Raw genomic sequence first — 288358 nt, forward strand, 5'->3', positions numbered from 1 at the left:
TCTAGGGGTTTCAACTCAAAATTGTGGATAACCGCGCCCTGTTCCTTATCCCAAACGGTCATTAACTGTTATGCATTGTGATCAAGCTCGTGAAAAGGAATCCCTTGCACATTTGAACTTATGTTACTCAGCCCTTACGGTAAAAGCTATATCTATTTTCTATGCTCCGTACATCATAAATCGATAACGGGTACTAAGTAATGTGCCATCCAAAATATATAAAAAGTGTTTTCTTTCTCTCGACCACGATATTCAACGTTTATTAGTGTCTTGGAGTGCAGGTCCTTAAGAATCAAATGCAAACATTTTGCCCAAATGTTCGGTATACTTTTACGTATTCATCAATCACTGCTCATTTCTAATAAATTGAATTTATTTAGTGAAAAAAAATAAAATTTCTCCAAAAACAATTCCAATTCATTGCAAAAGATAAAGGTATAGAAATATATTAAATTGTTGGAAAAAATTGCATGCAAGACTTAAATGCCTGAACCAAGACACTAATCTGCTTTTAAATATGTAATTTTCGAATGCCTGAGGGGAAACCCATTAAATACTACTATTTTTATATTAGAAGTTCATTTAAATTATAGGTTGAAATACCCTTATTTACCGCAAGAATAAGACTGTTGTCTTTCGTAAAATAAACCTGGCGAACCATACTCCCACCGTCATTCGCATGGAAGAATTTTCTTATTTTTTCATGAAATAATTAAGAATTAATGTGACTAAATAAATTATTACTCTCGAATACCACTTTGGTTTCTCAGTGTCTGCTATTGAAATATGAATAGGGAAATGCAATAAGCAGCAGTTCCTTCCTTTCCCACAATTCCAAGTTGCTTTACTCTAATTAAATTACGAAGAAGGCCTCGAAATTGCTAAATAAGTTACTATAGAGCTTCATTGGTTACAGTGGTAACTAAAATTAGATTATGTGATGCTGCAATATTAAAGAGACAGAAAAGCAAAAAATTCAGATTTATATCCACCCGTGAGTAAGTAAGACGTGAATTTGACTGGTAATGCGAAGGAGGATATAGCCATAAAAATAATTGGTTTTATTTAAAAAAATAAAAGCAAACCAACGCCCATATTTATTTAAATGGAACACTTATGCTTTTCTATTTATTGCAATAAATTTAATAATTAAGTTGAATGACCGTGTTGATAATTTCCTAGTGCCATACTGTGTTCTTAATCTCTCAATTCAAATCAGCTAGATAGAAAGACAAAGGGCTACAGTCTCTTCTTTGTCCCAAATATTCAAGTAAGGTTGCAATGCCGAACTACCTGTGGGGAAAAAATACACTCTGGAAAACAATTGAGGTTTCCACTCTCCATGAAAGACGTTGGCATTTGGGGTTGCAAAGGAGAGTTTAGTTCCGAAGACCTACGTTTTTCCACCAAAAATTAGTCACCTTATATATGGAAAGCCTTTGTTAAAATGTATGAATTTCTATAGAACACAATTTACAAATATTTTAAGCTTTAAGTGGATAAAAATTGTGATCATCACTGTTTACCTACGATTTTGGCCTTTCAATGCCTTAAATCAATCAAAACGCAACACTATGCACATTACTCGATAGTGTCAGTGCAAATATTTAGTTACCTAATTGCCACACGATTCCAATCAGGAAATCAATAAATAATTGATCAAATAATTTTAAATGCCGCAAGGTTGAATTAATTTTTTATTCACACTATACCTTGATATCAAACTGTAGGAAACTCTTTGAAATAGTAGCAGAATATTTTTGAAATAGTATAGTTTTTTTAGTTCGAACTCGTTTAATGTTTCCTCGGGCACTCAGAATTTCGTGAGATTGAGGAGCTATGCTGACGGTATTATGTAGTTGAAGTAGCGATAGAATAATATCCTTTCATAGTAGAAATATTCTCAGTCAAAAAAGTTTTAGGCTACGGTCGGCATACAGTATTTGTCTTGGGACCTTACTAAAGAATTGCTTTGATAATTGTTATTATCATTGGTTTCAAAGTACAACATGTGGGACATGGTCAAAAGCTCGTACGCAAATATCTTCTATGCTCAAAATGCTCCTTAAAGGCTAAAAGCCGTAAAGGCAGAAATTAATGGTTGCATCCATCATGTAAGACGTGAATTCGAGTAGGATGACGAAGAAGGACCATGACCGTAGCTGAAAATATCGTTGGTTTTTCCTCCAAAAAACCAGACGAACCAGCGCTCGCGCCCTTATTCAAATGAAGGGCTTATGCGTCTCCCATCATTTAATCTCCCCTTTCACCCTAGGGTACTTTCTCGGCCCTTTTTCGACCTTTTGATCCTCGGAGATTATATCTCCGGCATTGCTTCTCAGTCCCTTTCAGCAACGTTACACACCCTGCTATTGGTAATAAGGGAACGTGTTAGACTATAAAGGGGGCAGTGTGTCTCTTTGGTTGTGGCAGCTTTGATTTTGAAACTGTGAGGGATCATGTTTAATACTGGCAATTGAATAGCTCAGGGCATATATTGGTTCCCATTACATCTCAAAATTTCTAGAGACGTAATAGAAGGAGGAAATTTCTCTTCGTGCCTTCCTTTACTCTCATTGGTCAAATCCTCACTTCTGGTTGTGCGTGAAATATTTTTATTTGGCGGGTTTTCATGGAGATGTAGTGGCACACATACTGTAGTACTAGAGTTCAACCTTGGCATTCATGACCCTCCTGATCCACCTCGACGGTCGCTGTAAATGGAAATAAGAAGCTAAAAGTGCAGGAAAAACCCGGGAAAATCTTCCACGCACAGGGTAAATTTCTGTTTCACAATTTTGAAGAGGGAAAGGATATGAAAGTAATCGTTTGCTTAAAATCTTTTTGAATCGTGAAAGCATGACCATATATTTATATACTTAATAGAAAGATTTCTTCGAGCAACCTGAATGTATTCTCTGTGTTTTATGTACATCTGAATACGTCAGAATTATACTGATTTTGCTTGATGAAAATATGAATAATTTTTATAGTAAATATCTCCTTCATTCAATACATTTAAATCGATTTTCAGGTTGAATGGAATTTTATTCTTGAATACGATTTTAACCCTGTTTTTACAAAATTCTGTTGTAGGAATATACCAACCTTGAAGCATGTAAAAACAATGCATTGCGTGGTATTGTGGAAATATGCGGGAGAGGAATGCTATGAGCAAAAGTTCCTTACTGTCCCACAATTTCAGTTGCTTTACTCTTACTAAATTGCGATGGAGGCCTCGAAATTGCTAAACAAGTTACTAAAGAGCTTCATTGGCTACAGTGGTAACTCAAGTTGTTATACCTGCTATACGTTTGCAGGTAATGTTATGCTTGAGTGGAGAAAAAAATGCACTTTGAAAAACGAGGGATAGCTTGGAATATTTTTTCCAGCGAGTGACCACCCAATTCCAATCCCATTCTCCCCTGGAAAGCAGCTATATATTGCTCAGAACGGCCCCGAATCTTCGTTTTTCTCCCCTTTCAACCCTTTACTAGGATCCGCGCTCATCCCACGCCTACCCCAGCGTTCCTAGGCCACCTTCCCGCGTGGACCGCAACCACATCCTCTTCAGCGCCTCTCTCTTCATCTGGCATCAACCCACCACTTTAACCATTCCCTTTCAACCCTCTTCTCGTTTCATCACTAATCTTCCCTCACTTTCAAAGCCTTCGCTTTTTATCATGAAACCTCCTCTCTCCATCTAAAGGGGGCTATACATTAGTTTTAACTGTTACGCTGGGGAAACATTTACAGCAGTTAGACCTCTGTCGTAGCATGAAACCCTATACAATAATGTAAGAGTTAATATTTTATCAGCGGATTATTTTTATAAATGAATATCGGAATTCTAGCAGGGTTAATTTTTTCGTGGCTGACGTTTCAACAGAACTCTCTTCAATCTGCTCCAGAGAATTAATAGTTGTCGCATAATCTTTCTTTCTTATGTCTGTCTAATAAGGAGGGGATTGTTGATCCCTATTGTCCAATATTTTTTTTATTAACAGTTCCAACCATCGCCCCCTCGCCCAGCTGAGGATATATACATTCTCTCTTCGAGTTGTTATTCTCCAGCATAATGACTCAACGGCTTCTATAAGGAGGCATTCCGATTAATATTACACCTAAGAGACCACTCGAGTGCTATCATAGGTGATGTTATTCCTATCACTGTGATTACTGTGGAATATTGCTTTTACAATTAATATTTATTTCTAAGAAAAGATTGACGTTTAATCCGAGGAGAAGAAGTATATTCCAAACTCTAGTTTTTTTCCTAAATGCATCATGCTTATGATCTTCCTATAAATATAACGGGCCAATCCAGAGTGTATTCTTTTGGGTAAAATCATTCTTTTTGAATTAAAAAAGTTCTCTGTAGCATGTTTAGTTGTGAACCCGAAATGATGTTTTAAGCCTGTTTTTCCTCCACTTTAACAATGTGATGGCGTGATGTGTTGGTAATATTTGATATTCAGCTTATTAAAACAACCTGTTTGTTTCCATATTATTTTATTTTCACCAACAATGGTTTCGGCAACTTGTGGTTGACAATGGCACAAGTTGCAATGTGGCACCTTGACAATGGCACAAGTTGCCGAAACCATGGTCAGTGAAAGTAAAAGAGTGTAGAAACAGACAAGCTGAATAATAAAAACGTCCCGTAATGATTGCACAGAAGTAGCCTTTCCTTTAAAGGTTCTGGAAACTAACTGGCTCAGCAATATGAAATGATTTAAAAATGGAAATTATTTCGGCAGGCAGCGATATTTTTTCTCGGAAAACTTTTTTTACTACGAATCGCAGGAACACCTTTTAAATATTATCCGCATAAATCAATCAAATAAACATGTACATTCTCCGTTTGATGATTTTTGAGACCAAGTAGAGTGGTAAAAGTGTTATTTCCTTTTAATGACTTAAATTCTCTGATAATTCTGACAATATCTGACTTCAGAAAATACAGCATCGCTGATGAATTCAATTATTCATTCATTTTAAGCGAAATCAATTATTTCAAGGGAGTTATGTGCCTTTACTTTAGACCTCTGCCAATGCTTGAGTGTCATAAAAGAGTGCCTAGAATACCCATTTAGCGGTGTTTTTGGGGAGATGAATGATCGATTAAAGAAGTATGGCACTTGCAGTGTGGTTTGTTGTTGTAAAAGCAGGATCATAAGTAAGCATTTGGCTTGCACATTCAATTCGAGTTTTTCTTCTAATTTTAGGTTTACAATATACTTGACGTATATCGATATCTCTTTTATAAATATATGTATCAGTTTTTATTTATTTATATGTCATATTTTATTTATTGAAGAATATTATGATTATTACTGTTTAAGTTTGCTTTTAGATGATAAATGGAACATACTTGAATAAAGTGTGTATTCAAACACGATTGTACAATTATAAAAGGCGAGGCTATAAAATGAAATGCAGTATCTATTCTGATCAATATATTGAAGCTTGATGAAATAACATCTTCGCCCATGAATATTCCCCTTTGCACACTTAATTTCTCGACACATTGAAAAAATTTGTTTTCTACTTGTAAGTGTAGAAACGAAACGCTTTGCATTTCCAATTCGCCCGGTCCTATAATAATTTAATGATCACGGGCGTTATGAAGTGTTTTAATTCCTTTGGGAATCTCAAGACCTCTCTTGAGGGGAATTGCTCGAGGCACTTGATCAGACCATCATCAAATCACGCCCAGTTTTCAAATTACTCAGGCCGGACGCGTCCCCTCCCCCCCTGACATTCTCTCGTTCATCTTTCCACCACGGGGAGGAGGAGGGCGGGACTGTCACTTTGCCCCCCTCCCATTTCCGAGGCAGTATTCAGCGTCCTACTCCAGTCCCAACCCATTCGACCTCTCCAAGGAGAAAAACCAGCCCTCTCTCCACCACGTGGCCTCTTACACGGTAATCCCTCGGCCTCCTCTACCACCCTTTGCTCTCACCATCCGCTCACTCTTTCATATCCTCCCTCTCCCCCGGATCGTTTTCCGATATTCACAAGTCGATCCCGATGCTGAAATATCGTGAGATATTAAGACAGAGTATCGCTTTACTCGAATTTTACCGGCCTCGTTGGCGCCGGGGCAAAGTCCCCGACTGCTAATCTGGAGGTCGCGTGTTCGTATCCCACCTGGGTGACTTGACCATCATCCAGGGAATGGATGTTTGTGAATGTCAATCAAGTTAATTGTAAGGGAGGACAATGCTGCCCTAAATTTGCTTGAATAAAAAAGACAAAATTATTGTTATTATTATTATTAATATTTGCCTTATTTTGGCGTTGAAGAAACCTGAAGAATAAATTATTGTTATTTTCAATGATGTACATGTGAAGCTAAGATACATTAATGAAAATTAGCTGATTTGCCGAATTAATGGGACATAATTTTATTCCATCTCAGTGGTGGATCCAGAGAGAGGTAGTAGGGGTTATAGACCTAAAGTAGGGTCTCTCCTTAAAGCCTGAATCACACGATCATTTTATCCGTCATTTCCTAGTGATCACTATCGCGATCACTAGAGTGATCACTCGCAAATGATCGTCGCCGGCATTGTTTTTCACGATCACATTAGCGATGAGAATTCCCATCACTATTTTTCATCACTCGTCCGGTCGCTTTTTCTGTCACTAAAACCGTCACTAAAACCCTATATTTGCCAATCGGAACACGTGCTCGTATGGAGCGATTGCAGCGCAACGTTTGACAATTTTTGACAACGCCGGCAATTGCCTCATCCATCCAATTCACCAAACATTTGTTATACCTATTATGGTGCGGATAATTGCCACACCTATTCGATGGGCAAAATATCTCTCTTAATTTATCACCTCTGTCGGACCTGGAAATACTGTGGAGTTCTAATGTGATGTTCTCTGTGCCGTTCTTAAAGGGATCCATTCTCAATTTCTTAAGTAATCTAAGCCTAGAACTCAGCCTCAAAGCTTTTGGGGTGCAATTGTTTTTCCTTGGCCTGCCCCGGATTTGAGAATGACCAAAGGCCTGCCTTAGTGTTCGAACTATCTATTCAAACTCGAATATAAAAATTCTGACTCGGTTTTTGGCCGAATCCTTAGGTTAGTTGAGATACATTAGGGTAGAGTGCACCCCTGACTAAGCCAAGGGGGTTTAGCTGGTTCATTCCACTTTGAGGTACCCAGTGCCATACCAGGATACAGAGGGTGTGTTAAGTTCGCTCGTTCAGGTGTAGGGTGTTTGTTCCCTTCCCTGGCATACCCCGGACTTGCATTTTAGGATGAGAAAAAGCTTCACCTGGCAGTCGAACTATTTATAATTTTGTAATGTTACTTGAATTATCTTTCTCCATTCTGCCACTCCAATACTACTTCTCCCATAGTAGTGTACTCAAAACGTTTAAAAAATATTTTTTCAGTACATACTTGCATATTTTCTTTGCAGTGATTAGGGCTAACTTTTCGCAGAACTTACTTTCTGTTTTACATATTAAAAATATTCACTCACTCGTTGACACAGTCCTTAGATTAGTTAAGATATATGAGTTTAGATCTATATAAGGACTTCTATTTGAGTTTAACCAAAGTCTGTAGCTGGTTTTCGATTTCGGGACGAATAGATCGGCTCTCGCAAAATGTAGTGGAACTTCTCCTATATCGGCATCGTATGGTATCGGGAGTGTCGGCATCGTCCTGTCCCTTTTCCCCTGTGAAGTAAGAGCGCTGGATGTGGGTGTAGGAAGGCGCGGTGAGAATGCTAAATCGATGATAAGGCAGAAGGGGGGTGCAGGTGATGGGGGGAGGTTGGAGCACGGTTGCCGCCGCACGCGGGCGACAAAAAGGAGGATGAAGCCGGAAGAGAATGGGGGGAGGAAATCCGATAGGGAAGGGGATGAAGATAGCGGCGAGGATGAAAGGGGTAGGGCAGGAGGTGTGGGGGAAATGTTTTTGGGTGTGCCGTCGTTAAAGAGCAATAATAGGGAGGGTGCGAAAAGCAATAGTGAGTGAAAAAGTCGTTATTGCTTTATCATTGCTGTTAGGGGTCTAGAATCACATTGGTATATAAAAAAATGAGTGGGTGAGAAGATAAGTGATTTCATCTCTCTATACAGTGTAAGGTATAGAAATTAGGTAAAGGAAACAAACGAGATCAATTAGACGCTTATTAGTGCATTTTATTTTCCACTAGATGTCAACACAGAATAGAGACTTACTCGTACCCCATGGCAACCAAGTTTTTATATATTTCTTCTATGAATTAACTCTACCTTACTTAGTTGAGAAAATATGACTTGTACCCCTTGGCTTCTCACCCTCTCAATTACTGTAGCATGTATGTTTGGAAAGATGGACATCGGACGAGCCCAAATGAGTTACTTTGGGAAGGTTAAAAATGATGCATAAGAGAAAACAATATGTCGCTATGAATAAAAGGCTAGTGAATAGCAGAGGTTAGTTAAGATATATGAACCTTTCCCTTGCATAATCGGAACTTTTGACCAAAGGCTTAACTTGGTATTCGAACTTGTGACTCATAGATTGGTTTCACAAGACTTGAATTAAAAAAAAATTCCTAATTCGTTGACGCAACCTGAAGGTTAGTTAAGATAAATGGGGGTTGAGAACACCCTGGACTAATTCACGGGTGTTTGAAGTTTTCGTATGCAGCTTTTAGGGAGCAAGTTTCTTTCCCTGGCCTTCCCTAGGCTTACCTTTGATATTGACCTGATGATTATTCTGGCATTCGATACAATAATACGTCGCAATGAAAAAAATGGTTGGTGGATTGAAAAGCGGGATGGAGAGCAGCATTAAATAAATCTTTCGACTTTTGACTTCCGATGATGAAAATAGGGCATTAGTTAAATTATACTTATTCGTATGCATTCAGCAGGCACTTAATCATTCCATATATACCTTAATTTATGATTTGTATAAATTTCTGAAATATAACGATAACTCCGAATACTGAGAGAAACCTATAAACATAGGTTTGAACAGGGGATTGGAGATGTTTTTGGCGAGCCGGCGTGAAAAAGCAATAATAGGGAAGGTGCGAGAAGCAAGAGTTAGCGAAAAAGACGTTGTAGCTTTATTATTTCATATGGGGATCTAGTGTCACGTATTCAAGGAATTAGACATGAATATAATCGTAGAAGGACGAGTGGAAGTGAATAAACGTAAGAAGAGGTGCCGACTGAGTTTCATAGGAGGAGTTACCAGGTTATAAAGTATGTAAAGAGAATAAATACGCCGCTATGAAAAGGCTGGAGGATAGGAAAGCGTAATGGAGAACACTCGATATTCAATTACAATAGCAATAATAGCAACAAACTGAGGATATTTCACTTATGATGATGATGGTGAGACATTTATTAAAATATACTTATCTATGCATCATAAAATCCCCTAACGACCACTCATTCATTCATTCATTCATTCACTCACCTATACAAATGTTTGGGGTGAACGAGACGAGATACGGCAAAAAGTCTAACGAAGACCCCCTCTAAAATTGTCTGAAACCCCAGGAAAAATTATGAAAACACTAAATTTACAATTATATATCCGTCTATTCAATTAAAAGTGAGTATACGAATTAGTTCAAAAAATGGCCACCAAATTCCAATGGCGGTGCGGCAGTCATACAAACGAACAATCATAGCAACATATTTGTTTATGCAAACAAGAGGAGCTAAATTGGGAAAGAAGGTAAAGGAATTAAAACGAAAAACTGATAAACATAAGGAAGGAAATTAAGAAAGTAATATTTGAAGTGTCTAATTCTTTGCGTCTTCTTTCCGCAAGAACAAGCATCTGTTTAAATCAAAGCGCATTCAAATGAAAAGCGGAGAAATATAAGGTAGGAAATTAGTTGTTGTTTTTGGTATATTACATCGAAAGTGTGGTGGCTATTCATTTCAAAGTTAACAAGTGCACTACATGCCATTTTAGAAATATGATTCGTGCTGTTGACTATAATTCGTATCTTGTTGGCGGTACACGACTGTAGTAGAAAGACATTTAAACAAGTCTTACATAATATAGGTAGGTAAAAATGATTATATTTTCATTATTTGTGATGGTGATAACTTTTTATTTTTGTTTACGTTCTTTTTTCCGTTAATGTCCTTTTTAATGTACAATGTTATCCGTGAGCTGCAGGAGTGAATAGGCAGTGAAGAATACAATATGGAAGATACGTGCAAATAAAGGTATTTCTTATTCAATTATTTGTCTTGCGAAAATCACGTTTCCTTGAGTGACTTAGTTATTCAACTGTGAAAATTATCGAAATCTTGACATTCAAAATGTCTTTTACACCAAAGGCTGTGATCCGTTACGCACCAGATTTATTGCGCATTGCGTTGGATATTAAAGCTGAGATATTCGTGTATCCCGATTCATTAAAACTTTAAATAGAGGTATCTCTGAAGTGAAATCATTCGCAATCAGGATAAATTATATTTCGATAAAATTCGTGATACTAGCCCCAATTCATGCTAAGGCGCATTTGTTCTAGATATTGATATTCAGTCGCTACGTAATTCGCTTACGAAGAGGAACAGCTGTTACATCTTATTCGTATATCAAGAATTTGGTTGAGTTTTGTGGAAAATAATTAATAAACGTGTTTTTCATGGTAATACGTAAAGTCATTATGTTATGATATTACGTATGCATTGGGTGTTACAGTGGAACGTGGTCTCAACGTTTTTTGTGTTTGAATTGAATAAGTTCGAGGAACTCGTAGAAATTTATTTTACTTTTTAGCCCCTCAGAAAAACGTTTCTCTTTATAAATATTTACATTCAAATTGTAGCCTACGTACCATGCGCTCGTTTTACGTGAAAGTGGAAATATTGCTTATACCTAAGCTAGCCAGCCTAAAAGTAAACGATCCTTAAGTAACAAGTAGCAAACAAAAAGTGTAAGCCCTCCCACAGTGAGCATAACAGGCCGCAGGCCTTTTTCAGAGGGGCCAGGGGGGGCAGAGCCCCCCCAGCGAGCAAAGCGAGTCCCTACTCATATAGTTGGCAGTTATTCGTGCTATATATCTTTTAATTTATGATTTTGTAAGAATTTCGGACACGTTATGGCAACCCTGATGAGAAGACGTAAGAGAAGAATGGAAAGATAGGTGTGATCAGAGAATGGGAGAAGGTTCTCGATTCGGCGTTTTGAAGAATAATAGCAGTGTGGGTGTTACAATCATGGATAAAAGGCAGATTATTAATAGCTTTATTATTGCTGATAGGGGTCTTGCATCGCATGCTTAAAGAAGTAAGTATTTGGTAAATTATATTCTATCACTACTCGGCTAGTTGGTAATTAACCGTCCTAAATGGACTTCTACTACATCTACCACTTCAGCATTGGTCTCCCCATTGTTATTTGTTCTTCTGTTATTTGTTCAAATTCCTTTATCTTCTCATCTACCTATTTATATTGATTTACAATATTTTGATATCCTGTTTATCCACCATTACATGAATTAACATTATCTACTCTGCCACATCATCTCCCCAGGGAAGCACTCTCCAGAAATTTGGGAAAATTATTTCCCCTAAATCATCTCTCAATCCCTTCAGACCAAATTTCATTTTGAAAGAGGAAAAATATTTTTTAAATTCAAATTTATCAACGACGTACTTAAAAGGTAAGTCTGTATTTTTTTCCAAAATTTGATAAAATTCAATATTTTTATAAAATCCCGAAATCTCTATCAGAATCTTTGGAGTAACCAGAAAAGTTGCTATTCAAATCCATAAGTTGGTTGAAAACTCGTGTCCAATGTGTTTGACGCCGGGTTGGAAAGGATTGTTTATAAATTTTGAAAACCTTAAGGCAACCCTGAATATCTGAGAGATGGGTGATAGGAATATGTAGGGGATGGAAGTATGTTTTCGATATGCCGGACAAAGAACAGTAACAGGATGGGTGCGAAAATCAAGGATGAATGGAAGTTATTTTTTTAGCTTTATTATTGCAGCTTGGTATGTGGTGTAAGTTTTACTTTGGTAAGGTATTTGTGAGAAACAGTCTTTTTTCTCTGTTCAAATGTTACAATATTTGCCCGAGATCAACGTATTTCGAGGCAGTTACCGACAGCTGAGGTTATTTCAGCCAAATGGAACGGTACGGAAGGAGAGACTGGGTGTTGATGATTGTTTTAGGCCCAGTTTCACCAACACGGATAATATTCTCTATTATCTCAGTTTTCAAAAACTCGGTTAAAATTATTATCTCAGAAATGTGATGACCGTGTTTCACCAACGACTTTTTATCCTAGTTTTCAAAAACCGAGATAATCAGAATAAATGATTTGGCTCGTACGTTTTTCATAACTCTGACGTGGGAAAAACAAATGACGGTAAGCAACCGTATGACATGGAATCAGCTTTAATTAGCCGGTAAGTGTACAATCAAGTACAGAGTGATAAAATGAACAGCAACAGTATTAATATAGACAATGAGAGTTCGAAAAGCTCAAATATTAAGTTTTCGTGCAAGGATTTTTTAATTTGCCTTACCGAATACCACGCACGGGTAGTAAAAAATAAATAAAAAACAAATAGGGGAACCGCATTTGGCAAGATCAAGGAATGCGAGAATATTGCGGTAAAAAAACTTGTAAGCACCTTTGTTTAATGCATCGTTATTTAAAAATGAAAATTTTTAATTTACCGAGACTCCCACATTTAAACAAACACAGTTCTTGGTTATTTTGTGCTACAATAATTAATTACGTCTCACATTGGTAAAATTGCGATTTCGAAGATAACGATGCTGTTACATAGGTATTAATTCAGGAAGAGGACAGAGATAAAAGGTTTTTGTATATACAGGAAAATTCAAAGAAAGGCTTATGACATTTATGAATACGAACATATTTTGGCAAGAGTTGTCGGAATTATTGGCTCAAGAGGAGCATAGGCATGGGAAAGCTCAAGTTTAAGAGAAAGAATCGTGAAATTTCTTTGACAAGGGGAGATCACGTACCCCATTATGATGACAAAAAATTTTCCTCATGTCTATGCTTGCTACAATTAAAATTATTCATATACTTGTCGCCGTATGATCAAAACGAAGACGAAAAAAAAGTTTGCTATGTCGAAGGCTCGAACCCTGGTCCCCTGGATGAGAGTCAACGACGGTACCACTATACCAACTACCCGAGATATGGGATATAGCGCTATTTTAGCATTATATATCATTATTGAATAAGGCTTGTTAAAAGTACCGCATGAAAATTAATTTATTACAGCCAAACTAAGGCTCATTCATTAGAACCACTACCAGTTTATAGATGTGTTCGCCATTCCGAATGCTATAAAATATACGGCATTGGAAACCTCCGCTTCCCCTTGTTAGTAAAATTCGTCTTCTTCAATGAGAGCGAGAACTGCCTTTGCAGTTTCATATGCCATTTTGGGATGAGTAAATAAATGTACTTCACCATATATATTAAAATAATCTGCACGCTCATTTATCCATAATGAACGTGGTCTCCGAATAGAATGTCGATATTCTTCATCGCTGTCATTCGTATTTTCCGAGAGCTGATGAAGCTGCATGCGCGTCATGCCATCTGCCCTCAGATTAACTCGGATAATAAGCTTTGAACTGCGGAATATCGACAGTAAAAGTATAAACCGAGATAACAGCCCAAAACCGAGTTAATGCATCTGGTGAAACGCGATTGTTGTAATATCTCGGTTTTTGAGAATATTATCCGAGTTAATTCAATTATCCTCGTTGGTGAAACTGGCCCTTATTCTATTAGGTGTCTATGATTGATAACGCTCATTTCCAGAATCACGCCTCAGGTTGTGGAGTGATGACATAGATTTCAGAACTGATTGTTGCTTAACAGTTTAGAAGGGATATCAGATGAGTAACGTGATATTGATTACGAGAGCGGCCCGAAAGGTAGAATGAAAGGGATAGGCTATCCAAGGGTTAGGGAAGATTTTAGAGGCTGCAGGCGTTAAACGACTACATTATGATGCATGCAAACAGTGAGCACAAAGATCTTATAACCTTTGCTAGCGTTATGCTAAGTGAATTATTCACGTTTATATTCCTTTTCTAATATAAACATAATAATTTTTTGGTTGCTCTCAAAGTTTCTTCCTTAAATTTTAGTTTGGTACAAATTTTATGATCAGGAAAAACTATGTATGTTATTGACAATGATCATCAGCGTTTTGATCCTTGGGGAAAAATTGTAAACGTGAAACTTAAGTGCTTATCATTTTACGAAATTTTTTCGTTAATAAAAGTATATGCTCCTATATTTAACACCATAGTTCAAGAATAAGCATTTTCTCCGTGTCAAATATGAAAATGATTGACAACGCTGTATCCTTGTTGGTGGTTGGTAAATCAAGGAAAATCCTTAAGGTAGGGATGGAACGGTATATGCGTGTAACAGCATACCGACAGATACTGGTGCAGTAATTGACCATTGATTTCATTTTCGTATTTTGATATACTTAATGAATTCATAGCTATAATTTTATATATTCTATTTAAGCTTAGCATTGTAATTTTTTTATAAAAAAGCTTCCTTACAAGCCCTGCAGTTTTGAAAGAATCTTGTTTGTTGAATGCAGTAAAGGCACTGTTTAACGTACAACTGTCCCTCATATAATTTAAAACGGGTAAAACATTTGAAAGTGTTCGTAATTGTTGGAGACGTAAATAATTATTGAAGATGTAATGACCTTCACTAAATTTCTAAGCTAGTTTTATTGCTAGTGGAAGTTCTGTACTGTTTCAGTTATTTATATAAAATTTAATATACATGTTACGAAATAATTTATCCGGGAAAAGAGTAATTGGTAGACGGAAGGATGAACTATTATTAGAATTTTGGAATACTATGGATTTCGGTGAGGATGATGAAGTGAGGTATGGTTTTGTTTGTCGCCATGTTCCTTAAAAGCTGAATTTAAATCATCGTTTTAAATAATTCGTGGTAGTTATAAGAATTGGGATAAGCAGGTTAGGTATAAAATTTAAATACTCAAGAAATAGATTAGCTAAATGAAAGTAAAAGAAGGATATGATACCTTATGCTATGTGCGTGGATACATAAAAAGTGCCAAAGGAACAGTAATGTAAAACTTGTAAGCTTGTAGAATATCAATATCAACATTTACAATCTTCGGGAAAAACGACGGAAATTGGGATGAGTTGGTGTCGATAAAGGGGATATTAAGGGATTAGGTATTGATTGCGTTTGATATTCTGATAATTTTTGTTGGCCAAGCGGATAAAAAATTTCGCTAAGATTTTTATGATCATCGTCATTCAAGTTTGTTCGGTCTAGCAAAGTGAATCCGTTGCTGTGAGAACGCGAGAGGATTAATCGGAGATTAAAAAGAATGTTAGTCCTCTTTAACCAGCTTACTTTTCAATCGGACTTTCATGTAAGTCTATTCAGTTGATCGGAAGGGTTTATCATTTTTTTCTGTAATTAACTATGGGACTGGATTGATTTTAGAGGAATATAACTCAAAATTGAGTTTTGTAGCGAATTTATACGGCCATTATTACTTAGTATTGGGTACTGGTTAATAATCTGTAATTTTGCCCTTTTTTGTACAAGCTTACTTAGTTCCGTGAAATTTAATTTACTTGGGATTGAAATTTCCGCAATTTCAGCCCAATATTATGGCTATTTACTCTAGTTAGTGTTTGGAGACATTAAGTGGTCTGTGGTCGTGAAGATTTGCGAAACATAGTCGAGTATGAGAACATGAAGGCGTACATTTATTTTGCCCCTGTTAATATTATTAAAAATAAATGTAAAAAGCGTAACTCTCGCTAAAAATTAGTAGCGTATGCAGATGATGACCCTACGATTAGGTGACCCTCCGCAAATTTTTGAAACTTAATGTTATCATTTGCTGGGCTCTGTACTAACTTAAAATTGGACGCAATTTATTAACATTTACCGTCGCAATTTTAAGTATATTTTTCTGTAGTGAGGCATTTTACTCTTGATATTTAGCTTATCATTAGGAAGTTTTGATTTCCAAATCATTATCTCCTTTTAGTAAAGTAAATATTCCGGAGGATATGACCTTGACAATAATATTTTACTAAATAAAAGGTAAAAGACATAGAAACTCTTCCTGAATATATCAAGTACGACCTAGGTTTCGAAGTGCCATGTCATCATCGTCATCAGAAATGTGTAGCAACGTCGAAACTTATTCGTATTCATTAATTTCCCTATGAATCTCTTCCCTGTTCCGTGAATCGAACCAGTGAATTTCGCTTCCTGGGTGTCTCCCCAAACCACTATGCTATCCAGATTCGTGAATGCCAACAAATATTTTACAATAACTATGCGAATGGCCTAGAAAGCCTAAGACCCGTGGGTTAATTCCCAGTCTAGGGGGTCTAATTTTTTCTCATTTTCATGCATATGTCACCGTAGTCACCATAGAAACAGCAGTTTTCGAAAATTAGTTTAATAAACTCCTGTGGAATTACTAAGATTTTTACTAAGACTCGTCATTTCATGAAATCACGCCCGAGACAACAAATTATTTTTCTTATTTATGCATTGGGGACTCCTTTGAAATCATTAATTAAAAGTGGCCGTCAAATTCATGTGTCAGACCTTGTGGAACAATAAATTTAAAAAGTATCTCCTTTATCAAGTGAAGCGTACGACTAAACAATATGAATATTCGACTGATGTTCACCAGTGTCGTAGCTACGGATTTGAGGGGTTCCCTTTGAGCATTTAACGCTATTACTTTATCCAATTTATATTTTTTATTTTTATAAATACTCGCTCAAAATTACTGTTTTTGAGTCCTTAAAATTACGTTGAAAACATAGAAATTTCCAATATTTTCGGGGAAGGTAACCTGACCCTCTTTTCCTGGGGTGTTTTGCACAGACTTCGGAAAAGCCCCGAAATCTCCGTTAACCCCCATTTCAAAATCCTGGCTATGCCACTAATATCCACTCATTGATTTTTATAGGAAGTAAATGTTGTCCTCTATCAAAATGTTAGTAATGTATTGCACTTCTAACATACGCCAGTATTCTTAATTTTTATTTTTATGAGATTATTATTTTCTACGTGAAATATCAACCTGTAAGTTTTAAACGAATTATAGGGTATTTTACACTCAACATTTCTCATGACAAATAAAATTTACTTAAATTCGAAAATAAGAGATTGTTTGAAACTTAAACTACTTGTTAACGTCAATAAAATCCGCGTATTTAATTCTAATCTCTCACATTTACGTTTCTTCCAGTACAATGACACATTTTCGTTTTATTAAATTTTTAGCAGTTTTATTAATTTTTCAAATCTTGAATGCTTATGAGTACTATGCAATTTGTTATTGCCTTGTTGATCGATAAGTTTAATATAAGCTCTTATTGGAAACCTATTTATGATCATCGTCCCTGAGCATTTAACGTTCCAAAGACTGGTGACTGGAGATAACTCACATTTTATCGGGGAAATCAGCATTCGATTCTCCTTGAAGGATATAGCCTTAAGTGCATTCTAGTGAAAGGCGTCCATCAATCCAGCCGTAACGTTTCGGAGGCTGGTTGCTTGATTTTTATGGCGAAGGAAGTAGAGTGCACCGTTTTAGAAATGCTGGAAATGATGGACTCGTCGAAAGTTGAAATCAATACGCGTCGTATATCGGGAATTTTGTCGTGCTTATCCTCTCAATGGCCGTGCCATTTCAGTTTTTTATAGTATGCACATGTTTTCAAAGTTACCTTTTTAGGGAAGCTTTATAATGTGGATAAGTGGTAGGAATATACTTCGTACAGGAATTTATTACGACGGGTATCATAAATAAATAATGGTGTTTTCGTGTTCTTTTAATACATGTGTAAGATAAATTAATTAAGAAAGCGCTTATTAATAGGGAATAGTTCGTGAAATGGTTTTTTTGGTAAGTATAATTAAAAAGTAAATGAAAAGTTTTGCATTGATAATCACGTTCCTCGAAAAATACTGGTTCTGAAGAACAATGGTGAGAATAATATTACATTAGAACATTTAGTTCTAATGTAATGGATGTAATGCAAAGCGACCGTTATAGGTCAGAGTGTTTGAATGGGTTGGAATTTATTGATTATTTTTTTTACCAACTTGGAATAATTTACCTTTGCGACAACCGCTTTACAGAAAAATCACTTATAAAACTATAATACATTCTCATGTAATTGATTGTATCTTTCTGATCTGTGAGTGCAAGTTGAATATTATTTTTAGTAGAATATTTTTCGGCCTATTTATGCAATTATGCTTGCTGAAAATACAAAAGGGTTAACTAAATGGTTTCCCATGGCTGATATCAGTGATAAGTATTTCAGAGCTAAAACTTATGTATAACGCTATCAGAAACTATATTTATCAAGTAATTATGTTGCTATAAATTGCCAGTAACAGTTCATAGAATTATCAATCTAATTATTTATTGCAAATACATGAATTTTCTTTTGATTAGTCTTTGAAAATTTTCAAATCAAGATGAATATCTTATTTTTATCAGTTGTCAAATTCAAAATTGGCTCATAACCCAGAAAAATATTGTGAGACTTCACCATTATTAAATAAAATGACATCAAAATATCCACTTTTTCACGGGAGACATGTGGTTCTGCATTTAAAATTACGTATTTATATCATGTTAATTCATGAAATTTACAGGCAAAGAGCCTCAACAATTTGTGGCTAAATATTAATAAGTCTCCCAACTAATGATTAATTTTGGTTTGAAAGAAGGAGAGGAAAGGTTTGCCTTTTCCTTGCTCATAGGTTTGCCCCAATCACCCCTTTAGTGAAAAAAAAATCGATTCGTCGATATAATATCATCGCCCATCCCTGGGCTGTGTAGGACGCTGATGGGTGGAAGGGAGGTTTTGAATCTCTTCTGATGCAACAGTCACCGAATCAATTTCCTCGCCGCGATCACCATCAATCGTGTTCAGCCAACAACCTGACGTATGGGGTCGGCGGCTCGTCTGGACTCTTAGCTGTCGGTGGGGGAAGGGAGTTTCTGTTCCGGCCAGTCTACCAGGATGATGAAGGACTTCCGCGTGTAAGGCCAAAGGACTTGTCCACCAGGATAGGATCCTTTCCTTCGAACTTCAACCCTGCATTCTCCCTACCCCTCGTTTTCCCCACACATTTCTCCCTGTTTATATACATGTCCGTCTCTCAATCCCTTAGCCTTGCAACGTCGCGCCCGACCATTATATATCTGACCCAGAATTGTGTATCTCCATGTAAAATGCTTCTGTTTTCACGATAGCCTTTGCTTTGTCCACCCCTATGATTCAGGCTAATACCCTTCAAAGTCAATTTCCTTCCACCCAAGTCCAACTTTTAGTGTAAGAGGGATATGTCGATTACCTATATTTTTTTCCCGAACCTTTTTCGTTAATGACCCGTGAGGAATTTTATCGTTGGCAAGCATGGCGTATAAGTCCTGGAAAATTGAATTTGTGCTATAAAGGGAAACTGTCGCGTTCACTTACCGAATATTATGTATATATACCATCATGATTGAAGAGGTATGTTAAGTATGTCACTACAAATGTTATGATATTTTATCACGTTAAAAATGTTACGTAATATGTATTTCCCTCTTTTTAGTGATAAGAATGAAAACTCGGAATTTTGTAGTAGAATATGTTAAGCTGAGTTTTTTTTTAACTTTATTATTATTATTACATATTTCTGCAAGTAGGCTATTTCCTGGTGGCACTATTGGATTTACACAGATGAATAACAAATGTATCTATCTAATAACAAATTCTGAGGAGGAAAAATGTTCCAGCTTAATTTCCGAGTATATTGAAGTTTACAATTTTTCACTGCTTGGGAAGTAATCTGGTGAATAATTATGGATTAGGACACTGCGTTTCTGCAAAACTCGTTAAATGATGATATTATGTATTCACAAAGCATCCATGTTATGTTCAGTTTTACAATTAACATTATCTTCGAAAAGCAGTAGTAGAAATATTAGCATCTGTGTTTATGCGGGTTGAAAATGTATATGTATTACTATGCATTATCAAGCTTACTTGTTTCTATGAGAGAAGGTGGAAGTATATTTTTAGCCTTAAAATATTCAATAAATGGGGATAATATATGGTTTTCAATGCAGATCTTATCAAAGATTCTTCCCTTTGAAATAAATTAGCGCATACCCATTTAAAGAATGCATCTTATTATTAAATCGAAAATTGTAGCTTGCACATCGTGAAAGGGCCTTATATTGGCAATGGATGACAATTCGGAACTTCCACAATTTAAAATGCGATGGTGGTTGGCGTAACATGGTGAAACTCCTTCATGATGCACAAAGGTTAAGAAAACACTTAGCTGTTTCACAAAATAAAATATATTGCGACCGGTTTCGATACAGCGTATCATCATTTAAAAATTACTACCGGTTTCTCCTGATGCGTACATCCTGATGTATAGACAACAGTCAATACTATATGAATTACGGGTTGCGTTACAAAGGATACACATTTACAATCGCTTTTCTTATGCTTAGAAGGGTGGAAGCATGGCTGCCTAGTTACGTTACCTGTCGTAGGGATCCCGATTCATATCCCAGATGAAACCTTTAGGAACTCGATTTATGTCTTATATGTTCGAGGGTGTCCGAAGGAAAAGAGTTGGTCCTCCCGTCTTGAATATGAAATTTTCTCTGCTTACAAAATCTCTACCTTCACACTTCGACAAGAAAGTTACACATTGATTTTAACAGCGCGATGCCTGAACATTTTATTTCCAGCCACTGTTCCTTGAATGAGATGATAAGTAGCCCATGAATGTCATGTTATTTTTACGTAGAAATATGTAAGGTAATGGTCGTAATAAATGCTTGTTTGTTTAGAAGTCGTGGGGGTGACACAATCTTCCTTCGTCACGTGCCACAGGTTTTGATGATGATACCTCCTATCTATATAGTTTTACTGGTGAGTAGCGTGATAGAGAAGTCACTCACCTGTTGTTTCTCGAAGGATAACCATAGCATAATTTATAATAAAACACCAATTCGGTGTGATGATTTAAGCATTCAAGATGTCAAGTTTTGAGTAACCAGTTTTATTCAAGTTAGGAGCTTTATCTTATTAAAAATGATATAAATTATCATTTATAATTAATGCATCGGTCTATTTTTATTGTAGTAATAATGAACCATTTTTTTTTAAGAAACAACGAGCTGTGTCATCATATAATTTATTACGCAGCAATGTTGTATTAAGTAATGCTGTGATGAGAACTGTTCTCATACTGAGATCGTGTCATAATATGAGGTTTTAACTTCCCTTTTGGTGTTAGAAGCTCCATGAATGCAATATAAAAGCACATTCTTGTTTTTTCTTAAACATAGCTGAAAGTTGAATCAAGTTTACCGTAAAGTTACGAAAAGGGAGCTAGTGATCCGAAGAGAGGCATCCCTCCGTGGTACGAGTTATCCATAAAAAATATTTTTGAAATTTTTTTCAAAAGCCCCTTTTGGAATATTTAGACGGAATCGTTTTCTCTCGGAAAATGTCAACGCAACACTTGTTGAATACGAAAGTGGGCAAATGCCTGACCGGTCTCCCGCCTACACCCCCTCTTGCCTTTCCCCGAGGGAAGGACTGTTCAGAGAGAGGAGTCCTTGTGTGAGAAGCCCGAGGAATCTGAAGAATCGCGGAGATGGAGACGTTGTGATGCTTTCTCCAACACGGCAGGAAAAAGAAATTACGGGACGTTAAGGGGGAAGGAGAGAGAAGATATGGGGCGCTTGGATTGTGTGGAGAAGCCTCTTTTGGGGATCTTTAGAGAGATCTTCCCCCGGGCAAGGTTTGAAACGTCAAACGGAACACCTAACAGGACGAAAGGAATGGCTATTTTTTGACATTCTGACTATTGTCTGCTCAACGTTTTCAGTTAGCATTGGCCTCTCGTGTGACAGACTTATCAGTCCTGTGTTCGTTCTTGGCATAGTATTTTTAGGAGGTGACCGACAGCTTAGTTTATTTGCGCCGTGGGGAATGGGTAAAAAGGAAAGGGTGAAGTTAAACCTTTTGTAGCCATAGAAGAGCTCCAAAGGATGTCCCTAAGGGACCACAATTCATCTACATATATATACTACTCTTCAAGCCGCCTAAATAGGCGTGTGGCAGGGGGTGTTAGGCCACCAGTCGCTAAATATAAAAAGTAAATGCTCAAACATAAGTACGACTAGCTTTTATTTAAGTCTTTTATAGTTCGGAGGAAAAACGAATTCCCATATTTTTCCGTTCGACAAAATATCTCTCTTAAAAACTATCACTTCTGTTGGACCTGGAAATATAATGGGGCTCAAATTATTTTCTTCGGGTCGCTCTTAAAGATATCTTTTCTAAATTTCTCGAGTTATTAAAGCCTATCGCGAAGTCTCACAGTATCTAACGGCTTCCAGCCTGATTCGCTTAACATCTGGGTAACGCTTTCTGTACGTCCGTAGCAGTTTTTGACCTATCGCGCGGCTTTTCGTTGTATTTTATTCAGTCACAGTTTGTACGATTCAACTATCTACCCTACGCACTGAGTGCTGTACTTGAAAAACCTCCTCCAAAAAGCACTGATTCATTGATTGGGCAAACTCGTAAGTTTCTGCTATGATTGATATATTTGCATTGCCCAATGGAGAGTGAAGACTGTAGGCACAGCATCTACTCAATCCCCATGTGTCCATGGCTTTCTATCGCTGTCTTAAGAAAAGTAACTTAACTTGTAAGGAGTACTGTAAACATTTGTAGCATGAGTACTACAGTGGATGTGCAATAGTTTATTGCGAGTAAAAGTGATTAATTACAATAAAAGTTTAAATGAAAAATCATGAAATATTTTTAAAATATACATCTTTTACGGGTGACCTTTTGCTGGAGCATGTAGAAGATAACGCTATGAGAACACATTGTGATATCAAAACGTGGAACTTTCTATAATATTTCACTATTGAAAATAAACTCTGATCTTTCAAAAAGAAGAGCTTTTGTCATGCTAAAACTCGCAAACGCCGTTTCACATATTTTGAGCTTAGCCTCATAGGTTTGATTTCACACGTTCAATCTATGGTAAATGATTAATTCAGGTTTAAGAATTTAACTGCCTAAAATATAAATTCAAATGTTTACGAAAGTTGCTTCTTTATTCGCGATATTATTTATCTTATTCTTGCCAAAGGTTCTGATGACCTTCCCCCGGCAATAAAAAAACCACAACAGAGCATCCCAATGTCTCAGCTTATGCCGGTTTCGCAAGATGCCCTTAAAATAACATTTGGTTTCAATCGGCTAGTTTTTGTGGAATTAAAATGAGTATTTTGTACGAGAATCAAGTGATTTCCCAGGAGCCTGAAATGAAGAACCCCGCTATGTTGTTACATATTCTAGTTTTGATTATGGAAATAAGACGACTTTTTGTATTGCTTCCTGAAAAAAACGTGTTTGATATTCATGAACACTTTCGTGTCTCACTGAACGTGAATGTAAATTCTAGTATTTCCTAGTACATTAATGCCGACAAAAAAATTCATTCTGGTTTTGTGTTATTGTTCTAAATGGAATTCATCATATTTTTCACTTTTTAAGCATCTAATTTATTTTAGAAAACATGTAGGTATGTAAGTCTATATTTTCCATTTTTGTTGAGTTTAAATGTTTACGAAGGAATTGGAACTATTTTTATTCCCAAAATTCATCCACTTGGTGCCGTGACTAATATAATATTGTGAAACTATTAAGATAACAATGTACAGTAACTGCTTATCAACTGGAAATATCTAAGATATAATTGCTTTAAGAGAGATTCTGTCAATGTGTTTGTTTCCAAAACGTGCTATTTTCCTTGAATGTTTGCAGGTTCTCTACACTTGGGTGGGTAATTCTTATCCCTCTCTTCCCTTGACGAAGACTAATGGAGGTGTTTACTGGACTAACATACTCCACCGAGACTCAGGCCTATCTAGATTCCGCAAGGATTTCTACTCGATGAGCGTCTTAAAATATGCTTTCACCTGTAATGCATAAAAAAGGAATTAAGGAACGTTTGAAGTATTCCAGTGGAGGAAGCGTGTACTTTGGTTGTGTAAAGTTAGGTTTCTATATTGTTGTTATAATATTAATATTTAAAAGTTGTGCGGCAAAGCCAATACGGAAATAAATTGAACGCATTGCTATTTTGCAATTTTCAAAATAAAAACGATATAGAATTGAACGAAACTTACCTCGAAGGCCGAAGAACAAAGACATAAGAGTTGTATCAAAAACAGAGAAATGGCAAAAAATACTTAAAACTAACTGCGGGTAAATAGAATGATGATTCTATGTCTGAGTATAGGTCTTGAAGAATTTTAAATGCAATTTTTTCCAACGTTTCGGTAAATTTTTTCGCTTTCATCAGGGCTATAAATAAATGCTAGTACATTATTTTGATACACAAAATACAAAAAGGTCATCGATATGTTTTAATATTAATAAAAAGGAAAAATAAAAAGAATCATGTTGTAAACTTATTAATAAGAAGAGTTTAGAATTTTGACTAACCTCTTTAGAATGAATTGAATTTTTTCATTGATGTAACTAATGTAATACATTTTATAGTACCTATCAATTTGATTAATGAATTAACGATAAATGTTGCTTAAATTTGCGATAGATGATCTTTTATACAAATATAATAATTGAATCTTGATATAGTTCATTCAAGTCATACGCTTTTCTGTCATCGGATTTTACTTAAGTATGCACGCAATAAATGTTCATAACATTCAACAGGAATTTCATACGACAATACTTCCTAGAATTTTCCATTGACTTTTTGAATCATTCGCACTTTGGTAGAGAAATCTTGCCAAAGGGGAGGTCCGAGCGTCAAACGGCCCGCCCGAAGCAAGAGGGGCCAGCGCGTGGGGCAAGAGAATGTTTTCTGTGAGTGCGACCGGACTCTAGCTTCAGGGTGGGGTGGTAGACGACCGCTAGGCGCGCACTGCCCCTTCGGCTCGCCTCGGTCGATGAGGAATGCGATGCGTGTGAACGCTTTGCTGAATTGGTGGTGTGGGGAAAGGGCAGAGTATGGAGAAGTATATACATGCCGCAGTTTGAGATTAGCAATGTAATTCCGTGGTTTGTATTGTCCGGAATTTTTCCATGGGGTGAAATAAAAAAATGGTATCAGATTCATTTCAATTTGGAATATGCGGATGGTACGTTTAGCTGGAGATAGCTAGTTTTTTTGTACTTATAACACTTTTCCACTTCCCCTAATTTAAAGTTGTCTTCCCATTTCTGCCACGTGGTGCTAGAATGCATTCAAACATTTTTTCCATCTAGTCAGTGGTGTCATGGTGCCGGAACGCTCCGTAACGCCGCGCTGTCGCGGCACTGTTTAAGAAAAGATATTATAGTCAAATATCACTCTTATCAATTTTGTTGCTTCAAAATTTCTAATATATATATTCGCAACCAAAAAAAATGAATTTGTAATAACATGTAAATAATAAATTGCAATAAAATACACAAAGAGTAATATTTCACCTCTAAAAAAGTTAAGGAGAGTGCATTCCGGCACTGCTAATTTTGCCATAGCGTCACTGGATCTAGTCTTCCAAATCTACTTTCTAGTGGAATTAAAAGCAGTAAAAAAATGGCATTGCTTTCAATACTGATGTAAATTATACAGGATTGCATTCTAGTTTCCTTCAATACCTAATGTTGTGGTCATGCTCATAGTATGCCTCAGGACGCTAGTAGGAAACAAGTCGTGTCGTGGACTTAGTGAATGAATGAAGTATTTGTGAGCTTAGGATTAGTAGAAAAATCTGCAAGTGATTCAACTAATAAATCTTGAGCACTTATTCTTCCTGTGCAGTAGAGGCCGCAAAAGAAGGTGTTTTTGCAATGAATATTTTTTATAGTTAGATTTTATCCTAATTATCTCAAAATTACTTTCCTCAACGAATATTGCTGAATTCTTTTAAATGTTTTATTATAAAGCAATTTTCCATCAAATAAACTAAGAATACCGAATACATTTTTTTTAAGTACTCAGGCTTTCAGTAGACTTAACGATTTTTTTCTAAATATTTTATTCGTAGCTTCAAATGCATCCTCTGTTCCGATGATGTGGTACTATGCTTTTAAAGAGATAGATTGCAGTTTTCTGTTTAAAATTACTTTCCCATTTCATGCCTCTTTTTAGATAGAACTTATTTAGAGCTTACATAGTTTTATTTTGCTTTTTTCTAAAATGTCGTCCCACAAGCATAAAATATAATTAACCGATATTAACTATGATCTGCCTTCAACATTATAGTTTAATGTTCTGTAGGTCCTGAGATTGTTGAATTCGATTCTTATTATTTTTTTCATATGACACCTCTGTGTGCCAAGTTGGCCAGTATGCAATGATCAGTATATATTGTACACTTTTTTGTCACATGTATTTCTCTGCCAATTTTATGTGATTTTTAAGCTTTTCTATTTAACTTTATGTGAATAAAATGTACTTGCCTTTTTATAGAAAAGAACCTTCTCAGCCCCTCAAATTCTCCACAGAAAAGTCTAAGTCCCTCTGATCGATTGTTGGTGAATCAATTCGTGGAAAGTCATTGAACATAATGAGATACATAAGTGCGCAGTAAAATTTCCACATTACTTTATTCACTCAGCCGGTTTCAATGATGACACATCATTGCCAAGAGCTATCTTTGCTGAAATAGCACTTGAAAATTACGTGTAAACGTTAAAACTGGTTGAGCGAATAAAATTGTGTGGAAAATTACTACGGTGGTATGTATCTTATTACGTCATAATCCCTCAATATCATATAGTTGTCATTCATTTTATTGCCTATGAGCAGGGTGCTATATTCATATTCGTCTTTAAAAATTTTATCCTCGATTACATTCTGATTTGGCTTTTATATAGCGCATAGTATAGCACTTTATTATCGTGCCGGAGAATTTATGTGAATGCCCTAACATCAAGGAAAATTAATTATATAATTTTATGTTAGAGGTTTGATATATTTAATAATTTATTTATTTATTCATTTAACTATGTACAAACAAGAAATAATGTTTATACAACTGTGTAAATTTTCAAATGAAAACAAACATTCTGGTCCCGCTAAGCCGAAATTGGCTTGTCAGCAGGTGCCAATTTAAGCTTTACAATTTGTGTCTTGTAAAAATTACTAAATTAACAATTTCACTAACAAACAAATTATGCCTAAAAAAAAACATTCTTAATAGCAATTAAGCATATCAATATATAAAATACTGTTACATTCCATTATCAACAACCAGACAATATCCATGCCTTAATTTTTCTTTTTACTTCACTCAAAGATTTTAACTCTTTAAATTCGCTCTTCAAATCATTAAACAGTTTAGGTACAACAACTTTCAATTGCCTACAACCCTTATGCGTATAACATCGCGGAATCTCATACATTCCTAAAGCCCTTAAATCGATATTACTATTAATATTTCTTTTCCTTTAGTATCTATTATTAAAATAATTATCAATTATTAATATGTACTGATACAATTTATCAAGTGGTAATGTACCAAGGTCTTTAAAATACGATTCACCTGAATATCCACCATTTTCCTCAAAGTTAGTTTGATGAATCATTTTTAAAATCCTTTTTTGGTTGGACTTCAATCTTTTCATATTAGTCACACCACATGATCCCCACACAGTAAGGCCATATCTGAGAAGGCTCTCAAAAAGACCGTGATACATCATTTTGAGTACATTTTTCGTGACGCTGTCCTTCAGATAATAAAATTTGTACATAATGCATCTGAGCTTTTGGTTCAATTTTGATACATGAGAATTAAAAGTGAAATTACAATCAACAATCAAACCCAAATATTTATATTCGTTCACTTGTTCTAAAATATTACAGTTACAAGTTATCATGTTGGAATGTAGACATTCATGACCGTGAGATTTAATATTTATTGATTTAACATTAGAAGCAAGATAAGTGATGTGCATTGTTTTAGATTTTTTTTCATTTAAAATTAAATTATTGTCATGGGACCATTTTAACATATTATTGATATCATTCTGCATATTATTGACGGCATTTTTGAAGTTGACATGACTAGATATCAAGACTGTGTCGTCAGCATACAAAAGTAAATTACATTTTTTAATACATTCATGCATATCATTAACATAAATTAAATACAAAATTGGCCCCAGAATCGATCCTTGGGGCACTCCCATTTTTATGCTGGTAATATCACTAACAACATTTTGAACTTTCACTACCATCTTTCTATTAAATAAATAATCTTTAAACCAATCAAGCAACAACCCTCTCACTCCAATATTGTATAATTTTTTAAGCAACAAAGTGTGATCAACCATATCGAAAGCCTTTTTATAATCAATGTAAGTTATTACAACATTCTTTCCTCTATCTAAATTATTTCGAATATTCTCTGAAAAGTATTCTAAGGCATCCTTTGTACCTTTCTTTTTTTGAAAACCATATTGATGCTCAAAAATTGCTCTATTTTTGTCCAAAAAATTTAACAGCATGTCTGCCACATATTTTTCTAATATTTTACTCATGCAAGGTAAGATAGATATGGGCCTATAGTTCTGTGTTTGAAGGTGATTTCCACTTTTATAAACCGGACGAACAATAGCTGTTTTCAATTCAACAGGAACAATGGAATTTTCTAAACTAGTGTTAATAAATTTTTTTTAAACCGGTATAAAGATGCTGTTAGATTTTAAGTCTTTAATTTTCATCCCATCAATTCCAGGTCCTTTATTTTCAATATTCTTGAGAATATTTTTAACATCTTTTTCAGTTGCATAATTTACCACTATACTATTATTTATTGTAACAGGACTATACTCATATAAAACTTCCGAACAATTTATTCTAAGCTCTTCGTTATCTTTTGAGAACTGCTTTACAAAGAGATTGACCACAGATTTTAAATTCATCTTACCAGAGAAATATTTAACAATAGTATGATCAGGCCCCTTATTTTTATCTGCTCCAGTGATTAACTTAACTAGTTCCCAAATCTTTTTTGCATCATTACCTGCACGAATTATACTATGATAGTAAAAAATCTTTTTTGCTCGGCAGATTTCTTTATTAACTTGATTTCTAAAAGTTTGATACTCCCTTCTATAACTCAAATTCGAGGGACTATTTTTCCATCTCTTATAGAGGATATTGATAGTTGCATTATAATTTTATCAAAAGTAATATCATTATATCGAAACTGAGGAAAGAAACGCCGTGATGATTAGCGTTCAATGTGTCTTATGCAATGTGATTCGCGAATTTTTTGCATTTGTAAATTATTCATAATATATTATTAATATTTAAAAATATATTTCGTATTTATCTTTGATAAATTTCAATACGTAGGTAATTACAATTTTGTTTGCCTCAAGGGACTTTTGTTTTCAATTTTCAATTGCTGCATTTTCCGATAAATATTCAGCAGCTTCCTTCAGATGAAGATCATGGACAAGCCGTAAATATGAAAAGTATTAATAAAAGTAGGCATGATTATGGAAGCCAGTTCATAAGCGAATTTATCATTTTACTTTATTGTTTGATTAAAAATTTCCTCACGAAAAGAGGCATCTATATTTTTGGGAAGTTTGAATATTATTCTACAAAATTAATAAAATAAATTATTTCCAACTTGCAATTTATACTCACCGAAAGCATTTTTAATTTTCCTCGTTAATTAATAATAATTCAGTTATGCGGTAAAAAATTAAGTCGTGTGTTGGACTTTTTAAAATCGTAATTGAATTCTTTTGGCTAATATTAGATTATTTGGACGTACTTGTTATTTGAATGGGTGATTTGTTATTTTTTGGCGAGAGTTGATGGCATTATTGGTTATTTATGGAGGTTTTCAGTGAATTAACTCATGAATAACAAGTATTGGGACATTTTTTTGTTTTAAAGAATTCATGGAATTAAAAATAATCTTAAAATGCAGTTGTTGACAAATATTTTTATAAAAATGAAAATAAAATATATTATTAAATTATTTCTACATAATTTTGGCTCTAGTGAACGCTCAGTTCATTTAAAGATTCCATAAAAACGAAGAGGTGGAAAATATAGGTGACAATGGGGTCCTACGAACACTCCTACTTCACCCTTGTCAGGAGAGATTGGGAGAATGTCCTATGACCCTAGGAGATAATCTCATATATGCAAGCGCCTTTGCAAATCCCCTTAAGGGTGATTCCCCTTATTTATTCGCCAATCTCTCGGCTAGGCAAGAACATCGTGCTATTTTTTGCATTTGGACGTTGAATCGCACTGGCTAGACCATTGGATCGTAGGGTGGAACGCAATGGGAGCCGAGAAAGACTGACGTTACGAATCAACATGGGTAGTTGCTATGGAGAAGCTGGCTCATGTAGCCTTCTGGCCATTTTCAATCAGAACCATTCTCTTTTTTCAATCAGAACTTTTTTCCCATTTCTTACTTTCACTTAAGTGGATCTAATCATCATCAATACTGAGATAGGTTGGTCGCATACTGACACTCAATTCTCCTATAAGCTAATCTTTTAACGTCTACATAACTTTACTACTTAATATCCATCTTTTCTGCGTCTAAGAATTTATTCAAGGTCTTTCTTTCTTATGCCTACCACTTATCTCTCGTCCATTGTCTTCATCAGGTCATCATGCCTCAAGGTATAGCCAATTGGGTTTTTTCGTCATCTTCTTTATATTTCCATGAAGCTCCTTTCCTCTCATGATCTTCTGACGTCTTCTTCATTTCTTACACCAATCAATCCAATTGATCTTTTTCTACCGTGTACATAGTTAAATCTACTGATAATTTATACCTTTCTGTTTCCATCGCTAGGTATTTTGCTGCGCTAATAGCAATATTTATTCACCTCTTATAGTTTTAACTCCCTAGTTTAATGCTGCTATCGACGTCTTCCATTGTGCTGCATACTAATATCATAGTTTTTTAAGTGCTTATTTTGGGGTTGGTCACTAAATGTGCTGTCACCCGCATTGCAATTAAATGAAAATATTAATTTCTCCACTAACGAATTTTGATGGGAGAGATAACCAAATCACGGAAAACAAATAATAATTAAGGCTTTTAAAAGAATTGCTTTCATTTGATGAAATAAAATTTATGGAATTTATACCTTGTCAATACTATTTATTTCCAGTGCAAATGCTCTTTTGAAATAATTATCAATAAATAGATCGCAAATCCTTAATCACCGCGGAGTTGACAACAACCGCTAAGCCTTAGTCTTAAGTGTGGATATGTTGTCCAATGGGTCAAACCCATGGCTGGTAGAATTAATGGAATAGATATCGTGCTACTTCGATATGGGGAAATAAAATTCACTTCATATATTCCTCTCAGAATATTTATAAACACATATCGTTGTTTCGATAATATCATATATACATCTCATTTATATATTTTTATTGTTTTTAATTTAATTTATTACATATTTATGTTAATACTGAAATACATTTTCTTTATGTATTTTACCACAAGTATAACCCAGACACTACCACCTTCCTCTTAGTTAAGAACAAGAGTCATATACATGCTATATATTTTATGTATAGAATATGTCTGGCTCTTTATATTTATATATTTTTCTGTTATATTATGATATATATTTATGTATTTTTACCTAGAAAAAGACATAAAAGTTTGAAAACCATGATTGAAGTTGATTAATATTCAGAGTAGAATAATCATTGAGAATTTTATTTACCGTTAACGCTAAGAAAACAATAGTTCAAATTGAAAATGTTGGCTATTCTTAAAACCATCGTTAAGGACTACCAAATTTACCTCATCTTACCGGTAAACTATTTTTCCGTTACTACACATCAAGCACAGCTTGTCGTAACATATGAAATAAAAACGTGCGGATTCCTGGATGGGCCGTGAGGATGTCAGAATGAGGTGGAAGGCTTGGACTTTCACACGCAGCGCCCTCCTACGTCGAGGGTCCAGTATTTATATTCGTGGGCTGCGGCTAAAGGGAGATTATTTTGTGCGCATGCGCCGTTTTTTTTCTCTCCTCACATCTCTCGCTGCCAGCCAAGCCCTTTTTTCCCTCCTCTCGTAGCCTTCCCCTCGTGCGGCTGGAGCAGCATCCCAGCCTGCGGCATCTCCGCCCGGCGGGAGGGTGTGTTTTGATGACGCAGTCTGGAGGGACGGGAACGAAGGGGAGGGGGGGATAAAAGAGTTGCGTTGCCACGTGTCACGTATATTTTTGGGTGTGCCGGTGTAATGGTTATTTGTTATTCATTGTGTTTAACGTACATGCAAATTATAAATACAATTGGAGTATAAACGTTTATAACAAAAATAAAAAGAAGATCTATATAATACAGTCAGACTGGTCATATATGACACGCGTTTTTAAGCAAGTACTATTTTTAAATTTAAAAAAGACAGTGAACTTTTTGTAGCGTTATTATTTTTACATTAAAGCCCGAACTTCAGAATACTTCTCCACATAATTGCCGATAATATGAATGCAGTTAAAAGCAGACAACAACCTGTTTTATAAATTGCCGCTTGAGCTGACAGCCAAATATTTACTCCTTGCTAAGGAAAATAGTAAATATTATTATTCACCAATATCGTGTTTACTGTACCCTTGCTATCCATCGGTTATTTTTGAGTTTACTTGTAGAGTGGTGAGTAATGCCTCTTTTACGGGTTGGTCGCTTAGATACACATTCATTGGTATTTTACAGGCGAGGGATTAACTGCAGACGTTCTCATAATATGGTAGGCCTTTTTTCGGAACGTAAGAAATTTTAATACCCTTCGGTGTAATTGTTTTCATTTTAGGGGTTTTCACGGAATTGACCGGGGAGGATAGTAAGCAATGAATAATGAACATCGAGCCTTACGGAATTGAAATCATCTGAAAGGGGGAATCCTATTTTCTTGATGAATGATTGGCGTAATATGTTTTACCAAGGGATGAGGTTTTATCAACGGATCGTTTGACAGATATTCCATTATTGTTTTGGAAAAACTCTTTCGTCGTATATTTCTTTATTATTTCGGCATTATTTACAAATTTGGTTCGGTGCGGCCATTTCTCCGAAATAATGTGTTAATGAAAACCAATTAAACACTATCGTTTCATCTACACCAAAATAATACCCTGCGAGCCACCTTCAGGATGTTTGGCAGGGAGAGATTAATCACCAGAATTCAATAGGATTCCCACATGCATACCACACGTTCCAAAAAACGTTACGCATACTGAAAAATTATACTACCACATTCATTTAAAGGCAAAACATGTCAACTACTCACTAAGGTTTCCATGCTGTTAGAAATAATAAGGAAATTCAGAAACATGCATTAAGGTACACATAAGATAGTAAGCTAAAATACAAGTCATCTAATCTACCTGTTTGTTCTAACGCTGCCGTTATAGTCTCTTATCGTGGAAAAAAAAGACATTCTGAATTTTCTGTTCTATCCCTCTCATTTTATTAGTATGGACTGATCTACGTGGCGTATGTTGGCGTTGGCTACTTCGTCAGAAAATACATTGCTCTTTAATTTATTTAATAGGTTGAGTCTATTTTTCAGTCTACGTTCTGACAGAGATTCCCATAACATTTAATCTGAGAGGTCATTTACACTAACAAGACTATCGTAGCGGCTTTTCACGTTCCTTGCAGCTCTTCTATGCACGCGTTCTAGCTCTGTTTTTAAGCCTATTTCATGAGTTCCCCGGATCAAATGAGTCGACTTGTCTTTTTTTCGGAACATTTTTATTTTTGGAAAGAAATTTTATTATTGCAACACAAAAATAAATTTTGCGCAAAATATTGATTAAAATTTGCTTTATTCATTAAATTTAGAAGAGCAATCAGTTTCTAAATGAATATTGCTATTTTGGCATGAACTAATTGTCGGCTGCTACAAACTCGGCCACTTTGTTGTGAATTTTTTCGTCGCGAACAATATTGTGGCCAACCTTGTCTTTCCTAACTGCATTTGGCAAACAATTTTTCCGCTATGTCCTACTTGCAGCATCCATACCTTCTGTCTCTTCCGTATCTCATGAAGAAGCTGCATCTCCTCCTCCACCATGTCTGGAACTTCGTCGTTCCTTCTCCTCTCATTGCCAGTCCACTTTAATTTCTCCATTCTTCTCCATACCCACATCTCCATGGCCACCAGTATTCTCTCGTCCTCCTTCCTAAGCGTCCCCGTCTCCGCAACATGAAGTGCTACGCTACAGATCAGACTCTTTTACAACCTTTTATTCAAACATTACCTAACGATCCTCTCATAAGCTCCCTCCTGTTCATGAACGCTTTCTTTGCTAACACAATTCTCTATCTGATGCCCTTACTGCGATACCCGTTTACCTCTAATGTGCTATCCAAATACTTGAATTGCTCTATCTGCTCAAGTATTCCCCATCTAATTTTACCTTGAGTCTCACATTCCTATCTCGCGTTGCTTTTCAAAACGGCATAACCTTAGTATTCTTGTGGTTTCTCTCGTAACAACGCATTTAAAAGAGCTAAATAGCCAATTCACTTCGGCGTATTTTTCCTGTTTGGCTTCCAACCTGATAGTATCTCACTTCATCAAATATCGTGGATTCTTCGTCGTAGGAGAACGCGGAATCTCGTGTGTGTATGGAAAGTTTTGGTTGCCGTTATGGGATGGCCGGAGGGTATCTTTGAGTGCTGAGCGAATTGAATGGGACCCCAGTTTACGCCTGGCGTGCAGAGGAAGGGAGAGTTGGAATCAACTGCGGGTGGCGGCGAGGGGGTTTCACGTGCAACAAGCGTCCGACGGTAAATAAGAACCACCCCTCCTCCTTTCGGGGCTAATTGCGTGCCGGCCGTAATATTTCGGAGTGTATTATTTTCCGTCGAGGGGGTCCTTCATTGTGTCAACACAGAGCAGATTCGTACCGCGTAAGCTTTAATTTTATGGGTGCGTCGAGGAAGTGATATACCTGCCTCTGGAAGCAATCTTGCCCATTGGGGAAAATGAAAATGTGTTTATTTATGAAGGTCTATTTTCCTTTAGCTCATTTCGTTTATTTTGTTCATTGAAGCTCTTATCTTTATCCTTTATGTCTCCTTAAGTTTTATGTTATTTAGGCGTCAACGGAGTAATATAACTGCTCTGTGAGTCATTTTTAGAATTGAGGAAATCGGAAAAAGATACTTGCGGAGGTTAACTTTCCTATTGGTCAGTCGTGTGCGTTTAGTTTGCAGAAGAGATTTCAATTATGAACTTTAGATAGTTTTAGTATATACTATTTGAAATGCGCTTGTTTCAATTTAAAATTGTGCTTGAATATCACGAGAAAAGTGTTTTATGTGCAGAAAAATCAGCATTGGAAATTAAATACTGAAGAAATGTTGATAAAATTACCATGTATTTCCTTAAGATGCTATGTTTCACGCGAGAATTATTTTGCAAAAAAAATCTTTATCCGTACCGTAGTCCTTAGTCCCTTGTAAAATGAACTAAGTGCCAAATGGAATCCATTTTAATGTTCTCACTGTAAAAAATATCATTTCTAAATAATATATCATTTATAATACAATATTTTTTTGCTTGATATTATAATTCAAGGGAAAAACGCTTGAATTGTATTTTCTTTGGATATATAATGCTGAAAAAAAAACATTTTTGATTTTTTGGCCATATTCGAATGCAATTGACGATGTTTACCGTAAAGAGAAATTATGGCTGCGTCGAGAACCGTTAATAAATGCGTCACAATTTTATGGTTTTATTTTACAAAAGGAAATATTATTTCGTTATATTTATTTTTATTTTATTCTAAAACCACCGATGGCCATTTTACATCAGGGTATTCAACAAATTTAACAATTAAACAAGTAAACAATTTAACAACAAAACGTACACGAACAACCATGCTCTGGACATAGGAAATCTACCCAGGCGGGACTTGAACCCATGACTTCTTGTTTGGCAGGTGAGGACGTTACCCCGCCCCTACCGAAGCCGGCTACCATATTTGTGGTGCGTTTGTATAAATAAATGAATTATTAGAAAACTTTGAATTGGTAAAAGTGCAATCATAGTTACTACGACTCAAATGACTGCTTGCTAATGCTAATGCTTGCAAAGAGGGCAACTAACGTTTCTTGCTTGAGTTGGGCAAATTCGCTCTTTTTCTTGATCTAGGTAATCGCCCAGGTTCTCTCTGGTTGGGTAATTCTAATGCCCCTCCTCCATGGACGCTGACTAATGGAGGTTTTTAGTCAAGTAGAGTATCCCATGGCAACTCGGGCCGGCCCACCTATCAAGGATGCATTGGGATACCTGTTTAAGGCGGGCCGAACATTTTTTACCATGCATGCCTTGGGCGTCCCGGAACACGGGACATAAATTTGCACTCAGCCCTCGGGGGCCCGAATGACCTCACAGCTGGCCCCTTTTCTTCCCGCACGTCCTCTGAAAACTGGAAAGCCCCCCTTAAATTGGTAAATGGGAGATTCTTTCCTTCCCTCCTTCCCCTGTTGGCCTCCTAAAAATCTCACAGACGTCCGTCCTTCTGCCCTACTCCCAGTAAAGATTCCCTCTTTGATGCCTCGCTTTCGGTTAGTAACGCTTCTTTTCGCTTTAAGAATCGATATCAACTAATAACGTCGCATAACATGATTCTGATTCAGCATCAAGTAGCAGTTGTACCTTGAAGTAGCGTCATTTGAGTTATCTTGATAGCCAGTTAACCTTTTTCTCTTCTGCCTGATTTAATTTTTGAAAGAATGCAATGCTGTCCGTATTTTAATTATTGGTAGGTGTACGTCTTGAAGATTATCATTAAGAGCATTCAGCCAAACTAGTTGGTTAACTGAGTCAGTAAACATCATATAATGCTACTGATTTTTTAATCCATTCCTTTTATCTTTTAAGGCGTACCTCTTACCAAAAATTTCGTATTTGCTTATAAAAAAGTAAGAAGGGAGCCACCAACATTTCACCATTTTTCGTGATTTTGGCTTCAAAAGATGTCCTTATCACTATCATGTTTGGCTTGTTACTAGACACGGAATCTATTTGGCACTTTTCTTCTACTTCCCGACCGCCCGGTTTTTTTGCATAATACCAGCTCATAACTAAATAAATCGCCTTAAACTAGGACTCAATAAGGTAATCCTAGTCAATACTTTTCTATCTCTAGAATTTGAAAAAAAACTGATCTCCTGAAATTAAGGCATACGACTCCTCTGTACACTCTGAATATTTCGAGATATTTACTCAGGTTAATTAAAAGAAGTTGCGCGTCGCAAAAACGGACAAACTTCGCCCGATAGCAAGGAGTGAAACCTACTCTTAAAAATCCATCCGTGACCACCAGTTCTCCTGCGCCTTATCATTGAACCAGTGTTGTGTGGCACAGTCTAGTGATGCCGGCGGAACTCTGGGAAGATTCGTGACGGTGTGAGTTGGTTTGAGTGGGAAGAGGGTTGGCATGCAAGGCCGGAAGGATCTTTTCTCCCAGCTCATGAATTACGCATGTGTACGGCTCCGGTGTCAGATGGGATTTCCCGCAGATCGTCCAATTGGATTCCGGGCACGCACTCCTCCCCCTATTCTCGGGGCCCGCGCAGCAGCCTCTGCCACTTCGCGAGGCTCTCTCCCCTCAGCCTCCCAATTCCTTCCCTAAACCCTTTATTCCTACTCCTTCTACTCCTCGAATCTTCGCCTCGGGTAGGTGGTTTTTTAAGATGAGGGCGACGGTGGCGCCCCTCGAAAGGGTGGGAGTAAAGCGGGGAACCAGCCAGGGACGGCTTTATAGCCAGGAGAAATTGAGACGGTGAGGGCCTACCGATGGGGGTTGGGAAATATGGTCGCAGCTGGGTAGGCACCATGTCGAGGTGCCAAAATAGTTGAGTGATATATTTGAGGGTTTATTCGTGTCGTAATTAGTTCGGTAAGTTTAGAGGATTAAAATTGATCACCTGTTAGCTTTCCACTGGAGTTTCTTTGGTGGTAATGATTTGTTTGACGTCATTAGAGAAAAAATATGGAGTTTAATTCACCTCCTCTCCGCTAAGTATATTTGAAAATTAAAGTAAGTTTGGTGTATGATCTACTTGTACCAAAGTGTTTGAAATATAGGCATAACCCATTATCCCTATACCATTATATAGGGATAATAGGATATCAATTAAAGTCCCGAAAAAAAGATTAAGAAGCGTTAAAATTTATTAAAAATTTACATAAAAACAAATACTCCGCGGGCATTATAAGGGAATGACATTCTAAGACCAAAAGATAGCTTATCTCTCAGTCTTTTCACCAACCTGAAATTTACAAATAAAAATTAAAGTTAAGGACATAAGTTACTACTTAGTAATTGACCAAAAATTTAATGAGATGTCCATCTGGATGGCATTGACTGGTAGACTTCTTATAGATCCATTGGGAAAATTTTTATCGTTTAATCATATAAAATTAAAATGGCTGATTCGTATGCCGATACATTTTGCTTGTTTGCTGAATTAGAGTTCATTTTATTGTATTTGAAAGAAAACTTTAATTTAAATATGCATCTCCTATTTTCCGATTCTTTCCAATCCCTTCTTCGCATGATTCAAATTCTCGTGTTGTGTGGTGTTCAAATTGTAGGTCAGCGATTCTCAAACCAATCGTCTTGAATGCCCCTGGGCAATCCATTCCAAATTGAACGCCGACCGAACTTCAGAGTCCAACGCTGCATTCAAATGCTCTTATTGTGGCTCCAACATGCTTCCATTTATATCGTGCTCTTTTTATCCCTGAGGCATCCTGGAAGTATAAAACCTGAATTAGTAAACGCCTTGAAAAAACTGTGATTTCCTCTGTTTGCCGTTTTATCTTTTTTGGGTGTTTCTACAAACACCGGCATACTAGCTCCATTTTAAAAACTTTGAGTATAGCTTCCCGAATTTCATCACTTTTTTAAAATCCATTATATTTGTATTCAAATTTATTCCATTTCTATTATTGTGAAGATAGGTTAATTACTCATGGAAAACGACATTATTTGACTCATCCCCTATAGTATTTTATGTTCATCCATGGTGCCTTTCGCAAGTAAGCCTCAATATATCCCATTTTCATATTGCATTACTTTTATTTTTTGAAATTTGCTTTATCTTGACCTTAATCTTATCAAAGTCTAATATCTTGTCTAAAGCTAAGACGTTAATATTAATTGAAAAAGCCGATAGGCGTGTTTAAAATAGCTCAACTTTCTCTATGGGATCTATTTTGTTGAGAGTATCGAATGATTTTACTTTTCCCGAACTAATTTGCAATTTTTAGTACTCTATTTTATCTATGTATAGGGTAGGTAATAAAGCAGAATAGAATTTAAATGGTAATTTGGAGCTACTTTTCAGTGTAGAAAAATAATTCAATTTTATCATTTTTTAGCTAAAGTACATTTTTAACTAGATTGGTGCTTGCTGTTCCGACATTGATACATGCCCCAGTTGTTGTTTAGTTTATGCCTTTGATGGCAGCGTGTCGCTTCTAGCATCTGCTGAGATGTCTCACCAGCTGCTCAAGTGTGCTTGACTAAGATTTTGTATCGGCGCGTTCTGCATAAACATGTTCGCATCTCTAACGTTGTTAACTATATGCTCCAACCCTCCTTACACGTTGTGCTGGTGAATCCACTTATAAGTCTAAGGTAAATCATAAATCATCATTTGTATCATTGTAATTATCAAATGTCTGGATGAATATAATGTAATTTGCATATCCCTTGATGGACGTCAATTCTCTGTCAGCTGAATTCTGACAGATCTTGTATTGTGATCTTAATTTTGTGGTTCAACTTTCAAAATGAATTTCTTGCACTTTTATTGACATCAAAATTTATGGCTTAACTGTGTGGATTATCTTTACAGATTGCAAGTTTTTATTCTTGCTTAGTTGAATTAAAAATATAAATCATGGCAGGAACAGTCTAAGAAAAATTTCAATTGCTTATGGTTCAAAGAAAAGGCCTCCAACATATATGCATATTAGTTTTACTTCGATAACTATTTAAGTGTATTTTTAAATCTCTTTGTATTGTGGAACGGTTCGATCATAAAGAGCATCCAATAGATAATAATTGCATGGAACAAATATGACAAATTTCATCATTGGCATAGCTTAAGAAACTTTTTTTTAACGTTCTAAAGTATATTTTAATAGAGGAATTTATATTTCAGGGAAGACAGTTATTAATTGATCGTGTGTTACTTGGAGCTGAAATATCAGTGTGCTGGTCAACTCCTTTATCTTTCTGTCACAATAATCCTTAAAATGTAAATAATGTGACAGGGAGCGTGACATGAAAAATTAGGGAGTTACAAAATTAGTTTAATTACTAACGTAAATTTTAGTGGTAAGTTTAATGATTAAATGTAATGATATTAGTTTAAGGAATAACATTATTCGTTGTCTCTGCTGAAGAATTATGTGTTGCAATGAATTCGTAGACCCGTCTTTGTTTGGGTGGAAATAAAAAATAACAGAATTGCGTTCTCTTTTATTCCTGCGAAAACAAAAGCTCGCGCACTCACTTTGATTTTTAATGAGCGTAGCCCTGCAGTGTATGGCAGAGATTAAACCTCCCCCAACAGAAGCCTCCGACGTGATAGCCCGGAGTGAGCAGACAGATGAGCGGGTTGCTTGCGAAATCCCGGTACAAATGATATGCGCCCGTTTATGGCACTGGAACAAGAGAAAGGCAGAAGGGGAAAGAGTGAGTTGAGAACGGTGTCGTGAGAAAAAGGGTGAGATAGAGTGTGACTTTAGGCCTCTATAGTCCAGGGATGCTTCTGGAAGAGATCGAATTTCAAGATTTTTCACTTTGAAAATTTGTGAAATTTGCACTCAATCATAATTACTGTGGAAGCTATATATTTCATCACTAAAATTTACTGCACAATATAATCCGTATTTTAGATATTTCCTACATAGGGCTGAAAACTTTATATTTTTGATGTTGCTTAGAAGCAACACTGGGTTATAATGGGTTAAGTAAACGAAAAATAGGTCTAGAGTCGAGTAGAGTTTTGGAGCATGCAATTAGTGGCGGAGATAATATTTAATTTAGCATTGGATAAATTATATTTTTTTCATTTTCTTGATAGTTGGCCATTTAATAGAATGAAACAGAAAATTTTCCGTTGTTTCTAATGTAGGTACTCATAATATTGCATTTATGTGTGGATATAACCGATTAATTGATCACGTATGTTACTTTTAGGGATAAATTAATTCGTTTTAGACACCTTCTACTCCCTTAATAACAGCTGAACTTGGTGGACCAGACCAATGAATAACATCTCCCTTCAGTTTTAGCACAAACCCAGCATCAACCGCGAAATAAATTTCAGAGGATATAAATTGCTTTTCATGGCTATTAAAAAAATATTCTCATATTCATTTGCTTATATTAAGATCAATTCATTTTTTTCTCAACTAACGACTGTCATAAGTTGAGAAACGCAAGTAAAGTTGCTGTGGACAAGTATCTATCCAGCCCATGCATGACGGGCTACCAAAAAGTGAATTTTTCCTCTAGGCATAGTTGGTTTTCATGGCAATCAATAGATGATAATATCTGCATACATAACTATTTACTTATTTCAAGAGAAATTTAATCAATTCTCAACTGAGGAATGTCCTAAGTCGAGTTTAGGCAGTTACGTTGTTGCGAACAAGGCTTAATCTAGCTCGTGTACCAAGGGCCACCAACCAGTGAAGTTTTCCCATTAGTGTAATTTTTAAGGCTATCAGTAAATAAAAATAATTTCATTCTTATTCACATTTTTTAAGAGAAATTTAATTATATCTCTATCAACCTACTGCACTAAGTCGAGTAACGACAGTTAAGTTTTTATGAACATGGCTTTACCAGCCCATTTACCTAAGGATAACAACCCTTGAATGTTTCCTCTAGGTGTTAAGGGCATCATGGCTATCGATAGATGAAAATATTTTCATACCTATTATATTTTTTGAGAGAAATTTAATAATTTATTAACTAACGACTGTCCTAAGTCGAGGAAGTAGTTAAGTTATGGTGAACAGGGTACCCAACCCAAGTTGTGAAGAATGCTTTATCCGACCCATATACCACGGGCTACCAACCAGTGAATTTTTCCTCTATTGCGTCCCAACTCCGAACTCATCTATTTCTAACCCCTCTAACTCATCTCCATCTTCCCCTTACACCTGTCATCTTTCCCGCTGAGCTCTCTCTATCTCCATATCCTATGCAAAAAAGGAAAGCCACTCAACTCTACCTCGATTCGCTCCGGTGTGTGACCCCACGTCAAAGCGTTTTGTGGGACTCTCCACCTGTTTACTGGGAGTGAGCTTTTTAGTGGACATAGAAATCCTTTTCATCAGATAAAAATATATCTCGTGGAGTGGATTCAATTTTGGGCTGGATAAAAACGCCTCACCTTTCTCGCAAGTGAAAAAGTCTTTGTGGGTTTCGTCCTCCTAAAGTGTAGGTACCATTTGATTGAAGCTCTCAGCGAGATTGTTTCCTTCATTGAATTTTAAATTGGCTGCGATAAAGGTTTAATTGTGGTCGAAATTAACATTTTGAGTGCCATGAGCGTAACAATACGCCATGTGAATTCCTTATTTCATTGAATATTTTTGCTACGAGCGTAGTAATACGCCATCCGTCATTTGAAAACTCATATCTTGCCATATTTTTTAACCCATTTAGTGCCAACCGGTTTTCTAGGTACAATGACAAAAGTGCCGAGGAATTTTTGCCGATTTTGCAGTAGGTTAGGAAAAAAAAAATTATAATTAGGAAAAATTAGATCTCAAAAATAACTAAAGATAGTGTATATTCAAAAGCTTTAGGAACTATTTATCATATATGGTTTCACCTTTTTAATGTATCTATTATTTAACGAATGTTTAGAAATGTGAGTTAATTTTTATAATTTAAATAAAATAGTTACTTTTAGAATGAAAAATGCGATGGTGGTTGGCGTAACATGGTGAAACTCCTTCATGATGCACAAATGTTAAGAAAAGATTTAGCTGTTTCACAAAATAAAATATATTTGCGACCGGTTTCGATACAGCGTATCATCATCTGGCAATTACAAGTATCAGTACATAGAATTTATACCCTTGAAGGCGTTAGAGGGGTGGTAGAGTGGAGGTGGAGAAAGGGGGGACATTCGGAGTACCCATTATTGGATGCAATTAGTTTGATTCTGTTTAGCTCCTTCATCCTGTTGTAATTCTACAATGGAATCAATCATAATCTGTGAAGCATACAATGTATTGCTGATAGTTTTCGAGAGAAGTGGTGTCGTGAATTGCGGTGTATTATTTGGTGGAGGGGGTAAGGGAAGGGAAGGTAGGTTTGGGAAGTACGTCGCTGATGGGTCACTGCACGGGGTAGCCGAGGGTTGGTGTATGATGACAAAATACGGGGAGGGGTGTTATGAAGTGGTGAGTGTCATCCGTAATGGTTTCTCAGAAAAACATTGAAAAGTGGTGAATGGTGAGAATACAACTGCTCGTTAACTAATGTTATGTTGGGTGAGGTTTGGCCCACTAAAATTTCCAACTGCTCGAGTGCGTCAAGCCTTGGGCCGTTGTTTCCTTTATGTAGGATTATCGGTTCGAAATCGCTTGTGTGGTCGGAATCCAAGAGGTGTTTGGCAAAGTGTGAGGTTTCTTTGTTGTTAATAAAACATGAACGATGTTCCTTGGCCCGGATGTTGAAATTCCGTCCAGTTTTTCCTATGTAACAGGAATTGCAACGGAGTTTATATACTCCGCTGTGGTCACCGGCACTAATTTTGTCCTTGGCACTGCCCAACAGTTTGCCCAGTGTATTTATACTGTAGAAGGCAGCCTTCACTTGATCTTTAGGTAGTAATTTTCCAGTTTTGTTGGATATACGACCGAGATAGGGGATTCTACGCCATTTCGTGTCATCATCTTTCCCTCTATCTATGTAAATAAGGTTGAGTGCGAGTCGTTTTTGTTTTTGGTGGTACAGTTTGTCAGTTAGAACTTCGGAGTACCCATTATTGGATGCAATTAGTATGATTGTGTTTAGCTCCTTCATCCTGTGGTAATTCGACAATGGAATCATACATAGTCTGTGAAGCATACAATGTATTGCTGATAGTTTGTGAGAGAAGTGGTATCGTGAATTGCGGTGTATTATTTGGTCGGTGTAACAATTTTTTCTGAAAATCGAGAATTCACATTTTTGGTTTACATTTTGAATGGTTAAATCTAAGTAATTCAACCTTCCTTCACATTCAACTTCACTAGTGATTTTGATGTTTTTGTCCAAAGAATTTAAAAATGACACGAAGTTGTCGGTCTTAGTGAGCCGGTCCACACACAGAAAATGTCGTCGACGTATCGATACCACCGAAAAACATTTTTCACAAGGGTGCTATTAGAATTGAAAACACATTCTTCGTAGTTGTCCATATATATGTCAGCAAGGAGTGGAGACAGCGGGGATCCCATGGCGAGGCCGTCAGGTTGTTCATATATCGTATCGTATCATACAAAGAGTGCTAGCAACGTTGCCAGGCGACTTACGGGATTTACGAGTGACGCGTTGCTGGCATTCTTGTTTTGTTGTATGGAAGTAACGCTCTCCAGAGGGTGCTTTCCATTCATGTGACTTACGCATCGACTAGTGTCGACTCACAGAAAATGCTTATAACTCTCCAATTCCTGAGCGTAATCGCTTGTTGACTTGCGTCGCAAAAGTCGGCGACACACAAAGAATGAAACACGAAAACCGAGACACTAGTCGACTTTTGTCGACGTGTGTCGATAAATGGAAAGCACCCAGAATCGCACGCAGGAAGCAGTGGATCATGATCGTAGGCATGTTGCATGTAGTGCATAATTTAAAGGCTTTATAATTTTATAATCGGAAAATGAAATTAAATGCCTAAAACAGTTTATTATAATATGATTTTTGAAAAATGCAGAAAATGGCCAGCACTGAGCCGATAAAAGGACATAGCCTATTTATAACTTAAAGTGTTAAATGCATCGTCATGGGAAAAAGGTGACCTTGTGCCTTTATAGTTTATCTCCTGACGAGTGGGTAAAGAGTTCATGAAAATTGAGGCACCCACAGAAATCCTTGCTATTTTAGGTTTCAGGTCGTCCGGGAAAAGAAGCCAATTACTAGAACAAGGAACCTTAGACTAGATGTTTCAAATTTGCACAAATGTGAAATTATTAAGAGATATGTATCCTCAACTATGCTAATCATCATTTGAAATGAAGCAGTGAATGATTTCAATATGTGATTGAAAAATGTCTTTAAGGCATGGTATTTGTAGGAAGCGACCAACAGCTAAGATCATTTGTGCCATGAGGAAAGGGTGGAGAGAAACCCGGCGTCGGCATTAGCCTACTCTTAACAAAAGGCGCCAAGGGGATCACAGCTTAACGTCCCAATCGAAGGATGGTGCACCTTAGGATTCCTTTAAACCATTCTTATTTCCTCGTGTTTCTTTCAAGGGTGCTACTTCCCAGGATAACATTGGTTTTCTTATAATAGATATGTATATATTATCAAAGACCTCTTGTATTCAACTATCGTGAAATGTTTACTCAAGCGTTACTTAATCTCGATCCTCCTTCCATTCTTTTCTTCATCGTTTCGTTGTATTTTTTCGCCCTGTATTTTTGACGTTTATTTCTACTCTGGAGCAGCAGTAGTCAAATAGCCTTTGAGCCGTTAATTAATTTTCGTGGACTAATTATTTCGAGATGTTGATGGCCCACCCTCGCCTTCTCAGGCTTCATCATTCCTATCCAATTTTAGCCGCTCTGCGCCTCTGCTTTTATTAATACGGTCGACGGTTACATAAAAAAGCTTGCGGCGAAAGCTATTAAAAGACGTTTTTGCTCATTGTTACTCATTTTAATTGTACACGTCAAGGTGAGCGCTTTGTAAATTTTTAATTAAAAACAATGGCTTGCCAATTTGTTATTCTAGCGTTTTTCTCCGCTTTGTCTCGGTTATAGCATCACGAAAATCACATCCAGGCTTACCGCGCCGTGGATGTAATGGGTAAAATAACTCCTTTGGTTAATTATAATTACCATGGATTTGATGTAATTTATTTAAGTTTGGATTGAAGCCGTTCTCCGCGCATGTTCAGTTGTATATCGTTATTCCCTGATTTTGCATTCTTTGAAAAAAATTCATGTTATGTTACTGAATTAAGTAAATATATCCAGCTGGTTTTGGTGATATCAATTCATATTAAAACTTCAGCAATTCTTGGCTCGAAACTGCTGGAACAAAATTTCTAATTTTGATCCAATTTGAGTCTTATATGAACATCAGTTTCAATTGGTAAAAATTCGAATTTACAATGTTGCAATGTTATGAATAATTTAATTCGATATTATTTGATTTTGTTACGGCGTATTTTGTCTCCCTGCAATTATGAATTAGCATTTTTGTATCTAAATACTAGTGCTTATTTGTTAACTGAAGATCTCCCCTACAGCATCTTCGTTGAAACTGAGACAGTGACTATTAACCTTGTTTTACAAATAACATATCGTGCAGTTGTGATTAAAAGCCACGAAAACATTTGATTTTGTTCACCTAGAAGAATTTTTTTAAAAACTATTGTGAGAGTGAGTAAATGAAAATATTTGTTTTTCTAGTATGTGAATACAAGAAGTTATGTATTAAGCAATGCAACATTTAAATAAAGACGAAATTTCTGCACAAACGAAATTTGAGCAGTCAACTGATTTGGAAATAAATGTAACCACATTTAAATTGAAATAGATTCAACGTTGAATGATTTTGAGCTCATAAGTATAATACTTCAGCTATATACATGTTAAGTCTACGTTTTCTACTTTCGTTCGTAATGTTTTTGCGTTACAGGTATTTTTAATGCCAAAAAAGGTTTGTGATCGCAATATTGCATTATTTAGTAATCTACAGGTTAAGTAGTTATGCCGACCTCACCGGAATGATGATGGCGATATGCAAGGGCATAACTCACGTAATTCATCACATATAGGCATGTTACTAGGTATTTTCGGGGTTTTTGATACCGGTATCCTGAGGTCAGTAGTAGCCCAACCCTATCCACTTTACCTCAATGATCCCTCTATGTCCTTAACACATATATACCTAATTTCCGTTCTGCTTGCATATGAAATTTATTAAATTCACTTTTATTACAAATATCGATGGCAAGACATATCCACTTTATTTATTTGTGATAATTATCCTGTTTTATTTTCAATGCACAACGTGCGTGGGAATGGCTAGGTCATCATGTGAGCTTAGTAATGGAGTTAGTCTGATAAATCGGGGGTCACTTGATCATAAAAACAATTTAACGCGGAAATTTAATTCGTTCAGTCGCTTTTCAAAATTAAATTCATTACATTTGAAGCACTCATTAGTATGCATAGTTGATGGACGTTTTCTAATGCAATTAAACTCTTGTTTTAATCAAATGAATTGTAATTTTACATAGCCGCCAAGTGAGTGATTTAGTTTAAACAGTGGATTTCAGGTTTCATTAATACTTCATTCGAAAAATGAATAGCTTATGAACTTCTAAAACCATTGCGGTCCGGCTCTAATTCCTGTTAACTTGGTGGATTACCAATGCTATACGATTTTATCTAAGTGCATTACGTAATCTAAACTTCACATTTAGATATTAAAAATTATATAATTGCTGCTAAATTTCATATAGCTAAAGTCATTTTCATTTTTTCTCTTTCTTGATTATATATGCGTTTCGACTGATGTTTAATTTGAAAGTAACCGTTTCCAATCGATATGTTGATCGGCAGTCACCTTTTGCAGGAAAAAATTATATCTATTGTTATGATACCACAGTCACTCGAATAAAATCACTAGTGCCCAAGAAGAGCCTTCTTCAAGTATGCATGTAAGAAAGATATAATTTCATGCTATTAAACGATGCCACTAATGGATTTCCTGATCCTATCATTTATCCTATCCAGCTTGGAAATCTTTGATATTCAGCTTATTAAAACAACTTGTCTGTTTCCACACTATTTCATTTTTACCTAAAAAGGTAAAGGTAAAAATAAAAAAGTGTGGAAACAGACAAGTTGTTTTAATAAGCTGAATATCAAAGATTTCCACCGCATCACGCCGGACACTGTATCTTTCATTTATCCTATCATTTGTATTCGCGATTAGTCTATGCACCGTGGGGCATATTAGGTGGTCTTCAGCTCTCTAGATCGCTAGTTTCTACTAAAACATCACTCTCAGAATTTATTTCTTATTCACAGATAAGATAATATAATTTTATCCTCACTCACGAATGACCAGCCTTTTTTCACAGAGGATTGCTTGTTGAAAACTTTAGCAATCACTTTGGCATACTCAAAATGCTCTGAGTAAATCCTTGTACGTTTTTGTCTCCATTTGAAATTTTTTTTCATTATATTGCATGAATTTGTTTATTTTATGAGATACAGACAAATCTTTTTATACAACATGAAAATTAAAGCACGATGAAAGTTTTTTCGCGAGTGATTCGTGACAAAATTAGGCGAAATACATACCATTCGAACGATTATATTCTCGCTTAAATCACGCGGATGGAGAATTTCTTTGGTGATGGGTTTCCTCTCGATCACTGGGATTCATATTATCTAATTTTCCTTTTGCGATACGTTTTTGGAATAAATAATTCTTTGCATGGAATTTAACAATGAAATTTATGCTTTCACGCCAAAGCTGTTTCGTTGTCAATACAGTCACAAACCACATACTGTCCCAGGCGATCGTTAAAACAAGATTAAATTAATTTTTTTATCCAGACGGTATAAATTCATTTATACACTCCTTTTAAATATCGAAGGTTTTTCAGACTACTTTGAGTAATACAACTGCGATAAAAAGACTACCCGTTCTCTCCTTTCGTTGTCCATGTTAGTGTTCAACCTGTGAGAAAACAGAAGTATACTATTTCAACTTATTTATTGTGCGAAATAAGTCACTTAGTAATTTGTTAGTAATGTGAACGTAAATATTTTTGAGGAATATTACGAAGTGATTAATTACGCACTACAGATATGTGGTTCCACCATGTGAAGCCTGTGTATATTTACCGTTTTAGTTTAATTTCCGTTTTCATTTGGGTCGTTAAATTGCCTTGGAAAATAATCTTTCTGAACTGTAGCGAATTCTTTTCCCGCAGAATCATGTATGCAAACTTGCTTAAGACCAGTTTCGTATATCTACCGTGAGAACGGCGTACATGGGTGTGAAATTCATTCGAAGTCACTCCATTCGGCATGAATAGTCGAGGCTCTTCCATGTTCACTGGTCAGTTCGCCCCTTGAGAGGATAAGGGAAGGTTACCGAGGGAGGAGGGTTTATCCGCTCGTAGCTCTCAGGCATTGAAGTCAACATGAATATGCATCCGTGGCGTTGCATTCTCTGACCCATTGCTTGTCCTTTGCTTGGGTCAACGTATACGAGAGCCTGAATGTCCAACGCAAGCGACCAAGGACGTGATGGTATGGAGATACATTCATAGAATTGCCATTTTCGAGAATAGAACCAGGCCGACAGAATAAGCTGTAAAGTTGGAGATAAATAATTGGATTGTTTTCTTAAGCTTATGGATAACTTAATCCAATTTATGTTTTATGTCTTCACATCCAAGATAACTAAAAATAAGAAAGCTTAAGGTCTCAAATCTATGGCTAAACTTCATATTAACTCTTAGGTACTATGAACATTCGAAACAGGTGAGATAAATATGAAATTAACTTAATTATTTTCCTGAAATTAACTTTTTTTAAGTAGGTATTTAATTTGATAGATGTCAAGTTCCAGTAGGAAATTAATAACAGGTAAACAAACGCTGTCTTCGGTCATCATTGACAGCGAAATATGAGATCGCCATTTATATCTCGTTTTCTTGCAGAGAGCCATAAAACTACCGGTGTTTACCACCACCTATTTGGCCACCTATTTTCTCATTCATTTATTATAGCTCAATAACTAACCCATTAGCTGAATAGATTTTCATTAATAAAGTTTCTCTGCTAAATAACTGTACTTTAGGTTCTTTTCATACTTTTCTTGTAAATTTTCTAGGTGGTTATAACTCCAAGTATGTGAATAAAGCCTCTATTCATGCAATTTTTCTGGCTGATCTTATTCTGTGCGACGTATTTGGCCAATGAAAGTTTATGCTCACTTATAAATTTCATTTTCATTGCATTTTTTAAGTATCTTGTATTTTGCATGGATATTTTAGCAAATTTGCTGCAATGGCTCATTTATTGTACTGTCCCATCCGTGTTGATGTCATTCCATTTCTAAATTTGGAAACATAGCAGAAACCAATTCTAATCCTGTATTTTACCATTAGCTGTACATATTTGCTAATATTTGGAGCTAGCAGGTGCTGTCTTCGGCCATAGTTGACTGCGCGATATTAGATCACCATTTCAACCCTGTTTTCTATAATCTATAGAGGCTGTTAAATTGGAACATTGGACAATTGATAGTGTTTGCTGGTTCCAGTTTTGTACGAAGTAATTTCATGCTCCTAAATTAAGAGTATATTGTGCCAAGTGCATTATTTTCGGCTGCTCTCCTTCTTAGTGTTATAATTTTAGAATATATTCCGTGATAATAAATTAAAAAATAGAAATGCTACGTGTCATTCTAACATTTACAATTTCTCTCCATTTTCGCACAGGTATCTGAGTGATCGCTTGGAGGGGGGCGGGTCGCTTGGATTCGAGTGATGGGCGGGGGGGGACGAGGAGAGGGGGTTGGGGGCGGCGGCGGGGGCGGGGGTTGGGGGTGCGTGGGAGGGGGAGGCATCCTGGTGGCCCTGGTGTTGGCCGTGGTGGCGGGCGGCGCGAGGGGCAACCCGGACGCCCGCAGGCTCTACGACGACCTCCTCTCCAACTACAACAGGCTCATCCGGCCGGTCGGCAACAACTCGGACAGGCTCACCGTGAAGATGGGGCTCAGACTATCGCAGCTCATTGACGTGGTGAGTACATCCTTATACGCGATCCTGCCTTCTGTTCTATTCTGCCTTTCTTATACAGCTACGACATGCAATCTAGTGATTTGATCGATGGATTATTCTTCGTCATAGGATAATCCTCCAAAGTTGTTGGAATAGCTGATGGTAGGACCCGCACGCCGGTGTGACGGTGCGGGATTCCTCGTCCGTTCCCTTCCGCACCTATCCTCTCCCAGAGGCGTCGTCGGGCTCCTTAGGCGGCGGCGCCTCCTTCCTTTTTCCCTTCTGTCCTCCCCCTTCTGGGTGCAGAGGTGAAAAGCTCGCGCTAACAGACCATACCCCGGGAGTGTATCCTCGCAAGCCCGCCCTAGGGTTCCTTTGGTACGACATGCAAAGAGCCTGAGAGTCAGCAAGAGATCAGGACTCCTCGTTGGGTCCTCTGAAGGACACAACACACCGGGGCTGGGAACCAAGACAGAGACTTGGGTGGGAAGGAACAAGGAAAGAGGCGGCGCCGCGAAAGGAGCCCGTCGACGCCTCTGGGGTAGGGATAGGTTTGGAAGGGATGGGGCGACGTAAAACACCTTAACGCTAAAGAAGCGCAAAGGGCCTACTCACTAGCGAAACCCGGCATCGGCCATTAATGTGCCAATGATTATGACGGATTTTCCTATTAAAGAGAAAAACCCAGCTATCAAATCATTAGTTGCCGCTGAGAGTCAGCAGTAATATCGATGAGGTATTGCGTAATTTCAATTGCCTATTACTGATTGCAATAATGTTTCTTCTATAATTATTACGGAGGCTTCCGCGGTGATTAAATTGGTGATTGTTTTTCGGGTTAATTCCGCGTCGACTCATTTTTTGGCGGACGACGGTTTCGGGCGCGTTCCAGCTCCTTCTTTATGTCCAGAGTGTCCAGAGTCCTGTCTCCAGTCTTTCGGTCCAAAGTATATGCAGAGCTGCAATTCTTTATATATAAGGCTAGTCACGCGGACGCTGATTTTCTCGCTTTAAATTCCATTGTTGGAAGAGCCGTTTGAATGATGAAGCTAAAGGATAGCCGCCCTCCCTATTGAAGTTATATTCATGATTCGCAATTTCCATCGCCTCCCTTATCAGCCGAGGGAAATATTTATTCTCTCTGGCGATGATTGTTGATTCTTGGAATTAAATGATCGACCATGCGCGCTCCGCAACCGCAGAAAGGCGAAAATTTTTCTTTTCGGTTGTCTTGCGATGTTCATCTTTTCTACATTTGAGGGATCTAGATGATTGCCCGATGTATGATTAACTACAGGAACACATAACTTCAGACACCGAAGGAGATAAACGAGATAGGGGACTGCAAGGGAATACCATCAAAAGGCAAAGGCAAATGCTCTCTTGCCATACGTCGCAGGAACTTCGGAGAGAATCGCTAGTTTTCACCAAACACGGCGTTTTGACGAGATTTAAAAGCTTGAATAAGACCTCTGACCTCCTCCGGAGTAAAAAAGATCGTCACCCACCGGATATCTATAAAGGAGTGTATGAAGTAATGTGTTCCTGTGGTCAAAATGTTGTTTGACGCTTCGGTTTGAGAAAAAATCACAAATAGGAACAAATGTCAACCAGCCTTAAAGGAAGCAGGACCAAAAAAATTGCATTTAGTCTCTTTAGCCCGTTAATGTAAAAGGTAACCTACCATATGAATTATCCTTTCCGCTGTTTTATTCAAAGCTGTCCTAGTTTTACATGGTGAACTGAAATTTTCTTGTTCTTTAAAAGTTACTGCAATGTAGTTAAGTATTTGTTAAAAACCAGTGTAAATTGGATCCCACGAATTTCGACCATCAGTATAATTTTTTTGATTTGCCTAGTAGACCCGAGGCATGAGCGCTTCCGTGTCACGTATTTACTAACGCTCATTAGTTTTCCATCTATTAGACTCAGAGGAATCCGTCCAATTATGCAAAAACTTATGCCTCCGGTTATAAGAATTCGAAAAGCGAGCAAAAGTATCGGAAGAGAGAAGCATTGGCTTGTTTGTTGGAATGAAGGTCATCACCTTCACCTCTCCCACTGATAAGGAATAGTTGTCGGGAAATTCCTTTCCCCACAGGAGCGGAAATCGCTCCCAGCTCAGATTAACAGCCTGGAAACTCTGTTTCCAGGTACATCCTGTCTAGCCTTCTTTCGATTTTCTCGCAAGGAAAACTATTTTTGAATGGAGGGATACAGCGAGGAGGCAGAATACTTGTTAAAGATTGGGAAGGGCTTCATCTATATCGAATTTATCGATTAAAAAAAGTTTTTTTATATAAATCTTTATTTTCCATGGATATTCAATTATCCCATGCATCAATAAATGTCTGTCAAGCATTAGACTTATATTCGGTAGAACTTAACCACGCTAAATTTCGCGAATGCTAACTTAATTACGGGAAACAAGGGTATTTTACCTTGTTTTCTAAGAGTAGTCGTTCGAAATTTCTTTCATGCGATAGATTGAGTCAGCGTTAGATGCAAACTTTTTTTAGTTTTCAGTTCATTAGGAACGCTTAGAAAATGTATATTTCGTCATTGGAAATTCTACTCATTTACAACGTCTTATTGTCTTCTTCAACGTGCGAAAAAATAAGTTAAAATTATAAAAATAATGGATAATGATGTAATATGGCAATTCGCTGAGAGTAACGTCTATGAAGCACTGATGTTTGGCTTTGTTAGTCTCGTTCTTAATGACCATATATTTTTCACCAATAAAGTAAATAAAAATTAACCCTCGTGGCTGAAGATTTTTATTGACTCGAAAAAGATGAATCCGGCCATTGATGGTAATCAAGTACACGCCTATTGGCCCAAGAGGTGCGTAGTTGACTACAAATGGCAGGATTCATCGTTTTGGAGTCAATATTTTTTTAGTACAGGTGCGCTTGTTTTATTATTTTTTAAGGCTCATACTTTTTTCGTCTAACCTTTCTTCCTAATTTTACCATTTTCCAATAGTTCTCCTATGCTACTGAACGAGCTAACAATGTATTCGTCTTGTTTTTCAATATGCTTGTCGCAAAGCCTCAAAGGCCCTGGGAAAATTTCCATGTCTTGGAATACATGAATTGAGCATAGAAAGGTGCATCATTGCTCAGAAAATGTCTATAGCTTTTTAGATTGCCATCCCCACGCACTATGCATATGGATTTTAATATTTTAGTTTTCCTCATAGTTTAAAGGGAAATATATACTATAAGTTTTCAATACAGTGAGACATTTCTTCCTTTTCAAGTGAAAATCTCGCATGGTTAAGAAAGATGGTAATGGAGGGATGATTCAATACAAATTGTTCAGGATGTGATGATTTTATATTTTAGTTTTCCTCATAGTTTAGAGGGAAATAAATACTATAAGTTTTCAATACAGTGAGACATTTCTTCCTTTTCAAGTGAAAATCTCGCATAGTTAAGAAAGATGGTAATGGAGGGATGATTCAATACAAATTGTTCAGGATATGATTGATATTAAATTTTAAATTAGGATATAAACTGTTTCAATGACACGTTAACGTAAAATTCGAAAAAATATAATGGGTTTTTGCTAGCACTTTTTGCATATGCTATGATGAATATTAAAGAAAATAATAACAACATTTGATATTCCGATGAAGAGGTATGAGATATGCATAAATGTTAAAGGTTGAAAAAAAAAACTGCGTGGGAAGTATTGTCTTTGTGACGCAGGAAGCTATTTTCCGTCTTTCGCAATCACCACTCTCTCCTTCGAAACTGGAGCACTGAGGAAGCCTAAGTGGGACTCCGTTCGGTTGCAAGGGGCCTCCTACGATGTGAGGAGAGGAATGCTGGTGAAGGGAGAAGAGACAAGGGTATGGGATGCGCCTGCAAATTTGCTCAAATCAAACAAACCTGGCGGAGAGCGTTGTTGTCACACGACGAGCCCCCTTTCATACGGCTACGGAGAGATACGACGCCGGTGAGGATCGTTCGGAGTTATGCCGGGGCAAGGGTGGGGCTCCACGCGGCCTACCGTGAGCTCAGCACCAAGTGACCAGGGTTACCAACTTATCAGCAGACAAGAGAAAAGCCTGGAATCAAAAATGCCGGATAAATCTAGGAATCCTTTCTAGTTATCGGGAAGTACTTTTGAGCAAAACGAAAAAATGGAACTAAGGAACGAAACTTACTGGCTGGTAATTTCTTTCAGTATTTCTTTATTCAACTTTGACTCATTTTTCTTAATTATCCTGCATGCATTAAACATACTGAAACATTTGGTAAAAGAGCACGACTTTTACAAAAACTGGAAGAAAAAAATAAAAGATATTGGCTGAAAATTACAATTTTATCAACGTGGATACCATTTCATAAAATCATCTGATGTAATTTACAACACACTGAAATATTCAGTTAGTTTTACGAACTAAACTAAATTTGTAGTTTTTGCCATTCATACTGCTCCACCCTTTCAAATCGTCGTTAATGCAGGCTTCCAGCAGCTGAGCCCTGAATTTTTACCTTCTGCCAGCTGTTCATACCATTTCAAACCTCGAATGATAACTGTGTATATATCTGTTGCTATTAGGATAAAGATCTTATTATTTACTGTAAAATCGGTTATAAAGTTCGTCATTATCTGCTGTAAGCAATACGGAGATTGTTGCACGTAGCTCCTTTTGATTCTCCTATCCGCTAATGTTTCATAATTCCTTTGTTTTGTTATGCTTCATCACCTATTCCCTGTGATCCATCCAAAGCCTGCTTTTGCTGCTCTTCCCATCCGCTTTTCAGGCTCGATCAAAATATCGTTTCATCCAAAGATTATTCAATTACCTTTGGTAAATACGGCATTACCTGCCAATTCAAATTTCTATTAAGTAGAGAAAGTGTGTAAAACTCCTTATAAAAACGGTGAATACGAGAAAGGTACTCAGGAAAACCAGAAATAACTCAGTAATTTTGTGCCGGGAACTGAGTGGCTACTATGATAGTATGAAGGACGAAGTGCTGCACGACTGAGTTATCGATGGGATACAGAGTTAGATGACGAGTGAGTTTGGTAAGTGCAGCGTTTGAAACTGGGGCGTGTGTTCTGGGGAAAAACAGGCTCGGTCTACAGCGGGTAAATAAGTGATGGGTGGAAGGCTGAGGCTATGCTGAGGAGGTCGGACTTCGGGTGATAGCAAATTGGCCTTTTAATAACCGTATGTTCTCGTTTTATTTTCTCTTAGTTTACCGTAAAATTTCCATTGAGACGGACACACGTGCTTCAAATCGTTACTCAAATCTCATTTAGTTATTAGTTTACTTCAAAGTGTTAAAATTCTCTTCCTATCCCGTATTTTTTTCTCATAAGCACTTGTTCCAATTACTTACCATTTGTCCTATATTCCTATCCTATCTTCCACTTTCATTCACGTTTCATCCCTGTATGATGAAATATATTCTAAAGGCCGTTTTACATGAGGCACGTACTTGCACAATATAACGTGTATGCGAAACCGCAGTCAAAATTGCGTCGTGTTAAGCGGTGAATTGCTAGAACACATGCTAGAATGCGTGGACGTGAGATGGCAAAAAAGCCCCTGTTCCAATTTCGTTCATACATTCGCGCAACTCCACGCCATTTAGAAATTAATTCAGTTTTAATCTGCGCGATTCCGTGCCCCGTGTAAGACGGCCTAAAGAGAGCTAAGCTAATGCCTTCTTTCATCAAGTATTTTTCAGATCCTATTGCACTATACCTATCAAAATGACAATAGTCTTTTGAAAGCCACGTACTCGTATTTGATGACCCTAGTTTGGATTCGCATATGTGTTTCGCTAGTAGTCGCAAATGGAATTTTGAATGTTTCGAAGGTAGCCGCTGATATACACTCCTGACACTGAGGATATTTTCCCAGTTATGTATCCAAATTATTAACTTCAAGAAAGGCCAGAGCGTTATTGATGTAGAAGTTTAACAACCGAAATATATAGCTTTTGAAAATGTGAAATGAGCCGAAATAGTTCAATCAGTTATTCAAGCGTCGATAATCTTAGCCATTTAGGGGACTTAATCTAGCATGGGAAATAGCCCGTTTGGTCAAATGCCCTACTTCTTGGGCAATTCACCCGGCCCAGTTTATTGGGCGTGTGGGGTCAGGAAGGCCTGCAAGCAACGTGTTATATTCGTGCGGAAGGGGATGGCTAGGGTAAACAGAGGGGGTCGAGCGAGCGAGGCGCAGTATGTATCAGAAAAAAAGAAACAGATTTCTCATCGTGTAAAGGAGGTTGTATGCTGTCCCGTCGGGTAGGGAAATAAAAATAGTTCTAGAATCCGGAATTGAGCTTCGCCCATTAAATATTTGTTTCGACTGGGTCCACAGTCGCCTTCCTGGAAAATGAACTCATGGACACATTATGTCATCCAGCAATACAGCGTCGAGTCTGTGCTGTGCCGTCGCTTCTTCCTGTCCGTGTTCTTTTAAGGTAATTCTATCTGTTGAAATGGGGAGCGGTACTAGGATTTGGCTACGGAAGTGATAACTACTAAACCGTATTAAACAATCTGACCTAGCGTAGTATGCCGAGATCAAGTATTGAAGTATTATACCTATATCAGCGTACACTATAAACCAATCACGGCTTACATTCCTTTCCCTCATAGCTTGGAAATTATGGCTGTAATTCAGAAGCTTTCATTTATCCTTTTATTTGGAAAGATAATTTATTTGCCAAAGAAATTCACTCGTATAATTGTAAGTGAAAATCCGTATTAAACCTAAATATGCCTGTGTATTGTCCATTTTTAATATATAAGGTGAATTATTGCACCAACCAGATGATATCTTTGTTTCTTAGCTGAAAATAACCCGACAAAAGCTTGTTTCCTGTTTATACAAGAGTCGCGGAAGCATACTGTCGCCTTGGGACGAAAAGTAGGGAGATGATCAATTTAAAAAGAGAAAAGTCGATTGATTTTGATTTGAATGATCCAAAATTCCGAAAAAAGGAATAATTTTGAAAAAAATCGGTGAATATTTGCTACTAAAGGCATTAAAATTCGTTTAGCTGCTTATCAAGGGATCGCTCCCTTCTCCAAGGATTTTATTCGCATTCTTTACTCCTATCCTTCCATTTTTTTCTACATTCCGTAGATTCGAAATACGTGTGCATCCTTTGCTTGTAACTCAGTGCATTAAACCAAAGATATGTTTGGGTAAGTGGTGGGTAGAGCTTGCCTTGAACTATACTGTAGGCGTGAATTTTTCCCAAATTCAGGGAAAATAGGCCTGTTCTTTCCATTATCCACCTCACAGTCCGAGTATATATGTTCTGGGATGTGCGAATGCTTCTCTCGAGGTTAGAACCCGGGACCATTCTAACATTAGTACTGCGCTCCACTCTTTGGGCCACCAAGCTCCATTCATGCGTCTCATCAAGTTAATGTTGTTGAAATTGAGAGTATTTATTCCCGTATATTAATTTGAATGTTGTATATATTTTTTGTTATTTTAGTTGGTTTGTTTGCCAGAAAACAGTCGGAGTCTGGCTAAAATAAACACGCTTATGCTCAAATATTGATGGATCCTCGTGCTTTGTTCCCCTGATTCATATTTAATTTAAATATCTGCTCAATAACTTTCTAAGAACTTAATTGTTAGCACAAAAACCATTGGAAAGCGTTAATTATTCAAAGAATTTAAGCTGTGACGATTTTTCTGTCATTAACTTCTACCGCAATGACCAAGTTATTTTGTAGTACTAACCTTATTATCGCTGAAGAAATGTATACAATACTTGAAGCAATTCAGTGCATTAAATACTTTTTTGTGAATGCCTGTCATGTTTCGTATTTTGTTTTTCTGTTTACGACATTCTTATGTTTTACACTCACTGATTAGTATGTACACTTAGTTTCTCTTAAAAATCTTTTAGGTTTCCTTAGAAAGTATCAGCAATATACTTTAATTAATGAAATATTATGGCTTATTCTTTCTCTTCAAAGTCATTTGCATTAGTTTGATAGATCTCTTCGTTTTCATGTACTTACTCTTCATTTTAAAATCATACTGTATACCAATTGGATGATCTCGGAGAAAGCCTAGTTGCATATTTCATTGAGTCATAACAAGTTAAAATCAGACGTTTTTGTCTTTGTAGCAAGTCAAAACATAAATGTTTATTCCTTGTCAACATTGAATGCGTTCGTTATCGTAGGTAATTTGGTGAATATGAGGAAAATGCAATCCTAATCGTAGTAAAACTGGGAATAGGAAATGTCTCCTCGTCTCGCCAAGAAATTTTGGTTTCCCCTCTGTCAGCGAAATGTTGGGGCGGTCGAATGAATATTCAACAAGGAGCAGCAGAGCCTTAAAGACGTTCGTGGTCGATGTAGCCGGACAGTTGGAAGGAGCGGTGGTGTTCCAAGTGTGTGTTTGTCTGCGTGGGGGCGTGGCCATGGAGGGAATTGCGATTCCATTGGTACTCCATTACTACTATTACCTACTTTTCCTTAGACCAACAACTTTGCTCGAACGTTTCTCTTCTTGCGGCTCTATACTTACTCTTACTTTTTATAATTACCGTCGATGATTAAGCGGTTAAATTGTCGCCTTATCTCGAAATTCCTTGTGTGCTTTAACATTGTTTGAACGATATTGGAATTATCTTCGGTGAATATATGTCAAAATAACTTCCTTATATCGCTTTTCCTCGTTTGGCCTTACCTTGTGCAACATTAAGAAGACTGCATTAATGAAATTACTGAGATCGCAGTAAACAAGAGAGGAATGATAGCAAAGTGGGTCGCGAAACCTTTCAATTCTAGTATGAATTCCACCGTAATTTCCTTAAACAAATTCGTTGTAAAACTAATTTCTCTGCATTTTAATTGATGGAGTCGGCTGCTGTCGTGTAACTCTACAATATTTTCATCCTTCATTTATTCAAAAGTGAATTTGGCGGAATATGTGGCGTTGAGGTCCGTGCTATATATTTTTGAGCTATTGGAAAGTGTTAAGATACATCTTCACTCATGCTCACTTGCTCGTACGAGAATGCATCGCTAACTCTCAAGAGGTCGTATTTTCTCTTGAATTTCCTTTGAGTGATTGTTTAAAATTTAAGGCCTCAATTTGAAATTTCAAGATGCAAAAGGTGAGCACTTATCATTAATCATCAGTATCTCAAAAAAATTCTTCTATTGAGATATGTTTTCATTTTAGGTTCCTTTCATGATTTGCAAGGATCAGTTTAGTAAGGCCAATAAACTTTAAAGACTTGGAGTTACTAAAAACGGCTTTATTTTTCTACCGCCAAATATTAAAGTAACTAGCTTTCTTCTTCACCCATGGCAAAGAGTTAGATGAGAGCTTGTTTGCAGCTCAAGTTTTCATCCGTAAGTTTCAATGTAGACCGAGTAAACCCTAACGATTTATTAGGTGCACTAAAATATGAAAATTATATCTACATAAATGTAACGAGATAAACTTTCAACTTCCCGGGGGCTCCTTATATCGGCTTCGCAGCCAAAAAGTGCAACGAGCCGAAATATCGGCTTGGATTTTGTCATTTTTCAAATTAATAATTATGCTGCAGCTAAAATTTTGGATGAAAAATCAGAATTAATTATACGGTTAGGCATTAATGAAATAAGGGTAAAATTCAACAAAAATAATGCTGAAGTGCCAAATTAAAATACTGAATTTGATTTAAAATTTAATTCTAATACCTCTGGTATTTCTTGCCAGAACGACTCTAAGTTACTTATAGGGTTTTACATCAAGACGGTGGCACAAGATTAAACTAGTATTTCTTCAAAAATCGAGACCGATGACTGCCAGTTGGCCAAGAGTGATGCTTAGTCTATGATTTAGAGCAAGCAAAGACGAGCCTTCATTTAATTTTGGTTTGCCCTAAACGCTATATAGGCGAGAGTGGTGCGTCGTCTTAAGACTGCTGCTAAAGACGATTTCAATTTATTTTTCTCTTGTTAAAAACTAAAAATATTCGTTTATTATCTTATTCATGCATTGGCAACGGTCAGGCAAGAGTTAGTTTACATCTCTAGTTTTCATCTTTTTGTGTCGAAGTAAATTGAGTATACCCTAACGATTTACCAGGTGTTCTAGAATGTGCAGATTTTATCCCCGTGCATTTAAAGAGATTATCTTTCACACGCTGCATTCAAGCTGATGGAAGGGTTCTATTGCTTGAGTGTGTTCTTAAATACTTAGAGGATATTTAAACTGTATTTCTTCACAAAATAAAGACAAACGACTGCCTTTCGAGTGAGAGTGATGCCTCGTATTACGATTTCGAGTTAGCAGAGACGAGTCTTAATTTCGATTGCTGAAAATATCTATACATTCATTTTCTTTCTCGCCCATGGCGTAAGGAAAATTCCATGTGTATGCCCTTAAATATCAAGCTGATGACTTAAGATTCAAGAAATCAAGAAAAAATATATTTCTCGAGCCAGAGTGATGCGATTTATTTAGACTTTGAGCTACTGAACACGATTGTGTGTCATTTTTCTATTGCCAAATACTACAATTGTTTGCTTACTTTCTTATTTACCCATGGCAAGCTGTTAGTTGAAGGTTTTATCTTTATGTTACGAACCCTCACGATTTACTAGGAGTACTGAAATATGTAACTCTTATCCTCGAGCGTGCTACGAAAAAACTTTCACACGCTATATGTACGCTGATTGTGATGAACAACAAAGGTATATTGCAAGTATTTTCCCTTAAATATCGATTTTAATACCTTCGGTATTTTTTTCCGGTAGCACTTCAAGTTACTAAGAGGTTTATGGATCAAGATGATGGCATATTGGAACTAGTAATTATACACAAAATCGAGACAAACTTGCCGATCGAGCGAGAGTGATGTTTCGTCTGATCATAAGACGAGGCCTCATTTAATTTTCGATTGCCTCGAAACGTTCCATAAATTTATTTTCGTTCTCGCCTATGGTCGATGGGTAGTATACGTCGGATATTTAATTCACGAGGAGGAAAGGAAAGACAAGGGGCGCGGGAGACCGTGGAGGATTTGGACGGGAGCAAGGGGTCGCGAAAAGAGGGTAATCGCAGTATGAAAAGGCTCCAGGATAGAATCACGCAAACTTTAATTACGTCGTCTTCGCGAAGATTGTCGGGATGTCGGAGTGTGGGGTCTTGGGACGGATGGCCCTGTGGGAAATGGTGGGAGAGGGAGGAATTCGTTTGGGGGAGGAAAGGCTGAAGGTTTCCCACACAAAAGAGAAGGCCCGAGTTCCTCCCCGAGTCAAAAACCTCTCAGCTCATTCCACTTCCTGCAATCTCCTCTCCTCCCGCCCTCCGTGCGATAACCTCTCCCATCCGCTCCCCCCCCCCCCCCAGTTTTTTCCAGCTTCCTGCCAAACCGTCGTTTTATAACCGACTCCCTGGAGCAACCTCCCTTGGAAATTTCCGACGCGCGCTCCGTCTCCTTTTCACGGCGCCGTACCAACCCCTTCCTTCTTCACCCCTTTTCCTGGTCCATTCGAGGGATGAAGCCGACAGAGAGCCGGGAGAAATAAAATTAAAATGACTCGGCAGGTGACACACCTTCGGGACTCGTGATTTAAAAAAAAAAATTGTTTTAAGGGTAGAAAAATTTTCTTTCCCTACCCCTTCCATCTTTTTTTCGTAGTATCCCTCCCCGCCCCCCTTACTTGTTTCTTTTCCAAACCCCCGCGACCGAAGCCTTTCTCCAGCTCTCAATTAAATCCCCTTTTCCTTTTATGTTTCTCCCACCCCCAACTTCTCCCAGTCATTCTCTTTCTTTTTGTCCCGTTTCGAGTGTCTTTCTTCTCTCTAAAAAGGTTCCTTGATCCCTTTTGGCTTCCGTTTTACAGCTACAGTCGCTCTCTCATTTCAATATCAGTGAAGCTTTCCATTAAGCTGGTTAATGAATAAGTTGATTGTTCCTTTGATTTTCTTTAACCGTGGCCTAAAATGTATTCTTGCTCTCTGTAGATCAACAGCGTCATAGAACGGACTTCTTTGTGGTTTCTTCTCCGTCTTTTCTTTGTTATTATTTCATGCCTGCCATTTATTTTTAAAAATTTTAATCTAGAAAAATATTTATTGAGGCACACTCTTGATTATTCTGTATGTAAACAATTAATCGTAGCGGCTCAAAGTGCTTGATTTCAACGAGTTATTTGTTTCTTTGGAGAATAGACACTTGGAATGAATATTATTAGCAGTAGGCATTAAGTTGTAATATTTCAAACCATATTCTTGGAGGCATAGTCCCTCAATCAAGTGGCCAAGTAAATTGCAAAGTTATCTTTAACCCATATAAAGTCATTTGACTGTCGTAAAAATAAATAAAAGTGGTTATGTAAACTATAATTTATTTACTATACTCTTATTATTATAACTATAATTTACTATACTGTTTTATTTAATTTACGTTTTTGAACTATATTTTACAAACATTTCATAGAGGGCGCTTGTTTTTTTGTCTCTGGTGGTCTTTCGTTTTTGAAGCATTCTAAAAATTCCTCGGAATAGGTACAATTTTTATGAATATGTGTTAGTTGTCAATCCCTTAATAAATGCTCTAGCAGATTATAATGACTCATGGATGTATGAATTTTGAATAGATCGTATTTTTCATGTGGGGGATAAATCGCTTTTTGGTAGCAAATTGCGTGCACATTAATTTATAAGGTCAACCAGAAATTAAGCTAGTAACCATTGAATTAATAATTGATTTTCCAGCCCAATGGTTTTCAAACTTGGGCAGGAGATGTGGACATGTAAAGTATACGCTGCAGGTGATCTTGATTTCATGTACTGCATTGGGAGGATATGCCGCATATATAAATGTAAATTCTGGACTACTTTTTATATTTTGAAGCACACCCGAGGATTTTTTTCGTTAACTAATGCTTTAGTTTTAGGCAAGCGGAAGTGACACGTGTACTATCTGATCTGCTCCTTCAAATGTAACTCTTCCTTGACTTTCAACCAACGATTAACGCACTTATATATAGACATGTATTGCGCAAATAACTTAGTTGACATAACCACAAAAATTTCGTTACAGTCCAACAACTTCTCATCCCCTCTGATCACATTTCTCTTGGTTAATTCAGTATCTAAACCTATAGCGTATGTTTTAGTGACCATTCAATTATTTGAGGTTAAACTTTTCTTAAATGAATTCTTTTGGTAATTTTTGTCTTAAAATTGCATTTCTAACATAATTTGACCATTCGTACTTAATGCGCGCATTTAAAGGCCCTGAAAAACTGAAAATTATAAAAGAAGTCGTTATTGAGAACATTGGCCCTTTCGAAAAAAATTGCATATCAACTTGGGCTTTTAATTAAATTATATTTGAATCAAGTTCCTCCCAATACAAAACTTCCTCGCGCCTCTATGAATCAAAATTTAAGGTAAACGTTTTAAAGGTTTACGGTATCTTTATTTTAGATTTTACTGAGGAAAGACGATAATGCTATTTTCACGGAAAATGTAATCTGTTCCCCGTGATTATTATTCGAATTACAAATTGAGTTCTTGAATATATGTAATTTAATAATTACATTGTTGTTCTGGAATTTTGCTCTGGTTCGAAGGGTGATGGTGATGTAGTCATAGGATTTTCTTGCGTCATGAGGATTAGGCATAAGATCTGCCTTATAATCTTCATTAAAAAAATGAATGGGTAACAAGTTACAGTGTCTCGTTTGAAGTGATTTCCTAATCAAGTTATTTATATGAGAATTTTATATTCTGCTCATTAAGCTTGAAAAAGTTGCAATTTATTAATATTGCTGTAAAATGACGAATTTTGTGTACCCTAAAAAAAATGTATGCCTGTGGATTTCATCAATGAATACAAAATCTAAATAATATTAAATAAATTAAAAAAATATTTCTTTTTAGTCCATCAGTTACGATAGAAACTACATTGGAGGAGCCCCCAAGAGATTTAAGCTTCTGTGCATTTATTTCTTCTCCCCCCCGCAATCATCTTTACCCCCGTTCTCTCCTCCTTTTTCCTTCCCATGATTTCCCCTTCCCCATAGCGCCAGTTGACGCGACTGCACTGCAGATTCCGGAATCGGCTCCAGCGAGTGGAAATCTCTATTTGAGCACCGTGATCTTTCACCCGCCTCGCGTCTCATCCGCTTCCTCTTTAGCAGTGATCGGCGTCAATCCTAAAAATTGTGTTTTTAGATGCTATAGTACGCGTTTTAAAAGATTATGCTCGAGACTTGAAGTAGTATGTAAAACAAATTACATCAATCATTCTGCTAAAACTGTCAAAGCAAATGGACTGGTATTATTATTATTATTCGAGACTCAAATGACCGATGGCGGCGCTGCTGTCAGTGACGTCAATTTCCAATATGGCCGCCAGAGTGATGGTAAAATCAAAACAATCGTAAAGCATTGGCGTACGGAGAGAACATAAACCATAATATCAAGAGCTAATAAGATAGAAATATTCTTTTAAAACCTTAATATGGTGTATTTCTCGGCTTCTTTCGTCCGTAAGAAGATCTAGAACTGAAGAAAACTTCTTGACGATGTAACTAAAGGTGTTTAAAAAGTACCTAATCATTACCAGTCAGGTTTGATTCTCGACTAGCATCCATCCGACTCGTATTGCGTTTCTTCCTAGCCATTTCTATCGAATACACTACAAAAGAACTTAATAGTATTTCATACACAATCTACCGCTTCAATACATGGGACCATAATCCATTTCAGGCAGTTTTCGCGTTGTATTTGGGCGCCACAGCCGTCTGCTTCACTGATGTGGATTGCTGTGTTCACCTATATTATTATCATATTTCCGGATAAGAAATGAACTAAATAGTTATGTAGTGTGATTTACCATTGGGAAATGAAATTGTTTGGTATGATTTAGAAATTTAAGGACGACTTAAGGATCTTTACTGTTGATTCACATCTTCGTTGATTACCTGTTCTTGGTAAAATCATGGAGACGATAGTTATTCGTTCTTCATCCCCATGTTGAAGCATGTACATACTAGTTACTGAACAGCAAGGTTTCAGATAAATAATATCTACTACTACTAATTTAGCTACATTTAACAATTTTATTAATACTTCCTCAGATGAAAATATACAATTTGGTGTAATTAATAGGTAATTTGCAAAAGGCTCGTATGTATGTTAGGTTTTAAAAATCGTCTGCTTTGAGTTACAAAAACACATTCATTTGCTCAAAGTATTGCATTCAGAACTGGTATGCCCTATTCTCGAATTTAACAGTGTTATATGGCATCCTTGTTATAAAGTGTAAATGATTACAACTGAAAGGGTACAAAGAAAATTTTAAACTACTACGGTGGATTCAATACTAAACATACCCCATACAGAGAAACAATGCATATTTTGGATATCCAACCGCTGATGGTTAGAAGGAAACTGAATGGCCTGATATTTTTACATGAATTATGTCATAGTATGATAAGTTGTACTTGTCTTAATACTATTAGTTTTAATCGTTCAGTTACCTCAGAAAGGAATTGCAATATTATCTTTGTAATATTCTGTAGAAACAATACTATTTATAGCAATATTATTAACACCAGGTTATGCTTATTCGACAGAGCATCACATGAAATTGGCTGGGTTTTGAATTTAAATTGGGTATCACAGTTAAATAATAATCCGTTGAATGAGTTATTGTGACTGTCTACGGGGAAAGGAATTTGGGGACTAAGTTTATTTGCCCACTATTACATTTCAAAGTCGAAATGAAACTTGGCCTTGCCTTGAATAGGTGAAAGTCGTCCATTTCTTGTCTGAAAGCAGTATGTTTTGTGACTATGTATGACTTCGAATTGTCTACTGAATTGACATCTGGAATCAATCAAAATAAGCTAATAATGTTTACCATAGTTCACATATTACTAATTTACATCGTGAGACGCTGTTAAAAATCGTTCTTTCAATGGTACAGTAGGTTCAGCCTCCTTGCTATTGATACTTAACGTCAATGTTGAGTTACTATACTCAGCAACTTTAGGTAAATTGTTTAATAGCACATCGCGCACAGAAGAAAAAAAAACACATTTATCAGACTAACACCGGTAAATACCATCCCGCTCATAATAATGGCAATGTAAATATTGAGTATGTTATACTGAAAATCTCGAAAACCGCGATCACGGATATCGGATACTTTGATGCATTGGATATAAGCTATTTTTCTACTTTTTTCTGCGTAACCAGATACATGAACGATTTTCAATTGAAATAACACTATATTAATAGCTATAACATGTAAAACCAACGTATCTCCATTAAAATCGTCCTAAGTCCTAAGCAAGAGCTTTCTGCTCTTACCTATGTGCGGGAACAACAGCCGTCACCTCGCTTTGAAACAATTCCACTTCTGCTGCAGTCATTACAGGGTCGTAGAATTAAAGAATATTTAACCTCAAGTAACGGTAATAATTGCTTTGAAACCAAAAAGTAGGTATCACCCCGTAACTAGTCAATAAAACAGTGTAGAGGTCTCATATACACTATTCCTCATAGCACTACCGCGTTATGACCATCGTTCCTCTGTTTCGAGCGTTCTCCGCCAGGTGGTGTCTCCCTTGGCTGGAATCGCGAATAATTATAATTATTATTATTATACATTGCTGCAAGTGGGCTATTGCCTGGTGGCAGCATTAGATGTTCATGAATAACAAATGTGTACATACCAAGTTTCTATCTATCTAATACAAAGTTTAGAAACAGAATAGACACCCATGATAAAAATAATGCACTAATTCTAATCTAGTACAACTAATAATTTAGCATTGCCCCTATAACCAATTTCAAACAATACATTAAATACATTAATTCTAATGTAATTAATATGTAAAGTCCATTATAATTAAAATTTAAAAAGTGATCTAAAAGCCTCTACTAAAGTTTGATATGAATCACGAAAAAATTTGGCTTTTTGGTGTCTATTATTTCTAACAAATTAGCCATATCGTTTGAAGTTAACTCATATTCCACATTTTATTGCAATTTAATGGGTAGCAGTTATTCAAGAATGGCCAAAAACGGCTGAAGACCTGCTCTATTTGTAAAGTAATAGATTCTCTGATGACTACTCACTTCTAAAGGAACTAATTTGTACAATTACTCAATGTATGATAAGAAATGAATTGAAACAGATAGTTGTCAACTGAAATATTGCTATAACGACATATTACATTGGCAAGGATTTCAATTATCATGCCTTTAAAACCTTCATTGACTATTTAATAGAATTCAGTGACGTGGTTCTACTCTTTGTCTAGCTAAAAGCTAATGCATGTAAATAATTTGCTTTTGACTTTTTGAAAGGATTAAATAAATTAGGCCATCAAAATTCATGATTAAAACGATAGAAAGACAGCTTTGATGGACTCCCAGAGGTGTATCCGGTACTTTCATTCTAATTCACGAGTTTCCTTTCAATTATAATATTGGTTGGGAATTGGGAAGTAGTAGGGTGGTCGAAGATTTAGTCTGGTTGATGTTCATTGGTAGTTGAGGGATATCAAAACAGCGTATTGTTGCATAATTAATTATATGTAATAATGTTTTACCGAAGGCCTCGAGTATTACATCGGGCGAGTTTTTGTTTTGTTTTTAACCTCCATAGGGGGTAACATATGCTCTTAATAACGCTTTTGTCGGTCTGTCTCTAATCTAGTGTCAATTAAGAAAACCCTGGGAGCATGAAATTGGGCCGCGTAGTGATGTACTGTAATTTTTTCGCTGTTAATTTTAACTCATTTATGAATCGCAGCACTTAAAAATTCTACAATCCTGCATATATAATACAAAGTTGATATAAAAAATGTTCGCCTGTGTGGACTTGTGGAATTTTTTTAACTACTTATATCCTCCGTTTCAAAACAAAATCACCATGTGGGTCAATTAACATGCATGCAATAAAGTGTAGGGAATTATAAATTGAAAATCTGTAATAATGGTGACCACACGTGTTGAATTTTTTCGGACGAGTCTTTACACTTTGTGGCCGTAAGGTTTTCCAAAATACTCTTAACCACTAATTTGCGATAAAACATTTTTCCCGTGTACATTTTATTCAAATATCTTTTAAGGGCGTCGTAATTCCATTTTATTTACGAAAACTACGCTTGATGAAATAAATGAAGTCTAAAGTGGGTATTATTGCTAAACATTCTTATTTTATGATAGTAGTGCATCGTCCATTATCGCGTAGAATTTAAATTAACTCTTACATAAATTGTATGTAAATACATGCTTAAATAGCTTGCGAATTAGTTATTATTAACATTTATTCATCTATCACGCAGAATGTTTTCATTGCACTGCTAAGAACTGACATGAAAATGTTTTCTGAGCAGCAAGGAAGTAAATATCCTTTTTGTTGTACTCAAAGCAGAGCCTAAGCTTCAGTGAACTTTCTTCGTGTTAAAATCGCAGCGGAAATGAATTTTCTTGGTCAAAATTTTTAACTTTAGTTTGCAGGTGCCTTTGGTTTTGACTGTGATATGTAAATCCAGATCCGACTTCTGACTGATTAAATTCCTCTATGTTCAATTTGCATTTGATTCTATATATCGATGGCGAAGTTTTAACAACACTTATCTCAAATCTGTGTTAATACTGCTAATGCTGTTGATAAAAAGTAAAATTCATGAAAAAAACAACTCTTTGTTTGCAAGTGTATGCTTTTTTTAAAAGTTTTACGGATTTTTGGTTTTTAATTTCAATTACAATTATATATTACAATTAAATTATTAAATTAGAATTATAAAAATACAATTTAAAAAAATATCGTGTTTTTTCTCCTGAAAATTTGCCATTTTTGAGTTGCTTGTTGATGGAACTTACCCATCGATATATGTTTTTTATTGTTGTTTTTAATACACTAAGGAGAAAATGATAAACGGATATATTGAACATGCGAAGGGACCATTTCAATAAAATGCATGCAACTATTCAACGCATGCAAAAATAAGTCATATTCTCTTTCGTTGATGAATTATGTGTTCTGTTTCCAAAGTATCAAACTGGAAACACCAAAAAAGGGGTTTTATAAATAAACTTATTGATCGAAAAAATTCTTTATTTAATTTATGTATTTTTTGCTGAAAAAAAGGCCAGCGTTTTATGAATGTGGTCTCTTCTAGAGGATCTTCAGTAAGATCCAAAATTCAATGAAATGTACCCTTTTCGTTCCATCTCATCTCAATGTCTGAATGGGTGTATGATTTTCTGGGGAAAAACGTTTACGCCGTATTTCCGCTGCCTCTTCCTCCACGCTTAATTCAGATTCATCACTCCAACTGACTTCGCCCTCGTCGTTTCTGTCCCCTGCTACTAATGCCGCGTAAATAGCCTCCTGATTGCTCTCTTAATACTCGGATGTTTGACTTCCGAACGATTTCGGATGGAAGGAAACAAGTGAATGCGCTCAAGGGTACGTGATTCATCGGCGGTAAGCGTCGCTGTGGGATATCACAACATCCTTAATTTCAGCTTGGCATCAGCGATATTGTGCTTGCGGTTTCAACATATTCCTTGGGAAGGCTAGATCTAAAATTCCAGTGGGAATCATCTTTTAGTTTCGTGTAAATTATAGTATAACGCACCCGTAATTTTCAGCGTTTACATTGAGAAAGCAATTAATGAAATCAAAGAAAAGGCATTGGGAGTAATTATCCATGGAGAAAAAATGAGCATGATTAGATTTGCTGAGGACATACCCGTTATAGCAGAAACAGAGAAGGATTTGAAAAATATTCTGATTAATATGGGTAGGGTAATGGGTAAATATCAACTGAAAATAAGCGCGAAGAAAACCAAGATATAAATATGCAGCAGAAGAGAAGAAGCCAAGACTAACATTAAAATAGGGAAGTAAAAAATGATAGAGGTGAATTAATTCGGTTATTTGGGAATCAAGATAACTAGTGACGGGAGAAGCAAGAAAGAAATTATCAGCAGAATGGCCCAGGCGAAGGGAGCATTCCATCAAAAGAAAGGCCTGCTTACAGTGGGAAGCTTAAATGTGGAAGTAAAGAAACAATTTGTAAGAACCTACATTTAGAGTATGCTCCTATACGGAAGTGAGGCATGGACATTGACCGCAGTGGGGAAAGCAAGGACAGAGGTCTTCGAAATATGGTGCTACAGAAGAATGATGAAGATCAAATAGATCAACCGAGGTGGTAACGAGGAAGTCCTAAGAATAGTAGGAGGGAAGAGAAGCCTCATGAAAACCTTAATAAGAAGACGGAACAACCTTATAGGCCACATCTTGAGACATGATGACCTGATGAAGACAATCGTCGAGGGACAAGTGGAAGGCAAGAACGAAAAAGGAAGACCTCGAACAAAATACATGGAACAAGTGTGAACATGTGAAAGAGAAGAAATACGTAGGTGTGAAAAGATGAGCTGATAGGAGAACTGAGTGGAGAGCTGCGTCAAACCAATCCTAGGATTGTTGACCAGTGATGATGATGATGAAATTATAAACTCAGCAATTTTACACATTTCCGTTAAAATGTCTCAGTCTGACTTTTTACCTCTAAAATTAAGATATTACGTAATTGATCAATAATATTTAACCAAGAAACACGTTATATCAGCAAAGAATTGTTTTATCTTATTCGTATTAAAGCAATACGAACCATTACCCATAGTAATTGCAGTTGCGAGTCAAAAAACCCACATTTATATCCTTTGGAAACTGACAAAATCATCTTGAATTGTTTAGGTTAATAAAAAATGACGTTATAGCTCTACAAACAAACAAATTCCTCAGATAAGCAGATTTTATTATTAAGGTATGTGTAAAATTTCTACTTTGGATCGTATTTCAAGGTGAAAGCGTAAATTGTTTATTAATACTCCAGGAAATAAAATATGCTGATCGGGAAGAATGCGATCTTTATTACTCGCAAGTTTGATTTCCGAACGACTTCGACTGGAAGGAAAGACGTCAAATGTGCTTAATAAGAGCCGAGAGTGTTTACTTTTTTCTCGCCTCGCCGGATGAAAGGATGGTTGGCTTCAGAGGTGTGTCGGGGGAAAGGTTTTACGATTCGAGCCGGTAGGGTGCTCGATGGAGCGATGTTTGGCTTTTCCTTCGCGCTCCATTCAGTGTACCCTCGTAATGAAATAACAAGATTTGACGTGATGCGGGGTTTTTCAAAATTCAGCCGCGTAAGACGAATCGTCACCATTGGAGAGATTTTCCGGGGGATGGCAATTTAAGAAGGCAGAAGTAAGTCTCCTTCTCGAACAGTCGAATTTTTGTGTCCACTCCATAGCAGATTTGTTTAAAACAGACGCTATCGTTTTGGAAATTTTTAAGGGAATAAATTTGATCTACCCTTTATATATCTCATATGTGCAAAGTGTTGCGTGAAAGAAACAGTGCTGACAAACAATTTGCGTGTATTGATATTTAGAGGGTTTAAAGGGTAAAATATATAATTCCTGAGACTGTATCATGATGTTGAGGTGGTAATAGGGAAAGAAATAAATATTTATTTCCAGTGGAGTGATCATGTTCAGGGAATCCCATCGCAAATGATAACCTCAGTGCAAATGATTTTCACGCATTTTTTGGTACAAGTTTTGTTTTCATTTATGACTTTCATTTATGCTAAAAGAAAGGTATTCTAAAAATTACCTGTTTTTTAGCATTTTAATTTTTAATAATGATCTTTCAAGGTGCATGATCCAATCGCTGCATAATTTTCGCGTATCTAGCTTGATAACTGAATTCGATTTCATTTTTAGCATGCATTGTTCAGTAATTCAAACAAGACTTACCAACTTGTCTGATTTTTCATTCTGTAATGTATATACGGTTAACAAACTAGTGGCCTTTAATTATGCTTAAAAAAGATTGAATAAGGTACGTGCAAGGTAAATGTAATGCACACGTAGTAGCATTCTGGGACGAACTATTGAAGTTCGCGATCTTCCTTAAACGCTTCATAATATTACACTTATCTTAAAGCTATAAAAACACATTAAGTGAAAAAGTAACTCAAACAGTTTTCTTTACTGGCAACAATGCACATGTACCACTAGCAAAATGGCCATTAGAAAATGCCACTAGCAAAGATGGCGCTTAGTGGACAGAAATCTTTTTGTGTTATAGAGTTTGCTAAGATGGAATCTGTAGCTACTGTGCAACGTGCGTTCCGCGTTAAGTATGGTTGTGATCCTTCAGGTATTTATAACATCCAAGACTCCACTGTCAGCTGACCTTCCGAAATTCAGAAGCAAGATTGAAGCAGCTGTTGAATCGATGGAGACAATAATAAACGATCGGGAAGAGCTCGCACATCCTCTTGACATGTGCCGTATCACGAATGGTGTTCACATTGAATACCTTTAGGCTTTTCTGTAAAACTGCTTGAGTTGCTCTTTCATTTGAATTATTATGCATGGATGTGAGTGTAGTGTAATAAACTAAAGGAAGGTGTAAGGTCCTTACTAATTTTGAAACAAGCGGTATAAACATAACTGGTGTATAACAATGCACGCATACGAAGTGGCTATTAACTCGTAAATGGAAATAAAATATTTATATTCCAGCAATGTAATAATAATGATATTAGTAAATAAATTTGTAGACAATTTTTTTCTTTTAATTTACGGTAAAATGAACTTTCAAAAGGTTGAATCTGAGACGATAACTTTTAACTTATGTCATCCTTCGTGATGCTATGATATAACGGTAGTTAAAGAGTCGATATCACCTTTGATATTCTTGAAAATACATCGTCAAGGCTTGGTCGCCACGGCAACGGGTAAACTGAGGGTGGGATTGTCTGGAACGGGATGTGGGTTAGGGCAGAGGAAGGGAATAGGCTGAAAGGGTTGGAGAAATCGTGGAGCCTGAGTGGGGCGTGCCGTGGAATATTTTACATCGGGTGCGCGGAAAAAATGTAATCTTTGCCGAGCGTTCATTTTTATTTTACAACCACGAGGGAGCGTCAGGCAAGGCTGCGCTCCGCCGACGCCGTTACCCACCAAAGCAATTCCCGGGCATGTGTGCGATAGCGGCGCAAAAGAGAGTTCCTAGCCAGTGCATCATCATCAAACGGAGAGAGAGAGAGACAAACACGCGGGCAAGAAGTGCCCACTGTCTCTCCCGCCAGAGCGTGGGTCGATGAGTTGAAGCGTTCTATAGAACGGATCCTTTCGAAGAACGAGAACGAATCTGGCTGTGGGTTCGTTATGATGCACATGAAAGATTATGGAGACGACCGACAGCTTAGGTCATTTGCGCCATTTGAGAAGGTTTGGGAAGTTATTTTTAGGTTACATTTTGGGCTACTTCAGCCAAATCATCATTATTCAAAATTCCTAAGAATGGAATGGCGCAGATCTTCATTCATCTCTCCTATCCGCAAGCCTTTTTATAATTTCGCATTTCTCCTCTGTTACATCCTTTATAACATGCCCTATGTAACTCTTTCGGGGCCGTCCCTTGCCCTTCTTCCCGTCCTCCTGCTATTTTACTATTATTTTCATCAGGCCACCATATCTTCTAATGTGGCCAACTAAGTTATCCCTAAATTCAACTTTCTTTGGATATATGTCATGGAAAAACATAACTAATGATCAATGAAGATATCGTATTTCCCACAATTTTATTAACGGAGTATTACACACGGAGCATTACAGTTTAAATTTTATACAACCACCATGAGGTTCTAACAGAAACTAACTTTAGTTCGTTCAGATCGTCGCAACTAACTTCATTAGTTTCTGTTAGTATCTGTTGATGGTTGTTTAACAATTTAAAAACGTGTAGTACTCTGTTAATAAAATTGTGGGCAGAACGATATCTTCGTTGAATATAAGTTATCCCATCTGATGCATATGGTTTTTAGGAAGCTTCTCTTTCCTCCCACTCTTCTTAGCACTTCCTCAGTACTAACGCTGACATGGTTGATCAACTTTATCTTCATTATTCTTCGGTAGCACTACATCACCATAACCATTATTATTCAACGATCATGAGATTGGTTTGACGCAGCTTTTCATTTATATATTTATATATCTACTTGTCTTTTGATTGCGACGTATTTCTTCCCCGTTAAATCCTTTGCAATCTGTCCCATGTAACTCATTGGGGGCCGTTCATTGCCCTTCTTCCCTTCCACCTGTCCTTCTACGATTGTTTTCATCAGGCCATCATGTCTCATAATGTTATCAACGATATATATATACTCTGGGACCAAAATTTCGTTTAGGCAAACATCTTTTCAGAGTTAAACCCATAAATGCATCTCTTATTGGCTTATGAGTTGGGGCTCAAATATTGGTGGCGGCGATTTTTTTTCAAAAACTGGCCGATCCCTGCGTTCGCACTCTATGGAGGGAGCGTTAAGCCTGGGTGGTTATAGGACGTCAAGCCGCCATCACCTTGGCCCCTTGGCAAAGAGTTGAAATGCAAATGCCGGGTTTCTCTCCACCTTTCCTGAACTACCATACAATCATGGTGCAAATGACCTCAGCCGTCGGTCTCCTCTCCCAAATAAATTTCCTTGAATCCATAACACCTAGAAGAGTAACGAATCAATGACCTATTTCATTTTATCAAATGAGACCAAAAGACACGGATCTGGCAAAAGAACGAAAATGGCCACTTGCTGTAGTCGCCTCATCCATGTAGAATACCTTCACTCTTAAGCATCTGTAGGGAGGAACGGATCAATGGTCTAGTTCATTTTAGTGAACGAGTCCTAAAGAAACGGTTCTGAAAAAAAGAACGAAACTGTCCATCAGCAGACTCGGATAATTTCCACCAGATATAAACAGATGCATCCCTGAATCCACATGATCTTTAAATGAACGGATCAGTGAACTAGTTCGTTTTAGTAAACGAGACCTGAAGAAACGGATCCGTCAAGAGAACGAAACTGTCCATCAGCAGACTCAGGAAATTTCTACCTTTCACCCATCAGCCCGTCTCATTTGCCTTTCATTCCAGCTACCTCCAACCGCTCATCTGCTTCGGAGGAGCTCTAAGCGGAAGCGAGGCGCAATTCTCGACGGTTACGCGCGAATCGTGATGAGAGGGGCTTTGACGCGACCATTCGCGTTTCAAGAAAATTGCTTCCTCTCTCAGCGAGCCATAGTGTTACAGCCGCGTCCTAAAAGGGACACAGATTTCCGAATCGTATCGCTTCTCAAAGTAATTAGGCCCTGAGGTGGAGATAGTGATCTGGGCACAGCAAATATTTAGTAGATAGGATATTTTTAAAAGCTTTGGCTGCCGTAGTATTCCTCAAATAGTATACCTAATAAGTACAAGATCATGGTATTTAAGGTTTTATGAACTTTATAACTAACAGTGTGATTAGATTTGTTTAGGGTATGCATCGGCTCCAAATTAGTCTTCTCAAGACAGTGCTTTTTCTCTAAAACGATCTTTTGCATACTTATTAGGACAAAAATCCCTATTATGTCCGATTAATGCTCGTGATATGGTTAGCTTATTTAGAAATTGCATAAATAAATCCATTTTCACCTCTTGGGATGGGATTAGGCTACTCAATATGTTTCAAATAGTGTTTTTGCTGCCATTTAGAGGACTTTGACTGATTCAAATGAATTATTTTCTGTAAAAATGTGAGTTATGGTTACTTTCTCTCTCCCCTATTTCTTCGACATACTTCGGCATCCGTTACCTACATGGAATTTGTCAATTGTAATGATTATTAGGTCATAAACGTCAGTCTTCTAATTTAATTTATCTGTATCAATTATTAGAGCGCTAGATTTAGTTCAAAACGGTATTAAATGAAATTTAAAAAAATTCGTATTCTTCCGTAAAGACGACGGATTGCTTTTATTATGTAAGTTAATATTGAGAGCGCTGTTAAGGTGCTGGTGTAGTGACGTAGGTTGACCTAAATAAACCAAATCCTGGTATGTGTCCACTTGCTCTGACTGCGTATATGCGGTTCTATGAAGATTTAAGGCAATAATTACCAGTGGAGCAATCGACTACTGTCAGTTAAACTTCACCTAGTCGTGAAAGCTGTCTGAACTTCATTAAAATTTGCATTTTAGTGCATTCTGAAAAGTTAAAAAAAACTTGTTCTTCACTGTTGTTTTTAACACTAAGGATATGATGATCGTAGAACTTTCAATGATCTTTATATGCATTAATACCAGCCTGAATCTGATTAGAAAAAATTATATCTTTTTTTTTTAAACACGGTGAAATAGAATTCAATGGTTCGAATATCCAGTGGTACATCTCTGCTAGCAACCTCAAGGAAGAAGAAAAATATATTTACTGTATATTTTTTGTTCATTTATCACTAGCCCGAACGCAGGTCAACTAGGCTTACTACATTGGGTAGTATCCATGTAACTACAATGGGCGATCACAAACACCAATTCCTTGGATAGGTGAACCTAGGTGGGAACTAATTAGCGACTTTCATTTTAAGAACTAGGACTTTACTTCTCCCCCACCGAAGCCGGCAAAAATTTTCAATTTTATTTACTTTTACATTTTAATCTTCAATACCCCGCACACAGCGTAGTTAAGGCCTTTGCAGCTATGGGTTAATTAAGAAACATCTATGTACGACGATCAAAATCAACCTTCTCTTGGGGCAACCCACCCTGATAGGGCTAGAACCCGCCACCTTTGTTTTGGAAGGCAATGACTAAACCACACTACCACCGAAGCGGGCAAAGGACAAAATTATATCTTACCTTAAGTCGTGAACAATACTCATCCATTAGAGCCACTGCTTAAATATTTCCTTAGCACTAGTAGCGAACTTTTTTTTCGGAAAACAATGGCAGAAACGGATTTTAACTGAGTGGGAATGCAATCACGCGAATCAGTGCCCTCTGCCTACCTCAAGAGTGACTGGGTTGGATGAGCAAATCTCCCGCCGTAATGCACCACGAGAGAAATCTGAGACTTTTCCAGAGAATGGTGCCATTGAGAAGCGCTATATCGTCTCCCTCGCAGACCTTAATGGCCTCCGAATCGATCTCCGTGAGATGGCTCCAATTGGGTGCGGGGATAATAAGGCAGTTATGGGTGTGGCGGTTAATGCAGCCTCCTAATGGCCTGCGGAGTCCGAGAATGTGATTCCGAGGACGATTAAAAATGAATGCTCCGATGCCTCTCATAGGGGCAGAATTATCTGCTTTTCCACCTAAAACATTCCATTGGTACTATGGCATGACATAAAGAAGGAATTACTCGTACGAAAATTATGTCCTCAAATTTTATTTCTTATAGAAGACTGTGCTAACTCATAGTTACGTATTTGATAAGGAGAGCATTCATTTTTTCAGGGTTCAAGTATTCGTGGAATTGTTTGACGCAGCTTTCTGCTCGGTCCGCTTACTAGCCGATGTTTTAGTTTCGGTAATAGTCCATGAAAGCACATGGTTGCACATTATATAAGGAAAAAATAATTTAACTAACTTTTAACTCTGTTCTACACATTTTATTTACACATTTTACTAATTGTCACATTGAAAAGTGGAATACGGAAAGTATAGCTTCAAATATTCAGTGTGTCACGCCATAAACTTATAAATATAAAAGATATACAATGAAAATATTTGTCGCAGTCAAAATTCTGTTTTCCAAAATTGGATTGGATCATTCGTTTCTCCTATTCTTTATTCGTTTAACTTTAACTGAATTCTTCTTTGCAAACTTTATGCTCTCAATAAATATTTCTTGTCTCTCAGATCATCACATCTTAATGTATGCATGCATAGTATTTGAAGAATCTGAAAAAAAAATAATAATCGTTCTAACATTTTATCGTTGATATTCGGGTGAAAATTGCTCTAACTCTGTAAACATGCTCTACCACCGCAGAATTGTAGCACTGGAATGATATTATGCCTATTGGAGAGTGTGAATAACGGAAGTAAAATAAAAAATTTCAGAATTATATTCTCCAATGTTTTATTTCTTTAAGTCAAAATTGCTTTACATTCAGATAAAATGTTATACATCTGCAACAAAACTATTAGCAACATAGGGTTTGATATTTATTGGAAATAAGACTTCGCATCTTGTGTGAAACATAACAGGTGGAGAAATTAGCAATAAAATTAACTTTTATTTTAACTACTTAAAAAAAAGAATAACGAAAAGTATAGAAGCAAGGTTACGTTCAGATCTTGTGTAATAGGTTACTCTGAGAATCCAAACACAAATAATACCCTCAGGTGAACATATAAAATTTCTTCAGGGTCTTTCAGGACAAGCTGACCATCTGTCTCATCACTTCCTTCAACGAAGGAAAGATAATTATTTACTTGCGTTTTAGTGGAAGTCATTACATTTTCACTGCTATTTTTTAAAGTACCATTTAGTCATATTACTACTCCAATTTGTCAGTTTTTTGTGGCGATTTGTTTATTTAAAATTTAAGAATACCGGAAATAGCCGCGGTGATATCTTCTACAGAGAAAAAAATCATTCGCCTTGACCAGGATCCTGGTCAAGGCGAATGGTTTCTGCTCTGTGGATTTTTCGCACTGTTTATTTCAAACTTCCTAAATGCTCCTTTTTTTTCACTGAATGACACAATATTTTATATATGCATTAGGATGCTTAAGTAGCTATCTATTTATATATATCGGCATGGATGTACGAAATAATATCCGTTAATGCTTAACCTCATGGTTCCTGATATTTTTTTTTACATATCCTTATAGCCGCAAGAAATACCTCCTGGTGATTTTGAAGCATGCAAATGTGAATTGCGCTTCCGATTCGTGGTGCACAATACTCCGATAGGAACTTGAATATGAGACGCTAAACGGTGCTATACGTATGATTTTTAAAAATCTTTTTTGCAGCCACTATCCGACCAGACGGCTTGCGGAAACTGAACCTCCGAGCATGAATGAGGAAACCTCTTGCATATACCCAGTTCGGAAGCGACGTCTACGACACAGAAATAAAAGAGCCGATATTTAAAAAAATGAAACAAAAGGTGGATAAGAAAGAAAAGTGGGACTGAGCTTTAGGTAAAACACACGTGCAAGTTCTCCTTCTCTTTTACCTATATAGATTTTTTTTACTCTAGAAGGGCAGCGGAGGTTTGGGAAGGAAAATTCTCAACAGGTATCCGACGATTCTTGCTCCATGAAAGAAATTGACTTCGGAGGTAAAGAAAGCTCGGAGTTGAGGAAATACCTAAAAGAGGAAAATAGTGTAATGCAAGAGTATGGCCTCGTTCACAAAAACTTGAGTTGAATTGACTTAGGAATTATAAAAAAAAGAAGAGCGTCTGCTGGTTTACAAAAACTTTAGGTGGCGTCACTATTTTGAATAAGAATAGTTGTTACGGTTATGATGTGATGACACCGTTATAACATGAGTGACTTCGATTTTTTCAGTTTTACTTAAAGAAAGTGAATATTTGAAGGTATCAAAACACGTCATATAGTGCATTTAGTAAAGTTTTTTTCAATGGAACACTCAAAATGTCTTCGATACATGGTCAACTTGGAATAATCATTAGCTGGTATCAGGTGGTAATTGCTTTTGCTAGCCAAATGAACTATGTAAAGTTCTCTTTAATTTATATCACGATTGACCACAGTCCTTGCTCTGATGGGTGGAATATTACATTTGTAGGTCTGGGGGATATTAAGTTATGCCAAGTTTAATTGTATTTAACAGGACTTATGAGTGAATCATTAGTCATTTTTATTATATTCTTATAAAAAAAACCCTTATGTTTATCTTATAATTTAATAGCCATGATTAACTAGTATATCTGTTTAATTTGTCAACTACGAATATTGACAATATGAATCGTAATATTCCACGAGCAATGAGTATCACCAGTCTCAGTACTTTTAAGTTAATTTGTGTGCCTTCAGAAAAACTGAGAAACTTGAGGGAGTAAAGGAGAGGGTTATAATTTAACCAGGCGGAAAAATGAGCAAAGTATCGTATGGGATTTTGAAAGTATCGTTTAAGAAGTAATAGTTCCCTGGAGAGTACTACTAGGGCTTGAACTGGTCCACGACTGTGTTTTATCTCTTTCCGGTGTTGGTTGTGGCTGTAGACTACTGCAGCTCTGCCGGGATGGACGACCGCGGCCACTCTGCTGACTTCAATGCATTCGCTTACGAAAAAGATCTGAAAGTCTTGGCGCTTTACACATAGGTGCCTCAGTGAAAAATTGACCCAAGTTATGAACGCAAAATCATTACCTACAAGATAATCAATTAGACTTTTCAAACACGATAAATAAAATCTTCAACTATTTAATCAGCTTAATTTTTTTTAACTAAATGGGCATTCCCACTACGGTATAAGCTAATTTACGGCAACAAAGTATGAGGCATCAGTTTTAGATTTAAATAAAGAGAGAATGGTTAATTTGAAAAAGTAGCTTATCTAATATAGAGAAAGAGTATCTTAACTTGTAATTTTATATGTATTTTATATATATATATGTATATTATGTAATTAGTCATTTTTGTATCCGTATAGAGAGACATCCTTATGTTTATATTACATCTAAACATCTATGATAAACGAATAAACCTATAAAAATCTGCCTCATCGGAGACTGAAATCCTCATCGTGGATATAAAGCGGTGATACTCATATAACACGGTGATATAGACTATCTCCACTCGCAGTTAGATATGGTCCGGTCATCAAGCCTTACGTCGAAAAATGTAAGTAGTAGGAAGCCGATTTTTTCGCCGAATGACTCCTTCAATCATCTATTGATGCCTTCGTTTATTTAATTTTTATTCTCTTTTGTCTGCGTCCATTTTCTTTCATCATTTAAGGCCGCGGCAACACCTCCTTGGAGAACACTAGCATAAGAGTGAAAAAATACGAAGGATGTATTGTCAATTAATAAATGATATACTGATAATGATAGAACGAAAATAGAGTGGAGGGAGTTGTAATTTTTATTAAAATACTATTCCATCCTTTCCTCAATATTCCTTTTTTTTCATATTTGCATTGAGATATACCATTGAGTTCAATTTAATTTTCAGTAATCTTCATCGCTAAATCTATATTTTTCAATTATAAACTGCAGAAATTCATTCCATGCATTGATTTGACTTTCATGAAACTTTTCATTATAACAAAATAATTTCTCTTTATTATTTAAGAAATAGGCTTTATTTTTCTTGAAAGAAAGACGGTGAAAACTGGCTTTAAAGTCGTAGTTTTAGAATTGTTTTCCCGGGGCACGATGGACTCCATAAATGGCCGAATGATCTCCTCGGTTATTTTATCTTTATCACCTTTTTTTTCCACTGACCGAGTCCGCTTACTTTCCCCTTCCGCAGCAAGGCCCATTCAGCCATCCGCTCATCTTCTGCTGAAAAACATCCCCCGTAGCCAGCGAGTGATCCAACCCCTTGGGGGTATTTCAACCACACCACCCTGGGAACTGTCACCCTCCATTTAAGCACTCTAGTGCCGCGCCTTGACTCTATATCCTGCCTTGCAACCCGGAGTCAAACCTTTGGCCTCCCCGCATGCACCCACCCAACATTCTTTTCAGTGCCGCCACAACACCCGTTTTTACGACCACTCGTCAGGGAATTATGGGGCGGAAAGAGCGTGCGAAGGTAAAGGCGAAATGGAGAGAGAGAGGATGAAAGAGCTAAAAAAAACTGGCATAACCCGCGGCTCTCTCTTCTCCTGGACGATAGGTATATGAGTTGACGGGGTTGATGTGACGTAGGAAGAGTGTTGTGCCGTAACGATTATGTTACATGGCAAATTATTTCCGGGGATCTTTCAGGTCTTTCAGTGACCCGCTTTGAAACTGGTGTTCATAAAATAGTTAGCAAACCATTGCTTATTTTGAAGGAAAAAAATGGGATGCATTACTTCTGCTCTGCTATTTTTCTTATGATACATTCTTATTTAATACTTACCTATCATCTGGATGATCTGGATACTCTCAGTGCACATGCAGTAAGACTCTATTCAAGTGTCGATATTTTTTGTATTCACGGCATTAGCCCATATCATTATTTCCATTTTCCATAGGTACGAGTCAGGGAAAATATATGCACTGTTATTTTTATACATCCCTGTTTTGAAGATTTGGTATCAGTATATTCTCGGCAATATTTTTTCATCTTAGTATTGAGTTAAATTTTGAAATATTCAAATCGATGATCGAAAATTTGTCAGAGGCATTATATCATTAGCGTTTTGAGAATCGATAATATTCACTCATCGAATAAAACTGAAGTTGAAAATATAAATTAGAAAAAACATTTTCTGCTAAATTTTTTTTTCGTTACGTGTAGATGTTTCAGTTTTTTCGGTTAAATTTATGTATTTTCTTTCAAATATGCGTTTTTTAACATCATTTTGGTCAAGTCATTTATTTAATGGGACTAATTTTTATGTATGAGTGGAAGAGTAAGCAAAGCATTCCCAGCATAGTGTCAATCTCTTGGATTCCAAATGGAATACGATATATCCTCGTATAATGGATAAATTCTTCAGTTTGAAGAACCCCATGCATTGCGCGGAATGAACGCTTGCTAAAAATCATTTCAAGTTACTAGGCAGAATGGATTTCTATTGAGCATTTAAATTGCCCTCTTTCTTGACAGGAGAGGAGGACGCAAAATTCCTCCACGATTTGTCTGTTTTGGTGAGAGAATAATCGCTCAAAACTTGTTATCATCTTGAAATTTTCGAGGAGTTCAATGTAAATCCTGGTCAAATTTGACAGAATCACTAATTTGGTAATTTTAAATCTGCATTTACCGAGATGCATTTTTTATATTTAAGATACGGTAAAAATCTTTAGAAAGGTCTACTTTACATGTTCCAAAAATATAATTGGTAAAAAATAGATTTTAAATAAATAAGTAAATAGTACGTGTCACCAAAAAATACATCGTACGACACGTCGATAGGGATGGATGCGACCTCTTAAGGTAGCTTGTGAGTGAAAAAGAAAAAAAAATGATGGCGTTCACTTTACGGTTTTCCAGGCATGAATGACTCGTCATAGGTAGTGCAGTTTTATTTTTCATTTGATTTATGATTTACCTCCCTGTTATTCCCTCAATCCCATTGTTTGCTCATCTATTTTTTCCACGACACAGCCGTTAAAAAAAAAGATGCCCACGATATAAAACGGAAAAATAAAATCCCGTCGTTCAAGGGAGTAGGTACTCCTCTTCCTGTTGCTTAACACGAGACATCCCAGTCGTAAAATTCGACCTTCGTCCCACCCCAGTGCCCAGTAAGTGTTAGTAAATGGCCGAGTACCTACCTCTGGTATGCTGGGTGTCCGCAAAATTGATAACCACTCGTGCATCGTGGTACTTGATGTCTCAACCAAACAAGATATGACACATCTTACCTGAAATCATTTTCTTTTTAAATGAGAGCTGATGCCTGGTATATTACTGCAAAAGTAGTCAACGTTACAGGGAAAACAATCTGAAATTAAAATTATTCGAAAATTCACTAATATAAATGGACCGTTATAAGAAGTGGGCAATATTTAAAGTCTTACAACTTACAACCATAAATACACCTCATCATTAGTAAGCTGGGAACGCCCTGAGAATTATATCCTTTGCATATTTAGCAATCGTAGAAACGTGATGCTATCCATAGAAGCTTGTATCTATTTAAATAGATTGAAGAGGATATTTAATTTTTATGCTGGTACACCAGGTATAATAGCTCATGTTAGCCAACGAATCGATATTAAAAATTCGACGCTAAACTAAGACAACGAATTGATACTAAAACTATCCTGTTATCCTGAATCATTAAAAAAAAAAAAAGCCATCATTTCTGGTCAAAAATATATAATTTGCGGCATAGTGCAAATGAGCACCATTACACGTTTGTCTATAGTACTACAGGAAAATGATAATTTGTTTTGAATTCAATATTGAATAGAGCCTCATGACTAAGGTTGGTGCTAAAGAGGGTAGCTTATTTTTCTTTGCCGATCTGCGGGCTAAGAACTTATTTCAAATCCCTTATCTCTCTGCTCTCTTTTATCTTGAAACCCCTCCAACTATGACCGTTTATCTTTAAAGGTCATCCTTTGTATTAATGTTGCACATCCATCCTTAATTTTTACGAAACTTTTTGTAATTTTTTTCTGAGGTATTAAAAGTCGAGGTCTTTTAATCTAAATGAGGTTATCTCATATTAGTATTATTGTTAATTAAGTATTAGGACCCTGCAAATTGTAGTTTAGTTATTTATTGAAGCCTCATCACTTCATTTTATTTTTTTACGTAATCCACAATCGTAGAAACGGGGTCACGCGCGTGAGGAGGAAAGGAATCTTGAGGCGCGCTTACTTTGCTCAATCCACTCTCCGAGCGTACGCAAACCGCACAATTCCAGATGGGTGGGGGAACAAGTCCCTGGAATCAACCCATTCACCTCCACAGCTTCAACTCGCGATGTGCGAGAGGCCCTGGTGCCCCCAGCTAATGCTTCGGTGTACAGCTTCCAGCTCCTCGCAGAGAGAGAAATACAGACTACCTCGCCCATACAGATCAATCATCGACTCCTACATGACCTTCTCCTATTCACAACCTTCTTCTTGCTATCCTCTCTCCGAACTCATACCTTTATAGCATTCTTCTTCATCCATCTTTCTTCCCAAGCTTGTGAATTTTTCCTCGTGTACATTTCCTTCATCCCCCGTCCACTCTATACTTGAATTCATGGATGAAGGCTCTACTTCGTGGAATTTACGTAAAACAACATGGCATATTTAAACATTTTTGTATTTTTCACCAAGATTTATAGTTATCCCGATCGATTTCAAAAGCTAAGCATGGTTTTCATAGATTGAAGGAGTTGGCTCTCCCTTGAAAATGGCGCTTTGGCCCATATTGCCGAACCTGGCTCAATCCAGAGTCCTCACTCAATCTCATATGTTATAAAATGGTAGTAATATAGAAAGGTGGTCTTCATATGGTAGAAATGGTAGAAAAATATCACACATGGAAGAATTTATGTAAGGAATATTTCATTTTAAATACTTGAGAAGATGGTGGTAGACATCTTGGAACCTGGCGACTACATTTGAGTTTGGACTTAATAAACAACCAAGAATGTAAGTCTGAGTGAGTTTTGGGTTTCCAGTGAGCTCTCTTAATACCAACGTAGCAACCGAGTCGAGTTTGAGCGATGATCAAGGCTAGAGAAACGTTTCGGAATACGATATTTAGTCTTGCTAGATGGGCTCCTTCCTTTGGTCAACAGATTCATCTTTTTTCGATGTACTCATATTTTCTAACCTCTGTTCGTCCATTTTGTCTATTTGTTCATTTCATTCCTATCTTATTCGACGAAATCTACATTCTCCTCGCAACACTCCCTTATCTCCTTTCTCGTTTCCATACCCAATAATATTTTAATAGCAATCCTCCGTGGAAATTTCATATTTGTGGTCTCGAGCAACCTTCTGATTTTTGAAGTATGTGATCTTGTCTCTCCTACAAATACTAAGGCCAGACTCATGACGAAATTTTAAATTCTCTCTGTTTCTTTCCTAGTGTGTTTCTTTTCAAGTCCATGGTAGATGCAAAAACTCTTGCTATGTCCATGTTTTTTAAGAGATTCCATCGTTACTGATCGGTGAAATTCCTCTGTAATGTACACCATTTGTTACTGCAGCAATTTTTCTCCTGTGGGGTACAACGCGATTACAGAACCAATTGAATATTCATTGAGCTCGTTCAAAAAAGTAGTGATTAGGTTTAATCGCAGTGATTAGGCCACTCACAGGTGCTTGGTAGTGTAGCTGGTAGCATATCTTACCAGCATTCTGGAGATTAGGGTTCGTATCCTGTTTAAGCCAAATAATGTTTCCATGGCGAATTTTTATCTTCGGTGTATATTACTCTCTGTAATTGACTTGTAGTTCGTTGCTGCGTGTATAAATTGATAGAAGAATGATTTTTAGCGATAGATAAAGTCTAGCCAAGCTCTAATGAATCAATTAACACAAAATTCTTTTCATAATGTATGCTTATCACATTCCACTACTTTTACGTGATAGTGAAACTATAAATTTCAGAGATGAGGCACGACCATGGCAAACTTAGTCGCGTTATCTATGGAATAAGAAGTCGAATTTTATACCAGTGGTTAATAATATTCGACATCGATACCTCTCATTCATTTTTAAACACGTTAACCTACATCTCGTCTGTGCTACCTTTTCTGTTTTTTCCATTAGTTATTTATTCATAGTGGCATATATGTGTATTTTTAACTGCCTCCCCATCCCATGCTCTTTGACTCCTGTCTCTCCCGTATTGGTCCCATAAAAGCCACTTCCTCCCTTCCTCTGACCCTCACCTAGCATACATATTCCCCCTGCCCCTCACCCCTCGCTACTGAAGCCTCGGAGGTGGGATAGCGTGGGAGCAGGGAATTTACGCAGTGACGCAAGCCGCCTCTCAGCGCATGTGGGTGGAAAGTGGGGATGTAGACGGGTCCAGTTTCAGCTCTAGTTTTTTTTAACCGTAAGACCCGTAGGAGTGTCAGAACTCTTTCTATATCCTTAGTGCATCAACGACCTTGATATTTTTTACTACCACAATTTAGGGAGATCTCAAAAAACACCGTCATTCATATAGTTGCAATTCTATGATAGGTACACTGGGTGGAGTAACGTTATGACCCGAACTCTTAATCATGGATTGCTGACGCCACTAGGAACCAAAATTACTGACGATGTTTGAGTTGAAAATTCACCATTTTTTAACTGCACTAACTTTGGGCCAAGCGCTTAGGTTAGCTATGAGTTTACTCTGTTGCCTGATTCTCAGGTACATTAAGACTTTTTACTCATATAAAGGAAGTCTGTCATCCCAAAGAGGCAACTACATTGAAGTCTGAGTCTGAGGATGGTCGCAGTGGTGGCAGTCTTTAGAAAAAAATAGCCCTGATGATAGTTTAAAATAAATAGAAATGTTGGCTATAACTTTTTTGCATAACATACGTTGACCTACACTCCAACTATTTTAACAGTCTTTGGAAACAGATATCCCCAGGCCTTCTGCAAAAGGAGTTATGAGACATTTTGTTGAGAATTAATGAAAATATATATGTTTCCTATCAAAATTACCAAGATAGCCCAGTAAATATAACTAAATTACACACATCTTACTGTATTCATATAATCATCACACCTTCAAGACCTCAATGGTTTTTCGCATCTGATTCCGATTCCAAGATATTAATACCGGGGAGTGGAAAAGCTAATGATTTGTCTTGTTTTAGAGAACGTGGAGTGGAATCCTATGATCATACACGAAGAGAAATTCTTGCCAGGCCAATTACTGTAAAATATTTTTTCATAGCGAGGGTAAGGGATGTAAACAAGGGAAATAGATCCGTGATTCGACCATTTTTTTCATTTTCGAGAGAAAATTGTTAACTCTTTTTTTTATAACTGGAATCAGAATTAAGGCTGGTTTGTTTTTTACTGTTTAAAAGTATGTAATTTAATTCCCTGGGAACCAATTTTTACGGACTGCATAAGTAGTTGCCGTAGTTGTTGAAAAGGAGGGGTCAGAAAACGAGAGAGCGGTGGTCAAACTAGGGCGTAAGATGATGGGCAAATTATATAGGTGATGGGCGTATAGAAGATAAGAAATAATAACTCTTTTTCGACATTTAATAATAGACCATTGCTATTGATTACCCTTCTCTAATTAACATCCATTTCGTTAAGTATTTATGGATATACCCATGTTTCCTGCCGAATTTACCAAGATAGCCTTGTATATATTAGTATTCACATTGTTATCACACCTTCAAGACCTCAATGGTTTTGTGCATCGGATTCTGATGCCAAGATATTAAAACTGGGGAGTGGAAAAGCCCCATAGTGAAGGCGGGAAAGTAATGAAGAAAAGGTTTTGGCAGTGGGCGGCGTGTCTTGAGGAAACTCCGTCAAGTGCTCAAAACGAGAACGAAGCAATTATTTTGTCGAAAGAAATTTCCTTTCATATTTGAGATGCAAGAATATAAAAAAGATAAAAGTGCGGCATAGTGCTCGGATAATTTTAGAATTATACATTTTCAAGACAACGCTTTGGCAATATTTATGGTCCAAATATAGCTACGATTTCAAGCTAATTGCCGTCATAGACATGCTTTATTAACAGATTAATCAAAAGTAAGCACGGTAATGTGCTCTTGTTGTCTTTATGGCGTTCTTTATTGCATTTCGAATCGTATGAAGTTTTTCGAAAAAAAATTATTCAGTAGCCTGCTCAAATAATATCTATGATTACTCCATAAGACATTTTGTTACAATTCCGATTTTTTAATGCATTTCCTAAATAATTCAATCTTCAAGAGTAAATATTTTTATCCTGAGGCCATAAAGTGCAAGGAAAGGATCGTATTTTGTGATAATCATAAAAAAAGATGCATCACTCCTATAAATATCCATTACCATTTCGTTTGAAACCTATATAAAACAAAGTTTTGAAATTCTTATGAAAAAATCGATGCATCAGTGCTATAATTATCCATTAACTCCTCGTTTGAAGCCTATAAGAAAAGATCAACATTTATTAACGTGATAACCAAGATTTTCCTCCGTATTTTTCCTTGTTGTGACTTCTTCAAGGCCTTAATAGTTTTTTTAAAGTCGAATTCCAATGACGGTATATTAAAAACGGAGAGTTAAGACGAGGAATGAATGGGTTGAGCCAGGGTTTTATTTTTATGACGATGGTACATTACGCGTTTTTAAATGTAATGATATTTACAATTAGGGTTTAATAACTTTTTTCCATCGTGAAACGAACATCGCATTCGGGGATTGGCACGAATTCCAATTACTTCATGACTTCCTATGTACTAGAGCATTAAAATCTCAACTTTCTTTGCCCCCACTGCAGGAATTACAATTATTAGAGATTATTTTTTAAATCCCGTAAAACTGTGAAATGATGGATCGCTGCTATTGATAATCTTTGTTCATCTTTAAGGCTGATTGATCCATTTTATGAAAAGGTCTCTTTTTCCTGTCATAATTACGGAGATGACCCAGTATATATTAGTCTTCACGTCGTTCTCACATCTTCAAGACCTCAATGGCTTTTTTCGCATCGAATTCCGATACCAAGATATTAAAAATGGAGGCCAAGATTAAAAGATACCAAGACGATGAAGGAATAAAGGAAAGTTTATATTTTTATCACGTTGGTTTAAAATTTTAATGTGTTACAGCATTTATAAATTAGTTTTTATGAAACTTTTTTTATACTTAAATGGAATTTGAATTCGATGATTTGCATGGTATCATAATAACTTGAATATTGACATCTGAGTTGTATTTGCTTCAAGTTGAATAAAATTAGAAAAAAAATTGTCATCGTTTCGTAATAAAATGAGTAGTGAAATCACTGCTGTCTTTGCCTCCATCCGAGGAAGTACTACTAGAAGAGAATACTTTGAAAAACTCATGTGAAACGATCGGCGGCAGCAATAAATAATCATTCGCTTCTTAAGACTTGATGTTGCTCAACTCTTTTGAAAAAAGATCAGTATTTTTGCCGAAATTACTAATAGGGACCTGTATATATTAGTATTCACGACGTTGTCACATCTCCAAGACCTTTGTGGTTTTTTCGCATGGAATTCCGATGCCGAGATATTAAAAATGGAGAGTGAAAACACCCACGTAGTGAAGATGGGAAAGGAATAAAGCTAGTGTTTTATTTTTATCACAATAGCATAATGCGCTTATCTTGAAGGGTTATGGAATTTCTGTTTCGGTTTTAATCTCACTTTTTCCTATGCTCAAACGGATATCGCATTTGGTATATAGCATGATTTTCGATTTTTCATGATTTCACAATAACTTGATTATTGAAATGTCAGTTATAATTGGCTCCATTCGAAGAAGTTCAGTCAGAATAGTTTATTTTTAAATATCGTAAATATATGGAACGATGTGTGCAGCAACAAATAGTCTTTCTTTGCCTTAAAGTTGATTGAACCTTTAATAAAAAGACCTGTGTTTCTTGTCGAGATTATCAAGATGGCTTTGTATATATTAGTTCTCACGTCGTTTTCACATCTTCAAGACCTCAATGTTTTTTTTCGCATCGAAGTCCGATGCCGAGATATTAAAAATGTAGGATGGAAAAAGCCTTGTAGTGAATACGGCGAAGGACTGATGGGAGGTTTTTATTTTTATCATTATCTTGATGTATCTTTTTCATAGGTGCACACTTTTTAATGAAGGTATTATTTCATTTACATATTACTTTGTATTAATATTTTCTCAATTCTCAAACGAACATCGCATTTGGGGATTCGTCTGAATTACCATTTTTCTATGGTTTCCTTAAATCTTGCTTATTAATCTCAAATGTCTTTTCCTCGACTGAAGGCAGTACATTAAGAAGAATGTATTATACTTCGCTTGAAAATTCCATAAATACATAAAAATGTGGATCATTTCTCAAGATAATATTTCAAATCTTAAGATTGATTGAAGCATTTTATGAAAAGATCTGTGTTTCTTGTCGAGATTACAAAGATGGCCCTGTATATATTAGTCTTCACGTCGTTGTCACATCTTCAAGACCTCAATGATTTTTTTTGCATCGAATTCCGATGCGGAGATATTAAAAATGGAGGATGGAGAAAGCCCTGTCGGGAAGCCGAGGAAGGAATAAAGCGAGGGTTTTATCTTTACCTTGATGAATCATTTTCATAGGTGGACACTTTTAAAAGTATTATTTCATTTACATATTAGTTTGTGTTAATATTTTCTTAATTCTCAAACGAACATCGCATTTGAGGATTCGTATGAATTACTATTTTTCCATGATTTCCTAAAATCTCGATTATTGAAATCTCAATTGCCTTTTCCTCCACCGAAGAGAATTTCTCAAATGTTTATTTCAAAATATAATATACTTTGATTTGTTGAAAATCCCATAATTGAGTACATAAAACTCTACATTACTCTAAATAATCTTTCAATTCTTAAGGTTGATTGAAGCTTTTTATGTAAAGATCTGTGTTTCTTGTGGAGATTACCAAGATAGCCCTGTATATATTAGTCTTCACGTCGTTGTCACATCTTCAAGACCCCAATGGTTTTTTTCGCATCGAATTCCGATGCCGAGATATTAAAAATTGAGACTGGAAAAAGCCCCGTAGTGAAGCCGGGGAAGGAATGAAGCGAGGGTTTTAGTAGTGGAGCTCTTAGGAAGCAGGAAAGGGTCTGGGAGGGAGTGAAGGGAGGCCACCTTTCTATCAACCTTGGGAACGGGTCTTAATGATTTTTTTATTAGAGTCCTCTTCCCGCCCACCTCCGCCCAACCTACGTCCTCCGCACTCTCTTTAGCACCCTACAACCCTCCTTCCTTCTCGCAGCAGTCCGCTTAGCGTGGATTATATTGGGGGCAGAAATTCTTCGGTCGCTAAAAGCGGGAATGCGACAGAGTAGTAGTTGCCTGAGGTCGCCGGGTCGTTGCGGAATAACCGAGTGAGAGTAAGTGTTTACCGCTTACTGTCAATTTGAAGCGCAAAGACTTTAGGTCGTTTTTGATCAAGGTATTAAATGCATTTACGGATCATTTCTAATTGATATTTCTCTGTAGAACTGTTAGTTTGTCATCTATATCCGCTGAACCATTGGTATGAATGTATATCCATAGCAATTTAGAAGAGATGTTGCAATAAAACACCTTTAAAACAGCTTCGTATTCCGTTTTATTATGTTCAAATGTCCATTTATCTTAAGAAATATTGATTATGAATTTGGGTTCGAAAGATTGAGCCTCTCTCTTCGTATTAGAGATAGATAAAAAAAACTGAATCTCCAAAACTAACTGTTCACTGCAGTGAACCGGTTCGGATATGAACGGCTCTCTAATATTCACTATTCATATCTGCACTGCACTCCTGCACGTGTTTTTTGAGAATGTGTCTTATGAATCAAAAAGGATTCTATACACCATATGCAATTGTAGGGATCAATAAGGAGATGATTTTACCATTTTAAAATAATACTAGTCCTTTGCATGGGTCGACTTTTTGCTGTTAGCTATCACAATGCTTCAATTTTTCATTGGATTGCTATCTGCAATTTCAGTCTCCCAAGTGTATAGTAGATACATTTGCGAAAATACCGCTGAGTAAATATATTTGACTTGACCGAACCATACAGCTATTAATGATTTATGAATGTCGGGATGGAGTACCTGGATTTGATCACACGTTTCACTCTTTCGGTTGAATATTACGTCGGATATACCGTCAGCTGTAATCATGAATGCAGATACTACACCGTGATGATATCGTTCTGATGAGATAGAGAGGTCCACTTGCAGCCTATTTGGGTTACATCAAGATGCCGCTTGTCGTTTATCTACACCGACCGTTTGTCCTTATACTCACCGTTTTCTTTCCCCGCCAACGCAGGCTCACTCGCCCTACCTCCTTGAGAATTCTCAAGGAGCAGCTTCAGAATTAAGTGAGAGAATTTTTAATGTTAAGCAAGGTTTTGTATATTAAATTTCTATTATCTAGTTTTATTCGACTGTAGTGACATTTTGTCAGCCAACAGTTTACGGCAGGAGGATAGAAACCTCGGATAGATACCTCAGGACCCTTAATGATAGGGACTATGCAATAATAGAGAGTTAAGAGTATTTAACATTACTATTTAAGGTAATGTACGAGTATATCTTTTTATGATATTCAGATAATCAATTTTTCTTTATGTGATACGATAACTAAATATGTTTTCATTTAATTTTTTTAAGATTTAGGGACCCACTCATGAACAAGGGAGGCGGAAAAGAAAATTTAATGAGGCCAGAGAACTTAACAGGAGTAATGATATTATTGGTGAAATTAGGGGAAGAAGAATAAGATGGTTTGACCATGGACTGAGAAAAGAAGACGGAATTAAAATGAAGTAAGATATAAAATCAAACCCTGTTGGACAAAAGACCATGAAAAAGATGGTAGGAAAAACTTAAATCTGATTCGGGAAAGGTTGGAACTTCAGAGTAGTAATCCACGTATAGAAAGAGACGGAAGGAAATTCTTGGTGCGGTTAAGTGTCTACTAGGATATAAGTGGGCCTGGGAGTGCGTAATTAGTATGTGTTCTAAGAGGCAACATTAGTAAAAACCCAGATTTTTTTATCCTGGTTAAGGCAGTGTTTCTCACCGAAATGGCAAGACGTGTTTTTTTTTACTCAGATGAGATGAATTGAGTGGGTGAGAAGCCAAGGGGTACAATTTTTTTTGTGCAGTAATAGGTTCAGAAATTAGGAACAGAAAACAAGCCACTCCAATTAGATATTTACTAGCGCATTTAAATATCCACTTGATGTCAGCACAGAAGAGAGACTCACTCGTATCCCACGGCAACCAAGATTCTGTGTATTTCTACTTACTCAATTTACTTTATCTAACATTGTTAAGAAAAATATCATTGTACCCCGTGGCAATGTACTCTCTCAATAAATAGAGATATTTAGTCGAGCAGTTAGATATAGGTATTTGTTTTCCCCCGAACCATAATGGGCTTTAAAGAATGCTAGTCGTAGTTTTGTTTGAGCATTTGCTTTTTATATCAAACGGCTGATGTCCTGCTACACGCCTTTTTAGGCGGCTTGCGGGGTAGTATGCTGGCACAGATTAATCAGGCATCCACGAAGAGGACTGGGGCCTCCTCGATGAGCCTCCCTAGGTCATTACCACGAATGCGGCAAAAGAGGATCCTCAAGTCGGCCTCTAATGTGTTTTCACCCACCGCGCATTTAAATCGGTTTATAGAAGTCGCCACTCGCGTCGCTGACGGACAGATTGATCTGAGTTTCACATGAAATAAGGTATAATTAGGGGTGAAAACAAAAATTCATATACATGATAGTGCAATTTATTAAATTTATAACTTTTCAATGCTGTTCCTCGAAATTGCAAATACTATTCTGAGATATATTGGGAAAAAGTGGATCGCATTGCATTCATCACAGCACCGCGGACATTTTTGGAAACCGATGAAAATGCGACCGAAGTGGCAACGGAATCCAGCTTCCTAGGGAATTGAATTGGGCCCCTTATACTGTCCACTTGATCAATACACAGTTCTGCAGAGACAAAGTTTTATACCAACTCCCTTTCGTGATTGTATTGAGCTGCCGCTCGCCGTTTATCTAACCCCCCAACCGTTTTTCCTTCCCCTTTCAGTTGACGTTCCCCACCAACACCTTTACCCGTGTCGGCTCTCTCGCCTACCTCCTTGAGACTTCTCAAGAAGGAGCAGAAGGAAGTGAACGTATATATATATATGTTTAAAAAATAAATAAAGGAAGTGAGGTCGCCTTACCCCGGAGAAAGCCAAGGCGGCTTGACGACTCCGATGTGTGGTGCAGAAAGTGGAGTCTGCTTTAGAGAGCGCGAAGTTGAAGTAGAATGAGCACGTGGAAGTTTAGAAGCCCTGAGGGCCACCTAGTATTTTTTATACCTGAAGTGGTAGCGCCATCTAGATATGGGGTGGTTAGGTCGGTCTCAGTCCTACTCTTCTTTTCTCACCGTATCCCATAACACACCTCTTATTCCCAGGCCTACACCGAGAGTTAGTCCATATGGGTAACTTCTCACATATCCAGACACATGGGGGTCATAAGAGCTTCTTCCGTACCGAATACTAGTGTGAGGCTTGGGTGGGTTAAAAACTCTATTCTTAAAAAAAAAAACTTAGATAAATTTGATATACTAGAGCTAATAGCATAGAGGCAAAATCACCCAATCCCTTTCTGTCCCTATTGAGGGATACTTCCAGCCACACCTTTTCAAGAATTGCGAAAGTTACTTGTGAACTATTAATTATATTGTGAACTATTTTTCGCCGCTCTTTCCGATAAGTTTGCTATGCCCACATTGTTTATGCCTCTTACTACGCTGTTCCACTTTCCGCGGAAGGGAAGAATGAGTTACATAGGGCATAAAGGATGTAAAAGAGAAGAGATACGTCGCTATGAAAAGTATAGCGGATAGCAGAGAGGAATAGAGAAATGCGTCAAACCAATCTAACGATTAATAAAAGATTTTAATTTCTCCTGGTAAATACTATTGATGAATTCGTCTCGGGTTCTAGCCAGGTTAATTCTCTCGTATAAGCCGACGTTTCGAAAGACGACTTGTCTCCCATCTCCAAGGCCGTATTATTCTTTGAAAGTCCAATTTCACACAAAAAATTCAAATGATAATGATGATTCCGTTGCACCCAAACTGGTTGCTATAATAATTAATCATACCATTTCACCGCCATTTTTTTGCCATTAGATTAAAAGCCAAGCGCGTTGCTCCTATCGCTATTCATTAATTTTTGTCTTTGATTAGCTGTATTAAGGTAATGGATAATGAACGGAAGGATGCTAAAGTAATAGGAGTTCCCTAATGCTGGAGTAAATCCTAAATAAAAAATTCAACTCACACGTTTATGTTACAGCGATCATATGAGCAGGGGTGGGTTCATAAAATTTTGGGGGAAGGTCATGACCTGTGTCCGGGGAGAATGGAATACTCTACAGGAGAGAGGAACGTTTTTTCAGTTTTTCTCACGTTTAGGACTTATAACCATGCATTTGAATATTCACTCCCTTTATTACTTTATAAGGATTCAATAAACATTTAACTAATAAAAATTTAAAAAATGGTAAAATTTACCCCCTTACCCCCTTAAATATCCGCCCCTTCATATGAGCTGTCTCTAAAGCCATATCGACATAATAAACGATCATCTGTTCTGGATATTCTTGTTTGAGCTATCGTTCTCCCCAATTTCTCCTGTCCTGGGATACTCTACCCTTAAGTGGTTCATTTCTTCCATAATTCATCTTCTTTCTCGAAAAGGTAAACTCATCCCACCGCATATCTCCTACCCCTGAATGACATTCTATTTCTGCATCCAGGCCTCCGGCTGCTTGCTAGTTCGCTTATCGTGCGCCAGTACTTGAGCGCTGAAAGGTATGTGTGACTGCATTGCGATTCCGTCCTTGTCATCTTTTATTTTTTGCCTCGCGGAGAGGTGGATCGGATCGTGATGTTTCTGCGGTGTGGCCCTCTCCACGTAGCAGCGCGACGGGGCAAAGAGGGTGTCGGCAACACGGGTCGGAAAATAGTCCTGCGGAACAATTCCTGTGCCACGTGCATGACGAGCCTTTGAGGCGGGCGGTTGTCTCCTGATTTTTCCCCGAGCCACGTACCAAAGTGTTATATTGTCTGCCTATTCAGCATCCTATCGCTAAATAGTCCTTGAAACTAATGGTTGCTTATAATTACTGAATATGAGGTAATTAGCTCTACGGCCTTGACAGGTAAATGTTAAATAAAATTCTCCAAAAGCCGTAACAAGTTACAGATATCCGTTTTGCTCTGACCCGGAATTTGCTGCGATGGCTTGCGAAATGGAAAGTACTGCAAGGACCAAACACAGCCTCTCAACCGGTAAGCATATGCACTCACTCACTCACTCACACCCCAAGCTGAAACGGCCGGGAGAATAAGCTCAAGAAGAGCGGGTCAAGATGTAGAACAGGAAAGTGAGAAGCGTACACATACAGTTTTACACCGACCCGGAATTGCTGCAATGGTTTGCGAAGATGGAAAAGGACTGCAGGGACCATACACAGCCTCTCAACCGATCAGCCTTGGCACTCACTCACTCACGCACAATCACACGTCGTCACCAAAGCACACAGGCTAAAACTTCCGGCAGAAAAAGCTCAAGAAGTGCATTTTATTTAACATTTACTTGCTTTTAATTAGTCTATATTGCTTACTTAGATACAGCTTGCGATCGCTATATGGTATTTTAAACCAAAGGCTGGTTATAATAGGTTAACCCTTAAGTTTTTATACGATTTTCACGCTGACTGCGGCATTTACCCAACCAAAATTTTTATTTATGGCTGGATATCTTGCACTTGGGCACTTTCCCTCTCCACAGGGTTCGCTAACGGGCTTAATTCTATAGGACCAGCCCTAGTGGCAGGGGGTGCTTCCTATAGAGGGGGTCTCTTCTGCACGCGCTGGCAGCTAAAATCGTGAAATCCCGCAATCCGAGGGTTGAAGTTCACCCCGGACCATGCTTCAGGCGAGTTTGTATCGAAGACATGAAAAGAACAACGCAGATGATGAGCTTATCAAGCGCTAATTGATTATACAGCTGTTGGTGAAATCTTCTCGCGTTTTCCACCGTGTTTCACGGGGTGGGGGGTGTTGAAGACAGAGGCAGCCGTCGAAACGTCGGCCTACAACCAACTAACAATGTGGAAAACCCGAGAAGACTTTACCAGTATCATACGCCGGGAAAGAACAAGATCAGATTATATAGTCGGTTTTTATTCGCATGATTTAGATCTTGGTTGGCTAGTGGATAGCTTTGGCTATTGACCGAAGATTCTTGGGTTCAAATTCTTTGCACAGCCTTCGGACGCTAAAAGCGTAACTAATTTATCCGTCTTTTTCTGCCCTTAAACTCATTTATCAATATCGCCTAGTTTCATCCTCCTGTGAATACTTAAACCTCTATCTCTACCCCTTTTCCGTGTGATTTGTACTTCTGTTCCTTAATAGGTTTTGCCTGTAGTCTTTGTTTTGATTGTTTAGGCTTATATGTCAAGTTTGTTACTGGGTCACTGTAAATTGGCAAAAGCTTTGTTTGCCAATAACTATGCAAATAAATAAGTAATCTTAACGACAAAAAAATCTTCGAGATAAATGAAACAAGAAATTAAGCTGCATGATTCTTTAATAAATTCGAATAAATGAGGGCGAATAAATATCGCGATACAGGTTTAACATGAAGTGGTTTTGTATTCGTTGGAGACAGACATATTTCAGAGATACACAGGAAAAAATATCTTCGGACTTCAGCGTCTTTTTTTCTTAACCAAAATAATCGAAATAATAAGGGAGATAAATTCCTCATGGATAAGTATGTCAATTCGTATTTCCACCGGGAAGTATAGGACTTGAATAAGTACTAGGTGGGACTAAGTCGACAAATCACCGCAAAACGTAACTCTTTTTTTTAAATCTGGTTTCCTATCTCTCCTCGCTCGTGCCTACTGACGAATGAATGGTTTGCAGATGTAGATGAACGTAAATTCTCGCGGAGAGTGCTGGTCCTTTTCTCCACTACCCTGAATTTGTGTCATTGAGGTATCTTAGGCTTATCTGTACCTTAGGCTTATCTCAGGCGCATCCGTAGCGAGAATGCCATACCTACTTGAAAGTAGAGCTACATTCTGACAGCTACAGATGTGCGTATATCACATTAGTACGTGGACTACGTCTTTACCTCGTTCAGAGGTCGATTCCCTAGGTTTTTTAGTGGTTTTCAAAAGGCTTACACCGTAATTTAGATCCAGATTTTTCGGGTTAGTAGCCAAACGTTCCGCTCTCTACGCTTCCACAACTTATTACAAGGGTAAGAAATTAATTTTAATGGCTCCTATCTGCCAAGGAAAGTTTTGTCCCATTAATATAATTATTTGCTGAAACAGGCATAGTGTATGTGTTGACGATGTGAATTTTTACTAGCTTACTTTGACTCTTACGAGTCTGAAATCTGCTCTTGCCGTTGAAATTCTCAAGTAGATTGCACTAGGTAAATACAAGAGAGTCGATAAATGTTGGCAGCTATAAATAATTTCATACACTTACTCCACTTTTTATGGAAGAAAATGTTTATTCTTACTCGCTGAAGTCAAGTGAACTATTGATAAATGATATTAGTTAGCTAAAATGCATTCCTATTTAATTTATTTATGTTTATTGAATCATGTAAAACTTCCGGATTAGATTTTCTTTGGTGAGTTTTACTTGTGCGATATGTTTTTGGAGCAAATTTCACAATTATTTTAACGCTCAATGAACGCGTTTCGGCTCACTGATCCAACTCCTATTACAAGACGTGGTATTAGTCTTGTACCAGATGATGACTAAATGAGTCAAAACGCGCCGTACGTATTAAAATAATTGTCGAAAAGTACAACTACCTTATATTTCAATAGTCGAACTTCCACTGCATCACGCGCAAATAAGTTTAAATAAGAGAATTCTATTCTCAATGTTTTAAAAGACCTCTCACATACTCTTCGTAAGACTTCCAACTTACATGCACGATATATCCATTACATCTTCATCATTATTCTGTTGCTCTCTCTTAGGAATCATACGTATTATTTGGATAGAAGCCTTGATTTCCCAATCAGCATCCTGCGGTAGAGCGATTCGACTTTTATTTCGATTTATTATTACGTATTACGCCCTCATTGCATGTGAAGATGGATAAGGCAGAATATCTCAACGCTTATCTAAGTAATTTATTAGTGCTCATTACGCATACAATCACAGTCTCTGAATTAGCTACGTATACAAAACATCCTGGCCTCCTTGGCAACAAACAAAATATGTTGGCACAACTTACGGTCGCTAACATATACTCACGTACCACGTATTTTTTATTCTATCCCACCATTTCCTTTTCGTCTTAGGCACCCGTTCTTTTTTGCCAATACCCGCAGTTCCCCTTGTTAGTCGATTATTTTTATCCACGATCGAACATTTTTATAAAATTATGTCGTTTTCCACTCCGTCCTAACAATTTTTTTCTCATTTTTGTCAACCGTCTTTTTTAATCCAATCTCCAATCCACGTGATTCTTCAACTTAGCTGAGGTATATTAATACCAATCTCATTTTTTTACCGGTTGGAGTTCGTGATTTTCTCCGCAGTCGCGGGAGCCACTTGCTAACAGGGCGTCTCGTTGCTTGTCACTAAGCCGTGCTATAGGCCGTGCGTGGAGGATGCTTGGGGGGAACGAGAGAGGCACGTGTTTGTCTGTTCGGGGCCTGAAGTGGGAGCGGGTACACCGTCGAGAGCTCACACACGTCCCAGGGCGCTCGGCTAAAGGGAAAATTCCTCAGTTCTTCGCAGATCCAAGCCCCTTTCCCTCTTAGCTCTCCAAGGGCGGGACCGCCTTAGCCTCAAGCTGCCAGCTACTCCCCTCGTCATAGCTATGGTAGCAGATCTCGTGCCCAGCCTGCGACGCTAACTCGGCATAAAACACGTGCCTGTAGATTGCAGACTTTAAATTTATATCCAACGCAAGGGCCATTTGATCAATTTATTATATGTGGGTAAACTTTTCTCGGGATTCCCACCGGGTGAATGTTTTTATAACGGCCAACGTTTTCAGTACCGTCTCGGCACTCATCATCAGGGCACTGATTTATTAATATTTTTTGTAAATCAATATTCAGCCCTGATGATGAGATTCGTAAATGATGATTCGTAGATGATTTTTGTAAATCAATATTCAGCCCTTAGGTTGCCTCTAAGACTCTCTTTGTACATTATTTCTCCAATTCTCATCTGCTGCATATTCTATTTTCTTCTCAATTACTTATTCGGAATAACGCTTAATTTTTTCCGTTAACTTGAAAACAGGAGTGTGTTATGGGAGTGATAACATTTCATGGAGAAATATTAAGAATGCCTTGGTCGAATATAAGACGTATCTTCGTAAGTAATTTCTTCTCTGAGCATTTTGACGGAAAAAGTTGACTTGACAAGTAGCAAACAATCATGAAAGATTAAAAAGGACATCAAGGGCATTAAGTTGTAAATAACGCAGTCCCCGCAATTTCTCCCCACCGCAGGTATCGTATCTGTTGTATGTTCGTCGGCTGAACATATTATACGCTGTATTAACCTTATACTTTTCATTTCGCCATATCATCAATTTTCTGCTAGATACTCTGCACTATGGGAATTTTACTCCGTGCCGTTTCTTTAAAGAGAACAAATGTGCGGCCTATCAAAATTCCGTGAGAACTCCTCGCGTTGCTTACAAGAAAAGGGAAGGTAAAATACTTCTCTCAGTCGCATTTACTGCATATTTGATTTTTTTTCGATTACTTACTCAGAGTTACGCATGTATTTGTTTTCCTTTAATTTGAAAACAGGGACGTGATATGAGAGAATGAGACTAAAAATTCGTAGAGTAATATGAAGCATGCCTTAGTCGCAAATAAGACAGACCATCGTTAGCTATTCGTTATCTGGGTATTTTTTGGAGACAAATTTAGAATTGAGAAGTATCAAACTATCATAGTCGATTAAAAAGGAAGTCTTTGTCGCAAACAAAGCAATATTTACAATATTCCTGCCTCAGGTTTGCATCTGCAGTATATTCGTCGGCTGCTCAGATTTTCCGCGGGATTATCGTCATACTTGCCTCTTACCCTTCACTTGGCCTCCTTTCCTTTCTGGATCGCTAATTCTCTCCTCCAACACTCTTCTCATCTTACTCAGCATCCCTCCCCTCCCTCACTCCCCTCCGTTCCTCCTTCGCTTCTGCGTCCTTCAGTCTCTCTTTCTCTCTAGATTCCCTTTCCCTCCACTTAAGCCTACGTGGGTAATCTTATCCAAAGCCTCTCTCTAAACTCCATCTCGGCCTTACACAAATCCTTCGGTTTCTGAAGACGCCGCGGACGTTTAAATTATTTACTGAGAGTCTACCTCTTTCTTCATCCTATCGATCTATGCGAAAACGCCGCAGTTTTTTCTTGAACTAAGAATTTAGTGCGTGGGAAAACGGGATGGGGGTCTATGAAGGTTCAAAGTAGGCAGCCAGTATGCGTACATTATTGAACTATCTACTTTAAATATTGAAGGTTTTCTATTTATAAGACACCGTTTGTAACTTGAGGCACGAATGTACAAACGTTAAACTGTTTCGTTATTTACAAGAAATTATCATTTCTTATTTCCATATGCATATCTGAGTAGGCATATCATAAACCTCGTGTTTCTTATTGAAAGCCTTACACTAATTATTCCGTTTTAAAAGACGCCGAGGGAGTTTAAATTTTTACCGAATCTGCCTCTTTCTTCGCTCTATCGATCTATGTGAAAACGTCGCAGTTTTTTCTTGACAAGGACGACCGTGCGTGGGAATAGAAATGCAGTACCGAATGGGTGTGTCCTAAGGTTCAAAGTAGGCAACCTGTTAGGAGTAAAATGGGGAGCAACCTACTCTACCCCATCAAGTATTGAAGAATTTGTCTTTTTAAGACATTGGTTTGTAATTTAAGGAATGAATATACAAATCCGCTTCGTTTTTTAGGGACTTATGACCGCTTTAATCAGAGAGCTTACCTGAGTAGATGTATCGTCAACCTCGTATTTGTTATTCAGGAGGAAATTGCTTATTTTCTGTGGCTCAAACCATACAATGAACACTATTTAGAGTACTTTTTGTTCATTTCTACTGCTTCTAATAAAACTAAAATCTAAATAAATCATCTTATAATAAAATTGGATGTAAGTCAGCTTAAGTTGATTCTGCTGATAACCTAGCCATTCAGAGCGAGGAAAAATATACATCCATGGTTCATTGAGCAATGTGGTGTGTAACATGGAGAGCGTTAGTTTGAACTTGAGCGTTATGGGTGGCCACTCGCTTGGAAAACCATAAAATTCAAGGAATTTCATTGTGTCTGATAATTCATGGAATATCAGACACAACGAAATCAGATTGGGCTGTAAAATTCAAATGATCATATTCTCCGTTGCATTATTTTATATTCGAGTAATTCCTTTCCCAGTACGTTTTTCCGTAAAATTTCCGTGGCCGATGAATTAATTTCATATCGTAACTTTATTCATTTAATTAATTGTATGACTATATCTAACGGCCTCTAATAACAATTTATCACATATAAAGATGAATATTTCGTGAAAATATGTTATTAAAGGTCTGCGAAATCACCTCAAGGAAACGATGTACTTGATTTCACAAAATCATGATAATAAAAATTAATAAACTGGAGAAAACTTATCTTTCTTCTTAACCATAAATTGCTATTTTCAATGTTGTAAACATTCCAAAAATATACTCTATCTTGTGTATTTGCCTTTCCAAATGATATAAAAGCAATGTTATTTTGGACTAAAAACTTTAGAGATATTCAGCCTGTTACTGACTGAATAAAGAACCTTGTATTCATTTAAGATAGAATATCATGCATACTAAAATTGCACGGGGCATTTAGTGTAGTTCCATGCATCCTTGCGTAGTTTATTATTACAGTATTCTACCGATTAAGGTAGGTTTCCATGGAGTACTAAAGAAGTGATCTGGGAGCCTCCCTTTCCTTCCAGCACTACCTTCTTCAATTCACTGTAAGGCCTAATCCCTTTCAATCTATCTAAAAATCCTATTCTTTTCCCTCCCCGCCCTCGCTTCCCTAACATTCTACCCTCCAACACCATTTTCAACATTCCCTCTCCGCTAAGTATTCGCTCCATCCATACATTCTGTCTCCTCCGTACCTCATCTAAAAGCTGCCTCTCCTCGCCAACCATATCCAGCACTTCGTCGTTCCTTGTCCTCTCCGTCCATTTCACCCTCTCCATTCTTCTCCACACCCACATCTCGAATGCCTCCAATCTTCTCTCGTCTTCTTTCCTCAGTGTCCACGTTTCTGCACCGTAGAGCGCTACACTCCAGATCAAACTCTTCACTAACCTTTTCTTTAAAGTCTTACATAACGATCCTCTAAGAAGCTCCTTCCTGTTCATGAACGCCTCCTTTGCTAATGCAATTATCTTCCTTATGTCCTCCCTACTGTATCCGCTTTCCTCCAACGTACTGCCCAAATAGTTGAACTGCTCAACCTACTCAAGTTTTTCACCACCCAATTTTATCTTAAGTCTCACATTCCTCGCTCGCGATGCTTTACAAAACCGCATAACCTTAGTTTTCTTGTGATTAAACCTTGAAAAGCTTAAGGTATAGAATCGGTGGCAGTGGTCGTTAACGAGGCTAAAACCAACGGTGTAACGTTATAAGTACCCAAGGAAGATATTCTTGCGCTGAACTAGGTACACTGTTGCCTGATTTGAGTGTGCGCGCCTTGATTGTCACTCTGTTTGAAAGCACGTGAATGATCGATTGCTCGTGGTACACCCTTGAGCTCATCATTATCAATAACGAGGCTCGTTTTGCCTCGAGTCATTTTATCCAAAGACTTACCCCGCGTGAAATTTTCCTCCAAAGTTTGGGCTCTTGTTCGGCGTTTATGTTCTCTTAGTCGGGAGTATTTCCACCCCCTTGAGCGGTAATTACGCAGCAGTGTGTATACTTTCTAAAATTCGTTCTCTGACTGGAAGTTTGAGACTTGTCCTCGTCAATGAAAAATGTCTGACGTGATAGATCTTCTTTCATGCGCGGCATTGTATAGTTGATGTAGTTGCATAGATGGATTACTCAAAGTATATTAAAAAATACTTATAGTTTACTAGAGTTAAAGTTGTCCATTCGCCCTGGAGATTATGGTAGAATTCGACTTCTAAACTTCACGTCGATCTGTGTCAATTCGTGGAGCCAATGGGAAATAAGACTCTTGCTGCAAAGCTTACCAATATTTGTAAGATATAGAAAATATGAACCTTTTTTCAAAATAAGTTTTGATTTTACTGAAGAATATCGGGTTTCCCACAGGATTAGGTTTTCCAGGTTCCAATGTTCTCCAACACTATGCATTCCAACACGGATCTTTTCAATAACAATGCTTTTAGCTACCGAGGAAAGTCAACATCATATATTGTACATTATTCGGGATTTCTTTCTACAATACCCTCTTGTTGAGTCTTATTTTAGTGCCAATGTTATCTTATCTTCATTCTAATTACGCCTATCACGCTTGGCAGACATGATTTTCTTACGGAAATACTAGCGTCACGATTGAAGTCAACTTTTACAATCAGTATTTCCATATTGTCTGTAGTCAGACGGTTACAAAAGACGTCTAGGAACAGCAATACTACTTGAATATGTCAAAGTTTACTTAATAAGTAAATGTAATGCCATGCTAAAAAGTTGATCATATCTTTACTAGTGCCAATCATATTTTGCTTCGGTGCATCTAGAGTAGCTTTACAACGTTTCGACATATGGTGGATGATATAATTTTTGACAGTTTTAGATTTTTGTTAATTAAGTACCTTAAGAAATAGCGATTCTTTTTTTATAGCGTGTACTGCGTTTAAACGATTTCATTGTTAACCTCTTATATTTCTTTTTTATGTTTGCTATATTCGTATTTGGTTTAAGACTTGGGATAAATAGAAATTTTCTCTCGTTCCGTCCGAAACTGGCCGGAATCTGAGAGAGCTACTGAATTGCTGGAAATTACAAAATTAAAGCAAAAAAGTGAACTGTATGGAAAATATAATTGGCCTCCACGAGATCACTGATTGACTAACCCCAGGTCGCCATGCAATAGGCTTCACCGTCAGGCGTCTTGAAGATAACGATGATACCCGTTGGTCAGTGAGTGAGACCGGGTTCGTAGCCTCATCGGCCCAGGAAAGCATCAGATAACAAAAAAAATATTCCGACAGTGTCGGGATAAGGGGAAAATCCCTACCCTCTTAAGGCCATAAAGGTAAATCCACTTAGGGCTCGAATATCAAACGAATATTTTTATTTAGTCTCAATTCAATTGCGTACAGACTTATTTTCATTTTCCAGTCACCTATGACATGCTTAACTCTCGCCATTAGTATTCAAGTGACACCGAAACCATGAAATATAGATTTTGAGGATTAAAAAAAATGAATTTACACAAATATTTGAATTGCTTCTATGAATATAACTGTCAGACTGGGTCTCTTTGTAATATTTTGCTGCGTCTTGATATGTCATTAATCTAAGTTGTTCGGTCATATGCTGAAATTTGGATAGAATTATATGATATATCTGATTCTATCAGCACAATATATGTATTTACTTGTTTTGATTATTCTCTATAATTTCCGTGATTACTCCACCTTCAAGTTGGTAAGTTCGAAATATTTTGACAGTAGAGTATTTTGATATTTTTATTGCACTTAACCAATCGCCATGTGATGCCATATACGATTACACCTTCTACTCGGTTTCACGTGCAACGATTGAATAAAATGGGATAAAACGTGTTATATTTTCGTTAAGACTTATGCAAGGCATCCATTTGGATAATTTGCACCTCTGCTGATGGATATACATGATTTTTTCTGCAAAGTACCTCAGAGTGAGAATATCGGTAATAGTAACTACTCCAACCTCTTCTAGCAATCTCTCTGAGAGTTCTCTATTGTCCCTTAAGTTTCTCAGACGCCAAGTTGGAAACAATCCCTCATGCCACTTCAAAACCCTCGGAGACCGAGCGCGGTACTCAAGAGGCGGGATTTCGTCGCCTAGCATTGCGGCACACAATCTCCTCACTTTGGCAAACCTTATCCTTCCCTAGCTCATCACGCATACTTGCAGGTCCCTATCAGGTCATTTACTGCTTCTCAGAACCTATTGTACCCGTTAATGGCTCACTGAGTACGTGATGCCTGGAAAGTTACATTGCATGGTGATTGTTCCTCTAAATTTGCGTAAATATACGTTTCCTACCTGCCTATATTTATTTACTAGACAATACCAACAAAGAAACGGAAGTCTATTGCCTTGGTATAATGCATGTCACATCTTTTAATTCATATGCATAAAGTAATTGATAACGTTTTAAAAAGGAGTTGAAGGAACAATACTAGCAGCCGTTACGTTTTAACTCTCTTTTTGTGGCTTGAAAAACACATGAATTGATTTTGAAAACGAAAAATCGTGGTTAAGATTCTTTTCTAGTTCAAAATAAACGCTGAACATAGGAATTTTTCGCCATTAATGAATATATCCATCCTCTTCTTAATGATTCCTTATATATGTAAATATCTCAGTTCCAATATTAAGTTACAGTTAGGGACAGCCTGATGGTCTGCAACGTCACTTTCCGAGGAGTGGCCCATTCATCTCCGAAGGATTTGCATTACACATCGTGTAAGAGGCAATGAAATTCTTTTTATTAAGCCCTTACGTGCGTTTAAAGTTTAAATTTGCTCCTTCAAAATCACCATATTTATTTAAAAAATTCAGGTATGCATTTCGACGACAATGAAACGTGTGTACTCCTCATATATCTCCTAGCTTATTTTACTTTTTTGGCTGTGTAAAATCGTCTGAACAGTTATTTTTTCTATCTTTGCCTTGGGTAATGTAGTTATTTACCTCTGGAGAGGTAGTGGAATTTCTCGGCCCTGAATTGCTGCAATCCTATTCGAATGACAAAATAAGGATGATTGAAGTACATTATAATTTCTAAATTTCCGCTCAATTGAAGGTGATTCGAGCTTCATCTCTTGCACGTTGATGGGATTGAGACATTGCTTTACAACATTGCAATTTGGTTATGACCTGAATTTTAAAAATAGATTTACTGAATTTATTTGAGCAAGTTCACACTAAATAGGCAAGTGAAGGCTAAGGAAAAAAAGATTTACTGCCATCAGTTAGGGGTAAGAGATTTATTTTTTTTCTTCCCTGGCTTTCCCACTCACTCCGGTATTTTATTCTAATTATAAATCATTCTGTCACAGGTTCGTTGATATAATTTGCTCTCCGTGGCATAAGGTAGGTGTGCCACCGCGTCTAGTGCAGTGTTAGTGCATTTGCCAGTATTCATGGAATGCGAATAGCTGAAAAAAACTTATGCTGATATAGTTCATATTTGTATAAATATCCTAGTCGTGCGTTCTACATTTATTTAGATACTTATAAGTTTTCAAAGCATGCTCTTTTTGAAAAGGAGTCAGTAACTCTAAAAATTATTGATTTTTTTGGTGTAGCACGTAGCCGTAATCAAAATCATTTCGGGTATATTGTATACATATTTATATAACTTTTATATTTAAAGATTGCGATACAATTTTATGAACTTTTAACGCTCTTTAAAAACTATGCAAACTGCGGTTAATACTATGTTAATAAGATGTTTTATTCAGGCTGGCACTGCAATGGACCGCGTCTCTTTTAAAAGCGTACTTTGCTATTTGTGCAGCACCGTTGAACTGCGACGTTAGGTTGGAAGCAAACAATGCGAACAAATATTCGTCAACCAAAATAAGTTTTACTTTTGATATTTACATTTTTACACCATGGATCCCGGCACTTCTATTCGAAGCCGCTAAGGCCTTTGCGTTTCTTCAATTTTAGGTTTTTCTATGTTGGAAGCGTATATTTTAGAGCCCAAAAATAGCTTCTTTTGACGCACGATAAATCTAGTTGGGAAACCTTTTGAGATGTTTTGAAATGCACTCCTTTGGGGGATTTTAGTTAAATTCCTACTGTATTCCTAATTTCAAAGGAATTTAATCTCAGTGAAATCTCTATGCAAGGCATCATTGATATTAATTTTCTCAGCTGAAGAAGATTCCGCGTCTCGCTCACAACTGGAACTTGCTAAATTGTAATAAAACTTTGCTCTCAATTTTTTTACATTTATAGAGTCCAATTATTATTAAAATATCGACTTCTTTCCTTCATCCACTTATTTTGTGCCATTTTCTTCCGCATTAATTAATCTGGATGCTTAAATCTGTATTAAGTGGTTGGAAATGGGTTCATTTTTCAATTGAAGTTGGTACCTTTTGGTACCTTGTATTCAAAATAACTTTTACGTGATTCTCTCTTTTAGGGTTGTCTATTTGTGTTGTTCATCGACGTTAATTTTGACTTTATGAAATATTTGAATTAGTAAAGGATGTAACGAAAAAAAATATTTTATCGAAACGTCTCGTGTGCGGCCATTGATACAGATTCTAAAGCAGTTAAAAAAATCTCTTGTTAGACCTAACCTTTTTGCCGGAATAACTCGTGAGCTGAACTGTTACATGGCGACGATTATTTCAACGGCTCATAAATGAACGGAGAGTTTGGCGAGCAAACTCGAAACGGCGTCGCTAACGAGGTTTAGGAGATCTGGGTTGTTTGAAATGGAAAAGTTCGCTCAGCGTTCCGTGACGCTGGGGATTGAATAGTCTGAACAGCAAACTCAGTCGAAAATGCAGACAGAATTTATATATACCTGTACGCTCATACGAGGCGTATCTCTATGAAGTTACGTGTTCTCCAAACTAAACGATACCTACAATAAACAGTCTGTGATTCATGGCCAACTTAATGTTTGAAAAAATAAATCGGACCTAAAAAGACCGTAATGTAGGTTGTGACCTACTTCATGTAAGATGGGGACACAAAGAAATTTATTTTTGTTTCCAAGCACGGTTGAAGCATGCTCCAACAGTAAAACTGGAAGAGTCGGGAACGTTAATTGAATAAAATGTCGTTATGATAGGATAAAATTTCTTCTTTGTCTGAAATAAGGTTACGAAGTATAAGCCAAAGTCCGAAGTAGATCTTTCAAGTGACTTTCAATATATGTATTATTGTCTTGGAATTGTTTCTAATGCATATATTACTTCAAAATACGGTATTCTCACCCGATATGAAATAAAATGTTTTCATAAGTACAGTAACTATTTTGAATATACATAATACATGGCCTTGTAAAATAACTTTGAAAATTTATATGGAGATTTTGAAACCCTATGCATTGTGGATCTATATTATGTGAATAACCTAAATTACGTTTTAAATCGGACTGTAATGGTAATTATTGTGTTCAAATAACTTTGAATGTACTTTTCCACATAATTATGATTCATTCCATTCCTACGTGTTTATAACTTAATATTTAATTTAAAATCGCTAGGTTTTGGTACAAATTTGATTAGCGAATTTTGTTTGGTTATTCGTATGATTACATGAACTCGCAATGTACTCATCATCGCAATATCACGATCCATTTTTTTCAAGAAAAGTATTTGATCCTTCATACGAGTAAAAGGTGTTGAAAATGTGCCACTGGTTTTAATCTATCGTTTACACCGTGAAAAAAAACGTTCCTCACGACCTGTCTCAAAATCCCTGAAGCTCGATCCCTTTGGATTTCATCCCGCAGTAGCTGTTACTGGGCGTTGAGGCGCAGAACTTCGTCTGCCTCCAAAAACCGCCGAATTCCTTTCTTTCGCTCTTCCGAACCAGCAGCGTCAAAAAACCCTTTGTCCTACGGCCCGGAAAAACTTGAGGAATACCCACCAACCAAAACGTTTCCCATCATATTTTTTTTTCTTCTCTTCTTCTGTCGATCCAATACACTCCTCTCAAACTCATCTCTCTTTTCTCTTGCCCGCGCTGCCATTTTCAAAACACGCCGTATTCCATCTTGCGGATCAGTGGAAAACTCATATTCAAAACCTTTCGTCCCACACTCCCACCCCTGGCGTATTTTTTCTCGCGGCTGCGCTCGGCGTTCTTTTGTCTGAGTAAGCGCAGCGTTGGGGATTTAGGAACGTAGAATATGCGAGTCCGGTTGTAGGTGATATGGTACAGGGTGTTTTTGGAGAAATATGCAATACTTCTAGAGGTGTCAGGGGAGAATCTTTGAGATCAATAAAACTAGAACTTTGAAAAAGTCAACCATAAGATTACGTAATTTGACCTATTTTTGGATTGATTGTTTCAGGCAATTATGATCGCAAATGTTGGTCCAACCTTAATTATTTTATTTCCTCAAAAACACAGACGGTTAAATAAAATATCGCAAAGGCTGGATCCCAAAGAAAAATTGTTTTTATGTTAACTTCAAACCCAAAAAAATGTTTGCGTTGCTATTTCAATAACTATAAAGTTGCAACCCCATGTTTATGGAATAAAAATGCTTTAATATATATCTTCTCTATCACCCCCTGAATTATTACAGGTTCTTATTGAAACTTCCTGCATAAGTAAGTATAATTTTCGAATAAAACTGATTTGTGCGTTACTTGGTGGAACGATGAAATGTTCATGGTGAAACAAAACGAAGTACTGTTTCACAAACTTTTTATTATTAACTGTCAACTAGTTTCGACGTTATGCCTTCATTATCTGTTAGTCTTGATAATTACGGCATAGGCGTCGAGACTAGTTGACAGCTAATAACAAAAAGTTTGTGGAACAGTACTGTGTTTTGTTTCACCATGAAGTATAATTTTATTGCATATGGGATGGATGAGGCCAGGTAGCCCCTTCTTCGCCCACAACAGTGCTTCTACATATTACTAAATTATGTTCAACTGTTAATTTAAAATATATGTTTTTACCTTAAAACAGATTTAGGGGGTGAGAGGTTAAAATTAACTGAGTCACTGGTACCGTTTACATATTACTCATTGTTTTCTAGAAGTAATAGCTTATATTAGGACTTTAGAACGTAGTATAGGTTTGCGTCGTGTGAACGAGTACCCTGGACACCTGGAGATATTTTTCAGAAACGAAATCCGAAGTAATCTCTCTCTAGTTATTTTCCATAATTCACGAGCTCCATCTTCCGCATAACGTGAGTAGCATATCATAATATCATATCATGTGACATTTTATCCACTAAGTACGCATCTCTGTATTGATCCACAGAGCAGCCGAAAAATGGCAGTACGCTTATAAAAATAGCTATGTATTTAACGACACTCATCCGAGTGCGGTGCGGTTCTTGTACGGTACGTCAATAAAAATTCTGAAAAGTAACCGGAACTAATAACTACTATAGAAATTCTGGTATCTCATTGCTCTTTTTAAACTAGTAACTGATATCACGCTTTATTAAGTAATTGTTTTTGAAGTTAGTTGCATTTTTGGTACTTTACCCTTCTCTTCTTAAATGTAAGTAAAGCGAAGTGAGAAAAATTAATGAAATTTGATCGCTAGAAATGTAGAAATATTAATTTGAAGCATTCCATAAATGAAGGTAAAGAACATGAGACAAAAAGCAAGAACCTGGAAATATTTTAAGGAATAAAACATGGCTAAAAAGTCGAAAAGAAATGTTTGATAGAAGGTGTATGGGCGAAGGAATTTGTAGTGGATAGTGGCAGTAGATGGGGAGGCAAAGAAAAAAAATAGGGGAATGCGAGATGGGTTTTGAGGAGAAAGACAGGGGAAGAAACTTTGGGGGTGGGGACTTGGGATCAAGAGGGAAAAAAGCCAGCGGAGGAAATTGGATTTTCTTACGGCTCCGCCCTATGTTCAGAACATTTGAGTAGTAGGGTGTTAAAAGTCTCCTCACAGAGTATGCGCGTTTTATGTGTGAGCCGGCTTGCGATTACGTAGATTACGTAATAGTGATTCCTGCCACTTGCTTTTGGCCTCTTGTGTCTTTCAAACAATAGATTAATGAGCCTCCGTGAATTATTGACTCAAATATTTTTTTTCCAAATTAAGTTGAAAAAGCTGCGCCCTCATTAATTCAAGCTATTAATGACACAAAGATATGTTTGGGTATGCAGAATATTTATGCGGATGCATAAGTGGATGTAGGGGAGAAGCACGATGGCACATGTCCCCCAACCCCTCAGACGCTTAAAACAGGCCGATTTTTATACGGTTATCCTAACCTTAATTTTTTTTTGTGTATTACGGAGCCTCAATTTTTTAATTCAATTTTGAAAATTTTCATATTAAAATATAGAGAATATTTCATGCAGTAATTATTGCATGTTGTTTTTAATCTGAAGTATCAGAAGATCGTTTGCCTTTCAGAACTTTGTACCCCAGCCCCCCCAGAAAAAAATCCTGGATCCGATCCTGTGTATGTGTGTACTATAAATTCAGTATTTATAATGGTAATCGCTCATTTCCAAGGTTCATTAGCATGGGGTGGCACCATTTCCTTGAGAGGAGACTTCAGTTACATCATTAACTTGTAAATAAGTTAAATAGTGCGTGCTATTTTGGAATCATATCATTTACATGATTATGGAATGACCATCTTTTTTCTTAGAAGTACACCTATCTTGTTATTAACATTTTACCTTCACCTTATCTTGCATCGCCATGAGACCATTAGTTTACGGTACTGATTTTACGCTTAATTAAATTTCTAGACCATTTGGAGTACCGTAGTGCCTCGGTAGTTGAGCTGATTACTCGTTGCTGAAATACTCCGAAACATCATTTCTCATTTTTCCCGTCCCCAGGTACTTACTTTCCTCTGAACGCAACAAAAATTAATGATCGCAATATAAGTGCCATCGATGTCAATACTTGGTCTCCAAGGTGTCCTCTACAGCGATAGGTCTTCCTCTGCCATTTCCATCCCAATTATTGTCGAAATCATGTTCATCCACACAACCCATAAATTTACCATGCGCATCTGGTCATCCAGATACGATGAAACCAGATTCGGTATTCGTCGGGATGAATCGCTCAAGTGGATCGTTTCACTAAGTGAAATGCCGATATCTTAATTAATGGCATGAAGAAATATCGTTTTCAGCTGGATTACTGATTTATATTTCGAAACGGAGAAACTAATCGGCTGGCCGTTCTCAATCCTCAATATTTTGACGTAACTCATGGCCGCTGGGCTCTTTATGATGATACATTACGTTTGATCTAGGCGTAAATAAACGGATGGCAGGAATGAACCAATAAATTCAATAAACTGACCGACGTCTATATCGCAATCATTAATTTCTCCTTGCCATGTACAAGGATTAATGGGCATTAACTTTTTTGTCGCATCTAATTGAAATTTTAATCTTGACCCGTGAAAGACCGGCTAGCATTTTAATATTTTAACAATTCAGGTGGTGTAAAATCCTTGGTGAGGTAAAGAGTGACTACGCATACCCTTGAAGCATTTACTATGTGTACTTAATTGTATTTTGAAGCCTAGCGAAGTAGTTGACTTGTTTTATTTCAGTTATTGAGATATTTCAGCAGTAAAAAATTAAATTTGTATAGAAAGTTTTCCTCGCAAAAATTTTTCTGTTACCTTTGATGTAAACAAATTGGTTGCTATGACTTTGAATATTTTTCCTTCCATTCAATGATCGCAGTTCCCCCATTCGATTATGGTAGCCAAGTTGTGAACTAATCTCCATATTCAGTAATAAATTCTAAATAGTTACTATAGATAGATAAATACAAAAATTCTAGATACAGTTCCAATCGTAATGAAACCATCAGAACATTCCGTTGTCATCTTGTTCTAAGCTATCCTGAAAATTTCAGCCTGATAAATAATCGGAAAGTGGGTTACAATTGAGTTGCAAGATTTGTCCAGGGCAAGATGGCAAAAAACTAAGCGAGTTTATTATGGCGTTGTGAAATAAAATTTATTCGCGTCTATTTTTCCTCTCACCTCCGCTAATCTTTGTATCTTTGACTAAATTGTTATTAGTTTCGTCAATATCAGAGGTAATTTTTGATGTGGTGACGTATATCTTGTGTGATTTAGAGTGAGGCTCTAAAATCCTTGTGTTCTGTTCTGGTCATACTTGAAGAAGTGTGCCGACATTAAACAAAACATTTTAATGAAACCAAGTGTAATATTCCCGCTAAAATAATAAGCCCATCTCGTACTTATTTCAAGATTTTCAAATGTTAACAGGTTTTTGTTGGCTGCATGCTATTATTTAAAAAAACCTGGCCTTTTAATAGTTTATGCCAATTTATGCATTTAATTTCTTCTGTTTGAATTACTATAAATGGAAAAAGCTATATTTATATGAAATACTGGCTGAGCCTAAAATATTGATGCATTACATATCAAATGGTCAAATGAAATTTGTATGTAATATTTCTTTCTTAATTAGCCCAAATGAGACGCAGAGACCAAAGGAATTTTTTATGGGGCACAGGCATTTTTTTACTTTCTTTTGTCTAAATAAGCCATTATCAATGAGTATCATTGATGGTCTAAAATAATAAACCTAGGTATTTAAATTGATATTTCAGTCAACTTGCCTATCTAAATAATAGTAATGTCATGAATTATTGCTTTGTTGATTTCCACGGCATAAATAAGTTAACATTAAGTTGGCATAGTGTCTCAAAGATATTTGTCAAGAGAGTTTTAGAATAAATAGAAAGATGTTAATCAAGGAAAAGACCTGTTGAGCCTGTAAATGGGAAAAAAAGGCCCGTCCCAATTTCCTTTATTGCAATTAAAAGGAAATTCTTGTTGTCTCTCGTCAAACAAAACTTCTTTGCGAAATGACAGATGGAAATAAGGAAGCGACTTCTTCTTAAACGAAAAATTGCCCTAAACAAGGGCAACAACAGTGTAAGTATTGATGTTTTTTTCAATTAAATTGTTTCATTTCTGAGGTGTCTTTTTTGTCACCTTCACCGGTAAATCCTTTGTTTTGTATACCTATCCCTAATGGCTTAATTACAATTGCTCGACTACTTAACATCATCTTTGACCTTGGTCGTTGTTACTGAAAATATCTTGGATAAGCTCTGAGGCTAGGACAAAATACGATAGCGTGGCTAAACAAGGAAAATTATTTAAACTTTGGCAGCCTCTGATAAATATTCTTATGCTATTCAATTTGGTATAGATTCAATTACATAATTAACTTACATTGTAAAGCGCGAAATGATGTAATTTGCGCTCAGTAGCAGGAAATTTGCATTACATGTGATATGAAATATGCTCATATTATTAGATAATTGTTTATTGAGCTGCTAAGCATTCAATTTACCTTGATATTGAATCAAATATTATTCCATATTTGCCGACGTGCGAAAGAAATGAATTTAAATTTCCCTTTTGATAAATGTGTGGAAATAGAGTAAATGAAATATATTTGAAGGATGAATTGAGTTAGGATCCTGTAGAGAGGATTATGTTCCGTGGATTCGCGTGGACCAAATTTCGGGAGATGCAAGGCTTTCAGAATGTAAGAGGATTAACTTGGGAGGGAAATAGTGGATGGGCCGAAGTCATCCAATCATGAGATTCGAAGGACTAATGATGGCGAAATAATTAACTTCGCGGTCCCGAAATAGTTATCGTGGGTAAGTTTGTAGGAAGGCATAATACGCCTCGGCTTTCCCCATTCGACCGAAGACTTCTCGTCAAATGCGCCTCGAGTCACTTTATTTTCCAATTGGCGGAAATGGGACTGTGAGGAGTGGTTTTCCCCTAGCTTAATATCGCCTGACAAGGTTTTTCGGAGATTTGGACGTCCAAAGCCTTCCATCCTCCTTAAAAGACTGACTCAGCGTTTTCCTCCTTTATTCATCCAGTGTATCGTTCTTCACTCAGGGTTGCCAACCGTTCAGAGACATCGGGGAGATACTATTTTAATTAGAAGTTGCCTGGAAGAAACCGTGAATTACTTCTAGTGACTGGGGATAGTGTATCAAGTGAAAAGGGAGATTTTCGTGATCATAATGAGGAAAAATTAAACGAAAGAATTTTTTAGAGATATAATCTGATATCTAAGAGACAATTCATGGGTTTCTTTAACGACTACTCTATCTTAAAAATAAAGGAAATTTTCATGCATCTTGTAATTAAGTGAGGTGAGCAGTTTGTAATGCTACTGTCTGCAATTCATACTTTTCCTGCATTTTGTGAAACTTTTGCCGGCAATGAATATTTTATGCCATTCTTAAACATTACTGTTCATCTTGTAGTTGTGAAGGAAATTGAATTGAAATTTTTTATTGAATTTAAAAGATGGAATGTATGGTTCTTACCTTCTTAATCTTTAATCTTAAAGTAACTTTAGTTGAAAAATGTTTGTACTCACCGATTACTAAAAACTTATTTATTACTGGTAGACAGTTAAGTTAGCTATGACAGCGGCCGAGTTGTGAGAGGATTTGAAGAAGTAGTGCTGATGTTGAGCAAAAGGCGAAACATATAAAGTTGAAATGTTCCGGGGAAATTATTTTTATAACGTCGGTAACTAAATGGCATCAAGAAAGTGCATTGAAACAGCATTATATTTTAACTAAGAATGCTCTGAAGAAGTGTTGGAGCAAATACAATTAGGCGGCTTTCCTGTGATATTGGATGAAACAATGTGTTTTTATTCTTTTAATTTCGTATCCAATTGCAAAATATATAGATTTCCCTATCACCTTACGGTTTTTTCAATTTTTGGACGATAGCTCAGAAAATCCGAGTTGTGAATTTTGCGAATTCTGAAATTCACTAACTCATGTTTAGCTATTGGGTATTCAATTTTATTGTTTCTTGGATGGACGTTTATTACCTATACCACCTCTTTTTTTTTAAATAAAGCGACATAAATTTTTATTGAAATCCGGATCGCTTTGTTTTAGAAAGGAGTGGTATTAGGTATCCGTCCAAGAAACCTTTGTGATTTTTTTTCTGGAACTCATCGGCCGAAAGTATATAACTCATGTTGTTACTTCTTCTCCTTTAACCCTCGAAGGTGTATTACTTCTGTTGTTACTTTTCTTTTACGTTCTCATATTATTTTCACTATAACGTATCCCCTATCCCTATTTTTTCCGCATATTATATATTTTTGCTGTATGTCTATTATGAGATCGATTGTATTGTATAACCCCTTGCTTGGCGCCGGGATAACTTATCCCGTCTGGGTGGCTTTGTCACCATCAAGGGCCTGGATGTGAATGTGATTGTGAAAGAAAATTGTAAGAAAGAACTTCCTAGCCATTAATGCGCTTGTAATTAAGATGGCATAGTAATTTTTATTACTCACATTCGTCATATTCCATCTTGCTATCCTGCAAGGTTTCTCCACAGACCAAGTCAAGTTCAACTGTGATTTATCCAGTTATTCTACAGATCGGACTTCGGCCTTCGGACAATATGACGGGAGTCCAGGATGATTTTTTTTTAATTTTTCCTCACATTCCCCCCCAGGTACATTCGAGGTTTAGTTTTTTTATTAAATTGAAGAAGCACTTCATGTGGTGTGATTCTAGTGCTTGCGTTAAAAATTGGGCTTACATCCCCCAATTGCACTATCTACATGGCTCTAATCTCTGCAGAAGTTCGGCATATTTATTAATTTTGGATGAGTGTATTACTATTATTATTGTAATTATTATTTTTATCCTTTTCCTTTAATTTTCTTCAGTTTTCACTGAGTCGTTTTATTGTAAAGAGCACGGGTTTTCACTTAGGTGGCTCTAAACTGTTCTATTGCGTTGCGTTATTATTATTATTATGTTTTTGAGGGACGATTCCAATAACAATTACTCATTTTTGTATAATTGGCCTGACTTTCCCCACGCCCGATACATGGCGAGGGGTGGAATACAAAAGTGCACACTGTCTCAATCAGCGCTTCCCTTACTCCGCCAGTTGGAATCGATGAGGTCTGGACAAAACCTCTTATGCGGTCGACACAAATCCCATTTCTTTCCCTCCTCCTCCTTTTCCCTTTCTCTTTACAGAGCGTCCTTTGCTTTTTTTTTACAGCTCTCACTTTTCTTCCCTCCCACTGCTCTCAGCAGATGCCGTCGTCCGGAGATATTTTTTATTTTGCTGATCAAGCCCCATCGTGGAGACGGCTGGACAACCCTGGAGAAAGAAGCCTTGACCTTATTGACCTTAGATATTGCTTAAGTAGACAAAAAATTCCCTTCCCATCCTCCTCAGGGCTCTGTTCCCGAGATACATGTGCTGCTCATAGTTTATCAACTGTTTTTGTTACCAGAGTGCATTTTTGTGTTGGATATCCCCATATTCTGCTTACGTTTCGCTGCCAGTGAGCTAAAAGAAGGGATATTTTGTAGGCGTAGGTTTACCATGTGATGGAAATGCATCTTCATGTTTATAAATTGAAATCACGAGGACGATTCAGCTCATAGCTTTGTCACAGGGACGCAAGTTTGCGTTGTAGATGTGCGGCTTATCGATGTACTCGTAAGTTTAGCCAAAACATTTTTCCCTCACTTATATTTCTCTCCTATCAAATGCGATTAAAATAACGATAAAGGACGGGGATTAAAATCTCGTAAATAATTTGATGGATGACGAAAATTGGTGATTATTTTATTTCTTCCGAGTACCAACAATGTTGATTGGCACAATTGTTTCTTGGTGGTTCATTTTATCTGCAGATTGGCAAGAATAATTAAATCAAAAAGAAATACTGTTAAGCAGGTTGGGATTTGGTCACATTCTTTTCAATGGTAGATGTTGATAGGGGATATGGTGGAGTACGGTAATCACGCTCCTAAGTATCTCTAACTTTTCATTTGAGTATACAATGCCTACATAATACCCAACGAGCTACGAATGGGGTATTTGACATGGCATGACTAATCACCAGCAAGAGGTATTCTGCGGAGAATGATTATCGAAAATATGCATGCGATAATAAAATGAATCCGCATAGAGTTTCGTGAATATGGTACCAGGCATAATCGTTTTATGATAGTTTACATTTTTTTTTCATCATCATCACTGGTCAATAATTCTAAGATTTGTTTGTCGTAGCTCTCCACTCAATTCTCCTATCTTTGAACACCTACTTATTTTACTCTTTCACATCCTTCTTTCCCTCTTCCATATATTTCATTCGAGGCCTTCCTTTCCCGTTATTTCCATCTACGTATCCCTCGGGGATTGTCGTCATCAGGCCCTCATGTCTCAATTAATGGCCTATAAGGTTGTTCCGTCTTCTCGTCAATGTTTTCATGAGGCTTTTCTTCTCTTCTGCTATTCATCGCGCGTCCTCATTGCTAGCTCGATCGATCCGTCTTGTTGTTCTCTTGATCTCGCGAATTATGCATTCACAAAGAATACAGTTTTTTTGTTAACCTCCTCAGTCCCGGGACATATATGCCGTTAATTTTAGTCTGAACTTCATGTTTTCTTGTTAAATATATGTTAACAGATAACATCAGCGATTTCTGTGAGTCATGTTTCTTTACAAAGCTGTCATCGGTTAGGATGCACCGTATTAGCAGCAATAACGATATTGGACTTAGTCAAACGATAAAAAAACCAAACGTCGATGTAATGTATATAATACGCCAGGACCGGTGTAGTTTTTTTTCGCCAACGTGAATTAATATTGCTATCACGAATATTACAAAAGAGGATCCTCCATTCCGGTCTAAATGTATTTTCAAACACATCGCATTTAATTGTGTTTCCAGAAATCGCCACTCACATCTCTGACGGACAAATTGACCCGAGTTTCACGGGGAATTAAGGTATAATTAGGGGTGTATGATTATATTCATAATGATGCTATCTATCAAATTCATAACTCATCAACGCTATTCCTGGAAAACGCAACGACAATGTTGTAAAATATAGCAAAAAAGAGTGATCGCGCTGCACACATCAACGCATCGCGGACATTTTTGAAAGCCATTTAATGAGACCGAAGTGGCAGTAGAAATCATAAATTCTTTGGGATGGTATTCAGCCTCCTCTATGCAATCCCGTGGAGTAGAATTCGTAAGGTAAGAATCAGGAATGGCGAGTAAAACGAAAAGAAAATGTTTCGTTTCGACCCGGAGCGAAACGAATATACAAGGCCTGGGTTTAGCTTAGTTCCCGCATGAAATTAAAATCACCAAGGAGTTTATTTATAAGCGGGAAACTTAACTCCCGGGAACGAAACTAAATTAACCGAAACTCCGCTGCTCATAGTTAAGTTTTGATCTCAGAAGTTGAGTGGAGGGGGATAAAAGAGAATAGTTTCGACTCTTTACGTTTGACATACGTGTGGAGAGAAAACATTGTGCATAAAAATCGAATGGCCAGGTTGCGTTCACCGTTCTCCTTTTAGTAGTGAAAATATGAGTGATCCATGCATCTATTGGTGGTAGGCTGAACCTCTACTTCATTCAACCTTACTTCGTACTCGGTGTGTGGGTCGAAACTAAACTGTTTGCAGGTGAAGCACGTGGAAACTTAACTCTCGGGAACGAAACTAAATTAACCGAAACTCCGCTGCTCATAGTTAAATTTTTATCTTCGAGTTGAGTAGAGGGGGATAAGAGTGAATAGTTTCCAACCGTTACGTTTGACATGCGTGTAATGAGGTTACATCATTGACCGCAAAGATCGAATGGCCAGGTGGGGTTCACCGCTCTCCTGTTAGTGATAAAAATATAAGTGTCCCTTGCATCTAATGGCGGTAGGCCGAACCTCCACTTCATTCAACTATACTTCGCACACGGTGTGTGGGTCGAAACTAAACTGTTTGAAGGTGAAGCACGTGGTCCCTCCAGTGCGAAATATTATCTGTATGTTCGTTTCGTCCCAAAGTTTTACATTAGTTTCGACCCGAAGTATTTTGACTCCGATTTCGTTTCAGCCCCGATTTTAGCTCCCCGGGTTTAATTATTTTTCGTTTTTCCATTTTTCTCCCGGGAACGAAGCTATTGAAATTTCACTCCTTTTGACTCTCCTTTCGTTTCACTTGCCATCCCTGGTAAGAATGCGGCGCATTTGGAATTGATTTCTTTATTTTCTGCTGAGTCTATTTCATGGAGGAAGTGGGGGAAACCATACCAAGGAGACCGGTCTGCTGTCCGAGTCATTCCGGCCATCGCCCCTCCCAAGCCTCTCTCCCTATAGTGCTTCAGAAGATTATCCCCGCGCCTCACCCATTCAATAGTTAATCTGCGAGCGGTGGTTAGCTCAAAGCTCCCATGCCCCCTCAATGTGTCGGGCCTCTCGCGGTCTCACTTGCCGGTTGATAAGCGCACCTTGGTCCTGGAGAACAGGGTTGGATCTCCCAAGGTGCATTGTGGCTGCCCCCACTGGGGGATCGTGGACGAGCTAATGGCTCTTTCGGTGGGACTGACCTACTGCTTCCGCCCTATCTTACCCATCCCAAGTGCACCAGCTGTTCCTCTCACGTCAGAATGTAATGTTGACATCGATGAGTACCGTGCAGTACAAGTGCTCAATTCACATCGAACCCTAGTTGAGTCAGTTGACATGAAACATTGAATATCATACTGAATTCTAATAAATTATCAACCTTTTGCCTCTAAAATTGAAATGTGTTAGATCAAGTTTGATTTTTTGTTATAATCACGTGGAAAACTTAACAACAAGTTGTTTTTTAAATGCTTGTCAATGCTGCTTGCTTTGGTTTTATGGAAAACTGTAGGAAAATGCTTAAAATTATTAATTGAGTAAGGTAAGAGATCTCATGATTAGGTTATTTTAAAAATATATAAAACCTAGTATATTTATTGCATTATTATTGGGGGATCGTGAAAGAGGTAATGGCCCTTTCGGTGGGACTGACCTGCTGTTTCCGCCCTATCTTACCCGCCCCAAGTGCACCAGCCTATGTTATCAGGATGTGATGGCCGACGTCAAGAGATGCTGGAACAGATGACATAAAGCCATTGAGTATCAAACTCCATTATAATAAATTGAGAGAGAAAGTAAATCAAATATTTTTGTAAATAACTGATCTAAGTTAGTTATAAATAAACTCGGCCGTTGTTGCCGGCCTCGGTGGCGGCGGGGTAAAGTCCTCGCCTGCCAAACCGAAGGTCGCGGGTTCGAGTCCCGCCTGGGTAATTTACCCCTATTCAGGGTATGGATGTTTGTGATTGTTAAATGTTATCAACCCCGATGTAAAGGCCGAACAGTGCTGTTTTCGGTGGTGTGTGAAATAAATAAATAAAATAAATAAACTCTTAGTATGTAGCTTAAAGGTAAGCAGTTACATTGTTCAGAAATATTCATAGTTTCACTTTAAGTAATAGAGTTAAAATCATCATTTAATGGAAGAATTGAGCAGTTTGTCCTTCAGGACTACCTAAAAGTACTCTACTTTTTTCTTTTACACATATTTTGTTGTATAGAGTAATAAAACTTATTATTTTATAGTTGTAGTGATGAACCTTTTGGCTTAAAGGAAAACCGAAAAATCTCACAGGAAGAAGTTTAATTTTTCGTTATTATCACCTGGAAATCTAAAATAATAGTTGTTTTCTAAGTTTGCTAATATGGTTTCTTTTTACTGTAGAAAAATTTTAGAAAATGCTTCACATTATTAGTAGAATATAAGCAAATTGATAGCATGAGAAGATTTTATAAAAAAATGTGATAAAGGGAGTATATTTGTAAATATTTACTGAAGAGTTAAGCTGGCGTAAATATTTTTATCTGGAATTACATATCGATACCTCTACAGAAAAAACGCTTAACTATCGCCCACCAAACCAAATCCGATCATCTAGGAGCTTAAAAATACGAATGCGCTCAACCGGAGCACACACGCTCATCTCCAATTCTCCAAGCTTCGGAGGTGAGCGTTTGTGCTCCGGCTACTGCCAGGTGAGCGAATTCGTATTTTTGGGCCACTGGATATGCGGATTTGTTTTGATGGGCGATTGTTGAGTGCTTTTGCGGTGGAGGTATCGATAGCTATTACTGTAAAATTGGAATAATTTTTTACACATTCATTTCTAAGTATTGTGACAGCAATAATTCAAAGACTGGTGAAAGAAAAGAGCGGTATAGGTAGACCTCGGATGATATACGTAGAGCAGGTAATGTAGGATGTAAAGCAGAAGAGCCAGGTCGGTTTTAAAAGATTAGATGATAGGAGAATTGAGGGGACATTGTCAAAACAATCTTAGTATCTACTACTATTGATGATAATGGAATGAGGCTAGGTGATGAGGATAGTAAGAGGTTCCAGTTTGATTAGTATACTCCTACGTATGACTACGTCGCTGCCATGATGTGTCATTTCCGACGTGGCGTCCCTACTTCCACATCCATCTTGTCGTGGGTGTGGTTTAAATTCAGTGACGCGGAGTTTGCGTCCGCAGAATGGGGTCGCGATGCTCGGCATAGCGTATGCAGACGGCACGGTGGATTGCGGTTGCCGCTAAAGTTCACGTGGTGGTAGGTCAGCGGCATTTCTAGAGAGGCGGATATATCCAGCGGGGGCAACAGAATGCAACAAGTTCAACCCGAGTCCCAAAATTGCTAGTTTATAACCTCGCTTTATCCTCGTAGCCGTTAATTTTAGTCTGGTGAGGGACCGAGTGAGCGAAAATATGGTTATCTGGGGTCTGACTATAGAATATCAGTTGTTTCATTAATGCATGGAGTGCGAGATGAAGTATTGGTTGATTCACGAGGCTGCATACCATTGATTCCTCGGCTCAATTCCGTGGAAACCCTCAATGTATATTGATGAAAAATTTCTCGGGATTCCAACCGGGTGTGGTATTGGGTTAGTTCTCCCTACGTTTCAATGGCTAAGTCTGCCATCTTCTTCAGGGGTTAACTCTTCATGGTACTTTTTTACGGTACTTACTTATTTATTCATAACCCTCATAGGATGCACTGCAAAAATACGAAGGTTTTGTGCCGCACTAATAACTGCTGGGATAGAATTGTAAAGGAGGCAATCGCTGTTAGTCTTGAGGAGAAGAGCTTAAACAAAGGTAAAGGCTTCCAACTGAGCAGTACCTGGAATGCCATAATTAATCGCTACATCCGCACACAACAACAACGGCAACCAGGGATATGAATAAATAAATAAAAAAGTACCGTTAAAAAGTACCATTAAGAGTTAACCCCTGAAGATGATGGCAGACTCAGCCATTGAAACGTTGGGAGAGTTAACCCAATACCACACCCGGTCGGAATCGAGAGAAATTTTTCATCAATCTATACGCCGGGAAAACCTAAAATTTTACCTCAATGTGTATCTTATGAAAACCTCTCGAGGAAGCCGAATTATCAACGAAGATTGATGGAATAGCGTATGATGAATTGCTTGGAAGAGTAAGAGAAGAGGGAGTCCTCTATAAACCTTAATGAGAAGATGGGACAACTTGGCGACATTTTTAGGCATGATGGACTTATGAAAATAATCATAGAAGGACAGGTGGAAGGGAAGAAGGGCAAGGGACGGTCACGAATGAGTTACATATGACTGGTTATAAAGGATGTAGAAGAGAAGAAATACGTCGCTATGAAAAGGCTAGCGGATAGGAGAGAAGAATAGAGAGCCGCGTCAAACCAATATTAGGGTTGCTGACTAATTATGATAATGAAAACTTCTTATGATTAAAGGTATGCCTGGGAAAAAACCGTCCTCCTTCGCTTTGAAATAGTTTATTGAACTCCTCTGTCAACTATTCATGCAAATTTTCCGGCAGTAATACTGAAGTATTTATTTAAATTCATGGTAGAGCAGTAGAAATATAGAAGTAATAAATGCTGCGAAGGTTTATACCATGTCGAGAAAATGACTAGAAAGGCCCAAAATGTAAAGTAGAATTAGTTAAAGTTTTCATTAGTTATTTAAATATTATTTGGACGCATACATACTTGCTGAATTCTATTGGTCAACTTACGGGGGAAAGGCATGGCGGGAACGAAGAAATAATATTGAAAACCCCAGCTATATAGGTAGGAAAGACCACCAATAAAAGATGAAATGCCGGCCTCAAAGGAAAACAGTTTTTATACCTCAATAGGACAATCAATGAATGGAATAGACTTCCTGCAGAACTGTTTCAGCCCTCTCCTAGCAACGTAAAGATTTTCAAGAAAAGTTGTAAAAAATTAATCTTGGAAAATTAATTTCATTGCTATTTTAAGTTTTCACTGATCTAGTCTCATTTGTATTTTCATTTAATACATTTTAATTAAATATAAACTGTCACCACCTGGCCAATAACCTGGTAACCAGTATAATAATAATACTTCTATTCTCACATCGACCTTCTGTTTGGCATCCTTCATTATATTGTATGGTATCACAGTCATTCCTTAGCCTTTGTCAGTCATTTGCCCATTGCCTTCTTCACGCGGTCTAATGATGAGGCCAATTAGATCATCATTTACTCAAGGTATTTGTCAACCTCTTCGCTCCTGATGTAGTCAGGATCTACGCTTCCCTCACTATGTCCAGGCATTTGATAAACTTCTTTTTTGAAAGGAATTAATTTACATAAATTTCGAATACTTACGTAGCTGATTTTCCATCTGCTGCCGATTCTCCTTACTCGAATCATAACCAGGATTTTAGTTAGTCTTACGAATTTCTTGCTTGCGTCTATACTAGTGTTGCCAGCTGTAGTACATCCTTTTCTTTGTTCTCTGCAGTGAAGGAATTTCATTTTTAATCAATGCATACTAATATTGAGATACACATCTGGTTTAGATTCCCGAGCATCACAATCGGGGTCGTCTATGTTTATCTACATGCTGCGTTAACTCACGAAACAGTGGTGTTTAGGGCAAAAGGGTTATCACACTGGGAAATAGTGAAATGATGTGGAGGGAAGTGAAACTTTTTTTTAAATAATCCGTGGTTTAGAATAGTACCGCATTTTTAATAATGATAAATTAGGTATCGAGTTTTGTCATGGATTCCAATTTTTTCGGACAAAAATAGTTTGGATCGTTTAATTTGAATAATCACAGCTGTTAAATTGAATTTGCGCTATGTTCGTGTAAAATATGAAAACGCCATAGCGTCATAGCTAGTGCGCTTGATGACCGAACGATCCAATTTTACCCCTAGGATCAAAAATTTTAATTTTTAATAATAGCAAGCTTAATTTTAAAGGTAATGTTTTGAAATTTATGCCGGCCTTGTTGGCGAATTGGTAAAGTCCTCACCTGCAAACTGAAAGTCTCAGGTGTAATTCCCGTCTGAGCAGGTTTTCCCAATCCAGGGATTTGATGTTTTTGTAATTTTAATGGCTAAATGTTATGAAACAAACCAATATAAAAAGCAAGTAGCGCTGTTGGGTGTTGTGGCAGAAAGCGAAAAATGAAAAATAAAATAAATTATTATCATTTTATTCGTTTGGGCATGATGGTGCTAAGTATATTTTGCTTCGAGAATTGAGGTAGCAGAGATCTATTTAAATTCATTGTTGGTTGAATGTCTTCATTTTCACTCAGTACTGATGTACTATATATTGCAAATGTGAGAGAGAAATGCCATAGACGAAATTATTATATTTGGAGGCGCAAAAGATCTGTTATTTCCCCAAAAAAATATCCAATCATTTTTTAAAAGAAATGATTATGGGCCGCTGTGTTACATTATTTATTCAGTTGCAGAAAATTCTAATATCTGTTAAGACTAAGTGGAAGTTAATTGACTACCAGAAGTAAGTTAAGAAAGCAGAGGTGAACTTTTTTTCACCAATATTCTCAAGTCCATTGTCCTTGAAATCCTTCCTTAAAATGACTTATGACTGAAATATTTTTTACAGTGAAATTTTAAGATCACAATAGAACTAATTAAATTCCAGCATATTTATTTAACGTCTCATTATAATGCGCTTTGAAAGTGCAAGGTCTGGTTGAGACACAAAAAAGTGAATATTTAACTTCCATATGTTCCCTTAAATAGATCCAAAGAGAATTCCTTGTGATGGCTTGGTAGGGAAAGACATTTTTTCCAGCGAAAGGGTAAGGCGTGCAAAGGAAAAAAAATACAATCTGAATATGAAAAGAAACAGGAGAAACGGATTACGAGAGGTGTGGCAGGAAAGACATGGTTTGAGTGAGGGCTGAAGAAAATGACGAAAAGCCAAGGCGAAGGATAACGGCGAGGGGAGTTGAGTCGGGAGTAGGGTACCCTTTTTTACCGTTTTTCCTCGGAACTGATTTTTATATGAACCGTCATAAGTCGCCGACCAAGATCGATAATACAGATGTATTTTTTTCCAAAATACTGTATATTATCTGCATAAACTTTTCTTCAAAGAGAATTTCGTAAAAAATTATCATTCTATCTAAATATTTAATTTTTGTTCAGAATAATCCTGTGTAATGGGTGTAAAAAGAAAAATAATTTCGTGGTTTATTAAAAAGAATGTTATTTTCACCAGCACTTTTTGAATTGCTGTGGAGACATCTTATTAGGTTTTCAAATCGATAAAAAATAACCCTGACTTATTGGGATGTAAAGTCCACCTTCGTCCAACATATTATCTCTACCTAAAAATATGGTTACTCTAATCGTAAAAATGGGTATAACTATCAGTGGTTTTTGTAGAGAGTTGGAAGAAATAGCGCTGACCTAAGGTAATAAACAAAATTAAAAAAAACAAGATTCTTAGGATGCATGTAAGAATTCGATTACAGAAAAAGTGATGATACGAGCCATCCTTGTGGGAAGATTGTGGTAGCGGCAGGAAGGAAACGCTTTTGCTCAGGGGTTTCGGAATGCATTGGGATCTATCTCAGAGTGTAATATAAGGGATGCCAGCCCGCATGCCACTGTGACGGAAGACATTTCCCACACGGGATGCTTGAAAAAGAAGTTGCGAAAAAAATACGACAAACTATTCGCGTTCACCCGGGAGACGGGGGTAGTTTGCATCGTGACAATATGAAGGGTAACGGGAAGATTGCAAAGAGGGTGTTCCGTGTAGAGCAAGGAATTAAAGGAGGTTTTTTTAAACTATAACATGAAAGGTCGTCTCATGTTTGTCGCCTAGCATGTTTTTTCAAAGGAAGGGCTGTCCCCAAGATGCTCTTCACCAAGGGGGAAGTGCGTCATAGAAATGGAAGCTTGGGTGATATTTTACTCTGAAAAGGGTTTATGGAAATTTACTCTTGGGAAAACACGTAGGTAGGTGTCCTTCCAGACCGTGTGGGATATTGCAGTCTCCTCCTTGCCGGCGCATATTTTTTTCACTCGTTTTATTTTTCTCTGTGACGCTTTCAGCGTTCCTGGGGTTTTGCGGGACCCGTATCCGTCTGATCTAGTCTCGAAACGGCTGCTGTAACCACTGAGTAGGTCAAGCATGACATTCCTATTTTTGTCTTTCATAGGCGAGGAATTAGGTGACTTAGACTCGGAGAAGAGAGCGAGCTTGGTGAGGCGAAGTGGTCGCGCTTGCGAATGAAACTCACGTTTGCTTTTGGCATGAAAAACCACGCGGAGAATGTGGGGGACTCGGAGCGGAATGTTACGTCACGCTGTGAAAAATGTATTTTTGACGTCTGGCCTTATTTCATGCACGCGCCTGAAATATATTTTCAGTTGACGACTCCCAGTGTCAACGGCTGCTTTTGCAGGAAAAATGTCAGAAAAGGAAATTCGCACGCCTGCCCTTATGGCGAGATTCTTGGCATAAATTTCGCATAATAAGCTATTTTTCCCGCAAAATGTGTCGGTAAATCAGGCAAATGTGGCTGTTTCACGTAGAATGATGGTGAAATCGAGGTCGTGTAACGTGAGGCGAGGGAAAAACTGCCCGTGGAAACGAAGCCGTATTGAATTTTTTATCTTTACTAACTCTGTTTTCTGTTTGAAAAACGTGGCATGCGAGTACACAGTTCATAAAGTATTACACATTTATGTCGCATCTTAAGGGAACAATACCTCAACGGAAAGCATTACGCGAAGATAGTAATAGGAGGGGTTTGTTCCCCTATTCATGCATAAAAGCTCAATGCAATGGTACATTGATATTATAAATATGCTACATGGCATACATTATGTATCTATTTCGATTTTTTTCTGTAAATGAGTTAATGCATGGTGTAAACAAACGGATGTGAAGGTTCTACATTTACAGCAAATACTTTCGTTGATAGATCAATGATATATTCAGTTTTGTAGTCATTATTGTATGCCTTCATATTAGTAAACTAGGGAAAAACGATAGTGTTAGGTATATTTTTCCTCATCATTTACGATACAGTAAATTGCGTCCCTGATCGGGAATTTTTTAATTCTGAATAATCCTGAAAGTTTTTACTGATTAGTTTGAAAAAGTCGGATGCATTTTTAAAAATATGAATGTGTTGGCTGACAATAATTTTTCATGCATAAATTCAACTGTTGGCTAATCTTCTCTTCTTTCTCTTTTCAGGTAAGGATCAATCTCGAAAGTGTCCTATCCGGTAAAATGTGGTGATGCAGGTGTTGAGGTAAAATTTTAATACAGTCATAATTAAAACCTAACTTTACCAGTGATTGTGTGATATTAAGTCGCGTGCGAAATTTGCTGTAAATATTTAACGTATATCATCCAATTATGTTATTATTTAAGCCTTTTGCGTATTGGTTCATTAGCTGCCTACATAAATACATAGAACGCTTTTATATTGTTCCCTGAACCAGTGGCGTAGCCAGGATGGTCCGAAGGGTTCGGACACCCCCATCCGAAATATTAAAACAGATCATAAAAGAAAACAAAATATTGACAAATCATGAATTTAAAAAATATTTCTTTAACCATTGAAGTTTTTTCGATTATGAAAAGCGTTAAAATTAGGTTAAAACCCACTAATTAGTATCTTGTTATTAAAACATTTTACTCCTCGTTTTCGACCCCCTCCCGAACGAAATTCCTGGCTACGCCACTGCCCTGAACAGTGTATTTTCTCACTTTATAGCGTTCTGTTTTTGATACTGAATTATAAAATAAATATTGATGTAAGTAAATCTCACTCTCCCGCTGAATACTTCACAAAATATAAATAGTGCCGCTTTAAATAGAAAATAGGGGCATGAAAAATTCATTTTTTAACAGTCAACTGTGAAATCAACTTTTTTACTTATATGGAATGATAATCCCTGCTGATTCGAAGTAAAATTTGTCCAATGTATTTGTCCATTATTTATCGCATGAATAAGCAAGAGGCCATGTGTTAAAAATCTTATTTGCAGTGGAAATTTGTTACTCTTGCAGATCATTCTGTTGGCCTAGTGGCACCACCCTAGTTTCGGAATGCACTTTTTAATCCGCATAATTTAAGCACTGCCCTTTGAAATGCAAAACGTTTGTGATTTGAGCGGGAAACGCATGAGTTGAACGCTCATCTGAAAGTGTAAACCGAGCTTAATTTCTCCCAGGCCTTGGTAATTACTCGCCAATTTAGAGTGCCAGGAAATATTTCGTTTGAGGTTAAAAAAAAAAATTGCCGCCAAAACCTCGCGGCTGATAGCCAGCTAGGTCTCTCCCTGTGATGGGTTTTCCTGGGTCGAGCGAGTTTTCACGTGCTCACACGTGCATTGGAGGGTCGCTCCAGGCGTGTTTGTTATGCCTGCGAATTGATGCTTGAAATGGAAGCGCAATTACGGCTCTCAAAATGACCCGAGCCGTCCCATTCATCAAAGCTCTTCCCCCGGCCAACGCTTCACGTCAATTTTGTTGCAATTCAGGTACGCGCACGCGAGTACGTACGACTCTTGTTCCTAGTCTCATTATGCATATATATCCATCACTCTGTTAGCTCCTCGGCACACGGTTGGCTTAGCGTGAAATTTCGATTTGCCGGCACCGCACAATGTTTACTGGCCCTCGACCCAGTTATCGTGAGATTTTTCTTTCCTCACCGCATCGCGGAAAGTAGGCTTTATTGTATCATACTCGTTGAATAGTAGAGATGGGCATCTCTTATGATGTTCTATAAATCCGGAACAAATTATTTTATGATTTAGAGCATTGTAAACGGAAATATATACAAATAACCACTCCTATTTAGTGACCATTTCTCTCAAAAGCCAATGTTTCGCGGAACCAATTTTAGTAGATCCCGTGGATTCATGGTAGTTAATTCCTCTATAAAGAGACCACCCCTTGCGCTAACCAAAGAGCCTCACTTCTAAGGAAATTTCCTCTACTAAACAAATGAATGAGACCATACGTAATGCGAATAAACGTCAGGTTGCCTTTCGAAGCAGACATCTTCATGTCCGTTTCAGCTTATATTAACATACTACCCTGCAAGCCGCAATAGGGCGTGTTGTGGGGGTCGTGATACATGTGTGCTTTTGACCAATATCACTTTTGTATATGTTTAGCTTATTTTCTGTTTTTAAATTCATTTGCTGTTAAATTTTAGGTTTTCCCGGCGTATAGATTGAAGAAAATTTTCTCGGGATTCCCATCGGGTGTGGTATTGGGAGAATTAACCCAATACCACATCCGGTGGGAATCCCGAGAAATTTTTCTTCATTTGTTGTTTGTTTGGTTTATTTGTGAGCATGTTTGTTTTTATTTTGATTTCTTTTATTTCTTTGTTTGAGACGATGCTATGGTGATAAAAGTTAAATAATGAATTGTTAAGGAGAGAGCCATCTTGAAGTGGATGTAAAATAGGGTTGAGAATATAACAGAGTGTCAAGTGTTGTTTACATTATATTTAATCGCTGTGATACGTTAGTCGTTAGGGTACCATCCGTTTACACATAAATAGCAAATGTTCAAACAAAATTACGACTGGTGTTTGTTGAAGTTCTATATGGTTTAGTGAAAAATGAATTCCCATACCTATTCACCCGGCAAAATAAAGCTTAGTTTCAGCATAAAAGAAAATAAAATGACAAAGACGAATACGCGTCCTTCAGATATGCATCTTTAATATTTACTATAGCATTTTACCTGTATATTTTCACAGTACATTTTTCACGTATATTTTCCACACTCAAAATGGGTTACCAGTGTGACATGAGTAACTTTATGTGTTGTTATGTGCGAATATCGAATTAAATTACTCTCTCAGTCAGTGATTAAACCCGGAGGATAGTATGGTTTGGTGAGGGTTTAGCTCACCCAAGACTTAGATCGGGCGTATAAATGTGTACGTACGCTTCACCAACAGAATCTCAGAACCCGAGACTGTCAGGTCAGCAGTCCAACGCTCTATCCTCTGGGCCACCCTACTCCCCCATTTAATCACTACTGGAGAAAAAGTTTTCTATCTGGAAGAATATTAAAAACAGTTTTTTTCTTTTAATGATTCGTTAGAATAGAATTCTTTAGAATATAACTATTCAGCTCTGCATATATTCATAGAACTAGCAGTTCACACCTCTCCACTCCTGTCAAACGACCTTTTTTTAGCTGAAACTTTGGTGGGCTCTTAAATGATAAGTGTTTGCTATTACATATATCTAATCGTGAGTTCGGTGAATAAAATTGCTACGCGAAGAAAAAGCTTGCTTGCCGACGTTAACAGAATTGGAAATACCACGGATGCCTCCGGTAGGTGACATGGTGATGTTCTAAAAACATTGTAGCCAAAATTAATATATTATTCATATGTATTCATTAAAACACAAAAATAACGTCGGGAAACGAATAAAAAGAAATATGCAGATATTTTAAAATTTCCTTTTTTGAAAATTACCTCTAATTACCTAAAAAATTTAAGGAAGGGGCAGCCGCTGATAGGCGGCGGAGATAATGTGTAAAAATCTACGGTTAAGCAATGTGATTCAGAAAAACTTCATTTGTAAAATTGGTTTATAAAATATAACGGTTAGTAAACAAAAGAAAAATATTCCCGATCCTAAGGAATGACTTATGTGCACGATCGCATCCAATATGTCAAAATGGGTTTCAATGTACTGCAGTGCATAATTTCGGCCAAATCGCGCCCAAACGTCGTATCAGGAAAACTTGGGTCGTGTCAATAATTTTATCGTTGTTTTTATAATCTATAAAACATGAATTCTAATTTTAACCGTTTTTTACAAGTCTTAAAAAAATCAGAAGTTTTACGGGAGGCTTATATTTGAAAAATCTTTTGCATTAAATGTGTTGGTATGCATTCCGGCACCTACAATTTTAGAAACTAAGAATGCATGTACTAGGATAAAAATAACACTAGCTTTTTTTCTGACAGTATTCGCTAAAGAATATATCAGATTCAGATGACAAAGTCTTGACGGTTTTCTTCGTATACGTGTGAAGACAGCAGTCGTAGTGTTGAGGCGTAGGTCTGTTTTCATCTGCAAGGCGTGTGTAAGCCATTAGGACGATTCCTCAGTCGTCAAAACGTCTCATTGATCTGGGTGAGAACCCGTGAAAAAAAATATCAGCATCATATGCCGGGAAAACAACATCTCTTTTTTTATTCCCATTTTTCTCAGCAAGGATATTCACGCTATAGTTTGGTATGCTAGGTTTAGTTATGCTTGATAACAACGGAAATGGATGGGCTCTGGTCTTTACATCTCGCCAAATGAACTTAAGAGTTAAAATCCCTCTCCTGGTCTAATGGATTATTTGACCGGAACACTACAGTTTTATGTATTATCATAATTAATTTACTTATCATTAATGTATTTAAATTAAATAAAATTTAATATTTGTATGGGTCGCATTGTGAAAACGAAAAAAATTTTATTGGTTTAATAGCAGTCTCGGAGGAAGTAAATCTTCATACGTCAATGTACGTGATTATTCAATTTTTGTGTCTACCTCCCGTTAAGTTTATTGTCCCTTCTAGTAAGTTTACTGGTTGGCGATTGTGTATTGTCATCCGGAAAATAGCATAAAATTCATGGAAATTGTTAGCATCTTGCAAAGAAATATGGTGAATATCATATGGGTATTCTTTGAGGTGGTACGCAATCCTGCTATGGTTTACGAACGAAAGAGATGCTGAAGGATACGCTATTTTCCAAGTGAGGAAAAGGATAATTTTTGCTTCTTCTAGAGCATCGAGTGATTTATTCGAGAGATGAAGACCGACACGACGAATGCGTTTCCATGCTTGCGCATAGCTCTCGAACGACGCCTGATTCAAAGGCGGGGTAGTTTTATTCCCCGGACGAGGATAGAGTACCGGAAGGGATTGCTTCTTGGGATCCGAAGACAGAGAGTCGTAATGGGAAACGAAAGGCGAGGAAAAGGAAGAAAGGTGGTGAGTCAGGTGTAGAATATTCGGTCAGAATCAACGGTGGGGGAACTGCTGAGGGCACGTTTGAGACGGGCTCAACGGGTGTACCGTCATCATGGCTGTACGTGATGCTTCCATTTCGAGTCTACCTCCTGAAAAAGTCCTTGTCTCTCCTACTACAACCTGCAGAGGTTTGTTTAAATTCCTATGGTCTAGTACCTTGGATATCCTGTCATTATTAGTGAACAGTGGCTCTCTAAATTTTGCCTGCAATCTCATTTTCACTGTGGACCATTACATGAATTCTTTAAATTTACTCTTGAAAAAAAATGAGCGCTTCTTTCTCCTGCAAATCAAGCTCAAGATGTTCCAAACATAATACTCAATGCTATTGTTTCGAAGTCTTCGTACATCATTTCTATTTATTTAAATATACCTTAAGTGTTCAATCTGAAAGGAATAGTAAAATATTTAAGCGGGTATATCGCAGCAAGCCTCGGAGAAAATTTTACGTTGTCACCCGCTATGCCAAATGTGTGTGAAAATTCCACAGAGAAACATTTCATACACCTTGACAGGGATTCAAACCCGGGGGATCGGGGCAGATATTTTCGCACAGTTGCATAATATTTTACGCATAGAAGTTCTCCCTCAATAATGAATAAAACAACTGGACAAATTCGTGCGTTAAACCAGTCCAGTTTCTCGATTGTTATCTGACTACATGACCGAAGTAACTATGTGCACCATTTTCGTATACCTTTCTCTGAACCAGTCCTGTACGCTGACGTTCCATTGCGGTGTTTTCCTTAAAGCTTCAGAACCTAACGTGATAAATTCGCGCACAGTGTTTTAGTCGCCCAAATCCCTCGAGAGAAAAAGGAGCGAGTGAGGTGAGGGAAATTGCAGCCACCTCCAGCCGTCCGAGGGAGCGAGAGGAGAAAGAAATGCCTTTCAACGTCTCCCTGCTCGTCCAGGTCCACCGGCCACCTCGGAGGAGAAAACCCCCAGGGTCCAATGGAAGGCGGAAAGGATTTTTATCCTTATCCTCACCTCCTGCTCCTTTCTTACTCCGTCCTGTCTTCCTGGCTTTCTCTCCGTCCCTTTTCTTTACTTCACAGGCTGGCCACTCTGCCACAGTATTTATATTTCTCAGTTTCTGCCGTCTTTCTGTCTCTTATTCACAGGTTACCAATCCTAGAATGAGGTCGTTCAAGCTTAAAAAAGTAACAATAGATGGAGTTTAAATATTATAGGGACGCGTATTATTCTGTTTTTAATTCAGTTTCCCACACATTCCCTTATCCTCGCCTCCTGCCCATTTCTTTCCCCGTCTTTCTCTTCGTTCCTTCTTTTTACTTATCAGGTTGGAAACTCTGCCAAAGCAGTGAACTTATTGCGTTTCTCCCGTTTCTTCGTCTTGTTAACAGGTTTTATCCCGTTGTAGCTGAAAAACATAAGAAAGATACAGTTTAAATAGTAGAGGGACACGCATTTTTCTCTTTCTCATTCATTTGCCTTCATTAATTTGGGAAGCCTCATAAAACCTTGATAATAAGACGAAACAACCTTATCGGCCAAATCTTGAGAAATGATAGCCAGATGGATGAATTTTCGAGGGACAAGTAGAATGCAAGAACGGATAAGACCTAGAAAAAAGAGTATGGAAAAAGTAATGGTGGATGTGAAGGAGATATTTTATGTTTATGTGAGAAGATTAGCTGGTAGGAGAATCGAGTGAAGAGCTGCGTCAAACTATATGTGGGATATTTGACCAGTGATGATAATGATGCCTGAATTCCGAGATATGCGGCATTATTTTTTGCCCCTTTTATTGATTCGATTGTTTCCACGGAAGCCATTTTTGGCCATGCGGATGACTCGTGCTCCTGGTGGTAGAGTAAAATTTCGCTCCACTTAAAATTTAAAGGTTGTTGAATGAATGAAGCACTTTGAAAGACTTCAATTTCATATCGCCATGCCATTCAACTGGAATGATCGTCTTGTCTATCTTTTGCCGGCGCAAGGGTGAAAACCGCCAGCGGACAACGACGTGTGTTCATTGTTTTTAAACACCGAAGATGAGGTCGAAATAATATTTTATCACAGCCTGTGAAGAATATTGTATTATGTTGGTGATAAAACTTACTCGATTTCTAGATTAACTACGAGATATAAGTTCCATGAAAATATGAGGAGAAAATCACTCTCTCTTTGACATTTAAAAATGTAATACCGAATTACTTGACTTAGATTCTACTTTTCTCGCGTATGAAAACGTCGTTATCGAAAATCCATTTCCCCTACTTCTACTGTTCCTGCTAATGGTTATTTCTTGAGCGTATTATTTGAATCAGTCACGGGCGCGGTCAGATTACGCGTAGCCTCGTAGGAAGCGTAATTTGCCCACTTCAAGGGACAAAAAAAAGGAAACGAGCTGAGGAATTCGCAGGGGTTAGATCGTGTGGCGGGCACGAGAACAAATAGCGAATGAGGGTTCTTTATATGTCCGTCACCCGATGTTCACTATCCAGGCTCGTCTTTCGTCACCCAAGAGTTCCTTTTTATCCTCCTTTCCTTCGCGCTGTCGCATATTTCCAATTTATTTCGCTCCGGTCCCTACTCACTTTGCTGAGCTCCCGAGAATCCAATCTCTCCGGCCAGGAATTCTTTTTCAACCCTCCCACACCGCTCCTCCCCCATTCACCTCTCATCGTTCAGCGCCTTCCGAAAGCGCGGGAAAAAAACCAAGCGGTCCCATTCAACTCCCTTGGGGTACCCGCTCCGCGTTTGGTCTTCGCGCCAAAAATCTTCAAACCTCTAACCCTCTCTTTCTTCCGTCCTTCCGGTCTTTTTTTTGTATTTGTCCGACCCCATTCACCTATTTATTCTCGGGAGAAAGCTGCCGCGGAGGAAGGAAATGTAATTCATTCCTCAGTTTTTTTCCCTTTGAATGGATAGGATAATGAGATTATTCGTTGGATGATGTTTATTTTCCCACTGCTTTGATATTAATTCTTTCCTGCTTCTGGCTTATTTATTTTTTTCAGAAACGATTTTCAAGAATTCACTCGTATATTATTTCTTCTCGAGATTTATTTTATTCTTCAATTCATCTCAAAAATACGTGGATTACGAAAAAATCGTTACCTGGTGAACATAAGGTATGCATTTTGTCTACTTCACTCTCGTTCACGCTAAATCGATGCTACCAACTTCCTATAAAAGCCATTTTTTGAAACCATGAAATGTGAGATTACAATTCTTAACTTAACATACTAATTCTGATTGCCAATTATTACGTCAAAGGGTGAAAAATATTTGTTGTTTTTTCTGCACAACATATGAAATGTATAGACGTCCAATAAGAATGTACCGGAAAAATCGTACCAATAAAACCCGTGAACAAAATGGGCATTTTGGAATAAAGCGTCCTCTCGAGGATTAAATAGAATCAAAACTTTCGTAAAACTCGTTTATATGTTCTAATTTTTCTGTTCTTAAAATTCCAGTATCATTCTGTATTTCTCTTGCCTACATGCCCCACTCTTCATCATTCCCACTGCGGTTTCACTTCTGTGCTCATCCTTGAGGGCTTGCGTTTTTTATTCTTTTCACCCCTATCATCTTTCATATCTCTCTCGTGATAAAATTTTCCTTGGGTGTTTCCCTAACTCAAACCGTGGTGGAGACCCGCGTGCCTGCGAAAACACCTGCCTACCGCCTTTAATTCGCTATCAATATTTACTTCACCTCTTCCCGCTCGACATCCCAGGTCCTCCATAGACGCCGAGCTTCGTTTGCCGCTAGTCTTCAACTTATTATTTATGTGCATGCGTGTCACGTTTCCCCGGCAGTGTTTTTTCATCTTACGCCATGGGTGTGGAAACCTACCTTCTCTTTTCTCCCTGCCGGCGGCAAAGTGAACTTACGTTCCATATTTGCCTTTTCGCTTCACGCTCATTGATTTTCGCCGTTCTTTCAAATCTCTCACCTGTTTCATGCCTGGTTATCGTTTGTTTCTGGTAATTACGAGCTACCATAGATACTTGGTGTTACCAGAAGTTTCTTCACACGACGCTACTAACATTTCAATCTGTAGATGCTTCAATAAGATCATAATTTTCATCTGTAATCTCACCCTGGCGATACTTATGCTCTTTGTATGATTTGTAAATGGTCAATTTAAGTCTGTATGTGATACTTTTTTATATAATATACCATTGAAACCATCATAATGAAAGGTCAAGCTTAGCGTGATGTAGTAATCCGATATTTCATAGAGGCCTAATTAGTCACGTGAAAAATTCCTTCTTCTAGCATATGCATAGTTATATCACTATCATAGATGTAAACTATTTTCTCACATTTGTGTTGAGTATCGACTTAAATAACCATGATGTTTTATTTGAAGATTTTTATTATTTTCTGTTCTGGGGATTAAAACGTAAATTTTTGAAAAATATTTAATGAATGGCATTCTTTGTATATTGGAAAAAATTATAGTGCTTTTGATCATTTTCTTGCCAACTATATAATGCCCTTACTATTTGACCAATTGTTTTAATACTTCATCTCTGACTTTTCTTGGTATTATTTAAAAAAAATGTCTTCCTTCATCATTTCCGTCATAGGTTCTTAAACCTACCCTAACTTTACTGGCCAAACCTATAAACACGGAAACATAGAATTTAAATGCTTTCAAATTTTTACCGCGCCGAAAATAAAAATAATTTTTCTTGTAGATGAGTAATATATTTTTACATAAAGTTGTGCGACAGCTCTAATAGTATAAAACAGAAAGCTTCGTTAAAATATAAGGTACCTAGTATTTCCTAATTTAAAATAATGAATTTAAACTAAAGAAAAATTGACTAAAGAGGATTTTTAAATTTCATGAATATTACAGTACCTTTTTAAGGTTTTCTAGACCTAAGGTAAGGCGTTAATTTTCCCTCTCGATTTTAATCTCCATCTTTATTCTTTTTATTTAGGCGTTATTTCGTAGGGTATCGGCTTAAATTATCTAAGCTATAGCATGGTTCTAATACATGACGTGTTTCTTGATATTTTATGGTTCATGAAATAACTGACGGAAAATAAACTATTATTTTGGATTTTTCGTGATTAAAGTCTAAACATTTCCGTTTGGAAAACTATCAGTTGAAAAAGGTCTCAGAAGGATACCAAAATAAGGGAGGGATAGAAACAAGCAATTCTCTCCAACCTCCCCCTCGCTTGTAAAGGAATCTTGTCTAAGAAACTTACGTATGTATTCCGAATTTATGCCGAGGGGAAACGCTACTTTTTTCTCCTGTACAGCCACCGGGATCTACCGTTTGTTCTACCGCTACTTTATTCCAGCCGCTAGTTCCGGTCTGACGCCCGCGTCGTTTGTTAGGGAAACTAGGCGGTGTCCACGTCACTCCCTTCGTCCTCTCGTGCCTTCTTCAATCCCTCTACTGAGGTTTAACCACGTGGACCTAATATGCCCACACAAAAAACCAGTCTCCATCTGCTGCCACTGCCGCTTTACCACTTTTCTATAGCTAATGCGGTTTTCCGCTGCCCATCGCTTCTTACTGCTAATAATAGAGGTGAAGGTGTTGAAATAACAGCATGATTGTTTGTTCGAATTAACTATTTCATGGAAAAATATTTACAATGAAAACACTGCATGACTTCCACAATTTATATTTAAAAAATTCACGACCGGTTTTGGCCAACAAGTCATTATCAAGTATATAAACAAAATCAAAAAATATGACGAAGACAGTTTTTTCTCTGAAATATGATTTTATGCTTTCCCAGCGAATGATGTGGGTAACTTTGGATTCCCACCGGGTTAATATTTCCTTAATGGCTAACGTTTTAAGCCCCGAGTCGGAGGTTGGCCATTATGGAAATATTAACCCGGTGGGAATCCCGAGAAGAGTTTACTCACAGGTTCATCTATGCTATGGGGGTTTATTAGAGGGGGGTCTTTTGATAACACCTTAAGAATTTCTTCGCTAATATTTGTTCATCCATTCTAACTTGCAATTGTTTTACTTTTCACTTCCGCCTTCTAGTTTTCATTTAATAAAAATATTAGGTCTGGGTCAATACTTGAAGGCAACGGTTGTAAAAATGAATGAATGAAATAATTTGAAAAAATTTAATTCTCTTTCCTTTTATTGTTACTTATGATTGGCGGTTAACTTTTGAACATTTCAATTTCTAATAAGCTAATGGCAGTTATTCAGTTCGAAGCGAACCATACTACTTATTTTCCAATGAGGAATAGGATTTATAAAAAAAAACAGAGTTCAAATACTGAAAAGTATATGCCCGGACCTTGGTGTCTAAATGCAAACAATGAAAAGTAAAATCTAGGTCAAAAATGAACTATAAAGAAGGAGTTGAAGAATTTTATACTTTATAGTAGATATCACTCAAAAGAAAGAAATTTATCAGAATATGGCATTTTATCATAAAAGGTACTTTTTACCTTAGGATTAAATTATTTACTTTCATCTCTCCTAGCAACTCGAGGTATTGCTACCATAGGGTGTTTCAGAAAGAGCCGACTTCAGAACCTCTGCTTTTTTCGGATGGTTACATGAAATAATTTTTACGATGGCTATTTTTAATATAAAATTCTCCAACGACTGTGTAAATTAGTAGATATTATAAAATTCGTGATAAGTGACTTCTTTGTAGATTGAAAATGAATATGACAAAATTGTAATTGTAAGTATTGAAGTTTAACATCATATCTCTCTATCTCATCTACGATTTTTCAAATTTTCTTTAGATATTATCTCTTCCCTAAATGTCTTTTTTTACGATGTGTAATCAAAATTTGGCCAAGAAATGAGACTGAATCAAATGCAAGATTTAATACTCGGAGTCTCTGTGAGAATTACTGTTGCATGCAAATCAGGACCATACCTTCCAGACCAATGACTCACTAGTGAATTGAATTCCCATTAGGGTCTGAGAGTCCCAACCACTCAGACTTCATCCAAGTAGACTGAATGTGTTAACGACCGTCGGATTGATGTGGAGGAGTACTAGTGGTCCATTACCGAAAGATTACATTTCGCCTGTAATGTGACGAGTGATCCATGTCGTAATATCCCTGCCCTCCGCTCTCATTTTTCCGCCGTCTATTTGAGTTCGGATGAAGCGGTCGCTTGATATCTCCTAAAGGATTTCTTCGCTAATGTTTGTTCTACCATTATGCCTAGCGAATGATTCACCCGTTTCACTTCCTCCTTTTTCCCTGTAGATACGGCTCCTCGTCCTGAGTTTACTCTAGTTTATAGTCAAGAGCGCTGGAGAGATAAATGTTGGAGATGAAATTGTCCTGGGAATTTTCAATTGATTGCACTCTATATTTTAATCTAATGCTTTACCTTTTGTATCCACTTGAATGTTTTAGCGTAAGACTAATTTCCACGCATTCATACTTCATCTTCTGGTAGTCCAAAGATGACGCATGAATGCGTTTAAATTAGTTGTACGTGAGAACACTAAAGCGGAAAAATGCAGAAGGACTCTCGGCGTTTCCAACGAGTAATTGGCTCCATGTCTTCCGACGTTTCGAAGAACGACTTGCTCTTCATCCTCAGGGGATCTTCTGGAATGTGACGAGTGGTCCATGTCATAATTTCCCTGCTCCCTGATTCAGGGGATCCCTTGGAGATGAGGAGCAAGTCGTTTTTCGAAAGGTCGGGAGTAAATTGAGCCAATTAATTGGTAGAGAACCCGAGAATGCTTTTTGCTGTTAATAAGCCGGGAGAATATAAAACCGTACATTAAAGTGGACATATACTATACCCTTTTATTATTCCATTCACATCATTATGTTCCACAACATCCCTTCATTTTTAATTTATTTTGGAAAATTTTTTTATCCGTCAAGCAAAATATTGCTACCAGTTTGCGTACGGGCAAAAGGTAAGTTATGGTACTAAGGCCAAACTCGTTGTAATTTTTCAACCGGTAGTGTGCATTGAAATGTAATTTTACACTTTTTAATTAGTAGATGTATAAGCTTTATTTTTAATTTTAAGCGTTAGAGAGCGAAAGAGAAAAGAGAATTACACGGTAGAAGTTTCCCCAAGGAAACTGTGTGACTCTCTAGACAAGGCATGATTTCCACAGCCCCATAGCCAAAATATATTGCGATTGCCTCAGACTCTTCGAAGAATGTAAGGTCTTAATTCTTTACTACGCCTTCACGAGCCAATTAATTTTCTTCGCCTAAGGGTGGAATGAGAGAATAGATTAATGACGTTAGTCCTCATTCTAAGGGGCTTAGCGTAAGTTTAATTGATGTCTAGAGTTACTCTATTCAATTAATTATTTTCAATTTTATTTCTTGAAGGTATAAGACAAATGAAAGGACACTTCATTTTACCTTAAGTTTATTGTACGTATTGAATATAGTAAGGGTAGGTTGGTATAGGCTCCATGTCCTATACGTATTGCCAATCTGTTTGACTTTTCTCGAAGAAAGTTAGACCTTGATTCTTTACCAGGCTTCCACTTGTATTTTCCAAGTATATTTTCCTCCAGGTCATGTCTCACATGAGAATGAAGAAACAACCCTGAGGGGAAAGATTTGGAAATGCGGAATGTTTTCGATTATCATCACCTTCAGAAATAGAATAAGACTGAGAGAAAACGTATTGATTTTATTCCGTTTAGCTCAGTATGATTTGTGGCCGGGCCTTGAGTTTTCCTTCTCAATTAACTTTTTGATGATAGCCATAGCTCATGTAACTGTATTACTGTGATTCGTATCTAAAAAAATGGCTAGTCGAAAGCTAAATAGTAAATATTCTGCTTTCAAACATCAAGTTTTACAAAATGCTCTTGTTTTCTAGCAGATAATTACTTAAAAATTTAGCCTCTAATTAGTCTCTTCAATCATGCACACGCGCTGAGCAAACCGTCCATCTTTGACTCTCGAGAGCACCAGCCTCACGGATGGGAATGGCCGTCTTCACAGAAATACGCGTGGCTATGAGATTCTTTTCTTATGAAATTTTCCCTTTACCAATTTTTTACGATAATGTTTGAAATATTTCCTTAATGTGGTAAAAAGTTTGACCCGTTTTAGTTTTATGCTGAACAAAATCATAATATTTATGCTTCTAGATTTTATTTTTTGTGATTTATTTCCTAATATATCAATATGGTTTTGTTCACCTTGATGCTCATCAAAAATATCTGTGTGGAGATAATTAGGACGGTATGTTCAACTAAATAGAAGCATATTATTTATTTATTTTTATTTTATTTTCAAGTCACCGAATGCATCTTATATTGGCCACTTTACATCGGGGTATTCAACGAATTTAACCTAAACGTATGCCCTGGACAGGGGAAATCTACCCATGCGGGACTCGAACCCACGACCTCTTGTTTGGAAGGCGAGGACGTTACCCCGCCGCCACCGAGGCCGGCAAAATATTAGCCTTCACATGGTGTTGAACCCTGAACTTACGTTTTGGAGGATGATGAAATAGCGCCTGAACAACCTCGGCTATCGAGGCTGTTAAGGCGCTATTTAATTAAAATTTATATAAGTTTTTAAGCTGAGTGGTGTTCCGCGAAACTACGAGCGGTTGGATGGGGACGCTCCATAGACTGGATTCCTTTAAAATTAGAATGTAAATGTTACCGTTTTGATGGCAATGATCACATGCTGTTGAATTTATCATGTAGTTTTCCATGCTACGAAATTTTATGTGCTAAATCATATCCATTTATCGTGTCATCGGGAAGCATATTGCCATCATCTCTGACTTCGTCCAATAAAGTAAGATTTAGAATCCTTTTCTTGCTTCCACAGGTTAATTATTTCAGAAACTTGCATAGAAGGGAAAATAAATAATTCAACCATAGTGGGAAATTTAGATAAAATGTGGACATTTTGAAAATTAACTCCTACATTAATGGAATTGGAATGAGAGGTAGCTTGGTTCTCAATCCTCAGTAAGTATTGTTCCCTGCGTTATCCAGAGTTTCGATTAGCATTTTTTCCATTTTACTCCACTCTGGTATTTTTGAACGAGTAGCAGTGCACGGGGAATGTTGCCTTTACATTAAGAGATCCCTTAGGAAGGGCAGAAAGGCAAAAGTAGAGCCCCCTATGGGCGAAACGTATTTTTATTCCCTCTTTACTTTATTCAAAGATAGTGGGATCTTGGTCCATTAACTTTTCTGGGTATAAAATTGCACGCAAGAATTAAAGAAGTTATTTCAATTACAATCAATTGACATATATGTTAGAATGTGCAATTTCTCATATGTGATAAAAAAGAAAGATGTTATTGGTATCTAAGTGGCTGTAATAATAATATAAAAGTTGTTTATTGATTAAATTATTGTATTGTGAACCTGAAGACTTAATAAGAAAATGAAATAATAAGTACAGCATAAATCACAACAATATAATCGGATATCAAATAACTCGGATATTAATTGGCTGGGGAAAAAGCAAACATTTTCTTGACGCTAACCAGTGGCTAGGGAGAAAGTTTCATTTATTGAGAGACATGACAACTGTCATGAGACCTCCAAACATTTTTTTGATTACGTGACTTGTGCAATTATTGACGGAATATGTCATTCATAGGTCTCATGTAGTAAGTTAAGTTTCGCCACATTAAATTGTGGCGAAGTGAAAGAGTAAATTTATGAGGGAAATTGAGGACTTTTTCGAATTTACCATTAACAGGGGTTGAGTTAAGCTCAAGATTCTACCTCCTCCTAGCGTTAACGATATAATTTTAAAATATCTATTGCAAAAATGTTAATTAGTTTCATTCCACTCTATTTACTCTACCACGACCAGTATATCAGATGCTGTATCTACGGTGATTCTGAAACATGGGTGCCATAATAATAAATACAACGTGGCTTTTCGTCTGATGAAACTGGGAAGTGAGGGAATTTCTTTTTACGTGGCATTTGATCCACAAGAATCATTTTTGCTGTGAAATTAAATACACCATTTTGCATTTCCTCTTACTCATTCATAACCATAACGCGATATTTGAACACTCTATTCTCAGCTTGCCATTTATATTATACGTTATTATTGTTATAATCCAGTTTATTATCGAGATTTTGCTTTATTAGGTAAATTTTTATAATCACATAGAGAAAACTAAGTTTTTAGCACCATGTAATTATGGCAAAACATATGTTTTTCACGGTAGGAAAATAGCAAATGTAGAATACAATCCGAAAATTCAAGTGTGATGGAGTGGAATTTTTCCGTATTAAAAATAATAATTGCAATTTTCCATTGTTCCATTTTACAATATGTTGTAATATTGTAACCTACGTCGTTAAAAATTTTAATCACGGAAAATATAAAGTATTTTTTTTACAATAGCGAATATAACATAGAAGAACTGGAATAGTCGAGGTCCTAAACATTTAAGTTGATATCGTGAAACTGTGTGGATTGAAGCTAACTTACTATTTCTAAAGATAGGAATGGATATGGGTGGGGAGAGAATGCATCGATTTTATCTCATGATCTTCTATCGGGAAGGATTTTGCTCAAGCCTAGTGTTACTCTTGTCAATTAACTCTCTTCCGTTTTATTCCGCACTGATATAATGAGAGCGGGGAGAAATTGGAAGTACAGGGTGAATGTTACCCTTAGGCATTCAGTTTTCCGGTCCGTTTCGTTCTACCCCTCCACGGTCCAACGAATACCAGATGGTATGTCCTGCTTCGACTATCGCCGGAAGGTAATGCACTCTCCCGTGACTTTTTATTTTCCTCCATTTACCTACCTGCCCCTTCGATCGTTTCTCCGCTTCGCCCTCGAGGTGTACTATGGGTAAAATAAAAACAACTCGGAAGCCGCTCCCAGGGAGAGAGAAAAAGAGATTTTATCAATTTATTTTTTTTATTTTTACCTTCGACCGAGCTCCACGCTTCGAACGTCGGAGCCCTTATTTTTTTGCGCTTGTATCCTGTTCTTTTTTTTTCGTTTTCTTGTTCCCTGAATTAAGGCCATGCCATATCCTCAAACGTGAAGTCTGCGCTCAGGTATGATTATTTGAAGCATATTAATGAGGAGAGACGAACGCTCAATCAGAGTTGAAAATTTTAGCTCAGTACCAAGAGTGCTTTCGAATACACGAAACCCGTAATTTCGCATTATCGGTAATTATGTTATTCTCCAAACTTAAATTTTAGTTTATGAAATAGTTATTAATATATTCCTTTATCTTTGAACTTATAATTAATAAAAATGTAACTAATCATGCTGAAGGCGAAAATTCAGGTAATCCTCTGGCCTAGCTATTAATTAATATCGTTAAGTAATATTGAAATCATAACAGTACATATCGTCTGAATTTAATGGGAAGATACAGAAATTATTTTATTTGCCGGCCGATGAAATATTTAAGTGGCATCACAAGGAATCATCTCTTACTTTAAATTTCTTCGACATTACCTGCTCTTGAAACTGGTGGTAGATAATATCAGTGATAACATGTGCAAATTGGCCAAATAAATATCTTATTTACACGTATAGCCAATTTTTTTTATATTCAAAGTCAAATATGTATAGTCACTGCAAGTACTAAATTTTGCCAGTATTTCAGAATACCTAAAAGTGCATTTTATGAAAATTGAGCATTATTGAAAATGAAGAATGTAGGGTCAATTACTTGGGCTATGTAATAAATTTTTGACCTACTTCCAGTTAAGTTGATTTCACCACTTAACTATGTACTACTTCACTTTACAATCGTCAGCTCTCTTTTTTTTTCAAGCATCGGCTGCCTAGAATTTCATTGATCCTACTGTCTATTACCTTCCATTTTTTTTTGTTTTACGTATTTTTATTTCAAAGGCTAAATTTTTCCTTTTTTCAGTCAAAAGGATATCCGCTATGGTCTACGAGGTGAAATGAAGTACAAATGATGATACTCAACGGAATTTCAGTTTCATGGTATTTCTGTAGATTGAAATTGCGTCCTATTGGCTTTCTCTCCTTCCAATTGAATCCATCTCATAGTCATATTAATAAAACGATGTGTGCAGACATCCAACTAAGAATTTTACAAGGAACTCTGATCTAATGTATCACAGGACAGTTATCGGAATAAGTCAGAACAAAAAAGTAAATCTATCTTTTCTGCTATTTAACGCAAATGCTTGATTATTTTAGCATGTTTAATCTTTAATTGCAGCTTTGGTAGTTGCTACATGTATATAGAATCCTTCGACCGAGTTTCTCTTACAGTTGCGCCTTCGTATTGTTGATACTTGCTCAAAACTTTCGTATAATTTTGCTCAAAAATTAATCGTTTAAGACAATTATAATATTGTTTTTACGTGTAGCATTGATAATATAATGTTCTTCAAATCCAGAATATATGAATATAATATAAGTAATGAATAAAATACCGAAAGAAAATCCGTTTTCATAGTAACTGCGAAATGTTTTTTTTTTAACTTTTGCGTTCCCATAGCTCAGTATCTGAGGACCCCTGGTTTATGGGCAAATATTTCTGAAAATTGTCACCCCTATCACCTCATAAAGTGTTGAAAATTCCTCCCCAAACACTTTGTGCATTAACGCCGTTTATTTGGCTTCATGGCGTGCCAGCAAAATAAAATTGCGACTCATTGCCCTTCTCACCTCCCATTTGAATCCATCGCGTGGTCGGATTAATGAAGTCGATGCGTGAAGACGTTGGCTCTACTTTTCTCGGAAGTGAAACGCGCGCTGTAGACGATTAAACCCGTCGCTCAACCCCACTCCATCGTCCTAATTATCGCCCTCGGTAATCCCCGATACAGGTGACGGCTTGCCAGCCTTGCGAGGGAGACGCCAGCCTCGATTAAAACGAAACGCTCCGCTAAAACCTTCATCACTTTACGCGGCGGAGGAACACACTCCAGGAGGTGGCGCGAAAAAGGGAAATTTTCCCGCCCTAAAGTTCCCGCGTCTGCCTCGCCTCCCTCCCCTTTACCCACCCTCGTTTCCCTCTCCCCTCTTCTAATTCCTTTCTCCTCGAGTGGCGCCACGTTCTGCTAGCCGGGCGAAGTATAACAAGCGCTACATGTGGTCTAGCGGCCGATCGCAAAACCTGCATGAAAAGAGGGAACGGAACGGCTGGCTGGTTGGAGAGGAAGAATTTCGGAATTGAAAACCAAGTGCGGGAGGAAAGATAACTACCAACCTTTATGGGCCTGTTGTAGAGCAAAGTGGGCCGGGTTGAAAAAATAATCGCGGTCATGAGAAAAGCAATAAAAATGACCGGAATATTTCGAGTGCCTGTCTGCTTTCTGGGATGTGGTGTGAGAAATTTTAATGGGTAGATTTTTCGCGCGGGAACTGGCGGCTCGGACAAAAACGAAACGAAAATCGAGGTATCTCCCGCCGTGTATCGATCTTTAAGCATCTACTGCGCCAAGCACAGCCACCACCGGATAAGGGAAAGCAGATACAAAGGGATGGGACGAATATAAATGTATGTGTTATACGATGCATGCGATAAAGCAGATATTCGTAAATAGAGAATGGTCTAACTTCACTACTTACTTCTATTTATTCCCGAGAGGGAGACAGGTTCTCAGGATAGAATGTACGTCCAAAGCTTAGAGTCCTTACGTAAGATAGTGGTACTGTGGGGTAGAAAAGAGCGCATGTTCCCTTTTTCACGTTTAAATTTTTACGTACCTACCTACATAACCTGTCGACAATTTTAGAAATTGAAAGGGTTCTCCAAAGCCCTTCCAATTTATAACGACGAGTCCATTGCAAAGGTTTTTATAGAAACTAATGAAATTTCTCTTAACTGGTAGATTTGGTTTGGAAAAAAGTACTGATTTTTTCTGGAAAAAGCGTCGTAGGTGCCAAAAATTGAGAAGCTAGTCTTCTTGAAACTGGTAAACAAGAGTTTGGTTCACCTGTTTCTCTTTATTGAGGAATTGGCATGAAAATGATGGCTTGAGGAAATTATTATGAATATTTTAATTGATATCCGCTGTTAGATGAATAAGACTTAAACTAGTTTAACATTGATTGTATATTAGAGTCTTTTGAGACATAATAATTTCTAATTATAGATCTGATTTATTATTTATTTTTGAGGGGATATTTGAAAAGAGGCATAAATCGACTTCTTTTCGTCCTCTTTTACGCTTATGCTTATCTAATTAATTTCTTTTATCTGGTAGTCAAATTTAGGTTGATCTCACTTCTGGGTAGATCTCACCTCCTCACTCTCATACATGATTAGATGATTGACGTTTTCATTGTTTTCACATTTGATCCAAAAAAGTAAATTTATTTTAATTACATCTTCAAAAACATTCCTAACTACTTGTACCCCATGGACATTTTTTCCATTTGACATTTCTTTATCCTATTTTAGCAGAGAGCCATTGATTTTCACCGGTAAATGTCACTCCTTCAGCAATACCAAATGTTGTCCTAATTATTTTGCTATATTTGTGCCAATATATCAATGAAGACTGAATATAAATGGTTTTTCATAAATAAGATCATTGAAATATGTTTCTTGTAAAATATAAAATTCCTGTGGAATTGCGTGCTTGAAAATTTTGCATACTGCTTTCAACCCAAGCCTTGGACGTAATGACTTCTGTGCTCCCACAGGGACAAATATTATCATCGTGGGCGTATATTGCATAACCCCGCTCCAACGCATTCTTTATTGTCAGGAATTGCTTGCCTCTATCTTAGAGCAAGACTTCTCAATGAATAAATTAGCAAGAATTCATGACATGATGCACGTGGTGTGTTAGCTGTTACGGCTTTGTTGAACGCCAAAATGAAATAGTTTGCTTATTGTCAAAGGACCTGAGATGTTATGCTACTGCATGCTTCAAACGAATTAAAAAGATTTTGTGCAGCCCTGTAGGCACTGGCACAAATTAATGTTTGGAAGTAGTTGAACCCAAACTTGGGTAATATTACTGAAGTGATTTAATGAATTTTTTATGTTTAGGTATACATATATGTGTAAATTAAGTGTGGTAGCTGCTCAATAATTAGTGGAAAAGTTGAAATGGGCTTATAAATGCCATTACGCATATTTAGGTAAGAGCTGATTGTAATTTAGCATGCATTTTGTTTCACTAAGCAAACAAAAGGCGATCGTTATATATACCCACTCGCGCTGAGTTTTAATTGACACAGCGCCATTCTAGCTCCGTAGTCCTACAAAATAGGTACGTTTTGGCTCTTCAATATAACATGAATATTCGTAACTTTTACTCCAACTTCCTCAAAATATCTGATATGAATTTACATCAAAATTTTTACGCAGAGAGTAAAGATTTACACTCGATTTTTCCCATTTCTTGAAGTACTTGTAATCTTTTTGTCGACCACGTACATTATCACCTGACATTAGGGCTAAATGAAGTCTAAAAATACGTGCTAGTGGTCATATTGAGGCGAGGTGCCCTATAAATTAGTGGTTGGATTATTAGTACATGCAGAGTCATTCCTTGTTTTTAGTTTCGAAAGTATTTTAGACAGGCATGCAAAGATGATGGTAATCTGGTGGAAACTTCTGAAAATGAGATGGTTCAACGGTCTATTTCACTTTTTGCTACTATCTTTTCAAAATATCTTTACAGCTGCACTTCAGTCATATCTCTGAACACGTCTAATATTATCGTTTTTGTTTGATTGGAAATGGAATGAATGTAAATAACTCTCAACTTACTTTTTAATTTAAAATTTTGTATTCATGCCCAAGACTCATCGACAATTAAGGAAGTGGGATTCTTTGATTGACGTAGTCCATAGCATATTAGTAGACACAATTCAGTGGCTATTTATAATCTTGAACGCGCTTTTTGATGGTCGATAGCGAAATTGATAATTGAAACATATCGATAATTTTTTCCCCTAAAATCGCCATCACCTAAGCTTCATTGATGGCAGATTTTGCTTTTAACTTTCTCTTCATTGCATTTCTCACACTGTTACCGCAATGAAATGGTTGGAAATGGACGTGAGTGACTGAGTGGTGCCCCAGAAGGGGATGGACTGCGTTTGGGGTGCCCGGGCAGGGGGTTGTATTGTTGGGAGTGCCTCGGATGGGGAAGGGAGAGAAGGCAGTGGTATATGAAGGGGACGACGGCGCAGGCAGCAGTCACAAAAGAGCGACTTGGAAGGTGCCTTACCATACGAACAATTCCAAAACAGCTGTAACGACGACATTAAAAAACTAAAATACAGTCTATTTTAAATCTACAACGTTTCATTTATGTTGGCATGCCGAAGGTGCAACACACACTATTACCACCTTCTGTCATTTCTTTTCCCCTAGTATTTGCTCTTGGAATGGAATTGAAACCATTATATGGCATGCAGTATCCTATCCGCCGAACACTCTCTCAGTTCGACCGAAAATCGAATTATTGGCTCTCTCTCAGGAAAGGTATGTTCTCGCTTTTCACTCATTCCAATTTAGGTTGGCACCAGTGTTTCCACTAGATAGTACATATCGCTTGGGGCAATATTCGGAATTACGTGGACCCATGTCCCTTGAATGTGACCCGCCTCGTGTCCTTCGCCATTGATGATAAAAGAAGACATTACGATGTGACAAGTGGGTAATTGGATCTTTATTTCTCGGTATGGAGGGGAGCAGGGGCCGTAAAAGTTATCGATCGAACGGTATCAATATTCCGTATCTTTGTATCTCTCGCACAATGAAGTGGTATCAATATTGACATTCCTCTTTTGGCTTTTTATGGCGTAAACAACCCCCTACAGATTTCTGTATTTAAGTTAGCATTTCATCTTATCAGGTGCTTTATTAAACATTAATGATAAGACTTTTTGCATTGTATTACATCTGCTAATATTCCATTGAATATAGGTTACTTATTTGCTGATTTGAAAGGAAGCATTACTAGCAATTGATTTCATAATAATAGGTCGTTTTTATTCCAAATGCCTAGTTTATACCGTATGCTATCAGTGTTGCGTCAAGCATGACGGCACGGAATTTACTAATCCTTTTTAGAAAGTCATAAGACATTGTTTGTTTTTGTGTAACTTAAAATAATTCTGTGTAACCATTCAATTTCCTTCTATGTCCAATGAGCCCAATGATGAAGATATTCTTCCCTACCTAGATCGCACAATTATTCTGCATTAAACATATGTGGGAAAACAAAGTTTTTACTTTTTGATAATTATACAATTATCTGAATATTTTCGATTTATAAAGAGCTGGCCATTATGATTATTTTCCTGCGTCTGAAATATAAAAGTTATAACCGTAAAAATACTTACTACTAGTTAATTATTTTTATGGCAAAATACAAGCAATAAAATACAGTGTCGATATAAGCGAGACATACGTTGAATTCCCTAAAAGTTCCAAGATGGTATGGTTTATATGAATAATACACGACAAAAAAGAAATAGCAAAACAAATACTGAACAATTGATGAGGTATAACTCATATAATAACTTTCACGGTGCTAAAACTTAATGGTCGATATAGTTGGATGAGAATTCAGATCTCTTGGATACAAGCTCAACTCATATACATTAATGCTTATAAATTTCACTCGTTTCTAGAGAGTTTAGTTCCATACCCTACACCCACGCCTTCTGCGAAGATATTCCTAGGGGGTATCTATATCTAACCCTACACGCTCCGATTCTACCCACTACTTTATCCATCCACTTTACCAACAGACTCCATAATAATGCCATAACTCTTCTATCATAGTGAAAATCCTGAAGTACATTTATCTTCATTATAACTACGCCGCCGATAAGAATAAAAGTTTCATTATTTATTTCAATTTTACGTTTTGTGGCCCTTATTTCTACAGTCCGCATTTTTGAAGGATGCCGTGGAATGCCGTGGAATTCCTCGCCGTGGAATTTCTCCTGATGTTTATTCACAAATTCCTAAACACCTTCGTGTTTGGTTCTTTAGGGACATTTGTATGAAAACAAAGTCCATCTTGGGGAGTTCCCAAGTTTTAAAGGAATGTTCGACCAAGAAACCGAAAAAAGAACTGCATTTTAGGAGAGGATCCTAAATATGCTCTTTCTTTAGGTATCCATCAACACTGCAACTAATAATGTTAATTATTGAAATTCTATTAGGAGTTTTTGTGAACTGGCTCTTACCACACTACACATCGTAATACAAGAGCAATGTTGACTCAAACTAGAATGTAAATACTGTGTTGAAGTTTTAGGTTCGAAATAAATCCCGTGTCCTACAAATACAAAGTCGCTATCTGAGTTCATTATCAAATATATACTGCGATTGAAGTCAGTTCACGTTAGCTACTTGAGTGAAAAAAATTCTCATTTAGTACGCTTAAGTTTGAAATATCACTAGTTTAAATGTATAAACTGGAATTTTAACTACTTGTGTTCGCGTATTTTGTATATTAGGAAGGGTTGTCATCCTAGAACCGATACCTTATTTTTAAGGGAAATTACGAAAATTTTAAGAGTTCTGCCGTCCAGTAACGTTGGATCCTCCCTTAAGCTTTTCCTTGCTAACTTTATTTTTGAGTTTTTTTTCTCTGTATCCATGCCATTGCTACTTTTTTTGGTTCTCCACATTCATTCTTGGAGAATTTTAGCATTCATTTGCATCGATATTGTTATTATTGTACACCTCCTCATTCTCTGCTCACAAAAATATACTTTTCTGTCGAAAGGAAAACTCGTAGTGGTTGACTCGACGAGACACCGTGGGAAGTGTCTCCCGATTCCGTTCAGAGAGGGCAGTGGCCTCCTCTCTGCGCATTGTCTCTGAAGGAGACATTTAGCTTTAAGCTCAGTCTCAAAACTCTCCCTGCTCTTTCCCTACCCCCTTACCATTTTCCCTTAACGTGAAGCCATGTCTCCAATTTCCCACGGTTAACGTCCTTTTTTTATCCTCTTAAGCCCCTAGGTCCGCGGGTTAACTACTCAGTCACAAAAGCTTAATCTAATTATTATCTTTTTTTAGTTGACATTTTGTCTTAGCCGGGGCCTCCTCGTTTGGTGTTTCTATGCGTATATTATTGGTCATTGAGATTCTGTCAGTTGCAATAATCTTCTCGAAAGTCATGGGGATCTGGTGTGCATTTCAGTTAGCCTAAAATTCGATTTGAATGTGTTGGGTTTTAGATATTTGCTAGCACTTGTTCACTTCTTTCAAGATACGCAATTGGGCAGCATGATTTAATCTTGTCCAAGGGTATCCTTTGTAGGCATGAGAATTAAAATGTGCTGAAGTGCTTTTAGCTGGCTGTGATATATGTCATCGTTAACTTGTTTTTAGCAGATTAGTACGTTAAGATATTCAGGATATTTCAATTATATATTTGACAATTACCTGACGAATCATAGGTGTGAACTTCGATATGGCTCGCCAACGAGTAAGAAAATTTAAGGCAGCCGACGTTTTGGGCGCCGACCCGATGATCATTCCCTAGGCTACTAAATAGCTTTGAGAATGATCTTCGAGTCGAATATATTAAGTAGCATTGGCGGAGTTTTCCTTAAATTTTCTCTTCATTGTAATTCTGACACACATACCGCCTCATGACTTTTCCTCCTGATCTTTCTCTGGCGTATAATGCTGCAACTTTCCACTTATTCTTCTATTTCTCAGTCAGAAGTCGAGTTTCTCACCCTATAAGTTCATCAGTTTGATGTATAATTCCTCCCTACGGCATCAGGTCACCAATAATTCAGATCTTTTCATTCCAGCATTTCGTGTGCTCCTTGATTAGTATTTTTCATTCATTAGTATTGAGCCAAATCTCGGAATATCGCCTTTTTACTACCAATCACTCTATAGGCGTATAACTGCCCCCCATTTTTCTTGTCTGCCGATAAAATCGAGATTTCTATGAATCACTAAAATGCAGGGATGACTTCAGAGAGCTCTACTCTGATTCTCTTTTGGGAAGTATAAAATTTTATTCAGTTCGGAATATTGACGTGGAAAATTGAAAAGCATTTATTATCGGTTTGTAAAATCGAATTTTTCATGAAAATGCCTCCTTAATCTCAACATCGTCTAGAATTTCATTGATAATAAGAAATGTATGTGCATGAATCCAGAAGGGCGGTTACAACACTAAGTACCGATGATTTAAAAAGGAAAGTAATTTGGTGTGATGCATTTCACTATCATGCGCATTATGTGACGATTATTAACAATGAAGTTTAACTATAGAATGAGATTAAGGAGATATTTGATGAAAAATGCGATACAAAAAGCAAATACTGAATGCTTTTAGAAAGGTGGTGATAACTCTAAGTACCGCTACTTTAAAAAAGAGCAGAATTTGGTACGGCGTATTTTATTATTATGCGCATTATGTGACGATTATTACCAAGAAATTCCCTGGCGTGCATCTGGCGTGTCATTTTTCTTTTCGAGAAAGACTCTCGATAAACATCGCGATTCCTTGAAATCACAATAATGGGGAGCTTGCTTGAGGGATCCATTCCCTAATTCCCGTTTAAGGCAATTTCAAATTTCCACCGAGATGGAACAAAGCGGCGGTCGATATTTCCTCAAACGGCCAATGATGGCCGCCGACCGAAATCAAATCACGGTCTCGTATAATGTCATGGCGTCGAGGATGAAGGATTTTTAAACCGAACGGAACGGAGATTCCATTCGAGGGGGGGAGACGTTTAATAAGTCAGATGGGGCATGACCGAAGGGAAACAGAGAGAGATGAAAGAAACAAATGAATTCGCTTTATTCATCGGATGGAAAATCGATCGCTCCAGTAATATTCCTACTTCCCATCCCCTCTCTGCGACCTCCGGGGGAATATCCCCATCTCCTCGCTCCGACACGTTTCCCAATATCCAGTTGATGCGAATATCTATTTCTTTCGGATAAAAAGATACATCAAATGCAATAGTACGTTAGTATCAATAGTTAGTAAGGGATAGGCTCCTATACCCTTTATTTGGCTCTTAAGGCCTGGCTACAAGATGTATCAACCCGTACGAGTTAATTTCCAAATGTATGAACGCGTGAGTGAACACGAAAATGCCGGTTATAGCCAGCCAATTCGTGCGAATACATATACAGAAAATAGAACATAGTCTAATTTAGTTCATGCATTCGTACATGTTCCGTTTCGGTCCACGAAAATCGTTCTTGCAAACAGAAATTAACTCGTACAGGTTAATGTTCCATGTAACCAGGTCTTAAGTTTCGACTCTTCCTACCACTGCTTCACACAATTCAACTATCTATAAAAGCATTTAAGACCGCGTTAAATGTTTATTTACTGTTATATTTTGCTTTCAATAGCATATTTGTGAGTATTTCTTCAATTTTCTCGTTTTGCACCTACAGTTGCAGTACAGTTTTGCACCTTCTTTTAAACTGAAACTGTCGCAGATGATGGTTGTATTTTTTTTTATTCCCGTACCATCAAAAACAGCTCATTGGCCATTTAAATGGGTGCTTATTCGACCTAACTCGAACTACCGATTCAACCAACCCCGGCGGGACTTGAACCCGGGACCTAATGCTTGGCAGGCGAGGACTTTACCCCACCACCATTGAGCCTGGCGACCTGTGACGTAATGAAATGTTTCCACGGATCACATCCGTCTTCTAGGATGTATATCCGCAACCCCTCGACCAGTAACCCAAATTTTTTCCCACTGGGTCGCAAACTCCCCTCCTTAAGGTACTCGTGTGAATGCTTTTAATAGGCACAGATACTTTAGACGAATGCATAGCGTGAATAAAATCACCGTCTTCCTGTCTCCTCACTCCAACACCTTTTCCCAATACCCAGTCGATGCGAATATCCATTTGTTTCGGCTACAAATATACATCAAATGCAAAAGTTCGTTTGTATCAACAGTTCGGAAGCACTGAATTCATTTACCCCCGTATTTGGCTCTTAGATTCGTATCCTTCTGCAACTGCATGAAGAAAATAAATAATCTGTTTAAGCATTTAAGACCACGTTTAATGCTTGCATACGGTCATATTAATTAATTAATTTATTTATCAAGTTGTCCATATACAGCATACTTGCCAGCTAACAATGGCACCATATAACAAACATAAAAAGTGCAAACACAATGAAACATAATAAATTTAAATAAATAACCATGCATTGAATGTAATCTTATATACCTTAAGAGTTTTTATTGAGATAGGAAAGAGCGCTGTTTGTAAAAGTGTCGTAAGGAAAAGAGAACGGGCAAATGTGGTCTGGAAGAGAATTTATGAGGTAAGGGAGGCGGAAGAGGAGGGAATGTTTGGTATGTGACAATCTGGGAAGGGGCATATGTAGGAGCGAATGCGTGCGAGTGGGTCTGCATGGAACTTTAAAAGTTAGATTGGAGATGAGATCGGGAGACAGTCTATGGTAGAGTTTAGAATTTATAAGCTTTCTATCGCATTTGGGAATTAAAATTGGAATGTTAGATATAGAGAGTGTAGGCAAAACAGTATCAGCTGGCATATTACGAAGATGAGGGACTCTGTACTTAACTATTTTAGTGAAACAATTTGTCACACTTTTTATAGCCAAAATATTGGATGGGGTTGACTTGGTCCAAATGGGGGAGCAATACATTATAATGGGAACGACAATGGTTACAAAATATGCGCGTCATGCAATTGGGTCACCAATTTCTGCAAAGCGGTAGAGGAGGCCAAGGAGAGGCATAGGATTATTTTTTATTTTTGTGATATGTATTTTGTGTTTAATTTTAAAGGTTTTCATTGCATCTTTTTGTTTATTTGTTCTATTGTCTAATTTTGAGTTCACCTTATTTTCACTCCAAAACTACTACAATCAAGAGTGATGGCTGTAAAATTTACATGTGACGCAATATATTGGTTCAAGGGCTCAAATCCTCCTCCTTTCATGTTTATTCGGGACCCTCCAATCAGTAGCCTAAATTCCCTCCTCCAGGTATGTACTCGTCTGAATGATTTCAATCAGCACAGATGCTTTAGATAAATACATGTATTCCCATGAGCCATTTAGAATCATTTTCCGCAGTATAGTAGCATATTATATGCAGCAATCAGTAGTAATTTACGTAGTCGTTTTTCTGATAATTAAGAAAAATAACCTTGTCATTAGCAAGGGGTGAGGTGAAAATTTTGAATTTGGTAACTGCTCTTCCAGGTATACACGACATCCGAAAACATGTCCACTTTCCATATAATATACCTACTTACCCTATTCCCCCAATTACTTCTGGAGGAAAATCTCACTCCGTATAGTTTTCCCATACCCGGATTATGTGAATATTCTATTCTTTCAGCTATGAACATGCATCGAAAATAATATTCCGGTCGTATTGATGGCTCGAAGTCCTCTTTCCTCCAATCCTCCATCGCTTTAAGATTGAATTTTCTTAACCTGCATCGCGATAGCATACCATCTATTAAAGAATAGAACACCAGTGTTGGAAACTAAACTTATATCTCCATAGTCTGGGCTACGCGTACAATTATGTATCGTATATTGTGAATTGTATAGTGACTCTTCTACATAGGAATAGAAGTAATCAGAGGTGGGCGAAGCGTAAAGAAAAAATAAGTACAATACTTATAACAAGCGAGAGATACATAAAGAATAATCAGCTTAAAGCTACCGAATAATAAAGATGATAAAATTGATCGATCAGTGAAGACATGAGGATTGGCAAGGATGAAATAAATTAGAGATGTCTTTTCATAACCCAAAGAAGAAGCAGCTATTTTTGTGACGATTTTCTAGTAAGCCTTATATTATTCTGTGAGCTACTGCCACGTTAGTGACTAAAAACGTTAATATGAGGCAAATACATAGGTGTTATGTTGTCAGTGGTTGAACATGGTTAATTTTTCCTGTATTTATATACTTTGCTCCCTTGTGCAACTGTGAAAATTATATTTCAATTTTATTTCTCTGACAATGAATCTAATTTTACTGATAAAAAAAAATATTTCTTATTTTCACTGTGGAAATAACTTTCTATATTGCCGTAATAGTAGAAAATTTGAATTTCGATTGAGAATGCATTGTCCTCTTTTTTAAATCCATGCAGTCTGCTCTTTTCTTAAGATATTTGTAACTGTTTTGCACGTGCTGCCTGCTTATAAAATGTGTTTTCAATAACATGTTCTCTTCTTGACTTGATTGAATGCCGTAATATGGGGATGCAGAAAAAAATATATTTAATATCGTCGGTCTTTTATTTGGTCAGAGTACCATTGTATGTAGCCAGACCTTTCAAATTTATTTTCCCCGGCAGAGGAGATTTATATCTTCTTGGGCAGAGATCATAACTGCACATCTCTCATTTGGAGTCGGAGGAAAAATCTCCTGACTTGATTCTATTGCGATGAAACGGCTGAATGGGCATCTCTGAACATGGGAATTCACGTGAACTCGGATGTCAGCGGGCAAAGCGTTGATGACGGCAGTAAAGCGAGAACGTCGCTTGTCATTCATCAGTCTCGGAATACTGAGGTATTTGACGCTTGCATCGAGTTTACAATACCCGAATCCATGGAGCGTGGAGTTGGTATCATTTTTTTTCGAGCTTGTTACAATTTCCCTGAGGAATGGATAGAAATCTCGAGTGAATGATATTCAGCAACGTTGACAGCTAGAATTTGACATTAGTCCTTAAAATTGATTTATTTGCTTCCATCGCGGGCTTTCATAGCAAGGGGACGTTATGAAATTGCCATCATATCCTTAACTTAGATTTTTTACATTTAGCTATTTTCTGCACCTCTCCGAATTCCTTCAAAATTTCTCCAAATTTCTTCAAAGTTCTCCCACATGTACTTAGAGATTGAAACTTTTACTCCTGACAGGAATGCCTAAAAATAATTTTTAAATCAAATATTCAAAAAACGAAATGATTAACTGTTAAATCATTTTTAATAGAATTTGAAGCCATTTTAGGTCTAAGTCCCTCAATTTTTGGGATCTAATATTTTTTATTTTCCTGTGTATAAGGTGAAGATACTTGTTATCCTTTTCTACATCTCACAGAAACGTCGATTTCGTATATTTCATATTAGTTTACGTTTCAATTAGCTTCCTTGGAGAAACTTTTGGTAGGCACAATCTCTTTAGCACTTACTTAACTCCTGTTACTCTGATTAACTATCTCCACGTGTTGAGTTCCCGTTTTCCTCGGATTGAATAGGTAGGCAACGCAATGGTTTCAAGGAAAATTGTAAATTAAATGAGAATGTGTCCAATGGCATGGAGCAGAGGCAGTTTAATTTCAGTGCACTAAGCATTCTCTATGATAGGCAGTTTAATTTAGCAGTAACAGTCTACATGGCAGATTGTGTAATTACAGGGCGAATAGCATTGTGTAGGGAACCCAACGTAATTTAAGGGTGTTTCAAAATATCAAGGATTTGAAGGATACTAGATTTTTAGATAATAATGATAAAATGTCAGTAACTACTTCATTGTCTTTCACTAATTTTGTTCATGATCGTCAAAAGCCATCAATTATAAGATTGATTGGACCTTCCACTCATTTCTCCTATCAGATCATCTTTTAACGCATACATAATATTTAATTATTGTCTTGACGAAAACTTTCGTCCGTAAATAATATTTATTTTTATGTTGTCCTGTGAAAAATTATCTGGAAGTTTTTTTCTGATTTTTCTCGTTATCTTCTTCGTTTCTTTATGTTCTCATTGTTTACTTGGGGTAGTTTTTGCTTCGATCTATAATTTTTTGGTATTTGTTGTAAATGGTATTGTGCCAGGTGTATATTCAATTTTTTCTTTGAGCATCAATTGTTAATTCTTTTATGAGTAAATCCAGAGCATAATTTCATATATTCATAAATCATCTACATTGCATTCTTCATCACCTATTGATTCGCAACAAGACGGTAAAACTGGATTTTTCCTTTATGGTTGCCTACCTTGGTGATACGACAAGTACAAAAAAATGGAGAAAATGGACGTATCCGTTTTTTTTTGTTCACATGAAAAGAGCGAGTTCCAATGATGTATGGAAGTCCGCGGTTCTATTTGCTTTCCGTGAAATTTTTTATTTCCGATTGCAATCTCCTTCGCTCTGTAACGCGGCTGTCATCCGTACTATGGGGGTTGTCATTTTGCCTCGTGCCCACCGTTTTAACGAAGCATTTAGCTCACGAGACGGCCATGTCAGCAAATCTCATCTCTCGCCTGGCAGTTCCATCGGTAACATCGTCCTCGTCCAACCAAACCCGGTCGCGTTTAGCACTTTTCAGCCCATCGACACGTTTTCATTAAAGGATTTTTCATTGCTCGCCGGAAGACCCTGCTCACGATTAAATTATGGTTTTATTAAAAGAGTGGATAGTCGATGACGGTGGAATCATTAAAATCAGTCTGACACGGCAGCTTATGGCAAGATGCCTTTAAAAAGGTTTTACACGTGGAGCAGTAGTAACCCGTAACCTATTTATGCGCTTCCACGAGATTTTGATGCTCGGCCAGAGCAATGTTGAGAATTACGATCTATATTTATTGAGGTATTGGGTAGCTGAAATCTTCTCTAGGATATATGTGATCAAATCCTATCATATGGCATATAATCATTAATTTAAAAAAAATCGAGGCCTTAACTATTGTAGACTTCAAAATGTTTGCAATGGCAATCACTCCTTGGAGCCCCTATATTTTGAACTGCAACGAAAATGAAATGCTTTGTATGCAAGGTTTTGAATGTCAATACCACATTATTAGCATTACAAAAGATGTGAAATCACATGGTTTATTTCCTAGGGTTCTCTCAAGTTTAGCTCTGATAACATACTCACATGGAGTGCTAATTTTCCATAGGAAATTAAATTTACAGGGACGAAATTATTTTAGCCTAATTGTTTTTCGTAAAGCGTCTTTAGAGTTTTATCTATCATGCTATTACATTTTCTGCGCATTATGTTTAATTTACTCGTCACGAGTACTTGTAACTTGTTGTTGCAGTGATTAGGTGAGGATATCTGTATTTTATGCACTGATAAAGTATGAACATTTCACGCATAACGATTCTATTTATTCTAGCATTAATACCTTGAGTTCATCATTCCATACAATTCACTTGATTACGATGTTATCCCTTTTTAATCTGATCAGGACTTCTCTTTTTTTTGGTTGCTCTTAGAATTTCGTCAATACTCATTCCATCGAAATGCATGTTCGGGGATAAGTTGAAGTCACGAATATTGCAAAAGAGAATCCTCAAGTCGCCTCTAAATATGTTTTTAACTACCGCGCTTGTAAATAGGTATGCAGAAGTCGCTCTTTGCGTTGCTGACGGATGAATTGATCCGAATTTCAAGGTGAAATAAGGTATAATTAGCTGGGTCAACCGAAATCTATATACATGATGATGTGATCTAAGAAATACATAACTTTTCAATGCTATTCGTAGTAATTTCAAACATAATAATGCAAATTATCGGAAAACAGTGGATCGCATTACACTCATCACCGCGCCGTGGAAATTTTTGAAAACCGATTGAAATGCGACCGAAGTTGCAACAGTAATTAGCCTTCTATGTGATGGAATTTGGCCTCCTATTTTCAGTCCGTGGTTGAAGTACCACTCGCCACTTCTTTACGCCAAATTTATTTTGATTCCGCCAGCGAGGGAATCAATGAGCGGCGTTATAACCTGTTCATAGTGTAAATAAAATCAATTAACTATTAATAGCAGGAGTTTTTATTGTACGACGTATAAAATACCAAGCCTATTGAAAAAGTTTTTTGGGTCACAGGTCATAAATTGACTAGACTACACTGCTTTAATAATTCATTGTTTATTTTCCCATGAGGAAAAGTAATTGAAACACCGTTTTTATTTTTCCAATAACGACCATTGCCTTACCTGAACTGATTATTTCAATATAAATATACGCTTTTCCTTTTTCAAGGGAAGAAAAACAACATCGAACCTCGTAGTTGGAATTATCGTACGCTGTGTTACCGTCGATATTTGCAGTGATAACGTATCGACAGCATTGAACTTTGGTACTTCTCACGCTTTGTATCCCCTGGGGGATAGTGTTTGTGTGGTGGAAAGAGTGTTGGCTTCCCACCCCGTGAGCTCGGGTTCTAATCCCGCCAGTGGCAGTGAATTTTCGGAGACTGCGTGATCCCTGCTTGAATTATGTGCTGATGACATTTCAAGCGCAGCATTCCGTCTGTCGGATGGGACGTTAAGCCGTGGTCCCTTTGGTGCCTTTCGTAAAGAGCAGGCTAATGTCGACGCTGGGTTTCTCTCCACCGTTCCTTACATACCCCTTAAATCGATGTCGTGGTAAAGTGATGTAGAGCATTGTGGCCCTTCGGACTATGTGAAATCGATTTTTTGCCCTTGTATTAAGAAAGGTTGATGACCTCTGATCTACGGCATGAATGCTTGTGATTGCCAAACAAGTATATTTTATGAAAGAACTATTTATCCCTGAAATCGACTTTACTAAATACGCCACTATTCATGATAAAAAATATAAATGGCCATTTCCACGATTTAATTTTAAACTCGACTACCAACCATGAGGTCAGCATATTGTCTTTTTAAAGGTTGTTATTATTTCATTATACGCTGAAACCATAGTCGGTAGTTGAGTTTTGAATTAAAGCTTGGAAATTGCCATTTGTAGTTTTTATCGAACTTCTACCACACCAAGCCAGAAACCTCTACATCTACATAATTCCCCGCAAGCCGCTTAAAAGGCGTGTGGCAGGGGGTGTTAGGACACCAGCTGTTTACAAAAAAATGAAGAGCTCTTTCTGGGAATTTGTGTTTATTAAAGTCCTTTATGGTTCGGGGGAAAAACGAATTCCCATATCTATCCGTTCGGCAAAGAATCTCTCTTAATTTATCGCTTCTATTGGACCTGGAAATATAGTGTGGCTCTAATATTATGTTCTCTGTGTCACTCTTAAAGATATCCATTCTCAATTGTTCAAGAAATCTAAGCCTAGCGCGCAGCCTCCGAGTCTCCAACGGCTCCCAGCCTAATTCGCTGAGCATCTGGGTAACACTGTCTGTACGTAGCAGTAGCAGTTTTTGACGAAACGCGCAGCCAAAAGTTTTGTCGGGTGTGGGGTTCGAACCCACGCTTTCCTTCGGGAACCAGAACTTAACCCATTAATCCCCAGCGTTGCGTTAACGCAACATTATTGAATCCTAATTCTCAGAACAAGTTTCTACTTCAGAATAATATTTTCTTCGATTTACTGACTTTGAAGTATCTCTAGTTCTAATTTTGTCATTTCCACCAACATTTTCATTTGCATAATTTTATTTTTGTGACTGATGGCGTTTGGCATAAAAATCGATGCGCACATACGAGACGCCCTAGGAAAAATGACATACCCCAGCATGTCCGTTAAGGCAGAAAGGGGAATTTCCTCAAAAGGAATCCTGATAATTCCCTGCAAAGATGTCGATGTGCAAATCAAGATAAAAAATAAAAGATGTAACCTAGGTTTAAAAGATTTACTTTTTTAAATTCAATTACGGGAGTTTTCCCAGCGTTGCGCGCACGCAGCATTGTGAAAATCATATTATATGATTAATATAATATTTTTCCGAAAATTCATCTTAATTTGGCCAAAATAAGTCGGAAAATGAGAAACAACCGAAGTTTAAAGCCCTGAATACAGCCTGGGGAGTAATGGGTTAAGTCTGGCGCCGTATACCACTCGGTCAACCTGACTGTTTAATACGTCATTATTATTTACCATCGGTATCCCTAAATGCGAACTCATAGCCAGATGGGATAGAATAATTTCATGACCTACCCAATATGTTTATTGCTAATAACGCCGTGAAGGCTGAATGTATCACAAAGTTCTCACATAAAACCCACGCAAAACCGCTTCATTTCGAACATTCGCCTAGGGAATGGGGGTGGGGGTAGCCCCCGGAGCTGAAACGCAAATATTCGCACAGCGCACCATCCCTCCCCATGCTCCCCGGCCAAAACTCTTCCCTCTCCACTCCCGGCTGCCTGAGAACACACTCCGAGAACCTCAGCGCCACACTTCACGAGACCCGAAGACTCCCAGAGCATAACCATCGTCTTATGAATCTCTCCTTCTCCGTTTTCCCTTTCGAACTCCCCAGAGACATTCCTGTTACCTCAGCATTTTTTTTTTCAAATAAGGGTTCGAGCCCCAGGGGACCTGTTGGGGGATAGAGAAGGGAGTGCCTAGGGTCTGTGTGCCAGGGAGCTACCTACTAGAGTTGGTGGAAGCCGGAGAGTGAAAGGGAGTTTGTTGAAGAAATTCCTCGCCAGTTCCATTGCTTGCTTGCTCTTCGGCCGAACTTTCTTCCTCTTATAAAATTGGTGCGTTGGGCAGGGAGAAATATGAATGTTTATATCTTTCTCCAATGTGAGAGGGATTTTATTGGTAGGATAGCCGCACTAACAGCTAATATCCCGAAGGAAACTCTTAATGGTACCTTAGATATTTTACTTATCCTGATCTTTCTTTAACTAATGGTAGCTATTACTGCCAGATGATGATTCACGATTATGTTATTCTGTTTGTTGTATCTTTACGTTTTATTTCCTCTCTTTTAAAAGTTACATATCCTGATGTTTCTTTAACTAATGGTAGCTGTTACTGCCAGATGATGATTCACGATTATGTTATGCTGTTTGTTATATCTTTAGGTTTTATTTCCTCTCTTTTACAATCCCTAAAATCTACTTGCCTCGAATATTTGTTATTCTAGTAAGGGTTTAAGCTCCTGGGGACCCTTTTGGGGGCTTGGTCAAGGAGTGCTTCGGGCTTTGCAAGTGGGAGCTGCCTGAATGTGGGAGTTATAGTGAGGTGGTTAAATTATATCCTCCGCAGTTCCATTGCTTTCTTGCTCTTCGACCGAACTTTATTCCGCCTCTGAAATTTTAAGGAATAATTGAGAGTGTATATGTGTGATTTATGCCAGGAATTATCAAGATAGGAAGCTGTAATAAGGCCTTCTTAACCTTTGAGCCCGTAGTAAGAGTACCGAAGTTTTTTTGTATCGTTATTTCTCTTTGAAATTGGCTACTTTTTCTGCTGATCGATTATTTACGGTTGTATTTCGACTTTATCGATATCTTTATCCTAGATTGCTTGGATTATTCTCTAAAGTACAGTCATGTGCCATTTTTTACTTCGCCAAACCTACAGTATGCTTACTGAGTGCTTTTCACAACTAGCAATAAGAGTCCTCAAAGTAGTACGTGGGGCAGTCATATTGTCCTCCTATTACTAGGCAGACTGTTATAAACTATGCTTGATCGGTATGCGGAGTTGGGAGGGCGATGGGAGCAATGAGGTAAGTTGACATGTGAGTCGAGTAAGTTTACTTTTATTATATAAACTTTGACATTCTTACGCCATAAGGTTTGCCACCCCTTGCCTAAGGTCCACTAAGTTTGGAGGGAGCTACTTAATTCGGTGAAAGCAAAGGTGAGGTGAGGGTGTGGGGATAGAGAGGGAGAAGTTTAGAGAACATTCTCATCGCTCAAGCAACAGAACTCTCATATACCAAGGAAAGGAAGAAAAAGGAATGCAGTTAGATATTTGCCTTTTTCAAATATGCGAGGGATTTACTGGATACACCGATGACTTCTTATCCCTATAGTCATCAGTGCCGAAGATTTCTGTTTGCGTATAGAAAATGTAGGCTCGGAAACCCGCCTTGGGTTTTTTTTTCACCTCACAGGGCATGGCTATGTATTCCCAACTGTAAAATTTAGGAAACTTCTGTTCTGGGCACAGATCTTTATGTTGCAGTGAAAAAGGAGATTAAAGTCTGTTTAATGCTTTTCTTCTCATTCGTTAAGATTTTCATAATTTTTGCGCTTGCTAATATGGTGCATACTTGTCGAATAACGCTATCCTATCATATGGTCCTCCTATTACTACACAGACTGTTATAAACTATGCTTGATTATATTTTTAATCTCTTTGGTTCCTTCTCAAAGAGTAAGCGATAAAGGGATACCGATAACTGATTTCCTTCCATCTGTCTTTCCTTTCCTTCCGCCATTGCGTGAAAAACTGCCTAACGACCACATCTTTAAAAAGACACCTGTCAAGTTAGATCCTCTTATGGGTTCTTTTAATCAAAATATATACCTAAGAAGTGTATTAGCATGGAATTTCACATTAATACCAAAGAATAAAGTAATTTACACTAGGAAGCAGTTGAATTCATTGCTCTTAATGATAACGGTACGAAGTTAGTTTTTTGAGAGGCAAGAAGTTAATTTTTTTACTCACATGTAATGAACATATTTACTTTATCTACGTGTAAGCAAGCATTTCTTGGCATTGCATACGTTTCAAATTTTTTTTTGTATTGCAATGTTCACGCTGGTAACCGCACTTATTCCCATTTTCCCTGAAAATGAGCACGAATGTAAAAACATGCTTTTCAAAGATGAAGAAATCGTATCCTAACATTAAAAATGATCGAAACGAGTGATTATTAACGTTCTGTGACCTGGTAACTCTTATTTAATTGGGACTTCTGCATGTTTGAAAAGGAAAATTCGCTGTTACTTTTTAATATGCTCAGGTTTATTGTTTCGTCCTCACACTAATTAGTAACCAAATTTATAATACAATGTATAGCGATATTTTTTGTGAAGTAAAAAGTTACCTTTCTTAGCTCAGAAGGCCATCATATTGGGTACCTATTACTTCATGGTTACATATTAATCTGGTATGATATCTAAAATAAACAATTCCGTTGAGGAAATTATAACAGAAAGTTCTCACTTTGTTTAGTTATCCTGGTTTATCTTCAAATTTTGGGAGAAACATCTTGTTTTCGGTAGTTTAAAGTTGGGTGCCGCGCTCAAGAAAAATGGACTCAACCCCGCCCACCTAAATCACGTATGAGTTCGGCTAAAATGCAGGTCAAACTTACATAGAACTTTGGAGTGTGTACAGAATGGTAGAGAGGAGGCGGGGGTTGAAGAGAGAACTGAAACCTTTGCCCCCTTCTCGACTCTTTAAGTTTTCGCGCGAGTCGTCCCGAGTTTGCCCGAAAAGTTTTCCCTCCAGGTCAGCCCCCTCTCCGAAACTACCTTGGCTTTAAGTTTCCTAATGAACCAGTTGCCACGACCGGGGAACCACTCCCCAGCCCCTCCCATGCGAAGCCCACAGTTTCCTTCTCTTCCTCTTGGTGTCCGTACCTCACGGTTATATGGGCCGTAGCTTCCTGCCCTCGCTCCGGCGGGGACGTAGCGAAAGGGGGTTGAAGGCTCCAGGCAGAACGTAGAAATCTAATTTAATGTATTGTAAGTGCTATGAATGTAAGTTTATTTAGTAAATCTTTGGCTAGGAAATGGGGAAGCGTATAACTAAAATCTAGTCACCTCGTGTAGTTGAAGAATAAAGGGAAATAGATAGATATTTGTTAATTTTTTCCAGAACAAAATCTATGAATACTGAATGAATATGATACCTATGTCGTTATACTTGGTATCCTAGTTTCTCGTAGATCCTAGCGATAAAGGGAGGAAGAGGTTCCGCCCCGGGCAGAACTTAGAAATTGGTGGAAATCCATTTTAATATACTATACATCTACAACATCTACAAATTACCCTGCGAGCCACCTCTAGGGTGTTTGGCAGGGGGTGATCAATCACCAGCATGCAGCATGCATTTGGACTCCCACATGCACACCACACCGTCCAAGAAACGTCCCGTATAATAACAAAGCAAGCAAGTTTATCCAGTGAAATTAGGACTATAAAATGGAGACGTGAGTAATTTGAATATCGTACCAAGTGGATTTGAAGATAGTAGAGAAATAGAGAGATAATCCCTAATTTTTGTCAGAGCATATCTATGCACATCGAATGAATATGGTAGCTTTATATTGGTTTTAATTAGTTAAATTCCTCTTTCTACATATTCCATCCACACTCTTAGCCCAATCTTTATTTCTATTTATAGAAAAATGTTTATTACAGGATTCTTATTATAGAAGAATGGATAGCGCTCAGCTAAACTTGTATTGTTATAATAATTTTCAATTATTTTACTATTTTTTTTAATAATTCCCCCAAAAAAACTTTTTGCGAATTCACATAACGGTCGGTGGTAGGGTTTGTCTCAGAGAATATTTTCCTTCGTAGCTATCACTTGCTTCAATCTAATATCATATCAATCGGCAATTGCTCACATCTATTTTCAAATTATTACCTTAACATTGATAGTAGACTCTAAATATGGTTGGCTGCATTGATCATATATATATTTATTTCGAATTTGCCGTCTCAAAAATTTATTGCATAAGTTATAAAATTCATAAAGTGTGCCCTTAGTCAGTCGGAAACAATATAGAAACCTGGTGTCGACTTAAATCCACTCTTAGCAAAACGCTCCATGGCTTAACGTCTCATCCGACGGACAGAGTGGTGCGTTTGAAGTCCCTTCCTCAAAGAATTGAAGCAGGGATCGGGCAGCCTCTCAAAAATCTCTGCCGCCCTATCCCTGATAACTTTCGGTGAATTGTGTAATATTTCTAATCCTACCGCGTGAACGGCGATGAAATATACAAGATTTAACATTAGAAAAAATTCCTCTGGGCAGGGATTCGAACCACGGACCTTTGGCTTTCCGGGCCTCGTTGCCATCCATGATAGACCGCGAGGGCCTAACACCTAGTACCTTGAGGCTCGGTATAGTTGCCATGGGCATTAAAGAATCTGGATAACGCTTAAGGATAAGGTGGTCTCCGTAGTGGCCCGGATAGCCAAAGGTCTGTGGTTCGATTCCCGGTCCAGGGGAATTTTTTCTCGTGGCAATTCTTTTATATTCCTTGAATTCCTTGAATCAAAACATTCTTTAATATAATTTCGTATTTTGATAATTATATCTGCAGCTTTACTTTCCTTATCCATGAGTTTTTGAATTATAATTGTGCTCCTCATTGATGTGGGTGGGCCGTATTTTTTCTCCCTGCCCCGGGCGGCAGAATCCTGCGCAGCTCAAATGGCCTTAAGCGTATACAGTTGCGCCTGTCTTTCCTGTCCCCGTCCGCTCTGAACCCTTCCTCCCACACATATTTTCCGCCCACCCACTCGCCTCTGTATCCTACTCTCCGCTCGGTCTTTAGACTTCGGTGAAAACGTTTTCTGTTTCGCCTTACTTTGCTTGAAAGTGGGTGAACTCAATGGAGGTGCTTGCCAAAACTTGCCCGTCTCCTTACCTTAGATGTTTCACAAACCAAGGCTCGAAATATCCTTGGGTGTACCCACCACTTCCTTTGGGGAATAAAGGACGGGTAAAACCACCTTGCGGTGTTGAGTACGTAGGTACTCCTGCATTGCGGTTTTCTCTTCTACTTACTTGCGACCTAAATGAAGAGAATTTTATAAATTAGTTTGTTGCAAATTGTAATGTTTTGTCTCTCAGAGAGCACTGCAGTGATTAAATAGCATGGTATGTAAGGGAACAGTCCTATGTACTGCCAAAAGCAGGGTGAAAATTGCATCGTTTACAGTGACCAGTTCCTACAGTTTACGCGAGCCAAAAATAGTTTCTCCTTTAGACTTTCAATCTCGTTCGAATTCGTGAAAATTTGCATGAATTTTTATGTACATTCAAGATCTATTTTAAAAGGTTTTGAGACATAAACATTGAGTTATTTTATATCATCAGTCCTGGGTCTGAGTGAGTAGGAAACCAACACTGGATAATGTTGACAAAAACAATTTTACCTTCAGGACGTGGTTCATGCGTAAAAATGACCATATTGAAGAAATTATTATAGAATAAAATCGTGCGTAGTCTAATTTAATTTGGGATAAGTACCACCTCGAGGTATTCCATTGCTATTATATATTTATCCTTTGCATCTTGGTGGATTAAATCACGTCAAGACACGGGATCAAAACTAGGGGGTGGGGGGCAAGCCATGGTTGTTCAAGTTGTAGCATTTAAGCATGGTAAAGGTAAATGAAACCAAAACTATAACAGCGCTTTATTAATTTTAAAATTGTTTGGTCGAAAATAATGATTTTATTTACATGCCTAATACTTATATATTTTCACGTGGGCTTAAAGAAAATTTGTTGAAAACTTTCGTTTTAATTCAGTCCTGATTTTTCTAAAAGACTTTTGCGATTTTTGCTTCTTAGGGGGGAGCAGCTACCCCCTCCTACCCTTGCTGGGTAACCCCATATCTTGAGAAGCTAGTTTGGTACCATGGAAATCGTATTCGAAAAGTTTACTAACCTATTGCTGCTTCATTACTTAGAAGGAAGATTTTTTGCTATGTATCTTCTACCAGTATTTTGATTGTTTGCAGCATGCATGCCTCCTTACCGACTCGGCTTAGGATTACGGATCAAATGTTAACGGACGAAATCAGTAATAACCCTGAATAATTTTATCTCTTCCATATGGAGGAGTCAAAGTTGTTTAGTTAGGTCGTCCACTTTGTTTGATCAGTAACGAAAACCGCTAGCCTTTTCTTTTATGCGAGAGTATCCAAAGTCTTCACCCTGATTTCAATCCGGAACCTTTTTGCAAAAGCAGCTGAACGGTGTATCCTCTAGCTGCCTCATATATTGATTCTTCCAATGTTAACGTCAGATATTTCTATTGAAGCGGCATTTTGGGTGACGTGTAGACGTAACAATAGATTTTTTTAGTTCATATCATTTAGCCAACCTTAATCTGACCTGGTGGTGAATGTTCTTAAATTAAATTAATTAGTACCTGCTTTATTATGCATCATCACAAAGTAATCAAGTAGCGAGGTCATAGTTTCCAAAAATATTGATAGTACAGAAACAAATTAACCCCATTTTAAATTCTTTCCCTTTTCAACTATTGTCTCCTACACTGTAAAAATAGTCCGGAAGAAACATAAGTCATTTAGGATATAGTAACTTGTTAACCCGATTGTTTGTTCTTTCCACATACCGTTTTATTCAACAAGTACCTTCAGCGGGTATAGTCTCTATAAAAAGAAGGATTTTGGATTTAATAACTAATTTGCCTGATTAAGAATTATTTCCGCTTGTCTTCCTTCCCTCTTGTTGCTCATATTGTCCTCCGGATCTGATCAACCCATCTGTCTGAAGCGTTGATTCGCGTTGGTTAGATTCGAGTTTCCGTGATGATTTGATGGTTTCCACAGCGGGAACACCGAATCCCCTTCAGTCACAGGAGATCAGCGGCTTATCACCTCGTTTAATTTTAGATGAGTATAATCCTCATGCTCCTACGCTTGACAATTTTCCTTCTCCCATCATCCAAGCCGTTATTCCGAAGCTATACTTTTGCTCTGCAACGTTTCGATCTGTAACGGATAATAAAACTGCCTTTAATCGATGCAATAGAGCGTTAAAAAAATCCCTATTGATGTACACAAAATCATTGAGATGGTAACCTAAAAAGGAATGTTTTTCTGCATCAAATCACTGTTTCAGAGCCTTTTGAAGGTTAGGTTAGGGCTCATCCTGAAGTAATTTCTTCTATCTAAGGAATGGCGAAATCACAGCGCGAGCTGATTTTGTTATTTTTCGGGTGTTTTTATACGCCAGGAGACACCCAAAGTTATTATACGTTGATTTTGATAATTTATACTTTCTTTAATTACTTTATAAAGTAGCACGAGGATTCCATAAAACAATTGGAATTATAATAGCAACCTCATTTTCTATCTGCACATTAGATTACACCGCTACCGTCTTTAGATTGTTGATGATACAACTTTAGCCGATTGCTGCTAAGAGAATTCAATATCGCCTTTCATTTGCCATGAATGAAAAGGTAACTTACCATTATATTCTCTTTATGTTACCGAATTTTTACCGAGTTTCGTGACCCATTCGGCTCTTGCTTGGAGAAAAAATGATTAGAAATAAGGAAATAGGTTGGGAAAACAGTTGTTTAATATACAAGAATTGCCATGAGAAAAAATTCCCCTGGACCGGGAATCGAACCACGGACCTTTGCTTTCCGAGCCACTGCGCAGACCACTACGCTATCCAGGTTCTTTAATTCTCAAGGCAATTATAACGAAGCTCTTGGTACTAGGTGTTAGTTGTTTAATATTTTAACGAAAGCACGAGATGAATGAATGGCATTTCAATTTGCAGAAAGCTGCTCATCTGTCACATTCTGACTTGCATTTCCAAGCCCCCGCTGAAATGCTGCCGCAAAAGACGAAAGTTCGTGATGAACTTAAACACTGCTAACTTGTCTCTGATTTGAATTGCGTGGCACTAGGAGCAATTTTCTTTGCTTACTTTTAGGATAACGAGAGAGCCTGGAACTGCAAACTAAGCCTTAATTATAGAATTTTTGAATTCCTATGCTTATTCAACGTGAGAGAAATGCCAAAATAAATCCGTAGAAAACCTTTTACAGGCCCTCATGATCATTATAAACGCTGTTAAATTGACTTAATTATCAACATTATCCATTTAAATACCCTGGAAATAAATGTGCCAGCTTTCGCTCATTACAGCGTTGAGACCTAACTTCTGCTATTTCAATTTTGTGTCGAAATTATCCAATTTATTTTCGTAGTAATTCTTTCACCATTCAGATTTATAAAAGGTTCACTTTCAGCAGAATTCTCTTCAGCGCATATTTTTTCCCGAAGTTAACTTCTCCATCCTCAAAGTAAAACTAGAATGAGTTTTTACATCTAGTGCGAGTATTGTGAACGCAAATTGGAAAGGGCGGAACACACTTTCATTGTGATCCAACCTCTGGGACCTCGTGAATGCCTTGGGTGGCAGATGGGGGAACTTTTTCAGGTGCGGTGGGCGGGCTACCCGGGGTTGCCTTCCGCCTTGTGATCCTCTTTTGTCCCTTCCTCGGCGCCATGTCCCTCTTGGGTCGGAATCCACGGCAGAGTTCACAGGAAACCCCACCGAGCTGGAAGGGAAGGCCTTTTCCTTCCTTCCTTTCCCTTCAGCGTCCTGTCTCCACGAGAGGCATTGCGGTGAGACGTGATTTAGAAGACCAGTAGGTGAGTGTTGCTGCGAACGCTCTGCTCCTGAATACCCAGGTTTAGGACCATACCCATTGTCGTTTTCTTGGAGAGATATATACGTCTGTGCGGCATATTGCAGCCTGATGGGTGCCGCGATTAGTTACCATTCGATGAGTCTTAGGTAAAATGCTTTAAGTTCATACTAAAAATAAAAGTTAGCATTCGAAAACCGCGAATTAAAAATCTTTTAAGTGCGTTTTAGTAAAAAGTCTCCGTACACTTTAAGTAGTGATATCCAATAGCCTGTCACTTTTTCGGCGATGAGTTCTACCCCACACCGATCTTCGAATGGAACAACTAACAGGGTGTGTCAAACTGTATCATTGTTGACGTTTAGAAATCCTTATTGTGTCTTTAAATGGGTAGGATATGATGATGACCTCAAATTACTTCCCGATGAAGCATACTTGATAAAACTCATGACTTCAGCACGATGTATGTTCGACGTCTTGAATTTTACTGCTAACCTCTGCATATATTGTTGAATCCTTTTTCTCATCGTTTATCACTTGAATATGATACAATGGAGTTTTCATTTTTCCGCAAGGCTCAAGACACCGAATACGCCTGAATGATGCGTAATTATTGACAAGAAATATGCAGTAACTTTTATTTTTATTTAAGTATTTGATAGAGGCTGGATACCCACCATAAACGATTCTATTTATAGTTCTTAGAATCCCCGGTGCAGCAATTCTTAAGGTGCTACAAGCCATAGTGAAATTATTGATTTGTGAATTCATTTAAATTCATTAAGTCCATGCGCATCAATGAATTACCCGCCGAGGTACCTCAGGAATGCCGGGATGGTGAAAAGTTACCACCTATATTCACTGCTGGTCGTATTTCATTTAATGATTTGAAAAAAATTCTCGGGCACATTTATTGTGTACAGCCATTGTAGGCTCCTTCCAGGAGGAGCGATGCCATAGCGATGTTGCCCATCTCCATGCATATCATCGAAAGACAGGGTATATTAGCTGAATTAAGAATTTAAAAATGCTATTGAATTCATCCAGTAGAAATTAGGTATACTATACTACTACTATATTAGGTATACTGTATGTAAGCATCACTCAAATCAAAATCTTTTAAATGGGAAAAATATGATGAATAAAATATGGCTAACTGATTTTTAAGGCGTTTTCTGTTTCATATTTTAAACTTTTCTGCCATTTTATTGATTTATCATAATGTTAGAGTCGATGTAATTTTTTGGAAAATTCGTAATATCACGGTGGATTTCATGTTTTTTTACCGTCCATTGGTTTTCTTTTGTATATGGAGTCATCATTTTTACTTTGAGTGTTTTTTTATTACTGTTAACATAGAGACTCGAAGGCCACGCTCTTGGCTTAGATTGCTTGAACAAATGAGAATGGATATCTTTAAGAGCTACACGGAGAACATAATATTACATACCCACTACATTTCCAGGTCCGACAGAAACGATAAATTAAGAGAGATCTTTCGCGGAACGGGTAGGTAAGGGAATTCGTTTTCTCCCGTACGATAAAAGACCTTAATAAATGCGTTATTTTGGTAGAGCATTTCCTTCTTATATGCTAACGGCTGGTGTGCTTACACCCCCCGCCACAAGCCTATTGAAATGGCTCAAGGAGTAGAAATGTGGATGTAGATAATTTAGGCTTGCCCAAAGGGTGTCATTTGCAAGATGAAAATTGTAATGTACTGGAGTGCTTTTAGTTGGCAGTGACGCAATGCCAAAGTCACTAGCTATGTCTTTTGCAGATTAGTATGCAATTTTTAACCAGGATGCCCCAAGAATTAATGATTTGACACCAGAAAATACTACGTAAGTGAACTTGTCGGGCTTGCCATCGAGTAAGAAAATAAAAGGTAGCCGACGTTTCGGGCTTGGACCCGTTGCCCTTTCTCTAGGATTCTAAGCTATTTGAAAATGCTAAACGAGCGGAAGAAATAAAGTAACCTTGGCGGAGGTTCCATCTATTCCATTTTATATTTATGTGTAAACTGCGGGTCTTCTAACAACCCCCGCCAAAAGCCTATTGAGGCTGATTGTGGGGTGTTATATAGATGTAAATGTAGTATTTGAAGTCATCCATCAGGCCAGAAATTACGCTTTAGGGTACGGTGATCACTATTTGAATATGCAAGAAAAATAGTTCCTCCGAGTTCAAACATTCTTTTCTCTTCCTCCCTCCCAGCTTTCCATATCCTGTGTCAACCCTTCTCCAACCTTTCCGTTTGCTTCCTTTTCCTGCACACTCTCGAGCTAAAATGGAATTTCGGTTCCGAGTTGACGCGTCGTTGAAATTCTCCACCTTATACTTTCGGAAAACCGAATTTCTAGCAAATTTGAGTGAGCGTTGAGGTGGGGTAGTTTGCGTCGCCGGGTTGTGGAGCCCCCTGGGGGGGTTTGAGTCAAGGGGGGGGGGTCTTGGTGCCGAGGACCCTTGGTTCCGAGGGAGGATGAGTGTAGCGACAGCGGGGAGGATATGGAGCGTCTCGAGTGTTATCGTAGGATTTTCCACCGAAAGAAAAAACTCCCCGCCGTAGTAGTAGTAAAACGCCGTAGATTACGTTAGGTTTGAAAATCATGTATGCTGATAACTGGAATATACCTTGCGCGCCCATTTAATGTCCCTATTAAAAATGAATTTTTCAATTTTAATGTCTTTGTTTTTTTCGCCTAACTAAGAGTATAATATTAAATATGATATATTTATTGCTCCTTAAACAATTTAAAAATTTAAAAATCATAGATAAAAAAACAATTTTGGAGCTTGAGGTGACCCCAAGGCTATTTCCAGTTGGATGGATCACATTGTCTTTCAGATGAACTTTTGATACATAATTAAAATAAAATTAAGATGGACCAAGGAATGCATAGTGGAATTGAATTCAAATTAATAAACTAAAGAAGAATTGCGATAATATGACTACGTCTGTTCACGTACTTAGGTCTCTTTTTGAAAATTGAGCTTTCTATAGGTCTGGAATGTAGGTACACCCTTACTCATCGATTCTTTTCTGTTTTTGCATGGATATTTCTTTAATTTCCAAATAGGTGAGCAATATCTGTCAAGTAGGATTCAAGTTTCAGCCGTTGTTTTGTTACTCAAAAATTTTATTTATGACCGTTCTACTCCTTTAGCTGACACTTTTATACGTGTAGAAACACATTAACCAGCACCAAAGTGTTTTTGGTGGCGTTTTTGCAAATCATTAGTGATCCTAAGTTTGGCTTGACGGACCTGTGCTCTCAGTTCCCCTCTCAGCTAATCTTTTCACACCCAAACATCTTTTACATAAATCGAAGGAGCATCTGTTGTAGTATGCGATTAGCTATAAAATTTTAGTTCACTGGTCCTTTTATTCAATTTTCACAAGTAACCCCTTTTTCATTTTATGAAGGGCTAAATTTTTCTTTGCTCTACCTATTTATATTTCGTGATTTATTAGTTATTTAATTCATTGGTCGTCATATAAATGATTAATTTACTTCAAGTAAACTCATTACTCGTAATTATTAGTTTGAAATGCCAAAAAACCGTGGACATCATCTTATCGAGTTTTTGCAAAGTCACTGTGAAAACTCAATAGCTTTAAGACTGCGTAAAACATACGGGATAAGATAATCAAAGATCCATTTTTTATTCTTTTTCCACCGAGGATATTTTATTTTGGATGTAATTTGGCGGTATATTTTCCCGGAGGGAGCATCACATTTTGCAGTGATAACCTCTGCGGGATTCTGTTATGTATTCCTTGTTTCATCACAAAATTGATGAACGGGAGTCTTTACCTTTGCGGTTGCCATCACCACAGAAAACTCATATTCTCTTCGGAAACTATGCATAATTTTCCAAGGTACGGGTCCGGAATGAGAAAGGGAACGTTCTCTTAGGGTACGCATTCCTTGACGATCAAAGATATTTTTCTAAAAAGAGATAGAGAGGGAAAACTGGTGTTCATGCCGAATTAAATTATCTTTACTTAATTGGCCAATAGTTTCGTTTCACACTATTTTTTTGAAATCAACTCTTGCTAGGTAAATGAGGTTCTAGCTAAGTGATCTTCATTGAAAATTGTACCGAAATAATCAAATTAATTTACCACTAGGGGCTCATACACATTTCATTGCTTTCTCTTGGAACGGTTAACGTCCGGAATGGATGTGGTTGGTTTCAGGAAAAGAAAATCAAGGAGAAGACACTCTGGAAATTAATTTGGAACCACGCTTTTGAAACCAAATCAGCTTTTGAAAACGATCTGATTTTCTAGGAACTTGAATAACTCATTACGAGCCCATAGATATCATGCCATCCGATCCGGTTATTTCTTATCATGGATGGAGAAATAATTCGTAACAGATTTTTATTGGGTTATGAATTGAGTAACTATCCAACGTGAAATTGAAAGCTCTATTACCATCCATTGATATCAACATCTATTTCAAAGCGTTCACGAAACTTTGCAATTCTATTCTTAAATCAATGGAACATCTATTTTATATGGATATAAAATTTTAGTTTACCTGCCCGTTTGATCCAGTTTCACAAGATAATATTGCGTCCTATTTTTAAGGGCTATCATTTTCTTTTCTCTGAAAATGTATATTTCGTGCCATTGATTGAATTTAACAGTAATTTTACTCTTTATTTTTTAATTTTAATTTAATTAATTTTACTCGTATCTCTTAGTTATCGGTTTGAACTATCAAACAGAAGTAGCTCTTTTCTGTTTCCTAGATATCCCTTTAGACTAGCCATTTCTAAGAAATTAATGGCCAAAATATGAAGTGTATCTAGCCTTTATGATTTTAAGGATATCCTTTTCGAGAGAAAAAAAAATAGCGAGGGAAAGACTCACATTGCTAGTCCATTGCAAGTTCTCAGAGATATTTCCTTTTGAGTCGCTAATAACTGGAAATCGTGTCTTTAATCCGACCCGAATCCTCTTCCATTAGTCATTTCCACGTCATCTCTCCTATTCCTATAAAGATCGCATTTTCTCTTGAAGGTTTTTTTCCTCTCCTTTCCCTTTATGGTATAAAAGGGTCTTTCTTTGGAGGACATCCCTTTTTCCGAGTTCCATCTCAGCCAAAACCCTTTTTTGTGCCCTTTCTTCACATATCCGGCACACCCTATGGCCACTGGTTTCAGATATCTTTCACTAAATCCCAGGCGAGAAGAAAACCATCAGCGGTGGTATTATGACCGATATGTTGCCATTTAAACGCATTACTATACTTCTATGTACTATCCTTTTATTACGGATTTAACTTTGATTCCAGGTACTATGTTTGTGGATCAGGTATTGCTAAAAACGTAATGAATGAGTTCTTTTATTTTATGCTTCCAAAATTATAATAGCATGCCAAATTAGGGTTTTGGCCCTCCCTTTGGGTGTGGTAACATTTTCGTGCATGCGAGTGGCATTTGAAAGTGTTATGCCGGAAATGTTAATTTTTAGAGTTGGATTTTCGTTAAACAGTAAATGTACTTTATATAGGTAATAGACTCTCAATTTTTTTATTAGGGTCCGTATTGCGTGACAGTATTAGAAATTATTGAGCAAGAAGGGCTGACCCCTGATCGGCAATATACTCCGTCCACTTTAAACCCCAAAAATCCCCTGCTGGTCGCATTTTTTAATTTCCTCTAGGTTAAATGGGACATACTCTACAGATGTTTACAGAGAGTGGCAAGTTTACTTTAGTAAAGGAAACTTACTCTGCAAGAATTTAACAAAATTATCCAGCTGCCTTTCTTCAACTTGATCCATCAATAGTAATGTAGCTCTTTGAAACCTGGAGCCTAATGACTCATTAATGGCTTCACCAACCTTTGGTTTTCAAATTTGGTTTTAAACATTTGTATTTATCTTAATAAATCGCCGATCATATCATGTGGAGACGAGGACACAAAATTTTACTAGATAAAGTTTAAGTTATTGTTTGATCATCTGCATGATATCCACGTTTAATTAGGGCAGCAATCGACATTTATAAACGGCATTTAATTTTTTATAAATGGTGGCTATCACCTTAGCAGAATGTGGAAAACATACCAGTCCCAAAATATGAGTGTGGCAATCAGAACTTTAGGTATTATTTTTTTTGTATTACATTTTAACTCATTTTTTTTCGAATGCAAGACAACAATGGTCGATATTCCAAGGGTTCGTCTAGATAAAAAAGGATAAATATTGAGTCTCCTGACAGAGCTACCTGCACTAGGAACGTTTTTAGAGCATTGATTCAAATGAAGTTCATTCCACGCAGCCGTAAACCCGACAATTGAGTTCAACAGTGCATTTTAATTTAATTCCTTTCTAAGCGTTAGAACTGTAGATTATCAACAGGCCAAGGCTAAAATACAGTGAAGATCTATTCTCTGTTTATACAATACTGTTTGCACAAACTCTTGTAATAAGATTGTCTGAAATTAGTTTCGATATTTTACGAGCATTTCATTTAAATCTTTTGTTTTGCTTTTATTTATCTTATCAAGTTGTTTAATGTACTATCATAAGTATAGGATGTGGCTATCTTGTATTTTTGCTTCATTCATTACGCCGTTTATTTTCTTCCAGAGTAAACATCTTCTTACCTTTCATGAGAAATGCTTACTCACTCCACATTCAATATTTATTTTCCCAGCTCTCTTGCGTCTGTCCTGGTATTTCATTTCATGTATCTCCTTGGATTACCTCCAAAAATTTCTTTCAGAGCTTCCTTCCTGCTAATACTAAGCCGGAGAGTTGGGCATTTTTCTTTATCTCCGTGTGTTTATTTTTTTTCTGTTTTTTTTTCACTCATTATTTCTTAACGAAAATCTCCCTCACTTTCGACATTATTACTAAGGGTCACACTATCTCGGTAGGAGAAGCATAAAGATTTCATATATTGCATATATTATTAACCTACACTTTTCAGGCAGGAGCAATTATTCTATAAAAATACAGTGTCGAAATAACATACGCTCTTTTCGATTTTTTTCTCCAACACCGTGAAAATTCTTGTGAAAATGCCGAATTATTTGAACGTTTATTCTATATCTCCCGTACCCTTGTATTAATAAATAGAGTAATTGCCTAGTGTGTCGCACAAAAATGGGACAATATATGCTGTGATTCCATGATATCCTTCATTTTTGGGGTCAAAATCTTGTAATTGCACAGTATATTTGTGGAGTGATTCAATTCAAAGTGAAATTACCTTTACCTACCTTGTATCCTTGCGCCTCGCAAAGAAAATGTAAAAAATCAAATTAAAGGGTTTTCTCGGCATATATCAAGTAGGTAAGAGCCATTCTAGATTTTTTAAATTTATTTATTAACTCAATATTTACGGATATCCAATTAGGTTCTTGCTGAAAATTTCAATATCTAACTTATAGCACATCATTTAGGGAAAAATCATCACTGCCCTTATGACCATGACCTGCATTTCAGCAACAACTGACCTAAATACCATAACGGAGATAACTATTGAACCATGTGTGAACAACTATCTTGCAATACCCGGGATGAATCAATTACCATAAGCATGCTCTCATCATCATCGCTGGTCAACAATCCTAAGATTGGTTTGACGTAGCTCTCCACTCAATTTTTCCCTCAGCTAATCTTTTCACACCTGAGTATTTCTTCTCTTTCACATCCCTCTTTGCCTAATCCATATATTATGTTCAAGGCCTTCTGTTTCGGTTCTTGGCATCCTCTTGTAATTCGAAAATAGTTTCCATTAGGCCATTACCTCTCAAGTTATAAATGTCTATTCCATACATTTCATTCGAGATACAAAACATCCATGCTCTATGCTTGAAATATTAGTACGGATACGTCAACTACGTATATTTGTGAAGGCAATAAATCCTTCATGAATCCATCAATGTTTTTCTCCAGTAAAAAAAAACAATCGTATTTCAACTTTTTAACTTTTTTTCCTTAACACGTTCACTGCGGAGCACGTCTATCGACGTGGTCGTGATCTTCTGCCAGCGGCGGAACACGTCGATCGACGTGCTCAGTCATTTTCGTAAGATATGGCTTCTAATTGTATTATTTCTATATATACCGACATGTCCTTTATTCTTCTTCTTTTTTATGGTCCAGGCATCATATATTCGGAGCCGTTTCAAGATGCCTTTCTTAGATTGAAAGTTATGTTTATCATTATCTTGAGTTACTTTTATCATTTTCCTATGGTCTGTTTTCAGATTAAATATAAGCATTTTGCGAGGAACTTGGCGCTTCGCATATTTTCTTTACCCTAAAATCCGTAATAAACCTTATAAATGAAATATTATGCAATTTTTATTTATATTAACGAACATTTCATACCGTGTGGTATGCTGATACATAAATAATAAACATTGATGCTCTTAGAGACAACGGCACATCTTTTTTTGCCATCATTAGTATATAGTGGAGGTTTTTTCTCAGATGTAGTTGAGACAGCTATGTTATGAGTGCTAAAGAACCCATCGGTACACAATGAATACTAAGTGGAAACTTCGTTAGAAATAATTCTACCGTGATGAAGAAGCAATGTTGCCGAAAATATATTCAGACCTGAAACGGAAAGATGAGTATATGGAGACTGGACGTCGGTATAAATACGCTGTAATTGATATTTCTGGAACTGGATACCATTACGTCATAAAGGAAACATTTGATGGTGTCACATTCTGTGTTGTAATCAGAAAACTACACGACAGATTCAACATTTTGCTACATTAGCTGTGCTTCTGACCTACTACTCGGTGAGCAACAACTCAGAAGCAATGTACTACCAAGTGACGGCACGGTTGAAAATTATCCTGAAGATATAACATTCGATAACGCAGAACAGACGTGAACGTGGAGGAGAGACGTTCTGATATCGGGGAGTGCAATTTTAGCTCAAGTACATTAGGTCAGTGGTATCCACAATGGGGAAAAGAAGACGTCAAGTAGAAATATCTCCTCAATGTCTAGCTAAGTTTTTTCCTATTTTAATAGTTTGTGTACAGTGCTTATTCTCAAAAGCGAATTTTCTATTTAGAGGAATCATCGAAACAAAGATTAAAAAAATAAGGATTGCCAAAAACAAATTGTCATCCACTCCTGAAGTGCAATCAACTCCAGGTAATTATTGCTTTATTCCTTCGTCAGTTTGAGATCGCTCGGAAACACTTAGCAAACGATTAGTTCTTTCACTCTTTGCATTAACGTTTTAGGCTCTGATCCGTCGTTGGATCCTGTTTCTATAAACAAAGAGTCTCCAGCTGGTCCTTCAAATGCCTCTTTATCAATACTAGGTAAGAAAATGAAACATTTTTCAAAAATTGATGACAAAGTATCTGCCTGCTAAAATTTGCACCTCCTGTGTATTTTTTATTTATATAATATATTTTATTCTGTCAACGAATGTAGGTATGCCTTCAACCATTGCAATTTCGGTATACACAGATAGAAATTTACCAGAAAAAGAAATTGAAGTGATCCTAGAAGATGATATTTCAGAGGACAGTGATGACAGCTTTCTTCTGAGTAGCGACGCGACGATATGGAGGATGATGGTAGCAGGGGCGGATCCAGGATTTTTTTCTGGGTGGGGCATAACGATTCCTCGTAATACAAAACGAACGCAATCATAATGGGACCGTATTAAAAATCTCGCATATTTTTGAGTGTCTGGGGGGGGGGGGGGGGCACGTGCCCCCATGCCCCCCCCCCCCCTGGATCCGCCTATGGATGGTAGCACCGAATCCGAAGACTGCGTGTATCCAGAGGATGATGACGCTTTCGAAGATTCATCCATAGGTATGTGTGATAGCTCCTCAAGTTCCCTAACCCATGGCTCAACTGTGACTCCGGGTTTGCCTATCCTCGCGCGCCGCACTGACCGCACTTGGTCTATGGAAACACCCGCATTGCCGGAAATGACTTTCACTGGACAGAGAAATTTGAAAGTGAAACCAAATGGAGACACCCAACGGGATTTTTTTCGTCTGCTTTTTACTGACCAAATAGTAGAAAAAATTATTCAAGAAACAAATAATAACGCGGACCGTTTCTTGAAAGAGAGGCTATCTCCTTGCGCACGCATAGGATGCTGGAAACCTGTCACAAAGGATGAGTTTTACGTGTTTATGGGGCTACCACTGCACATTGGACTGATCCAAATATCCCAGATTCAGGATAAATGGCGGAAAGACAAGTTTTATAACATCCCTTTCTTTCCTTCACACATGTCTCGGGACAGGTTTCAAATAATTTTAAGAATATTACATTTTGCACCTGCCGAAGGGACACAAAAACCACGTTTATGTGACCGCCTTCAGAAAATAAGGCCGCTGTTAAATCATTTTGATGACATAATGGATGAAATATATTACCCTTCCCGAGAATTGAGTATTGACGAGTCTATGATTTTATGGAGGGGGCGACTGTCTTTCAGGCAGTACATCAAAGGAAAAAAAACATAAGTTCGGTGTAAAGCTATACATGCTGGCTGAACCCACTGGCCTAGTCACAAAAATTTTCGTTTACACTGGAGCCGGGGAAAACTCCGAGGGAGGACTTGGGCACGCGGGATGTGTTGTTCATAAACTTTTGCAGGCTATGGAGGAGTAGGACACTGTATTTATGGACAACTACTTCACCAGTGTGGACATTGTTGCAAGTTCAGCAGCATATAAAATTTTGTGCACTGGCACGTTGAGGAGTAATCGGAAATGTAATCCCGCAGAAGTTACTGGGAAAAAAATAAACAATGGAGAAGTGGTGGAAATGTGGTCGGACGACGGGGTTTATGTGCTAAAATGGAAGGACAAAAGGGAGGTGGCAATGATTAGTACACAGCACTCGGGAAAGTTGGTGAATTGTGTCAGCAAAAGAAAAATTGAAAGGTGGGTTCCAGAAGCGGTGAGGGAATATAATAAATTCATGGGTGGTGTTAGATCAACTCTTGTCCTACCACATAACCTCAAAAAAGACACTGCGTTGGTATAAAAAGGTTGCTCTCCATATTGTGCAAATAATGTTACTAAACAGCTTTCAGCTGTACAAAATTTATTCAAAGGGAGAGAAAATGAGTCTACAGAGTTATAGACTCAGTATTATAGGAAAACTTGTCAGTTTTGGCCGGACTCAGGAAAATGTCATAGTTTTCCAAATAAATACCCAACCACTAGAGATGCACTTTCCCAAGTTCAACCCCATGACAACTAAAGGGGATAGAAGGAAACAAAAAACTGCCGGGTGCGTACAAAAAAAGGAAAACGCCAGCAAACTATATACCACTGCCCTGATTGCGCAGAAAATCCTCCTCTTTGCCTAGAAAAGTGCTTCAAAGTGTTTCACGGAAGGATGGATTAAATTACGTGCATCATGCTTGGAGGATATGTTTCAGATTTGTTTGTTTATGTGAGTGCTTTTTTTTATCATATTCCTGTATATTTACTGACGATCTCTTTTTTAATGGTCATAAAACCTGATAAACAATTTGTAAAAGTCCTTCAATTTTTATTACTTTATTAGCTAAGAATGCAAATTGTTAATCTAAATCCGAGATAAATACATATTATCCTAGAAATTAAACTTTTACCAATTTATTACTGTATTTTCAACATAGAGGAGTGCATAAATAGTATTTTACCTCTACTCTTTTCCACCACTCTTCAAGAACCGTCGAGTGAATAACCATTCCAGTGGGGAGTATAAAAGATCTAAAGGTCTAAGATTGGTTTCCAAGGTAAGTATAATGAGACTAGGCATAAAAAGTACCTAATACCGGTATTTACCTAAAATATGTGCAGAAGATCAACATCAAAATGTATATTCCCCCAAGCTAAGGTGAACGTCCAAAAATGTTTTGTGTAAAAAATGTACGATAAAAAAGAACGTCAGATGGGATTCCGAGTTCAAATATTCAGTAAATGGTACGAGGCTAGTAATTCAATACAAATTAACTATCTAATTGTTTAAATAATCCATATATAGCGTCTAAATAAGATGCATTTAAGCATTAGTGAATTCACAACACCATGTGATGCGGGTTGCATAACCACGGACCATCGTCAACGGCGGACCACGTCGATCGACGTGGAAAATAAATTATCTAATTTCACCGAAAAAAAATTGCAAATTTAAGTTTGGCGATACTGGCTGTTCATTACATCCAATTTCAGACCTGTTGGCGAGAAAAAAAATTTCCGCATTTTTGGATCATACGGCACCTGAATAGTCGCAGTCAAAGTGTTAATCAGTTTATTGCCTCTCATTATTCCGGAAGGCTCAGGTGATCGGAGAGGAAATGCCCATCAACCTCCATCTCTCTTCACTCCCACGCCACTCTCCAAAACCGGGGATATTTGATTTCCTCCTCATCCCACATCCCTATCCGATTTCTCAACCCACACGCCCTGCATATCTTGGCACCTCGGTCCACCCCCACCACTTTTTCCCCTCTTGCCCCTCCCCAGCCCGCTTTGGGAAGGGGAGGTCGGACCCATTCGCGGAAATTGGGATTCCCTTTGGAGGAGGATCTTCACGGAATATTTCCAGCCATGAGGATGGGGAATGGGAAGAGGAAGGGAGTTGACGAGAGGTGAGATGGAAGGGATGGGTATTTGATTGCGCCGTGTATTTAGGGACGAGGTTTGAACGGGGTTTGAACGGGGTCAAGTTTGAATATTTTGCGCTTAGACAAGGTAGATTAGTGGTGTAAGGATTTACTTCGTGTACCTGTACGTTGGCCGTATTTGAGTGACTCATTAAAGAGACACTTATGTAATTACACCATTAATTCCAACTAACACAATTACACTAAAGGGCGCTGCTGTAAATTAAATAAATAAATAAATTTTACTTATGTTATAAATGTTTAAATAAAACAATGTTTACCCTTTGGCTTGAGGCAAAAGCTGCGTGAATTGCTTGCATGGTATCTCCATGTCTCAACCTAATTATTTACTATGCAAAGTTTGAAATCAGTCTGGTCACGACGGTGGGAATGTAACTTTATGGTATAAACGGTAGAAAATGTTATTAGGTACTTGAAAGTGAAGCTTTATTTTAAATGTGCCGTCACTTGCCTAACACCAAGTCAGCATTAATACAAAAACAACTAAACACCTTATTTAAAGGGCCATTTTACACCACACTTCAAACAATTAAACTGATTATATTTACAATTAATCAATTCGAAGCATTAGGTCAACTGAAAGAAATGAAATAATAATTTAAAAAATCGGAATTATTTTCTTCGCCTACCCTTTACTATCGTTTTCAATGGGTTTTAAAGATACGCAGTGTATCATAGGAGCTTTTACTCGAGTACAACCATTGATCACCATCAGTCAATAATCCGCAGATTGGATTGTCTCAGATTTCTTATCCCTTCTTCTATCCGCAGGCTATCTCATATTTTTATCTTTTTTATCCTTAATTACCCTTCCCATGTGACTTATTCTGGGCAATTCTTTGGCTTTCTTCTGATCCTCTTGTCTTTGTTCGAAACATGATGGCCTGATGTCTGTCTGTCTATCATGCTTCATGATGTGGTCAAAAAGTTGCTCCGTCTTCTTTTTAGAGATTAGAAATGTTTATGTTTTTCCCATTCTTTTGAGGACTTAATCCTTACTCGGTTGATATGCATTATCTTCAGCATTCTTCTATCGCACCACATTTCGTACGCTTCAAATCTTGACTTGCTTACTGCTGTCATCGTCCATGTCTGCCCTCATAAAGAAACATTCGTATGGCACTGTAGCATCTGAGGAAAATTTCCTAATTCTTATAGTTATATTCTCGGGACGGTGTAGATTTATAATTCTGCAGAATGACCTTGCCTGTGCTATTACCATATCTACCTTTTTATTCCCTTCCTGATGCAATTGTAATCAGTAAAAGTATTTAAAAAGTTAAGTACTTAAAATAATATTATTGTGCTAAAAATTTATTTAAGAGCAAATGCTTGAAATCAGTTGGGATAAAAAGTTTGTTCATTTGAAATTTGTGATTTGACATGACCAGTGTCTTCGCGGTGCGAAATTCTCTTGTACATCCTGCATTCAGTATATCAACATGAAGCAGTTACGCTACGCCACGTGGCGTAATAATGATCTTATTACTTCGGAACAAGCACGTCATTTGTTCCGATTTTTGACGTTTCCTCACCCGCCCATTTTTACATCGAGATGAATCAACTAACTCACTGCCATCTGTATTTCAATATTATCCCCTTCCACTTCGATTAATTTTCTAAATATCGTACTCCTATTCTCTATTTATTTTTTCTGTGATTCTCTTTTAAATGGTAGGTAGTGAAATGATATTTTGTTATTTGTAATAAACGTAGAACCGCGAAATAAAATGTGATTACTAAACATGGATAACACAGCTATCGCTACTCGAATAAAATCATTTTAATCCTTCCAATGCATCATGTTTCATGATATATGAATTATTTATGCATACTATGTATGTTTTAGCATTTTTCAGCTTTCGAAATAATAATATTGTTCCTCTAAATAGTGCTAAAATCATTAAAACCCGATGACCAGATACAACGCAACGTGTGAGAGCTCAGGGGAGCCCTTCAAGGATACAACGCACCGGGGCCGGGAACCAAGCCAGTGGCTTATACGCCCAGACACCCGGGGAGGGGAAGGAAGAGAAGGATAAAGGATAGAGGCGCCGCCGCGATGGGAGCCCGCCGACGCCTCCGGGAAGGGATAGGTACGGAGGGGACGGGACGAGAGAAAAACACCCCAGCGCTATAGAAGCGAAGGGGGCCCTACTATTAGCGAAACCTAGCATAGGCAATTAATGTCCTAGCGATCCTAGTGGATTTTCCTGTGAGGAAGAAAAATCCATCGATCGAAATGACTAGATACAGTCGTCATTGCGCGGTTTGGCGTCGAAAGTTCATGACGAGCTAGACTCGTCATTACAGTGCAAGGGGTTGAGCAATTACGCTATGCCACGCGACGAAATAATGATCTTATTAGCTTGGAAAAAGCACGTGATTTGTTCCGATTGTTGACGTTACGTCACCCGCCCTATTTTGCATCGAAGTAAATTACCCCTAACCCCCGGCAGTTTACGAGTGGTATCGGGTATATGCCTTTCCTTAAAGCTCACCGTGATGGGAAGTGGCTGTGGATGAGGTCGTGCGGAAGCGAGGAAATTGGTAAATGAAAAATCAAAGGCAGCTCGGATTTATTCGCTTCTCTCCGCCAGCGCCCGACGCCGCAAGTTGAAAACTCTCGAGGGATCCAACTTGACGGTCCAGGAGCCGGAGAGCGGGAGGGGAGGGGAATTTCGAATCGCGGGAGCTCGCTTACAACGAGCAAATACGATCGTTGCCGCGAGGGATTGTGGGTAAGGAGAAGTTGGTGGAGGTATACGTATGCAGGGCGCGGAGTTGAAGCGCGGAGGAGATAGGGGAAGATGGGTCAATGAAATGGGAGAAGCCGGGGAAGGAGAGATTATCGTTGTTGTTGTCCCTTAATGAAGACAAAGCGCATGTATTGCGGGAGTTGTTGGGTCCATTGCCTTAGGGGGCAGTTTGCTCGGCGGCCGGATGATAAAAATAAAATCAGAACGTTGGTGAAATAAATCTGGCTCAGTAGACCGTACATCGTTGCGGTGATTCCAGAGTCATTACTTTTTCCCATCTTGTTTCGTACATCATTAACGTTGTTATTTATCGCTAATCGATAATTTAATTGCTTTGGAATAGTTTTCATACCTTCGCATTTCGTATTTTCCTATGAAAACAAGAAAGGTTATTCTCTTGTGGTCTAGCAGCAAGAATTTCTGGCTTTCACTGAAAAGTTCTGGGTTCGATTCCTGGCATGAGAAATTTTGCCGGCCTCTATTGCGCCTCGTTAATGTCTGACAACCTAAAGGTCGCGGGTTCAAATCCCGGCTGCGTGAATTTCACACCATTGAGGGTGTATGTGATTGTCAAATAAGTAAATTGTACGAAAGGTCTATCTAGTCCTAAATACGCTTGCAGTAAAGATGATATAATAGTTATTATTTCTATTAATATTAGGATTTAGGATTGTGTGAATCGATACTTAATACCATTATCATTAAAGAAAATGGATTATTTTTAAGAGAGTGGTAATACAAGATTGTCCATTGCGTGTAAATTGTTTAAGGGAAGGGTATCTTACGTTACTTTGTTTTTTCTTTTATGCTCGTTGTTTCTTTTCCTCTATTTTTTTCTATGCCTCGACACAAATGTATGCCACTTAGTTATTAAAATTTTGAATTGCTCATATTTTAAGTACTTGCTCGCCATTTTTCATAGGATTTATTATTGTTATTTCTTTGTCCACAAGCCAATTTTATATAGTTTTATTATTGTTGTAAGTTCATTTACCCTTGTCGCATTCAACTGGCTTCATGAAATTGCTATCTGGTTTGAAGTTGGCATACCTTCGGTATCTTTCGGCTATCTTACGTTTCTAGTGAAGGAGTAATGTATTACGAAACGGTTTTTCGTGAACGGTTCGTAATTCAACAGTTTTATGAATTATTAATTAATTGAACATACTGGTATTATAGCTTATTATTCGCTTATTATTTTTGTGTCATTTTGCGGCATGCATTCTTGAAAGCCTTATATTTTAGCGTCTTTTATGATTTCCCGTTATAAGATTATTTTACCGTCACTGCTTATGTGATCAATTTAATACACTTATGCCAGTGTGATTCATAATACATACGTTTGATTATACCCTTCTTTATCATCAGGAGGAAATCGGAAGTCCTCACCTCGTGTCTAATCAAATGATATATTTATGTACATCTTAACATTTATTTAAATTGATAATGCGTTGGGAATTCATTGATTTTATTTGTATTTTATATTATGTTTTTATGGATGCATTCTTGATTCTCTTTAAGAAGCAGCCGTTGTTGAACTGATGGGAAAGCCAGGTGATTAACTTGGAGTTTTGTTGCAAGATATTCTATTCAGTGTAATGAGATAATAAGGGAGACAGTGCATTCCCTAATTTAACGATACTCAGTCGCTACCCCTGGTGAGTTCGGTTGCAATATTAACCCCGTTATTTGAATCTTAATTTCCTCTCCAGTAGATAGGGATCGCTAATCTTTGAGAAAAGCCGGTGTGAAATTTTAGCTTCCTTAACCTACGTAGTCGTTATCTTTTCCAAGGCATGGCTTGAATGAGGCATTCGCGTATCTACCAATAGCATTAATCATGCCCGCATTAAGTCTACTTCAGTGACGGAATCATCCGCCTGTGCATGAGATAAAGTTTGCTGCAAATTACCCTGCAAAGATACACGGAGACCTGAATCGCAGCACACATAAAACTCAAAGGACCGGAATAATTTGGAAGTGGCGGCTGCTAGGACGGCGTGGCTTCTCAGGGATTGCATTAGATAAGGCTTCTGCCGTCTGTCCTTGGATGCAGTCTGTGACAAGAGAGGTGCATGCTGGCATCTAATATGCTATGAAGAGAAGCTGCGTATAATATAATGCAGCCCTGTGACGATGTGTGCTCAAAAGGCAAGAGGAATTAGTGGAATGATACTTAGGCTATTTTGAGGCAAGGTCTGCATTGAAGATGAATTTAAAAACATGAAATCCGCGCCTAAAAGCTTGCCCAGTTATTCGACCCGTAGGTTGGCTGGAGTAAGCGAGGGTGGAGTTCACCCTAGACTAAGCCAAATGCTCGTGAAAGTTTCACATTAAATGTGGGGCAGTTCGTTTCCCTTGGTTATTCTGGTTTTTGAAGATTTTGTATCCAGTAGTCTACTGCAGTCTTCAGTCTATAATTATAAGAGGATTATAACTTGCTTTCAATATTTAAACCTGAAACAAAACCTGAAACAAAACCAGAAACCACTCTAAGTGATTCCCCAAAATCACTATTGACTATGAGACCTTCTACTCTCCTCGTCTTCCTCATGTGGACTCTTAATTTAATTTTTTTTCCATTCTCATTCCCTCAGAATTAATTTGTTTCATATCATGGTCAAGCCGTACGTTCTTGTTTGACAGATGACACTTCGTTGCATCCTTTCCTCACGTCTTAATATCCCTATATACTTTTCCCTCACTAAAATCTTCAATTTTATATCAAATTTCTCTAGCATTAAATTTTATTAGTGTAATTTCTTTTTGGTTCAGGTTTTTATAATAGGTCGTGACTTTGATGAGTACATTACCACAGGTCACAGGAATGGTATATTCTCCGTAGAATCTTTGCCTCGCCTCTTAATTTTCTCTTTAATTAACTTCCCTTGCAGGTCCCTTGTCGATGATATTTTCATTTCGTAAGCAAAGTGGCGGACTTTTAGCATGAATCCATTGTATAAGACTTAATTATTTCGTGAGCTATGCCTGTATACTTTGAATTAAACATGTTATGCTACAAATCAAAAATTCGCATAATTAACTTGGCTTACATTGTATTGTATATCACTATGCTAGAAAAACAAATTCAATAATTTATTATTGACCTTGCGGGATTTTGAATCTATGAAGAGGAAGAGTTTGAGATTTCGTCCTGCCAAAATGTATTCTGCTATTTAGAATGAAGATTAAAAATCAAGCTCTGTATTCAAATAAACCTTTGGAAATTTCAAACATATTTTAATACTTTTAAGTAATACGCCAATCTTTTTCGAGGCTTAATAACAAAATTTAGAGTGCATATGAACGGTATTGATCATAATTACTAATTTTAGATTGAGGTCATATTTACCCTCTGCGCTTTCAAATTTTTGGATTTTTTATTAGCTGTATTTGTGTTATATTCACAACGTTAGCGTAAAATGAGTAAAAGTGGTACGAATTTGGAAGTAGGATTTAGGGGGGGAAATTAAGGGTGTTTTCTTTGCACATGGGGTTCAAAATATGAAGAAAGAGAATGAGCGGACATGTAAAGTGAAGGACGTTAAAATAGATTGCTCTGGGTGTGAAGATAGTTCGAGATGATAATAGATACCCTTGGTTCAATAGACACTCTTTAGCCCCCTGAGCCCGTTTATTCTAAGGATGTCTCCTTCTTCGGCCTCGCCTGCTCTCATCTTCCCTTGATATCCTCGCCCGACGGCGCAGTCATATATACCCAGGCGTAATATGCCTGAGCCATTAAGGAATTTTGGCTGTGAAGGAAAATTTCCAGTCTGTTGGTTTCCTCCAGTTAGTGCGCCGAAATCTATCCGTACAGCTGAACGGGTGAGGAAGATAAACAGAGCCATGCATAATGGAGCATCCACATCTCGCCTCGCAGAATGGGATTCGTTCTTTAAAAATATTCCTTCATCCGCTATGTTCGTTCGCTAGAGTAAATGATTCTTCTTACAGCAGTGATGTAAGTTCCCTACATATTTTTAACTCCAAGTAAAACTAGGAGGACCTGGGTTGTATAGCTGCACAGAAGGACCTTTTTCTGTCATTTTGACGGGGAGAAATTGCTTTAAATACTTTATCGTTTCTGTTAAGATTAATTAATAACATCATCAAATATAACCTATTTCTGTATTTATCAATACAACTGAGTTTCAAAATCATTTCACATCAAAAAATTTAAAACAAACATCAGCCACGTCGGGCTTGCTTCCCTTTTCCTTACCTACCACACGTCATGTAGGAAGTTTAGGCTTAGGGCTTTGGAGTATGAAAGTTTTCCTTTCAGAAATTTTTATTATTATTTTTGAAAATAGCGTTCTTGACTCTGTATATTGGCGAGAGAAACATAATAATAACTGCTTATTGAATTGCTAATGATCCAACTAAAAATAACCTATATTAAAATTTGTGAAAAGGATGCAAAGATTTGCGGCCTTCAGGGTTTCTAAGGATATGCTCTCGCGTGATAAATTGACTCGAAGCGATATGGGCTATGTTTTTAGATGCAACGTAGGTTAAGGAATTGTAATTCAGCTTACATATTTCGGTGATATTATTTTGAAAGGCTAAAAAAAAGGCTTAATGGTACTGACTAAGTTCTCATTTCTCTTTCTCGTATATATCTCAAAGGAATACATGGTACTTTCGGCTTGGGAAACCCTTGGGATAAATGAATCTGAAATAATAGTTGGAATTTCTAGGCCCGGGGAAGAAAAATTTACTCTGAAAGGTAAATCAACCAAGTGGAAACTTTCTGCGAGAACTGGAACGCGGGGTGTTATAGAATGAAATGGGGGTTATTTTCTTTTCGACATCATTCCTTAGTTTTCCTCGTATCAAGAATTTTTTCAAGTTATATGTTTCAGCATTTGAGCCAAGGGGGCTGCATAGAGGAGGCCCAATTCCATTCCATACAAGACTGATTTCTGTTTCCATATCGGTCGCATTTTAATCAGTTTTCTAATATGTCCGCGGCGCGGTGAGGAGTGAAATGCCATCCACTTTTTTCCAATTATTTGCAGTATAATGTTTGTAATTGTGAGGAACAGCTTTGAAATTGTACTCATTTGATACATCACATCATCATATATGTATAAATTTCGGTTAAATATGCTAATTATACCTTATTTCCCAGTTTAATTCAATGGACAATGGAGTGAATAAATGCCTGGCAAATATGGTTTGACGTGATAATATTTTCAACCGTTATACGCAATGGGCTACTCTGAGACTCCCTGATTCTTATTACTGATCTTAGGACCGAAATGTGTTCGGTTTATATCGTAGAACTTACCTGTTTACGACGAATTGATATTTAAAACTAGGCCATAAATACAAGCAGCAATATTATTAATAGCTTAATTGTATTCCAAACCATGTAATCAAAGCAAATAATGAAGCTTGTATGATTTAGATAACAAAACTTTAGGTCCTTACCTAATTTAAAGTTGGTGAGGATGTGATAAGATAATGCGTTTTACAGGTTTGTGTGCAAAACATTGAGTTGTGGTCGCGAAGAGGAAACTTGGAAAGTTTTTCTGTAAATATACGTTCTCATTTGGCTTGAGTTTCAAAATACGGGATGAGTTATATGATGGTGTATTTGGTAAGCTGAGTAGGGTTTAAGAGATAATTAAAGCACAATGAGAAAAGACTACGGAGTAACATCATTATAAATTAACTGCAAATTAGTTTTCATAATTTTTTTCCGTTGTAAATTTGATTCATTCTAGATGAGGTCATGTAACACCAAGTAAGTATGTTGGATAGAAAAAGTAAAAAAAGTAGATCTCAGTGTCTTTATTTAAATGAATTATATCTTCATGTTTTCCCTGGCGTGCGAAAATTCGGTCATTATCAATTTCCAGATTCGCTCTTTGATTCGGATACTACACCACTGGTAGTAAAAAACTATTATTTAAGGTTTAGGTCAATTGTATTTCTGTATTTTTCAGCTATTCATTTTGAAACATCTGAAATTCTCAAGAATATATGCTCTGAACTGGTTAAGGAGGATATTGGAACCGAAAATCGTGAGAGAAATTTAAGAATAAATATTAAGAGACGCAAAACTTGGACATGATAACTTTCTAAGGCGATAAAATTTATCTAATGATGTGCCACCTGGCTTTCATAATAACCTTTTGCAGCGTTAAGAATCTCGCAAAATTTCATGAGGTCGCATTTATAAATCATGTAAACATTGTGTCTTGGCTTCATTCTACGGCTGTTTTTTTATTATTACTGCGCTGAAGGGGTTAACATTATTTTTACGTTTATTTTCTAAAGCCTTCTGTGGATTTCTCTGTAGTAAATTTGTGTCTACTTTTAGAAATTTTTTGTTCTATGTTACGAGTGCATTCATTCTGCCTCAATAAAATCAATAATTTTACAAGCATTGACATGATTGTTGTCCAAATCAATATATATTTAACATTTATATTAATGGCCTTCCTATTTTGAGGTACCCATTCAGCGATTACTTTCGCTAAGGAAACGGCTTTTTATGGTGCTAAATTTATTTTGGGGGTAGCTAGAAGAGACGAGAGTCTCGTCCGAGACTCGAGACCGTGACGAGACTGAGGCTCACGAGACGAGACTCGAAACGATACCCGAGTGCGGAAAAGGAGGCTGAGACGAGACTGGCGCAAGTCTCGTCTCGTCTCGCGGCAACACTATTGACAACGTCCTCTTGCTAATGGTATCACCGATTAAATTGCCATTCTCTTTACTATGAAGGTTTTCAAGGACTTCTATTCTCTCCACCTCTTGATCTCAGTACTTATCAATGGTACTCTCACGATTTATCCATTCGATATTCATATTTTTTGTGACATCACATTTCCACCCCTGATTTCTCTAAAAAAACAAAGAATGGAGTACGCCCTGAAAAAATGATTCATGCAGTGCTTTGATATCCCTGTTACTGATATGGTCTACTCCATATTACCAAAAATAAACATGCTTCATATGTAAGTTTAAGATTTAACTGGCTTCAGGTTAGGAGTCAAACTGTTGAAATACATCTTTTTTCGAAAAAATACAGTCCAAACAGTTTACCTATTCTACTATACCCTTATTCGTTGTTTTGAAGGGAGGCAAGCTTATGTAAAAATTTTAAAACGGAGCAGAGCTTAGGAATACATTCCGAATTAGGCAAGCTATGTCAAAAAGGATAAAAATTCTGCAGATTGTAACAAGTAAATCCGCATAGTAAATTTTATTGTGCAAGAAATAAATCCGCATTTTTCCCTACCTACTATTATTATGGCAAATATTATGAATGCCAGGAAGCCCACAAACATATATTGAGTTTTCCTTCGAGTCCCAGCCATGTTATTGAACTATTCACCATGCCATTGAAATATATCTTAAAATAGTGAAATATTCTGGTTTAGAGTTAAACTTTTTTCAAGGAGATGGAAGTGTGCATAAATTTTAATAGCAGCCGTTTCCCTAGCGCTGGGAAACAAATCCGGAGTAAGGCAAGTTTTAGCGAAAATAAAAGAAAAATGTGGAGGGCTGGAAATAAATCCGAACTTTCCCACCGCTGACACTGTTTATGGAACTCTACATAAATAGCATCTTCGCCATTTATGTATTGATCCCTGGTCCCTCCTGGTCCTGACCATGTTCATGAATCATTCACCAAGCCATCAAAAAAAATTTTAAAACCGTGGAATCAATCAGCTAAAACATTCAACCTTGTATCATGGAAATGCAAGCGTATGTACAATATTGAAAGCATCCGTTTCCGCAGCGCACAGAAATAAATTTCGAGTAAGAATGAGTTTGGTGAAATATATTTTTTTTACTGTTGTGTGGAGTGGAATGAATAAATTCTTATTTTCGCGCTCATGTGTTCGCCAGCTTGCTTGGCACTGGACACGCATATGCTTCGCTGATTCGATGGCGGTTTTCTTTCCCTGGCAAGGCACACAGTAACACATGGGCAAAGCGCGGACGTGAAAACACCATGCTTTTCTCTCCGCTTCTTTCTCTCTCTTGGCTCAGAAATTAAACACGACTTTTCGCAGTACCTACCCGCGAAAGTGCTGCTGGCAGTGGGGCCAACCTCCCGGATATTTAGGAAAATCTGAGAATTTGAAGCTGCCGGAAAAAAAGCTGGAATTAGGAGCTACCTGGAAAATCAGGGAGAGCCTTAAATGTCCGGAAAATTTCACAGAAAAATGAAACTGCCTTAAATCTTAAAACAAAGAAAGAAAATGACATTATGATTTATCGTAAGTCATAACCTAACTACGGTTTTATTGAAATTGACTGCATTGAAATCTTAGAAAATATTTAACACCCTGATATTGGTGAATGCACTGGTGAGCACCTTAAATTTATACTGTCAGCTATCTCACTGGTACTAACCCGGATACTATGCTGTCTATTTAGAAACCGTATTTATGCAATCCATCATATTTTGAAATACGTTTTTTGCCGTTATCGTGAAAGTAAAAATTAGCTTATCCTTTTCAATCAATAATCAAAGTAACTATTGCTGACCAATCTTAAGGATTTCTCAGGATTCCATGGTAATTCAGATTGTCAGGGCAGTTTATCTACGTACATTTATTTAAATCTCAAGAATTTTTCAACCTACTTTAAAATGTACTAATTGTGAGAAATTTAAATTAATGCTATCTGCTTTTTCTCTGCTGCTTATCCTGTCGTTATACTGTCTATACGGACGCCATAGTTATTCAACCCATCATATTTTCCAATGAGTGTGTTAACATATCGTAAAAAAAATTCGCATTTAACGATAATTCAGATTTCCGCAAATGCAAAAAATCACTATAAAATCTCATTGCGAACGTATTTTTTATTTCTTCCCAAACCACCGAATTCAGCACACACAACTATTTTACTACTACACACCAAGTTCAACAAATTAACGAATTACTCGCGCGCGAATAGCCATGGCCTGGACAAGTGAAATTTATTTAGGCGGTAGTCGAACCCGCGATCTTTTGTTTGGCAGGAAGGACTTTACCCCGCCTCCACCGAGGTCGTCATCACATCAGTCACCGGGTAAAACTTGGAACGTGATCGGGAAAACAGAGAAAACACACGCAAAATATATTTCTGCGACATAGTGGCCACCCTGCGCTGGATGGTTACAAAAAATAACGAATGAAAAAAACAAATAAGAGCGATAAAACTCCCGAGAGAAGCAGTCCATCCGTCTATGCTCTCCGCATTTTCCCCGAACTTGGAGCATCCTTTCTCTTTTACTTACTTCACATTCACTACTGTGTGTACTCAAAGCCCATCCATGTCCATCGCAGAAGCATTTCTATGAGATGGCCAGTGCTCATATTACCCTTATTCACCAAAAGCCCCAATCCCGGCTCCAGCACACGTAATTTCAATCCTTCTCCCGTCCCACTCCGAGCAACACTACCGCTACGACAAAACCAGTCCGCATGTCCTCTCGAGCTTTTTTATTTCCACATGCTTCTCCTCCTATTTTATTTATTTCTTCTCTCGTGCCCCTCACATGTACACACAGACGAGGAATCCAAGAGAGCCTCTGCCCTAGTCACAGCATTAGCGTAGCCATGATTTGAAAAGGGGGGGGGGGTGGTTTACTGGAGATTTCGGGGTCCTTCCGGGGTGTACGGAATACACCCCTGGGTAAAGATGTCCCGGAGAAATGTTTTTGGATTTCAATGTTGAAAATATGATTTTTAGGACTCCAAAACAGTAATTTTAAGCAAGTATTTTTTTAAAAAGTATTTATAATATACTATAAAATAAAGTAATAAGAGGAGGGAGTTGTAACCCGAGAAAACCCCCCCATGAATATTACAAAGTAACAGACCACCCGGCGTTGCTCGGGGAGGATAGTTCCCATAGAAGTGGGAAATTTGGAACTTGGATTTCATGATCATATAATATTTTTATACTTTCTCTTTGAGCGTGTCAAGGGGTATGCCTGCCCAGCAGTATGCCCAAACACAGAAGTTTTATGACGTAACTTAACAAACATTAACGATATGACGACGCAAAGGACTCGTTGGATGTAACCAAAGGTAGCACTACGGGGTTTGATAGCATGAGATGCACCCACGTACTAACTTTGGCCGAAATTCGTGCGACCGCATGGAAATGCATAGCGAACAGACAAAACGACGTCCTCTTTTATATGTATAGAAGAAGAGGAGTCGGCCTCTAAATGTGATATCATCCACCGCGCATTTGAATGGATTTTTAGAAGTCGCATGTCGTGTCGCTGACGAACAAATTGATCCGAGTTTCACAGGGAAATACAGTAAAATTAGGGGCATTAACTGAATATTATGAACACGATGATGTGATACATCAACTTCATTACTTTTCCATTCAAATTTTATCGCAATGAAAATCCATTTAACTACAAAATATTGGAAAAAATTGGATTACATTGCACTCACCAACGCGCCGCGGATATTTAAAAAAACCGATTAAAATGCGACCAAAGTGGCAACAGAAATCAGCCTTTTATGCGATGCAATTGGGCCTCCTCTATGCAGCCTCCTTGGCCAGAGTGATATCTGGGCAAAAGCATTGACGGAGCTAGCGAGATCATAGTGGACTCTGGATGAGTTGATGCCAGCCACGCGGTCGGGGTATCGTAGCTTGGCTGGCAGGGCTTTCTGGGGAAGGGATGGGAGGGGAAGAATATATCCTTTTGGTATGAGTGTGTGACGCATCAACTGGGGACTGTACTCAATTTTTGTAATGGGTCGGCGCCCGAAGCCAAATCTTTAAATAAAAAATAAATGAGGAAAAAAAGTAACGGTTCCAGAATTAAAGAGGATCTGGCTGAGTTCTGCAGGGGTTGGTATATGGTAAAAGGGGCGTGATTTTTGCATTCAGGGGCGGAGGGGGAGTGGAGATGATCGTAGCTGATTGGACGATGCGAGTAGAACCGGGTACCGTTGTTAAATCGAAGCTTGTGCGTGGTGGAACGGTTCCATATTAGCAATAAAAGACACCTTCTTACTTCAATTCCTATATGTTTAAACATTTGATGTACTTGATAATGACGTTACAGCCGAAAAAAGTCGGCATTTTTAAATATATATGGTGGAAGTAACAAGTTTTCTTTTATTACTACCAGGGTGCCGTTGAATTTCTGGTAAAGATGAATGGAACATTTTGGCTTATCAGTTGGGAAAATGTAACTTTGGGACTATGGGATTAATTAGTTCTTCGATTGGAGAGCATTTGCCCTCGTAAACTGGGTTATTATCCATTCGAGTTTAAATGATAATTTACATATAAAGCGAAATAACTCACTTTAACCGACCCTGGGTTTTAACTACTAGATAGCCTTTCAAGTAGTTGTAACCTAGGGTCGGAGTAATAAATATTTGTGAAACATTAAGGCTGCTATGTACGGTAAAGGATCATGCGAATGGAATTATTACCCGTGTATAATGGAAAAATTCGCGAATGAACTGTCATGCGCATGATCATTCAGTGAAAATAAGGGCATGTTCTGTTTTGCTTGCGTGACCCCGTGAATGATGGCATGAAAGTTCAGCATGATCATTAACCGTGTATAGCGGCTTTTACAAAGTGAGTTATTTCGTATTATGGATATGCGGTTCCACCAAGTGAAGCGTGAACACTTGATATAGATTATTTATATGGTATTCAAGGCCGTTTATTTGGGCAGTGCTTTGGTAGTCTTAAAATGTACGAATATGTTACAGTGCTCTGTGTAGCTCGTTTCTCTTATTGAAATTTTAGAGGTGATTAAAAAAGCAGTAAATGTGTGCTAAAACTATGTGTTGTATTATAGTCATGACTATATTTCCATTTCCAGTGTATAGACCTTTTTTAAATTGTATATTTCGAATACTTATAGCCAAGTTAGTGAAAATTACCGAGAGTTACAAACTCGAGAGCAATATTTCGGAATCCCGTTTTACGTAAAAGCCTCTTACTCACTATACATTACAGATAATGCAGTGAAGCTGTTGAATATTACTAAGGGATGCAAAAATAAGTGTAGCATATTGGAATCCTGCTTGACGTATGACCCTATATGTTTAAATAACAGTTATATTAAGGTAGTGAACATTACTTAGAGTTAAAAAATTGAGACCAGCATTTCGGATTACTTTTTTACGTAAATCGCTCTGACACACTATATATTACAGACGCATACGGTGAAGTTAGCGAAAATTACTAAAAGTTACAAAATCGAGTTCAATATTTCGGAGTCCCTTTTGGCGTAAAACTCTCTGACTCACAGTCTAATCTAAGAACTACTACTAGTGGTTAACCCTGCATTTACGAGAGCTATTTCTTCGACTCGGTTTTTTCCACCAATGAAACCTCTACATCTTGCCGCTCAAGTTGATTCTTCATTGCCTCCACAGTCGTCACAAAGAATGGAGGGGAAAGTAAATGGTTCTGGAGGGCGGAAAGTATCCAGACTGACTCACTACGGAGCAATCTCTGGTTGTTTATGTACGTAGTCCGATTCATTTCTAAAGATCTCCATGGGGTGAGTAGTGGCAAGAAAGTTACGAGGGGGCCATGCGAGGAGTCCTGCCTAGCATTCCGTGACTAATGAGGGGAAGAGTGGGGGGGGGAATAGGGTTCTGTGAGGGGACCGGAGGATCGAGGCATTGAGAAGAGTAGAGGGATCGGCGACCCTTAGTCAGCCAGGGTCGAAGAGCGATGGCCGGGGAGTTGGAATAAAAGGGTGAGCGGGAAGGAAGGGATAAATGGGAAGGAAATGGGGCAGAAAAGTAAAGATAGGCCTCTGCCCGGGGCGAGGGAAGGACATTAGAGATTGGTGCATACAACTCCTGACCCCTATTGATAGTAAAAGCTCTCTTTATGTTCCAAACTTAATTAATTGATCCTTAGAAATGGTTTCTTACGTCTCAGAGCCATTTCAAAAAGTACTGATCAAGTAATTTAAGAATCTAGATCCGGTACGTGAAAAGAGTTGAAATATATATATTAGTGCGGGCTTGAGGAATATGAATAGAGTTCTAAGACTTATCGTCATCATTATCATCTCCGATCACCAGCTCTTATTACAATATTTATAATGCAGCTCCGCTATGATACACTTAATTTCAGTTATTTTTTTAAAATTATAATTGGTTTCTAAAATTTTAGGTCAGGCTCATGCAGGGTAGTCATAATAATTATCATTAGCATTTCCCGTCAACTATTCTTAGATTTATTTAGGTGATAGGCCCCTGCCTGGGGCAATGGAGGGGCCTTAGAGATTGCTGCATTCAACTCCTGACCCCTTTTGATAGTAAAAGCTCTCTTTATATCCAAACTTAGTTAATCAATCCTTAAAAAGGTTTCTTAAGTGTCAAGCAAATAAAATTAGATTACTGAGTACTCATCATCATCATTATCATCATAGGTCACCGACTCTAATTCTAATTTTTTTGAGTATAGCTTTTTTCCCCTCTTGACTATACAATTTCTTTTTTAGTATTCCAAGCTTGATTAATCCTTATAATTGTTTTCTAAACTTTCACGTTATGCGAGATTTGGGTTCTCACTAATCATATTCATCACTGGCACCTCAGGTCAATTGAGGACCCTCAAAGCCGAGGGTGATAAGTGCGATTTATTTTATTTTTGGAGATAAGTACAAATAACGTTTGGTGGGGTACACATTACTGCAGCGGCAATGGGATACATGTGGATCACTGATAAGAATATGCATGTAGATTCTGCGATTTACATGTATCTATTTGCTACAACAATATTGTGTACCCCACCAACCATTATCTGCAATTATCTTTAAAAAATGCACTTATCCCCCTTGGCTTCAGGGATCAATTATTCTAAGAGTTTTTCCATGCGTTTTCTAAGAGTTTTTGAAATTTTTTAGATTTTGCGTTTTACATGTATCTATTTGCTACAACAATATTGTGTACCCCACCAATCATCATCTGCAATTATATTTTTTTTAATGCACTTATCCCCCTTCTAGGATCAATTATTCTAAGAGTTTTTACATGGCTCTCCATTCAGTTCTTCTTTAAGCTATTCATTTAACATTAACCAAATTCTTTTTCATATTATACATAATTTTTTCTTTCTTTCATCCGAAAATTACCACTGAGAGCCTTACCGTATACTTGCCCTTCAGCGGTTTTTTTTAACACTCCGTTAAGTTCGATTAATCTGCGATATCTTATCCTTAAGGCTTTTAATACTTACCTATGCTTGTTTGTTCTCTCACTCTTCTCAGTACTCTTTTATTTCTCATTCAATTGATCCATTTAATTCCCATTGTTGCCATGCTACACCAGTTTTGAAACCTCTTTTAATGATGTAAAAGATGTAATAATATTATTTATACAAGGATAAGAGTTTTCAATTGCAGTATTCACTGGTAAAATGAGGTGTATGTGATATTACGATGAAATGAAAATTGGCGTTCATTTCGGATAGAAGAAAAGCAGTGTGCTCTCATATCTTAAACTTAATAATATCCATAATGAATATTGAACACCTTTACAACTATTAATCTAGCTAGTTTACGCGATAAATATTATTCCATAATAATTTGTTTATTCCCATCCACTAATCCAATGTTTCTCAGAAAGTCTGATTAGAAAATTTTGTGCGGGTAAGCCAACTAGCTGGCAGAGCTAATGGTCAATATGGAGGAAAGAAGAATAAAGTTGGCCGGGAGCCTCGTGCTAGCCTGATGAATGGGCTCGGAAAGAGATCAGGAGAATTATGTGAGGACGAGGAAGGATAATAGATGCTGTGCTTTGCCATGGAAGGGTGAATGAAAATTGTCCATTTAAGTGGAGAAGGCAGGAATGTAACTGGGGATGGAGTGGGCATCAAATGGTTTGGAAGGGGCTATATTGATGATCAATTTCCTTCCAGATTTAGCCAAAGTGTAGTATTTTAGACGAATATACATTTCAAGTATGCTTCTGTGCGAAAAAGAGGCATGAGACATGACAGCAGCGGATAGGGCAAGGATAGTGACCTTCGAAACGTGGTGCTACGAAAGAATAATGAGGGTCAAATGGATCGGCGGAGTTAATAATGAGGAAGTGTTAATTTTCTTAGGTTTATTAAGACGACATTATATTCAAGTTGATCAATTTCAATAATACTTAATCAGAAACAAGATGGAGAACGTCCTTCTTAAATTAAGACATCAATCAACAACTCCAGCAATACGTTAAGGGAAAAAGATAAACACAACGGAATAGCAAAGATAAATAGACAAAGTACAAGAAGTCCCATAAAACCTTAATAAGAAGACGGAACAACCTTGTATGCCACATCCTGAGACATTATGGGCTGATGAAGAGAATCTTCGTGGGACAAATGTATGGCAAGAACGGAAAAGGAAGACCTAGAACAAAATACATGGAACAGGTTAAGAATAATGTGAAATAGAAGAAATACGTAGGTGTGAAATGATTAGCTGACAGAATAATTGAGTGGAGAGCTGCGTTACACCAATCTTAAGATTGATGACCAGTGATGATGATGATGATGATGTAATATTTTAGTATATCCATTTACTGCAGTTGCAAAAATGTTTTAAAACGTGGTTCTCCGAAATTTAAATGCATTTATATAGTCCATTATTTATCGGGAAGCCGCCTCGGGTTTCATTTATCGAAATATTTTATGCAATTATTTTTCAATATATTTTTGAAGTCTTAAATTATTTCCTACCCCAAATGTAAGAGTCGAGCTTTACGCCATCAATCCTTTTCTTAAGAACCATTCGTTGCTTTTCATGCGTTAGCTATCGATTACTAACGCAGGAAAGTGTGATTTCGGCATTCAACCTTTGGCAAAGACATTGTGGGTTTCTTAGAGGTTAAAAACGTGTGTGCTTTATGCTATTGGTTTTGAACATGCTATAGTTTTCCAGCGCTACTACTCTAGACGCCTCTAGGAAGAAATTAAGGATGCCATTTTTCATAATCTCTTCCTCAACTATCTAGGCGAAGCATTTTAGCGGTATTTTTAGCCTTTAATTGCGACGCATTATTTTTGCGTAGAATATTTAATAAACTTTCTTGATAGCTTCTAAATTTAGGCAATTGACAAAATGATGCAGTATCAAGAGAGGCCAACTTATTCACGAATAGTTACGCCCAGATAGCTTTTAAACTGCTGAAGGTAAAGCTTTGCGATGAGCTGGGGACAGTTTCAAGGGAAACAACACATATGCCTCCGTAACCCTAAGTAATCATGCGATGCATTTTTCACCACCATAGATACGTAAGGCCTGAGAAACTTCTGAATGTTTAGTTATGTAGAAGGTGTAGGTAGTAGTGACTGGATCTGCTATATGATAGCTCAAGAATGGTTTAGCAATTTGTAGGTTTTTATACGTTTTATTATGTCCCCTACTCGCCCGCATCCAAGAACTTTTTCTTGGTCACCTACCGTGTGACCTAGTCTTTAGGGAGGATCAATTGTATTTCTCCGTTTCCTTACCGCCCTCGTAGTTACCCATCTTAGCTTAGTAAGATACAGATTCGTAATATGTAGCTCTAAATAACCATTCTCCTCCTATATTTCATAAAAGCGTCTTCCTTTTACTAAACTAGACTTTTAAGCCCAAGCAGGGTTTAAAAAAACTCATTAATTCCTTCGTGATTTAAATTTGAATCATTTATGTTAAATTTGAGAAAATAATGGTTTTCTTTTAACTAGTTATTCATGATTAGCCAGAACATTTTCGCTATTAATCTTAACTTTCCATGCTAAAACTGTACTTAAATAACTAGTGCGATATGATGCAAAAACAGTACATGACAAAAATTTTCTTGAAGCCATGTTGACTAGCAATTGAAAGTCATTTTTAAATAATACCTCATCGGAAAGTGTTTAATTTGGGAAATTAAATCAATAAATAAATGCATTTATTTTTCAGGAGTCTGAACTCCTTTATAACATAGTATTAAATTGCAAAGTATGCGTTAACAATTGACACAGAGGTAAAAACGGTATCATTCAACAATATAAAAAAAACTAAATTTCTTCATCTGACAGTGAATGAGCATTAAATATACCCATAAATGAATAGATCAATTAATTCAGCTAACGATAGAGGACGGAGTAAGAAATAACTATTAATACGTATTGCTAAACACGACTGGAGTCACAGCGAATTAAGTTAAATTACGTATTACATTACGTTAAGATTTACTGTTCAATTAACCGTGGTTCAGTAGAGTTTTGGAAAAAAAATTCTTGATGGAAATTAGCTGAGCGGCGGAAACTTTTGAAGCTGGAAGATGTGTTGGCTGGGAGGACTTCGTCATGTGTTTCAATCATTAATTAATGCAGATTTGCCTTTTTTGGGCTCTGATTTAAGCATTTGTCAATTTCTGTTTGGCCTTTCAATTCTTTCCAATTCCGAAATTTAATTAAATCTCGCCTCTGGAACACTCAAAATTAGGTAATTTACTGAGGCACTATTTGAATGGGACCTCCTTAATTTCCGTTGAAAATTATCGAATGGCTGGCAAACATGGCGATACGACAGGGGGATGATTGATTTCAGTGCTTATTAAAGTTGATCGAATTTTTGAACTCTTACTTGCAAAATTCCTTGTTTTTCACCATTCAATATGGAGATGCCAAAGAGAACACTATCGGCAGGCTTAATTATTTTAATTTACATGGGCGTCAAATTTTCCGAACATGAAATCCTCAAGTATTCCTAGGGATTTCATCGAAAACAATTATTATTCGGACGGTATTCTCCTTTTTGTCCAAATTCTTCAATCCAGGTTGTTTATTTTCCAATAAAATAAGCGTTTTTTCCTAAAGTGGACTTTTACTGCTTATTGCCCTCGTAGGAAGCCATTTAAGCTTAAGCTATGTAATCTCTCTCTACTCGTATAAAAATACAAATATAGATTAGATGATAGACCTAGTACGAAAATACCGGAGTCGCATTCACTTTAGCATGTGATTTGCCCAAGGAAACTTTTTTCTTTTACATATCTCAGTATGTGATAATTTATTTCATAAAGGCTTGATGCTGTTGGTGCATTATAAATAATTTATGTTCTAAAATTAATGAATAAACGTTATCCATAAAATTAAACCGATGTTGGTACTTACTAAATTAAATATGTATTCTTCATTTCAAGCTAATTCACTCTCATTACGTGGTAATGCTTATAGAATGACTTACAGTATTTTTTTATGTTTCTCGTTAAAACTTGATATTTACGCTAAGCTTATAGCTGTAACTGATTGGGATCTCAGATAATCCCTCTTAGAATTAAATTTAAAACAAGCTTCTAAAAATGCAATTAAAAATATTTTATCTTCGTTACTCTTTTCCTTCGCTTTAATTAATAATTTTGGGTTTTTTTGCTTTGTTTCCTCTTATAAATTACTCTGGAATTTTTACAAAGTAGTAATGGAATGTGATCAGTTATAATGTGAATAACCTGTCTCTAATAGCCGATTTTATAATGTCTGGTTAGCGCTAGCCGTAAGATAACACAGCCTTCCACTTTACCTGGCGATGGTTGAAAGCAGTGTTGTCACTTGTTAACAAAAGACATAATAGTCAAATAACACTTTGATCAATTTCGCTGCCTCAATTCTAATGTATAAAGTCGTAGCCAAAAAGAAATTGTAATAAAATATAACTGATTACTCGGGATAAAAAAACACTCAGAATAATATTTCACTTCTTAAAAAAGTTACTGCGTCACTTACATTCCGGCACTGTTAATTTTGCCATGACGTCACTGGTTGAAAGTTCTGGTAAGCAAGATGTCTGATCTCACCCAGAAGCAGACCAAAACTTTTACCACCTCCAGATCGTATTAAAGGCTGTATAAACTTATGACTAGCGTTAACCAGACTTTAAATAACCGGCCCTAAATCTCATAAATTATTGCTTTATGTACATGACGGGCCATAAAAAGAATCTTTTAAGCAAAACATTATTTTCTCTCTTTTTTCAGAACCTCAAGAACCAGATAATGACAACGAACGTCTGGGTGGAGCAAGTGAGTTTGAAACTTTTGAGTATCAGGCCCTCTCCAACATTGGCACCCTTTTCCTCCCCCCATAGTGCGTTGTTTCACGTGGACAAACGCAAAACGCTCCCCGCCTACGGGGACGAAGAAGGGTCCGAACTTCCGGAGACAAAGTTTCAGCCGGTTAAACACAAAAGGCCCTCACACTTGTTGCCAATTTCAGATTCAGGAAGTTCTTCACACCAGGACAGGGCAAAAACAGACCTTGTCACACTGATTCATTACCCACCCGAACAGCAATCCCCTTTCATGCTAATAACGGAATACTTAAACTGAAACATTTTTTTTCGCCAAGCATGCATAATCCTTCTGATTTAAATTCAATTTGATGCTACAATTCGCATCTTTTTTATTGGGAAAATGGATAAACTTTGACATTTCGTCAAGTTTTTGAAAGAGGTTAATTTTGCAGTCATTGTCTTTTTACCTCTATATTAATTCATCACACCCAATAATTAAAGATTTGCTAAACTTATTTAAAAATAAAAAAAATCTTATTTTGTGTGTTAATTTCTGAATCGTAAACATTTATTCAAGATTTACCAAACTAATGTTAAATGACAGGTTTTTTCCATTTTGATATAAATTTTTAAAATAGATATTCATAATGTGCATGCATATTAAATCTTTGTTGTCTCCTTTGATTTGTTAGAAATGAGGAAAACCTTTGACCAAAATCGATTTGAGGGATCACAATTCAGAATGTCGCTATTTACTATTATGAATGGCTAAAGGATAATGCATATATTTACTATTTGGTGTCAAATTATTTTTTTATGTTGGATAATATAGGAAGTGGTAGCAAACATACTGTACGTACGCCATATGGATAATTAGTACTTTTCGATGTCATTCGCTTCATGTGTTGAAAAGTTATTGTAATTATGCAAAGTTATTTGTAAGAATAACTTTTTTAATTTACTTATAATTCTTTGAGTTTTTGGAGTATTAAAATTACATTTTTTCAAGGCTAATTAGAGAGGCAATAGAAATTTCTTAACGGGCTATAAATTTTAATTGGGATGATGGATATAATTTAAGCCATGTGTGGAAGAGACATCTTTCAAAAAAATTGAATTACAATATTCCAATACTCTCTCCCGTTTGTACAGTTGACGTTTTAAAGAAATTGTTTTTATTATACTTTTATTTACTGTTTTAAACCCTTGACAATAATGGACTAGTTCTCCAACGGTAAGAGAGAATAATATTTACACTCTTTACACTCGAAAAAGGGAATGTATTAGTCATCTGATCGCTGCAAAAACCAAAAAACATTATTTCATTAATTTTATTATAAATATTCCGGAAAGTAACACAACTGTGGTCTTTTGCGACTGGGATTATTAAAAAAAAAAAATGAACGATCACAATGCCCATGTCCCGCAAAAAAAGCTACCAACGCAGGCGGGACTCTAACTCGCGACCTTAGTTTTGGCAAGCTTTAACTCAAATGAATTTGAATAATTCTAATGAATTTTCGTAATTTTTATTGATTTTCCTCAAATAGTTTTGGCAAACATCGTGTTTACAGTTTCAAATCAACTATTTCAAAATTCAGTCACCACGCGACTTATTTTCTTTTACCTGGCTATGCAGATCTTGAATAGATATATCTGTTTTCGGGGAAAATATGTAATATTTATAACACTAAGCATTTAGTTGAAACAGTGATGCATTGGTATTAGTTATGCAATAATTAACTGCAAATAGAATATTCGCATTGCTCTTCTCCTCAGAGTTAGTGCTAACTAAGGTATTATGTGTAGTCCAATTTGTTGCATTTGAATGCATGAATTATGTGTTACGTAAGTTTCTTCACAAATTCAAGTAGCTGTAATTTACGCAGGTTTTATTTTTTTAAATTATTGATGCACTCTCTTCCAATGTTTCTTTTATCTGTGGATTATTACCTATCCTGTTGTCTTGCTAATCGATAGGAATGGAATGACTACAAGCTGAAATGGAACCCGGAGGATTACGGTGGCGTGGAGACTCTTCATGTACCTTCGGAGCATATATGGTTGCCAGACATAGTGCTCTACAACAAGTAAGTGATATCTTTTAAAAAGGTCTCATTTTATTTATGTTTCGCTAGCTCGTTGATTATTTATTGTTGAAGTAACTGTAAGAAGTATTGTGATGTTGTTTGAAATGCTTTAAATGTTTTCATTATAGTATGAACCAAATCAGGTAGAAGTTATTTATGATTATTGAAAATTATTATTTTGTGCTGAAAAGCTTATCAATCAATGCAGAGCAGGATATAAGTTTTAGTGCGATGGTAAATTCGTAAATTACTACCATATTCGTATATTAGGGATGCTTTCATGAACAGCAATGCACTTCAACTCTTGAGACTCAAAGAACATTGTCTCATTTACATAAACCGGCTGTATAACGTGTGTCCAAGAACAGGAGATTGAAGTGATATTCTGACTTTAAAAGAAACCTGTCTTTCAATTTCACTCATATTTGTGTTCCAATCCAATTTCTCTAACATTGAAGAAGTATTAATGGGAGGTCAAAATCCTTATGATAATGTATGAGGTGACCGTAAATGGTGCCATCATCTTTTATATTGTTGCCAAGAGGCCTTGCTTAGTTTTTAATGTTTATGTATCTAAGTCATGAACTGAGATTGATGGTTGATTTATTGTTTTATTAACTTTAATAAATAAATTCGATAAATGTGGAGATCTTCTCACTGCCTCATCACCACATTTATGTCTTTTAGATCTAAATTTTAATGTTGTTGATCCAAAATTTTATTTGTAGACGTATTGAAGTAAAGTTTTGTGCTTTTGTGCTGATAAGCTTATCAATTAATACTGAGCAGGATGTAATTTTTAGTGAGATGAAAAATTCGTATAACACTACTATATTCGTATATTAGGGATGCTTTCATAAAAAACAATGCACTTCAACTCTTGAGACTCAAAGAATATTGTCCCATTTACTTAAACCGGCTGTAAATGTAAAAAAACGAGTAGCCAAGAACATACATCCGCGTGTTGGACTAGAATTAGAAACCTTGAATGCTACTACTAGCTTCAACATGTAATTTTCATCAATGGTCCACTGCTCTTCTACTTTTTAGCGCCGACGGGAACTATGAGGTCACAATTATGACGAAAGCCATCCTCCATCACACGGGAAAGGTGACGTGGAAGCCGCCTGCCATCTACAAGTCTTTCTGTGAAATCGACGTCGAGTACTTCCCTTTCGATGAGCAAACGTGCTTCATGAAGTTCGGCTCTTGGACGTACGACGGCTATTTGGTAAGCGAATTGTCAGTTCCTTGGTAAACCATGCCCACGTCAATATACTAAAATTATTTAGGCATTCGACATAGATGTTCCAAAGTTGATTCGATAAACCAAAGTTGTTAAGACTGGAATAAAATAATTATTTGTGAAAACCGATTTGAAAACGTTTTTGATTGGAATTAGTGGTTGCACAGTATTTAAACTAATTTAAATTCATTGCCTTGTTGTTCTTTTCTTTCCTGCGCCCTCAATAAGGTAGCGTATTTTGCCTTGATGCAAATTGTTTAAATTATAGCTTCCACTTTTCATATAACTTGTAAAAAGTGTGTTACTATGCAAAAATAGTGTTTTTCATTATCAGATGCAGGTTATTCCAAATTATATTTCTCTTATGAATTCATTTCTATTCCCGTGTTTATATACCTATGCTATAAAATCTGTGTCTATATAAAAATCTAAATCTATATAAAAATGTGTTATCACCAGGTAATAATAATTATGTGACGTGTATTTCATCGATGCTCTTTGCCTGTTGTTTCAGGTGGACTTGAGACATATTGCTCAACGCCCTGAGTCCGATACAATAGATGTAGGCATAGATCTTCAGGACTATTATCTTAGTGTAGAGTGGGACATAATGCGAGTGCCGGCCGTAAGGAATGAGAAGTTTTATTCCTGTTGCGAAGAGCCATATCCAGGTAAGTTATTTGAATTTCTATTTTCACAAATCACTATTTTGTCGGCGCAACAAATGCCAGGTTTCATTTGCAATATTGGTGATAGAGAAAAATATTTACGAGCGTATCGTATTGAAGAATTTCATAACTCAGAATGATGTAATAATAGAAGAGTAATTTTTCAGGTACCGAGTAACAGGTAAGATAATGCCAAAAAAGGCTTGTATGATCTTCATTTTTTTAATTAACGGCCCAGGTTTTGATGAAATATATGATTTCAAAAATAAAACTACTTTGGTCCAAATTAAGTGAATTTTCCCGATATTTAGACCAAAAATAAATGAGCCTGAAGAGACATGTGTATTTTACGCTGATGCGAATTATGGTGAGACGAATTAAGTGAGTGTCAATTATTGCATGCGTCCTTAGCAACGATGCTGAGAATAGAGAAAAATATTTCTGAGCATATCCTGAGGAATAATTTCAGGATTCCGAATGTTATACTACTGAAAGAGGTGTTAAATTTGGTACCAAGTAGCAGGTAACATTATGACACGAAAGGCATGTACGGTACTCATTTTTTTAATTAACTGCCCAGGTTTCGATAAACTTTGTGATTTAAAATAAAAACTACTTGTGAAATTTTCGAATAGACCTCCCTCAATAGAAGTGGTTTGGATAAAAAAATAAACAAATCTGTACAGGCGTGTATATTTTACACATAAGCATATTACGGTCAGACAAATTTAATGAGCGCCAATTATTGCATATGCCCTAAGAGTGCATCCTCCGTTGAATCGTCACTGAAGAGACTTTTCGAATGAGTATTTTTTTCTTGAATTCGTATCAGGTTACCGTAACGAACTATAAAGAAAAGGAAATATTTTAATTAACCGTCCCAACATTTATTAATGGCGAAGTAAAACTTATCCAATTTCGTTGTAAATGCCTTAGGTCATTTCAGAGTGAATCATCATCATGACTTTTAATTTGCATTTGCCTCGCGTGTGAAAGACCAAATGAATAGGGAATTTAATTGGGTTGGTCAGTTGGAAATTATTAAAAGGAAGAGGACAAAAAAGGCAAATACGTTGGGACACTGAAGGGTAGTCTGAATGAAAGAAAAAAAGGCGTTGGGTCGGCTTATCCTATCGCGTCACCTGCACCCGTCTGCATCTTTCCTTAGTGTTCGTGTCTTATTTTCATTTTTTATTTCCGTCCCAGGGTTAATTTTATCGACGTACATCCGCGTGTTTTCAGGCACTCGACCTAATTTCACGGTTGGAAACGGCAATTCTTAGAATAAAACCGCCACCAAAAAAAAACAAACAAACATGCACACAAACCATGCTCTCGGATACTGAAGGTGGGAGGAATAAAAATGTTTCGTGGTCCAGAGAAACGTGGAGGGTTGAAAAGAGGTGGGAGAAATGTTATCCGGTCGCGTTCTCTCTTTTATTTTCTTTTTAATTTCCCCGCAGTTTTGTGGACATATACGGAGAAAATATCCGTTTAGACTTTATTCAGGTGGGTTTTTTAATTTTTTTAGGGATGGAAAAAAAATGTAAAAGTTTGGAGTCATTTCAGCTACAGAGGATCCACGGAAAAAGTAAACGAAGCTGGCCAATTAGTAGGAAGAAAAGAATTGAAATAATGGGAAGGGTCGCGTATGTGGTTCCCTTTAAGGACCTCGGGAATGTGTACGGTGGAAAGCTCATGGAAAATGACGCGACAGTCGACGGTCCAGAGAATCAAGTTCTTCTCCGGTATCGGCATCTCTCCTCACAGTTTTGCCCTTAATTGACGTGGCTCGAGCTTTTCTGTGGAGATTAACTGCCGTAGTGATTACGGAAACCGTCACTCCGCGGGTCTCAGTGCAGTAATCCAATTGATATCATGGCGAGGCGGTTATTTCGCGGGATGGAATCCTAACTTGGTGGCGTTAATTAATAGTACCTTGAAAGACTACGTTGAGGCCAAGGAAGAACTTTTTTTCTCCAGACGTTTCAGGTGCAAATTGATATGACGCAGATCAGGGAAGATCGAAAGAATGAAGAGATTCTTCGTATAATAGAGAAAACTCAAAGGTTTAATCGCGATAGGAATCTCTTTTGCTGTAAAACTATTGTCGAAAGATGAAATAAGACATAATGCAGGGAATTCCGCTTAACGTGAAGCCTTTTAGCGGTACTAAAAGTTTGATTGTAATATTTCGGAAAGCAAAGTTTTGAGTTTCTATTTTTTATTAATGTGTAGAAAGTTTAGATCCAAATTGCTTCGAAACAACGCGCATATTTCAATGGCTTTTGAGCATCAATGTAAAGAATCCAAGAAATATAAACTTATGATAATTAGTTAATCGAATCATGTTATCTACTCTCAAAGAACTTATTTGCCATTGTATAATTTTCGGGATGAAGTTTTTGCATTGCAAAGCATGGGTCAAGTAGAACTGCATTTTCTTGAAAATCTTCTCATTGAAGAAAAATGTTTGGAAATCATCATTGAAGCAAATTTTGTTGAACTATATTTTCAGTTTGGAATGTAATACTTTAAATGTAGCTATTTCCTCAGTCTGGTTCGTATTCAAATTTTTTTTCTGGTCCAGCCCCGAAATAAAATGCTAAGTTGTCGTCCTAAATCTGTGTTATTATGTAGAAATTTAAGCTTATCAATGGAAATCAATTGCCGAGACGAAGTGATAAGAGATTTTGAGATTCTCTTTGTCAAATGACAGAACTCAAGTAGACCCATTGTATAGAGAGCAATTTACCTAATGCTGGCGTTCTTTTGCCTGGGTAAACATTTCTCTTCATAGCACTCCAATTTTGACTGTAAGCCATTAGCCATCTCCATAATCCACCCGGCAATGCCCGTGGCCCTCAATAAAAAAAAGTAATCGACAACAATGTATCTTCCCTATCCTTTCACTACCATGACCCAGCACCCAGACCCTATTTCGACGAACGTTCTGAACGAACAAAGTTTCTGAAACTTTCCTCTTGTCCGATGATTCTGCATGAGGGGATCATCTGCGCCATATAAGCTCAAGGTACAATACGCGTTAGTCCCCTAAAAAAGTTTTTGGATACGTTTAATCTAGGATTTCCAGTGATTGTGTTTCCTTGGAGTAATTTTCTCTTTTTTTCCTATTCGACAAAATAATTTTTCGTCATTTTCTATGGTGAATTCATGCCTACTTTCGAAACAATGATTAATTTTAGTAAAACTGTTCTTTAAGTTTGATGAAGAAGAAAATGAGTTATATACTCAACTATAATGAGAAAATCAACGCCCATTCATACATATGATGAAATAAAAATTTTATTCCGCGTCAGGATGAAATTCTTGCATCAGCATTTTCCTCAAACGAAATATTTTAATACTGATTAAGAATTGTGTTAAAAGTTGGATATGTTTTTTTCGGTGTAAATGAATATGTTGCCATGTTTTAATCTTTAAATAAGCTATTAATATTTTTATTTTCCTGATTCTCTCTCACTCTCCGACTACTTTCACATTGAAAAGTTTCACCTTTAAAAGCACGATAGTGATGCTTGCCAGCTGCTATGGTACACATTTTTACATATTAATTATTCATGGATTTCAATATGTTTTATTATTGTATCAATCTTAAATACCATACTGTTAACTATAGAAATACTGCTCAGTAACAATTTAATTATACCTTATTTTTTCTGGTGGACATCTATGGCCGAAGCATAATATCAATTACCACATAAAATTTTCAGTATCCGGTTGATTTTCGGATGATATTTGTCTGCGTGTAACACTGACAGAAACATCAAATTTTTTCAATTAGGTTATTTTTTAAATTTCTATCCTATCTTTGCCATTGTTGCGGATACTTTTAGTGTTTTATCCCTCACCCAATATACATTCTTCATTCTCTAAAAAATATAAAAATTCCCTTAACTCACGCACTCTTTCATTTTGTCATGATGAAACATAGATATCAAATGCTAATTTCCACACCTAAACATATAACTCCACTACCGACATTGGTTTCGATCTCTATGTCATTTTCAATGAGTCGAACTCCAGGTGATTCGTGACTCCTTGGAAATGACATATAGTGGTGTAATATCATGGATGTATCGCATCTCCACCGCGTCAAGCCTGAAGCGATTCCTTATGTTCTCAATTTCACCTTTCCAGATATCATTTTCAACATAACCCTGAGGAGGAAGACGCTCTTCTACACCGTCAACCTCATCATCCCATGCGTCGGCATCTCATTCCTCTCGGTCCTCGTCTTCTACCTGCCCTCCGACTCGGGCGAGAAGGTCTCGCTCTGCATCTCCATCCTGCTGTCGCTCACCGTGTTCTTCTTGCTGCTCGCCGAGATCATCCCCCCGACCTCCATAACGGTCCCGCTCCTCGGCAAGTACCTCCTCTTCACCATGGTCCTCGTCACGCTCTCCGTCGTGGTCACCATAGCCGTGCTCAACGTCAACTTTCGCTCGCCTGTCACGCACAAGATGGCGCCCTGGGTGCACCGCTTCTTCATTCAGATGCTCCCCAAAGTGCTGTTCATCGAGAGGCCGCAGCAGGACGAGGGGAACAACGGCGAGGCCAACGGGAACGGGTTGGAAGGCGGACTTGGCGTCCCCGGCGGTCCGACCCCCGCCATCCTGGGCGCAGCACCGGCGGTCATCGGCGGACCTGGCCTGGCGTCCCTGGAGCGGAAGGCCCGGCGTCGAGACGAGGAGGAGGACGAGGAAGAGGAGGAAGACGAGGAGGACGATGACGAGCCGGCCTTCACGGACCTCCCAGACCTGGACAAGTACACGACCTCTTCTTCAGGAGGGGACGGGTTCCGGCCGGGTCCGCGGTTCAGCGGGGAGTTCGAGCTGCCCGCCGGGTTGCTCCTGCCTCCGCCGCCGGCGGTGTCGGCGGCGGCCGTGTCCGCGTGTCTGGACGCGGCCGCGGCAGCCGCCGCCAGCGGGGCAGCCTCTTCGCCGGTGCCGCCCTTCGTGGACTCGCTGCCGCCGCCGGGTGCGGGTCCCTTCGACGAGGACCTGCTGAGACCGGAGTTCCTTGGGGGCGTTTGCGGGGTGGCGGCGGCCGTGGCTGCGGTGGCCGGGAACGCGGGCTCGCCGACGCTGGAGTTGCGGCAGATGGCGCAGGGCGCGGAAAAGGCCATCGAGGAGGCGAGGTTCATCGCGCAGCACGTCAAGAACAAGGACAAGTTCGAAAACGTGAGTTTCTCTTGGAATCCTTGGTCCTGATCGTTGGCTGATGCACAAATACAAAATTATAACAATTTTGGCGTTACATCATAGAAGCTATTCATTATGTAAATAATAATACTGAATTTAAGGGTTCTTCATTGGATAACTATTACTTATGCCACTTATTTTTTATGCTAATTATTTAACGACCGTCGCAAATTAGATTCTAGAGAGCACTTTCATTGAAAGGACCATGCTTCCATAAAATAATATCTTTACCCATCCTTTTCCACTATTCTGGAGTCTGTTTATGATTTCATCTGTTCTTCTGTTACTTAACTTAGGCAACAGTATTGAGATTAAAAGATAATAATTTAATGATTCTTGATGATGGTTATTCCTTGAAACCCGGTTCGCTTTATATGTAAAAAAGTGGAGGCCGTAGAGTAAAGCTAGTCCTGCCGAGAAACCTTAAAATGGAATATTACACAGTTAAAAATGAGTTAGTGAATTTTCACACTGAATATTTCGTCCTCAAAATATGTACGATATTTTAAACACTCGGGTTTCAAATGTACACTACATATAGGTACTCTTTATACGTGACGTTTACATGAAGTTTTATTTTGTGGAACAACAAAGTCAGTATTGTGACTTACGGGTGAATAAAAATAATATTTAGCCTAAGCTGAAATTTGGGACGTTAAGGGTGTCATAGACCCTCTGCATGACACTCGAGTGATATTGTGTTTTCTACTTTTACTTACTCCCAACATCCATGTAAAATATTATCCTTAGTATGTTTAAACATGTTTTATTATGGATTAATTATTTATCAATTAGCGTTGTTCTGTTTTCCCTGACTATTGTATCCATCCACAGAATGCTTACGACTGAAACGGGTCTTACAAGATATATTTAAGCACTTACACGATCATATTCAAACATCACGTACTTATTGTTTCTTATAGCTACTTATTGAACTCATATTGTCTAAAGGAACTCAATCACTCATGGAATATTTTTTGGATGGTTGGGTTAGTGAATATTTACATCTTGTAATTTTGCACTGTTGAAGGTTCTTTTAACTTCTTCTTTTCATATTTGTTGGCATACTCTCAGTTCACGAATGCTTTTTATTGTGACGGAGTGGTAGTAATTCAGCTAAGTTTCGTGTGCTATTCATAGAGACCATATACAGCGAATAAAATTATGTAGAAATCGTATGTTTTGTTTTGAGGGAAATTTAATGTTATTTCATATCTTATAAACTTGCTGGTCTATAATGCAATATCATTTTCAAGTCATGACTGGGAACTTCCTTTTATTTAGCGCTTAAGCGAGGATTTTTCCGGTTAAGTTAATGTTTTTCAGTGCTCACTGGGCCATGGTTGGCTGAATTCTTGTTTGAATGGCTTCCTTTCGGTCCGAATCCACTCAGCATCTGTTTCATCCTGTATGTTGCGTGGGTGGTTGCCTTGGTCTCTGGTTATGTAATATATTTCCCTTCACTATTACTCCCATGGTTTCATTTGTGGATTGGGTGACAAGGGTGGCATAAATTCATTGATATGTTAGTGAGTATCACACTAGATGCAGTAAATAAACGTATAAATACTTTTAATAAATTCCTCCTTTTCAAGGTGTAATGTATCCTAAGCAAGAAAATTGGTAAAATTTCTTTCAAATACATCTTATGCCTAAATTCCTTATTTCGGCTTAATTTTTCTTGTAGCGTGTTCTTAAAATAAATGTGTTTACGTGTGTTTATCCGTATACTTATTATCGTACATAACCTCCGTTTTTAACCATGTGCATCTTTAATGGTAATACGCTTGTAGTCCGATGAAGTTCCTTTATCATTATCTGAATTTGAATCAGCGGTATGAAAGGCTTGTCAAATGCAAATATAGTTCAAGTTCGTTCTTTGTGTAGTTTTGAATGTTCTTATACTCATGTGTCAACTAGCAACAGAAAATATTATTCTTCCTTCATTTTTGCAATCCATATGCTGCTTTCGTAACCTTTCTTTAGGCTTGTAAATCCTTACTGCGCCTATGTAACATAATTAATCACCGATACAATATGAGAGATATATTTTTCACTTGTCATAAGGAAGAGGCCCCGATTTCCAGTTTTCTGCTAGGGAAGATTTTGTATACTACCCGTTTGCGGATGTGTAATAGGTTGAATAATAGTGTTATGGTACCAAGTGTTTACATGCATAAACAGTGGCGTAGGTTTTACATGTTTTGAACGTCTACCTCTGTTAAATATGTTCTGCTAGGGCGTGTCAAAAACAGTTTTAATGGCATTAAATTAATATGAGAACGAATTTTGTTTTTTTGAAAAGAGAAAATTCGTTCTCATATAATTTTTTATGCAACTAAACAATTTGTGTCTCATGAATAATGTACTAAGGTTACCCCTTCCATCTATATTCATCCTCTATTGTAATATTTTTCTGATAATTATCTTGGTAGGTTAATGTTGGGAAGCTTGAGTTGCATTTGCATTAGTATTCGTTTGTAAAATATTTTTTCTTCTCCTTCAGGTTGAGGAAGACTGGAAGTATGTTGCCATGGTGCTAGACCGTCTATTTCTCTGGATATTCACATTAGCTTGTGTCCTGGGAACGGCATTGATTATCCTTCAAGCCCCTTCCTTGTACGATACGACGAAGCCGATCGACATCCAGTATTCAAAGGTTGCGAAGAAAAAGTTGATGATGATGATGATGGGTCCGGAGGAGAACTAAAAGAAGCGAAGCATCTTGTGACTGAATTAAAATATTTTTCGGAGGTATCCTCCGTTCGCCAGAAAACCAAATCCCCAGGATCCACGCTGGAATATCCTCCTTGGCGACCTTGAAGGACTCCTGCCGCTTCATCAAGCATTGTTGAAGCGTTATAATGAACATATTACACTTCTACCTTCCCAGATAGGAAAAAAAGAAGATACTGTAAAAATAAGTCGTTCCGTTTAGTTCATTGGGAGAGCACACTGGATCATAAACGAATAAAACCTCAAGAGGTCATCAAAACTGCCTGCAGCAAAGTGCGCGGAGGATGTAAAATTTACGCAATTTTTACATCGTCCAATACAGTTTGCTGGCTTTTTTCGTTCTTATGAAGAGTGAGTGATATAAATGTGAGTTTATCTTGTGTGTTTGTGGTTTTTGCGTTTGAGATATATGCACACACACACGTATATATAAATTTAAAAAAATGAAATTCTCCGTGCTGGTGAATTAATTATAGTTGAAGAAGTGAGGTGAGGTTTAAAGTTTTTGAGAGAATGGGATTCTGGACCCAAAAATATATCGTTGTTTCATCTTGTTCGTATTTATTGAAATCATTCCGTTCTCTTCCTGCGTTATTTCCTTCTTTTCATCCGTTCTGAAAAGTCGGTTGTTTTTTCTCCTTGTGTAAAGTGTACATATTATGTATAAAAAATAGCCGACACTGCTCATATGCCTTGAAATTGATGTGAAGAATCGTTAGCGGCAAACGTGTAGGACATTGCGTGGAGGAAAAATGCACGCACGATCACCAAGCCCAGAGAGGAAAAAAGATGAAATTTTGCCGTTCCATATTATTAAATGCTAAAATATTTGGTCGCCGCATTGTATTTTCTCCATGGAGACACAAGGAAGAAAAGCATGGAAGCTTAGCCTCTTGACTAAGTTGAAGAAAGAGGTCGATCATACGTGGTGAGTTCTTTTTTTTTAGTACGAATTTCCTGTTCAATGTTCAGCCTCTATTTGGGAGGAGAATGATGCTCGAAACGAGTGGTATCGGTTTTTTCGGGGGGGTGTTAAAATGTGGCGAGGTTTTCAAATGTTACGGACGCCGTATTACGTGTGGGTTCTTTGTGTGTGAGAAAGTGTGCTACGCGTGAGTTGTCAGTGTGCTGTTTTGCCGAAGAAAAGTTTGGTGACGAATGGAAATGAAGCTTATGGAACACCGCTATAGAAAGCTGGGAAGATGATTACAGAAAAAAAATATAATAGTTGTCGAGAGTTGAGAGTTCATTCATCTTCTCACTGCTGCGGAGTTCTTTTTTACTATGGCGTCGAATGGATTACGTGTAAGATTGGTGCTCAAAAAATATTAAGATAAAACAGAGGAAAAATATGTCATGCGCCTGAGAAGATAATGTTAAATTTAACACGCTAATTTAAAAAAATGAAAAGTAATATGAAACAAAATGATTGGATTCACACACTCTTTTGACTCACGGATAAACTATGACGTTTTTGAGATTCGAATGTCTTCCTGGATGTTTGTTAACACAGACTGCGTCGTTGCACGTGCAGAATTATCTTGTTCCAAAAATAATATTATATAATAACAATAAAAAAATCAATTATCTCGAGACAATCCAAGGTAAAATAGAATTGTTGAAGCGTTCTTAAGCGTTTTTCTTCTTTTTTTATTTTCTAGGGTTTTACTTAGCGGAAGCGGTAGCTGATAAAGGCATGATGGCATTATAAATTTAATACCATATTATGATTTAAATACGGCACGAGGAAAATCTTTTTGCTTGCACTGTACTGTTACTATCCCTGAGTCAGCTGCTAATCCCTGGTACGGTACAATATAAATGCGGATAAGCATCCTTTCCAAGGCCTAATTGAGTTGGATCATTGTATCTGGTACTAACATTATATAAAGCAAAGCTAAATTGCCTTTTTTTATCTAACTTTCACTTTTGTCAAAGTATTCTTTACTCTCTATACCAATGCAATTTGATTCTAATTATGCATTTATAAATTTTGTATTTAGGGTGAATTGTGAGAGGTACTTTCTCTTGTGTGGAAAAACTTCTGGAATATTATATACTGCGTTTAAGATAAAGGACAATCATATTTCGAGAGCGAAATATCGAGGTTGTAAAAGATGAAGTTTCAATTGTTGTCGTATTCAGTCGTCATTTTCGTTACTAGAAAACTTGTTCCATAATGATGTTCACTAGAAATTTCCTTTCGCTTGTTTAGTAATGTTACTCAGTTATGTCTTTTCGTTGGCCAATCAGTTTATACGGCAGTTCGCTTGTTGCAGTATTTTTTTATAGTAATTTAAGAATAAGTGTTAATGTTAATACTTTTCTACATTAGTTATTGTTAGGAAATTAGAATGTTTTTGAAGATGTTTATGGCATATTATAAGTTAAGTTTTCATAATATCAAATGTGCTGTAAATAATAGTTTATGATGCTACGTGGATTATTAAAACTTCTCTTTCAGAACATGATTACCGTCTGATATTAATGCGTGATAATACCTATTGTAAATAGTGTACTCGTATAAGTAGGTATAAGCAGCATCCTTCTGGTAGGATTTTACAAACCATTTCTTCTTACCCTGGAGGAAGGTGTGAGTTCGCATCGCTCAGTGTTCAATTCCGATGTTTTAGAGGCATTATGTACAGCAAACTCATTTGTACTAGGAAAGATTAGTATACGTTGTGTCTTCCAATTGTCTTGCTTCTTTCATTAAGAAGAGCTTAATATAAATATCCTCATCGTGATTAATTTTACTGTCTCCAATGACTTTAAAAAATCCTATTTCTTTAAGCATCATTTTAATTTGAGGGCCTGCTTATCATATGCGAATGTTTTACGGCAGTATATCCTCAGATTATAACTTTCATTTTTCATGTGCAGGAAAATTTTTAAAAAGGTGTGCTTCAGCAATCTTGAAAATCACTTAATAATAGCGTTAATTTGAAGTAAAATAATTTGTTATACGTAACCGATTTCCACAGGTAAAAGTCTTTCATATTTGTGCGCAGGACAATTTTTAAAAAGGTGTACTCCGCTTACTTTGAAAATTACGGGATGATAGCGCCAATTTTAAGCGCCTCGGTGGAGGTGGGGTAAAGTCCTCGCCTGCCCAAACCGTAGGTCGCGGGTTCGAATCCCGCCTGGGTAGGTGGTCACTATCCAAGGCATGGATGTTTGTATCGTGATTTGTTAAATATTCCGTTGTTAAGGCTTCTATGTGCTGTTTACGGGGAAGTTGAAAATAAATAAATAAATGGTAAACATGACGGAAAGAACGCTGTCAGGCGGGAATGGAGGGTCCTTTGTGGAGTTAATGGTTTTGTCAGTCTCATCACATAACGCATAGGAAGGAACTTAGGCGGCACTCATTCATTTAGTATTGCTCTCATCCACCCTCGAAGGTATCACAGAGCTCTTCATTCCGTTTATGCTCCACATCTCCTGTTCATTTGTCCCTGCTCTTTCGGCAGCGCCATATTACGTCCCTCATTGCCCATTTCATTCCTTTTTCCCTTCCAGACCTTGACTCATCTGCATCTTTGATCTCACACAACGCTATCTTTTTAATCCTGCCTCTCAGCCGTGGTCCATGCAAACTTTCGCTTCTATATCTCCGCTCAAAAGTCCTCGCAAGCGGCGTTTACATCGTCCTTTAAAACCCTTTTCAGCCTACCTCTCCCCGTGGCTACGCTCAGACCCTTGCCATCCTGAAATCCCTTGCTTAGATCCAGCCCGGAGCCTTTTATCCTCAAACTCCTACCTCAGTCGGATCCATACACACCCATCCCTGCTTTTAGAGTCCACATATATGCGTGCATCTTTCTATGTAAATACGTTCTTCAATATCTGAATGTTCATATACTTATTTCTTCAGCTCTCCCTCGCTCCTGCTAGCGTCCTGGGCAGGACTCCGGTTTTTTTTATCGCAAAGTGCCACCCTATAGGATGCGTATTTTCCCTTACCCTCGTGTGGAAGGAAGGGGGGAATAACAGTATTTGATTTTTTTCGTCCTCTCTTCCCACATTTATTCTCACTCCTGTCGCTTCTCCTTTGCCTCTTATCTCCGTCCCTTCCTGTTCCTCTTCCACATTTCTTCCTCTTTTTCCTTCCGAGGTTTTTCCGGCCTTATCTCTGAGATCCCCGACGCCGGGTCTTGTGCTTTCCCGATTCCCACCACCGCTTCCACAGCAAACACTTTCTCGTTCTCTCCCCTCGAGGGCTGCGAAACACAGAGGACCTCCGAAACATTACCCTCGCCCCTCCGGGCATCACCAAAGTCGGTGGTGTCCTTCCCTGGAATTCCATCCACAGCCCTCGCAAGTGGTGGTGGTAACTCGTAGACTTTACCACAGTCCTCTACATATAGGTATAGGAGTAAAATCGACGTGAATTTTTGAATCTTAGATTTCCGCGCCATTGATCTGTTGAAATATTCCCACTCTGATGTAATACCCGCATTAATTTTTTTCTCAGATTTTCAACAAGCTGAGGTGGTCCATGGTGACCGATATTTTTCGTCCAAGTTTTCTCTCGTCAGCATTGTGAATAGAATTGGAGGTATCCGTTGTACTGTATTGATTATCTCCATAACAAGGAATGAGTCGAACCTCAAAACATATTTATCACCAGCTAGGTACAAGTTTCCTGGGTACATGTACAGATTGTAGTGTAAAGGAAAATACTCCGGAAAAAAAGAAATAAGTTATCGATTAACGTGACGAATAGATGGCTTTGTTTCGGTATCCACCAGGTCACTAGTATTGTACTCGTTTTTTGAGGCAACGAAAAGCTTAACGAAACATTCATGCATCCACCTCAGGAAGGGAGGTAATTATCTGATCGTCGGAGTATTCACCTATTAACCTCGCTTGTCGAGCACCCTAATGGCCCCTATAGTATTCCTTTAGGCAATAGAATACTTGTGGTTAAATGCATTTGTCGCACTTCTATACTGGAAAACCTAATCCGATTCACTTACAGAGAATTATTTGCATCCAGTAATTTATACAGAAAAGTACGGAAAAGTAAGAAAAGTACAGAGGTTCATTTATATTTATCCAGTAATTTATACGGTAAATTACGAGATATTATGTGTCTTTCTATTATTATTTTAGGCTACCGGATTTGAGGAACTCCTAGTTAAAACGCTGGATTACCTCTAGGAAACACCTTGGCGGCATGTCTCAGTAGTTTTTCGCGCCAGTCTCTAGGCGAAATTTCGATCCTTTTGTGTATCAGGCGAGATGTGAACATCCTTAGTACTTTATTCCCTCATTCTCTCCCTCTCTGCTTCCCTGCTTGTGTCGTGTAAGAGTTTTTTTCCTCCCTCTCTGAGCATTCCTCTTTGTCCCTTAAATCCTGGGGACATCACCGCGTGGAGCTGCGTGGGTCGTCGAGAACCTGCGTCTGAGGGACCCTAACCGCTGCCCTTTTTTCCCCCTTCTCGCACAGATCCTGCGCATTTCCACCCCTTTCCTAAACACACCAGGCTCTTGGAAACAAAAAACGCGAGAGAATAAAACCACACTCCTGGCAAGCGTGATCACCGCGGTACCCTAAAAGGCAATAAACAGCAATTTCTCCCGCGGGTCTGTCCGATTTTTTCTGCGCGTTCTCCGGGTTTTGGTCGAGCCGAAAGATTCAGGATATTACAGTCCTTTGCAGTATCCGTAGGTATATTTCTTTGCGTTATTTCCTTAAGATAGAACATGTTGATATGACGATATTTGGACAATTTATGGTCGATTCTTTTACCAAAGAGATGGGAGTAATACGCAATTATTATTTTTTTTTAATTTTCAAATTCCCGTTGAATAGCACATTACGGCCGTTACACGTGACCTTTAAAGATTAAATAACGGCTGAAGGCAAGGCGGAACTCGAACCCGTGACCATCATTTTGGCAGGTGAGGACTTCATCCCGATGTCACCGCGGCCTAACGACTTAGTAAATTTTAATTTTGTTTTTTAATTTTCAAATTCCCGTTGAATAGCACATTACGGCCGTTACACGTGAACTTTAAAGATTAAATAACGGCTGAAGGCAAGGCGGAACTCGAACCCGTGACCATCATTTTGGCAGGTGAGGACTTCATCCCGATGTCACCGCGGCCTAACGACTTAGTAAATTTACGTTCGAAGTTTATTAAAATCAACCGGTTTCGACGCTTACTGTGCTAATGTCTAGGATAAAACCCCCAACTGGATTCTTTATCCTTTTTGAATATGAATGAATTAACTGTTTCCTAGGAAATTATACAAATGGAATTTTCTCGCGCTTCCCATTGGGTAAGAGAATTAAAGCAGCTAAAGTTTCAGATTCGGACTTATCGCTTATCCTCAATACTAGTTAGTAACCTTCTCGGAACTTAAACGCCGGCTGATTTTTATTTTATTACCTAGCGATGAATCCAAGAGAAGTTCATTACTATATTTATCACTGCAGTGAAGTAACCTGAAATTAGCCCAAAATATAACAAAATTAAACGACATATATAATGAAAAACTCAATCGAAATCATTTCTCACCATCACCTCCGTCAATTGCAGAGACCGTCCTTGGGTTCAGTTCAGGTGGAGCCAACTAGGGATAGCGCTTCCTTCGCTAAGGCATTCAAGCCGTGCAGAATAGACTTAAATCACCAGGAATCACAGAGACATCTTAATGCATATATACTGCCTCTAGTCTAGCGTATCCGTAGGTCCCTTTCACCGGATTCCTCCTTCGCCCAGAAAAAAGTGGTTACATCTTTCACCCTAAGCAATTAATCATAATTAAATGAGTACCCTTTACTCCAAGATATATGCGGGCCTTGAGTAGGTCGCTTTTACGCATTGCATTAGAGTTAGCTGATTAAAAAGGATGGCTTCAATTATCTGAGGGTGAAGTTATTTACTTTTCTTTTATGCGGCGTACCTTTTCTTACACTCTTTCAAATTAAACTTATTAATTTTTTGGGTTCCCTTGCCGTTTAATTTTATGACACTGTGATGTAAATGTATTTTTAAGAAATCAACCCTATAATTGTTGAGTTGTGTATTGTCTATGTATTGCCACTAGTGTTTTTCTGTCACGTTTTCTCAAATATCCTCACCAGATCGCATTATCAAGTTTCCTTTCTTTTATTATTATTATTATTATTATCATATTATGCAACTCATTATCCAGGTAGTACCAGATAGTATATATTGAAAATAGAATAAATGAAAAAGGCATCATGAAAATAACATTTATCAGTGAAATCGAAATTTTAAAATAAGCAACGAAATTAGTTTTCCAAGATAATTTTTTGCGCCTTTTCTTGAAAGTATTTATGCTGCTCGGATAGGGCTGAAACACTTCTGCAGAGAGTCTATTCCAATAATTAATCACCGGGATTCCATTCATAAATCGATATGAGAACATTTTTACGTTAGTCATTGTGCTATCACAGTCCTAGCCTCTTCATGTAATTTATTCCTCTCTCCTCCACACTCGACTCTTCCCTACGCATGCATTTTCTTCCGTCCTCTTCCACTTCGCCAAGCGTTCTGCCTATTCTTATCCTCAAAGCTCTCTCCTACCCTCTCGGGCCCCTGCTTCACCTCCAAATAACCCACCGCCGCGAGGTTCAGGGGAAAAAGGCGTTACCATGTCTCTTCGCAGGGTGGTAAGGGGAGCAATAACGCATTTCCTGTTCTCTTTCCCTACCCTTCCCATCCGAACGTGGGTTCGAAAATCCAGGAAATCTGTTTCTTCGCAAATATAATTCCCTTTTCGGGAAGGTTCCTTGATTTATCTCCCTCGCAATTTTGGCCCGCTATCCCGACCACTGGATCTTAGTGCAAAAAAGCTCTCCAATGCTTTGGGATAATGTATTTTTTATCGCCTGCGTTTCTATAGGCCCCTTCTATATCTAATTCCTTAGTATCCATCATCAAACAGGTCGTTTGCAGTTAAGGAAAAAAACTTCATGTCTGCCACAAACTGTTGGCTGTTCATTGTTTTCACTCTTAACATAGGTCGAGTCGTTAGAGAGAGATTTCATTGATAACATTATGTATTTAAAACAATTTTATGGGAATATATCGCAAATACGTGCTCTGCTTTATACTTAATCACGCTAATACGGATATGCGGCCGAAAGTGATAAAATAATGCCACACTTTGCTTAAAACCAGAATTATAAAACTCTATACTTTCATTCACATCTAATATCATTTTCAGTCCCTAGCTACGCCAACTAAGCTTCCTTTTTCACCTTTAAGTTCTTAACTGTATCCCTACCTTGACTATATTATCCTTCAGAAATGCCTTTTACTTTCTTAGGAAAAATTCATGAAACATGGCTTTAAAGATATGTTCATCGGGATATTGACGTGCAGTTTCTTATTATACGCTTTATTAAGATTTTTGCTGCATCAAAAAAGTGATATTTGTAAGCAAATACGAAGTATACATTTTTCTATGTTGATTGTTTCTCTCATTGATAATTTCTACCATATCTTTTTTAATTTAATTACTTATTGGCATAGGTAACAAATTGCATTCAAATTCAGATTTTCGTAATATATATATTCCAAAATATATTACAATGGAGAAAATTGACTCGTTTATTTCTGACATAATTTCCGGAAAGATTTTGAACACCTAATTACGACAGTGCAATGTATATAGTAAACTCCTATGACTGTATGGCTTAATGCCATGTCGCATTGTTTGGATTAATGTAAATAAAGGAAAAATATGCGGGCCATAATCAGGGTTGTGGAATTAGTATCCGAAGATAAGTTTTGAAAAATTTTTATCGCTTAGGGAATCACAAATTTTCACAGATGTTAGTAAAAAATCGTATTGATAGATTGGAGATGGCGGGGTAAATAAATAGCATCTGAAGTATTATGGGTCAAGTAATTATTATAGAGATAATTGTTGGAGGTATATAGAAATTGAATTAAGGGATTCAACATTTGAAAAGGCCGCGACCTTTGTTACGTAAATAGTTAAGTATTAACGCTGTACATTTAAAGCAAAGCTCTTAATTGTGATATCTTTCCGCCGTGAAGACAAAGAATACCTCTGCAAACCTTTCAACGCTCTCGTTGCCAAATATTCTCCTTGAAGAATGTTTCCGCCACAAGAAGGTACCTCTCACAATTCGCACTTAATTGTTTTCCCAGTGGCCATTGACGTTATGTGATCTTGATGTCAATGAGTTAAATACTCAATAATATTCCACTAAGTCTTCGTTTCAACACCGCCGGTTTTCAGCACTCCTATGTTTCGGCTGTTGTCGTTTCATTTTTTTCTGGTTTACCGCGCGTCGATACTGATTTGTTATACTTACCAACGTTTCGTAACAGTTTCTGGCCATTTTTTTCTGAGGCAATGAGTTAACTTTCGGGTGACAATGGTTCTTCAGACGAGAACTTCAATATGACCTCGATGAAAGCCAAATGCGTGGCCAATGGCGTCTTAATTAGGAGACTAAAAAGATGAGTTCCTAGACCCCTCATTTTCCGACTTACTCCAGTCCATGGATCGACATGATTTATCACACACCGGAAGGTTAACTTATTCCCTGGAACAAGTGACCATCAACGGCCACGAAACATTGGACAAGCAAACTAATTACAACGCGGTGTAAAAAAACAGCTATACCTGTAGTAATCCGCGAAAGCTTCAAGCAAGCCATCCCACCAGGTTCTTGCCAAAGCTTCCGCGTTGAGTAGCAGATGTGATCATGGTTTCCAGGTATCCACCGTATTTTAAATTGTCTGTTGATGATAACAACGCGGTGTAACGATCAATTAACCAGATGGAATTCCGAAAACCATGATCACACATGTTCCCTTGCTAACGACACCCCCAAGTGTTGAAGTTGGTCGGGTTAAAATAAAAACCGGTGACATATAATTGATAATTTTAATTTTTGACGTTATAGAATTCCATCGCATGTCGGAAAAAAAATTCATACCATGAGAATAAGACACGATAAAATGAAAGAAAGATTTTCCTACGCCGTAATTATTGTCTTTATTTTATTTTTCCAATGGAACAAAAAAAAATGCCAGTTACATGCCATGCTCAATTAATATCTGATGTAACTACCGCAAATCTTGGATTGGGAATTTCTTCCTCAGTGTGGTAAGAACCTTAAAACTACTGCCCCGAGAATATTCTGAGTGTGAATGGATTTTGCATAAGACGTCATGACATTGGGGCAATGTGTAAGGTCTTCGTTTCATTCCAGGTTCTTGGTGTGAGTTTTACTCTGTGTGACTTAGCCGTTTATATGTTCCAAAATGTAGTGAAGTTTTCCAGGGCTGCTCCTTAATCGTTAAGAGAAGAAAAAAACTGTTGACTGTCTTTCGTTTGGTCTAAGAAAAACTGACTGCCATTGATCCTAATAACGAATAATGGATAGTTCGTTGTTGTATAGACTACAACTATTTTGTTCTTAAGTGAAAGAATGTTTTTTCCTAAAAAAGTTGGCATATCCCCATGCGTGTTACTAACAAACAACACCGTTAAGCTGGTGCTGAAGATCAACCATATTAATTAATTTCGCACTAAGAAAATGTTCACCTTAGATTAATTTCTCTGATCTCTAACTTTGCATTGACTCAATTTTTCTTTCTTAAACCTTTTAGTTTCCAGTTCAATTGATTTCCTAGACGGATAACGTAATTTAAAATGGTAGTAAAATACTTTAATCAGTTTACGAATGGAATCAACTTGAGTAACCATAAAAAAATAAGCCAAATATTTCAGTAACGTAAAGTGCGTATCTTTATTAATTCAAACAAATTTCAGTAGGTGAGATAATGCACTACTCAGGACATGAAATGTTATAATAACCTTTACCACACTTATATGGTTTCTTGAGTTGTTCCCAAAGTTTGTATCTGAAGTACTTTTCCATAGCATTTCATGTTGTTGAGAAGAATATGTTCGTTTGATTGTTGGTGGCCTGGAATTCAATTGTTGTTTGAAGAAAGATTGTTGAATGATTAAATTTATATCAACCATTTTTAAAACATCCGTTTGATTTTTAAAGATTCATGTTTTATTTTTTCACTGACTGGTAATACAACCATTTTTAAATCCTTTAAAAAATCCTATTTGGAATGGTCTGGAATAACTTGTCATGTAACAAAAGAACTGCAGAGAGAGCCATGTTATTGGCCTTCACCTGGGGCTAAAATGATGCCAACCAATAGCAACCATCTGTTTATAAAACTAATTAAGTTTATCTAAAACTTATTCCTTCATTTTTAAGCTCTTTAAAACATTCTATACTTGAAACACAGGCTTTTAATGCTGAATGAATTAATGTTAATTTATTCATGTCTCAATAAACAGATTTATAACTACTATTGATAAATAAAAAGAATATGTTTTAAAAAACTAATGCTGCTACAGCTTACTGACTGTCGTCTCTCCAATAGCAAATCCCTTCCCAATGCCATGTCCTAAACTTTATTGAATGATTTAATGCTGTTGAAGCGCACAAGAAGTCAAACATTTGTAGTTTACCAGAGTTAATATAAATTTTTCTCAAATTATAAAGCGTAAATAATCTTTTTGCACGAGTACAGTTATCGTGCAGCTGGTACTTTATTAATATTGCACCGAACTCTATAATTAATTTGGTATCTTATGTAATGCAATCTTTAGCCATGTTCAAATGAGCCACTATAAATTTTTCCCACCACCCTCTGGAATGTTTGTAAAACCTCAAATTAAGATATATCAAATGTAAATTAAACAGAAACTAAAAAATACGTAAGGGAAAATGAGTCCATTGAAAATTCATCACGATGCGTGACTTTTAAGAGAAGACTGCGAATGCTCTTCTACTGGCGTTAAAAATCAATATCGCTGCATCGCTTAACGGACGCCGTAATTCACTTTATCGAGGGAATATCTTTATCACTCGATATTCCATCCTTATTATTAACATAAATAATAAAAATGCATGTAAAAATTTTATTATGTGAAGAGAGGAATCTTGTAAATACTTACAAGTCTCACCAAAAGAGATATGCTACCATGAGATCTCCTCTAAGATTAGTTGAAACAAATTTAAAAATCGTGCCATATGTAGGTGAAAATAATGTTCTTATTTTTTTAAATTCACCTCATTCAACTTTTAACTATAGGATGTGAATAAGATCTAGAAAAAAATATATTTTTCCATTAATATGAAAGAAAACTAATCGCATTAATAATAACTATTTCGCCTTCTCTTATTATATAATTGGATTTAAAATTAAAATTCGAAGTTTTTCGTTGATGAAAACTTTTTTTAAATAATTAATAATGTCATAATTCCTGTCCCAAAATTTACCGGAATTGGCCATCTTTGATGGCTTGTATCAAAATATTTTCGCCGCAGTATTGAATTATTGCTGCTAAGAAAAACTAGAATGGCACATGCCTTTAATATAACTTACACCCTGATGCAGTAAATTTTATCTTATATGAATCATTTTTCAATCATAAATTGTCAATCTTATTTAAAAACTTCAGTTTTATTTTTAAGATAATTTTGGCGCGTAAATTAATAAAAACTCAATCGCCAATCCAATTATCGCTTGTTCACTAAAAAAATCATAGAATTATGAAATTGATATGGAATAAATCAATTGTCTGTTTACCTAATTCTCTTCAATTGACTGATTTAATCAAATAAGGCATTCCCACTTTTTTACTACATTTTCTTCAAGTAAATAAAATGTGTCGTTATTGATGACGAAAATGTAGCAGTGCCTTTCAATAACAACGTTTTAAATAATGTTATCTTCGTAAAGAATGATCCCTTTGTCATTAAAAGTTATTCCTTGTATTGGTAGATGTCTTTGAGACAATACGTGCCTAAAATATACGGGAAAGGAGAGCCTAGAATTCCTCTTAAGATTTGATAGTTGGAATAAGAATTGTTGAATTTTGAATTTTCTGGAATTGTTTTTTAACTGAGTAGATTGACGTTAGTTAATTTGATCTTGTCAAATAATGCCCTTACAATGAACAACACAGCCAGTGCATGTGCACCTGGCCAAAATGCCTTGTAGTAATTTTATGTGACCCCAAAGATAATAAATTGTGATTTACAGGGGCACTAAATAAGTTTTCTGGATGCATGAATTTTCTTAGTGAAATACGTTAGTCTTATGAAAAATAGCCTTATTTTGATTTGAAATAATTTTTATGTGATAAAAATATAATAACCCTGATGTAAGCTAGAAGAACCCAAATATTTTATATATTTAGCTATGAAAAATTTAAATTTTATGAATATTTATTCCACGATAAAATTTGATTTTCTGCGGTAGTTCTAAGTTGAACAACTACCGCAGCTTGTGATGCATCTCGATGATTGGAAGTCGTCATATCGAACACGGGTTACCCTGTTAACAATTTTAAATTATAAAATTTGACGAGTATAAGTTTACCTACTTTTATAAAGACAGTGTACCCCTTTTTTGCCACAAAGATTCCAATTTAACTTTTCTAAGTGCCTGCAAAAAAAAGCAAGTAAATCGTGAAAGTTTCCAATATGTGCACTTAAATGAACCATTTTTGGGTGTACTGATCTAATTCTCTACTTTTCCTCCTCCTGCTCGGAACGTCATCACATGAATGTATGATATCTGAGCTTCTCTTTTGAAAGTAATTAACGCTTGGTTTTTATCTTGCCTTACATGCTGGCACATCTCATTGACTTATGCTCATGTAATTTCATTTACGTTTACATGCGTGATTAGAATAAAAGAGAATTATTTCCCCAATTTCAATTACTAAGAACGTATAAAATGTCTTCGCATTGCTTCATGGTGATCATGGCAGGTTTCCCTTTATCCTCCCAGAAATCATTGATTTGTTTTGATGGGATATTTTTATGGCAATTGTAAAACCCTGTCAGTTATTTTGATTAGAATTATTTCTTTTAAAAGGTAAAATTGTACGTGAAATAACATTGATACTGACGCCCTATATCGGATGAGGAACTGAGGACAACTGCAAAAGGTAAGATGTTTTCTTTTCATCAAAAAGGGATGTATTGTACTTATTACTTTCTTTTTCATATAGTTAAATTGAGGGAGAAAAAATGGATTATAGAGGGTAGTCAAAGTTCGGCGTGAATCATCTGAATGTAGAGTAGTATTTAAAGGTTCTCTTCGACAGCTCTTAAGATTTAATGAGTAAATGCCGTAACTTTAAGTGCACTTTTTGAAACACCGTTTGAAATTTTTTGTGTAAGAAATGAATACAAGGATAAGGTGAAATTTTGCAGTAACAGAGTGGTTTAATTTAAGAGGTGGGGATAAGATATCGGTAAGAGCTATTTTTTAATGTACCCGTTTACCGACAGGATATAATGCTGATGTTCACGATCTGAAATTGTGCCCGATAAAAATATTAACTTAATTTTTTTCCGTAAAAGTTGTGGTCATAAACGTTAAAGTTACCATTAATAAGACCTGATGCAGGTTTAGAACGAGAAAAATTATTTTATTTTTTATATTTATTTTTTTTAGTGGTACATGCATAGCAAGACTGCCAACTTAAAGTGCACTTACATTCGCATTGGTATTGAATTCTCTTGAGAGGTAAATCCGATCGTTGTGGTTCAAGTTTAAAAAATGTCATACCGTAGTCCCAGAAAAAAGTCCAATGCCCCAAAGTAGCTGCCAAAAAGGCATGATGTAGCTGCATTGGTAGCTAAATAGAAATCATAGCGATCGGTGTAAATTTTTATTTGATCTTGCAAACACATCTGATCACTATATTTTACTGTGGCTTTTCGCTATGGTGAAAAAATATATGCATTGATGGATATGGGGAAGCTAGGTTGCCTAGCGGATAAATCGGTTGGCTTTTGCTCGCGGCGTTCGGATTCAAAACCCCGGTTGAAGCCCCTGGATAACCGCAAACAATGTCTTTGAAGTGTGAGGTGGCCAAGGAAATAAAACTGGCCCTTAAACTCCAAATGTCTAAACATCACTGGCCAGTGACTTAGTTTTGGGTGAGTTCTACCCTCACCTAATTAAACCAACAATCAGGTCAAAGCACTAAGTGAACGAGATTTTATATGTATGCCTTTAGACATTGGATAACATTTTCTCGGGATCCCCACCGGATTAGAAACTCTACCGGCGTTTCGAGCGCCGACTCGAGGGTCATCTTCTGGGATACTGAATGTCGTTTCGAGAAAATTGGTGAGAGCAGTATATTTAGGGGATCTGTTAGCCCGCATGAGCCTAAAGTATGCTACCAAGTCGCACTTTACATTTTCTTCTGCGTTAAAACCCGGTGGAAAACCCGTTAATTACTCGAACAACTTCCGCAAAACGAGACTTAGAAGCCCTGAGGATAAGGTCTGAGTCGGAGATCGAAACATGGGCAGAAATGGAGTTTCTAAAATGGTGATAGTATGAAAGATGTTTACCCGCATTATTCACCGGGAAAGCCTCAAATCTTATTCCCATGGGCGGAGTTTATAGTTTTATGTTGGGGGGGAAAGGGTCCTACCGTGGTTTTTGGGACAACGTAATGTCCCCGAGGGAAACGGAGTGTCCCCGGAGCTCTTTCCTTAAAAATTTGTTTAAATTAGCCTCTCAAACTAGCATTTTAAGTAATTAAGTACCTTGATTGCCCTGATTGATCCACTACCGCCGACTTCAGAGGGTAAAACGAATGGACCATTGCTTAAACCTCGATCATAAGATGGATTTCAAAAATGCTGTGCCACGAAGGTTCTGTGCCGTGCAAATGTTATTGGGAGGCAAAAGAGGCGATGGAAATCAACCTAGAGGAGAAGTACATAAATAGAGACAAAGGCTTCCAACGAAGCAGTGCGTAGAATATCATAGTTAATCGCTATATACGTAACCAACGATTAGGGAAACCAAGGATACAAATAAATAAATGAACAAAATACCGTAAGGAATTTTGTTGTAGATTCTAACCCTGAAGACGATGGTAGACTCAGCTGTTGAAACGTTGAAATGTTGGGAGCAATTACCCAAAACCACATCCGGTGAAAAACCCGAGAAAGGTTCCTTCAAACTATTATCCGGAAGAAAACTAAAATTCTAACTGAACATTATTTATGTATTGAAACATTATTTTCCAATTGAATGCATTTTGCGTAAGCAAATTCGAGGCTGTCATTCGCAACGAGTTGCTCTGAAAAATGCTTCCGTAGCCAAATGAGGTGTTCGCTCACATCGGGAGGGATATGAGATTGACATAAGGCGTAGAAAGTAAACGCAGAGAAGGTGAGCTAACGACACAAACGGAAACAGAAATCAGAAACGAAGGAAGAAGAGCTAAGACAAAGAAGTCGAGACTGAAGTGAAGGCCGTGGAAGACAAAGTTGTTATGAAAAGAATTTTTTCCTCTTGTCCTCCTTGAGTCATTGTCTTATTCGTTCTCTTTTTCACATAAAGACGATGAAAGTTTTCCACTTCAAAAAAACGGTTTAATTTTTTTATTTATTATTTTTTTTTGAGATACAGGAGGATGAGATACAAACGCATACAACTCGGGAGACGGGAGGGATTTGACTTAGCTCCTTCGATATTTACTTCGTGAAATGTAAAGAAAGAAACTTGGAGTTCAAGGGATCAATTGTAGGCAAAGCTACTTTATTCAGTGAATCCATTCGTCGGTTGAGAGGAAAATTGCCATTCTGGATTGTCGTTTCGCCTTTTTTTGTTTTGGATGACGAGCCCCACTTCGTGCATGGATATACGGTCCGCTTCCAATGCTAGAAAATATTTTTCTATATGCTAGAAAATATTTTTTTTGATGCATCGATTTATACCCTAAGAAAACTTAGCATTCAGCGATTGTTTCCTGTGATTTAGGTATTCAAAGCGTGAATTTGGAAACTATTTTGTTTTGCACCAGTGGTATTCATTACAAAAGTATATTCATCATTAAACGGCGAATGATTCATCTATGTATTCACTTTATTTGTTCCCGTCAATGTGTATACAAGACAAAATGAGAAACTGGAGGATATTATAATGATGATTATTTAATTTTGCAATGAAAATCAAGTTTAAATTGATAGATGTTAGACCTGTAATGTTTTACATCGATTTTTATTTCAGTAAGTTTTAAGCTTAGAATGGATTAATACAGCTATTCCGGGATGTTTAACCTTAATGAACGAAGACTGCAATTCAATTTGCGCTTTATAAAATACATGTGCGAGTACTCGGACTTTAATCTCATTAAGAATAATATCTAGTAATAGCAATATGTGTTAGTGTTTTGTGATTTTATGCAGTCTATGTGCTTCTGAATTTATGAATAAGGATGTTGTATCTTATTAGTTTTACTGACAAATCTAAACTCTTTTTTACTTTCATGCACTTTTCCTAACAATATAGAAGTTTTAATTTTTATACAGTAAAGTTCTGCATTCACGTACTGCAAACACTATTCTCGCAATGTTAATTGACCTATAGCCTTTATAAAGAACTTGCAGACGTGGCAAGGTCCCTCCGATTAATTAATGACTTATAATCAAGCAAAACAATGCAGTAAAGCTATTCAAAGATTCATATGACCCAAAAGAAGATGTAAAATGTACTGATAAGGAAATACTCTTCCTAAATTGGAGAATAAATCCAGGTTTTTGACAGAGAACTCAGCATCCAACGTAATAAAATATTTATGTAACCAAAACCTAACTCTAGATTCTGTAAACGAGCTACAGATAAAGAGACGAGGCTGATGCATTTGAATCCATCTCCCATTGTTTGTTGCGTTGCTGAAAGAGATTCACGGAAGCATAAGCTTGGCAGCCATATGGTATTCAGGTCAAGTCGTGACCACAATGTGTGCTGTTTCATTTTTCAAACCGTGACAATGGAATATCTTAATTAACGAGGAGAGGAAAGTGGCATTGCATATCATAAAATTGAATTTTACTGGAGAATTCTTTTTCTTGCTTTCAACGCAGACCAAATTTGAATAAATTAGTTACGTCATTACGAGAGTAGGCTTGATGCCTTAGTGCGTTCAAGATATTTGTAATTGTATTTAATTTGCTGAGTGTATCTTTGATTTATGTTTACTATTATCATTGCTAGGATTAAGAAAAAATATTCGGGCTGGAAAGGTTAATACAAGCATGGATTTCTGTGAAAATTTCTGGGTTACTCTTCGTAAATTGATTTTTTTCCACAAGAAAAAAATGAAGGAAAATCTGGATCAGGGTAATCAATATTTTCAGGCTTTACTTGGAAAAATTACTTCGTATTAAATAAAATAACTTTTCCATCCTCCGATGTCACGGTGCGGTATCATCTGGTGGTGATGTCGCACCACGAAAAAACCGATCGTGAGAAATTATATGCATGAAATTAACAAAGTTAATTTATTTCATTGAATTTAGTGATGATGGCAGTCTAGAATTGTGATAGAGTGCATATTGTCTAATTATCAGTTTCATTGGTGTAATTATGATGGATTTCGAATGCATCAGTGCTATTTTCGTAAGTTTAAAAAGCTGTTTGAGATCTTCATTCCACTTGATGTTAACGAGTGAGAAATTCCTACTTAATTTCTAATGCATTAGTGAATTTGCTGTGTTTAGAAAATCAATATTCAAACTTAAAAATCGTGAGCCTATTTATATCTGGTAACCCTACTGTTGATTTTGTATAATTTTGACTTAAAGCAGTTAGGGAAAAACTACTAGTACCTTTCAAAATGGTAATAAACAAACTTTCTCAATAAAATATACCTACGAATTTAGAAGCTAAAAGATACCGTTTTCATAAGATGTCAACAATACAATAAACCAATAGATCTTAATCAAAGCATTGAGCAATATTATGGCTCCTAACATGGTCTACAAAATAACCGAAAATACAGGTATTGCAAAGCTTGGTATTTATCAACCCAGCATAAATACGAAGTCGATAAAATTATTCGTCTACTGGCTTGGATTACGAGAAACTTCATTATAAAAGAGCTGCTAAGTGTTTTGGCTTGCCTTATATTTTCATGCCCACCCACTGAGCAATGAAAAATGGAGGTGTAACCGCATTTCCGTCGCGGCGAAATCCATGATAGTACGCAGAAAATAACAAAAACAGGATCCTCAAGTCGGTCTATAAATGTGTTGTCTACCCACGCGCATTAAATGGGTTAACAAAAGTCGCCACTCGCGTCTCTGACGGACAAAGTGATCCTATTTCCACGGGGAAACAACGTATAATTTGCGGATTTTAACCGAATTTTATATACAAGATGATATGATCTATCAAATTCATAACTTTTCAATGCTACTCCTCGCAATTACAAACGTTATAGTTGAAAATATTGAACAAAAGTGGATCGCATTGCACTCATTACCGCGCCGTGGACATTTTTGAAAGCCGAATAAAATGCGACTGAAGTGGCAACAGAAATCAGCCTTCTATGGGATGGAATTAAACCTCCTCTATGCAGTCCCCCAGGGAATGCGACCTGTAACTCCGGCCTCACGGGTGTCAAGCGCTTTACCAAACCTGTGAAGTCAACTTGAATATGGGGGCAGGTGTTTTTGAGGTTACGCACCCCTCTTTGCCGCAGGCCTTCGATAAGAGTGCAGCTTATCGCTCAAGCCTCGAGACATCAAGGTCGCAGAGTCGTGGGGAGCAATGAGCAAGGCCGGTTCGTGCGCCTCAATTAGGGATAGCATTGGAAAGGTTGAATGGATTCTATGGTTCCCCAACTTTGAACCCTGTTGACTGTCCCTCAACTATCTGCTCGGGGTCATGCTTCTTGCGCCACTAGCTGTCGTCGTACCTCACTTTCTTTGCGTGACGCGTAGTGTTCGTTTGTGTGGCTTCAGTGACTCCTTGCTTCTTTCGGGACTCTTTCGCGTGATTTTCACTGTGAGCCAGCCATTCCGTGAACAAATTCAATTTTGTTTCATCGGTACGCGTAGATTTAGTGGGCCACGAGTGTGTTGCAGGCATATTTCTTCTTGTGTCGTTTTAAAAGTGTAGTTTACTTGTCAATCATTGGTTGGTTTTGATTAAGGTCTATATTTCCATAAGACTGCTTTTATTTCGTTTTGTAGTTGAACATGGAGTTCGTGGGACATAGTGAAAGTTATATTCTCGCTCAGCGTTGACAGTTGTGGTTTCAACTCATCAAACCTGTGTTGGATTCAGTCGTGGCTTGCTATTATGCAACATAACTTTTATCGTTTGATCAGTTCGCAGAGATGTAATGGGACGTGTGTATTCCTGAAAATTATCGCGTCGCACGGCGTTTGCAAGTCACATGTCAATATTGGATTATTAGAGACTCATAATAACTTCGGATATCGTTGGCTGCGACCGGCATCGAAGTGGACAGTGCAAGCTTACACGGACCATACCATGTCCCCTCAGAGTTTCGGCCTTACCAGGAAGTCCGGAATAAAGGTATTTACTCATTTATTTTTTTCAGTGATATTCCTCGCTCGTCAATTTAACCCGAAGGTTAGTTTAAAAGGAGTAGGAAACCTTGGGGCTTAGGGGGTAGGGCCAAGTACTACACCAAAAAGACTCCTGCCGGTCCTATATAAGCTTGAGTTAATCTATTAATTAGATCGCATTGAACATGAAGCTGTAAGATGACTGATTTCAGTATCTTACCGATATTTTATTTTTGATTTAACTCTGCCATAACTCATTCTCCCACCGGAAATGTATTGCATACGAATCATATATTACATCCTATTATAGATTCTCCATTGTTTAGGGAAGTATAATTTTTTATTCCACCGTTATATAATTTCACAAATTTGTTTTTGATTTTATTATTGGTCACGAAAACCGTTGAAACAAATTAATAAAATGTATTATTCAATTAACGTAGCCCAAAGTTACTGAAATGTGAAATAATGCGTTCATATGCGTGAAGTCCGCTCGGAATCTCTACCGGTGTAAATCTTTGTATATCTCCAATGTTTTAACAGACGACTTGGCCATCGTTATCTGGGTGAATCAATATATTTGACTTATTTGATCACTCATTTCATGCGTTCATTTGAGACATGAAGAGGATCTTAATCTCTTATCGCGGCAAGTTTCTTGAAATAAAATGAAAATCAAAACATAACGAAATGCTTTGTCAGACTGCGGTCACAATGACCGTTTAGGCTTTCTAATTAGGTCGTCCATGGCGTTCTAGTGTTGATCAATTTTCATAAATACCCGCGTCACGGTCATAAATGCAGTATGATCCATTCTTACTCTCAAGATTTTCAATAGAATGTTCACAATCACTAATATAAAATATACCAAAGTGTAGCGCTTGTGTACATAATGTCCGGATCGCTCTATCAGTAAGCAGCGGCGCAATCAGAGGCTGTTGTAGACCCATTTAAGTTCAACAAGTGTGGCAAAACATTTAGTGGGTGATATGTGAATCTCCTGTTGAAATATTCGTGGGTACAGCGCCCGGCTCCTGTTCGAAATGCTGGTCCCGGATCAAATCCAGGACGAACCGTTTGGATATTCCCAAATTTAAAGTTCTTGAAGTACGAAATAGCCCAGGGAAAGGAACTGTCCCTCTTACGCTGAAAGTGTGATATTCACACGCTTATGGCATAGTCTGTGGCGGGCTATACCCTCACCTATCCAAACCAACCTTCCAGTTGAATCACTGAGTGAGTGAGGGATAATTTGTCAACAATCTGTAAACAATGATACAGGTAATAGTGTTGAATGATGATACCTGTACATAATGATGATTGCAGGCCAATGGAAACTAAAGTAGGGTTGTTAAATAAAATTGAATGGGCAGTACGATATCTTTGTGCATGATTTGGGGAAGGGAAAAACAAGTACTACATAATTTGTGGCTATTGTGAAGGCTTTTTATTTAAATGCCCGATCGCTTATCAAACTGTGGAAGGGAAATGCAACTTCGGAAGGGAACATGTCTTTTAGTTTCGCAATGTATTCTACGCAGTTCAACTAATATTGTCGAGGACCTTACGATGTGCTTAATTACGGATTTACTCACAATTTCAGCACTTGAATTGCTGATTTCAGTTTTTACCACTCGTTGTTTATCATTCAGCAGTTGTGATTTCGACTTTTCCTGCCTTTTTTTCTTCTGAATGCCTTGCATAATTTTTAGTTATTTGAAATAATTTTTGACATTCAGGAGAACAGTTTCGTTAGCTTTGCTCTAGATCCTTACAATAAGTAGATTTAATCATTACTTTTTATCACAGTCAGTCGATTACTTTTACATGAATTCGTATTCAAAATCACTAAAATATTATAATTTACGCTTTGTTTATAGGTGAGGAATATGGTCAGGTGCGCAAGGGAATCGGTTATATTTTTTTACCCGAAATTCACCCCTATGAAGAGACCCCAATGCCTATCCCATAGTACCCCACGAGTTCGAAATTAGCGCTTCGGTACTGCTCCCCACGAGAGTACTTAATACATCTCCCACTCTCATTCAGCTTCTCCCTTGATGGCCTCTCAAATCTCTCTTCCATCTTCCCTTTCTCTTGCCTCTTCAACAATGAACCTAGAGCGACCTTTCACCGCACCGCTAACATCCTAATTCTCTTGTCCGGTCGCAGGAGAAGACGGCAATGTCGTTGCGGAACCCTAAATTGAAGGCGAAAACACCAGTCCATTGAGGAAGCCTCAGTATGTCCTGTGGAATCATGATTAATATTGCCGCTTAACTCTATCGATAATTAAACCGGTTTTCAGGAAAAATCCGTAACTCGGTGATGAGTGCAAAATGATCTATTCATTCTTATATTTACTCCTTTGGCAATTGGAAAGCTAGATGATCTTTGGCCTCATCAGCCGAACACCTTCATATTCTATGGTCGCCTCCTATTTTTAGCAAGGCTTCTATCTTTTTCATATCTTTCTTTACTTCGTTATTCCAACGCTTCCTCGGTCTTTCTACCGGTCTTGTACCTACTTGTTTCCCTTTTAGTGCTTTTTTATCGTCGTCTCTTTACTTCTTCTATGGATGTGTCTCAGCCATCTTATCCCTTTGCCAAGAAATGACAAGTCTAGGTCATCATGAACTTCCGAGACCAAATGGCACATTCTTTTATGACGAGGGTAGCTCGTCATCAGATTTTCATATTTTTTTCACTATTTAGGGAAACTATATTAATATTTTGAGAAAGAAGCAATGTTAAAAATATCCATAATTTACTTGAAAATTCATATTTTTACGGAATATGATTGATAGGAGGGAATAAAATGATTTTATACGAATAGCGATAGCTGCGTTCTCGATGTCTTTACGGAAAGAGGGAACAATATGAAATAATGATCACTTTTCATTTCTCTGTTCTACGTTGATTACAGACTACAATATATCAATAACAATGGCTATCATAACATTTATAAAGGACCACCGAAACAATAAGTAGAGGATAGGAGCACGGTATCAGAAAAAAATTGGAGTAGAAGGGGTTAATCTCCTATTTTAGACGGATTCCACGATACTTGGCTCTTTATACAACTATCTTAACTTCTTGTTTTATCTTATTCTTCATGTTTATCCTTCTGTAATAGGGCAGAATATTCTTCGTTAGCTTAGTATTCAAATGTAATTTATTCCTTTATATGCAATAGATTATTCGGAATCATATGAAATTGTGTTGAAAATCTATGAATTTCATGGATCATAGCCACACGACTAAAAATTTCGGTTTATAGGCTTTCATATCATAGTTTATTTTGCCACATAATTTGCAACTTCTTTCAGTCAGCGAAGCGAATGTAGACATTGTAAACAAATTAAAATGCGTGGTGGGTGACACAGCTTCTAGTGACGGATTGGAGAATCCGCTACTTCGTAATCCGTGATTTTGGGGGCTAAGCCCCGTGTCAAATAAATGCAAATGTCTCAAGGTGCCTTCCCAATGCCGGAAAGACCACGGATAAATCAAATTGCTTACAATTATATTCAATATTGGCGTGGGAAATGGAAAAAATAGCGAATGTAATGCCTCCGGTTAGATTCTTTGCTGATCGCAGAGCATATTTTTTTCTTGCATTTCAATATTGATGGAAAAATGTCACTGGCAACAACGAAACATCATGGTAGGCAAACCATTGCCATCTGGACATTAATGATATCGAATGGATCACCTAATCAGTATCCGTAATAATTTGCAATATTCGTGGAAGTAAGCTTTCACGTGGAATATAATTACAGTTCTCCCGTGAATAGGTATCTGGGATTGAGTTTAAACTACAGGAAGTGGATTGCTAACCCTTTCTCTGCTTTGAACTGTTCTGAATACCAGCCAGTAGGTCTTATCTTTTTTTTCCCACCACTTTTCATTTTTCCCCGCGTGAAGAGGCTATGGGAAAATAGTGCGGGAAATGTGTAACTTTTTCTATTTATTTACTTTTTTTTCGGTGGAGTGGATTTCATGCGGCGAAGCAGAGTTCGGCATCGCCTCCTGAAATATTCACAACGCTTTCAGAGAGGGCGTGCCGGCGAGAATTAAAGTGAGGAAGTTGCTGCGGAACCGTTGTATTTTTTCGCCCATAATGCCTGCATCGTATCCCGAGAATAGAATGAGGAAATGGTGAACATCGTGGTGAAACATGGCCCTCGTGAATGTTCTTTTGGGTTCAGTGACTTGGGGGAATTTTGATGCTAGTCGCGTTTAAAATGCTTCCATTATTGTCCTATATTTATTCCTACTTACTATCTAACTACCCGCTAATTCAATAAATAATCTGTTCTTCAATTTTGAAAGTGTAGATATTTTTTTTAGCTTGAATGAAGGTTGCTTGACTAGAAACAATGAGGTTCGGATAATCTACTGAAGACTAGTTGATAGCTTTTTATTTCTTGTAAAATTTTACGAGTTCTTTGCGTACGGAAAAAAACTCTTAAATTTAAAGCCTTTCTCTCTGTAGAGAGCTGCAGGTAACCCGAAAATCATGGTCTGAACTGCAATCAAGCGCTGCGATAGCCTCAAGGAGAAATCGAATCCTAGTTTCTGATTTTTATCGAACGGTTCATGGTGACTTTGCCTGCTATCTTTTGAATTTTTTTGACTGGTAGTTTTTTCTTTCGTTTCAGTGCAACAGTCTCGTTAAGAATCGCAAAAAATGGTATCGTATCCAATCGCATGCTCATCATGATATTTCCTGACAATTCCTGGCAGAAATTATGGAATTTTGCAATTGTATTGTTAAATGCCTTTGCTTAAGCCGGTATTAAAATTCGCATTAAATCATTAATTGCACCCGAAAGCAGCCGGAATCGAATTTTCAGTGTCGGTATCTGTGTTCTATGTTGCTATATAGAAGCCATCAGTCTCCAGGCGAATTCAAATGCCGACGATATTGTATTTTGTGATTATTCAGTAGTTTTATTTTGAGAGAATAGACCACTCCCTTAAGATTTTGATGTATAGTATTGATAGATCTTAAAAGAGCTAAAAATAACTGCGTTACAGATCTCTTATATATATTGATTTTTCGGTGGCGTTCCTAATAGGGAGAATGTATTTGTGCAATTGCTTTGAAAGAACTGGTTAAATAGATCAAATTTTGTTGAAATGAATGTTTCTGTGATTTAGGTATGGAGGAAGAACGAGAAGTTATATCACCAAGACGTCTTATGGGTGGACGTGTCAGCCAAAGGAATAATGCAATAAGAGGCTGTATCGTTATGGAGAATTAATCCTCGGAACCATATTTGAAAGCAATTCCCATTTCCTCTTTTATTTTCATTTCAATTGAAAGCATTCTTTATTCCATCATCATCATTTATTACTCTCAGGCTCACATCAGTATTTGACTCTTTCTCTTTTGCCTTAGCTCATGGCCTGGCGTCATTTCTAATAGAGTTTACCCTACGACTCTTCTGCACTAAAACTGAATTCATAATTCCAATGGGAGGAAATGAAAGGATGTCTAAGCTGAGAGTTGTGTGCTAAGGGATGACATATGTAAATTTCCCTGCTTTCTTCACTGTGTTTTTGTTTACCAAGAGGATTATTTCTCATTTTGAGAATGTTTTCTTCGGAAACTTTGATATTTCATCACAAAGCCTGCGTTATTAAAATTGATTGTATCAAAAATTCTCTATACCCATTATTTCTATAATGAAACACCTTTTCAGATTAAAATGTCAAAGTCACCTTCATAGGTATGGGATTCTTTCTGTCAATTACTAAAAACTGGGGCAGGCATGCAGAATATAAGTGAACGGACAATGTTCTCGGCAATAAGAGGCGATCGTGCGTGACCCTGCCGATTCTAAACGCGACGGGTTGTATGTCTAGGGACAACATATCAGACTTAAGTACCACTACAGCCTGTCCTGAAAACGAGTACTGCACAGTAGATGAAACGTCACCATCAAAATAACAACGCGGACGGAACCCGAAAATCTGTCCTACTGCGGATCTCAACGCTGCGAAAACCTACATCAGAAACATATCATTACAAGAGATACGTGAAAATCGCACTTACATTTTTATTTTATCGCTCTTTTAACAACAGTTTATCGTATTTTGTAGCGTCTATTTTTTATTTTCATTATCAGGTAGATGACGATAAAATGTAGTAAAACACAGTTATATGACAAAATACAGAATATTTTAAATAATTATGTTGTAGAACAATAATAAATTAAGGTATAAGACATCTAGTGGCGGAGGTGTAGCTTGCCCGTGCCCACTTGTAGTTCGCGGCCGCGTAGAGTCCCAGCCAACTAGCAGCTGGCCAGTCGCTCATGTGCTTTAAGCGGTGAGTGTCGGTGGAGCATTTAAACTGCGTTCGGCACAAAATGTATGAATTTTGCCGTCGAAAAGGCAAATTTACGTAAAAATATCATAAAATTCCAGTCATCGCATCTATGTCGCATTTATTTGCCCACATCGCATCTATATCGCATTTATCGCATTTGCTATATTAACGTATCTCTAATCATTACGCTAGAGCGCCTTTCGCAGCGAAAGCTATTTCCTTTCTAAGAACATGTAGGATTCTATTTCATCTAAGAGTTAATTTCCATAACACTTTCAAATGCAATATATTGCCACACTGAAAAACAAAAAATTGTTTGCCAAAAATTGTTACTTTATGATTATGCCTAACTCCCATACGGCCGGTCTATTTTCCAAATAGATATATTTAATCGCTAACTATCATCTTGAAATTATCAGGATAATAAGGCATGCATCACTTGTAATTGTTGTCACTTTCATACAAATTACTCATTCAAACTTATTGTTAGTTAAAGACATTCATAATATTTTATTTATGTCTTACTTAATGGTGCTTCTCAACTTTTATCAGTTAATTCCTGTACCTCAGGTACATCTTTGTCAATGCTACTCTCTTGGTAGCTTCTGCGCCCATTTTAATACACGACCTTTGCAAGGAATTATTTAGAACGAATTTTTAGATAAGTACTCAATCATATTGTTATATTCGGACTTGTTTTTGTAGCCGATTAAATTCTCACTCCCTTTTTTTACTAGTTTCTATTGTTTTGGCCGATTCCATTCCCAATCTGAGCATCCTCTTTTTTACATACGTATCTCAGCATCCTCTATTGTTCAATACGACCTGGTCCGTCTTATTCGCCTTTTTTGGTTAATGCGTGAGTCTCTGGAACTTTCCATTATGCCTGTACTGTTCTAATTGCGATGACAGTAGGGAATGTATTTTTGATAGTCGGTGCGTGTGCGCTTTTCGGAAAAGAATGCAATGACCGTACCGTGCTGATTTTGCTGATAGCGGGGAATGCATCTTTGATGGTCTTTGTGTGTGCGCTTTTCAAAAAAGAATGGCGCACCAGTGGAAAGTTCTAGAACACAAGGAGGGGCGGTCGGATGCCACGATTCCTGAAGCTGCACGCATCATTCACTCGAGGTCATTTCGTCGAGAGTCGGGGCCCGCGTAGCGAGCACACACAGGGCCGTTGGAGAGAAGCTCTACGATTGACTCGAAGTATTCGAGGGAGGAGATCACTCTTGTTCAACAACCAACAGTCTCAAAATACACTCTTTGCGGCAAACTCCTTATTTTTCATTTCTCACCGATACTGTCCCTCCGAGAGGGCCACCTTCGCAGTCCGGAATCCCTCAGCGTCAGTCAAGATCCCAAGTCTGAGTCACCCCTTGCCCAGCTGTCCATGAGACGGCATGACACTATCACCACGTTCAAACTTTGGTTTCTTAGCGATAGTCAAACGTGCCATATTATCCATCTGTGTGGTACATCGAAAGGCATAGACTTATCTATAATCTTAGGTTTTGTTTGTGCATGGGCGATGAAATATTTTTTAGAATTAGGTGATTTAAACCTTTTTAGGTGACCTTTGAACCTTTTTATATCGGAGAAACTTCGGGTATAAGTGATATTTGAACACCCATTTCATTACCCTATTTCGAAAATTATTATTTTTTGTCCCATGGTTTGGAGATTTATTAAAATGCCTATTTTTGTGGATAAATTTCTCTCAGGGTTCTCACCGCGTTAAAAACTCCATTTCTGCCGACGTTTAGAGCTCGGACTCGAGGCTCATCCTCAGAGTTGTTTAGGAAAGAATAGAGTTTTTAACTTGGCAGATATCCCGAGAGAAATTTACCCACATAATTCGCGGAAGAGGCATCAAATCTTATTTGAATATGATATATTCTTATTTTTATCGGTAAGCAAATACGCTGAGCGTATACGTTCATAAGAAATCAATTTAAAGCACATTCGTATAGCTACTGATAAATTTAAGTAACACTATACTCCTAAACACCAGTGAGAAGAAATATATAGCTGTAATCCAGTTCATTTCGGACATGAATATTCTCAAAAGTTTTCGTTCGGGAAATATACCTCCCAAAATCCATTGAAAGTTTGACCGCCTGGTTTTATGCTTCGTACATATTAGCTCTATCCGGAATTATTGTTTCACCACAGATGACAGTTTATATCGCTCTAAAATAAAAAAAATCGTTGAAAATTCGAGTCACAAAATTTGAATGGCCTCTGTATGGACGGCAGTGCGCGTTAAATAAATTCACTGCCTTATTTTTCGGATGCAATGTTACCGACGCAAAGAGATTATGCCTAGTGTAAAATCCAGGCGAGGATTCAATTACTGAGGGCAACAGATATCACGCGGACTGAAACGAGCAGTACTGAGACTTAGAGGGTGTAAAACGCCGCGATAAAAGAGAGCCATGTCTCACTTGCACTTATCACGCTTCTTCTCTCTTCTTAAAAGTCGGAAATTTCGGGGTAGTAATGCCCAAAGTTGCAAACAAGTCGTGGATTTGGAGTTTTAATACATCCGTCTAAAAAAATGGTGCAGAGAAGATCATTTCCCACGGTAGATTACTTATGATACATCATTATTCAAATAATTCTTTGGTTATAAAGTGTTGACGCTGTTCTTTGCAGCAATGCGTATGGAAATATGGACAAAATGTGAGAGGGATTGATATATCTCTAAGACCCATTGGAGTCTCTGCACGCCTCATTTACCAGCAAAAGACACGAAGTTTATTCCAACCATTCTGAAATATTTAATTGAGATATGTATAAATAGATATCTATGTATGTCATTCAGACGACATCAAACAGAAGCATTCACCGTAAATACTTATGCATAAATTTAGTTTCATCTTTGTCTTAAAAGTCAGAAATGTTGGAGTAGTAATTCCCAAATTTGCAAATAAGACGTGGATTTCAGTTTTCAGTACATCTGCCTTAAAAATAGCACTGAGTAGATAATTATCCGCAGTGAATTACTTCTGATCCATCGTTATTCAATGAATTTCTGGGCTACAAAGTGTTGACGCTGTTCATTGTAGCGATACGTAAGGAAATTTTGAGAAAATGTGAGAGGGATTGCAGGAATATTTCTCGGGTTTCCCACCGGGTGTCGCATCGGGTTGTAGTTCCTAACGTTTCAATGCCGTTTCAATGCCAACGTTTCACCGTAGGTAAGTTTAACCCCTGATGACGATGACGGACTTAGTCATTGAAACGTTGGGAACTACAACCCGATGCGACACCCGGTGGGAAACCCGAGAAATATTCCTGCAGAGCATACGCCGGGAAAAACTCAGATTCTACATTGTGAGAGGGATTGATGTTTCTCTAAGACCCTTTGGAGTCTTTGCACGCATTATTTGCCAACGAAGGATATGGTTATTCCAGCCTTAATGGAATTTGAGATTGTTTATTTTAGATATTTATATTTGTCATTTAGACGACATCCAGCATTAGCATTTACCGTTACTGTTAATATCACACATAAAGTTCCTAACAAACAAGTACGATCGCCTTAAAAATATTGCTGAGTAGGTCATTATCCACAATAGATTACTTCTGATTCATCATTATTCAATGAATTTCTGGGCTACTAAGTGTTGACGCTGTTCATTGTAGCGATACGTAAGGAAATTTAGAGAAAATGTAAGAGGGATAATGTATCTCTAAGATCCTTTGGAGTCTTTCCATGTCTTATTTTGCCGACCTCGGTGGTGGTGGGGTAAAGTCCTCGCCTGTCAAACCATAGGTCGTGGGTGCGAATCCCGCCTGGGTAGGTGGTCCCTATCCAGGGCATGCATTTTTGTGTTGTACTTTGTTTATCCTCCGTTGAAAAATCCTCTAAATGGAATGGACTAAGAGAAGATTTATCTTAGACATCTGTAATCAGAATTCTATTTGTGTTATTCAGGCGGCATCTAGCAATAGCATTCACCGTAGGTAAGTATAACTTTAACTTCACCCTCGTCTTATAAACCGGAAATGGCGGGGTTACAAAACATTTATTACAGACTGAGTGGAATTTGAGAAGAATTATCAAATATACGTATAGGTAGATATCTATATGTGATTTTAACGACATCCAGCAAAAGAATTCACAAAAAATATTTAAGCGTTTTATTTTCACCTTCGTCTTAAAAGTCGGAACTGTTGGGTTAGTAATGGTCAAAGTTGCAAACAATACGTGGATTCGGAGTTATAGTACATCCGCCTTGAGCATAGAGTTGAGTAGATCATTATCCTCAGTAGATTACTTCTGATTCATCATTTGCAAAGAAGTTTTGGGCAACAAAGTATGGACGCTTTTCATTGCAGCAATTCGTATGGAAATCCATACAGAATGCTGAGTGCGTGTGAGAGAGATTGATGTTTCCTCTTAGATCCTTTATACTCTTCACGTGTCTTATTTACTAAAGGACTTTTGAGTGTTTTCCAGCCTGATTGAAATTTGACAAGCCTTATTTTAGATATCTGCAAAAAGATACCTATATATGTCATTCAGGCGAGTTCCAGCAATAATATTAACCGTAAATATGTAAGCTTAAATTAGTTCCACCTTCATCTTAAAAGCCAAATTTGGTAGGGTTGCAACACATAAAGATGCGAAGGAGTCATGGTTGTGAGTTTATAGTACGCCCGTCTTATTAGTAGTGCTGAGAGAATCATTATCCACGGTAGATTACTTCTGATGCATCTTTATTCAAAGGATTTCCAGCTATAAAGTGTTGACGCTGTTAATTGTAGCAATGCGTATGGAAAACTTGACAAAATGTTGAGCGGGAGGAAAAGGGATGATGTGTATTCTGAGATTCTTTTGGACTCTCCACATGTCTTATTTACCAACGAAAGACTCGGAGTTTATTCCAGCCTGAATGTAATTTGAATGTATTCATCTAAATATATGTAGATGGCTATTTGCTTATGTCATATAAGTGACATCCGCCAATATTATTCCCCATTAATATTTAAGAATATCTTTAGTTCATTCCTCATATTAAAAGCCGTAAAAGGTGGGCAGCGACTCTCAAAGTTACAAACAAGTCGTGAATGTAAGTTTTTAGCATGTGTCCGCCATAAAAATTGTGCTGAGTAAATCATTTACGCAGTAGGTTACTTTTTATTCGCCAGTCTTAGAATTTTTGGAACAAAATGATGGCGTGGATTAATTTGATTGGGTCAATGCGTGTTACTGAGAGGACGGAATCAGTTCACCTCTACCAGTGGTATTTTGCTTCGATTTCCTTGCCTTTAAGGTTTTTAGCAATACACACTCGTCAAGAATCAACTATACATAAAATACCTATTATATGTATACCTCAGTACACGATAAAAATTATTACTGATATTTAAACTGGGTTTGCCATATAAATCCTGGAAAGTTGAGTATGATATATCTTGTGTTTCAATAATGTTTCTCGCTAAAATACCAAGAAAATAAGCGGCTGGATTATTGGGGGTGACACTCGTACTTTGTTAAAGATTCCAATACGCTGCGTAAGGTTTCTTTACCAAGAAATGACACCGCGTTTATAATCGCCTTAATGGATTAGAACAGCCACTAGTTCTCGTTCAGTTGTTATGGTAAAAACCATCACTAAAACTTCTCGATAGAAATAGAGGAAAAAATTTTTACCGGCCACAGAGCATATTATAACCGTTTATTTCTGATATAACCGAAAAACCTAGTGGACGGCTAAAACCTAAGCGACGAGTACTCGTTGGCATAACCGAAAAGTAACCGGATGAGTGAAACTCGTGGGGGAAACCTTTCGCTACGGAAAAGTTTTTTCTATGGGTCTCAAGTTGAAATGGAACGAGTACTAGGTTATTTTTCGGTTATATCTAAACAACCAGCAGAAATAATCGGACGCCTGAATACTCGTGAAGAAACCATGCAGCTTATCGCTTCGGTATAGGTTTTTTCAATGCGTCTTAACTTGGAAAATGGAACGAGTACTCGGTTACTCTCCGGTATTTGCAAAATAACTTGAGTAAAATAACCAAGGCGTTGGTGTAGCTATTGCGGAAATGGAAAAGAAATGAAGTCCCGGAAATACTATTTTAGTCACTGAAAGCATACCTGCCATGTGGCCAAATTCATGAATAAATATATGAGTATTTAAAAAAATCATCAAATTTACAAGTTCACATGCGTCTTAAGGGTACAGTCACTTCGAGAGTTTTCTACGGGGGACCGGGCCCCCTCGAAAATCTTACGTCATTTTTTGAAGTTTATTTATATTAAAACATGTATTCTGCATGAGCGTAGCAAGGGGGTTCCCGGTCCCCATAGGTAGGGGTCCCAGCGTCCCAAGAAGGATCGTCGCTTCACTGAAAAATTCGGGGGGGGGGGGGGGCGCCGCCGGTACCCCCTAGACATCGGATGAGCTGGAAGGTTAAGGGGGGCCCGGACCCCCATAAGTCTCGTAATCCCCCAGAAAATCAGGGGGGGTTCGGGTCCCCCTAAGTTTTTTCTTTCAGATGCATTTATTTTCAAGCACGGCTGTACCTGGAGGGGTTCTGGGCCCCCAAAAATGGTCGTAGTCCCCCATAAAATTTCGGGGGGGGGGGGGGGTCGGACCCCTCTAACTTTTGTTTTAGATTTAGTTATATTCAAGCACAGTCATCGGGGTCGGACCGAGTCAAAAGCCCTCTGTTGGAGAATCTAGTTACCAGATTTTCGGATGAATGTTATGAAAAAGCCGGACGAAGTTCAAAAATGCAATAGTTTTTTCATAAGAACCGAAGATATGCAATTTTTTATGTTGTAATCTGAATATTACCAGTGTTTTTTTCTTCCGGTTTAAATACTCAAGTACTCTGATCACTCAAAGTAACCGGTTAACCGAACACCGGTTTTTTTTATCATAACCATCCATACCTAACAAGAAAGTGATTTTTTTTGGGCGTAACACACAATTGTAGCAATAGCCTCAGCCAGTGCCAACAACTTTGCCCCACTTGGAAGGCTGAAGCATGAAGAAACTGTACAGTTATGCAATAATAAGTGGAAATAATGTTTAACTCTATGCATTAAATGGTTATCCACTTCCACTATCGCCGAAGGATGAATTTACTATAATTCTATGTCATACCTATCGGTTATTTCTTATATTCATCTGCTTGCTTCCAATTTTCTGAGTGGCTTAGAGATGCGAGTGTTTATTATCAATTTCTGCCTGCTTAACTGACTTCCAGCTGTTGCACCGCTCTCCTCAACCACCACCACAGCGTGCAAGACACAGCAGCGTTACCTGTCGACGTCCGGGGGAACTACTCCCGTTTTACTTTTGCCTGCTAGGATTGAGAGAAAATTGAAAATCGAAATGAGTTAGCCGTGCTGATAATTGTGATTAAAATCTCATGTTATCGTGGAATCACCTCCATTCATTGTTTAGTTTCCTACTTATAATAATAATAATAAATAATTTTATTACTCCACACACAAATTACATGACGATATGGCAACAAGTATATTGATATTATTACTTGGCATTAAGGATGCTCGAAGTTAGTGAAAATAGTTATTTGCGTGCTAGGTGTTTCAATTGCAGATTCATCAGCTATCCAAAATTCTGAATTCTAGTTGTAATATAGTTAGTTACTAAAAAAGAATTGATGCTTTTGAGCTATGGTGCTACCGTAAGTATCATGGGTAGACCGGGTTAGGAATAAGGAAATACTGGACAGACTGGGATTGAAAGCAGACCTGTGGAATATTTATAAGTGGGTTGGTCATTTACGGAGACATGATGGGTTAGTAAAGACAATTTTGGAAGGCACCGTGGAAGGAAAGAACAGCAGAGGAAGACCGAGGTTGAATTACATTACCCAAGTAATGAAAGACATAAGCTGCAACAATTACCTGGAGCTAAAATGGCTGGCGGAAGACAGACAACGATGGGAGACTTCTACAAACCAACCCACGGGTTGACTACTTAGAAGAAGTTGTAACATAGCTGAAAATTTCTGTGATGTACTGATTTTGGTTCATTTGATGCCTTATTAAGAGATTGTTACCAAATGCTTTTTTCAACTGGTTCATTTCATGATAAATTTGTAGGTTTAACAAGAATATTGATATTAATACAGCAGAAAAATTGAAATAATTCTCAGTACTGGTGAAATCTCCTCGGATTTTTCATCAATTGCCTCGGGGACTATGGCAGAGGTCATTGAAACGTCGGCCAATAAGAAACTCAGACAGTGAAAAACACGTGAATATTTCACCAGTATCATACGGAAAGGACAAAATCATAATATTCTCAGTAGTTACCTGAGTATTCTTGATCAATAAATTTCCATGCAAATGCCGGTTTCAGACAGTACTGAACATAAAATATTTAACTCTATGGTTCTCTATATAAGAATTAGGAGTAAGTTTCTTTGTCATAAATTTAAATTGAATTGGAATGAAGTGCATGCTACACGTTTATTGACAGAATACCGTAAAATTAAACCATTAGTTTTTGCAAAATCTTGGAATCTATGGGTATGTAGGGAGGTCCTTACCTAATTTTTAGTGATCCGTGTAATTTTTAAGAGAAGAATTTTTTCTTTCACTTGCACAATGATTAATTTTTAATGATTTTAATTATGAAATGAATAGACTTTAAAGTTGGCATTTTCATTTTTATCAGGTTCTGTAATATAAATTATCCATCAGATGAGGTAATCGAGAAGTGATATGTCACATCCTGGGAAATAGAATGCACAGTTGTCGTCTGGGTTGTCCCTGCCGTGTAGGTGTGCCTTGTCGTATTCCGTGGATGATTCTGCGTTCCAGTCCCAGCCGTCCCAAGAATGAGGTTTGTCGAGCTGAGGCATCCTAGGATCAGTAAACGATTCGATTAGGTATAAAAAAATATGTAGCGTTTATATTCGGTTAATAATGCGTGTGCTGACATGGCAGCTGGTTCTAGATATTTTAGAGGATGAAATCTTACCCTATAATTTTCCTTACACAGGGACTCACTTATGGATAGGGGCCTTTCGATAAGCATAGAGCATATGAGTATGTGCATTGCATGTTTTAATTATAAGCATGTTACAATTACTATCCATTGCTAATACCCATTATTCCTCGAAAGTGTATGTGTAACTGTAACATTAATTTTTTAATTTGCCTTACTACCGAAAACAGCCTCTGACAAGGGAGTTTTCAGTAAGTTAAGAATTAAGCGTACGCGAAAATTTATGTCCTGGATCAGGGCAACCTACCGAGCCGGGACTAGAAACCGCGACTTTAAAATTCAGTAAATTAAATTTAAAATTCGTGAATTAAATTCTGAATTAAATTGAATTGGTGAATTGTGAACAGTGAATTGAATTTTAAAATTTAAAATTCAGTAAAATGAAATTTAAGTATCAAAAATAAGGTTAATTGCCACGGTAGCCTCTTACTACAGTTTTTTTACAAGTAAACAATTGAACGCACATGAACATCCATGCTCTGGGGCCACCTACCTCTCCGGACCCCAACCCCGCGATCTCTTCTTTCGCCGGCGAGGATCCGCCTTGAAGGCGGCGGGTATAGTCCTCGCCTGCCAAAGAAGTCTCGATTTCTTGTCCCAACTCGGTAGGTTGCCCCTCTCCAGGGCATGCATTTTCACGTACGCGTAATTGTTATCTGGCTGAAAACTCTCTTATAAGGGAACAAATAGTGCTGTTTTCAGTAGGATGGTAAATAAATAAATTAATGCTATAGTTATACACACTCTTTGGAGGAATAAGGGGTATTAGTCAATAGATAATTACCGTAACATGATTATAATTAAACTATGCGATACACATACTCTTATGCTTTGCTCTTTTCGAAAGGGTCCTATCCATAAATGAGTACAGGGCTTAACCCAGTGTAGGAAAAATTAGAGGCATTTAAAAAATTATAGGCATTTAAATTCTGCGTGTTTATGTTGGGACATTTCGCAGAATTTCTTCGCACCGCGTGAGTTTTTACTTTTAATTCCCAAATCCGTACTCGAAAACCTGACATCATTTGCCCATGGCCCTTTTCCCAGCGACACCATGCTCATCAGTGATTGTTTTGTTTATATTCAGGAGTGGATCCAGAATTTTTTTCTGAGGGGGGGGGGGGCACAAGGGTCTGACAAGCAAGGAATCTTCTAATACTTGAGATTAAAAAAAAGGTACAACGATAACTGTGCAAAATATTCTCTTTATTTTGACATAAAAGTTATTAATATGAAATCAAATTATTGAGGCTCCTTGATACAAAAAAAAAACAAAAAAAAACGTTATGATAATAGAAAAAAAAAACATATTTTCTATTTTTTAAGCGTCGGGGGGGGGCACGTGCCTCCGTGCCCCCCTAAATCCGCCTATCTATATATAATTTAGTTATTTAGTTATTAAATTTACATTTAGTTATTACTGTTCTTTGCTTCTTCATGTTAGTCCCAGGGAATATATTGAAATTTAAATATGTTAGTATCTAATGATGACTGCAAGTCAATCGAATCACGTATGGTAGAGTTAGTGAAATTTAAATGAAGTGGCCAGTGCGATATCTTTGTGAATCTTTTAATATGATGTTCTACCATATCTTTCCGGAAATACTTGTCTTCATTTTAGGCCTAGTATTTAAAATCTTAAGTTGGTATCAATGGGATAAGTTACTTAAACGTTTCTTTCAACCCCTCATGCCTTGCACTCAGCTCCCTCCCATGACCGTACTACTCCATTTCCTCATCCCAAAAACTGCACTTCCTGGTTGTGAGCTTACTTTCGAGGTGGAAGTTGGCCAAAATTTACTTTTTCCTCCTCTCGGAACGTGAAATTCCATAAAATCTGGGGCTTACCACTTAGCGAGCACATAAATCGGGGTCTTGAAATGACGCCTATAAACATAACTTTATTATTATCCCTTCATCGAAATGGGTTTATATATTTTAAGTTCATCTCCTCTCGAGACTCATAAATTTGTTTCAGTATCGCCTCGTCCGGAAAACCATTAGGGATACAGTTGAAGGTAGAGAATTTAAATGGTGGTGTAACGTGTTTTAAGTAGAGTTTCTGGGATTTCAACTTACGAAAATATAATCCTTAGGAACTCCTGCATCAATCCTCCTTTGGGTGCCAGTCTTTGAGCAGCTTCGCAAAGCGTGTGTAGGATGCAGGCTTTGCCATTCAGTCCAAACCTATGGAAAAAAGTGTATTTTTGCTAGGTATGAAATTAAAAAAAAATCATGAACACTGTTTCATCGCGTGAAGAGCTCCTCAAATATTAAGGTTTCTTGGTTAGATAACTTTTACCTACGTAATAGTTTATAGGAAAGTTTAGTGAAGAGTTTTATCTTGAGTGTAGCTCTCTACGGTGTGGAAACGTGGACACAGGAGATGGGGGACGAGAGAAGACTGGAGGCATTCGAGATGTGGGTGTGGCGAAGAATGGAGAAGGTGAAGTGGACGGAGAGGAGGAGGAACGACGAAGTGCTGGACATGGTGGGTGAGGAGAGGCAGCTTTTAGATTAGATACGGAGGAGATTGAAGGCATGGACGTAGGGATTACTTAGCGGGAAGGGAATTTTGAAAACAGTGTTGAGGGTAAAATGTTAGGTAAAGAAGGGAGGGGAAGGAAAAGAATAGGATTTTTAGATAGATTGAAAGAGAGTAAGTAGACCTTACAGCTAACTGAAGAGAGCAGTATATGAAGGGAAGGGAGGCTCCAAGAATACAACAAACTGTTTACAATTTCTGGAAATATACGGTGTATTTGAATTCATTCAAATGAACCGTAGGTAATACCGTGCTTAGAAATCTAGATTGTATGAATGTGACATATTTCGTTATTATTCTCAGCAACAAAGACTTATGATATGAAGATTAAGTGTGTCATCTGCCTTGTATACATTTAATTATTTTTTGTGACTCTATTCCGAACAGATATACCAAAAATTTCCTTGTGCATATTTGGAGATTATCATTGAGTTTTCATAAATTCGAGCAGAAATTCCTTTTATGTGCATGAACATGTTTGAAAGCATGTGTGCTTTTAAACTTTAATGGCTCTTTGTGTAGTTACGTTTCTTTATGAAAAGCACTCGGCATGTGGAGAGAATGTTTATGTGGATCAATGGGTTATCAACTCTTTTTGCTACTATAAACCTCATTACACGATTCCCAGAACTTGCAAATTCTCCCCTTTGAGAAATATTTCCGTTCAATATCTCACAACTATCGATAGGTTACGGGGGTACCTCGAAGTGGCGAAGTAAATATCGTTTTCGTGAAATGCCAGTATGTCACTCACATTTTCCTCTACCCTTTGACGCCATAAAATTGGACTTCCCATTTAATTTTATAATTTTTTTGAAATCCCTTTAAATTTCTCTTCATTCTTCTGTGACAATTGTGTTTTGGTTTAAAATAACGCAGTTGGAAACTAAAATATGCTTGTGGTTTTTTAGAAAAAACCGATAGAAGATCCTGCATAGTCTATGAATCATGTTAAAAGTTAATGTAGTCTCCTGACCTCATCCCTGGAGTTATTGGAAAATAAATAATGTAAGTGAAGTTAAAATGAAGTATTGAAATGGTTTCAGAATGAAAATTGGCTGAAACTGCTGGAAATTGCCCAATATACTTATGCACGCATCACATCTTGTTATTTTAATGTCACTAAATATTTTGATTCCAAGGCTGTCATACTTGAAATAACAATTTTTTTACAAGTGTGTCAAAAGTTTTGGTTTATGGTAGTGAATCTACAGTGAAACTTGAAAACACTAGAACGACCGGGATCGTATGGCTACCTAGAAGGACCTCTACCCGTAATGTTGACGGATAGTAATTATTTTAAATATTTATTAGGATATGTTATAATTATTTGATACATTAATTTAGTATAACCTTTTTCTTTATTTGTCAGTACCATTGAGTACCTCTGCGCAAATCATTTTACAGTAAAAAATTTAAAATAAACATGGGTCACGTCGCTCCTTCTCCCCCAGCTCTGGCCTACCCCTGATCCTTGGCGGATACGCCCCTTGGCGGAGCCAGGGAGGATCCGGACCCGCCACGGAAATATAAAAACGAAATTATTTTCCTTCATGGAAGAAAACAAAAGATTGGAAAATCATGAATTTACAAAACATTTCTTTAAAAAATGATGTTTTTTCGATTATGAAAGGTGTTAAAATTAGTTTAAAACCCCCTACTTAGTAACCTGTTTTTCGAAAATTCCCTCTCCCCCCCCCCCCCCCGAACGAAGTTTTTGGCTACGCCACTGCACACGCCACTTGGTATGACAGATGTGCCGGGTCTTTCCATTCATAATGTAATAAGGAATGTTAAATGCATGAATGTGCTGACTAAAACATTAAAATATAATAATACACAATATAATGTAGTAATTTAATGATTTAAACACGCGTTACCGTTACTGTTGAAATAGAAAAGTTTAACACGGCATTTTAATGGGTGGAGATCTTTTAAGGTAGACATTGGTTATATCACCATTTCTACAGACAGTAGTTATACCACCTGTATGTGAAAATATAGTTTAATTTTAAAACACGTAACACAAAAAATAAATACAAGTTAGAAAAAATGAAGGCGATCGAAAACAATTCTAGAAACTAAGATTAATTAAGTAGACGGGTTACCTACGTTCAAAATTACGGGTTACCTCTACTTCCTTAGTATAATTTTTTTCTGATCTACCAACATTTTTTTATCCACCTGTACTTACTTAGTCTGAAATTTGATTAATAACAGCAAATACTATGAGTCCACGATGATATCATAAAGAGGTCATTCAGATACTGATAAATATCTGAATATTTAAGTGGAATTATCAATACAAAATTTGAAAACTACATAACTTGAAATGGGGCGATGCAGGTAAATAAAGATCAGTAATACATAAGGAAACTCCTGAACTACTGGTTCTTCTATTGTCAACTCACGCCTTGAGAGCTTCTTCTATCCGCCGGTAGAGTGTTCTTCTGTCCCTTCTCTTCGCCGGGAAATCGTTGTCCAAGTCGAGGGATCTCAGCTCCCGGCTTGCCTCATCGCCTTTCGCCTTGCCCTCTCCTCTCAGCGATTTGGTGTCGTTGGGAAGTTCGAAAGAGATGCCATAACCAAGGCCGTGGGTGAAGATTAAATTCGTGTCGGAGACCCCGAGAGACAAGCAGATGGCTAACTGAAAATAATGTCGTAAAAGTGATCTAGGAACATGGAAGTAGCTGTTTTAATGGCACATAGAGTTTCCATGAGCTCAAAAATGACACGAATTTAGCATAGCGGGAGTTCTGAAGCGGCAGTAAGGCGTAAGTTTATCAACTTCCACTAATGGGATTACGGCTAGTTTGTTAGGATGTCTTTGCAAATATTCAAGCAAAGAGATTAAGAGCAAGAAAATTTTGAATTTAGATTAAGAACAGAAAATTCTAAGAATCCGTAATTGTAGCATTAAAAGAGATTGTTAAGATTTTTTATTTATATCTGAATGTTTAAGCGGAGTTATCAGAATATAATTTGAAAAGGGGTGATGTAGACGGGATATGAAAGGGTTATGCCTTGGTTTAAAATACATAGTTTATTTATCCCTTAGTACATATTTTCACCCGTTCACGTGATTACTGGTTTATTTTTATTTTTAATAGCTGAGACATACTATTTTCATGACATATTAGGGCTAATTTTTATTAAGCCTTATTTCCCTTAGAACATTGAGTATTGTATGCAGGAGTACTTTTTGTGCTGAGCAATTGGAAAATAGCCGTAAAAATGACTTGCATCAAGTCGTTTTTACGCTGGTAGCTTTAAGTTTGGAGTGATATGATGAGTTTGTGGGAAAACCTAAGAATATTGAAAACTATTCTTGCCGTAATATAACACAATCTAGAAAAAAACACCCTAAGGATACCACCTACACAAAGGGATATTTATTAATTTCATTGCCCCGAAAACAGCTCATTTCAGGCCTTTTACATCGGGGGAAATGACATGAAAGAAGGGCTATCACACACAACCATTTCCTGGGTAGGGGCTACCTACCCAGACGGGACTCGAACCCGCGACCTTCGGTTTGGCAGGCGAGGACTTACCCCCGCCGTCACCAAAGTATGTAAAACACTGCGATAACCTACTAATTATAAGTTAAATGAGTAGTTAGTTACCGATGAAGAACTTCCTTCCGGGAAGGTAACGTATCTTCGCCTCCTTATCTTCACCTTTTCCTCGATGACCTGTGCACTGCGGTTAACCTCAGAGTCGAATGGGGAGAGGTCATCGTCCACCCACGCGCCAACGCCCCCGTCATCCCCGCCCTGCGCCCCCTGGGATCGCCGCGAGAAGTCGCCCCACATTCCGAGGCCAGTAGCGTCCTCCGGCATCGAGAGATAGGCGAGCAGGGCCGACAAAAACAGGGCCACCCTCAGTGGAGTGCCCGACGCCATGTTTGCCCCACTCGACTCAGCTAAAAATAATTAAATTATTTAAAAAATAGGTCTTAAAACGTGATATTTGGAAACATATTTTCTCATCCTAATCAATGGATTATTTATGGTCATTCATTAGAATAATTTATTGTAAATAAATAAATTTCACCGAGTGTGAATTTCAATACAAAAAATGCTTAATAAAGCCGGAATGCAAACCCGGGTCTCCAAATTACCAGTCACGTATGCGGCTAATTACACCATCAGGCTAACTTCTTCCATGGCGAATCGCAAATAGTATAATAAATAGGTTACCTTGGGCAAGAAATCGTAATTCATTGAATGAATGAGATAGAGGAATGGGTACTATTAGCGATATTTTTATTCCCCACAGTTGGCTGAATGCCCTCAATGATGTAAATGTTTGTGCAAAAATACTCATGTCTGTGGTATACGTCATCAATTCTCAAAGATAGCAATCCATCTCACTACAAGAGTACATGTCGTCACACAGACAATTTATCGGTAATTTTTAGAATATTCATACGGCTTCATAGCGGCTACCACTGAAAGGTGGACCATGTAACCACAAGCTAAGTAAAAAGCATGTGACAGCACACGGAACGAGAAAATTTGAGTGGAAAGGTTTCTGATTGTTGATCCAAGCTCCTTGGCCCAAGGGAGCAATACTAACCGAGCCATTTGCACACAAAAGCTGTGCGTTAATATTTTACGAACTTCACCTGCTCCCTCGATAATTCTCGCGAAGTCCCTGATGGGAAAAGAGTGTGGAAAAGTTCTACATCCCGCGCCTGACTCGGCTGTTGTTTCGAAAAGTTTTAAAAGTGTTGTTTTTATCTGAAAATAAGAGCTATGCACACTATTTATTCCCCATATCACTCTGGTGGGTATTTTTATACTACTGGCTGGGAGCATAGCCGTGATAGATTCCTTCTCACCGAAGAGTATAAAGCTCGTGATGGTGGAAGATAATCGGATTTTATATTACTATGCAAATGGTAAATATTCTTTTTATTGCCATCGTGCATGAAAGCCACATAATTTTTGAGTTCACCATTGTACAAATTTGTAAAAATACTTTAATTGTACATAATTTAACATTGTACAAATACTTTAATTTTTTAATCAGAATTCTGAAGAATAGAGCAGGTTCACAGTTTATCACCAAAGTAAAGCAAATTTTGCAATGATATTAATAAATTAGCTAGTTTGGTTTAGGTTTTAAAGGACTCGTGCTTCATGTTCCAGTAGCTCATCACCATTTAAAATTTTAGTTTCCCATCTCTCAGGAGAAACTCGGTTTGCCTTTCAATTTTAGTTCTCCTGTGCTTCTCACATAGAATCTTACTCTAATGGTTGCATTATTCAGTACGTCGTTAGATTAGCTCGTTCGATTAAATTCTTCCTCAAAGCCGACTTGCAAATTTCGCATTCTTCATCAAGGATCGAAGTCATGTTAGCTGTTAAAAAGGCACATTCAGTTCATAACATATTGTGTTTAACGGGACGGGAACCATAGTAATTAGTTAATCATGCTAAGTTTTTTCAGTGTGGAACCAGAACGAAGGCCGGCGACCAAGCAGCACCAAAAATAGATTTTTTTTGATGAGTGAAAATTTGTTGATACATCTATGCAAAATTATTATTTTATAAGGAAAGAGGGACTTTTTACGTCGAGTCTGGTGAGTGCTTGTCACATCGTAGAATAACGGTTTCCACATCTTTCCGGATGAAATGAAGGTACAATACATTTTAGCCCATTATTTCTTCAAATAAAATCTTCTTTGCGCTCTGAACTTCAGTGGTTGATGCACAGAACTGGCGCGAGAAAACAACATTGTCAGTAGAACCCTGTAAACATGTTCTAATTTAACCTGAGTATTTATACTTGAACTATCCTTGTGTACCAATTTTGCTGAGCGTAATAAATGCAGGGCGTTGGAACGTGAGTGATCTTGATATTGTATATCATTCTCCGGCGTGGAACACGATGGAGAATTATATAAAGTATATAAACTGTTCTTCATGCGATTGGATATTTTTCAGAGAAATAGCTGTGGGATATGGACTATAGAGATGTAGAATCAAATAATTTTCATCACGTATTTGCACTTATTACGTATTATATGTAGGGCATACATAGGGTACGAATTTTCCAAGACGCAGAAATTATACCAGGTTGAATTCAAGGGTAGTAGCTGCTCTTATTTTTATGCATTCCACTTACCTTTTCCTGATGCAATTCAACGAGTCGAGAAAGGCCAGAGAATCTTTCCACTGGGAAATATTCACGTGCCAAAACTGTCCGTGCACTTTTGCCGACGATCCGCCGGTTGTGGTTTTGAGAAGTCGTTGTCTTTTGGGTGAGTTCGGGATTTCACCCGAACGGATGAAAAGTTCGATGAGAAAAAAAATCCAATTCTCTGGAACCCAGACTCGTACACTGGCACAACAAAGGGTGAAATCTTTCGAGAGAAGGAAAGAACGGAATAGAATGTTGGAAAAAATCATGGAAAAAATGAACACTTTTTGAAAAAACCCTCACCTCTTTCGGCAAACGGCATTCAACTGTCTTCACAGCCCGTTTCACCAATCTCCCGCCAGAGGGCCGACGGAAGAGGTCTCAAGGCGCGGGAGGGGTGCCAATAGCCGGGTGTTTGGTTGGTGTGAGAGTACTAAAGCATCAAAGGGGTGTGAAAAGCATCGTTTTTAGGCTTTTTTTTAAAGCCGTCTATGAACGAATCACGTTTCTTCACGTTTGAGCGGCCAATAAACCCTGGAATATGCATTGACGGATCATGAGAGGAAATGAATAGTTTTCGGAGATGATGCCATGCTTGTATCGCCTGCTCATAAGAACCTGCTTACCTTTGGTTTACGCGTTTTTCCAACCTAATATGGTATGATATTTGGAGAAGGCCAAGCGCAGCTGCAGTCAATTGCGCTATGAGGGAATAATATGAGAGGCAAGGGAGGAGAGAAAGCCGGTGTCGGAAATAACATGCTCTTAAAGAAAGGCGCCAAGGAGATCACGGCTGAACATCCTATCCGACGGGCAGAGTGTTGCGCTTGAAATGTCCTCCACGCAACATTCCAACATGGATCGGAAATTTTCTGCCGCCGTCGGGGTTTGAAACCGATTCTTTGGGTGGGAAGTCAACACTTTAGCCACCACACCAATTAAAACCACATTTCCAACCCTTAAAGCGGCAGGGTTTGCAATGCTAATATTAAGCATTGGTAGGTAATTGTAAGTTCAGATTTCTAAGTTTTCGACAAAGGCTGAAAGTTATACTTAGCATCTTTGGATTGCTGTGGTTTTTTCGATAGTAATTCGACCCTATTGGATATACAAACCAGGTTGAAGAGGGAGGTTCAGGCTCTACCACCGTATAGATATTATGGACTTCAGGATCTAAAAGAACTTCCTGCCTATTCAAGTATTGAGCTTCCTTTTAATTTAGTCAAGCAACTCAGAAGCAGAAACAGCAACACCGAACATGTTATTTGTAGAAACTGCTGAAGTATTAAATTGCAATCTCAACAGAAAGGAACCTGTTTCAAATATTTATTTTTCAGTCCTTTTTCCCGTCTCCATAGTCTCACTCACGCTGTGGTTAGTTAGGATTTTGCAGTAATGCCTGAATTTTTCAAAATTCAGTGTTTTTTTATTTATTTTCAGTTTAGGGTCTTAAGGAAACGATTGTGGTGTTCACTGAATATTTTCTTTCAGGGGTGAAATCACCATAAATTGGTAAAATGGTTGATTACGTTTTCCAATTCTCAGCGTAAGGTGAATGGTGATGTCATTCTGATATAGCGGGGTATTATGAGAGAAAATAGGCGTTAAAAACCTGCATATATCCGTGTTTGCTTATCTATTTGGAGGTAACACATACTTCTTTTTATAGATGCTATTCACTGAGCGAGTTGGCAAAGTTATTCAATATTCCCAATACTGCGTTTTTGAAATCTTTTAAATCTGAAGTAACCATAAACGTTATAAGATATTATTCTTCAGTTGGTCATTGGATGTGCTGTCTCCGTTTTCGGGTGTAAATGGTTTTGAAAAACAACTTTTCGATGGTGTTCCTCGGTAGTGCTAGCATTAAATTGAAAAATAAGGAGTAAATTGGTTTTAAAATAATTATTTCCCTGCGAATTCATATAGCGAAGTCTTATGAGGATTACCAACAATTTAATTTGTTGTATATCACCAAATTTTCCATGGACTACTCGTTCATCGTCGTAATGGTGAAAGACTAATTTTGACAGAACCATAAACGTAGAACTCGAAGCATTCTGTTAACGGAGGAAGAAGCCTTGACCTTATCCAGTCAAAATTATTCAGACAATTGATAAGCCGAGAAAGAATTACGTCATAATCCATGTGTTAGTTACGCTTGCAATAAAGTACTTGCTTTTGCGAGGAACAGCATTTAAAAGTTATGTGTTTCATTGAGTTTTGATTCAACGTGATGAGTTCTCTTTCTTTTCATCTAATCTTTCACCATGATGATAAAATTTTGTCTCCGAATGTACGTTAGCAATGCCCAAGAAATTAAACCGGTGAAAATCCCGAAGAGACTTCACACAAGTAAATGGATTTCTCTTGGCTCATTTTCGCGCAGATGGAGTTTTTTAAAACAGTTTAAAATTCGATCGAATTGGGAGCGTGGATAAAGCATCACAGATTAGGGCCTCCTCTTTTCTGTCGACATTTTTGCGGCATAGACTTTGATTCGTACCTCTATTTTCAAAATGTTAGCTACGTATACTTCTTCAGTACCTATGATACGTATGTCTAATGATGCAACTGACTTGATCTTGAGGCATTGAAAAATGAAAGCGTCAATAAGAGGGATACGGTCTCCGTGAGTTGACAATCACTTTCAGTGTTGTTTTAAAATTTTCACGTGGGGTTTTGCAAGTGGACGTATTCTGATATAGCGGGCCTGTCATAATTGATGGGGTAAACTAGGAAGGAGAAAGGACTCTTACTTTGCCGTCACGGTTGTCTGAACTCACTCTCCTCCTTCGTGACTAACGAGCAGCAGGGTCGACGGCCGACTCAATTTGAGAGGTGCCGGGGAAGAATGACCATGGGTGAACTCCATGTGGTGTTTTGACGACTAGGCATGTGTTATAAGGGGACATATCATGGTTGTTTGAGATAAGACGGAATTTTAGGGAAATGCCGCTGAGCCGCCGTTATTAAAAAGAAGTTATTTAACCCTTTTAGTTCGGCGGGCCGATATACCGGCTCTTACGTAGTCCATTATTTAATCAACTTAAGGCTGGATGGCGATACATGGTGGAACTTGGTGACCGGAAACATAATAAAGATACACTGTAGTGTGTTCCACAAACGTTTTAATAACCGACCCAGGTTTCGACAATACACTTTGTCATTTTCAAAGGTTTGAAAATGGCATAAGTAGTGTATTGTCGAAATAGCATTTCACCTTTGAAAATGACATAGTGTATTGTCGAAACCTGGGTCGGTTATTAAAACTTCTGTGGAACATGTAGAAGTGTATCTTTATTATGTCTCCATTATTCAATTTGCTTTAACTTATTACATTATTACAACTTATTTCAATAAACGGAAAACTATTTTGTCAATATTAACCAGTTTAACCTCATAAATAAAAAAATGGATATGGATATGTAATAAAATCGCTTTGCATTGTTTTTTGCGTAGTTGCAAGCTTTTATGAAAAAAAACCTCCGAATTTCCCGCCAGTACCCTATGAAGAAGGATAGCACAAAGCGGGTTATGTTTGGCGCACTTTCTCGGCTAGCAAAGTTATACAGTGATTCGTACCCCATCTTTACATGAAAGCACTGTGCAATGGAGTAGATTTAATATTATTATTTGGTTTTTCAATTGTGAAGTTGGCCGAAATAGTAAATGCGCACTTCTGACTACCCACCGCTTGGAGCTGGCGCAAAAAAAAGTCGCCAGAGAATTTATCTTTAGTTAGCAATGCTTTGGTAGCCATGCGCGGAAATTGGTGAATTGGGATGGAAAGGTGGTCAGGGGAAGGGGGTTACTCACCCGGAGCACGGTGTGTATTCCACGCCGTAATGTGGGAGGTGAATGGAAGTTGTTCGACTTATACGAAAGATCTGAAAAACATCATAATACCGAAGTGTGACTTTACTCTTACACCCTTGGCCCGCATCAATTTCTGAACTGATTACCTGCAGGCGAATAGCTGTGCCATTACTAGTCTTCCTGGTACGTCTTTATCATTTTTATCGTAACAAAGCCAGAAATTTCCCCTACCTTACGTCTACCTCTTGCTATGCTCGCAATGTTATCTACAAAACATTCATGCCGCGCATCCTAGTTTAATTAGGAACTTCTATAGATTAATATTTCATGCTCCGTATTGATTTAATGACAACTCATTCATCGTTTGGGTATAGTGTGGCCTAAAATTAAATATGCAGTTCCCACGAGCCACAACTCAGAGTGAAGCTAGCAAGAAGTATTCGTAAGTCGATCGACAATTATGAACGCTTTTGAATGCGGGCGAGGCAATGGATGCATGAGGTGGATTGTGGGCCGAAGATGTGTTCGGGGGCTAGTTGGGAGTAGAATCACGGGGTTTACACTGTCAAGTGGGTCTTGTATGGGAAGAAAGCTATAACTCCAGCTACACACAGGCGTCATAATGTTCGAGAACAACCATCATTACCTTTCATCCGTTGCAATCCAACCTACGTTTGAACAAATTGATTGCGGGCAAGCATGACTGCCCGTGTTCGACATGTGTAATTAATAGTCTTCTTCACGAATTCAAACCATTATTCCCGTCACAGAGGTGTGTCTTCGATGGCCTCTTGGTATTTCGTGACGTCAGCCATTTAATACATATTATGCAAATTGGTGGAAGGGTTATGCAAAAGGGTTTAAAATACAAAATGTTGAACAAAATCAACTGATTTGGGCTTTTATTTGGTGGAACGATGAAATATTCATGGTGGAACAAAACCCAGTACTATTCCACAAACTTTTATTATTAGCTGTAAACTAGTTTCGACGTTTATACCGTCATTATCAAGACTAAATGTTAGGAATAGCACTGGATTTTGTTTCACCATGAATACAAAATGTTTCTCAGGTGTGAGCGAAGGGATTGGTTTTGTCAGATTATTTTTGCGTTTTCAATTGCAACTTTGTGTATAATGAGCATAATTCTGATAGAGAATCGTATTTAAAATATTTCTTATTTCAATTACTTATGGATAAAAATGCAATGGAGATCTATGCGCATTTAATGAGGGTTTCCGTTCATACGACTTAAAAACCATTTTCGCAGAGAAGTTTTCTCCTGAGTGTGGTGTAGATTACTTCACATTCTATATCTTCTTCACCAAAATGTGGCATTAATGGTAGTTTTTCTTACTTCACCAGTCCCTAAAACTACCTTTTTATGCCATGAAAACATTTTTATAACACGTAAAAATATTGCCAAGAAAGGCGGGAAAGGTCTTCAAATTAATCACGCATTGATAAATATGTTTTTAATGTATATTCCTTATGTGTTATTAAGATTTGTTGTAACACTTAACACAATATTTATATTTTTATTGTAAGCAGTCTTTATATTTTGCGAGTTGTAGAGCGGATTTTTTTTCCATCCGTCAAGTTCAGCAATTGAGGGTAGTCATTTATCTTGGAATAAGTATATTCCAAATTGATACATCACAATAAGGGAAATACAATTCGCACTCAGGCTTTTCATCACGTGCACCCAGCAAGAACGCTTTATCGTATATGTCTTGATCTTCATCCAAAGTGTTGCGCCATTCACTCTCCGAGTTTACGGTTCCTCTTGAATCACTTTTTCTTACTTGTGGTATCCTATAAATAGAAGATCCATGTTTTAAATTTCTGCAAAGAATCGCGAAGACATTATTTCCCATCATCTTGTAAGAGATTGGGATTTTACACGGTATATTCGTTGCCAACTTTTAAACTCTTCCGATGCATTTAAAGTCCATTTTGAATGATTTACCAAGATTTAATATTGAAGTGCGTGAATTTTACATGGCCTTCACTAACGAAAAAATATTGTATAAAAATAAAATCCATATTCATATTCAAAGAGGATTGAGGTTTAGGAATGAGAGGCTGAGTTTACTATTTTATCTGCACTATTCACGAATGTAGATTTTATCTTGAGTTTAATGTTTGGAAGGAAATTTCTTAGCTTATTCTACAAAAACACACACTTTATTGCCGACTAGTTTCGGTTACACTGTACCATTTTCAAGACTAGTCAGTGTAACCGAAACTAGTCGGCAATAAAGTGTGTGTTTTTGTAGAATAAGCTAAGAAATTTCCTTCCAAACATTAAATATGGAATTCTACAAAGTAAAGGCCTCAACAATTCAGTGCATCATTTCTCTTGAGTTGCCTAAAAGTACGACGTCTTTATAGTGCGAATGCTTAGTTTCATAAAACCTTATTACGTTGTTTTCGTCAATAATCATCTACGTGACAAATTTATACGGGTTAATTTATTCATTCTTTTTCTGCTGAAGTAATCAATTTTCATCTCAAATATAAAGAAACCATATGCACTAGGTTCTATTCTTAGATTGCTTCCGGGAGAGTAAGGAAAGAAAAAAATGACAATTTAATGAAACATTTTTATAAATATATGGTATTCTAAAAGTATAATGTATTGGCATCAACCAATTATCTTCGAGGAAAATTTCTCATAATATGATTTTTACCAACTACTGAAAATCTGCACCCGTAATCGGAATCGAATCATTCCAACGTCGATTTATTCATTTCTCAATTTATCATAAATATTAAAATAATTTGGGTAAATACGCCTCAATTTGTTATAAATCTTGTTTATTACTACAGATACACAGAGAAAGAAAGCTGAGTACTGAGTTTTGTTTTCAAAACTGAGCTTAGAAATAAAATCATTTTTGGCGACATAATAGCAGTAACATGTATTTATAATGTTAGCTTTCAGTTAAATGAATTTTATGAAATTTATAGCGTCACTAAAACTAATAGTTTCCAAATCTAAGAAATAGTTATATTTCTTAAGTTTAATGTAAATTATTTTTCAATTACTCATTGGCTACAACAATTAGTAAAACGACCAATTCCAATTAAGGAATTGTAAATTAATACCCGCAGTAGGAGATTTTTTTAAGCCACTACTGCCCTTAATATTACCTCATAATCTTGCTGGATTTTTGGAGTTACTTTATGAATAGTGTAAAAGAGTAAGAAAGGGTCTTGCTATATTCTCTGGGTTAGTACCTCACCTCGAATTGGTATTCTTGCTGCTCCATGCACTCGGCCTCATTTCCTTTGATGGTTTCTTCTTGAAGAAATTTAATGAAAAAAGCCACCCCAATTGGAAAGGAAGCCACGGACCCTTTGATCGCCGGGAAAATGAGCAAGCTTCCAGCCTTCTTAATCTCGTCTTGGCTCGACAAGAATTCGAGAATTCCAGTGGTGTGTTTGCGTTCGGAGTGAGAAAATCCTTTCCAACGTTTTTTCAAGAATTTTAAAGGTGTTCATGTATGATCCTTCAGGTACCTGGTCTTTCTGGGAGCATTGGGTATATGATTTAACTTTTATTTATAGTATTTATTTATGATGTCAGCGTCAGAAGCAGCTTCATAAACTCGATTTCATTAAACAGATTAAAGAATGCACTGTTAATATAACATCCAGAATTTTTGTGTGCTATGAACTGTGCGTTACATATCCTCTTAGCCTTTTTCTCATCATTTAAAGGAAATTTCAACCGCCACCATACTGAACCCAAATACGAATCAAAAGTCTCTGACGATGCTTTATATTTATATTCTAAGGATAGATATGCCTGGTGTCCTCATTTTCAAGATAAAGTTCTTCTGGGTCGCAAGGTAGTGAATATATGATCAATACTTTTTTTTAATAATAATAAATTGAATTTGGGCTTGGGAAATACTATCAAATGATCATTGAGTGAGATAGATTAGTAAGTAACAACGGATTCTTTTTGCAGGGATCCAATTACATTCTTTGTGGGCCGCTTTTTTGCTAGAGCGATTACCGTGAGAACTCAAGGAAAGGTAACTTTCATGAAAACTAAAAGGGATAAAGACGGACAATCCATGAGAGAAATTCCAAAAACTCTCTGAAGACTATTATTATAATACTACGTTGGCTAAAAATTAAGCAGGGGCCTTTCAATTTATAATTACATGAAAACGCATTTGAGAATGAGAAATGCTAAGTTGGCCTTATGGCGCCGCTGTTCGTAGTAATAGAAAAATCTTGATTCCTCTACGCTTCCCATGAAATACTATTTATATGTTTAAATTTCTTCAATCCACTCCAGGGTTCGCTTTATGAATGCAAAATATCGAGCATCATTTACGGGATCCTAGGTGTTTAATGGATTAAGTACAATCTAATACACGTTCACTTCCGATTCGATCATAATGAACGATACGCGTACTTCATCTTCACTCACAAGAATGAGTCACTTCTTAGCCTCTCATAGCATGCCGTTGGTCAGAACTACTGCTTTACCGCGTATATGACGTGCCCGACACGGCACACGTATCCGAATGTGCACGAAAACTCAAACGGAAAGAATCCAAGTAGTAATGCGAAAGAAAAAATACCTTTTGCGTTATTTATCCAAAATCCGTGGCAGGGAATATGTTAATTAATGATCTGTTACATAAATTTTTTGTGATCACTCATAAAGAAGGTAAAAAATAATCCATTAAGGTTTACTCAGGGCATTCTGTTAAGGCCTGGTTACAGTATAAACTAACACTAAAGTTAATGCTTAAATTTATTAATGCGTGAATGAACACGAAAATGCACCGTGCAACCACCCAACATGCGCGAACGCATGAATAGAACCTGGAAAATGGAACCTGTTCTATTTTGGTTCATGCATTCATGCATGTTCCGTTCTGGTCCACAAAATTCATTCATGCAAACAGACATTAACTCGTGCATGTTAATGTTCTGTGTAACCAGGCCTTTAGATTTTCATCAAAGTATTTACTCATTTCGTGATTACTTACGTGAATATGATCTTTAGCATTTCCTCGAGGAAGCCGCCATTAGAAGAGAGTCGACTGCTGCCTTCGCATAGCGCACGAAGAAGGCAGGATCGTCCAGGCAGACCCACTCTGATGCAAGGCGGTTGAATGTTGGGAAAAAGAGAAGGGAAAATTATGCGAAATTTTCTGTTTAAACAGGCATATGTCATCACTAATATTTACCTTAGGGGCATCCATTAATTACGTGAGGAGGTTTAGGTTCATGGGGGGAGGAGGTCGAGCCTATTCTAAGCCAAACTTACGTGGGGATAAAAAAAACCATTCTTCGCCTAAATAACGACAAATTGGTTGAGCTCAAATGCAAGAATTGTCAAAGGGACAAAATTTTAAAAAATAATAAATTAACATAGTTTGGGGTAACTGAGTTACCCGCACAGTCGCGGAAGGGTTAAGAGTTCATATTCGAGCAATCAATCATATTTGGTAGCGGTATCGAAATTAGGTGATCAGCTAATGATACCAATACTAATCACAAGAATCATTTGTATCTAAATTCGGCGCTGATATTTTTATATTTGAAATTAGTATAGGCATGAAATCAAAGACTTTTGACCCGCCAGAAGTATTTTGTTAGACTCAGTAACGAAACTAGTGATCAAATATGATTTTAAATATGCTTGAATTGAAAATTTTTGTACCGTCTTAAGTTTTTTGTTTACCGTTTTTCAAAATTCTCAGGACTTAGGTAAGGGATGTTCGTAATCTTACCTCTATTTTTCGAAATTTGCGAAATAGTTCCAAGGAGTCCGTCTATCATAGAGGAGATATTGACCCGGTGTGAAACTAGAAAAGAATTTACTAGCACCATACGAGAAAAATTCCTAAAATGTATTTTGTTCGATACAAAGAGATTTACGAAAACATAGGAACTAAAAATTCGTGCTTCTATTGCACATAATAATATTTCAAAGTGAATGTGGAATCAAAACTTTCTAGGCTAAATAAAGAGACCGAGATATTGATATAGGGCGCCATTATTAGGAAGTTACGATAACTTTGAGCTCATCCTGGGGAATACATATTATATTATATTATAACATCACATTAGGACCCCATGATATTTCCAGGTCCTATAGTAACGATAAATTAAGAGAAATAGTATGTCTAGAGGATATATATTGGGATTAGTTTTTATCTCGAAAAATTAAAGGCTTTTATATATGCTAGGTCTATTTTCCTTTTAGCATTACCTTCTTGTTTGGAAACGGCTGGTTTTATGACACCCTCCGCCACACGCCTATGAGGCGTAGTATGTAGATTTTGACATAGATATATTATTATATGTTCTTGTAGCACTTCATCATGGTATAAACTATGCAATATCCTAAGGCTTAAGTGATTAATTTCATATGCCAGTGAGGGTATGGGTCCAGCTATGGGCCACGGGACTCATTCAGAGTATACGAGTATTAGGCTTAACTGCGCGTGAAATGCACGCTTTGGTGAGTAGATACCTATATTTGCGACACCTGCGGTTTCCCATCGTGATATATTCCTAAAAACCCCGGATCTCCAGTAATCATGGAAATGGCGAAGGACTGTTAATCGCATTTAGTAATCAATATCCTGGTCAGTGCAGTGATCTGTCTCTTTCCTTTGGATCTATCAGCTTTTATGTAACACCTATATCTGTGTTTGAAAATTGATTTTGTTATTTGATTTAGTAATTTTTAGTAGGTATACCAGGACTAGCCACGGTGATACCACCTTGTCCGGTATAGTCCTGAAATTTCCTCCGGGGATAAGGGCCTCGACAGCTCAACTGGCTAATGCACTCGACCGGAAATCGAATTACGGTTCGAATCCTCGTCAACACGAATGATTTTTTCTGTTTATTTTTCGCACATGATTTGATAAGTTTCATTTTCTCATATTTTCGCGGTACAACGCAGTTAAAACTCTTTCTATTTTTCAACTTTATTATTTACTCTTGGAAAACACATCTCAATTTTGCCATAATATGGCCTGCAGGAGCACACACGAAAGTTTTCTTGAATGATTATATACAAACGCAATTTATCATTTTTCTAGTTTTCAATCTGAGAAAGTGTTATTTTGGATATATTACATCATTGCTATTTGGAAAGTGCCACGTTTTTATTACTAGCCCTCTATCTATTATTAGCTTCTTTCCTTCACGGAACTATAAATTCTACCACATCACCTATCCTCTTGTGTTTTCCTCTGTTAATGGCGTTTCACTTAATTTCACTTAAGAAGATGCCATGAGCAATTTCATGTTGCAATAGTTAGTGTAACTAACTTGAGAATCAACGATGGTGATTTGGTATGCGCCTTCACCATGTTTTATGAAAAAAGTGTCTTAACAGTACCTACATATCACGTTAGTGTTTCCACACGAGAGATAACACACGTCTCAAGTCTCAATGATCGATCGTCATCATCAGGTGACCACACGGTAGCGCTCAAGTTGCTCAGTAAAGATAACTCTCGACGACAAAAATAAAGTTTTCGGGCCCTAACACCATTCCTGCTTTTTTCTTCTGTCAAATGGTCTGCTGAATACGAATATAACATTAGTTTTCTTCCGTTACCCACCATTTTTGGAACTTAATGCGTGTCTGTTGTACTGTGACCAAAAAATCTTCTCTTCGCATTTGTATAACAGTGACATAGCAAGAAAAATGCAATATCTAAATATTGCAATAAAAAGTTTTATTGTATCAGTAATGCATTCAAAGTAATGAAGGTATGTATTGTAATCTTAATGCAATTGTATTGGATAACATTTGATGCTGTATTAAAATCGTAAAACAGAACTCCCTGTTTTGATAAAGTTTTGTGATACAATTGTAGTTAAGCTGTTTTACGACAATTGCGCTAACTGGAAGGTAATTTCTTAACTTTATGGATTAAACGAGTCGATTGTCGCTTGAGTTCATCAAGCGGGTTTGGGAGGGGGTCGGGAACATATTAGTGTCACGTGTGTTCGAGTATTGGGTCCATTAGTTGCTTAAAGAGCGGAAAAAAACACTCAAAATGCCGTCGAAATGGGCGGAATGGACGAACAACACGCTCATTCGCCCTCGACAATACTTAAGGTCGTTTTAGTAACCACGATGATATAAGCGTTGAGAGAACTTTTTGAATTGAATATTTACGTAATGGAGAGAAATATAAACTTAATGACGCATGAACTTACGAAATATCGCCGATTTTTCGTATTTTAGCCCTTACCCTAGGATTGTAGCTCCTCTATTTCTGATTATGAGGGTTTGAACCCAACCAACTTAAATTTACACATATTTTTTTTAAATAAACCGACTGAGACCAATTAATACAAATGTCCAGCTGCTAAAATTAATTTCTATGACATAATCCCAAAAACAGAGGATCTGTAATCTGTTATCACATTTCAAGTGAGAGAAGGCACCACAAACGCTCTGTCCCTAAAAATCCAGTATTCGCATATTCCTTGAGGTATATTTAAAAATATTCGACAATTCATACACATGTTCATCTACTCATAACTATATGAACGCGAAATAACGCGAAAGGTAGCTATCACCTGACCTGTAGTTTATTTTCACAAACAGCCATAAAATTAGCTATTCCAAAACCTGGTCTTCTTTGTGAGGCGAGAGATGGCAATAGGAACGCGAAATATCGAGACAAAAATATCAACAGACACGCAAATTATTTTCATTAACAATATGCATAAAAGTAGTTAAAACATGCTTTTATTGTTATCGTATAGATGGCGCCACGAGCGCAAATCAGAGTTAGGTGGTTTTCTCAAACGGAAACGTAAGAATTTTCATAATCACTACAGATTCACTGCAAATTATTTTTGCCAGAAATACTTATTTTTTGGCTATGACATTCGTTTATTGTGACGCCTTACGCGACCTCCATTAGATAAGGATTCCTTATTACTTAAATCCCATAAAATTCCCTCGTAAAACATTTTTAAAGCATGAATTACGTGAGGAAATGGATTATGATATCATAAACGGTCAGTGTCAGCCCTTGCTATGCCCTACGGGGCTTCCGGGTAACTTACACTTACGCCATCTAGGAAAAGTCAGCGTCGTAATAAAAATTAAATAAGCTCTTATAATTTTTTTTTTTTTTTTAACCAGCCTTTATATTTAGATTACAGGGGATGAGCAACGTTTATATATGACACAAAGCAAAAAAACTCAGTGACCCCGAAAAACCAAAAGTGACGAATTAAAAAAGTCACTATATTTATTAAATTTTCAGTGAATGGTAAGCCCCCTTTGTTTCAAAATGCCACCCCTATTCTTTTAAATGCCTACTATGTGGATATGCCTAAAGTGGATAACTTTTACTGTGGTCGCAAAACACGAAAATCGACCATTTGGAACTTCTTAGATCAAAAACATGTTTTGGGGGGCTATAGGTTGACTGGGGGGTGGTTAAAGGGGGGTTGGAGAGAAAAAGTTATATTTTCATGTATTGTCATCGGAAATGAAGAAGTGTGCAAAATTTCAGCGTTTTTGCTTCACAGGAAGTGAGTCAAATTTGAGTTACAAGATTTGTACCAGACAAACAGACAAACAAACAGACAGGTTGGTGAGTTGATATAAAGGCTGGAAAAACAGCATTAGGCGAGTTGGAGTTGGATAACCAGGCTTCAACAATCACATCCAGTCTCAGCAACCACATTGAAAATGTGAATGAAACCGGACTAAAATAATCACAGCATTATTTCTATTTACCTTACAATGAAAATAGGTATCGTTATTATATGATTACAAAAAAGGTGCCCAAAGTGTAATGGAAAAGAAAGGAATTATGGTATTTGGTAGTTCTATGGGCAGGGCATTATAATTCAGATGGTGCACTCTTATTTTTAATAATTAGAGAGTGCAGTTGATATAAATACACGTCAGTTAGAATTGAACGAAAACTGTGAACAAGTTGAAAATAAAAATACTAGACTAGTAAAGACACCTGTCCTTAATGGATGAAATTAATGCCTTTGGAAACCTGCACTAATCAAGAAACAATTGAGTAAATTTCTATCAGGTGTTATGATTGAATCATAGAACCGGAAATGATACTGATTTCTAACTTTACAGTTTTTGCCAGTCTCATCTGTGGATTAGATGATTTTGACATTGATTACATTTCTTAGTGGATGCTGGAATCGCAGGTGATATACCGAGTGTTATCAGGATTGTCCGTAGGGGTTTACACCCGTAACATTTTTTGCCCCCGTCTTCCAGCTTAATTTCTCGCTCCAGTGATCAGGCCATGCTGAAATGTACGCCATGGTGGGTAAACACCAGATGAAATTCTCATTTAACTTAGGGAGCCATTATCAACTCAAGAAAGTTTCCAAATAACGACTCCGTTCTGTTTTCCACCCGAAGTGTTCCTCTGCAACCAATGTTTTCTGGAATTAACTCACAATTTATCGGTATTTTGGGATTATAACTATAATGCATCAGATCGTGTTTTAACTGAAACATAGCAACCATAGTGTTGAAAAAGATTCCATAAAGGTAGAAATCACTCTCAATTTGATCTAAATGAGTAACCATATATTCGGTTCAGTCTGAGGTTTGATAACCATAACCCTTATGTTGTGTGTTTTCAATGGTATGCATCAGGTACAATAGCGTTATATAAACACATGTAATTGATGTCATTAGAGAAGTATTACAAGGAAGTTAAATTCTAATCGACAGTCTTAAAAATTAGGAAATGATATCTCAAAGACTCATGTTTACAAGTGACCATTTTGACGTTGAAATTCAGGAATAATTTGTCATTGAAAATTCCACACCTAAATGAAATCAACTGATTTTGGCCTAACTTGGTGGTAGGATGAAATATTCATGGTGAAGCCCAGTACTTTTCCACAAACTTTTATTTTGTTAGTTAAATAAATGTTCATGGAACATTACTGGGTTTTTGCTTCTATACTTAAGTCTGCATATACTTACGTATCGATAGCCACTTCCAGTTTTCGGAATATGTCTCTTCTATCACGACGCCTTTGAGTAATGATGTATTCATGTTCATGATGGTCATGATCATTATAGTAGTAAGGAGGTTTATGATCATATTTAACCCGTGGAGTCGTAGTTTGTGGTTCATAACTATGGCCTTGGAAATCATCCCCATTCAAAGCCTTAGTTTCGTTCGGCAAATCGTACGATAGCCCAAAACCAAGGCTGAAAGTATGGATGCCATCCATGTTAATTGTGGTAGTCGTAAAGCACCAAACAATCTGAAATGAGTAATGACAAGACAGGTAAAATATGAAGCCATGAGGTATGGAATGCGATTGAGAAGAAATTCTTAATTCTTACTTTTTATTTTCGCAACTGTCATTTCTCTGTATCATCAATTAATTTACAAGTGTTCGTTACTAATGAAAGTTAAAATTTCAGTATTGCCACTAAAACTTTGGAGGGCTGGGAGTTGAGATGGCCACATTATGAGCTGCAATTATTTCCCCAATACTTTTAAGGAATTGTAAAAACAACTTACTCGGTAGTGATAATTGTACTCTTAATTACATCATTCATGACAGTATTTTTTAGTATGCGAAAAACTAAACTCGTAAATAAATGTATTTCAAAAATTGGTGTCGATAATTTCCTTACTGGAATATTAGGGTATGGGTGATAGGTGCAACTTTTAATAATTTAATGCTCCCAAATATGTACAGTTAGTAAAAAGCAAACCTTTAGCTTCTCCTTCCCGCCAAACTTTTTCCTCCCAACGCCATCATCTTGTGTTCTTAGATTACTTAGAGTGAACATTTTCTGCACCATAAAACTTGGATATAACACCGAGATATTTTTTCACTGCACTGCCAACCCTCTATTAAAGCAAATATTATGCTTTGTAATTTGTCCTGCCCGCTCACCAATCCAAATTGTGTTCAGGTCCGGACCAAGGCAAAACTCTTACCCGGGGAAACTGCTGTTCTGCCGTCTTACCACTGGAATGGAATACCCTCACTTAAAAGGGGTAAAGTTCATCAAAATGAATTTACACGGTAAAGTTTTATACAAAATATTAAATTTATAAAATCGGAAAACAAAAAAATATTCTTGCTGTTTGGGCGTTCGGTCGCCCCCCTAGCTACGTTTCTGCATGCAAACCCCCGGGTTGCCTGGCCCTATAGCTGGCCCTGGTTGTGTTTTATTCACTTTCAAATTTACATTAACAATAAATTTACTTAGTATTTCAATTTTTTTACTAAGCCTGCGTGGCCCCAAAGCAGCTGTTTTCCTAGCCTAGTGCTAAATCCGCAACTGCTCCTTACTTAAGTGTATTTAGTACTTTGTAATTCTACAAGATATAACAAGTCTCCCGTTGATCCTGTGTCGTTTTTGACCTCCAATTTTGTCACTTTCCCTCGAGCTATATTCATGAAAATTGGCATAACTACTCATCGGAAAAGGTCGTATGTTCTGTCAAATTGATGCAAATTTTTACAATTTTGACCTTTTGAACTCGCGACATGGGTCCAATCCAAAAAATAAAATTTGCCGTTGTTAAATTATTCGAGATAGAAAAATGTCTATTCTTATGTTTTTGGAAACGAGAAAAATGAAAATAAAGAAACACTTTCATTTACTAAAATTCAACCGCCGATCCAATAAGATCACAATCAAGGTTAAAGAGGTGGTAAAAAGAATAGCAAACCAACTAAAGTGTCCAACTAATGAATATTGGACCGCTAGAGCATGAGTGCTGATTTCTCCTGATTCAAGTAGATGTGTTTTGAAATCTAGCAGTCTTTATTTGCATGCAAACAAAATTTGCCAGATTATCTTGATGCATTTGGGAACTTACCGATAGTGTGCTTCCTTCCGGGAAGGTGACGTACCTCTTCTCCCTCTTGATCACACCACCTTTGTCACCCGTGACACTGGATTTCCATTTCCACTGCTCCTCCTCCCCGCTGAGAATAGGCGGACTACCGCAGCTGTGGTCCAATAAATTAGCCAGGATGACTCCCACGAGGACGAAGCTAGGTATTAGCGCAGTAATCATGGCAGTTGATGGAAGAGAACACTTCTCATTCGGCGTCCCCATTTCTAACGCAGCGTCGCTTGGTCAGCGCCGAAAATTTTATCGCAATACGGGAATTATTTTTTTTTGCTGACGCTGCTATCTCCTCATTTCGAACTGTAAACACTTTGTTTCGTTGAGTTCCGTGAAATTAATTTCTCACCATTCTGACGTTTCAGATGGTAATAAAAATGCGATCCATGGAATAATAAGTGGTTTTCGAGAATTCCCTCGTTTCGCCGAAGCCTGTCGATTTTATCGTATCTGTAAATAACGCACTACCCTAATATTCTCCTTTAACTGAAGTTTCTGTTGAAATTGTCGAAACCACTCCCTTTATGTAAAATACTAAGCTTTATTTCTAGTAAAAGTAATAAAATATAATGAAGGCAACTTTCACTAACAACATGAGTAGGAAAAGTAGAAAGATCGTCATAATGCTGCACTCAATTCAATTTGATTCCATACTTGTTTTCTACTGAGATTTTACTGCCTACGGGAGATATAATGTGCCTATTTTCTTAAAACAATTTCTTGGGCAATAATTTTCGAACAACTGTTAATTTAGACAGTGGCATACCTAATTAAATGACAATTACCCTCAACTTTACGTTACGGTAAATGAAAGATACCATTTGATTTTCGTTAACTTTCGTCAATTAAAAACCGTTACAGGAGAAGAATTTTCTAAGATAGGTAAGTAATTCTACCTAAAAACCTCATACGCTAGTAATGTCAGGCTACCGATGCATTCTTATCAATGTAACAAAATCCTCTAAAATATTTCTCCTATCTCTACTCCTGGACTTATTCCAACCTCATCTTGAAGATATCATTGCACTTCTGATATTGGTCCTTTCGTGGTTAAGACAACACTAACTTAGCAATCCCTCACCTCTACCAACAGAAGGGAAGACAAGATGGGTATAAAACCAATTAGAATGTGAATTGTCCTCTGGGTCGTCGCAAGGGAAGAGTGGAGACTAAGGGGGAGGCTTTTGTGTAACTTTGTGTGATCTCTTCCACAGAAAATGCTTAAGTCAGATGTGAAAAACGTGAGGGAGAGTGTCACGAATGGAGTACATTTCGCAATCCTCGTATACATGCCGTTTGCCTCCTATACCCATCCCCTCTCTTTGTCTTCTCCCCTTTCCCTGCTGCCTTGTCGCTAACCCCGCAGTGACAACACTCAGCTCCAATATTTAACAACTTAGAGAATGCATGTTGATAGATTTGTGGACTTTGTGGACTTCATTGGAACATTTGTGACAGGTGGTCCTAACATCATCCTGGGCCAATGGTGTGACGAAATATTTTTACTCCGCATTTGAATGAAATTCACCTTATTTTATACATAAATGTTAATTTTTTAACTTATAAAATCTTTTAAACGGCATTTCCTCCCAGTTTTTAGTTTATTTACAGATTATAAAATATGATTTTGCCGGATATTTTGATGATGAAAAAAAATCTTAACGCAGTAAACGAGAAGCAGCTTGAATAAGATGGTAAGCGATGCAGTAAAGCATTTATAAATACAGTATAAACCTCCATACAACGAACCTCTATGAAGCAAAATCTTAAGAAACCACCCTTTTTCGAAGACGCTTCCAATGGGAAATGCACGCCAAAAATAACCTCCTGGAACGAACCTGTCTATGATTACTAAAACTGCCTTCGACGAAATCTGCTCTTGGGCCAAAAAAATTTAGGGTGCTCCTCAAGAATGAGTTTCAGAGAAAAAACGTAGTATTTTGCATTTACAAGTATTTTTCCATCGATGGTTACCGAGTAAGCAGGAAGTAAAACCTCAGTCGAGGGTACTGCGTCTTAATCTCTCCGCTTCGAGATTTGTAGTAGTCCACAACCGATACTTACGGAGTCAAGGGGTATGTCGGATGTTTGACGACCTGGCTCGGTGAAGGCCGTACAGCCAAACCTAATGGTTACCACCATAGGAAACATGCAAGGGAAGCCAAAGCTCCGCTTTGCGCTGCTCCGACGCAGCTCCACTCCGGCATTAGTCCCGCTCCGAGCAGGAACGCTTGGAAATATTGCGCTCTTCTGAACGCAGTTGGTTCACAAGCCGGACTAGTTTGGCCGAAAATCCGCGGAGTACCTCTTTTAAAAAAAATTTCGATAATACACCTTTGACAATCCCTTGCGCAAAACCAGCTTGTCTCTATTCTGTCGTTACACAACTGCGTGAATTAGTATGAATTAAATTTCAGCATTATAGTTTATTTACCATTGCAAGTTGAAGGAAAGGTGGTTATTGTCTTCCCCTGAAATCGCGGTTGTTCATGGTCACCATTCCGCTTCAATTTTCACTCGAGTCATATAAGATTACCTTTCCGTACTGGGTTACACTTCCGAAAGCGCACATGGTTATGATGAAGCTCATATTTCCCTTTGTAACTCATATCAGGTTACCTTCTGTATTGGTTTACATTCGCTGAAGCTTTGATGGATTTAATTGAGCCAAAATTTTCCTTCGTGAAACATCAGATTACTCTTCCGTATTAGGTTACATTCCGGGGACCGGGGGAGCTACATTCTTTCCTCAAAAATGGTTTTATATTACCCTTGTATATCGATTTATATTTTGAGATAGGCAGGTGGAAAGTGGCTCTTTGATATGCCAGATTAGAGAACGTCGCACAGTGGGCTAGAATCGAAAAAAGCTGGCCAAAACCTCAAAATCGATTTTTTTGAGCTAGGAAATTGAAACTTCGCATACACATTCTCAAATAAATTGTGCATAACTTCCCAGATTATTTTGGTCCTGTGTTTACACTTTAACAATATATGTGAGGTCAAAGTTGAGCAAATTTAGCGAAAAACGACCACCCTCGATTTTTTCTGAAAATTGCCGACTTTATCCTCGTGCAGTGGTTTTATAAATAAATTTATCGACAAAACTGTTATACCATCTTAATTGACACTTCATATTCTTTCATTTGAAGGGTTTTTAAAGATTTTGTTTCATCAATAATCATAGATACATAACAAAATGGCGGAGCCTGTTTTCAACCCATTTTTTCACATAAACGTAGAAAAAAAGTAGACATTGTCACCGGCTTACACTAAGTAACTTATATCATGTCGTTCTTTGAAGCTTCTATATTGTGAATCTAAAGTCAAACCTTGCACCAATTTGCAACCCCGAATTTTAAATAGTTTTTTCGAACGCACGGACGACACCGGTTCTGGCCGGCGGCGGCGGAGAGTACGGCGACGCGGCAAGCGGGTGGATGCAATATGGTCTCATTCACTTTTATGTGTGGATAACAGATATATTAGTGACAGAAAATAATCACCAGAAAGTAAAATTTATAAATATTGCTACGAATGACTCTCATTATGCAATCGCTGGGCACTGCAAGAGGTGCACTGAAAGGTTTCCTTCTTTGAGTGCATTCCATGGGGAATGGACTTAAATCGCGTGCTTAAAGTGGGGAAACGGACTCTTTTATTAACAAACAAGCTCTATTTCTAGGCAAGAGCCTTCGATGACCCATAGCCTCCACTTCCTAACCCTCCATACATATTTAAAGGCCTTCTGACCACGGTCGTTTTACAGTATTGTTGTAGTGCCGAGCCCTTCGAACTTGTTTTTGGTTTGAAGTTTGAACTCCTGTTAGCTTTAAAAGTTTCGGAAGGCATATTACTCACATCAAATAATGTATTCTTCCTAAGAAATACAGTTTATTTTAATGTATGCCTTATGCTCAATTTAAAGTATTGATTTAAATCTCTTACCTATATATCAACGTCATTATTCTTATTAAACTGCGCTGCTGACAAAATGGTTATTTTTCAGAAATATTTTACCATACAAACATAACATAAACAAAAGCAGCAAAATTTACACTTTTCCCAACTAACATACTGCAATTATCACTGTCAGCAATAAAAGGTTACTGTTTTTCATTCACTATCTGACGAGTTTTTATCACTTTCACTGTCTGAGCTAAAGCATTGTTTTCCTTTTTCAAAAACAGATCCAATACATTTTTCGGCAAGAAGTGTGTTTCCTCCAGTTTAATTGGCGTAATTTTTGTCATTATCAGTTATGATATTAGTAGTTGTCTTCGGAATAAATCCCTATTTGTGGCCACTCGTGCCATTTTTCTAGTCAACCGTTCACGGAACTTCCTCACGTCCTTATACCGTGCCTATATCGCTTCCCCTGTCAGTTGTCGCAATTAAGAATGGACTCTTTTGCAATGTCAGCTCCTTGAATGAAGACCTTATGTACGGTTGGTGGCATACCATAATTGTATTTAAAGCGTCAGTGTGAGAGAGAGAAAATTAAATTATTTGGAGAGGAAATCTAGAATAATTGTGATGACTTTTGAATACTTGTGCCTGTTTCATGCTTGGCCTAAGGAACAGCATTTTTTACCTAAACAAGAAGGCACAAAGGTGCTCACGAGCAATAATTCATGAGACATAGGCCCTCGTTCCCACGTGTGATTATATTGCGCATGTCCTAACTGCTGTCAAAGCCGTGTTTGCAAATTTAAGTGCACTTTATATGCGACGCGAAACTTGGAACTGTGGAAATGTACGTTAAGATTCGAGTCGCAGTAAGATGCAGAACCATTTTTGGAAACTTCTTATATAACCTCTGCTACAATAATTTCACTCGGGTAAATGAAATCATATACTCGCGTCACTCTCTCATCGCTGGGGTTAATATTATATCCCTGGCATTTCAGATTTTCGAAGACCCTTGCACCGAAATTTTGTGAGCTGCATGGACACAATTACTTAGTGAGAGGGCCTCTTAATCTGACTTAACATAATACTCGGGGTTGCATTTTATCCACTTGGCAAGAGTTCTTGCCTCCGAGGATGGTCACTGTATCTTCCTTTTGCATTCGTTTTCCTCCTAGTCGTTCTCTTCATACAACCCTAAAAACATGAATTGACGTCCATCTGCACTGGCTAAACTAGAGCAACATGTAAATTGTGCTGCATAAGGAATAGTTATTAATTGCTTT

General features: G+C 37.4%; 3 protein-coding genes across 3 annotated transcripts; 1 reads left to right on the forward strand and 2 right to left on the reverse strand.

Moving 5' to 3' along the window:
• The first annotated feature begins 50989 nt into the window (after positions 1–50989).
• On the forward strand, positions 50990–233384 carry LOC124166626 (acetylcholine receptor subunit alpha-like 1). Its single transcript, XM_046544241.1, has 7 exons — positions 50990–51169; positions 209989–210033; positions 212004–212113; positions 213164–213344; positions 213874–214030; positions 218189–219231; positions 221759–233384. Exons 1-7 carry the CDS (start codon positions 51137–51139, stop codon positions 221960–221962), a joined length of 1773 nt encoding a protein of 590 aa, XP_046400197.1. The 5' UTR covers positions 50990–51136; the 3' UTR covers positions 221963–233384.
• Positions 233385–257442: 24058 nt separating this feature from the next.
• On the reverse strand, positions 257443–264219 carry LOC124166468. Its single transcript, XM_046543998.1, has 4 exons — positions 263925–264219; positions 262710–262945; positions 259833–259940; positions 257443–257608 (listed from the first exon to the last, which is right to left on the reverse strand). The coding sequence occupies exons 1-4, from the start codon at positions 264201–264203 to the stop codon at positions 257443–257445; spliced, it is 789 nt and encodes a 262-aa protein (XP_046399954.1). The 5' UTR covers positions 264204–264219.
• A 7654-nt stretch (positions 264220–271873) lies between these two features.
• Positions 271874–283774, reverse strand: LOC124167174. Its single transcript, XM_046545001.1, has 4 exons — positions 283131–283774; positions 281264–281550; positions 275286–275393; positions 271874–272082 (listed from the first exon to the last, which is right to left on the reverse strand). Exons 1-4 carry the CDS (start codon positions 283371–283373, stop codon positions 271890–271892), a joined length of 831 nt encoding a protein of 276 aa, XP_046400957.1. The 5' UTR covers positions 283374–283774; the 3' UTR covers positions 271874–271889.
• Between the last annotated feature and the right edge of the window lie 4584 nt (positions 283775–288358).

The sequence above is a fragment of the Ischnura elegans genome, chromosome 10 (genome assembly GCF_921293095.1).
Source record: "Ischnura elegans chromosome 10, ioIscEleg1.1, whole genome shotgun sequence".
Classification (NCBI taxonomy): Eukaryota; Metazoa; Arthropoda; class Insecta; order Odonata; family Coenagrionidae; genus Ischnura; species Ischnura elegans.

Excerpts from the sequence above, each read along its gene's own strand:
- LOC124166626 (XM_046544241.1), top strand. The coding sequence starts at position 51,137 with ATGGGGCTCAGACTATCGCAGCTCATTGACGTG. Across the intron at positions 212,114-213,163 it reads GACATAGTGCTCTACAACAA|CGCCGACGGGAACTATGAGG; the intron begins GTAAGTGATATC and ends TCTACTTTTTAG. Across the intron at positions 214,031-218,188 it reads TTGCGAAGAGCCATATCCAG|ATATCATTTTCAACATAACC; the intron begins GTAAGTTATTTG and ends TCACCTTTCCAG.
- LOC124166468 (XM_046543998.1), bottom strand. The coding sequence starts at position 264,203 with ATGGCGTCGGGCACTCCACTGAGGGTGGCCCTGTTTTTGTCGGCCCTG. Across the intron at positions 262,946-263,924 it reads CGGAAGGAAGTTCTTCATCG|TTAGCCATCTGCTTGTCTCT; the intron begins GTAACTAACTAC and ends CATTATTTTCAG. Across the intron at positions 257,609-259,832 it reads TTCCTAAGGATTATATTTTC|GATGCCTCAGCTCGACAAAC; the intron begins GTAAGTTGAAAT and ends TACTGATCCTAG.
- LOC124167174 (XM_046545001.1), bottom strand. The coding sequence starts at position 283,373 with ATGGGGACGCCGAATGAGAAGTGTTCTCTTCCATCAACTGCCATGATT. Across the intron at positions 281,551-283,130 it reads CGGAAGGAAGCACACTATCG|ATTGTTTGGTGCTTTACGAC; the intron begins GTAAGTTCCCAA and ends TACTCATTTCAG. Across the intron at positions 272,083-275,285 it reads ATGCTAAAGATCATATTCAC|GATACCACAAGTAAGAAAAA; the intron begins GTAAGTAATCAC and ends TTCTATTTATAG.